This window comes from Labeo rohita, chromosome 7, assembly GCF_022985175.1.
Source record: "Labeo rohita strain BAU-BD-2019 chromosome 7, IGBB_LRoh.1.0, whole genome shotgun sequence".
NCBI classification, from domain to species: Eukaryota; Metazoa; Chordata; class Actinopteri; order Cypriniformes; family Cyprinidae; genus Labeo; species Labeo rohita.
Window position 1 is genome coordinate 41,622,566 of NC_066875.1, and position 288,358 is coordinate 41,910,923.

Sequence of the window (288,358 nt, forward strand, 5' to 3'; positions counted from 1 at the left end):
TCTGTTTGTTTTGGAGAAGTGTGTATACATATTTTAGGAGGAAGTAACAATCCTTGTCAATTCTCTACTTTCCTCGGAATGTCTTTGATATCTCTGTGAACTTTCCATTCTCATAGTTAACATGCAGGAGATGTATTCCATAGACTCACATCACCCTTTTCACGTCAGAAGAGTCAGAATAAAACAAGGCACTTGCCCCTGTTTAGCCCAAAGGTCTCCATTTCTCTCTGCACATGTCTTGTGAAATCAATTACAAGGAGACGCTTGATTTTGAGTGATCTGTAAGGGTGCAGTGTCTCCCTATTCCATGACAGCTTACATCCTCTTCCTATCAACAAAATTAATCTGTATATCATTTTGACCTCAGCTTTCCTACAATCAAGAGGCTCAGCGGGGGGGCAAATTAATTTTAGGGGCATTCAACACCTCATAGTGCATGACAGATAGCAGATATCTTATGACAGCAGTGGGAAATGCAGGGATGGCATGTGTGTGTGTGTGTGTGTGTGTGTCTTAATAAAGAAATAGTGCCTTTTTTTTTTCTTTCAGTGTGTGCATGCATGACCCAGTTGGCTCTGCGCCCGTTTTGCAGAATCTGGAAGCTACAAATGAACCATCTGGCCTATGTGTGTGTGTGTGTGTGTATGTTACAGATTTTATGTGGGAATAAACAGGGAATTTACAGCAGATGATTCTGTTCACCTCTCCAATGATGGTGAATATCATCCAGATATAAATGGACATATTCCGGCATGACATCATAATTTTTAAAACCTAATAATATTTTATTGTTTGTAATTTTATTCATAAAGATTCAATTCACTGCATACTACAAATTCAAACCCACATTTCCCATATGAGTGCATCAGGTCAGTATGGGTTGAGTTAACCGTTAGGCCACAGCTTATGCTTCTGTTTTTAATAGACAGACATTCATACTATAGTTCATGCCATAGATTTTGTCGGAAAGTGGTTTTAAAGCAGAACCCTAACTAAAATTTAGCCTCATAAGAGACCGCTTTGCACACAAACAGTGCCCTATAAGAGAGACTTTCCTCTAATAAGCATAAAAATACATAGCACACACACACACACACACACACACAAATATTAGGTAAAATAACAATTTTCATTTCTCTAAAGTATTTTTATTGGTACTTTGCAGTATGTAGTATTATTTTAGTATTACTGAAACACTATTATAGATTTTATTAATATTTTGAATTAGTTTTTATTTTTATATTTTCTGTTTTCATTTAAATTTTAGTTACATTGTTGTGTTTCTGTCATTTTTATTCATTTTTGGTTTTCAAATATTTTTATTATAATATTTTTAATATTTTTAATTTAATTTGCAATACATTTTAAGTTTTTAAATTTTATTTTTATGTTTTATTTAGTTATTTTAGTACATTCTTAAGCTAAATGAAAACATGGACTTGGCAACTAGCTGAAATAAAATAATTTCAAGTTTTTTCTATGTTTTTTTTTTTTTTTAGTTTATTTGATTTCAAGCATTAAAAGTTTTTATTTATTTATTTATTTATTTTAAATGGTTTTAGTTTTAGTAAACTATATTAACGGAGTATGAAATTTATATTTCTTAATAACTAGGAAACTAGGATTCGGCTGCAAAACCCTAGTGAAAAATAAATATACTAAAGTGTATTTAAAATACATTTATTTCATGCTAAGTATACTACAAATGCATTTACATATTATGTACTTAATAAAAATACCCTGCAATTGTACTTTTAGTATACTAAACTGCTATATTTCAAGTCTGCTAAATTGGAGCAACTGTTTAAATATATGTGATTGTGCTAAAGTGGAACTATTGTAAGTACACTTTAGGTATACTTTAAATATTTTGCATTTAAAGACCAATAATATTTAAAGATCACACAATCCTTATCAACAGTGACATTAAAACATATGTTAGGTTTAATATCAAGAAATGTGCATTATGTACAAGTAATACTCCAAATAAAATTGAATTACAGTTTTTATATCAGTAAGTCTCAAGCGATATGTCAGTAAATATGTTAATAGACTTGAACTATACTTAGTATAAAATAAATGCATTTAAAATCTATTACTTTTTCACTAGGGAAGTCCATAGCAAAACACAGAGAAAATGTTGTAGTACTGATAAGCTAGTGTGGTAGATTGGGATGTCAAACCATTTCATTTAAGTACATATCTTTTAATATGATTCACTGACTTACAAAAGTGCATAATTTTAAGTGAATCATTAAAACTGGCCACTTCAAAACAATGATTTGTTTGTGAATTCGGACATTATGTTTTAAAGATTACGATGCAATTGATTACGTTTTCCTGAAAGACATAAATATACTTGATTTTCTTAAACAGACCCTTTCACTTTCAAAATCTCAGTCCTGGTTTCAAAGAGAATTTTTAGGCAATTCATATGACAACAGAATTCGCATGTCACCAGAATCAAAAAGATGTTTTAAACCATGAGGATATTTTGACTGTGAAGGCTGTGTGATGAAACATGGCTATTTTTCTGTCTCTGTATCTGACACACATATACGCACACATCCTCCCTGCAGCTCAAAGCAGCTTCTCTGACTTTTGATCATGACATCTGCGTCTTGCTGAAATGTTTGCTCGTCTCCTCCAGCCTTCTGATGTAGCTCCAGGAGCTAATGGCTTGTGAAAAAGGCAGACGGGCCCCTGTCTGCATGTGTGTGTCTGTTTGTATCGCTTTTGTATACACAGAGAAAAAGAACAAGAGCAAACATCTTTGTTTAAGGAATACATTATATTTACTTTACCAGAATAAATACAAAGATTCTTTAAAAAGAAAAGAGTTCATGAAAAAAATGTAATATGTCCAAATAAGGAATCAAAACTGGATTATATAGCATTACTTCCACTGACATCATTACATCTATTCAGGCATCAGGTGTTTTAAGATAATCCAATTATTCTTGACCTTCCTGTAGAGACACTATGAATACCTCATAGTGTTATGCACTCATCTCCTGACTTTAATCCTGCCCCAGACGCCGAACCACAACCGAACCCTTTCTGCTCATCAGTATGGAAAATGATGGAAACGCTGTCTTCTCCAGGTATTAGACAGGATATTTAGGCCTGTGGAAGAAATCAGGACTCACACTGAAAGGTCTTGGATTCACAGAAAAATGAAAAAACATGCACTGTATTTTAATTTTACACAGACTATTTGGTTGGACAGAGAAAAACAGTCAATTTTCACCCCAAGCGACTTTAGAATATTTTCCGTTTTTTTTTTTTTTTTTAGACTTTTTTTATTAAACCTCCCTTAGTTAAAAAATGTGTATATATACACACACACTCTTAAAAATAAAGGTGCTTTAAAAAAATATATATACTAAGTATAGTTCAAATCTATTAATATATTACCTTACGTATTGCTTGCAACTTTATGTTTTAATGTCACTATTGATGAGGAATAATATTGGTCTTTAACCCTTTTACTTCACCATATTACAAATAAATCCTAATCTGTTCCAGAGATTGGGAGCCAAATGCGAAAAAAAAACTCTTCCTCCTTTAGTGGACTTTGCTATCCTAGGAACTACCAAAAGTCCAGAGTTTTGCGACCCTAGGGAGCGTGATGGATTGTAACGTGATAGAAGACTAGTTAAGTACGCAGGAGCTGAACTATTAAGGGCCTTATAGGTAAGAAGTAATAGACTTTAGTGCAGAGACAGTGCAGAGACTTTAAAATTGGGGTAATATACAACTGCAAGGTATTTTTATACCTTATACCTTAGTAAGTAAGTTTACTTTGACATGCTGTTTGAACATTAATGTGTGTTGGCAGTGTACATCTACCCTATAATGATAAAAATCCATGCAGTGGTTTTTAATTAATCTGTAAAAATAATATTCCCTTTTTCAAACTGAGCCATTCTCAGATGCCTGTCGTTGTGGCGTCACACTGACAGAGGCCGCTCCCACGATAGTTGATTGACATGAGCGTTTTACCTCAGATCAGCTGTAACAGTCTGACCTCTTTTGTATCGATGATGGAGCAGGGATGTAAGTTAGACAAGAATATCTCCGACTGAGCGATTGATGTGTTGTGTTGCTGAATATAATAATGAACATAGTGGTCGTCATTTACTCCTGACATCTGAGCCGCTGAAGATGCAGTGGATTATGTTTGTTTGTTCGTCTATGTTCGAGCGAATCACTCATGATCCAGCTTTGCTTACAGCAGAAGTGAGTATTTTTTAATAAATCTTTGCGATTGCTTTTCCTAATAAAGTGCTAGTTAGCAAGTTTAGCGGCTAAACGTGTCTAAATGCGACTAAAGTAAACAGGCTCGTCACTCCACAGAGAGAATAGAGGGGTGGGGCGAGCAGAGCTCATTTGCATTTAAGACAGCCTCAACCAAAATGAGATGATTTTTGCAGAGCTGAAAGGCAAAAAGGGTGTTGGTTTACACAACCATTGACAATTTTTAACCAAAGTATATTGTAGATTTTTCATTAAGACCCTAAAGAATCGTATCAACTTGTGGAAAATGGGCATCTGATGACTCCTTTAAAAGTACAATTGCAAGGTATTTTTAAGTACATAAATATGTAATGTATTTGTACTATACTTGGCATAAAATAAATGTATTTCAAATACATTTTAGAATATATATTTTTCACTAGGGTCCTAAAACAATAAACAGAGATTTTATCGTTAACACAGTCAATAAATCCAAGCGTCATACATTGAAAAAATATAAAACTAAATATCAGCAAAACATAAAAAATATTAAAATAAATACCAACTAATAAATACCAAATATAAAATTCGAATTTTTAAATATAATTTAAATGAAATACATTTAAGTAATTTAAATAGTTTTGATGCTCTTTTCTTTTTCAGTTGCTTTAAGGACTGAAATTAATTTTTCAAATAAATTTTAAAACTTGCTACAAAGCTCCAAATGCAACACTGAGCAAAACCTAACAATATAATTTTACAAATATACAAATAATATTTACATATTTCAAATCATATTTAACAGATATAAAATTCTGAAAATATGAGTGATTTTCTGCCAGTTGTGGTCAGGATGTTGCTATGCATGATGTTGGTATACTGACTGGTTGTTTAGGTGAGGTTGATCTAGTTACATCAATTAATTCTTTTTATTTTACTAGTGAACAAGCTATTTCATGTTTTGTAAGTGTTCTCTCTTATTACTAAACCTAATGCATTAATTAAGACATTATGGAAGGTTGACACATCATCATTAAACGTTTAATTAAAAAACATTATTTTCAATAAAATGTCTTTGCATGTCTGTGGTCACCTTGACCAAAATTCTTATTACATTCTGCATTATAAGGATTCTTTTTAATTAATGAACCTTTTTGTGAAACCAAAGAAATGATAATTAATAATCATCTCTTCCTGTTCCACAAAACAAGGTATATGTAGATAAGGGGGAAATACTGTACAGGCAAAGTAAAATTAGTTTGTAATCATTAAATCCTTGTTTTCATCCAAAATATTATGGTTCATTTAGTTGATTTTATGGAATTGATTAAATGACAACAATAAATGCTCATTATGTTGTTTGCATTTTTAATTTGTAATATTGAGTCCAACATAATTAGGTGCACGTTTCTCTTGAAACGATGCTTTTACACAATATAAATCTTTGTACTGTCCATTATTTTGTTTTAAATTCTCCCTTAATAAACGAAAGGAAGGAAAGGGCGGAAAGGATGTGACGTGTGGTGAAGTATGGTAACCCATACTCAAATTTACCCATCCAAGTGCACACACACGCAGCGAACACACACAAAGGAGCAGTAATAAGAGCAATTAACATCATAAACTGTAAATAATTTCAAAATAAATAACAATTACTGAATAAACATTATGAAAAATAGGACAAGATTTCTCAAACATGGCACTTTTCTGCTTCTCTCTTTGTTGACGCAGCGTTTCATGTGCAGATATGAAATGAAAGATGGCCTCTAGCAAACATCTGCTCTCAAACACCACACATACTCACACTCTGCTCTGAGTGTCATGTTAATTAATAATCCCCAGAGAATTTAATCATATTTACAGCTCAGTCCTGCTGGCGTTGCCTTCAGTGCCGGCCTGCTGAGTCCAGACCCGGGTTTATAGTGCTCAGGTACAGACTAGAGATCTGATAGGAATTTTTTTAGTTTTAGCTGCCATTGCTTTCTAATCACATTCTTGGCAGTATGTCACTCCTACAGTAGTCTTCAATAGTTCATTGCAGCAACTCCCACATGGGAATCTTATTGTTCATAGTTTTCTATTTCTATATAAAATAAATGCTGTTGCTCTTTTTAACATTTTATTCATTAAAGAATTACAAGAATATTAAGCACTGATAATAAGAATTGTTTCTTAAGCACCAAATCAGCATATTAAAATGCTTCTTAAGGCACTGTAAACTGCAGTAATGATGCTAAAAATTCAGCTTTGCATCAAAGGAAGAAATTACATGTTAAACAATTGTATATTCACATAGAAAACTGTTGTTTTAACTTGGAAACATCTGAGAAGCTTTAGACAAATAAAGCATAAGTTCTAGGTTTGTTCTCCACCTCATCACTGAGTGAAAAAAAAAACTATGTAAGATATTAAAGAGACTTTATTTGAGTTTTTATTGGAGATTTAAGACTTTCTGTCTCTTTTTCTCTTCTCATGATCTATTTTTCACTGCATAGAGTGGTTGAGCTGCTGTAAAGCCCTATGAAATCCATTTAATTCTTTCCCAAAATGCAGTTTTATTTTTTTTAACAAATTCCATTTTTTTTTCCATTTTTTTTTTTTTTTCTGGATTACATTTTTTCATTTTTATTTAGTTTTAATGGTTAATGGTTTAATGGAAACTTAAACAATTTAACAGCAATTTATTTAAAGTTTAACAAAAATGTAATTTTTAAGACCCTACAAATTGTTTTATTTTTTATATAATTATTCATATATAATAATAATAATTATTATTATTATTATTATTTTACAATTTCTGTGTTTTCTATTAATTTTCTGCATTCCATTTTAATGGTTTCATTAAATGTTACTAATAAAAAGCATGTCTAATTAATTGATATGATAAAGAATTAATTTATTATTGATTATTGATTTATTTTTATTATTATTATTTTTTAGAAATATTGTGTTGTACATTTCTCTGGTAAATAAATTTGGGTCAGTAATTATTCTGGTAAATATTTCTTAAAAAATAACATTTTAATAATTTTACTAGTAGTTGTAGTATACTATCATCACATTAAGTAATAGCCTATACACTCTTAAAAATAAAGGTCCTTTAAAAGGTTCTTCACAGTGATGTCATCTTTCGCCACAAAGAACCTTTTGTGAAACAGAAAGGTTCTTCAGATCTTAAAGGTTCTTTATGGAAGCATTTAGACAAAAAAAAGGTTTGTCTGTGGCCTTGTGAAGCTCCTTTATTTTTAAGAGTGTATATTTCTGTCACAGTTTCTTCAAGTTAAAACAAACTTTTACTTTGACAGGTTGCTGCAAAGACCTTTAAGTTTCTGTTTGTATATGATATGATGATAGTTTTTCTCAAAAGAAATGGTGAAATGCTCATGAAGTGGCTCTCAGAGCAGAGATGATGTTTATGTGTTCATGTAGTCATATATTGAGGCGGCAGATGCTAAAAACACCACAAGCGTAATGCGTGCTTCAGTATGTGTGTAGTTTCGAAACCGCGCATCTGCACCATTCATGCACAGAGACACGCAGATCATGGTTTGTATTTAAACAGTATTTTGGCAGCTTAATATTCACAGACACCAGTCTATATCGTATTTTGATTTAAGTGTACTGACTTACATTTGATGTATTCGTCCCAAATTGGGCAAATTTCAATGACTACACAGTACGTTAAATTCCACTTTTACGCTTAAAGAAAGTTTGAAGAAAACAAAACAAAAGGATAAAATGATACAGTAGAAATGAAAGGAAAAAGAAAATAGACAGAGGCCTCAGTGTTGGAGCCATCAGCTTGTGTTAAGTGGATTGTGACGGGAGCCAGATGGACTTTGATTCCCTCAGGTGATTTTTCCGGTAAGTTCTCAATAACACGGAATGACAGGGGACAGAGGGTGCACATCCCCTCTCGTGTCATCCTCATTCTCCTGCTATTTTCAAAATCGTGGCCGTGACAGGACTTTTAGCCGCAGCTGTAATACGTAGCCGTGGAGGGCAGCCGAGCACAAAACTGGTGCTTGTTGTCATGAGCTGTGGTCACTGGAGTTTGTTACATTAGCCTGTCAGGGGTGAGAGGCTAACAGACCGCTGTTACTTTAAAGACTTGATACAGCTGGAATATAACAGTCTGTGTATGATTAAAGATGATCACGAGCAAGCAGGTCGGCCTTCCAGCATGACAACAGATCATCTAGATTGAGAAAGGAAAGAGAATAGAGTCAACAGATAAGAATTAATGTTTATTCTTAGGTAACACTGCCATTTGTGTCTTTGTGACGTACACTGCAAAAACCAAAATGAAATAATGTTTCTGTATATTTTTTTTTTTTTTAATACATATATATTAACAAGCTTACTTTACTTACTCTATTGGCAGGTCTTTATATATATATATATATATATATAATTTTTTAAAAGGAATAGTTCACCCAAAAATTAAAATATGCTAAAATTTACTTACCTTCAAGCCATCCAAGATGAGCTTGTTATTCATTTGAACAGTTTTGGAAAAATTTAGCATTACACCAATTGCTCACCAATAGTTCCTCTGCAGTGAATGGGTGCCGTCAGAATGAGAGTCCAAACAGCTGGTAAAAGCATCTACAAGTAATCTACACAATATTTTCTATTTTAAACCATTGCTTCTTGCTAAAAGTACAAATCCTCTATCTATAACATTTCCTCCTTTAGTGAAAAAGTCATCTGTGTCTGAATCAGGAGAGAAATATGCACAAGCACTGTTGACAAGCAGAAAGAGTCCAAAACCGTTGTAAACAAATATGTAGGTGGATTTTTATGTGAGAAGACAACAGGGGATAGACTTTTTCACTGGAGCTTCCTCATTATTATAGATTATGGACTCATATTTTGGCCTGAAGCGATGGTTTGAGGTTAACCCTTTAACTGTCACTGTCCCCTCTGTGGGACGCCTAAGTTTACTTCACCATATTACAAATAAATTCTAATCTAATCATGACAAACTATACATCGTTGGAAAGGTCTAAGACTCCTAAATAGATATTTTACCATATTTGTGTGTAACAAATTATGTAGGAAAAGTAATCGATTAATATATGTCAATCTACATCATAACATGAGTTCTGACCTGTCACAAAAGACTTTCTTTGTCGCCTTTTTCCCTATCACGTCTTAGAAATCATAAGAAATTATATATCAGTTCAAAACTTAAAATCTCAAAATTCATCTTTTGAAAGGCATTTTAAAATCAGACATTGCATTACCACGGAAAATGTACATTAAAATCATATTACAAAATGTTTTCATTCTTGAATTATAAAAATTTAAGTCTGGATAGTGCATTTTGAGTGACAGTTAAAGGTTTAAGATACCTCAGTTATAGATTTGCTTTTTTACAAATACACAGCATTTCACTTCGCAAAATGTTAATTGATGGATTGGAGTTGTGTTTATTACTTTGTTATTTTCTGGTGCTACTTGAGCTTACAATCCATTAATTCTCTGAATGATGTGGGTTGGACTAATTAGTGAAGACAGGTGATGCAAGCTTTTAAAGCCTCAGCTTTTATCATTCTGGTCTTAGCATGAGAGTGAAAATGTGTGAGATGTTGTTGGAGGCAGGACTGAATGAGTGTGCCCTCTGAAGGAGTTTGAATTTTAAAAGCGTGTCTTAAAAAAAGATAAATAGTAGGATAAACAGATGAATCTTTTGGGTTTTGTCTCAAGACAAAATGGGAGAAATAGTTCCCTTTTATTCTCTTGGGTTTTAGTTTTCTTTTGAGAACTGTCCATGAGATCTGTCTGGGGCATTTATCATGAACTTTTTGTTTTGTAGTTGTTGGCTTTGAAGCTGAATAAATGCATCATGTACAGGTGAAGTTTTACATGCAGGAAGTGTAAGAAAAGAGCATCATCAGGGGCCAAACAATCTATGAAATACAGAACTGAAGGCTCCCTGTGTGGATAACAACAGGCATGGAGAACTCAAGCTATGTTTACTAAAGACCGATAGAGCACTCAGCTAACAGCAGGCTATGGTCTGAACACCTGTGATGTGGACAGAACTGACAATACTTCTTGTTTTATTTGCTGATGGAAAGAAATGCCAAACAGAGCAGTACATTTAAAGCCCATCAGTGGTGCAAAATCATATTCAAAAACATTAATGAAACAGATAAGCCACAACATCAAACCCCACAAGGGTTTACAAAATCTGGAGTTAGTGAGCGAAGTGCAGGGGGTTCATGAGTTGGAGAAAACCTAATAATGATTTAAATGTTGTTAATTTAAAAAATCTAAATAAAAAAGTGAAATGCTTCATTTGGTTCATCTGTCATGAGACTGTTCAGGAACTGCGAAAAAGCAATTATTAATATTTAATATAATAATTTTAAATATCAGGGATACTTTACGTAAATATTTTAGGCTTACAGATTGAGCTAACAAAATGTTTGAGAAAATGTTTGCCTATTAAAAGGAGTAAAACTTTTTTTTTTTGAGAAACTAAATTCCAAAAATGTCTTAAAACATGAAGTAATGTGTTTATTGCTTGAAAACTATCAATGGATAATATTGCTGTATTTGGAAAAGGCATGGAAATAAATACTGTGTAACAGAATATGAATAGAATCTTCATTTTCATTTTTTTTTTTAAATTAAATGACAAATGTTAGCAGTTCAGTTTGAAACGCATTCAAATCTCACGACTTTGTCAGACTGAATTCTCATGGGTTGTTGAGTCAACTTAAATTAATTTACTAGGCTGCCTTAAAATTTTAAGTTTAGTCAACTCAAATAAGTTTAGTCAACTTGAAATGTTAAGTTGTACTAAGTGACAACTTAGATATTTGAGTTGGCTAAACAAAAAAAAATGTTTGTTAAACTTAGAAAGCTGGGCTTGTTATCCAGCTGCTTTAATATTTTAAGTTGAATCAACTTTTTTGTGTTGACTGAACTTAAAATTTTAAGTTAGCCTAGTAACAAATTGTTTTTTACAGTGTTTCAAGAATTGATATCTGGCATACAAATGGTTATTCAGCATCAGTGTCTGTAAAAGTTTTTTTTTAAATGCTAAATTAATAATCCATGCCAAGTTGAAATGTCATAGATATTCATTGATCAAAGATGTGGGTACCATCTGGTCCACAGGTGAGACACTTCTGTCCTAAAAAACATTTCGCATTTTAACACCAGAACCTGTGAGCGTTTTCCAGAGCAGCATTGGCAGCTCGACCCTCTGCCTTTGAACATGCTTCTCCACTGTAGTTATTTTTGTGCCATGGTCTTGTTCTTTCCTTTCATTCCACGGTTCATTCTGTTGTCATTGTTCATCCCTTGGGTTCTGAATGGGTAGCATATGGAAAAAGGTCTCTGTTTTTGTTTCGAATCTGAGCTCAAAGTCAGGACCATTTGGTGATCTCACCACATGTCCACCACACGTAGCACCCCAGTACCACCAACATTATTCGCTCATGGGTAAAATGAGTTTGGCACAGAATTTAAATGCATTTGTTTTGCAAAAATGTTTCCTAGATTTTAATTTCTTATTTTCAAATGCAACACTGATTTTTTAAAACCATATGCAGATTGCTATATTTGCAGACTGTGTTGCTTGTATTCTGAGTCCAAGTCTTGTCCAGCTTTACCGCACAGAGCAAAAATAACCAGAGAGAGTAGTGCAAATGACCCTTAAAATCCAAAGTCAGTCCTGCTATGCTAGTTAAGACACTTCTTTCTCAGCTGGGATCGTTTACAACCGCATTTGGGATCATTTGAAGCCACATTTAAACTGCATTTTGGAAGTTCAAAATCGGGGCACCATAACAGTCCATTATATGAAGAAAAATGCTAAAATGTTTTTCTCAACAATTTCTTTACGACTGAAGAAAGAAAGACATGAACATCTTGAATGACAAGGGGGTGAGTACATTATCTGTGAAACTTTGTTTTGGAAGTGGACTTCTCCTTTAACCTCTCTTTGCATACATGCATATGGGCTCTAGGTGGCAGTGTTGTCATGCTGGCAGCTTGCTCATCTTGCCTGGATCTGTTCACAGTGCTTCCAGTTCTCTCACCATCAGCCTAATGAAGTGAATTCTACAGTGTGGCTGAAACTGATGGCTCTATCCCCTCTGTCACTAGCAATTTGTACCTGGCTTTCTGAAAGCATGAACACTGATATCTACAGTACTTTTGTGTATTATCATATATAGACCTTATAAAAATTTGTATGTACACCCTTTGCCTAGGCATACTGCATACTTGGATTATTAAAAGAATATATTTTGGATTTAAAATTAAAATTCTGCAAGCTTTGTACATATAGAATGATTGTGTTATTTCAAAATGAGCTTAATTGTGTGTTCATGCACTCATGTGCACATTTACACATTTATGAAGCTCAAGAGAGATAATGAACAAGCCAGAGAGTGAGACTGAGACTGTGTGAAATAAAGAGAGATTGTACTGTTATAATGGTTGCGTGCAAAGGGTTTCATTCTTCCTAAAAAAGTGGCATGAAGGAGAAAAAAACAAAAAAAAACAAAGAGCAAAATAAATGAGGCAAAACACATGACAGACAACTGTGAGACAGGCACAATTAGAGTCATTATTGAGGCAGCAGAGATCAGAGAGGTGCAGCATGGATGTCCTGCTGGGCTCTGGCACGCTGGCTCAAGAAGGTCATGGTCACTTCAGTAAAGGTATGCTGAACCTTCTCCTGATCATCCCAACTTAACTTAGTTCAGTCTTTCTACTGAAAGCTGCGCAAAATCAAATCTGACCTTGGGAGTTGTAGTCCACGCTGGTTTGGAGGCAGTTCTCCATATCTGTCTGTTTTTCTTTCTCTAATAACACAATGAATGGAAGGACACATGAAATTCGTAATTCAGAAATTCGTACTATGTGCATTATTATGGATAAACTAAAAAAAAAAAAAATCCATTAAAAAGGCTCAGTGGACAATTTGAGCTGACAAAGTGCGTATTTTAATTTGTTTGATTACTTATTAGAGATATTATTATTTTTGCTCATACTTAATGAAATAAAAATGAGAGTTTTGTGGCTCTTAACTCATATTTGGTAGCTTTTGGGTCATCCATACATTGCAAAAAAAAAAAAAAAAAAAGTTAGTTGTTTCAACTTAAAATAATTTGTTACCCCGACTTAATTTTTTTTTAGTTCAGTCAACTAAAACATTCCAGTTGGCACTTAAATTAACATTAAGTTAACTTAAAATTTCAAGTTGACAAAAAAAAAATAAGTCAGTGGGGTAACAAATTATTTTAAGATAAAACAACTTTTTGAAATGTTGAAATTTGTTGATTCAACTTAAAATGATTTGTTACCCAGCTACCTTAAAATTTCTTCAAAAGTAAAAGTTCTTCAACTCAAAAATAGTTTAGTCAACTTGAAATGTTAAGTTGTACTAAGTGACAACTTAGATATTCGAGTTCATTCAACTTAAAAATTTAAGGCAGCTGGGTAAAAAGCCCAGCTTTTAAATTTAACAAACCAAATTGTTTGTTTAGTCAACTCAAATATCTAAGTTTTCACTTATTACAACTTAACATTTCAAATTGAGTGAACTTATTTGAGTTGACTGAACTTAAAATGTTAAGGCTGCAGGGTAACAAATTATTTTTGTCAACAAATTATCTAAGTTGACTCAACAAATTGTTTAAAATATTGTTTAAATTGTTTGAATTGTTTAAAACATTTTTGTTGTTGTTTTTTACAGTGTATACTCAAACAATTAACAACTCAAACAAAGAATAGAAATCTTAAAATCCTGATTTTTTTTTTCACAAAAATATGAAGCAGCACAACTGTTTTTAACACTGATAATAATAAGAAATATTTTTTGAGCATCAAATCAGCATATTAGAATAATTTCTGAAGGATCATGTGACACTGAAGACTGGAGTAATGGTGTTGAAAATCAGCTTTGCATCACAGGAATAAATTACATTTTTAAATATATATAAACAAAAAACTGTTATTTGGAAGTGTAATAATATTTCACAATATTACTATTTTTAATGTATTTTTGATCAAGTAAATGCAACCTTTAAGCACACACACATACACACACACAAATCTTACTGAGCCCATTCTTTTGAATAGTAGTGTATGCATTTAAAATTGTAACATTTTCTATGAAAACTGACTGAAAATATTTGTGACTGTAGTATTCACATGTATATTCAGATTTGCAATTAGGAAATCATTAACAAAAGTGTAATAAAAGTTATTTAAAAAAAAAGTTCTAAGCCTTAAGCAGTAAACTTTTAAACTTGAAACGTTACCTTGTGTGGAAAAAAGAAGAGTTAAGTAATTTTCACTTGTTGCAATAACCATATTTTTAACTGCAAACAGTTGCCTGTAACTTGCAATGTTTCTCAGGTGACATCAGTTTGCTGCGGTTTGTCTCCATTGCATCCCTCTCCCTCTCTCTCTACAGACGCACAGTCTCTCCTGAATTCGACCCGCACGACTCCCACGTTTAGATATGCTCTGGAATCTTCTGCTCGAGCGAGTGGACTAATGCATCTCCGTGGAAACGCTCGCTTGCAGATTGATCAGGCATTACAATATCTGCTCTCACCACCATCACAGTCAGAGAGCCAAAGATTCGACTCATCTCAAGCACGGGGAAAATTGGCAGTGAAGAGCGTCTTAAGTTAGCGTCAATGTTCGAGAGTCATTTCAGTAGACAAACGTCCCTATTCTGTATTCAAATAAGGGTTGAATTGCAATTCCCAACTCATTTAGTTCATGTCAGAAGCACAATACTTAAGCATAAATACAGGGCTAAGTGTGTTATTACAAACAGATATCCTCGGGACAGTGGAAAACTGACCTCAAATATAAAAAATATTGGAAGTGGAGGGAGGTTTGAATAATGTCCACCCAAAATCACCAGCAATCAATGTACTGCAGATATTCAGAGAGGAATTACAAACACACAGGCCAGAAGCATGTTGGAGTGCGTCTCCCATTCTGGCCTCCAGGGCTGTTTATGGAAATGCAGAATTTAATAAGCTCTTCTCGACACCTTGTCACTGACGTGTGTGTGTGTGTGTGTGTGTGTGTACGTGCATTAGCGACGCTCTGTTGAGTAAGTCCATTATGACAGAATGGAGTGACCTGAGTGTGCACTGTCTGCATTCTTTGAATACTACAGAATTATTTGCATTTCTCCCGAGTTCTGTAACACCATGTGACTGTACACTCAGAAAAAAAGGTAAAAGAGCTGTCACTGAGGTGGTACCCTTTCAAAAAGTACTAACGTGTACCATTTAGATACTAATATGTACACTTTAAGTAGTAATATATACATTTTAAGGTACCAATATGCACCTTTAGGAGTAAATTAGATACAAAGGTGTAGCTTTTAAAAGGATAACACTTACTAATATATATCTTTACGTTAGCTTTAACAAATTAACCAATGCTCATGGCAATTTGTTAACATTTTTCAAATTGGTGGTTAATTCTTCTGAATCTTATTTGTACGTTTTCATACAATCTGCTTATGTCTCAGTGATGGTTATGTTTAAGGGTCTTTAGGTTTTTTTCTAAAAACATTTTTTCATGATTCACACATTATATGAATTCATATAAAATTGGCATCTCGTAAATAGGTATAGTTTCCTGTGAGATCAGGTTGAAATTGACCAAAACATTCCCCCTCGTTTTATACTTGCAATGATTTTATGCTGCCATTTTGGCCAGGGCTTTTATGTGAAAAGAAAGAAAGAAAGAAAGAAAGAAAGAAAGAAAGAAAGAAAAAAAAAATCCCACTGAAAATCAGAGAAATATGAATAAATGGAAATATTTAACAATTTATAGAGAATCTGTCTAGACATTTGAATAAAATTGACACATCTCCAGCAGGGATATTATAGTTAACTACAGTAACTATACTTATAAATAAATAATAAAAAAATAATAAAATAAAATAAAACAAAATAATAAAATTAAATTAAATTAAATTAAATTAAATAAATGTGATGGAAAATGGAAAATATTTAACAAGTAAAAGTAAAAAAATATATATCATTTATAGAAACACTGTTTGGACATCTCCAGCAAGGCTATTATAGTTAGCTACAGACTCAAGTAAAGTAAACTAAACAAAACTTAAATAAAATAAAAGACAAAAGACAACAAAATTACTAAAACTTTAAAATTAAAATGAAAAATATTTAATAGGTAAAAGTTAAAAAATACAATTTATAGAAACACATCTCCAGCAGGGTTATTATAATCAACTACAAACATATTCAAATAAAATAAAATAAAATAAAAATAGCAAAAACACAACAAAATTATTTAATATCTTTAATTAAAATGTAAATAGAAAATACAAAAATAAAAACTAATTTAAAATATATGATTGTATAATAATAGTCTAAAATAACACTGATGTCCAGAAGTAAATCGGTCAGCTGGATTAAACCCTGATGACTGTTTTCATTTACATGATCATACAATCTGTTTGTTGTAATTACAGCTAAATATTCAGTTCTCTGTTCCTGTCCATCTCTTGGCTCATTCCATACTCAAACCCATCTGCCTTTCACTGTGCCGCCACATCCGAACCCGAGCAGACCCAGAATCCACGGATCATCCCCAGCGGCTCTCATTTCAATGGGCTTTACTGGGGCCCACCAGGCTTTTGGAAGATTGATGATCAGTCAGTAAGCTGCCACAGCACCAGATTTGCAGAAGGTCTGGATTCACTGGTCTGGTAAAGGAAGGGCAGGAATAGCTGGGAAATTTGGCATCGCTTTAGCCTTTATTCACTGGCTGGGCCAGCAGTGTTGGAAAGACAGTCATGCGTGTCGGCCCAAACAACTGCTGCCAAAGAGAACCAGATGATGATTTTATTTCTGGGAAAACAGTACCTTTTGACCAGGTTTTGTTATAGTGCTATGAATCAGCTGTTTATGTATTCAGTAAAAATCACATTAAAGTTTAATTGTTATTATTATGACAATGGGAATTCAAATGTTCCTTTTATTTATTAAGTTGGCTTGGGAAAGCCAACTTACTGATCTACTATTTCTTCTTCTTCTGAGACAAAAATTAAACACTATCTTCTCCTAAAGCTTTCAAGCTACAACAACCAAATTCAGGTCAGACCTTCAGACTGGTCTGATTTGGTGTGCCATATCTTTTCTTACTGATCCGACTTACGTAAGTAATTTGCGTAAACCATTAAAACTCCTATAGACTCCTATATTTCATTGAGGGAGTGAAAACTTCTGTTCAATGAGACTTATGGTATATTTAAGCTGTGTATTGCTATAGCAAAGCTTAACAACTCTGAAACAACAACAACAAAAAATCTAGCTAAAACCAGCCTAAGCACCCAAACTAGTGGTTTTGGCCACTTTTTATCTGGTGCAGGCTGGTCTTAGCTGGTCAATACCAACCAAGCTTAAACCAGCAATTTTCAGCTCAAACCAGCTAAGACTTATCTACCAGCCTATGCCGGGGTTTTTTCTTTTTTTTTTTTACTGAATCAACAGTTTTTACCCGGTTTTAGCTGGCTGTTAAGTTTTTACCTGCTGAAAAACAGCTAAAACCAGCATAAGCTAGTTGGTTGGTTTTAGTTGGTCATCCAGCCTGGTCTTAGCTGGTCAGCAAGCTAGTTTTAGAAAGGTTCAGATGGGTTTTAGAAGACCACTTCCTTAGCTGGTCAGACCGGGAGACCAGCTAAGACCAGCCAACCAGCTTAGGGTTTTTTCAGCAGGGTTTTTGCTAAATTAACTTTTTACTAGTTTTTCTTGGTTTTAACAGGTTTTTAGTTACATTTTTTCATTTATGTTATCAATATGTTAAATCACACTAAAACATGCAAAATGCTAATCATGTTAACAACATGCTAGAAACTTGATAATCATATTAACAATATGTTAGCAACATGCTAAACATGCTAAAATTTTGCTAATCATGTTACAACATGCGAGCAACATACTAATCATGTTAGAAACATGCTAACAACATGATAATCATGTTAAAACATGCTAGCAACATGCTTATCCCCAGATAGCACATGTACATCTGCAAGATGTCTGTTAAAGATCTCTTGATCTGGAAAACATCTGCTGTGTACAAACATCTGACAGATGTCTGTAAGATGTCAGTTTAGTTACATTCTAAATTAACATCTTAAAGACATCTAATAGACATATATTTGCCATCTGATAGGAAACGTCTTACAGACCTATTGCAGATGAGCAAACACTCTAAAAAAATAAATCTTCCAGATGTAAATGCAGACGGTAATCACATTAGAAACATGCTAATCATGTTAATAACATGCTAGTAATGTGCTAAATCATGCTAGCAATGAATTATCCACATCTCTCTAAATATCTATCTAAAGTTAAAGCTTTTACAGCTGCTTCAAACTTTAAGGCTAGGCTTTCTCAAGCCAGCTTTAAAGTTTGTTCTCAGACTTTGCTCATCTAGTTTATACAGTAGTCAAAATTTGAAGTGGAAAAAAAATCATCAAAGTTGTCCAAAGACAAGGTTTAGATCCACCTCAAATGTTGACTACTATATTTATATATTCATATGACCTTTTCAAATTTATTGTTGCACCATCCAAAGAAACCAATTTCATCTTCACAGCAAATCACAATAGATTTCATTCATTTTGAAAGACAAAACTTCTATTGAAATGTGTAATGCAAACTGCAGTCAAAAAAAAACAAAAAAGCTTTTAAAATGCACACTATTCTGTCTCTGATCTCTTGGACCTAAAAGGCTGTTAAGTGTTCTGTCAAAGTAATGTCATCACATCATGACATACCAGCGACAACAACATTCTCTCATTTGAGGCTTCGAAAAAAAAAAAAAAAAACACTGTCTGTCAGATGACTGACAGTAAAGCTGTGGGTGGCAGGTATGGTTTCAATACATCTTAAATAATAATTGGATAGGATGTAACATTTAAGTCTCTGTATTGGTAATATCAGTTTAGCAGCTAAATATCTGGGCTAGCAATCCAAAGTGGGTCGAGTTGGAAAGTGTTTGTCCATTCAATATAACTATTATGCTCAGCAAGAGAGTTTTTGGAATAGACAACTAATGGCAAGTGGCCAGATAGATAGAGTTCAGCCAGAATGGCTACCATTGTGATTTCTCCAGTGTTGACGCGCTGTCAAAACCTTGCCAGTATTATCTGTACTGATCCTCTCTAAAAAAACGAGGTTATCATGACTTAATTTTGTGAACCTCTACGCAAAGAAAAGTGGTGGAAATTTAGTTATGTTGGCATAATGTCTGACTCAACTAGAGTTCATTAAGAACAGTTGGTCCAGTTAGCTTATTTCAGGCTTTTTGAATTGTATAGATTTATTACATACATATTAAATGTCAGACATGACTGATTGTGATTGTGTACATAGCAGACCTCCTGGTTCATGAGTTAGAGACACAGGTGGTGTTAACCTGGTTCCTCAAACTTCTCAAGCCGATGAGTCAGTGCAGTCCTCGCCATTGTCTCTGTGAAGGCGTATCAGTGCTCTGTGAGGCTTTTAAGCAAATTAAATCAATGACTGAACATCAAAGCTGTGTTAAATGTGCTAGAAGGTGCTTCTCTAATGCTGCCCTTAATTAAAGGCTGGATCGATGACCTTTTGTGAAAGGTCTGCTGGAGTCTGATAGCAGCTCCTCTCCATTAAAAGTTTAGTTTCACCAAGATTTTTCAACACTACTTTATTTCCTATAATCTTGACGGGACTTAATAAAATAACCACAAAAATGTAATAGCCATTGATTTGTGTCAAGTGTATATTTTTGCAATATTATTTGTCCAAAGACATTATGGAGAAGCAAAATATCAACAAAGAATATAAAACCAATTCTTGCACTACAGCAGTCAGACTGTGGTCCAGGACTAAGAGAACAAATAACAGAAACAAGAATGAGTGTACAGAGTCCTTTTGACTCTCGTTTCTCTAAAAATGCTTTCATTGAGCAGGAGCGCTTGTACGCAGACCCACAGGGGGTATGTGGGTCAGGACTGTCAGAATCAGCCTGCCTTTACGCAAACTGATGGGTCTTTTGCCCCTTTAAGCCCCCTTTTTCTTCCCACCTCTCCCCCTGCCTATCTCTGCAGGCCTTGGGGAAAATGTTCCTTTGGCCTCCATTAGGAGCGTACAGTGTTTCTCCTCGGCACTCTTGCCACTATTAGTCGAGGAGAGCGACAGTAATGGTGTCGAATGCCTGTGGCGTGAGGACACTTCCACACAGCTACGCAAACTCATGCCACAGACCTCAGAGCAGCTCAACGCTGCTGTTGTGCTCTTCTGAAGGAGGTTGCCTCAGGTCTGAGATCTGTGATGTTTAGGTCAGTCTGAGAAATACAAGAATGCCATTTGTTTGGCCATTAATAGCAATATTGTACCATAGTTTCAACCAAAATACCACAGTTATTAGAATAAACCAGCAGTTTTATATATGATCTACTTTCAACAGTTGGATGCTTTCGTATATACAACCCTTTCTATAAATGTAATGGCATTTCCTATTTGTACATGTGTGAACAAGAACCATTGTCAACATTTTTGAAAATAAAAAAAAGAAAAACAAAATAACAATATGACTGTTTTTAGTTGAGCAAGGTTGGAATGCACATGGAAATAGGGAAAAGAAGAAAAAAGAAAGAAAATAAATAAATACATACATATATAACTACCATATACATACATACATACAAAACTACCATTAAAAAATTTAAGGTCGTACTTTTTTGGTAAGAAAATTAGAAAATTAAGAGTTTTATTCAGTGGGGATGCATTTAATTGATTAAAAAAAAATAATAATATATATATATATATATATATATATATATAAAGATAAAGATATTTACACTCAAAAAAAAAACAGTTGGGTACATTTTTCTATTCATAAAAAAACCTGGGAAAAAAATTCTACTCAGCTGTTTTCAACAAATAATAATAATAAATGTTTTCTGAGCAGCAAATCAGCATATTAGAATGATTTCTGAAGGATCATGTGACTGGAGTAATGATGCTAAAAATTCAGCTTTGAAATCACAGGAAAACAGAATATTTCTTTAGCAGAAAACAGTTACTTAAAAAAGTAAAAATATATATTATATATACATATAAAATATACATATACTGTTTTTGCTGTACTTTGGATCAAATAAACGCAGGCTTGGTGAGAAGAAGAGACTTCTTTAAAATCATTAAAATATTACTGTTCAAAAACTTTTGACTGGTAGTGTATAATGTTAAAAAAATATAAATAAATGCTGTTCTTCCAACTTTGAAGAGTCCTAAATTAAAAAAAAAAAAACTTAAGCAGTAAATCAGTGTATTAGAACGATTTTTGAAGAATCATGTGACACTGAATATGCTGAAAATTTGTAATCATATTACAGAAAAGTTATTATAAACTGTAGTAATATTTTTTCACAATATTACTGCCTTTGTATTTTTAACACATAATTCTGATATTTATCAAAATTCTGCTGTTGTTTTAAATGAACCTACTTCTAGTTTGAAATATGTGAAAATTATACAGATTTTAAAAAAATAATAATAAATAGCAGTAAATTTACGTTATACATATTATAAGGCTGGATTTAAACAATATAGTAACTATTAATCCTGGCAGCAACATTAGTTAGCATAGCAAGTTTTGTAAATGTATTTCTTATTTGGTCAAGGACAAAGAATGACTTTTTAATTAACATCTGGAAATGTGTTTGTATTCTGTTTCACTATGCTTTCTGCAATAATTCTGAAGCCTGGCTTACATTTTAAATCAAAGGCTTTGATCAGTAGGGTTTATCTATCGATTATCCTCACGGGTCTGATCACAACAGACATCACACTTGGTGCACTCGCCAATAGTCTGTCTCCCCCTCAATGCCATCTGTCTGGTATGGATCCACCAGGGGGAAAATCCAATGTTGGCAGAAGTTTCCCTTTTGAACTGATCTAAGATCAAATTCCCTTTCCACAAACCTCATCTCAACTACAACAACGGAAACCACAAATCTGACTTCAGATCAGCACACAAAACAAGTTTCAGCCAAATTAAGAGGCTCATCCCATACAAACACCCACGTTATTGAAACAAAACTGTGACCGTCGTCTCACATTCGTGTTTGATGTCAGCCAGCATCATCCAAAGACAGACTCATCCTGCGCTGAGATCAAATGACGCTGTGAAGTTTTAATTAAAACCTTGATTAAAGAAACACGCATTCTGCATTGAAAGAAGGACGTCAATTTCTCATTACCTTAAATGCACACATCCAACACACCAATAAACACTGAAAAGAAGAACAACTGAGGGAGTTTGCCTTTGATGGAGTATAGGAGTCTCTCTCTGGACTTTAATTATGATTAAGTTTATTAATCATTACCTTCAATATTGGATTACATCCCAGGTGTGCTTAAACCAACATGATGTTTCAAACATCAACTAAATCCTCTAAGGATAGATACAAGCAGGATTTAAGGTTGTGCAACACTGACAAGAAGTATCTTGTTTTATAAGTTTATCATCCAAGATGTTCATGTCTTTCTTTCATCAGTCGAAATAAAATTAAGGTTTTTGAGGAGAACATTCAGGATTTTTCTCCATATAGTGGACAGCTTCAAAGGGCTCTACACAATCCCAGCCAAGGAATAAGGGTCTTATCTAGGAAAACGATCAATCATTTTCAAAAAAAAAAAAAAATGTATATACTTTTTAACCACAAACGCTCTTCTTGCACTAGCTTGACTTAACGCATTACGTAATCACGTTGGAAAGGTCACACGTGTGACGTAGGTGTAAGTACCGCCCCAGTGTTTACAAAGCGAACATGCAAAAGAAGTCAAACACCCTTTACAAAAAAAAAAAAAAAAAAGGGGTAAACGACGATATTGGATGATTTTGAAGCTGAAAGAGAAATTTCATACATGATAACGTAATGCGTGAAGTCTTGGATGTGCATCACAGAGCTAGTGCAAGACAAGCATTTGTGTTAAAAAAATAAAATTAATAATAATTATGTAATTAAAATGATTAATTATTGAAAAGGAAGTTTCTTTCTAGCATTTAATTCAGTTTATTACCATTTTATAGCATTGATTGCAGCATGATGTTGCTGATATATGACGCATTTGTGTGTTTTGATGCATGATGCAATGTGTTTTTCATTATCATACATTTTTATTTGCCCTAAAGAATGAAACAGACATGAATTATAAATATGAATTTATTTTAAAACATTGAAAAAATATAATTTACATTGCTATAGATGAACACAGCTTCTTCATAAAATGCGCCCGTCGTTAGGACTTTCTGCCAGTACGCCAAAATTTTGTGGTGGCCACAACTGCAAAATAATAAAAAACAGAATACATTTTAAAACAACTTTTTATACTATACTGTGAGGAAAAAAGGTACAAAAGCTGTCACTGGTGTGGTATCCTTCAAAAGGTACACCTTTGTACCTTATTTACCGCTAAAAGATGCATATTAGTACCTTAAAGATACATATGTGACCCTGGACAAAAAAATCCAAATGCTGAGAAAATCACGTTTAAAGTTGTCCAAATTAAGTTTTTAGCAATGCATATTAATAATCAAAAATTAGGTTGATATATTTACAGAATACAAAATTACAAAATATCTTCATGGAACATGATTTTTTTCTTAATATCCTGATTTTGAGCATGAGAGAAAAATCAATAATTTTGACCCATACAATGTATTTTTGGCTATTGCTACAAATATACCCATGCTACTTAAGACTGATTTTGTGGTCCAGGGTCACATATTATTAGCTTTTGAAAGGGTATCGCCTCAGTGACAGCTTTTGTACCTTTTTTCTAAGAGTGTACATCTTATGATCATTCTATATATTACACTACTTTATTATATTATTTAAAGAAAATAGAAATTTTACAACTCAAAATAATGGAAAAAACATCTTTTATTTGTAAGACTCTCCACCCCCATATCATTTGCCTCTGACTTTCCAATCAAGGCCTGACAGAAGGTGAGGAGACCTGTTTACAGGGTCATGGGCACATGATGCTATATGAGCCGACAGCCGAAAACAGTTTCAAATGAAGACTGCACTCAGTACACGAGCTACTTATTAAATAATAGTTAGTGTGAATTCATTTATTTGCAATCAAATTGTAAAGTAAAATACGAAAGGATAGATTGTATTGCTTGTTTGAAAAAAAAAAAAGGGCAACAGTTCAAACTCAAGAAGCTTTTGGCCTTTGGGGAAGTGTATAGGTCAAAAACGAGACTATGTTCTCATTACCTTCAAGCAAACACGTCCTCGGATCAGGGCATAGGGAACTGGGCCATAGCTTCGGGAATCTGTGGAATTCCGAAGGTTATCGCCTTCCAGCCACACATGGCCTCTTGGTACCTAGATTACAGCAGAACGGGAAGTGCAAAATGTTAAACCATCATGCTAACTTGAGAAAATGAGTACAATTTATTCCGACTGCAGCCACACTCTTCTAAAATTATTTTTTGCCTCGCTATGAAATGCATTTGCATGCAACACGCCGTACTGAAACCCTAGGTTCTCCCTGGATTATAGGATAAGGAAGAAGTTCCTAACAGTGAGAAAGTTCACATGACTTAACTGCTCATCTCAGATGGGAATGGGATCATTTTTACTGACCGCTGAGGCCTCGCACCCCCCTACCCTCTTTATCCTCTCGGTGAGGGGTGAAGCCCCGCCTCCTCGAGCTGCTCCATGGGTCTAGACCACGGACAGACCTGCCAGGCTGGGCCGGCAACCGAGCGAAGCCTGATCCACACTGACATCAATTAGGAATAATCTCATCACACAGGGAGAGTGGGGCTGTCAAGCCCCTAATTAAGTCCCCTCCACCCCCTCTATATGTGAGGCGAGGGTGAACAACACATCACGTTGTCATTATAAACATAACAGTATGCAGATGCCTATCTGGCACTGACCAAACTGAACAATTTAAAGTTCATTTTTTTCCCATCAAGTAGAATTCCAAAGAATCATTTGAAGAATTCCACAGGATTTAATACTCTCAATTATACTTACAGTCACACTAGATGCACTAATGTGTGAGAATGACTAAATATGACCCACAAAATGATTTGCTGACCTTCTGCATTGCATACAAATGCATCATTGACAAATGCAAAAGAATCGTGATTATAAACATATGTCAGCATGAAGTCGTCTTGCAGTCGACTCTCATTAGCATGGAAACATATGTTTGATCCCATCCACAAGAAATCTCAGCCCGTCGTCATCTGCTCTTCCGAAGCAAAGCTTTTGTCCTGTCTGTCCGCCAAGCATATGAGGAATCACACCATACTGTGACCAGACACAAATGTTGACAACCCTGAGTTCAGTTTTACAAATGGGAATCATGTTTGAAACATATTACGCTTACTGTTGTTGATTGTTTAACATCTAGACATCTTCTGGTCTACAAAAATAGCTCTACAATGAATTATGCAAGTTATAGGTAGTATAGGGCTTATCTAAAAAACTTTGTTTTGCTATCAAATCATTCTTATTATTTTTCTGTTAACTGAATAGAGTCCTGAAGTCATGATGTAATTTTGTAGGCCAATATGGGAGTTTGCATCACCCTGGTTCTCTCAGCAAAAGCACTTTATATAGATTATTGAAGAAAATATGCTCTGTGACCAACAAAAGTTTATGAGTTTTACACATTATGTTTCTCAAGAGCAAAAAGCATTAATAAACACAACGTTTATGAACTTTGTAGTCTAAATACAATCACCAGAATTAAGGGTGTGTTCACACTTGTAGTTCGGTTCGTTTGGTTTATTTGGTCTGGACCAAAAAGGAAAAAGATACATTTGGTCCTGCTCCTTTTAGCGTTCACACTGGCATTTATGACAGTGAACCTAAAGATAACAAACTTAAAGACATAGTGATACATTCACAACCTGATTGGTCGGGTTGAATGATGTATATTTCATGACGGAGCACACCGAACACTCCAAACAAAAGGAAAAGGTGCATTCGACTTAAAGAGACTTTTAGGACTTTAAGTTGAACACATGCAATGCCATCTGCTGGACTAAGCGCGCTCATTGTTGGGTGTATGTGATTTTATTTTCACCACCTACAAACTCACAAAGCTCATAAAAGGCACTTTACTGCCTTGTTGCTCCACATTTGCCCTCTGTGCATTTTGTTTTGGATACACCGCTTGTTTCCGTTCGTGAAATCATGTTGCATAGCGTCGCATCTTGTCATTACTTCCTCCGTGTTGCCTTCATATATCATTCAAACCACACCAGAGTTCGTTTGGAAGCATTCACACTTACTCAAACGAACTGCACTAACGGAGCAATCGCACCAGGGTTCATTTTAATTGAAGTGTGAACACACCCTAAAAAGCTAAACACAGGCTACAAACAAACTACACTACAGTTGCATTACTTCAACATCACCAGCACTAAACTTGGACAATTCTTTTATCTTCATTTAAAATCTACAAGTTGAAAAGTTTGAGTTAAAAAAAAAAGTTTGAGTTAGTTGACTAGTGAGTACATAAGTTTGAAGGATTAGTTCACTTCCAGAATAAAAAATTTCCAGACTCTTTGCTCACCGATTTGTCATCAAAGGTTTTTTTAGAAAAACATTCAAGGATTTTTCTCCATATAGTGGACGTCAATGGTGGGCAGCGGGTTGAAGGTCCAAATTGCAGTGCAAAAATTAAAATTTTGATATTTCCAGAACATTTGAAAGCTTTGCGATTTTTTTTTTTTTTGTTGTGATTTTTAACTAGTCAACTTTGAAAATGTAACTACAACATGATGTAAATGTTAAACAAATCACTTGTTCAATATCTTTGCAGAAAAGATGCATGAACTACAACTACTGTATATCTTGTACAAACTTACAAAACAAACATATTATATGTTAGAGTAGAGGAGTTGAGAAAAAAAAAAAAAAGTCAAAGTTTGAAAAGGAAATCTCAAAAGTCAAGGTAATTCAAATTCAAAATGACTTAAGGTATAACACCAGTAGACTATTATTAACTAAGAATGTTCTATAAAAAAAAAAAAAAAAAATGAACAGCAGCTTTTAGCCTGTCACCATGATGCAAACATGAAATATCAGACATATGGTAGTAGCTCTTTACAGGTTTTTTTTATTTGATGGCGATGCTTTTCCATTATTTTTGACCATTGCACTCGCGTCTTTCATAGCGTTTCATGCATGAAACGGCATTCTAAAAACACGGTGCTAAAGTTAACTCCCATCTTCTTGCATGTTTTCCCTATTCCACTGCCCGAGTCGCATCTTTGTCAACACAAAACCACATTTTGTGTGAACGGCGCCTAGCGATATAGGCACATCGCATGATCGGTTAATCACCTTTCCTCCGTCATGTGGTTGGATCGTTCTTTTCTCTTTACTGTTATCACTGGCATATGGTCAAAGTGTCTAATTTTAACATTTGGTAATATTTCTATTCAAAAATCGCAATTCCTCGACTTCTAAAAAATAAAATTGCGGCAAAACATTAAAATTGAATGAATCAATAAAATCTGAAAAATCACCTAGCCCTACTCAACATCCCAGCCAAGGAATAAGGGTCTTATCTAGCGAAACAATTGGTCATTTTCTAAAAATCCTTCAAATTTATATACTTTTTAACCACAAATGCTCGTCTTGCACTAGCTCTCTTCAGGCATTACGTAATCACGTTGGAAAGGTCACTTTTGTTCGTCTGTGAATTGTCCGGTTTTTTTTGTAAAGGGCATTTCTCTTTTTTTGCATGTTCGCATTGTAAACAATTAAAAACAGGTAATTCTGCTTACATCACGTGTGACCTTTCCATTGTGATTACGTAATGCAGGAGGTTAAGCTAGTGCAAGACGAGCATATCTGGTTAAAAAAAAAAATAGATAAATTTTAAGCTTTTTTTAGAAAATGACCATTATTCCTCAGCTGGGATTGTGTAGAGCCCTTTGAAGCTGCACTGAAACTGCAATTTTGACCCTCAACACATTGGCTCCCACTGACATCCACTATATCGAGAAAAATCCTGGAATGCTTTCCTCAAAAACCTTAATTTCTGTTCGACTGAAGAAAGACATGAACATCTAGGATGTTCATACTCTGTAGTCCATTTAGCTACTAGTTAGCAACCACGTTTTTTAAAACACGTAGGGTCTCACTAATATATTCAGGTTAGAATAAAACACATGAAAATATTCTGAGCTTGTGTTAGCCACATTTGAAGCATTTAACAAAAAAAACATTGACTTCAGAATGATGTTACAGGAAGTTCACAAACTAATACAAGTTTTAGAACAGCACTGTACTGAACTATGACACATTTTCTCGTTAACTTGTTTACAGGTCTTTCCAATGAACATTATTTGCATACATGCAGTGAAACACAGCTGTGTAAGATCACAGCCAAATCAGTTATTAACGTTCAATCTTTGATTGACAAATCCTTTAATTACCCAAAGGCATTTTATTTTTAGGAACAAACAAATTACCCTGTCATACTGAAGACAGTGTTTAAACATACCTGCCAAGACACTCTTTTCAAAAATGTTTATGAGGCATTGATATTTCAATGTTAGTAGATACCACAAAGTTACAGATCTGACTTAATATATTAGCATGTCAAAAAAACATGTCAGCTATAAACAAGCATCAACACAAAACAACTTCTATGACAAAACGAGCATCAATAGACAAAAAAAGAAAGAAAAATCAATAGTGTTCAGTACATAAATAAATGCAAGAAAGAAGAGTAATTACAACTCAGTATATTAATATTGCTATGATGCCATCACAGTTGATTTCAATGGCAGTTGAAGTCAATGGAAGATTTCATACTTAAATCAAATTTCATACATTTTAAGTAGAAAAGAATGCTTCAGTTGCTAAATTGACTAAATTCTCACATTGCAATTGGTTTAGGATGGCTGGTATTAGGAGTGAGCAAACTTCTACAATCTTGGGTGCTTGTACATCCTAGGGTTTGTATTTCTTTACCTTAAATGACTGCGGTGACAGGCCTTTCTTTCTCTCCTTTCTCTTCATCACTTGCTCTACTCATCTGGCACTAACACTAACAGCTTCGGGAAAAATTACAGGCCAGAACCGCACATAGTCAAGGTGAAAAAACAAGTGATACAAAAAAGCAATAACAGCTATTTCAGTGACAGAGTGGCTATGCTCTCTGTGGACCAATAATAACTGAGAAACAAGCATTTGTTGTTGCCACAAGGTAAACGTTTTACCCAGCAAAGGTGAAAGCATGTGAAATTCAAATGCATACACCTTAAGAGTAAACATAGTAGTTTATACAAGAGAGAGAAGAAAAAATGTAGTAAAGACCTTTAGAAAGTATCTACTGGTTTGTGGAAAAGGAATTATTCAGGTGCGGTACAGTGGGTACTCACATAAGTGTGTATTTTAAAAACGTCTGATGGTCCACTAGTGCAGACTTTGTCTCCCTCCAGTCCAACCACTCGTTTACAAATGTTCATTTTTGGATCAAAAGGACTTTTGGCTATTACGATATCCCCTCTGGAAGAACGTAACAGGTGAGGTCAAAATAAATCCGATATTTAAAGATTCTGCATGACAGTATGATCAATAAAAGTCAAATAAAAGCTAAAGTAAGCACTTCATACTCACTTTTGTATTCGGCACAGATGGCGGCTTACTCGTTCTGAGAAAACCACGTCGTGGTTAGTGATGGTGGGTTCCATCGAAGGTCCTGAACACTGTTGTAGGTGAATTGGAGGTAGAAATAAACATTTATATGTATTTCTTTCATTAACAATGTGAATGCTTTGACCAAACAGCTCCAAGAAACTTACCGACACAAATTCGCCAATATACTCAAAGGCACAGTGAGCGATACAGCCATACTGGATGGTGTAACCGACAAAGCCAATCGTCTTCCCAAAGAAACTGCGAAACATCCTGCCAATCTTCAGAAATCCTGAAATAAGAAAAGAGAGTCTACATTTAAAAACAATTATTCACAGCCAACACTGATTTTGTCATACATGGAGCACATTTGCTAATTTCTAAAATTGTTAATGAATATTGAAATTAAAATTAAATCTAGTTTTCTAGTTTTGATATAGAGATGTATCCACAAGACTTTTCACAGTTTTTTCACATTTTCCTAATAGTTTATTAAAAATAGCATACTATTGTGTATTAAAAGCCATTTTCAGTAATTTAAATAAATTAAAATATAAACATTACATACATTAAATCTTAGAAATTCTGAAAATAAGAATAACTTTAAAATGCTAATGAAATATATATATATATATATATATATATATATATATCTTTCATTAGCATTAAAAAAATTTACTTATCAAATTTACTAAATCTTAAACAGTAAATATATAATCAAAGCCAATTAAAAGTATATTAATACATACTATAATAGTATAAACACCCAACAATAGTAAAACAACACCAGTATATAGTAGTTTCATAAAAAAAAACAGTCATATGGGTCAGTTTTTTAAAGTTGAGATGTATACATCATCCACTGATGTATGGTTTATTAGGAAAGAACAATATTTGGCTGAGATTCAACTATTTGAAAATCTGGAATCTGACGTTTAAAAAAAATAATAAATCAAAATATTGAGAAAATCCCCTTTAAAGTTGTCCAAATTACATTCTTAGCAATGCATATTACTAATCAAAAATTACGTTTTGATATATTTACGGTAGGAAATTTACTAAATATCTTAAATGGAACATGATCTTTACTTAATATCCTAATGATTTTTGGGATAAAAGAAAAATCGATAATTTTGACCCAAACAATGTATTTTTAGCTATTGCTGCAAATATATCCATGCGACTTAGGACTAGTTTTGTGATTCAGGGACACATCTTACTATTTTTGTTAATTAATGTATGACTAGTTAACCATACTAACCCATTCTTAACGAGAACCACAGCTCTAAAGCACATACTCTCACTGCTACGCTTCAACTTCAAATAAAAACATTAAATTTACATGGAAATTCTCAATTGTAAATCTCACTGAGGAACAAAAAACTGATGACACAGGCCTGTGCCAGAGGGTCGAATAAGGGTTTTAAACACTTTGTCACTGAGGTGGTGTTGGTGGGGAAATGCACCTCACACATTTAATGGCTAACGGTTAAAACTGTGAAACCAAAGTGATCATTAGAGATGGTGTTTCATTCTCAGGAGCGTCTACAACCCATCAACAAGACACAAAGAGTGACCCCTGGGCATCTGACCCTGTCTGAGACAACCCAATCTACACCTGTGGGAGCAGGTGACGCTGCTAGCAGGCACAGGTTCATCTCCTCGAGCTGAAAAAAAAGAGAGTTACGCTATGGCCATAGCAACAGAACAGGAGGTCTTTTGTTTGTCCTCGCACCCCAGCACTTTAACTGATAAAACTGTGGTGCGTTGTCTGAATAAACAGCCCATCCTCTCTCAAACTATTGACTTTTCCTTGGCCATCAAGCTAGCAGCGTGCGTGAGTCAATAAAGGTCGTGTTTGGATGTTTGTACACTCTTAAAGGAATAGTTCACCTCAAATTTACTCACATCAGGCTGTCCAGATGTAAATGAGTTGGTTTCTTCATCTGTACAGATTTGGAGAAATTTAGCATTACATTGCTTGCTCACCAATGGATCCTCTGCAGTAAATGGGTGCCATCAGAATGAGAGTTCAAACAGTTGATAAAAGTATCACAATAATCCTCCAGTGAAAAAGAATGTCCTATTACACCTACATATTTGCTTAGAATTATTTTGGACTGTTTTTGCTTGTAAACTGTGCTTGATCTGTGCATATTTCTCTCCTGATTCAGACAAAACGTTTTTTGTTTTTTCACTAGAAAAAGCAATATTATGAATAAAGGACTCTTATTTGGTTTGAGGTTAAAAAAATGTCTTAATAATGAATTTGTTTATTACAAACATGCAGCTTTTTGCTTCACAAGATGTTAGTTGATTGACTGGAGATACTTGTGGATTATTGTAATGTTTTTAATCAGCTGTTTGGACTCTCATTCTGATGGCACCCATTCACTGCAAAGGATCCACTGGTGGGCAAGGGATGCAATGCTAAATTTCTCCAAATGTGTTTTGATGAAGAAACCAACTTACACAGTTGAGGTCAGAAGTTTTCAGAATCATTAAAAGTGTTAATTATTTTACCAAAATCAGAAGAATCATACAAAATGCATGTAATTGTTTATTTAGTACTGACCTGAATAAGATATTTCATATAGTCCACAAAAAAAAGATAATAGTTGAATTTATAAAAATGACCCTGTTCAAATTTTACATCCCCTTGATTCTTAAAACTGTGTTGTTACCTGAATGATCCACAGCTGTGTTTTTTTGTTTAGTTAGATAGTTGTTCATGAGTCCCTTGTTTGTCCTGAACAGTTAAACTGCCTCCTACTCTTCAGAAAAGCATTTTTGTGTATTTGAACCCTTTTCAAAAATGACTGTATGATTTTGAGATGCATCTTTTCACACCGAGGACAACTGAGGGACTCATATGCAACTATTACAGAAGGTTCAAACGCTCGCTGATGCTCCAGAGGGAAAAACCATGCATTAAGAACTGGGGGGTGAAAACTTTTGAACGGAATGAAGATGTGTACTTTTTTCTTATTTTGCCTAAATATCATATTTTTTTTATTTAGTACTGTCATTCAGAAGCTACAGAAGATACTGACATGTTCCCCAGAAGACAAAATAAGTTACATTTATCCTGATCTTCAAATTCAAAAAGTTTTCACCCCCCGGCTCTTAATGCATCATGTTTCCTTCTGGAGCATCAGTAAGCATTTAAATCTTCTGTAATAGTTGCATATGAGTCCCTCAGTTGTCTTCAGCATCAAAAGATAGATCTCAAAATCATACAAAGTCATTGTTGAAAAGGGTTCAAATACACAAAAATGCTGGAAAATCAAAGAATTTGTGGGACCTGAAGAACAGCAGGCAGTTTAACTGTTCAGGACAAACAAGGGACTCATGAACAACTATCACTAAACAAACAACAACACAGTATTAAGAATCAAGAGGGTGTAAACTTTTTACTTTTTGGTCTTTTTTTATTAATTTAACTATGATTTTTTTGTGGACTATATGTAAACATCTTTTATGTGAAATATCTTATTCAGGTACTAAATAAACATTTTGCATGATCCCTCTTATTTTGGTAAAATAATTAACAGTTTTAATGATTCTGAAAGGGGGATGAAAACTTTTGACCTCAACTGTATATATCTTGGATGTCCTGAGGGTGAGTACATTATAGACAAATGTGAACTATTTTTTGGGTGAACTATTTTATCAAAAAGAGGGTTTTTGTTGCAATAGAACATTTTGTTCAGTGAAAAGGTTCCATGGAACCACCAATGCCAATAATGAATGTTTATTTTTAATATTGTACACATCCACAAAACCTCACTTGGCTGAGAAACCACTCAAAAGATAACCCGACACTTTAACGAGGTGCCGTTTTGTCAGTCTTCGAACTACTTCCTAATAAGAAACTTTGAAAATCAAGCTCTTGCACAATTAGAAAACGAATCTTCAGAAGAACAACCTCGCTTCGATGTCCAACGAAGGATAAACCTCAATCTTTTCTCCTGAAACAAACCAAAAGAATTAAGGCGAGCCAGCCAAGCAGAAACTGAATGAAACCGAACCCTATCCCAAAAGCCCCTATTGCCTTGGGAATGACATCTCCAATATGGGGCAGAATTAATCCTCCTGTCCCCTACTTCCTCCATCTCAGTCCCAGGCCAAGTGTCAGGTGTCTGTCTCCGTGTGTCACGGAAAGTGCTACACCTAATCCCATTACCCATCAGCCATCTCCTCACCCCATACCTCTGTCCCCTGCTCCCCTCTCTTTCCATTCCGGTCAGACATCGAATCCACACCTTTGAATCCTCATAATTACGTCTGATACCCCCAACACAAACAGGGTGGACGAGAGTTAGCTGCTCTACCCAAAGGCCCCCTCCGTCCAGAGATGTTTCTGCCTGACTGGATGTAGTCGTATCTCAGGGAGGCAGTGAAAGGGCCAGCTGTTGTTTTGCTTATCAAACTCCAGGGTGGGGGAACAAACTATTGTTTCTAAGCCGTTTTCCCTGGCAATTGATAGCGGGCACAAACTATAACATATACGCTCACCTTTTAAACCTTTATAAAGCATCTTATAGGACGTACAATACATAGTAACTGCTAGTAACATCAAATACAGTACTAGGGATGTGCAAAATGAAATATTTGACTAGGCAGTTAGTTGCCTGAATGACTAGTAACTAATAGGTCTTAAGGAAACACTGCATAATTTGCCGCTTTAGGTTCACCTGACCCTGATCTGACACATTTTTAGACGACTTTCACATAAGTTCTTGTATTCAAAACAGCTAGATGAAAGGCAAACGATTTAAAAAGAATATTATATCTTCTTAAGAAACAAAACACTCAGGGTGAGGCTCTTAGAAAAGAGTCAAAGTTGTATATATGTACTGTATGGCTGGATAGGCGGTGGGTGAATTTAAGATGCAACTTTTCTGACGGGATTTTGCTGTGCAAGCTGTCTAAATGCGAAAGCTGCCTTTTTAAACTAAAAAAAAAAAGTATATAAACCTACACTACCGTTAAAAAAAATGGGGACATTATTATTATTATTATATATATATATATATATATATATTTTTTTTTTTAATGAAATTAATGTTTACTCAAGATGATATAATATTAATATTATATCATAATATATAATATTATATATTATTTATATAATATTATAATATATAGTAATATAATAATATATAATAATATATTTATAATATATAATAATATATTATTTATTTACTAATAATATTGATTATAAGTAAAAGTGTAATGTGATTAATTACGTTACAAAAGATTTACATTTCAATTTTCTTTTTAACATTCAATTTATCAAAAAATTCTGAAAAAAAAAACACCTTGATAATTAAAAAAAAAGTTTCTTGAGTACCAAATTAGCATATTAGAATGATTTCTGAAAAATCATGCGACACTGAAGATTGGCATAATGATGCTGAAAATTCAGCTTTGCATCACAGGAATAAATTTCATTTTAATGCATATTAAAATAAAAAATAGTTATTTAAAATTGCAAAAAAGTTAAAATATTATTGTACTTTTAATCAAATATAAAAAAATCAAATACTTCAAAAACATTAAATCTTACCAACCCCAAACTTTTGAACGGTAGTGTATTTAATCTGTAGAAAGCTATTGGACAACTAGTCAACTCAACACCATTCGGATTCTGATAAAAACAAAGGATGTTGATCCAGAAATATGCTCTCTCTCTCACTCTCATCCTGACCTCAAGAGACTGTCTATCGCGTTCATAACGCGGACCAGCTCGGCAGAATGTGTGGCGGAGAACACAGCATCCCCGACTACGTCTAGTCGTCCAATCACCAGCACAGTCACTGTTGTGGGCGTCCAGCATAGGTGAGGATTAAGGATTTAGCATAATAAGATTACACGGCCAGTGAATGATATCAAGAGACAGTCCATATGCGGCCGCCTGGTTTTCCACTGGCACCCTGTGTGTGTGAGAGAGAGAGGCTGGGTGAGTCAGCTGCTTGGAATCAAATGGAGTTTAGCCAAAATCAAACAGACCTTCAGACAATTGAGATTAAATCTCTATTTCTGAAAATTCCCTTGTGTGTTCGAAACAAGCACTATCTGCCACATGATTCCCTGGGCGGGGAAGTGACGGAACCAAAATGAATTTTATCTAACAATTGGATAATTAACTCCAAGTCTCCCCTTAATCCAGGATTACAAAGTACGACTTATATATATATATTTGCTACAAAGAGTCACATAGAGCATCTCTGGAGTGCCATCTGTGGCCCCGGACCCCCAAAACCCATAATGCAACAGAAGGGAGAAAGGGTTCCCAGAGAGCTCAGAAGCAGGTGGCATCAAAATGCTCTTTTAATCCTATAAATCTGCTGTAAAACAAACTTTTGAATTTGAACAAATCTCTTGAGACAGATCTGTCATCAATGTTGTTTAGCAGCATTTAATCTGATAAACAGCTCTAGATCAATTACAGTCTAAACTTTGGCACTAAGACTTGTTGAATTAAGATTAATGCCGTCCTATTACATCCCAAATGTTTTTTCATTTCAAATGTGAACTTGCCAACAAGCAAGACAATAACTAAAAAGAACAACAAGTACTTTGTTCTAAGGATGTGTTCATTTTTATACCTGAGATATCAGAAAAATGAAACAAGCTGTTGCATCTTGAACTCAAGACATGGGCATTGCATTAATATGACAGGTGAAGTAAAAAAAAAAAAAAAAAAATCTGTGAAATAATTCAACAGACCCTGCATATAGAACCTCAGATCAGCCAAAAAGCATTAGGTGAGAAGTGATAATTAAGATTTTTTTGTGCACTTCTTTGGTGCACAATTACATATAACATTAGAATAATCTACTGCATACATTACCACTCAAACGTTTTTGAACAGTAAGAGTTTTAATGTTGACTATAATAGTCTCTTCTGCTCACCAAGCCTGATTTTATTTGACCCACAGTACATCAAAACTACAATTTTGAAATATTGTAAATATTGAAAAATGTACTGCTGTTTTAAGTATTGATAATAATAAAATAGTAATAAAAATAAATGTTTCTTGAACAGCAAATCAGCATATTATAATAATTTTTGAAGGATCATGTGACACTGAAGACTGGAGTAATGATGCTGAAAATTTTGCTTTGATCACAGGAATAAATTACATTTTAAAATATATTCAAATAGAAAGCAGATATTTAAAATAGCAAAAATATTTCACAATATTACTGCTTTTGCTGTATTTTGGATCAAATAAATGCAGGCTTGTGAGCAGAAAAAACGTCTTTAAAAAGAAAACATTAAAAATCTTACTGTTCAAAAACTTTTGACAGATATTTTAAATGAATTATTTAAGAAAATCTAATTTGGAAAATCTGCAGTAAAATACATAGCTATCCTTTTAAGAGTCATTTACAATTAAATATATACTGCAAACACCTGGTACACAAAGCAAAGCGTGCAAACACCAATTCAGGCATTGAGACTGATGTCACACTTGTGTAAAGGTCACAATGACTCCATGCCACCATCTAATGTGCTAACACACCGCTGACCTCCTGAAATAGCAAAGAAAATAAACAGCAGCCCAGGTGACACTGGAAAGCTGTACGGTAATTCTGTGCACCATTGTTCATGATTGCCGGATGTACAGAATGAAAATTAGTACAAGAAAAGTTGGTTCGGTAAACAATCAATATATCAACATATACTGTGAGTAGAATAAAATATATACTAAAATATAATATATACACTACTCCAGTCTTCAGTGAAACATGATCCTTCAAAAAATCATTCTAATATTCTGATTTTCCAAAAAAAAAAAAAAAAAAGCCAGTTGTGATCAGTTTTGACCAGTATATACTGTAAATAAAAATAAAAATTCTGAATGGTGATAGATACTGGGATTTAGAGGCAATATTCAATTCTTTAATATTTTAAACTTAAAATATCCACTAGAATGATAGCGAAGAACTGAATCCCAAGACCTGCTTCACAGCTTCTTATCACAGCCCATCTGAATTTAGACATACATGAGGAGCTCAACTTTGGGAGCTTCTGCGGGGCTTAAGAAGATTACATAGATTCGAATAGTGTTAACTAAGACGGCGTTCCCCCGAGAACCCAGATGGATGAATACGAGGAGGGGGACCTCTCTGATGTTCTCGATCTGCGTGGCAGAAGGCAGCTGAGGGTGGCCTCGCATTGCTCTCTTTGTTCTCATTAGTCCTCCATGTCCGTTGAAAGGGATCGGAGAACCTGGAGATTTGGTAATCGGAAGGCTATCAGTGTAGCTATCAAAACGAGGCTGGCACCTGGTTGGTTGATGGAGGACAGATGTCTGCATGCATGACATAAAGAAAGCCTGCCTCCATGACTTGATTTTTACAACAGTTCAATGAAAATCAAATGAATTTTAAAAGGGAGATAATGACTAAAGCCAATTACAGAGTCAATCCCCATAAATATGAACAAAAGCGAAGCGATTTCAAAGGATGCTGAGCTAGTTCTGTAACAATGACGTGACATAAATAGACTAATCTTTATTGAAATGACCTTTGACTGCAGTCTGAACCCACGATGGAGCTGAAAGGCAAAGAGATCTTATCGGATGTCCGAAGTTAGGCCTTCTGTTTTGGCTAAAATAGAAATCTTACAATTGTCTATTCATTCAATGCCCATCCCTAGTACAGATTTCTTTTTATAATTAGCCTGCTTTGTTTTTACATTATAGATATGTTTTATTTCATATTGGAAAAAAAATACAGATTAATGCAGAGCTAAAATGACCTTCCTGTGGGTCATAAATAATAGTAACCACAACCCTATAATTGTCCTGGCATCCAAGATTATTACTTTCCTTTCAACACTACCGCAAACAAACCCACCGCAGATGACAATCTAACTTCCCTTCTGAGCAATGCCACTATATTCTTAACCTCAGATTGTGGTAGCAAAGAGAAACATGTTTGGGAAACCCAAACAAGCTGCTCAGGAAACATTTGACATGTTATGACTGTTAGTATTAGCACTGTGTGGAACAATCAGATACGAGTTGATAAAGCTGACATCATAAAAATAACATAAGCAATACCAGCATCTGGACAAACTAAAAAGAGCACCTCAACAATAAATGAACATGTCTAGTGGATAGCTGGCATTTTGTGTACAGAAATGATTATGTGATTATGTGAGAAACTACAGCACTAAGGGAATTATTTTTAAATGCAATTAATGTTATTATTCAAAGACCAATGACTGAATCATATAAAATTTACAAAAGTGATTTGTGTACATAGAAATCATATTAAATCCAAGTATGCAAATCTTTGCTTTAACTTATATGAAAATAAAATATCAAAACATGGGCAAAATAATGTCAAATAACTGTCAATCAGCAAAATGAAACTACATACTTATTCTGACATTGTAATATATATATATATATATATATATATATATATATATATATATATAGGCTTTTTTGATTAACAGAAAGTTCAAAACAACAGTGTTTCAAATGCAAATCTTTTGTAACACTGTGAACGTCTATACTGTCAAGTTTGATCATTTTAATGCGTTCATGCTGAATAAAACTATGTATTAACTTCTTTAAAAATTACAATTACAGTATATACAATGTCACTAGTTATGAAAGAAGCTCTGACCTGTTCACTACATTTTCTAATCTTGTGTAATGTACAAGGGCATCATGATTTTTGTGTTATGACTGTGGGTCAGTTTTAACATCGATAACAGAATATAAATACATTAACTACTGCAGGAATGTAATGTGTGATGGAATTATAAGTAATTTGTACAGTAATCCTACCTGATTAATGTCCATTCAAAGCGTGATGTCTGTATTTTTTGAGCTCACGTTCACTACGCAGCTGCTGTCAACCTTGAACTCGATTGCATCATCGTCGCTAAACAAGTCTCTTTCTGATTGGCTAAGAACATAAGAATTCAGTCGCTGATTGGCTGTAGCGTCACTGGCGTTGCTGTCAACACCAGAAAAACATGGCGGCTCCCGTTAGAGGCATGGCTGGATCCAGCAGCATAGGCAACACAACAAGTTTTCAGAAAAAAACCCGTAGCAAACTAGTTTCTATACCTGGTACAAGACCGTCTGTGCAGAACGGACAGCTGTTAGTTTCATCTGGAGTCAGCTCGCTTGACTACGTGATTGGTTCGTACAGTACACTCGGTTTAAGCTTACTGTCAAATGAATGTTCACTATATTCATGTTTTTACATGCCTCTCCATCGTATACATATTTATTAATGCATCTATAAAGAATTCCGCATCGGTAGATTTTTGTCTGCGCTACTGTCACACTTACAATGTATGCAAATATAATGTTTTAACCTCACTGAGAAATGCCCTGATCCCACCAATCAAAATATAATTTTCTCTTCATTAAGGGTATAATCTTTGCATTACATGAAAATGTACAGTATTATATTAAGTATTTTTGTATTTAAGGTCCTGAAAGGTATTTATTTGATAATGCTTACTTTATCTTGGCTTGTATATATTGTAAAAGTGACTTCCCAGATAATAATAATTGCCATCATCATCACCATTAATCTTGTGATATTTTTTTTTTCCCCTTGTAATTAAATATAATACAACACTCAAAAATAATACACCATATGTGACCCTGGACCACAAAACCAGTCATAAGAGTGAATTTTTTGAAATGGTATGGTTTGTTAGGATAGGACAATATTTGGCCGAGATACAACTATTTGAAAATCTGGAATCTGAGGATGCAAAAAAAAAAAAAAAAAAAAAAATTAAATATTGAGAAAATTGGCTTTAAAGTTGTCCAAATGAAGTTCTTAGCAATGCATATTACTAATCCAAAATTAAGGTTTGATATATTTACGGTAGGAAATTTATAAAATATCTTCATGGAACATGATCTTTACTTATTATCCTAATGATTGTTGGCATAAAAGAAAAATGGATCATTTTGACCCATACTGTTGTTGGCTATTACTAAAAATATGGTTTTGTGGTCCAGGGTCACTTTTACTATGTATATTATGTAACATATATTACTATATTTCTATGTATTTCAATATTTCATTTTGCAGTAATGCTTGCTAAGCATACTCACAGTACTGAGTGCTTCTGTTTTAAAAGTTAACGTTTTTAATAATAGCCATTTTAATAATAATGCAAAATTATGTCTTGCACAGTATGAGTCCAACGGAAGTCCACTTTTTTTTTTTTATTGCATGTGTACTTGACCTTTTCTGGTTAAGTTTGGGGATACCTTTGTCTTTTGAAGTGTATTATATTGTTTGACAAGTAGATAAACCACAGTATTATGTTCTGTCATTAAGACATATGCACATTTTCTATAGGTGGTGGCCTGGCAGTTGGAACTCTGCTGCTTGTAGGTAAGAAATAAAGCAATGTCTTTATACTGTCATGTCAGCAAGTTTTCAAAGATGTTATTATTTCTGGTGATTATTATGTTTGCACTCAGCCAATGCTTTGCTTGTCATAATGAGTAGTAGAAATATGGGTAAAATGTTTTAAATGTTTTGGGTAAATTTTTTAAAATAATTTTTTCATTAGTGTAGATTTATATTGGATTAGAAACTTTATTGTGCAAAGTACAATACAAAACCAAAGCCAATGAAATACAGAAGCGTCTAACCAGAAGTGCAAATAGCAGTAGGGAATATATGTATTTGTGTGTTTATATTTAAGATACAGATAATAACGTAATTCCTTATGATTCTACAAATCTGCAATCCATTAGGCTGATAGATTATTAGATGTGAAGATAATTCTGATTACAGACTAATTATATCTTTTCAAATTTTGTAAAGTATATAGCAGTTTGACAGATGGAATATTGAGGGTCTTTCTGCTTCTCTTCATCTTTTTTTTTTTAGATGTAATATTAAGAAAGCTGAAATGTTACACTCTAGTATGTGACTGCCATATAATTTTTTGGTTGAATAGTGAATCATTTTGATGTGGCTCATTATTGTCAAAACACATATTCATGAGGATCTTATATCTTTACGGCCTAATTTCTATTCTTTGCATTCTTTTGTCATGTTGGAGTCATTCTTTCACTTCATTGGAAGTTGATTGGCTATGGTCCCGTCTAGGTCACGCATGTCCCCAACACGAAAGATGAAAGATACCACCGCTGTGGGACAAGTAGAAGTTTATACTTTCTAAATTGCGAAATTAGCTTTATTTAATATACAACAAACATATATATTTTTCAGTTATTATTAACTTAAAGGTGGAGTGTGTAATTTTTGTTACAAGTTATGCTAAAGCAAATGGTAAAAAAGGAATGTTTTTTTTTATCATAACACTTCCCCATCCTGCCATTGGTTGGTTAAATAGATAGCTCCGCCCCACATTTAAATCATTGGTTGAGCCAGCGTTGTTGTGTTGGACTGGTTGGGATATTAAATATTTTATAGTGCCAAAGTGTTTGGTAATCAGTTTAATTTTCAGCATATTAAACTATTATAGAATACACACTTCCACGTAGGGTCAGATTTGTAAGCTATTGAAAATTGAGCTGTTATTATTTGATGGAACAGTGATTAAAATAAATGATAGAAGTGTCCCCAGAGGTTGCAAATTTAATTCCGATTTGTATTACCGGTGCCATTGTGAATCAGTGGGGCTCAGACGGCAAACATATGGAACCAGGAGGGCAGAAGTGTTGACCCAAATTTCCCCTGCAGCTTTGAGTGACTGACTCACACTCATTGCACACACACATGCTGAAGTACAGCTTGCATTATTCTTTCTCTAAAAGAGAGAGACACCCTCTCTTCTCTGCATCAGAAAGGATAGGAAGTCTCTAGATGTCCCACCTCTTGGGTGACTGATATGTGCCAGAGTCATGTTGTCTCTACAGCACAGATATGCACCCCCAACGCATCCCCGAAACACCCCCGCTAGGCTAATAGCACCCGCAGGTTTCATTTGTATGGCTCCATAGAAACGCAACCACAATAGGCCCCATCTCGAGTGGGCCCATCTGGGTGTCTTTGTCGGGGCCGCTGAAAGCCACAAAGGCCTGCTGACCTAGAAACACATCAATAAGGGAGAGGGGAGTTCTTCCAATGACAAATTGAAGAGCTGAGGAATTGTTGTTTCTTTCGTTGGTGATGGAATATGAGAGGCATCCAGGTTTGTAGGCAGAATTGGGACGAGGACAGGAAACCCCTCATTCTCTCCTGCTGTCGGAGGAATCCTTCAGGGGTCATGCAGTGGCTTTAGACCTGTGTGGGTTTGAGGGCGTTTGTCAGGAAGAATGGAAGGTTGAAACTGTCAGTGTGTGTGTGTTTTTGTGCTGGAGAGGGGAAAATGCAGACCGTAAGTGTTTCTGAGCTGGCCATTGCTCAACTCTATTACAGGAAGTCAGGGGGGTAATTATATTAGCACTAAACTAACTGGGGCAGTTTCTTTGAAACTTAATCTTGTTAAAAAAAAAAAAACAGGGTTGGTACAATTTATTTTTTAAAAATTAAGATTTGTATTCAACAATAATGCATAAATTTGATCAAAAGTGACAGTAAATACTTTTATAGGGTTACAAAATAATTATATTTTTATTTATCAAATAATCCTGGAACAAATCTGTCATGGGTTCCACTAAAGTATTAAACTGCACAACAATGTTTTTAACATTGATTATAATACAAAATGTTCCTTGAGCAGCAAATCGGCATATTAAAATGATTTCTGAAGGATCATGTGACACTGAAGACTGGAGTAATGATGCTGAAAATTCAGCTTTGCATCACAGGAATAAATTACATTTTAAAATACACAATTAACATAGAAGATAGTATTTTAAGTTTGTAATAATAGTTCCCAGTATTTGTTTTTACTTTATTAAAAATGCATAAGGCATGAAAAATTTATCTTTGGTTAACATAAGAGACTTCTTTCCAAAACATCAAAAATAAAAAAAAATCTTACAGACCTTACATTTTTGAATGCTGCTGTAACTAATAACAATATGTAACTAGGGGTGTGCGATAATGACAAAAAAATTATATCTCTATTTTCTGGAAATTTGTTGATATTGATAATTAGATGATATTTGGTGTGTTATTGTGCTGGTATTTTGGCAGGTTTAAGCCCGCCGTGGACAGCTGACTTCCAAAGCTTTTGCGAGGAAAATATACTTTAAATATAAATCTGAAAAACACCAGTAGATCGCAGCAAATCACTGCATGAGTAAGTCATTGAGTCATTCATTCAACCGATTCATTCAAGTGGCTGATTGATTCAACAAAAAACACCATGGTACAGTATGTTGCTTAGAAGCGCAAAACAGTTCTGCAGTGGCTTTGTTTGGAACTATTTTCATTGTTGAGATACGGCGAAAACAAGAACTGTTGTGTCTAAAATGTAAATCACTTAATATTAACTTGTTTATTGAGCTGTTTATCAAATCAGTACCACATTTGCAGTTGTGCTGATATTTGGAGAAATATGTCACTCTTTGTGTGACATTAACTACTGTATATCAGATAACATAAATACAAAATACATATAGAAGTCATAAGGGGGCATATTTGCTCCCTTATCTTGAATTTTGGGGGAATGCTAAATGTATTTTAATAGACTCTGCTATGGAAATGATTTACATTAGGGCTGTCAAATGATTAATCGCGATTAATCGCATACAAAATAAAAGTTTGAGTTTGCCTAAAATATGTGTGTGTGTAATAATTATGTATATATAAATAAACACAAATTAATGTATATATTTAAGAGAAATATGTTATGTACAAAATATTTTTGTTTATATATAATATAAATTATATAAAAATTATAATAAATGCATATATTTGTAAATATTTCTTAAATATATACATGAATGTGTTTGTACTTATATATACATAATAATTACACACAGCACACACACATGTATTAGGCAAACTCAAAAAAAAATTTTGTACGCGATTAATCACGATTATTTGTTTGACAGCTCTAGAGTCGATCTTTTTTTTTTTTTTTTTTTTTTTTTAACCAAATGATTTTGAAAATGATGAACCAGCTTACTAAAATTAATCTGTTTTAAATGTTTTAATTGAGATACAGTGGGTAATTCAGATGGGCATGTTTAATTATAGTGTTTTAATGACACGTAAACAATGCCACTGAACCAAACAAAACTCGGATATTTTGCTGATTATTGCTGCTGAAAATGGTCAATTATTGTCATGTTTTAGGCTGTACTAATCGGTTGGACCGGAAAAAAACATTTGGAGTACTATTAGACTGCCAAAAGTTATAACAGATCAAGTACAAGAGTGCAAAAAACTGTCTGAGGAACAAAAGGCGTTTGTGGTTGGCCAAACTGAACCAGGATTTCCAGGGTGAGAATCTTGACAAAATTTGTGTTTGTTCTTACCATTTCCAGTCAGGTAGGTGAAATATGAAGCTAATATTTTAATTAATACTGCTCGTACGCATCTTTACCACCTATTAACTTTAGTTTGTTAAATATTGTGCCCTTTCCTGCTTACTAAGTCCTTTTCTGTATGATTTAGCAGCTTCCACACATTTTTTTCTCTGGTTTAGACAGCATAAATTAGCAGAACGACATATTTAGTAGTGCATTAACCATGCAGTCCATACTGTTGTTTACATCCGAGTATCGGCAGTATGGCCACACATCCGGGTAACTCACCAAATCGTGACTTAAGTGCACTGCAAACCCACTATTGATTATTGCCAACCAAGCAAATGCCACACTGGAATGAATTGAAAATGCTAACAAATAACCTTCTCTATCTTTTTCGGTGCTTTCAGGGTGTTATGTACGAAAATGTGTGAAGCACAGTAATAGTAATGGCATTTTTAAGGCATTACCTTCTAATTTTTTTCTCACTAAGAAAAAGAAACAGTTCTGCATCTATGAAAATGTTTATCTTAACACCTCAGAACTATGATTGGCAAATGTTTGTCTGTATAACTGTATCTGGTTCATTCACTGGAGGTTCATCAGAGGGTTGAAGAGCTTTTTTATAGATCAAGACAGGCGTTCTTTTCTCTTACCCTCAGTTCTGCTTTGTGACGGACATACGTGTACATTTCCACTACAAGAGGAATTATGTGTCGTATTCACACATTTCACGTACAGTGTAGCTGCTGATGGATGCTGAATCCATTACAATCACACTGGCCTCTTGTGCTGTCATCAGACATACCATGTGGCATGTATCACAAAGCAGCTAGTGTGTTTGCCATCACTAGCAACCAGAATAAACAGTTGTTTTTCTTATTTCATCTGAGGTTAGTTTTGTTTTTGTTCTCTGTGTTGGGATATTTACAGTATCTGATGTGATAGTGACTCTCTGGCCATTCTTTTGTCATGAGGTGCATCAAAAGCCTCACTGCTCTATGTTTTGGTCTAGTTTAGGCTGATATATGTGGCATTGATGGTGATTTCTGTTCACAGAGGAGGACCGCTATGACAGCTACTCTCGCATGCTGCTCAAGTACTTCCTGGCGGAGGGAGTTGTGTGCGGACATGAACTCTTTCTGGCATCCGCCCGAGATCACCCTGATGAGATCATGCAGGTATGAAGAAAATCAAATCAAGTGTTCACACTCTGCCTGTTTGACACTTTGGTTCTGTGAATTCCAAATACATCAAAATCTGTTATTTACAAACATATTCTCTTTATGTAACTAGTACCTGGCCCTCAAAACAATAAACCTGGAGAGATCTCTGTGTCTTTATCAGTAAAATATTTTTCTTGGCATTGGTCGGGAACAGTGTGACTGAACATGACACAATGTCTGTATGTATTATTATGACTGTGGCATAGTCTGATTTTTGTATCTACTTTTGGTCTAAGGACTCTTTGAAACTGTTGTCTTTTTGTTATTTTATGTTTTGCTGTGTTTGGAATAGAATACCATACTAGTCAAAGTAGTCATACTATTATTTTTCTAATATTCTTGCATTTTATTTTATTTTATTTTATTTTATTTTTTATATTGACATCATTCACACCTTTTCTTACTTCATTGTGTGATCAGGCGTTTTCATTTAATTTAATTTAATTTAATTTAATTTAATTTTATTTAATTTTATTTAATTTTATTTAATTTTATTTAATTTTATTTAATTTTATTTAATTTTATTTTATTATTTTATTTTATTTTAAAATCATTCATATCTCCTTGCTTATTTGATTAGATATTTTATAGTTTTTTTTAAAATTATTATTATTGTTTTTTTTGTTTTTTCAATTGAACATCTTTCACATATATTCTTGCTTCATTGTTTTGTTTTGTTGTATTGTAATTTATTTATGATTTATTTTATTTTATTTTATTTTAAAATCATTCATATCTCCCTGCTTATTTGATTAGATATTTTATAGTTTTTTTTTTATTATTATTATTTTTTTTTGTTTTTTTTTTAATTGGACTTCTTTCACATATTCTTGTTTCACTGTTTTGTTTTGTTGTAGTTTAGTTTAGTTTAGTTTAGTTTAGCTTATTTTTGACATAATTTGCATACTCTTGCTTGCTTCATTATTTAGCCAAGCAATTTATTTATTAGTTTATTTATTTACTTGTGACATCATTTGTATCTTTTCTTATTTATTTATTTATTTATTGGTGGCAGTGGTAGTAGTATATTTTAATTTAATTTGATGTCGTTCACATCTTGCTTTATTATTTGAACAGACTTTTTTTTATATATTTTTTTTTTTGACATCATTCACATGTGAAATCATTATTACCTTCTTGCTTTATTATTTGATTAGACATTTTATTGTTTTTCAATTTGGTATCTTTCACGTATAGTCTTGCTTCATTATTTCATCAAATATTTTTATTTTATTCATTTTATTTCATTTTTTACATTTGCATCATCTTGATTGCTTGATTATTTGATCTTTTTTATTTTTACATTTGCATATTTTCTTACTTCCTTTATTTATTATATTATTTGTTTGTTTGTTTATTTGTAGCAGCAGTAGTAGTATATTTTAATTTATTTTGACATTGTTCAATTATTTAATCATACATTTTATTTTATTTTATTTTATTTTATTTTAAAATCATTCATATCTTCTTGCTTTGTTATTTGATTAGACATTTTATTGTTTTTTTTTAATTGTTCATTAATTCATTTTTATTTTATTTTATTTAATTTTGTTTTATGTTTGTTTGATTTTTGACATAATTTGTTCTTGCTTGCTTCATTATTCGGCCAGAAATTTTATTTATTTATTTATTTTTATTTATTTATTTATTTTGTTTATTTTATTTTATTTTATTTTACATCATTTACAGAGTAAGACTGTGAGGCAACAGTGCAGAGTGCAACTGTTCAAAATGTGCATACTGTTTCTTGTTCTGCTTTAAAAAAAAAGGCTACAGTGCTAGGCAGTACTCAGTGTCTTTTGTGCAGTGTACTAATATTCCATTATGAACGTAGCCAGTGTTTCCTCTCTCTTCTCCTTCCCCATCTAAGCCTTCATAGACTGATACACGAATGTTTTTGTGTGAGAGCTCAGGGAGTTACCTGTGAGCGTTAACGAGTCTCACCTTAATGACAGTGGACAGGAGTTCCTCTCTTGCCGGCCCCTGATTGGCCCCCAGTCAACACAAGCTTAATGAGGGCCTGTTGTTGCCCTTCAGACAGTTCCTGCATTGAGCTGTTATTTGTGAAACAGTCTCTGTTTTTTGTTATTGTACGGTCTGTATGAACATTCCCCTTAGGGAGACAGTTCCCACCTTCATTTTGGCATTTTTTGGCATTAACGACAGCATCAACCCTGTTGTTTAAACAAAAGCTTTTAAAGTGCTAGCACCATTTTGAAGTGTTTATTCATATTTGTGGCCTCGTTAAAACGGGTCACTGGACGTTCATTTCCCTGTTCACAGTGAGCTCTGGCCAAGCCTTAGTCTACCTAAATACAGTGTAAAAAAATTTAAAATCGTCAATACCCATACAAACCCAGTTAAAATAGAAAACATTTGAGATGAAATATAGACAATGTATTTGGATTGTCTGATATAAAAATATGTGGTAATTTCTTAATTGGTTTATTTATTTTTAAAATGCAAGCAACACACTTTTAAAATATATAATAAAAATGACTCCAAATATTTGATAAATGCTGTTTAAATTTTTAATGCTTCTCTAAAGATTTTAGTAAAGTCAGGTAAAAGGTCTTTCCATATTCAGATTATATTTATGAACTAGTATAAATATTTAAGAATTCACTTTCAGTGAGTGCAAAAAAGTTGCAGCCGTAATACAAAGGCTTTATTTTGTAACTTTTGCTTTAATTTTCTTCTCTTTAAAAATATTTCTAAATTCTTGTTGTTGTTTTTTTATTAATAGCATGTAAGTTAGTTAAGTAATGTTCTGTCTTTTTATGTTTTCTAAACAGGAACTCCCTTCTCCTATTGTGGATGACGTTGCCGGCATGAAAATCAGCGAGGGTCAATCTCAGCCAAGTGACCCAGAGAATCCAGACACAATGAAAATCGCCTGGCGCTACCAAAATCAACCCAGAGTTCAGGTGAAAATCATCTGTAGTGAAATCTGTCCTTCCATTCAGTAAAACACTGAGAAATCAACCCCGCTCATTCACATTCATTTTAAATTCATTAAATTCATTAAATTCATTAAATTCATTTGAATTTATTTACTGTATAACACAGTGGTTCTCAAATGATTTTGCTTCAGAACCTAAGTTTACATTAGACATCAAGTGACAACCTGTACTGTAACAAAATTATTTATCATGTTGTTTATCAAGTAAACAAATGCCCTTAAAATTATACATGCAGAAGTATAACATTTTTTACTTTACACAGAGAAAAATAGGGGTTTAAAATGTTACCTTTTGGGTACAACAGCTTGTTGCTGGAGCTGTACCCTTAAAAGGACATCTTTGTACCTTTTTTTTTTTTTTTTTAACCCCTAATAGTTATGTATTTGTACCTTAAGAGTACTTATTAGTACTCTAAGATACTAATATGTGCCTATTAGGTGTAATAAAAGGTACAGAGATATCCTTTCAAGGGTAGTACTCCAGCAACAAGCTGTTGTACCCCAAAAGGTACAATTTTAAACCCCTATTTTTCTCTGTGTATCATTAATTTACTCTACAAATGCATTGTGTTTGGCACAAACAATATTAGTCTTTATTGCTAGTGAATTTACGTCAGAGTTACAATGGTTAACTAAAACAATGAAACATTTTGGTTACTTGAAATAAATGTTAACTGAAATAAAATATTTGAAAACTTAAACTCATTTTATTTCAGCTAGTTGCCAAGGCATCATTTCTCATTTTTGTTTAACGTGAAATACTACAATAAAAATAAATTACCTAAAACTAATAAATAAAGATAAATAAAAACTATATAACACAAAAGAATAAAAATGATAAAAAAAAAAAAAACACAGAACAAAATTACAAAAACATTAAGTAAATTTAAAGTAAAATTGGATTATATAAAATTTGGTGATGTTAAATGATTAATCACAATTAATCACATCCAAAATAAAAGTTTTTGTTTACACAATATACATGTGTGTACTGTGTATATTTATTATTATATTATTACAAATTATTGCATGTATGTATTTAAGAAAAATTGTATGTTTACATATTAAACATTTATGTATAATATAAATTCTATGAATATAAATATATGCATGTAAATGCATGTAAATATTTTTGAAATATATACTATATGTGTGTGTGTGTATATATATATATATATATATATATATATATATATATATATATGTGTATATATATATATATATATATATATATATATATATATATGTGTGTGTATATATATATGTGTATATACACAGCACACACAAAATACTGACAAAAACCATAACAGAGCAGCATCGATGATACTAAAATAACACTGATTTGGATTGGAAGTAATTTAATGTCTTCGCATAGTTTTGTTTATTTTTTGAGAGTGAGTGCATGTCACACAACCTGTCCATGTTGGCATCAGTCTTATTTGTCTAGCTTTAATGCCAAAATACCACAGCGTTTGATTGAACGTACAACTTTCAATATCAACCGCTATGGAAAGAATTTTGTCTGTCATTTTAAAAATGGACAAGCCTCTTTAATTTACTATGCTACTCATGTAGGATATGGTAAATTAGTTGCATTTTCTTATTTGCATTTAGCTTTGTTTCATACATACTGTCCACAAACCGATCAGAACAGAAATGCGAGACATTTTTGGAGTTTAGAACCACTTTTATATGTTCTAAGAAAAGGGGGTGGGAAAAATAGTGTCCTATAATAAATATATCAGTTCCTACCCACCCATCGCTGTGAATGGGCTTTCGCTGTTCTCATTCACAGTTTAGGTGGATTACTCACGCTTAGCTGGTTATAGGTGGACTTAAAACCCAAAGAGACAGGAGGACATGGAGCTTCTATTCAACCTCAAGCCTTTTACAATGGAACAGCAGCCTCCGGCACCCCCAAATCCCTTCATAGCCCTCGCCGTGGCGTCCGCGCGCCCCTCTTTCTTCCGTTTTTAGAAAAGACCCCTCCTGCCAGCCCATAATCCAGATTGCTATGGAGATTAGAGGGGGACACCAGAGAGTCCACAAAGATTTCACTCATGCTGCCGGCATTTCGGACAACTTTCAGCTCATTCTCTTCCCTTCTCATTGGATATTTTTAGTCTCATTTCCTTATTTCGTCCTCCCCCATTCTCGTTTTTTCCCCGTTCCTGTCTCAGAGGGGATACTTACCCTCCTTAACCTTTATCATACCTCTGTCCTCTTCACAAAGCACCAGTAAATCTAGTAAGGGATTTGCATCCTAAACATAGAGAGCCCCCCTCGTTTCTTTTTCTCAATGGAGACGCCAGATCAAAGTTCAGTCAGTCAAAACCCATCCCGTAACGTTAAAGGGGTCGACCCGGCCAGCCCACTAAACGAAGATGAGCGCCAAGCTGTCAATCTCCGAAGGAGGTGCTGGAACACATAAGAGTCGCTGATCCAGATCAGGAGAAGATTAGGGGCTCACCTCGCTACTCATTAGAAACTCTGGAGCAAAAACCAGACCCCCTCACAACCTGAGGAAAACATCTGCCTGTGTGCAAGTGTTTTTTTCCTAAGTCCAATTGGTTGGTCTCTTCAGAAAGTGATTATGTGCTCAGTGGCTTAACGAATCATCTGGGTTTTTTACAGTTTAACAAAAGTTAAACCATCAATGGTAGCTAGAAGTTACAGAATCTTTTATATACTTAACTTTTCTTGTTATTGTGTTATGTAAAGAATGGTCCACTATGACTCCAGTCATCAATTCTCTGGTGATTCTCTATGTACACAACTGTAAAAAGTTTGTCAGTTAGACTTTAAGAATGCATTCAATTAATGTTGCAAAAGATTTATTTCAAATAAATGTTCTAATTTTGAACTTTCTATTCGTCAAAAAATTCTAAAACAAGTATAATTGTTACCGCAAAAATATTAAGCAGCACAATGCTGATAATAAGAAATGTTTCTTGAGCACCAAATATTAGCTTATTTGAATAATTTCCAAAGGATCATATGACACTGAAGACTGGAGTAATGATGCTAAGAATTCAGCTTCACAGTCACAGAAATAAAATTTATTTTAAGATGTATTAAAGTGGAAAATAATTATTTTAAATTGTAATAATTTAAGAAACAGTCTCCAATTAACTATTAAAATAAGAAGAAAGTCGCATTTGAAAGCTGCAAAGCTGTTTTTTTTTTAAATTGGTTCAAATGAATGGAGAATATTGTGTTTTTCTGTGTGCGTTCGACCATTTCCATCGGTGGTCCTAGATCACTTGATGAGGTCCGCAAATCCTATGCGCGGAAACTATGCCGGAAAAAGAATGAAAGAAAAAGCTTTTTAAAAAGACAAAAGAGCGTATGGATGTTTTCTTAGAATGATCATTAAAAACCAACAGACTGATGAAAATGCGGGACATTTTCTCAATATGCGACGTGCGGGACAAGGGGTGAAAATGCTGTGCGGTACAACGCAAAGCGGGACAGGTGGTCACCCAATTGAATGTGGTAGTTGTGTTACTGTCTGTGCAGGGTCAGAAAGCTGTCGGATTTCATCAAAAATATCTTTATTTGTGTTTATTTGTCTTTATTTGTGGTCTTATGGGTTTGGAATGACATGAAGTAAATAATGAGTAATTAATGACACAATTTTCATTTTAGTGTGAACTATCCCTTTAAAATGAATTAAATTCTGTATTTAGTGCATTTTACACCCTAGAGAATAACGTTTCTGATATATTTTTCTTTTTATTTATAGACTGCTTTGGCATCATCAGTGAGGTTTGGCCATTACTATGACGTTTCCAAGACCATGGAGCCTGAGCTACGACAAGCAGCCAAATGCCACAGTTTTTACCAGCTACAGGAAACACCAGTAACCACAGAATCAAGGTATCTATTATCATCCACTTGATTATCTGTTAGGAGTACCAAAATAAATGTTCAGTTATGGTGAGTATTCGGAATAAGATGTTTATGTGACCCAAAATTTGCATTGGCGTTTTGTTTGCCAAGAGGTACACTACTATTCAAAAGTTTGGGGTTCGCAGGAATTTTTAATGTTTTTGAAAGATAAGGCTGCATTTATTTATTTAAAAACTATTACAATTTGAAAAACTCTTCTATTGTAGTATATTTTTAAAAATACTTTATTCCTGTAATGCAAAGCTGAATTTTCAGCATCATTACGCCAGTCTTCAGTGTCACATTTTAATGTGCTGATTTGCTACTCAAGAAACATTTTTTATTATTATCAAAGTTGAAAACAGGTTGCGATGCTTAATATTTTTGTGGAAACTTATTTATTTTTTTTTTACTTTTTTAAATAGATGCAATTCAGAAGATTTACATTTATTTGAGATAAGTGTTTAGTAACAATTTGAAAGTCTATGCTTTTACTTTTAATCAATTTAATACATCATTTGCGGAATAAAATAATACATTTCTTCAAAGAAAATCTTCAAAGTATCAAACAAAAGAGCACCTTGCAGTTAAAAGTCGAAAGTATTAAGTAGGAATATTTAACATCCAACTTTAAATGGATCATCTTGCCTTGAGTAAATATCTAGATTGCCCTGACAGTGCTTTTATTATTACTCATGAAAGTTCATAAAAGAATGCTGATGATTAGACACAGCTTAACCAAACATTATAACCAAACACACGCACAGCCTTCTGCACTTATCTGTCCTGTATGTCCTTATTTCTAGTATGATAAGTGCGCTAAGTATCGTCACATATCTCCAAGAAGAAAATGCTTTCTCAATGCTGATGTCATGTTTCTGAGGAACACATCTGCAATTTCGTTTTATGACGGGTGTTCAGCCTAATAAAGGTTTTCGTAAAAACCCCTCTGTACTTCCAGGTCCTTGCCAGCACTGCGAAAGACAGGCTCGAGTCTTCAGTGATGTTTGCGATGCGGTTGTTTTATGGTTGCGAGGGGTGCACGTGTAGAGGAGGCAGGAGCTTTGGTTGCATTAAAGTCTACGGCATGGCCGCAGTGCAAACAAATCAATCTGGAGCCCCAGGTTCATGGAGCCTCTCTCTGCTTTTTATGTCCGCAAACAAAAAGGTCTTCTAATTGTTTATCTGCATAACAGCACCATAGTGAAGGGGCCGTGTTCCCAAGCGTATGTTTACTCGCATCGGTAAATGTGTTCCTGTGTGGCGATACTGTGTCCGCGGAACAGCTTGTGCCATGGCAGCAACGTGACGGATGTCGTGGCCGACGTAGGTGTTGCTTTTGGAATTTTGCCGTCATTCTTCCTTCAGCGTGCAGTTTATGATGATTTTATGACGTGTTGTAATGGAATCATAAAGCTTTTAGCCATTAGCTGTTTTAGCACACCTTTTAGATGCGTTTCCGTCCCATAGGAGCACAAAGAGACTTTATTCCTAGTACATTTAATGATGAAAAGCATCGTCATGTAATGTTATGTAATGTCTGTTTTGTAACAACTTTCAAAGTGATGTTTTCAGTTTCATCTGAGACAGATGAACGTAAGCGTGGCAGTTTTATTACGTTGATTGTTTTACTTATTGCAGTAGTTTGGAAATTAGATGTCTGGTGATTGGTGCCAGCTCAATCAGTTTTACCTGAAACCATGTGAACGTGGCTAAATGTATTAAAGAAGTTCACTTCCAGAACAAAAATTTACAGATAGTTCACTCACCCCCTCATCATCCAAGATGTTCAAGTCTCTCTTTTTCAGCTATAAAGAAATTGTTTTTTGAGGAAAACATTAGGAATTATCTCCATATAGTGGACTTCTATGGTGCCTGTGAGTTTGAACTTCCAAAATGTAGATTCAGTGCAGCTTCAAAGGGCTCTAAACGATCCCAGATGAGGAAGAAGAGTCTTATCTAGCAAAGCAATCGGTTATTTTCTAAAAAAACATTATAATTTATATACCTCTTAACCTCAATGGGTGATTTTGAAGCTGGAGGAGAAAATGAGATGGGAGTTTTTCGACATACACCCTAACTGTATTTACCCAGAATGTGTAGAGTTCACTCAGAGCTAGACAAGATAAGCATTTGAGGTTAAAATGTATATAAATTTCCCTAGATAAGACCATTCTTCCTTGGGTGGGATCGTGTAGAGCACTTTGAAGCTGCATTTAAACTACATTTTGTAAGATTAAACTTGCGGGCACCATAGAAGTCCATTACATGGAGAACATTCCTGAAATGTTTGCCTCAAAAAACATAATTTCCTTACGACTTAAGAAAGAAAGACATGAAGCCTCTGTGGGTGTGACGGCATCTGAGAATGGCTCGATTTGAAAAAGGGGATACTATTTTTACAGATTAATTAAAAACCAATGCATGGATTTTATCATTATAGGGTAGATGTGTACATACACTGCCAACACACATTAATGTTCAAACAACATGAAAAAGTGAACTTTGCATCCGATGACCCCTTTAAGTTGGTTGTTTTACATATCATGGAATTTCAGAAATATTTGGTTTAATCAAAATAGATTAACATGAATGTGGAAAATGTAATTACATTGGTAGTTGTATTTGTCATGGCAGTTCAAAAATGAAATGAGTAGAGATTGGTGCTAAAAGCTCAGTAAGATTTATTCAAAATAGTCGAAAGCAAATGTGGCAAAATGATTATGTTGTTGTTGTATGTATCGTAGCAGTTCAGAAATTAAATGTCTGGTGTGTGGTGCTAAAAGTAGGGCCCTATGAAATCTGTTTTATTTTTTCCAAATTCCATTTTTTTTTCTGTTTTAATTTTTCTGGATTTCATTTTAATGGTTAAATTAAAAAATATAAATAAAAAAATCTAATTAATTGAAATCATCAAACTTACAATACAATTTAACAGCAAATTATTAAAAGGTTTATGTTTTAGGGCCCTTAACTGTATGCTTTCTACTAATTTTATGGATTCCATTTTAATGGTTTCATTAAATTTTAATAATCAAAAACATCTCTAATTAGTTGATTTTATTACCAAAAAAAATTTATTATTATTTTATTTCTTTTTTTCCCCCTAGAAATACTGTGTTGTGTATTTACATTTTTCTGGTAAATATTCCTTAGAAATAATTTTGTATTAGCAGTAGTAGTACTATCATTACATTAAGTAATATATATATCTGTCACAGTTTCTTTAAGTTAAACCAGACTTTTATTTTAATGGGTTGCCGTGAAGACCTTCTATTTCTGTTTGTATATGATGTGATGAGAGTTTTTCTCAAAAGAAACGGTGAAATGCTGATAAAGTGACTCCCCGAGGGTTTATGTGTTCATGTAGTCATATTTTGTAGCAGCAGAGGCCAAAAACACCTTAAGCAACAAGTGCACTTCAGTATTTGTGTAGTAAACAAAACCGTGCGTCTGCACCATTCATTCACACAGAGACAGACAGAAAATGCCAGATGTACATTAAATAGTATTTTTGCATCTTAATATTGCCAGATGCTAGTCCATATCGTGTTTTGATTCGAGTGTACTGACCTGCTTTTGATTTATTTATCCAAAATTTGGCAAACTCCGTGACATCCCGCGTTATACTGTAAATTTAATTTTTATCACTTGACCCCACGATCCCGTCTGTGTTTTCTGCATCGCAGAAATCATAGGGACCTATAAAAGGTTAATGCTCTTCTGTGTTTAAAAGTAACATGCATTCTACACTAAACCTAACCAAAAATGTTGAGCAAACGTGAGATAAAAATGTATTTGTGCCATTTTAGCTTGCTTCTACACGTTTTCCAGCTCTTATTGAGTGTCGTGACTAGTGTTTTTTATGGGACTTGTACATGAACGCTCAACATCACAATGTAGTGCTGTACCAGGTGAGCTACTGAGCAATTTTACTACGTTAGAGAAACTATGCATATAGAGCCGGTTATGTGATGAAAATGTCAAATGTATTAGTTTACATATGCATTATACTAAAAGTGTTTTGAGGTCACATCATAGTATTGCACAGGGAAAAAAGTATTTTTAATCGATAATCTGCCTTGTAATCATAATTTGAGAAAAGAAATAAAACTGTTGCTGTTGTACTGCCTTTAGTGCTTATTTGAGCTGTATACTGCTGTGAATTGTGTATATAAAGGTGCATTTTTATAGTTTTGCAATGAGCCTATGTTGGTAATTTTGCCATAAAGAACAATTGGAGGCAGAATCAGATGTAGAAAACTGCTTCCTATCCCTTTCAAAGAAATCAATTAATCAGCAAGCTTAAGCGACAACCAAATGTCTTGAGATACAAAAAACCCTCATTGTCTTTCTGCGTTTCACAGCTCATAGAATAAAAAGCCCCATGCCGTTTCCAGACTGTTAAATCGCTCCGTTTCACTACGTGGCGTAATTGGCACAAATTGCTCTCCAGGTGAAAGCGGAGCCTGTTGTTTAAGACGGATGCTACCTCCACGCGCCCCTCTGGTCCCCCTCTCGCTCACATCACTGTGATCTTAATTAGCTCACCTGTCGGCCATTATCCTCTACGGACGGCACCTTAAGCGATCACGCTCTGTTGGGCTGCTGCGGTCTCTGTCTCAGACACAATGGGGGCGTGTCCTCTTTTGATTGCCGCCACCCCCACCTCCCCAGGTCTTAATCAAAAGAGGGAAACACGTGTTTCACCCCATTAAGAAGCAAATCAGTGAGGTGGGTTCAGAGCGTGAAATTGCACACTGCCGTTCAGAAGTTTGGGGTCAATGATATATTTTCTTAAAGAAATTAATACTTTTGTTCAGGAAGGATGCATTCAATCAAAATGTTACAGAAGATTTCTGTTTCAAATAAATGCAATACTTTCTGTTCATCATGTGACACTGAAGACTGGAGTAATGATGCTGAAAATTCTACATTTTAAAATATATATATTAAAAAAAAAAAAAACAGTTCTTTTGAATTGTAATATGTGACCGGGGACCATAAAACCAGTCATAAGTAGCACGGGTATATTTGTAGCAATAGCCAAAAATACATTGTATGGTTCAAAAGGATCAATTTTTCTTTATAAAATCTTTAGGATATTAAGTGAAGATCATGTTCCATGAAGATATTTTGTAAATTTCCTTCCGTAAATATATCAAAACTTAATTTTTGATTAGTAATATGCATTGCTAAGAACTTCATTTAGACAACTTTAAAGGTAATTTTTCTATTTAGATTTTTTTGCACCCTCAGATTTAAGATTTTCAAATAGTTGTATATCCACTAAATATTGTCCAAACAATACATACATTAATGGATAGCTTATTTATTAAGCTTTCAAATTATGTATAAATCTCATTGTGACCCTGGACCACAAAACCAATCATAAGGGTCATTTAAAGAAAAGAAAAGAAAAGAAAAGAAAAGAAAGAAAAAAGAAAAGAAAAGAAAAGAAAAAAAGAAAAGAAAAGAAAAAAAAAAAGAAAAGAAAAAAGAAAAGAAAAGAAAAGAAAAGAAAAAAAAGAAAAAAGAAAAAAGAAAAAAGAAAAAAGGTTTGGCCGAGATACAACTATTTGAAAATCTGGAATCTGAGGGTGCAAAAAATCAACTTTCTTCGCAATGCAAATTGCTAAAATTAAATTTTGATGTATTTACGGTAGGAAGTTTACAAAATATTTTAATGATTTTTGGCATAAAAGAAAAAAAGATAATTTTGACCCATACAATATACCCATGCTACTTATGACTGGTTTTGTGGTCCAGGGTCACAATTTAAAAAAAAAAAAAAAAAGACCTTATATCTGTATTTTTTTTACCAAAAGGCCTTGTGAGCACAGAAGACTTTCAAAACCATTAAAGTAATTAAAAATCATTTCTAAAGTCTTAACAACCCCAAACGTTTCAACAGTAGGTGAATGCAAAGATGGAAAATTAACATTTTGGGTTCATAATCAGTTTTATCGACAGCGTTTGTTCATAATGATTACCACAGAAAGTTGTTTTGAAATTTTGAGACTTAAACATTATGTGTGTTGACACATGATTGTGTCATAAAACCCATGTCATAATCCATGTTATAATAACAATTATTTGAGTTAAAATCAGACAAATTCATCTCCTTACATTAGTTTATCGGCTAGTTCTTTTAAACACAATTGAAAGGCTGTGTCGGGCCTGGAGGTTGCTGTTTGTCATGCTTTAAATTCAGTTCTCAATCTTTGAGTAATTGATGGCTGTCGTAGCTGCATGCAGAGTGGCACAGTGTGGTCGTTACAACATGTTGAGAGACAGAATGAGAAGGAAAGACTGAAATGAATGACTGAAGTGACAGGATGAAAGACTTTACAAAACCCCTGAGGTGTAATATATATTTTTAAATGAGCAAAGACATAAATCTTAGTCTAGCAGTTTGATCTCAATAGGCTGCTTGATCATTGTCATTAGATTTCAGAACAAATGTGCAGTTGCTCTGAAAAGTATTTGGACTTTTTAGATTTATTAATTTTAGATTTGTTATTGCCTTGTAAGTCTCTTATGCTCCCCAAATCTGCATTTATTTGGTAAAAATGCAGTAAAAACAGTAATATATTTGAATATGTTTTAAAATCAATTTTTGTCCTGTGATACAAAGCTGAATTTTCAGCATCATTACTCCAGTCTTCAGTGTCGCATGATCTTTCAGAAATCATTCTAATATGCTGATTCTGTCAATTTTGATCATATTATTTTACAGAAGGAGAGAAAATGGTACTGACCCCAAACTTTTAAACATAGAACATTTTAAACATTTTGAACATAACATACTTTTTTCTGTAACATTGTTACACTTGAAAGGTGATTGTGCTAGCTTTCTGTAAAATAAATGCCACCTGGTTTGGCGTTTTCTTATCTAACACAATTTTAAGTGTGACCAGAGGGTCTAAATATGGTTTGAGGATGCTGTATTCTCAGATTTTAGGAAGGAAGAAAGAAATAAACTTATTTGAGTAAAATCAAAATGTGCAACGTACAGCAGGTCAAGTGCTTTGACCTCCCTTGTTATGAGTTGCACATCTTACCCCTGATTTAACATAGAAGCGCTGTGTCACTGGGATCAGAAGCACTGTCCCGTTAACGCGGCGCTCTGTTTCAGCACACTCAGACTCACCGCAGGCCTCAGGGGGAGCGCCCGGAGCTGACAGAGGTGCCAAAGTGTTTAATTAATTTCATTTCATTTCATTTGATTTAATTAGTGATGTATTTCCTTGCGTCTACATGCGTGGCTAGGTTGCCAGGGTTACTGCCGATGTCAACAGGCTTTTGTGATATCAAAGCAAATCCCACTTTATGACGGCAGCATATGCCACAACAATTAGTGGTCTTAACTGAAGTGTACACAGATCTCATCAGCTTTTGACCTGTTAGGAAGCCATAAGCATAGTTGTCCGCATTTAAACACTTTCCTGGAACTAACGGTTTGAAGCTATTATTTGTTTGCTCATTCGTGTAAAACTTTTCTTACAGTTATGACAAAATTGGTATGATTAATTGCACACTTGCTACTTTTTAGATTAAAGCATCTGATAAAAGATAGAAATGTTAAATGTAAAAATGTTTACATTTTTAAAAGATTCAAAAATATTTTTTAAATATTTTTGAAAGAAATCTCTTTTGCTCTCTAAAGCTGCATTTATTTGATCAAAAATGCAGTAATATTTCAAAATATAATGATTATTATTTATTTTTATTGAAAATAAAGAAAATAGTAAAATATACATAATATTACATTACATTTACATTTAGTCGTTAAGCAGACACTTTTATCCAAAGCAACTTGCAAATGAGGACAATGGAAGCAATCAAAATCAACAAAAGAGCAATATATGCAAGGTATGCAAGTGACAAGTCTTAGTTAGCCTAACGCAGTACACGTAGCAAGGTGTTTTTTTTTGTTAATTATATAATAAATAAAAAGAAAACAGATAGAATAGAAAAATAGAGCAAGCTAGTGTTAAAGGCCTTTTTTGTTAAGTATATAATAAATAAAAAGAAAACAAATAAATACAATAGAGAAGCTTGTGTTATTTTTTTTTTTATTTTTTTAAAGAAAACAAGCATAATAATATACAAAACGGTTTAGGTTTTTTTTTCGAAAGTCTCTTATACTCACCAAAGCTGCATTTATTTGATCAACTCTTTTCTGTTTTAATTTATTTTAAAATGTAATTTATTCCTGTGATGCAAAGCTGATTTTTACCAGGCATTAATCCAATGTCACATGATCCTTCAGAAATCATTGTAATATTCTGATTTGCTGCTCAAGAAGCATTTATTATTATTATTATTATTATTAATGTTGAAAATGATTGTGCTGCTTAATATTTTTTGTGGAAACCAGAATACATTTTTCAAGATTCCTTGCTGACGTGAAAGTTCAAAAGAACAGAAATCTTTTGTAACATTGTAAATTCTTTCAAAAATAATTAAAACAAGTTCTTACTGACCAAACTACTGAATGGTAATGCGCAATGTTTTACATTGGCATGAATAGAATTTTCCATCTTTAGGTTGTTTCAGATGGTTATTTTAACTATCTTTGTCTCTTTTACATCTACAATCTCAAATTGCAATGTTTCAGCATTGTAGCGTATTTGTTTATTTATCTTTCAAAATAAGTATATTTTGTTCTTCTCTCATGTTCTTTCAGTCCGTTACCATCACCATATCATGCTCTCCTGAAGTCTATCCAGACGGTCATCCGGAAAGAAGGGTTTGATGGATCAACACCACAGGTTGGTTGTCGTTTGTTTAGCCAATTGCTTTTCTCTAGCTATGTTTCCATCCCCGTTTTTATGCACATTTTGAAATATCACATCAGAAACGGCACATTTTGAATAAAAATCCCTTGATTGGCAAAAATGTTTTTACGCTTGCTTGAGGTGGTTTTTGACTTTTTAATGCGAATTACACGACTAAACAAAATCAAATTTATTCCTGTGATGCGAAGCTGATTTTTCAGCATCATTACTCCAGTCTTCAGTGTCACATGATGGAACGATCTCGTTCCACAGCATCTGAAATGCTATAGTCATTCTGAAATGCCTGCGCAAAGTCTGTCGTCAGAGTATTTCTGTATAATTATCTCCCAGAACTGTCTTACACGACTGTGCTCCCAAACATCAGACATCCACCTCCAAAAGAAATGATCACATTTATTGTGTTTTGTCTGCTCGCTCTGAGGCGCAAGTATATAAAAAATTACTATATTCAGTGGCTTCTCCTACTTTTCTTAGTAATATACAGTGTCAGTTTATGGGGAAGTGACGATTTTGTTCTCTTTGACTTGTTTGATAGAAAATAGGGTGCTTATTCGCAAATCTTTTATGCGATATATTCCGATTTTTCCACATAAGTTCAATTCGCAATTTTGGATGGAAAACCGGCTGCTGTCTGTTGCTCTTTTGGTCATACAGAAAACTTTTTTCAGCAGTGATGACTTTTTAAAAGACCAGTACCCAGAAAAATTAAAATCCTGCCATCATGTACTCACTCAATCCATGCAGTTTTCTGTCTTCTGTGAAACACAAAAAAGTTAATCACACCAAAATGTCTTATTTCCATTATGAAAGTGAATGGTGACCACAACTACCAAGCAAGTTTTTTTAGTGAACAGTGATTTAAATTTCAGTCTTATGGTTTCAGAAGACATTGAATATTGTGTATGAGTCAAAATAACTACCTTTATCATACTTTTAGAGCTTGATAGCCCCTGGAGCAGCCCTTTTGCGTTCCACAGAAAGAAGTAAACAGTACAGTTTAAGAACAACATGAGGCTGAATCACTTTTGGGTGAATTGGGTCTCTTTAAATTGACCAAAAAGGCTGTAATGAAATGCAAAGTTAACAGACACTCTGTCATTTACACCTCCGGAACAATGAAAGCGTTTTGCCGCAGGCAGTGTTTTTACAAGACCTTTAATTTGTTGTTTCATTGATTGGTCTCGCTTGGCTAATTGTTGCCTGATTTTGTCTGCGCTTTCACTTCCTTTGTAGCGTGGCTTTCGTAGCTTGTGATAATTAGGAAATGGAAAAGAGCTTTAAATATAAAGGCTTTATTTTTTCTCTTTTCCTTTTCACCTTTATTCCTCTTTTTCTTGTTTCATCCTCAGTTGTCAGTTTCTCCATGTTGTGCTTGAATCGCTCTCAGGAGGGAGATGGGTTCCCTTGGGTTCCTCTTCCTTAAAGCTGAGTCTTATTAGTTTTGTGGTAAACAGGCCAAGACAGACACTGGGCAATATGCCCTCTGTCTGTTCATATTCATTAGCTCCTACTGAGAAGCAGGGGAGCTCGGTCCCTCTGGGGGCCCCTCTCAGAATCGGCCCCATGATAGCCCCCGTCTTGACTTCCACATCAGCACTGCATCTGCCGAGCGGCTCGTGGGACCGGGCCACTTGAGGATACACTCGCTATTTTTAATCAGTTTCCAACTTTATGTGGCTCTAATGTGGCTTCTGTCATGTGGTGAACTCCAGAGATGGTCTTCTGACCAAATTTAGTGTCAGCGTAATGTAAACAGGCCTATACATTAGTATATGAAGACTCAAATCACAGTAAAATGACTCAAATCACAGTAAAAAATCAGAGACTTTATTTTATTTATTTTACATTTTATAGATTTATTTTCCGTTTACACATTGTAGCTTCAGTGTAGGCTTATGTCATTAATTAAAATAGAAATTACTTATTTTGCTAAATTTTACTAATGTAGGAAATGGTACTAAAACTAAATAATACATACTAAATAACATTAATTTATTAAATATAATTCTAGTTCAGTTAAAGACAAGATAGCCATGTCTGTGTACAGTACATGAAGACATTTGGAAAAGGTTTCCAGTTGCTCTGTTTTGCAAATAAAAAAGCTTATGTTTTTATCTTTTTCAGTTTCAGTATTGCCAACTGTGCCAAAAAAAATGAACTAGTCACAGAAATAGTTCACCCAAAAATGAAAATGTGCTAAAATTTTGAATTCAGCTTTTAACAAAGTCTCTATATTCATACATTAACACTATAAAAAGAATTTTACTGAAAAAAAAAAAAAAATATATATATATATATATATATATATATAGTAGCAACATTGTAGATTTTAGGTTTTAGCGAAAAAACATCAAATGTGAAATACTACGTTTTTTTCACTGTAAATTGTAAGTTTTTTCCCCACTTCCAAAAACTATATTTTACCATAAAAGTACCTGACAGTTTTTCACTCTATATACTGCTAACCAACTAATAGTTTTTTACTGTAGCATTTTTACAGTCTTTTACCATCACAATAATTTTTTTTACAGTGGAAGCTGTTGTACACTGTAAAAAAAATCTGTAAAATTTACTATAAAAAACGGCAGCTGTGGTTACCAGAATTTTACCGTAAAAAATGGTAGCAACATTTTAGATTTTATGGTTTTAACTTAAATTTACATATAAATACTGTAATTTCACTAACATAATGGTAACATACCAACCTACTGAAGTACTGAAATCTGTTTTGTACCTTTGTAATACATTGATAACCACCAAAAGCAGGTGATGATGAGAAAGTCACATGATGAACCATAGCCGATCACAAGCAGCTTTTTTAAATACTAACATACGTAGAAGGTGCGCAGTGTCATTTACACAAACACTAAACACCATGGTAACACACATGAAACTAAAAGAATGCAACAGACATTAATTTAACAACATTAGATGTAACATACAACCCTAATGTACAAAACTGATTAGAAAAAAACATAGGTATTTCAACAAAAACACATCAAATTTGAAATGTAACACAGGGAATTCTGGGAGTGTCAATTTACAGTTATTCACTGTAAATTTTGTTATTTTTCCACTTCCAAAAACAGTACACTACCGTAAAATTACATGCAATGTCCAACAGTTTTTCACCATAGTAGAGGAACTTACCGCTAACCATTTAAGAGGTTTTTACCTCTTATCTTTTACCGTTAAATTCATAACCATTTTTTACAGTGTACAGATACTCACCTGAGTTTTCTTATTTCAATGTTCTAATTTTTGCACAGTCATGTCACTGAAGTAAGATATTTTACAGTATATGTTATAAACACGTTTGACAATGTATGAAAGTGAATTAACCTTAGAATAATTTAAAATTAAAGGTGAAAAATGAAAATAACGTTAAAAAAACTAAACTTTATTTCAAGTGTTTCCATTGTAGTTAAACTCTTAAAGTCTAGTTTAAAGTTTAACAGGAGTTCCAAATCAAATCTTATTGTGATCAGTAGTGGAAGTCTAGTTTGTGCTAGTTAATTCTTGTTGATTGTTGCATTTTAGTGTTTTTGTTTTAATCCGTGGCACTGATGGACACCTCGGGCTCCTCACCCTGGAAGTCCTCGATCCCCTGTCAGTCAACAGACAGATTAAGCGCTTACATCATCAAACAGTGCCGTTCTGTTGGCAGAGGTCGCGGAATGTGATGAGGTTGAGAGAACATGGGCACAAAGGCAAGAATGCTCAGAATGAGAGCAAACAGGGCAACAGTGAGACTGACTAAAACGTTTGTCAGATTGGTGACTCAATTCTAGCTATGACTGCACTGACCTATAAAGTTTAAACAAAATGCAGTAACATTTTTTTGTTAATGGTAGGGTTGGTCAGTAATGAACCTTTTATTTTATTTTATTTTATTTCATTTATTATTTTATTTTATTTTTTGTTTTATTATTTGTGTTCATTTTATTATTTAAGTTCACTTCCAGAACAAAAATTTACAGATAATTTACTCGCCCGCTTGTCATCCAAGATGTTCATGTCTTCGTGTTCTTCAGTCGTACAGAAATTGTTTTTTGAGGAAAACATTTCAGGATTTCTCTCCATATAGTGGACTTCAGTGGTGCCCCTGAGTTTGAACTTCCAAAATGCAGATTAAATGCAGCTTCAAGGGGCTCCAAACTATAAGAAGAAGGGTCCTATATAGCGAAATGATCGATTATTTTCTAAAAAAAATCGAAAATGCTACATCGAAAATAACTGATCATTTGGCCAGCCTTCTTTCTCGGCTGGGATTGTTTAGAGCCATTTTAAGCTGCATTGAAACCGTTTTGGAAGTTCAAACTTGGAGGCACTATAGAATTCCACTATATGGAGAGAAATCCTGAAATGTTTTCCTCAAAAAAACATAATTTCTTTATGCCTGAAGAAAGAAAGACGTGAACATCTTGGATGACAAGGGAATGAGTAAATTATCTGTTTACTCAATTTACTATATGAGTAAATTGTTGTTATGGATGTGAACTTCTCCTTTAACTTACATTATTTTTAGTTTGCGTATTTTTATCTTTTAAGTTAATGTTACCATCAGAAATGGTTATAAGCATATTGTTTTTCTCATGCACACATGACGGGGAAAAGAGTGTGAGCAGTAAAAAGCCGGAGTGTGGCCGAAGGGAAGGAGGAAGCCGGTGAGTCAGGAACACCCTCTTTGTGGAAATGTCAAGCTCAACCCTCAAGAAGCTTTGGAAACACAGTCAAACAATGAGGTTTATTTAACTTAAGATGCTTGTGATTGCTTGACGGTGTAGAGGGTGTTAACTGTACCGTTTATTGTCAGTGGACGAAGGCTGATGTGAGGAGAACAACCAGGGCGGTAGACAATTCAACACCACGGCTATTTTCAGCTGGTTTATTTAAGATATCTTATTTAAGATATCTTCCTTTTCGGTTCCTTTTCTCTATTTCAAAGATATAAGGAGTTTAATCAGTTAATCACAATGTAAATATTTTACTAAATGCAGGCATGTGTGCAATAATATTAAAGAAAAGAGGAGTGGATGATTTCGGTCGCCAAATATATTAAATAATTAAAGGATTAGTTCACTTCCAGAATAAAAATTCCCTGATAACTTACTCACCCCGATGTCATTCAAGATGTTCATGTCTGTCTTTCTTCATTCGAAAAGAAATTAAGGTTTTTAAGGAGAACATTCCAGGATTTTTCTCCATATAGTAGACTTTAATGGTGCCCAATGGGTTGAAGATCCAAATTGCAGTTTCAGTGCAGCTTTAAAGATCTCAGTATGATCTCAGCTGAGGAATAAGGGTCTTGTCAAGCAAAATGATTGTCCATTTTCTAAAAAAAACATGAAAATTTATATACTTTTTAACTACAAATGCTCATCTTGCACTAGCTCGACATCACGCATTAAGTAATCATGCACATATGTACAAAGCAAATATTGCAAAGAAAGTCAAATGTCCTTTACAAAAATAGTAAAACAATGTTGGATGATTTTGAAGTTGGAGGAGAAAATGAGATGAAGGTTTTCACCCTACCCTACATTTTTGTACACAGACGAAGAACTAACCACGCATAACTTTTCCGACGAGATTACGCGACGCGTAAAAAGCGTGTCTTGTTGTGCATCGCAGAGCCAGTGCAAGATGAACTTTTGTGGTTAAAAAGTACACTGCCCTCCAAAAGTTTGGAAACACCCCTGGCAAAATGTGGTTTTGGACGATTTTAGCATAAATCCTTATAATTTTTTGGTGCAAATACATTAAAGTAACTTGACATTGTCATTGAAGACTAGCAATAATAATTTTCATTTTGATTACATAATAATGGCAATATATACATGTCAAAGTCAGACATGCCCCTTTGCCAGCTGTGATGAGGTTTAAACTTGGTCCAGGTTATTAAAAGATTTTTGGGTCCGCACACCTTAATAGCTTCAACAATCGTGTGGAGCCCTTTAAAACTGCTGTGAAACTGCAATTTAGACCTTCATTGGCCACAATTGAAGTCCACTATATGAAGAAAAATCCTGGAATGTTTTCCTCAAAAACCTTAATTTTTTTCGGCTGAAGAAAGAAAGACATGAACATTTTGGATGACATGGTGGTGAGTAAATTATCAGGAATTTTTTATTCTGAATGTTTTAATGAATAAAATGTTCTTTTATTCTGGAAATGTTTTACATTTTATTTTTACATTATATCATTATCAGAATTATTTATAAAATTCTGGGGTTTGCAAAGTTGCAAAGAGCTACCTTTCACATCTTCATAAATATGCAAATATTTTGTCCTGCTGAAGTTGTCCTGCTTTTTTGAGACGTCTGAAACTTGGTGTCGTACCATGTCAGTTGCCAGTTGTCTAGTCGTTCTGGTCTGAGGTGTCTTCTCAGTCTTTATTAAGCAGGTTCAGAATCAGCTCTTTGATGGTTTGTGAATAAGGTTCAATTCTCTGTCAGACTTTGTACACTGTAGAGGGGACATCTCTCACCCATGGCCCCTTAGCTTGGCTGATGTTGGCAGACAGCGTGCCAAGAATTTCCTGGCACTTGTTGGAAGCAGACATTTTGGCTCTTAGGTTGACAGCCACATTGTGGTCATGTCAGGCAACTGTCCTGATTGGAAGATGTCGTCCAATCGCTTTTGACCACCGTGTTCCGTTTGACCGTGCTGTTGAGTGGTCTTGGCTGGGCCGTTTGTTTCATTGATTCAAGTTGTTTGAGAGGTACATGACCCTCACTCCAGCAGACAAAAGGCTTTTGACTACAGACAGGATTCCACTACTGACTTAGTTTCACAAGTCATTGCACACTTATGTATGACATACTATTTGGGCACTGTTTTGTTTGCTTTTCACCATTCTCTCTCTCATTATGATAAGAGTATAAATGTGAAATTGTACAATGGCTAATCATGTCCTGTTGAGAGTCTCTAATTGATTGATTAAGTAAGTTGCCTGAGTGTTACTTGTGATTTTATTGTACTTTCATTAGAAAATCAATGCAACACAAAAGCAGAGACAGTGACTACAGTTAGGAATAGTTAATCTAAAAATAAAAAATAGCTGAAAATTTACTCGCCCTCAGGGTGTCCAAGAAGTAGATGAGTTTGTCTCTTCATCTGAACACATTTGCAGAAATTTAGCATTTCATCACTTGCTCACCAGTGGATCTTCTGCAGTGAATGGGTGTCGTCAGAATGAGAGTCCAAACAGCTGATAAAAACATCACAATAATCCACAAGTACACCACACAACTTCAGTCTATCAGTTAACATTTTGTGAAGCAAAAAGCTCTGTGTTTTTAAGAAACAAATCTGTCATTAAGATGTTTTTAACTTCAAACCATTGCATCAGGCTAAAATACCAGTCTTTCAACCATAATATTGGTTTCTTCACTGAAAAAGTTATCTTGTCTGAATCAGGAGAGAAATATGCACAGATTAAGCACTGTTTACAAGCGAAAACAGTCCAAAACAGTTATAAACGAATATGTCTATAGATTTTGATGTGAGAGGACAATAGAAGATGAACCTTTTCATTATGACTGGTTACCTTTCTTGCATTTATGCACATATTAAAACTGATTTTCATGCACAGCAGACAGAAGAATGCTGAGTATCATGATAATAGTAAATAGTAATGTGGTTCTGATGGCAATTTTTACAGAATCAAATCCCATACTTGCCTAAAAACACTGTTTTGCTGTGTTGCAAACATAGCTGTTTTGTGTAAATGTACCTCTTAAGTCATACAATATTTCAGTAATTTTACAAACTTTTTATTTAGATGCAGAATTGCTTGTTATAGAGTTAGAAACACTGTAGGGAAAAATGCAAGTATAATTTCATTACAGTAAATGTATGATATGCAACACTACTGGTTTCTCCTTGTTTCTCTTGTAAATTATGGTGCACTTATTAAATACTGTAAGATAATCATTCATGCATGCTTGAACACCAAGTTCACCAAAGTTTACCCTACAGTGTTTTAATAAAATATTCATTGTTTAAGCCAGACTTGGATTTGTTCACATGAATTGTACATATCCAGATTGTCTTAAAAAGAATGCAGTGCTGTTTAAAATTCAAATGCAAAATCTTCTTCTGCTCTTTTTTTTTTTTTTTTTTTTCCCCTGTAGTCTAAGGTTCGGAATGTCCTGCGGCTGGGTCTTCATTCTCTGGGATCGGTGCTGTGGGGGGATGATGTATGCTGTAAGGATAACCCCGCCCACTGTCACGCCCTCACCACATTTCTCTACGCCCTCCGAGGCTTGTTACGCACATCACTCTCGGTCGCTATAGTGACCGTACCCTCCCACCTCATACAGGTATGACTAATCAAATAGTTTCTCAGTGTGTTCATATAAACCCTTTGGTCAGGATTTTTTCTTAAGATCGAAAGTTGCCCCTGAATGCTGATATAAAATTTTTGAACTGTATTATTGCTATCTATCTGTCTATCTGTCTATCTGTCTGTCTATCTGTCTGTCTGTCTGTCTGTCATTTGTTTGTTCACTCATTTGTTCGTTGTATTGTTTGATCTGTCTGTCTGTCTGTCTGTCTATAATTGGCTCGTTCGTTTGTTTGTTCTGTTGTTTGGTCTATTTGTCTGTCTATCTATCTATCTGTTTATCTGTCTATCATTAGTTTGTTTGCTCATTCATTCATTTGTTCGTTGTATTGTTTGCTCTGTCCGTCTGTCTGTCTGTCTATCTATCTGTCTATCTATCATTTGTTCGTTCGCTCATTCGTTTGTTCGTTGTATTGTTTGGTCTGTCTGTCTGTCTTATCTTATCTATCTGTCTGTCTGTCTTATCTATCTATCTATCTGTCTGTCTGTCTGTCTATTTATAATTTGCTCGCTCGCTCATTCGCTTGTCCGTTTGTTTGTTGTATTTGGTCTGTCTGTCTATCTATCTATCTGTCTATCTGTCTATCTATCATTTGTTCATTCGCTCATTCATTCGTTTGTTCGTTGTATTGTTTGGTCTGTCTGTCTGTCTATCTATCTATCATTGTTTGTTCTTTCGCTTTTTCGTTGTATTGTTTGATCTCTCTGTCTTTCTGACTGTCTGTCTATCTATTGTTAGTTCGTTCATTTGTTCATTGTATTGTTTGTTCTATCATTCTATCATCTTTTTGTCTGTCGTTCGTTTCTTTTGTTATATTGTTCTATATATCTTCTATCTATTGTTCATTCATTTGTTTGCTCTGTCTGTCTATCATTCGTTGTATTGTTCTATCAGTCTATCATCTATCTATCTATCTATTGTTCGTTCATTTGCTTGTTTGTTTACTTGATCTTATTTGTTCGTTCTATTCTATCTATCACATGTCCAGTGTGGGGGAGTAACTAGTTACATGTAACGTAATTACGTAATTTAATTACAAAACAAATGTAATTGTAATTAGTTACAGTTACTGAGAAAAAGTGTGTAATTAAATTAGTTACTTTTGAACATGTTAATGATTACAAATGGTTACATCTGATTTTTTTATTTTATTTTATTTTTTTATACACACACCCACATACAGATTTAATTAACTTCATAAATGCATTGACTGCTCTAAAATAAGACACCAATGTTTCAGGAGTTTAGGACAAAGAATAGGACACAGGCTTTTTCGATAACTGTTTTATTTCCTATTTGGGTTTATGCATATACTTTATTATATAATATAATATACAAACGCAGCTACTGCCTTTTTATTTTGTACACTGTAATGGAGTACTGTAAGTACTAGTACTTAATTATTTATGTGGTGAAATGTAATAAAACTTGTATAACTGCACTGTATCCTTAACCTAACCCTAATGTCTGTCTAGTTTGAACTTCACGTTTGCTAACAATTGCTTTCTTCATGGAAGCTTTGCGTTCAAATATATAAACTCAGATCAGTGTTTTGTGTCTAATTATTTACTTTTGTGGCAAGCAGCTGTGTAATAAGTAGGATAATGTACATCCAGCCAGTTGTTATCACAAAATAAAGATGTATATTATTCCTTACTTATTATAATCTTAATTCAAGTGATAAAGGATTTTGAAAGTTTGACAGTAGTCAATGTTGAGTGCTACTGTAAGGTTAACTCTGCCTGGTTTAAATGTTTCAAAATGATTAACAGTTGAAAATACTTACTATATCTAGACTAAACTACAGATGTGAATGATAGATGAGCTACAGTATTTCTTTTCTAAGCAAGAAGATTGCAAAATCCCATAGACTTGCACTGAAGGAGGAACACACCATACTGAAGCAGAATAATGTAGAGACTTAGAGTTGTTCTAGCAACACCCTCGTAACCACTCACAGCACTTCAGTATTTTGGCGGTGGGTCTTTTGAATTTTTATGGCACCATCATGCAGGATAGACTTTTCCACCATTGACTTCCAGAACGAATCTCACAGAACAGCCTTTTTAGATTTTTGTTTTGAACTTGACTGTCAGTCACATGGACCAGCATTGAGGTCACCATAAGTTTGTCGACCCTGGCACACCATAACCGCCCCATGAGCCGGAGTCAAAGAGTCGACCCCCCTCCGTTGTGTGAATGAGGTTCCGCTTGGCTGGGGTTCAGGGGGCCTGTGTGTGTATCAGTTTGAGTACATGTATGTTTGGCCTTCAGAGGAGCGTCTTCATTGGCGCGTGAACCCACATTCTTTGTCTGAGGCCCTCAACTTTGCATTCAGCCAGCCAATGGTCAGTCTCGAGTCTTTCTGGGCGCTTCTCTCTTTCAGCGTCTCTCGGTTCCTGAGAGGCCCTTTTCTTTGTGCCTCCATTAGCCAACGAGAGTCAGGCCGCAGCCGCTGTGCTCTGAGAGTGCTTCAAAAGACAAGATCTCGCTGTTCTTTGTCCGTTTGGAGACAAAGTGCTAAAACCCCTCTCAGGGAGGCTGGGGGGCACACAGCGGTTTTCTGCGGTGGAGGTGATGGAGTAAACGCTGGCTTGAAAGTAGTTTTATGGAACGGATGCGATATAAACTAGTAGACCTTTCAGTAAGTACAGTATGTTTTGAGGCGGGGAGGTCTTAACTAGTCAAAAACAGTTTATTGTCTTATATATATATATATATATATATCACCGTTTGGATTCAGTTTAAAATGATGCTAAATGCATTTATAATATTATTCAATATTTCTATTTCAAACATCAGCATATTAGAATGAAAGATCACGTGACACTAAAGACTTGCAAAGCTTTGCAAACAAATAAAAACATTATATTTTGAAATATATTCAAATTGAAAAAAGTTATTTTAAATTGTAATAATCTTGGTGAGCATAAGAGGTTAAAAATCATTTAAAAAAATCTTTGAAAACCCCAAACTTCTGAATATTTTAATGGTTTTTGAATGTTTGCATATATAAAATGCAGTATGAAATGATATAATATTCAAAAAATATATAATATTATGTCCATGTTATAACTTATGTTTGCACAGGTAGAGGAGTTTGGGGTAAGATGAATCAATTGTCAATTTTCATCGTTTTTTTTTTTCTCATCTGAAAAAGGTTTTGATACCTGAATATATTGTTTGTGAGTTTGGGGTGGGAATTATAAACTGTAAATGACAAACCATATTATTATTAATATGCGCTATGTGCTTGAACCCCTTTAGTAATTGTTAGAATGGTCATGGATGAGCAATTTCCACGTAAAACTAATTGTGCAGACCAAACCATAAGTTGTAGAGACTTGCAACTTGGAGGGATGGTAGTATTCACACCGCCTACAACATGACCGAGGCTTGTCCCAATTGGCCTGACGGGGGCGCTACAGCGATCAAAAGTACGAAATCTCTTATAACTCCTAAACCGTCAGTCGCAGACATAAGTGTCTTATGTCGTTGGAATCGTTTGCTCATGCCGACAACGATCTGATTTGATTGTGGTGAAATTTTCAGGTATTTTGCATTTCTTGCAAAACATACTTTTGCAAACTAGTCCTAGGTTTTTGCCCGATTGGAACCAAACCAGTGCAGAAAGATTCTCTGGAGAGTGAATATCAATAATTATCAAAAAAAGTTTAACGTTTGAAAGGGGCAGGGCCACTTTTAGTAAAATGCCTATAACTCCTGAACGGAATGAGATATCTTCGCCAAACTCGTCACACTTATGTAAGAGCTAAAGGGAAAAAAAATGCGGAGATTGGCCACTTGGTGATGCTTTACGAGGGGAAAAAACATAAAAATGGCTATAACTAGGTAACCATTTGTCCTATCAACATAAAAATTGCTGTGCACGGTCTTGGTCCAAAGTGCCAGAAGTGTCTTTGGAGACATTTGTGTATCTCAAAAAACATGGCCGCCACTTGCCGATGAAGTTTGAGCACAGAACGAAACTCTGTGTGCCTGTTTGACTCATAGCCCCAAAGGTCTGTGAGAAATTTGAAAGAAATCACCCACTGGGGGGCGGTGTTGCATTTTTTGAGGGCGTAAATGATTGTACATTGCACGGTTTTCCACACGTACACGCGATATTCGTATCATATGATAGACCTCCTCGTTCTGAACAACTTTGCCTCTAGAACCACTGCTGTCAATCAAACCATTTTTAAATGATTGAGAAGATGTGGAAAACCTACTTTTGCAAATTAGTCGGTTTTTCGCTTAGTCTGGAAAAAACACTGCAGTGCAATTCTCTGGACTCTGTAGGTCAATAATTATCAAAAACATGTTGAAATTTACCTTTTGGGAAGCTATAACGGGGTCCTTTAGGAAAGAGGCCTGTCCAAATATACCCAGAAGCCTGTAAAGCACATGCAACAAGTGTTCTTAAAAAGCATGCAAAGTTTCAGGGAGATGGACCACAGCTGGCACTACAACAGTCATAAATGTTATAAAAAAGACATCATAGTTCTATGGTAAATCACCTGGATTTGACAAAAATGTTTTTTAATAATTGATATAGGTGGTTACAGGCTTGTTAAATAATATGTAACGTCTTTTTCCTGATGTGCTGAAATATCTAAAGCGCTTGAACTCCGGTAATCGCTGCTTGCAGCTATATTTATTATTAATATTAATATTATTATTGCAGTTTCTTTTAATAAATTACACACTTTACCTTTTAAAAAGTACAATGTAGCCGTCGGCGGTGTCCCGAGTTCGAATCCCGCCTCGTGGACCTTTCCCGATCCCACCCCCCCTCTCTCTCTCCCTCTTACTTACTGTCTCATCTCCACTGTCCTGTCAAGGAAAAATGGAAAAAGGCCCCCCCAAAAAATACAATGTGGCCTTTGTATATTCCGTCATATTCCAAAATTACCGTCATTTATTATGCAAGATTTTTTTTTTTTTGGTTTTAAAATAATGAAAATTCCACTTCAATGGAAACCTCAAAAACCTCAAAAGGAGAGATGTTTTTAATGTACAGTAATATTACTAGCATACTGTAGGAGGAATCAAGATTATTGCTTTAACTACTAAACTTGGGGTCAGCTTTTACAGCTGTTGTGTTAATCTTCCATTATTGTCATTAGCACCTCATCTGAAGTCCATAAGATGTGACTTGTAATGAAAAGTCCTCTTATGTATTTTTAATCTCGGCAGGAAAGGGCCGAGCATTGAAAGCCTCCTCTGACAAGATTAAAGCCATAGTCCATCTGAATCTTTAATCAGTCTCTGCTCAAATAGCCATAGTCCGCTACCACACACACCTACAGGTACAGCCACTGTCGGGTCAGGACCCTAGAGACCCAGTCTATCAGCCTGAAGAATGACAGCTTCAGAGACTGAAAGAAAGTTAAAGGAAGAGCTATTTTTTAAAATATATTTTCCGAATGTAGCTAAATCAAAGATGTGTTCTCATTTTTATTATTTTATTGCATAGCATTGTTTTGCATTGCATTGCATTGCAATGGCCAAAAACATCCTTCAGGAAATTTAACCAGTTCAGCTACACACAGTGGGAACATGGCAATTATAAATAGCACAAGCTGTAAATTTAAAACTGTGTCTCTTGCACTAACTTTCGTTTACCTGTCTGTTTTAATAAACACCATCCTGGACTTGAGCCTTTCAATATGTTGGCTCAACTGTTGTAGTTGCGTTTTTGGTTGTTTTGTTTACTTGCATTGGTGTGATGGTGTTGAGTTAATGGCAGATGTCACTAACACAGTTGCTTGGGTTAAATTTTTCATGCTAGATTTGGGAAAAGGGTCAAGGCTGCATACACGAACACGCATGCTCTCAAAATCTGCTGTAGATGAGAGGAAGGAAAGAAAAGAGAAAGGAGGAAGGAAAAAAAGAAAGGACACGGATGCATGAAAACTGCATTAGGCCTCGTCAGCTGCTACAGAGAGGGAGCGTATGAAATATTCACGAGTGGCGTAGAGATGAATTTTTCACAACGGCCTTATCCCTCTGTCTTTCTTTGGAGTGCTCCCTACTTTCTATAGAGACTCTGTATTTGTTTTTTGCCAGAAGGAGGCGCTCTCAACAGATTTTAGTGTGTGTTTGTGCATTTTTGCTCTTTGATACTTTGAAACTGGCTTAGTTTCTCATCAGTTTTGGCCTGAGTGTCTTTGCAGTTGTTGATTGTGTTTGTTCAGGTTTACCCATGAACCTGAGCTTTATATCAGTAAGGTCAAGGTCACAGGTTTTCATGACTTCTTTTCCAATTCCTTTTGTGTTTATTAAATATTTCAGCCCATTTCTACCACATTTTAATCTGTTTAGCAGAATTACACCAAATGTTTCCCATTAAAATCATCACCCAAAATGCATTACGAGTCAGTCCAAAACAGGCCGTTTCATTGTTAAACACCAGATATTTTTGGAATGAGACTTCTTTTCGCTGACTCGGATGGAGACGGGATCTTTGGATCTTTCTCCGAGTTGATGTGGCTTTATGCTTACATTCGTCCAGATTTGTGCCGTATGGTAACACTGCATGAGTCGTGCGATCAGAGAAAGAGAGACGGACAGATTTGGAGAGCATGTGTTTGAGGGAATCAAAGCACTCAATGTGTTTGAACAGCAGACGTATGTTCTGCTCTAAACTGATGGATTTAATGTTACACGACGCAACCAAAGGCAGCAGTTTACACAGGAGCCTTTATGTAGTACAGCTGATATCCTTACCAAAGACAATCTGATAATGCCAATTTGGATGCCTTGATTGATGCAAGTGCTTATATAAAATGTTAAAACATAATTGTGATGCATTGAACAGTATATTGATTGGTAGTTGGTACTTACTTGCACAAGTCAAAAGAGTGCACCTTTTTTTGGACAACAGACTTTTTCAATTGTACCTCAAATGGGCATCAGTGATACCTTAAATGCGAACAATCCTCTGCTAATGCTTATAAGTATTAAATCTTTATTCCATGGTATTTATGAAAGACTGTTTCGGCCACTGAATAAAAATACTGTAAAAACCTTTTCTCTCACAATTCTTTTTCTGTCAAAATTGCATAATACAAACTCGCAATTCTGACTTTTTTTGTTAGAATTGTGAAAAATAAACTCGCAATTCTAAGAAATGAAATCAAAATTGCGAAACTTGTAATTGTGAGTTATAAAGTCAGAGAATTGCAAGATAAAAACTCGCAATTCTGACATTTTTCTTGTAAATGCGAGTTTGTATCTCGCAATTCTGGCTTTTTTCTCAAAATTGTAAGATATAAACTCGCAATTGGGAGTTATAAAGTCCAGATTTGAGGGGGAAAAAGGCATGATATGTTCTGAATTTATTTTATTTTTTTATTTTATTTTGTTTTGAATGGTGGACAATAAAAAAAAATATATATATATATATAAAAAAATAAACAACAAATAAACAAATAAAGCATTAATAAATGCTGTCTATTCTCTATAATATAATAGAAATATAATAAATAAATACTATATAGATATATTTAAAAACTAAAACTAATGTAAATGACAAAAACACACAACAAAATTGGCAAAAAATACAAAAAAGTACAAAAAAAAATCTTACATAAAATATTAACAAAAACTATGATACCAATTATACTAAAATACCAGTGCTAAAATTTGTTAATTAAAACTAAATTTATTTCAAATCTGATTATTATTATATAAAACTATAAATATAAAGTAATATAAATATTAGATGAAATTGAAACATACAAACCTATTAGATAAAAATTTAATTGTAAGATATAAACTCGCAATTGTGAGTTATAAAGTCAGGAAAAAAGACATATGTTCTGAACAATTCTGATTTTATTTTTCAGAATTGCAAGAAATAATTCTGAGTTTATAACTGGCAATTGCGAGTTTGTATCACGCAGTTCTGAGAATTGTGAGATAAAAAGTTGCAATTACCTTTTTTTTTTTTTTTTTTTTTTCTTTTTTTTGCTTCCATAGTTATTGGTAAAATGGGTACAGGTTTTTTTTTTTTTTAGGTGCTGATAACTTGGGTAGTTTAAGTTCTTTAAGTTCATGCTTTGCTGTAAGACTGTAAATTTATTCTCTGAAATACTCTGCTCCAGATAATGATGACCTAATTCAGCTCTCACAGCAAAAGACGTATAACCCCTGCTTGTTAGGAGGGGTTTAATTAGCAAGAGACGCTCTCAGCATTGCTCTAGATGTTCCTGCATTTGCTTGTACACTTCTGTCATGTATTTCCTGTCTCTCTCATCCATTCCCACTCTCTCTTCCTGTCTCACCCTCTCAGAACAGAGCCGTAATGGGACGAATAATCAGACTGAGTGACACAGCCATCGCTTTGGAATCATTCAGAGGCTCGGAGAAGGAGGCCAACCCACTTTACAAAGACTATCACGGTGAGAAGAAACATACATGCAAGAGTTCAAATACACTAGCAAAAAAAACACAAAAGCCTAAATATTAAACCTTTGCTTCCAACTCATTGTGCACCACTTGATATCTAAAATATGCTATCAGATTTAGAATTTAATTTTTAATTTATTTATTTATTTATTTTTAATGACAGGCAATAAAGCATTAAAAAATTGAAATATATAAAAGTAAACAACAAATAAACAAATAAAACATGAATAAGTACTATATATACTATATACTATAATAAAAATAATAAATAAATACTATATAGATATATTTAAAAAAAAAAAAAAAAAAAAAAAAAAAACATACACTCAAACCAAAATTTATTCAGGCACCTTCAACATTTCTGACATTCTAACATCACAGTTTATTTGCTATAGTTTGGAAAATTGTAATACAATATGACAAGAACTTAGAGTTTAACTGTGTCAGAACAAATTCATCATGATAATGTCAGATAAATTTGATAGAAAGGTATGTAACAAAACATGGTCAGGTCAAAGTGTCAAAGCAGGTTTTTGGTCTCAAATTTGTATCATTTTTACTGGTAGTCCACTGTATGAAGAATTTTTGGGTATAATATGTCAGAGTTTACTTTATTTTGCTATCCTCACTTACATAAATAAAAAATATCAAAAATTATATCTGGTGTCTTAATAATGTTTGGTTTGATTATAAATGACAAAAACAAACAATAAAATTACCAAAACTTTAAATTTAAATCAAAGTGAAAACAGAAACTATTTTTTTTTTTAAAATCTAATTCAGTATATTAACAAAAACTGTAATATCAATGACACTAAAACACCAGTGCTGTAATTAACTAAAACTAAATTTATTTTAAATAAAGCTGAAAAAATATATATAATATATAAATATAAACGTAAAAAAAAAATACAAGCTTATATAGTCAATAAAACCACATAAAAAAATAGAAATTAGAAATGTTAAAATAAAAGTAAAATAAGTACTAAAATTACTCAAATTAAAGCAAAATAGAATGCTAAAAAATAATAATAAAAAGGTCAAAAGCACATAACAAATAAATGTGTGTGTGTATATATATATATATATATATATATATATATAACAAATATATATATGTATATATATATATATATATATATATGTGTGTGTGTATGTATATATGTATATATATGTGTATGTATATATGTATATATATGTGTATGTATATATGTATATATATATGTGTGTGTATGTAATATATATGTGTATATGTATGTATGTGTATATATATATACATTGAGAAAATTCAGTTCTTAACAATGCATATTACTAATCAAAAATTGAGTTGATATATTTTAATATATTTACAATAGGAAATTTACAAAATGTCTTCATGGAACATGATCTTCACTTATTTATCCTTTTTTTGGCATAAAAAAAAATCGATAATTTTGACCTATACAATGTATTTTTGGCTATTGCTACAAATATACCTTTGCGACTTAAGACTGGTTTTGTGGTCCACGGTCATATATAAGTAATACATAAATAACACTGTCAGCATAGCAACACCCTGACAACTATACACAAAAGCATTTTACACAGACAAACACCCATCAAATTTTCTTCAGAAAATTTATTTTCAAAAGATGTTTCATTGGTCCCTCGTCTTATTCATGCCTTTTGCATCATCCTATCTTTCTGACTCTCTCTCTCATATATACACACACACACATACACACAGTAAAGTGCATTAGTAGAGAGGGGCAGGCAGGGTGGACCTCTCTCTAGCTGTCAGCTCGTGTTAGTGTGGCCGTGTTCAATCAGACGTGCTCCTTGGCAGACAGGCCAGGGGGAGATTCAGCTGCCACGGCAAACATCCACACACACACACACACGCACACACAGAGAGAGATCCCCTCCGCCCCATCACAAGCACCCAGCACAGCCCTCAGGGGCCGCAGAGTTGCAGAATCAATATTTTCATACTGGCTAAAACCTCTCTGTGGCCAGACTGCAGATGAGGAAGATGTTTTGGGCTCACGCTCTTTCTGTTTCTGTCCTTTTTTCCTCTCATTCTGCCTCTTTATATTCTCCCTTGTTTTCATCTCTTCATGTTGCATGCTTTATCTTTTCATCTCTTTTGTGTCCGTCTTTCTGTAAAGGTCAGTTTGTTTACAGTTCTCTCTCCTCGTTTCCGCCCCCTGCCCTGTTTCTTTCTTGCTCTCATTTGCTGTGTGTGTACATAATGGCCAAAGGGGGTGTGGTTTACAAACACTAATGACCTCAGAGGATTTATTTATTTTATTATTAATAATTTATTTATTAAGGTGCTTATTAGCTAATGATTTCATACATTAGTTGTTTTATTTATTTATTTTATGTCATTTATATGTGATATTATTTTAGTATTTATTGTTATTTATGTTCATGTCAAAAAATTCTTTAAGATGCCTATGAGTGTTTATTTATTTATTTTTTATGTTGATTTTTTTTTTATTTTAATGTTAGTTTATAATGTTATTTGTTCATGTAATTAATTTGTTTATTAAGGTGCTTATCAGATGTTTATGAACAAATTATGTGATAATTATTTTAATTTCATACATTAGTACATTTATGTGTTTATTTATTTTGTAATGTCATTTTATGATGTGATGTTATTATTTTAATATTTACTGTTATTGTATAATGTTATTTTTACTTTCTAATTTCTTTATGCCTATCATCTTTTCTTTCTTTATTTATTTATTTATTTATTTACTTACTTACTTACTTACTTACTTACTTACTTACTTACTTACTTACTTACTTGTTTGTTTGTTTGTTTGTTTGTTTGTTTGTTTGTTTGTTTGTTTGTTTGCTTTGTTTATGTAGATTTTTTTTTTTTTTATATATTTATAATGTTAAGTATGTTATTTATGTCCGTGTAATTTAATTTCTTTATTAAGGTGCTTATCAGATGTTTATGAACACATATGATAATTTTTTAATTTCATACATTTAGTACTTTTATTTTTTTAAGTTTTTTTATTTATTTTTTTTGTCATTTTACGATGTGATGTTGTTATTATTATTTTAATATTTACTGTTATGTTATTTATGTTCATGTGATTTATTTATTAAGGTGCTTATCAGATGTTTATGAACAATTTAGATTTAGAACAGTTTATGATTGCAGTTTCATATGTTTTTAATTTATTTATAAAGCCATTTTATGATGTGATGTTATTGTTATTTTAATATTTATTGTCATTTTATCATTTTAAAATAATTTATTTATTTTAGTATTTAGTTATTTAGTTTTTTTATTAGATTGTTATTTTTTATATTTGTTTTAGAATGTTTTTGTTCATGTAATTAATTTCTTTATTAAGTTGTGTATCAGATATTTATGAACAAATTAGACACTAATGATTTCATTTTCATGAGTTAGTTTTCTTCATGTATGCTTGTATTTATGTATTTATTAATGTATTTATTTATTTAAAATGTGTATTTTAAAATTAAGGTCAGATACATTGTCAAAGTGTTGTTTTTTTATTATTTATAATATTACAAAAAACTATTAGGTCACTCACTTTTGTCAGTGTTATTAATATAGTTTAGGTAGTTCTTTGACATAATGCTTTTTTCGGTGTACAGTAATAATTCAGCAATACATTTGCTTAAACATTCATTGTTGGATGTTAGAACAACATTCAACAGTTTTAGGTTTATCAGATGTTTATAAACAAATAAAATCATTTACATTTCATGAATTAGTTCTTTTAAAGAATTTTTAATGACATCTTTTTAAACAAAATTTGCCTGTGACTTAGCTCTTTTTAAGATTTATCAGATGTTTGCAAACAAATAAGATGTTAATGATATTAATTTTATCCAAGATGTATGTGAATTAACTATTTTTAAAATGTTTGTAAACAGATATCCAAATGTAATGTAGTCTCAACAATGCATGTATCCTTAATTTTTTATGAAGCATTTAAAAAAAAAAAGTTACATTTTTAAATTTTTAAATTGAAAAAAAAAAAAGTGTTTAAAGAGCTATTGTTAGCTCTAGCTATTGATTTTTACCTTGTTTTGTGAATTAATGCTTTGCCATAAGGTCTTATAGACAATAGTGAATGTGAAGATGTACATGAGGCCACTCTTTCTTTTCTGTGGTGCGTCCACTGCACAAAGCATGTTGGGAGTCCTGTCACAGCGAATCAACTCGAGCGGAATCAACCTAGCGCACGGGTCCCTTTACAAGCGGGGCCTTTACACACACACACACACTTGCACACATACACACATGCTCTTTCCATCCTCTCATCCCCCTCATCCTGGTCTTCAGCGCTTCCTTTTAATGTCATATTTCTACTGGCCGCATAACTGAGAGAGAAAAAAAACGGAGATAGGAATTAAAGAGAGATAGAGGGCGAAAAAGCTTTCTCTCTTCCCAACATGCCCCTGTGCCGACTGACCTTGTTTTACCCCCATCCTCCCCTCACCTCTCTTGCTTGCTCTCCCTCCCACCAACCTATTTCTCTTCTCCCTCCGCTGCACTTCTTCTCTCGTATGTTTTGGTTTCTGCCCATTGGTGCAGCTAATAAAATAATGGTTGATACAATGCTATAGTGGCCAGTTTGAAAGGTGATAGCTACATGTGCCCACAGTAAAACTCAGCAGACAATGAAAAACCACAGTCTGTTTAAATGGGTAACAGGCCAAAAAAAGCCTAGGGAAAATATTTGCTACAGAACTTGTTTAATTAGCCTGTGTAATATTGTGAATATTGTCAAAAAGGTCAAAAATGCCACAGGTTTTTGAGACAACATGTATTTTAAATGCAATTTCAGGGGGGTGGGTCAGTAAGTTTTCCTATTAAAAAAAAAAGAAAAAAAAAGCAAGAAATAAATCCATTTGTTTAGCAAGGATGCATTAATTTGATCAAAAGTGAAAAACATATTGTTACAAAAGATGAACATATTCACAGAAAAAAAAAAAATTATGGCTTCTAAAAAAAAAAAAACTAAGCAGAACTACTGCTTTTAACAATGAAAATAATAAATGTTTTTTGAGCAGCAAATAAGCATATTAAACTGATTCCTAAAGGATCATGTGACACTCAAGACTGGAGTAATGATGCTGAAAATTCAGCTTTGCAGCACAGGAATAAATTACATTTTAAAATGTATTCAAATAGAAAACGCTTATTTTAAATTGTAATAATATTTTATAATTTTACTGTATTTTAGATCAAATCAGCGTAGTCTTGATGAGCATAAGAGACTTCTTTTAGCCTGTGTAATATTGTGAATAGTCAAAAATGTCTTATTTAAATGTAACGCCACAGGTTTTTGAGACAACATGTATTTTAAATGCAATTTCAGTCAAAAAAAAAGTGTATAAAAACTTAATTATGTTTGAAATGTAGTGTCATACAACCTTTAAAATGAAATTTTAGGTTTATTTTTTAAAAAAAGTTTTGGGGTCAGTAAGTTTTCCTATTTATTTATTTATTTTTATTTTATTTTTTTTTTAAAAGAAAGAAATGCTTTTATTTAGCAAGGATGCATTAATTTGGTCAAAAGTGAAAGACATATTGTTACAAAAGATGAACTTCATATTCTCAGAAGAAAAATGTATTATGGTTTCTGAAAAAACTAAACAGAACAATTGCTTTCAACAGTGATAATAAGAAATGTTTCTTGAGCAGCAAATCAGCATATTAAACTGATTCCTAAAGGATCATGTGACACTCAAGACTGGAGTAATGATGCTAAAAATTCAGCTTTGCATCACAGGAATAAATTACATTTTAAAATGTATTCAAATAGAAAATGCTTATTTTAAATTGTAATAATATTTCATACAACCTGAAAAAATGAAATTTTAGGTTTATTTAAAAAAAAAAAGATTTGGGGTCAGTAAGTTTTCCTTTTAAAAAAAAAAAACATAAATAAATACTTTTATTTAGCAAGGATGCATTAATTTGATCAAAAGTGAAAGACATATTGTTACAAAAGATAATATTATAATATTAATATTATAATAATATTTCATTATTTTACTGTATTTTAGATCAAATCAGCATAGTCTTGGTGAGCGTATAAGAGACTTCTTTCAAAAACATTTTTAAAAACTTAAAGTTAAAAATGAACTTTTGAAGTCTATACTAAACAATATATATAATATATACGTATTTCCAGCACATTTATACAGTGATATGATTTGCTTTTAATGTCTTCTGTGTTTTTTCAGGTCTCCTGCATGTTCGTCAGTTGCCCCGTCTGAACTGTTTGTCGTGTGAGGTACCCGATACAAAAGACTTGGCCTTCAAACTCAAGAGAAAGCAGTTTACAATTGAGGTGAGTTCACAGTACAGTTGTGTCCTTTCCAGGGCTCTACACTGCAACTATTTCAGTCGCATTTGAAAACTACTGCATGCGACTATGGAAAAAAATATTTAGGAGCACTAGTGTGACTGACCCGATCAGCATATTTGTGTTTGCACTGAGGGGATCTTCAAAGGTTTTTGCGTGTTTTTACAGTGTTGAGTAATGTATTACAGACATATCTTACGAATCCTTTCATAAACTAAGTGTAGATGGGGTATAAATAAGTGATTCATTTTGCAGAGTAGAGAGCTTCGTTGATTATAATAGAACTGTGTGAGATTGTGATGAACTAAGATGAGTGACAGCTTTTAATCATTATTAAGGCAGTTTGTAAATGTGATATTGATTTGATACAACAGTTAAATAAACAAGAAGTTAATATTAAGTGACTTACATTGTCTGACTATAACAGTATTGCCTGATTTTGCTCCATTTCGCCAACGAAAATAGTTTGAAGCAAAGTCACAGCTGAGCCACTGCACTCCATTCAAACCAGGGTTGCCAGGTTTTCACAACAAAACCCGTCCAGTTGCTACTAAAAACTAGCCCAATCACATTTCAAGGGGGTTCCCCCAGTAAATATCTCATTCCTGGGGTAAAATACACATTTTTAGCAGGGTTTCCCTAGTACAGTTCGTATTCCAGGTGCTATATATAAAATTATTGGGGTCGCTTCAACCTGCGGCAACAGTGTTAAAGTAGCCCAATTCCACGGCAGTACCGCAGACTTGGCAACACTGATTCAAACACAGCATGTTTGGTTTATGAATGAACGTGGTTTTTAAACATATCTTATGAGTCAATGAATCAATTACCCATTCATAAAGACAGTCAATTGCTTCCTTCCTGAATGAATCAGCCGTTCGAACAAATCAATTGAACGAATGATTCAGTGATAAAATCAAGTGACTTTCCACGAGCTACTGGCAGTTTTAGTTTCATTTTAAAGTATCTTTTCAGTTATTTAAATCATTTAATATTTCTATATTCAAAATTTTATATTTAAAACATTAATCTCAACATGAATATATTATTTTAATTGCACTCATGCCACCTCTGAGCCTCATTAAACATCTAAAAACACACTTACAGCCACTTTTGTGTTCTTCTGTGCCACCTCTATAAGTACAAATTAGTTTTGTTAATACTGATTTCATTTGATTAGCAACTTATTCTTCTTATTCTACTTGTTCTTATTCTGTTACTTTATTTAGACATTTTAAAAAGCTTACAAACTTTTTAATAAAAATAAAAGATAACACTTTTAATAAAGTTAGAAGAATGCCATTACAAAGGCAAAAACTAAATTCCTCTATAAATCACTTTAAGAAGTCAAATATTCACTTTGTAATGGGAAGGCTATTTTTTTTTAATCAAATATTTTGATTGTTGATTTAAGGGTGCTCCTGAAATTTTTGACTGTGCTCTTAATTTTTTTTAAAGATATGAGCACAAGTGCTCCTAAAAAAAAGTAAGCACAGAGCACTGTGCTCTCAAATGTTTCCTTTTAATAATGTTCTCTTCAGTCTTTTCCTCTTGCAAGCACATATTGCAAGCTGGAGAACAGCAAGAGTAGGACATTTTAGGTGCTAAATTTACTCATTTTAATAGCTAATTTTATTTTCATCCCCCCATGTCTCTCGAACCACTGCTCATATTAGGAGGTCATGATTATGAATTGATGTCCACATTAGTTGTGCTTCACTAGTTCCTGTTTATCTTTCTGAGCTATTGAGTGTCAAATTGAATGGTTGAAATTATTGATTTTAGACTGGACATGTTACACCTCTCTACAGAATAACTTCAAAAACTTGAAACTCTTCTTTCTGTCTCATAAATATAATTTAAGTCTCATAAATACAAGAGTCTTTAATGTGTAACTAACTATACCTGGAGTATTCAGACAGGTCTGAGCTGAACTTGTTTGTTTGTTTGCTATATTCACTTGAGGAAATGTGCTCAGGTAAATACATTGTTGTAAAAATAACTGATATCTGTTAAAACCTAGGAATGTCTGTTAGTAAAACTCAAAATAGCTGAAAGGAATATTAATACTGTCCCTCTTTGAAAGGTTTTGTGTTGTGTGTAGGGTCCAAAATTATTTTTTTGCTACAGGTGAATTGTATGGGGCCACTAAAGTGGCTTTTGGGAAAGAAAAAAAGAGTGTACACTTGCAAGTCTCAAGAGTTTTGTGTGTGTGTGAAAATCACTTTAGGGTTTCAGTATAATTTAAAAAAATGTAAGACATTTTTATATATTTTTATATTTCTTTTACACCTTTTTTTATAATTTATTTTCTTATTTGAATATTTGTGTCCCTGTGACTGTAATAATTAAGCTTTTTTGTTGATGGGTTAAAGCTAGATATTTGTTGATGAAAATTATATTGAGTTAATTCTGGTATCATGTTGATAATTTTTTAACTAGTACTGGTTTTCTTGAGGTTAAACTTTCTTTAGTTCATCATAAATTATTGTGCGTTTATTTTCAGTTTCAAGAAATGTTTTCAATGTAGGTTTCTTTTGGTGCTTGGCGAGTGTTCATTTTATGTTGAATGTTTACTACCATTACAAGCCCTTTAGTACACACACACACTCACACACACAATCCACTTCCAGCCAATGAGTGCCTGTCCATCAAGTGGAGACAAATGAAAGGGCCCAGGCTCTTACTGAAGCCCCATCATTGGCCCCTAATTAAGTTATCAGTGGTGAAGCTGTTAATAGTTAATCAGGAAGTGTATTGTCTCCGAAGGACCAGCAGGCTTTGTCTTTAAACGCTCTCTAAGGCAGAGACCTCTCATCCACTCCTCACTAGATTTATAGGGTCAATAAAAGTCAAGGTGGTTTCCCTCAATGGCTGTTTAATGAGCCGACCGCTTTGAGTTTGTGGTGGGGCTCAAATGTAAGTTTGTGTCGTAGCAGCGCAGAAGAATTTTTGTGTCTTTTTGTGCAGCGTAATGTAACATCTTTTCATCTGATCCTTCAATATATCCCCTTAAAGGTCAGTATAATAGTTTGTAAATCTGGCTGAAACATGGCGCGGCATTAGCAACACCAAGGTCATGGGCTTGGTTCCTTAGAAATGCATGAGCTCATAAAATGTGTAGCTTGAAAGCAATGCAAGTTGCTTGTGTCTGCCAAATGCATAAATGCAATAACATAAAAGCAAAATATGAATAGAGTAAAATGGTTTAAAAGGTCCCTGATTCCTCAAACTAAAGCAATGAGGAATAATATTTTTGGACAAAAAATGCTTCAGCAAAAATGTTAATACGTGAAATGTTAAATTAATCAAAAAAAAGAAGAAGAAAAGAAAACATAGGACTTCACCTTGTGCTATATGTTAAAAAGAAATTTCATATTTTAGTTGTGACTCTGGACCTCAAGACCAGTCATAAGTAGCACAGTAATATGCATTGCTAAAAACTTTGGACATTTTTAAAAATTTGTACAACTTTAAAGGCGATTTTCTCAATATTTAGTTTTTTCAAATAACAGTATCTTGGCCAAATATTGTCCTATCCTAACAAACCATACATCAATTGAAAGCTTATTTATTCAGCTTTCAGGTATAGCACAAGGTAAAATCTTTAATGAGTGTAAAGTTTAAAAGAACAGTATTTATTACATAGAACATTATATAGAATAGTCTGTCAATATAATATTTATGTTCATATTTGTTACAGTATGTAGAATTTGTAGCAGTGTAAAGACTTTATTGTCACTTTTGAGCTTTTAATATCTCCTTGCCAAATGAAAGTATTAATTATAAAAAAAAAAATTTAAAGGTGGTGTAATTGTTAATCCTAAACGGTATAGATGTAAATATATAGTTCTTAATGCAATTATAAATATCCGAAGTACTGTATATGCTGATGATACGCCTTGTATTCAAGGTAATTTATTAATTTATGCGTTCACTGAGAATCATACCCATAACATTGTCGCTGAACACTATATTTTATTTCACAAATGTGACACTGGATCACAAAACCAGTCGCAAGTAGCACAGGTATATTTGTAGCAATAGCCTACAATGCATTGTATGGGTCAAAATTATAAAATTTTCTTTTATGCTAAAATCATTAGGATATTAAGTAAAGATCATGTCCCATGAAGATATTTTGTAAATTTCCTACCGTAAATATATCAAACTTTTTTTTTATTAGTGATATGCATTGCTAAGAACTTTGATTGGACAACTTTAAAAGCAATTTTCTCAATATTTTAATTTTTTTGCACCCTCAGATTCCAAATTTTCAAATAGTTGTATCTCAGCCAAATATTGTCCTAACAAAACACATTAATGGAAAGCTTATTTATTCAGCTTTCAGATGATATATAAATCTCAGTTGCAACACATTGACCCTTATGACTGGTTTTGTGGTCCAGGGTCACAAATGTATATGGAAACAATTTTTAATACAATCACTCAATTCAGATGAATTCAAATGAGATCATATGAGAATGTGTTCTTAATTGGAACTCCCACTGTGTCAGGTGTGATGACATCACAATAAAATGTGGCGAATTAGAATATAAGAAAAAAAAAAGAGATGAAAAGATAATCAGTGAAAGGAAATGGTGTCTTGTATTCATGAGGTGTTTTCCTCATTCGATCTTACCATCCCAATCTAGCCAATCACCTACAGACCGGCCTTTGCTAAATAGTGTTACACCAACACCTTTGTCACGCACACGAACAAATGTGCCGTGTGGAGTTTATACTGGCTGAAAAGAAATTCACGTCATAGAGTTTCCCCTGCGGGGCTGAAGGTAGCGTGCGTTCGCTTTAACCGCATGCCTCGATCAAAATTCTGTCCTTGTTTTGTGATCATATTTGTGATGCAGACTAGATGGGAATGTTTTACAGTAAGCCACCAATTGTTTATGTGTGTTTACATCATCTCAGCAGCCAGAATCAAGTACATTATACTTTAAAAAGTTTGTATCATAAAGAATCATCTCTTAATGGACTTTCAGAGCTCAGATCCTCTGAACTGACATGAATTATGATTTTAGCATGTACAAGTGGAGTAAATAGTATTATATGACCATTTTAACACATTTTTCTTTCCAGCATTGCTCTTTCTAGCCAGGCTATCATTCCAACCTGCCTTCGCACAAAGAAAAAATCTATCTTCGCCTTCCCTTTAAGATGAGTCAGTGTGAATCAGAGGTCTGATCTGTGTTCAGTGATTGTGTTTGAAAGGTGATTGGCAGGCCAAGTGTGTGTCAGTCAGGTCGCTCAGAGTGCACACGTCAATCAGAGATCAGCCACGTCACGGTAACGACCACAGAATGATGAGTTTTCACACATAGAAACAATGCAGGACATGTGAAAACTGCAAAATTAAAACACTAGGTTGAATCACACCTAACTTACATGAAACTATTGTAGCTGTTCTCGTATTTGATATTATTAAAAGCCAACTTACTGAAATCTGACTTAAACTTACAGTTGTTATTATTATTATTATTATTATTATTATTATTATTATTATTATCTCAGTAGCCAAGCCTAGCAACTAGAATCATGCTAGTAACTTGCTAGTCATGTTAGAAACATGCTTTCAACATCCTAACATACTAGTGACATGCTAATCCTGTTAAAAACATGCTAGCAACTTGCTAGTAACGTGCTAATCATGCTAGAAACGTGTTAAACATGCTAACAACATGCTAATCATGTTGAAAAACATTAGTAACATGCAAATCATGCTAGATACATGTTAACAAACTGTTAATCATGCTAGAAACATGCTAGCAAATTGCTAATCATGTTAGAAACATGCTAGCAACTTACTAGTCATGCTATAAATATGCTAGCAACATACTAGCAGCTTGTTAATGTAACAAGTTGCTAATCAAGCTAGAAACATGTTAGAAACATGCTAGCAATATGCTAACAACATGCTAACAACTTGCAAATCATGTTAGAAACATGCTAGCAACATGATAATCATGTAAGCAAAATGCTAGTTACATGGTAATCATGCCAGAAACAGACCAGCAACATGCTAGTAACTTGTTAATCAAGCTAGAAACATGCTAGCAACATGCTAGTAACATGCTAATCATGTTAGAATCATGTTAGCAAAATGCTAGTAACTTGCAAATGATGCTAACAACATGCTATCTAATCTATCTAATCTTTAAAACTACTTCAGACTGAAAACCTTCAAACTTCTAGCTTTTAAAACTTTTTAAACTTCCTGTTTTAGCTTTATCAAGCCAACTTCAAAGCTTGTCTTGACAAACTTTATGTAGTTTTATTATTATTATTATTATTATTATTATTATTACCCTGATACATTTTATTTTATTTTGTTTTGTTTTGTTTTGTTTTTTGTTTTGTTTTGTTTTGTTTTAGAATTTTGTTTTTTTGCACCATACAGTAAAAGAAGAACAGGCTGGAATCTAATCAATAGAAGAAGCTAAAGTCTGTCTTCTATTTGTTTAACATTTTCATTTGTCAAACTTTTTGAGTGAATCCTGCATTCCGACTCCCGATTGGAAATACAGCCGAGCATGAATTATGAGTTTTTAGCTAATATTCTGCCTGTCTGTTGAAGCGAGTTGCTGTGCTGTAATGTAATTAATGCAGGCTGGGCCTACATGCTGTCACTCAGCTACCCAGAGGAGCATTTGGCTGCTTGTCTTTGACTGACTGGTAAAGTTCAGTTGGCGGTTGATGAGCAGTCAATTGCCCAGAATGCCCTGCGGTCAGAATTAACCTCTGTCCCTGTTCCGGCAGGTATAAAGAGAGAGGGGTTATGAGGAAAAGCACGATTAGCAAACACTCACGCATACGCATACATGTCAGTTGAACGCTCGACAACTAGTGAGGTGATCAACTGAGGATTGAGACAGGAATGTAAGAGCTATGTGATTAAACTGTACTTACCCTAGCGTGACCTCTAACCCAAACTTGAGCCAAATACCCCTTGAGGGAGTTGGGGATTCTGGAGGTGAGGTCAGATGATCTTCAACCCTGGATTTAGGTAAAATTAGCCGTGGCTTATGGAGGTGCAACCTTGAAAGCTCAGGATTGGATTGAGTATTAGTAGATGCAATACATGCATTTATTTATTTTTTTTATTTATTTTTTTTTTTGTACTGGTTGAACCATCAAGGTTTTGGTTATTTTACCAGTTGAGGACATATTTAAGACTTGTGTGGGCATATTTATGGTGATATGTCAGAATATTGGTTTTATAATTCTCATAACCACACAAGCATTCCTTTAGTAATTGTTTTTTTGTTGTCCCATCTTAGTTTTGAAGGTTCTGCTCCTGCGGCAAGATCTTGATTGATTGGTTGTGTCTGGGCCAGCCTGATCTGTTTAGGTCTTGTTGGTTGGGCCTTGCTGCAATGATCCAACTAGGCCCTATCCCAAATCGCACCCTAAACCCTTGCGGTCTTCCTCTGAGCCCGCACTTTCGTGACACAATGCTGCTTTAACTGTCAGGTAGAAGTCTGCCGCTGAGCTTGCCCCAGTGCTGGCTCAACAGAAGTGCGTGTCGAGGGTGCATATTGGCTGCAAAGAGGGTGCTCGCAAGCTAAAAATGAAAAATGGGAAACCCTATGGTCTCATGGACTTAACTGACACACATTCACGGCAGCCATTGTAACCTGCGTTTTTTGCTCAGTGACATCCTTCAGGTCCCACAAATTCTTTGGTTTTTCAGCATTTTTGTGTATTTGAACCCTTTCCAACAATGACTTCATGATTTTGAGATCTATCTTTTTACACTGAGGACAACTGAGGGACTCATATGCAGCTATTACAGAAGGTTCAAATGCTCACTGATGCTCCAGAAGGAAAAATTACTGTATGCATTAAGAGCCAGGGGGTGAAAACTTTTGAACAAAATAAAGATGTTTACATTTTTCTTGTTTTGCCTAAATATCATATTTTCTCGTTTAGTATTGCCCTTCAGAAGCTACATAAGATGTTTCCCAGAGGACAAAATAAATCAAATTTACCCTGATCTTTTTTACCCCCAGGCTCTTCATGCATTGTTTCCTTCTGAAGCATCAGTGAGCATTTAAACCTTTTGCAATAGTTGTCCTCAGTGAGCAGGCAGTTTAACTGTTCAGAACCAACAAGGGACTCATGAACTGCGAAAAAAAAAAAAAAAAAAAAAAAAAAAAAACACAGCTGTGGGTAATTCAGGTAACAACACAGTATTAAGAATCAAGTGTGTGTAAACTTTTGAATGGGGTCATTTTTATATATTCAACTATTATTTTCTCTTGTGGGCTAAAATGTCTTTAATGTCAAATATCTTATTCAGGTCAGTACTTAAAAAACTAACATGCATTTTGTATGATCCCTCTTATTTTGGTAAAATAATTCACATTTTGCAGATTCTACAAGGTGTATGTAAACTTTTGACCTCAGCTATATACAGTATATAATAGGTAATTGTAATAGGTGATTAAATATGTAGGTTAATTTGAGTAATTTATTGTTATATAAATTGATTTACAATACTGTTCAAAGGTTTTGATTTTTTGTTCAAATTAATACATTTATTCAGCACAAATGTGTTTGATCAGAAATGTGACATTAAATGATTTTTCATTTATTGCAAAAAAAATATTTTAAATAAATGCTGTTCTTTTGAACTTTCAATTCATCAGATAACCAAAAATAGTGTCATGGTTTCCACAAAAATATTAAGCAGCATAGCTGCTTTGATAATAATGAGAAATGTTTGTTGAGAAATAACTTAGCATATAAAAAAATATTTCTGAAGGATCATGTGACACTGAGGACTGGAGTAATGATGTTAATAACTCAGCTTTGCATTACAGAAATAAATTATGTAAAATGAATTAAGTTTTTTTAAATTGTAATATTGTTTCACAATATTCCTGTTTTTACTGTGAATTTAATCAGCCTTAGTAAGCATAAAAGACATCTTTCAGAGAGATTTAAAAATCATACAGAATATTACTATTGTAATTTATAATTGTAAATAAACTAAATAGGGAGTTAAAAATAAGTCACATTGGAGTTGTTGATTGTAAATTGTGAATCATTCTTTAAGAATGTTTCTGTACACGCTTTTCTGTGCAGCTAGTTTTGGGCTGTCTAGTGATTGTCTGCACAGGCTCCATCCTGAGTGCAACACTGTAAATCAGATGAATATCTATAATTCATTTGACTGTATCTACAGTGGCCCACACACTAAGTGTCGGCCCTTGACGTTCAACCAGACACTACATGTCCAGTGTGCAATCTAATATTAATACACTTCCTCAACCCAAACACGCTGAAAGATTTCAAAGAGACTCCAAGCTCACCTGAATCTGACGGTTAGCTTGTAGGTAAAAATTATTGTGTTTTTCAGTGTTGCACTTTCCCCCAAATGCCAAAGGTTAAGAGGGAGGTAAAAAACTTGTGTGTTTCTTAGTCATGTACCTTCTGGTACTGAGTAAAACTTCTGTTATGTTGCAGTTATTGTATCAAAATAAAGCAAAAATGCCCTTTTTTGCTTGCACTGCTTCACTTTAAATAGTGCCGACACCGTTTGAGCTAAACTTGCCATCATCAGCAAAGTCGGCCTCACCCCCACCTGGTCCACTGTCGGCCGGTTCAAAGGTGGAATTTTGATCCGGAGCAGAAGATGGTCGAGTAGAAGTCTTTGTCGGTTCTGGCACAACTGTTAAAAATAACTTTCCCACACTCTTGAAATGCTCCAAGGGCTTTTGCAGTACTTTCTTTCATCTGAAAGCCAGTTTCTGAACTCTGAGTAAAAATAGCTTTGTGCACCGTAAAGGTTAAAGGAGATTTTTTTAGGTGAGGGTTTTTGAGAATTGCAGTTGATTCTGCAAAGTTCTCTGTCACCTTATACTTAACACTTGATGATGACGCAGTATTTTTATGCAATGATTTGGATGTTGAAAAGAGAAATTATTGGGCTGCTTTAACCTCCCTGCTATTTGAATATGGATAGAGTTCTTTTAAAGGGTGCATAAAACCTTTAAACAGGCCGTCATTGAGTAACTGGCCATAAAAACTTGATGAATTTTATGACCATCTTTAACCCGACGCCTACAGCTGGCTGCTTTTCAATGGAACCTAAACAGATGACCGAGGTCACTGGAAATGCATATTAATGAGTTCTCAAATGCGCTTTAATGTAGATTAATAGATTATTCATGAGGCAAAATGGGAGGGTCCTGATCCATATTAAAGAATGTTTGAGACCAAAAAGCCCAGCCGTGTGTTGGCAGAGTTTTGTGACCCCAGCTTTGTGAACTGTGAGCCGAGCTGGGCTATTTCTGCTTTAGACAAACTTTCCCATCGTAGCTAATGAGGAGGAGTAATACTGAGTGACAGTGCTATTGGGACAGTATGGAGGTGGGGCTACAGTATGTCAGAGCCAATCACGTTTGAACTCACAAATTACATTCAAGCTCTGCTAAAGCCCACAACTTCAGAAACACAGTTTTGACTGTGAAGTTTTCATGATTAGAAAATGATTATTTTTAAAATTATTTGCTTGTTTCCCATCACAAATATTTCAAGATAAATGTAATTAATATAATATAATCCTGTATTAAAATTACATTTTTGTTATCGTTTTTATTTTTAGAAACATTTATTATTATTATTATTAACTTTCTTTTACTATCAGTGTTGAAAACCATTTTTCATATTTACTTTTTTGCTCACCAAGCCTGTGTTTATTTGATACAAAGTACAGCAAAAACAGTAAAAAAAACTGTAATATTTTTTGCTATTTAAATGAACTCTTTTCTGTTTTAATATATTTTAAAATGTAATTTATTCCTGCGATTTCAAAACTGAATTTTTTGTATCGTTTCTCCAGTCACATGATCTTTCAGAAATCATCCTAATATTCTGATTTGCTGCTAAAAAAACATGTATTACTACTACTACTACTACTACTACTACTACTATTATTATTATTATTATTATTATTATTATTATTATTATTATGTTGAAATCAGCTGGGTAGATTTTTTGGCCGGTTTCTTTGATGAATAGAACATTCAGAAGAACAGCATTTATCTGGAATAGAAATCTTTTGTAACATTATAAATGTCTTTATCATCGCTTTTAATTTAATGCACCCTTGCTAAATAAAATTATTCACTTCTATAATGCAATAATAACTTCTATGATGCTGAAAAATTAGCTTTGATCACAGGAATAAATTACATTTTTAAATATTTTCAAATAGAATGCAGTTATTTTAAATAGTAAAAATATTTCACAATATTACTGCTTTTACTGTATTTTGAATCAAATAAATGCAGGCCTGGTGAGCAGAAGAAACTAAGAAAAAAAAAAAGAAAAACTTTCTAATCAAAAAAAAAAGCTTTTGAATGGTAGCGGATAGATAGATTTACATTTATATTATGGTTAAACTTCAGTACTTTACTAAATTTAAGCAAATCAGTTCATTTTTCACCCTCAGTCACTCTGAATACCTCGACAACGAATTCATTTGTGCATTTCTGTATTGGTGTGCATTCCCTTTGGTAACAACTATTGAGATATAAGGTGTTTGCGTGCCAGGCTTTCCCATGAGGCAACTGCCATGTGGCAATTCAGAAGGGTAGGAGAGCAAGTTTTCCATCACACTTACATTTTATTGCCAAAAAATCCCCACCCACTTCCCCCAGCCTCCCCTGCTTCCTTGTATCGCGGCGGTGATGATGTTAATGACCAGTGACAGCTCACCTATCCCTGGCGTGCCTCCAGTTTGTCCCATCCCCCCTCACATGCACACTCCTGCAATCACGCTCGGTTGCTGTGAATTCTGCATTGTTCACATCCAGCGTTTATGTATATGTACACAGACATATGTATGCTTGTGTATTGGGATGATTAATTCTCTGTGACTTCTACATAATTAGAGAGAAGCTACCTAACAGGTGTTCATGACATAATTGATTATGCCAAACATGAACATCTTAAGTATGCGGTCCTTCTTGCATATTTTGTTTTTATTATTTCATGAGTTTAATTTGAAGTTTCTATTGAAGCATTAGATTGGAAATAAGGGTGTAATAGTTCAGATTTCTCATAGCTATGTTTGTATTTGATTTTGGGGTCAGAAGTTCAGATTGAGTGGGACATAAAGCCCTGGTTTCACAGACAAGGCTTAAGCCTAAACCTAGACTAAACTGTAAGTCTGAGCTGTTTCAACTAAAAGAAACTTGCACTGGCTGATCTTAAAATATTTAAGTGCGTTTGTTTTGTCTCAAGATACACACCAACACCATGTTTTTATCTTAGCATGTTTTTAAAAATGACTTAAATGTCCTAATTGAACTATGGCCTAATTGTGGTTTAGCCTAAGCCCTGTCTGTGAAACCAGGCCTATAAGTGCTAAAAGTAGGTTAATGTTTCATACGTTTCATAATTGCATGCTAGGGTTTAGACAGAGATCTTTTCATTTCTTCTTTCAATTTTCATGGTTTCTTTGTTGTATGAACTATTAGTTTTGTTGTATTCCCTGCTGTTCTCAAGCATGGACAGTCACTTAACTTGTTGACTTTTAGTGTCTATGGCAGAGTTAAAGGGGCTGAGATGTATTGGATGTCAAAGTATTTGCAGTGTGTCTTCTGGCTGCTCAAAGTGCTGGAGCATTTTCATAGTATTTACGGTGGGTGAGTATGTGTGTGTTTGTGTGTTGTGAAATGGAGGGTTGCGTGCTGGGCCAGTGTGAAACGGAGCACAAATGCGTGAGTCGGCATGAATATAAAAACAGCATTTGAGTCGTATCTGAGACGTACGTTTTTTTTTTTTTTTTTTTTTCTTTCTTTCTCTTTCTTTCTGCAAACTTATTTCTTTTCTCTGCCCCTCAACACATTCTGGTTGTACAATCATTTTCTTTTTTTTATTAATAATTTATGTCATTTTATTATTTATTAAAAATTGTTTAATAATTAAAATTACCATTATTATTTATATAAAAATAATAATACATTATATAATAAATTATATAAATTATAATAAATAAATTCAAAACATTTAGGATTTTGTCTAATCTCATTCCATTATCTGATATTTTTTTCTCTTTAAATATTTTTCATTATATTTACTTTTTACTTAGGCACAAGGGAATTCTCATGTCATTCTACTTTTTTATAAGAACTTTGGATTGAATATTTTATTTTAAAAATATTCATAGGCCAATATTTACACTTAAATATTTGAGTAGTGCTGGGCAACAATTAATCGCGATTAATCGCATCCAAAACAAAAGTTTTTGTGTACGTAATGTACGCGTGGTCACTGTGTATATTCATTATGTATATAAATACACACAAATGCATGTATATATTTAAGAAAAATATGTTATGTTTATATATTAAATATATTTAGATTATTATATATTATATTTTTTAAATGTATACATATAAATATATGTAAATATTTCAAGATAATATATAATGTATTTGTGTGTCTTTATATATACATAATAAATATACACAGTACACACACATATATTATATAAACAAACATGTTTTAATTTTAATTCAATTATAAATGGTTTAGTTATGAAAGTCTCCTCTTGCTAATCATCTGGGTTTTCTGCTTATTTTTACATCTTCTTTCAGTTGCCATTTTTATTACTCTTATTTGATTAAGGTGCTGGTAATGGCCGTCAGTGAAGCAAGACTAACTCAGATACATTCATTGACCTTTATGTTTTAGTGTGGGCTTTGGGAAGCCGATAGAAAAACACATTTCATTTACTTTGTGCAGCGTATGGTTAGCTCTTCATATGATTTTTGTACAGAGAGGATGCTTAATTTAGAAATTAACAAGAATAGTTTGAGCTTTAATATAGTGTCCAGAGATTTCATAACTGACCAAGTGAATGAAGACTAGAGCTGTTAAGTTTCAAAATGACTTAAAAAACACTGCAAAACTATAGCTGTGTGTAATGAGCAGTCTGACATTTAAGCAGCATTGTCACAATATTTAAATATTATTATGATTATTATAACCCTTTCCATTATTTATTTTTTATTTGAGCAGCAATTTTAGAGGCATTAATTAAAACTTATATCAGATGATGGCAGAACGCCTGGCATCTCAGTTTCCGGCTGATGTGGTACAGTGGCCTTGGTGCTATTACTGCCTCTGCTAATGCTAACGGAGCACTGAGCACAAATACCTGATTAAGATGTAAATTTCCCTGTAATTGGAATGTAAATTCTTACATTTAGATGAAGACGTCAACTGTCATATTATCTCTTTTTCCACCCTTTTGTGGCCAACGTAAGTACAGATCATAATTTCTTTTTGACATTTCCCTTCATTTTTTTTGCCACACCCCAGCTATTAATATTCTCAGTCCATTTCATGTACCTTTTGTTTGGTTTTGTTTTTTTTATTTCACCCACGTGTGATACGTTTGCTCCTATGGGATTTGGGAAAATTTCGTCAGAAAATTGCGTTCATTTGGTGCCAGTATTTTGATTGTGCATCCATTACTTCTGCTGAATATTCCTCAATGCAAATAAGCCCAGACCCACCGAAGAGCTACATGTATCTGAGATAATTAATTTCCCTTTGAAAGCCAACAGAAAGCGAGAAACCCTGCCAGGAACAAGCAAAAAAATTAGTGTTCATTTAGGGGTTTTTTTGGCAGTGGACAAATTAATAGTTTTTGCCCCAAACAATATGGCCACCTAGGGATATCTGCTTTATTCCTTGCTTCGAGTGGTTTTGGCCCGGGTGGACTGGTAATCAATTAAGCATGCCGACTGGCATTAGCATGCTAATGCTCTTGTAAGCGAGGGTCAGACTGACTAGACTAATGCCATACAGCTTTTGCATGCATTTATGTCTTGATTGGTAGGGTGGGGTCTACAGTTAAAATTGTCGATCATGTGAAAATCAACAGCAGTTTATTCTTTAAGATGTCTTTCAGCTTTGTGTATTTGGGTGAGTAAGAAAATAGGAAATTACATTTTGCACAAAGAATATGATGCATATTTTTTAACATTTTAATTAAATGTTTTGCATAATCACAATTAAATGCATTTCCAGGTTGTTTTTCCTCATAAATAACTTGCTTTTGTTGTTTCCTCATTTATTTGAGGAAAAAAGTATAATAGTATTGCTTTACTGTGTTATGATAGTGTTGGCACAATCTTTTTAATGTTTTTAAAAGTAGTCTCTTATGCTCACCAAGGCTACATTTTTTTTCATAAAAATATTAAATAATATTACAAATTAAAATAACTGTTTTCCATTTTAATATATTTTCAAATGTAATTTGTGCCTGTGATGCAAAGCTGAATTTGCAGCATCATTACTCCAGTCAGTGTCACATGACCCTTCAGAAATCATTCTAATATGCTGCTTTGATCAAGAAGCATTTCTTCTTATCATAAATGTTCAAAACTGTTATGGTGATTAATATTTTTGTGGAAACCATGATATGCATTTATCTAAAAACCGAAGATCTATACTGTCACTTTAGATCAATTTAAAGCAACCTTGTTAAATAAAAGTCCCAAACTTTCGAATGGTAGTGTATATGTACAAATATATCAAAACATCTTTGTTAGACATTGTCTTTAACATGAAACGTTCCCATATAGATTCGTTTATCTGTCTTTGAGAGAAAGGCCCTGGTTATGTTTTGAGCAACAGATTTAAGTATTTGTTCCTGTCACGTTGCCTCTATTAATAAAACTCATCTATTCATATGTTGATGATAATCGTTAATGTCACTAATTGCATGTACTAATCTTGTGAATGTTTACACGCAATCCTGTCTTGAGCAACAGGTAAAGATGCCAGAGTTCATAGCTGCCATTCTTGATTTAGGTGTCCCGCTCTTTCTCTGTGGAACCCAGTTTCACTTTGTTCCTTGTACCTTAAGCTGGTGAAAATATGTGTCTCCCTCCCTCTACCGTGGGAACGACAGATCGAATGGCATGACAAGTACTAACTGTATGCCCAGAGCCAAGGTGGTGCTTCTGTACAGGTGTGCGGGGATTCTTTTGAGAGGTGTTTCTTCTAGCATGGCAGAATGCTGACAATGCACTGGATGCACGTTAAAACCCCCACCGCTTGTGTAATACCTGTGCTGGTTTCCAATTAGTTTCCAACCGTACAGGAATTTTGATGAGCCCGTTTCATTTTTGGTGTCAGTTCACATCTGTCAGCGTCACTCAGCTGCACAGGATGCGTTTTCGACTGCGTTTCTTGTCAAAATCATTAGCTTGGCCACGAGCGAACGCACGCCTCCTGCTTTGTGAATGGCCGTGTTCATTCATGCTCCCGTGAGTGTGATTGGTCTCTTGCTGAGCAGGACTTAAAAACTGGTGATGTGGGAACAGCCTTTTGGCAGGTGCGCGGACTGCTCATGTGCTCCGGCCTAATGATGATTACAATTTAGATCATATAACATCTGTCTATCTATCTGTCTAGAAATCATTTATTCTGTTGACTGTCTATCTGCAAATCTAATGTCTCTCTTTATGTCTGTAAGTCTGTATGTCTCTATATCTATCTAGCTATCTGTCTCTCTGTAAATCTATCTGTATGTCTGCAAATCTGTCTGTCTGTCTCTCTGTGTGTCTGTTAGTCTGTCTATCTGTCTGTCTGTCTTTCTTTCGTTTTGTCCGTCTGTGGGTCTATCCTTTGGTCTATCCGCCTTTTTCTCTTCATGTATGTCTATTTGGCTATCTGTCTGTAAATCTCAATGTGTCTGTCCATAAATGTATCTGTCTTTCTGTCGCTAAATCTGTTTGTCTGTTTTTTTTTAAATCTATCCATCTGTATTTCTTTCATTGTGTCTGTAAGTCTGTCTTTAAATCTTTGTGTGTGTGTGTGTGTGTGTGTACTTGTTTTTGCTACATTGTGGGGACCAAATGTCCCCTCAAGGATAGTAAAACCTGAAATTTTTGACATTGTGGGGACCGGCTTGAGGTCCCCATGGGTACAAAAGCTTATAAATCATACAGAATGAGTTTTTTTGAGAAAGTAAAAATGCAGAAAGTTTTCTGTAAGGGTTAGGTTTAGGGGTAGGGTTAGGGTAAGGGGATAGAAAATACAGTGTGGAGAGTGTAAAAACCATTGCGGCTATGGAGAGTCCCCACAAAGATAATAAACCAGACGTGTGTGTGTATGTGTGTGTATGTCTGTCTGTCTGTCTGTCTGTCTGTCTGTCTGTCTGCCTGTCTGCCTGTCTGCCTGTCTGCCTGTATATCTGTCTATCTCTTTTCTGCAAATCTCTCTGTCTGTAAATCTTTCTGTAAATCTTTCTGTCTGTCTGTCTATCTGCGAATCTATCAGTCTGTCTGTAAATTTATGTCTGTCTATCTGCAAATCTGTGTGTCTGTAAACCTGTCTGTAAATCTATCTGTCTGCAAATCTATCTACAAATATCTGTCTGTCTGCAAATATCTGTGTGTGTGTGTGTGTGTGTGTGTGTGTGTGTGTGTGTGTGTGTGTGTGTGTGTGTGTGTGTGTGTGTGTGTTTGTGTGTTTGTGTTTGTGTGTTTGTGTGTTTGTGTGTTTGTGTGTTTGTGTGTTTGTGTGTTTGTGGGTGGGTGGGTGGGTGGGTGTCTATCTGTCTTTCTGTAAATCTGTCTACAAATCTATCTGTCTGTAAATCTGTCTGTGTCTATAAATCTGTGTCTGTCTGAAAATATCTCTCTGTATGTCTGTCTGTCTGTAAATCTGTCTATAAATCTCTCTGTCTGTCTGTCTGTCTGTCTATCAGTTTGTCTGCCTGCAAATCTCTCTGTCTGTCTGTAAATCTGTCTGCCTGCAAATATCTCTGTCTGTAAATCTGTCTGTCTGTCTGTCTGCCTGCCTGCAAATCTTTGTGTGTGTCTGTAAATCTCTGTCTGTCTGTAAACCTGTCTGTCTGTAAGTCTGTCTGTCTGTAAGTCCATATGTCTGTAAATCTGTCTGTATGTGTATTTTTTTGTGTCTGTAAGTCTGTATGTCTCTAAATCTATCAAGCTAGCTATCTGTATGTCTGCAGATCTATCTATCTGTCTGTGTCTGTTAGTCTGTCTGTCATTCTTTCGTTTTGTCCATCTGTGGGTCTATCTGCCTTTTTCTCTTCATGTCTGTCTGTTTGGCTATCTGTCTGTAAATCTCAGTGTGTCTGTCTGTCTGTCTTGTCTGTCTGCATGTCTGCCTGCAAATCTCTCTATCTGTAAATCTGTCTGTATGTCTTTCTTTCTGTCTGTCTGCAAATCTCTGTCTGTCTGTCTGTAAATCTGTATGTATGTATGTGCGTGTCTGATAATTTATCTATCAATCAAGTAGTCAGTCAGTACAAGAGATACAATCTATCTGTATCTCTGTCTTTCATTGTCTGTCTGTCTCTAAATCTGATCCTCTTTATCTTTAAAATATGTAGATCCTTTGGGTCTGATATTATTTCTATATGTGCGTTTCTCTCTTTGTCCCTGGTCATTATCCAGCAACACTCATATATGCATACGAATTGCGTTGGATACGCTGTCCTTTCATTCTCCTTTTGGGCTGTATGTCATTGTTGTTGCCAGTAGGCTGTGTGTATTTATTTAGGGGTAATTGGAGGGAGAATCTAGGGGGTAATGAAGTGTATCCACTCATGGCTGCTCCCCTCCGCGCAGGACTCAGCAGCACAGCAAGCCAGCATCACATCGCCAGAATGCTTATTTTATACCCAGGTGGACAAACACAATTACAGGCCTCGTCCTCATTGTGGTGGCCCAGAGTCTGAAGCAATCGTTTGTGTGTGTGTGTGCGCGCCAGATTGGCTGTTCAGTGGAGCTCGAGGAAGACCTTTCAGTGTCTCGGAGCCCTCTGCACCCCTGCTGTTCTCTTGCCTGGCCCTCTGGAGCGGCCGTATGATTTCTCTAACACCTCCGGTATTTAACTCTGTCGTGGAAAAGCAAGCCGGACGCTGTTCATGATTTACATGTCATTTGCTGCCTCATATTGTGTGAAATTCAATTGCACAGCACAAACTGTAGCCAAGCACCCGCGCCGTCTCTCTCTGCCTCTTTCTCTCATTCTCACTCTCTCTTCCTTTCCCTGCTGTTTCTTCATATCAGCGAAAGTTTGCTGTGTGAAAAAGTGGCCAGTTGGTTACTCTGAAGTTGTCGAAATTTTGAGGTGGTTATTGTAACAGAACTGCACATGAGAATCATTATGCTTTTTCTAGCATAACCGAACTGAATTCTTCATCAAGTGCTGGTTGAGAAGTTACAACAAAAGCGAGCGATTTCACAACCAGCAGTTTCAGCTATATACATTTATTTAGCTTTTTAGAGTAGGCTTTCCCTTCCAGCAGGTGTGTATGTAGCAGAGGTACGGTGCTGTTTCACTGGTATAATGTCTGCTGGGCTAAACCTGTTGTGACAGGACTGGAGTTGCTGGATTGTTGTCTCTCCCCTCTTTGTCCTTCAGTCACCTTCAAATCTCTCACAATTACAAATTTACATTGTCCACATGAGCCATATCCACGTTCAGCTACTGTATCTATGAATATATGACAATATTTAACATGGATGGATGAATAGACAGAGAGAAAGTTTTTTGTTTTTTTTTTTGAAAAGGAATTAAGTTTTATTCAGTAAGAATGCATTTTATTGATCAAAACTGATAGTAAAGACAGGCATTGACATTGACAGTGGCATTAAAATAGTAGCACAGTAGCACAAAACACTGTTTTTTCTAGAATTCTGAAAATCCTAAATCCTGAAAAAATATCAGTTAGTTTTCAAATATACAGAAATTGCTTAACATGAACTAAGAATAAACAATACTTCAACAGCATTTATTCATCTTAGCTGATTGAAGAATTCAATGGCCCGTCGTCAGTTATTCCTTATATAATATGTATTTATGTAATATGTATTTATTAATCTGCAATAAAAACTTCATTGTGTGCCATGAACATACGATGACATACCTAATACATAATGCATGCAGGTATAAATTTGTTCTTCATTAGCTGAAATTGAATTGGAATGATCAGGAAATACTTCACAATGCATGCTAAAATAAACGGAAATCCAAATTAAAAATGTCACTGGGTTAGTGAACATCGTTATGTTGAGAAACGCTTAAAGCATCCTTTAAATTGATCAAACTTTTGCATCCACTTTTGATCAATTTAAAGCATCCGTGCTAAACAGTATTAAAAAAAAATATTAACAATTATTGTACTAACTCCAAGCTTTTGAATGGTATATAGTGTGTAATAAAGTAAAAATGTACTCAACTGTACTCAAATATTGATTATATAATAATAGTAAAAAATGTTTCTTGAACAGTAAATCAGCATATTACAATGATTTCTGAAGAAATGTGACACTGAAGACTGGAGTAATGATGGCTGATAATGTAGCTTTGATCACAGGAATAAATGACATTTTTAATATATTTAAATAGACAGCAGTTATTTTAAATAGTAAAAATATTTTACAGTATTGTTGCTTGTAGTATGTTAGGAATGATGCATCGCGATATAAATGCGAACTTGTATCCGATACACACTTTTTTTAAATCGATGCATCACATCGCTAACTTTTATGCTGATTCACCGATGCAAATCTGTGAATCTTACCATCTCTAGGCCCTGTACTCATCCAATTTGACTCTCATAGATTCATAGATTTGAGAGCTTGACAGGTAAATTTTACAAAATGTGGTTTAAATACCACCATCTTAGTTGTTTAAAAGATTAGGCCAAATCAAAGTTTGAAAAAATGTTTTCTGAATGTGTATATGTATGTTTGTGTACAAGTAGAACATTTTGGCCTGAAGTTGTCATTCTAGTCAGCTGAGTTTTGTTGGTTAAGGTCATACTTGTGACTGTTAAAGTGCAGGTTATGGTTCAATGGGATGGAGTTACTAACGGCAACACCTTTTCAGCGCTGCAGTATGAAGTCCACCACTATGCCTGCCTTTGTCCCCACAAGTGCTGTCCTTTAGTTAAAGGGACTCTTTCTTGTGAAGAGTTACAACCTGTGATGGATTACACCCCAATTCATTAACACTCTGAGAAGCACTTAAACACACACTTAGTGTCTCTTTCGCCCGCTTTCTCCCTCTCTGTCTCCCAAGTTCCTCTCATACACCCGGTTCTCCTTTTGTCTCGGTTTGATCTGCAGCCCTGCGAAAGGCAATTCGTCCATACAAAACCCCGTCTTTATCTGCCATTATCCTTTTCCTCTCTCTCCCCACCTTCTCTTTTTCCTTCTCTCGCTAGCGTCTCTCCTCCCATGTCGTCTTGATAGCTGAAAATACCTGCTGGCTCATTAGCTCCTTCCTCACGGTGCTGCACACGCATAAAGAGCAGCGATGGCTAACAGCAGAAGCCTTTAGCTCTCTGTCACACACACAAATGCACACACTCTCACGCACACTTCCCTTAAGCTTGTGGGTTGCTCTTATTGGGCTGAAGGATTGAGTCCCACACCTCCATTTGTAGTTGCATCAGACGAGTTTCTTTTTTTGTGTTCTGCTAGACTCTGAGGGGGAAAAACACTAGCACGCAGCTCAGTGGAGTGTGAGCCAGAGGACTCCAGCACTCAACTGACTGGTCAGGTCCACAGAGGGAGCGGCACAGTAACCCGTGGCCGACCTCGCCGCTGCTGCACGTAATGTGTTTAAACTGTGTTTGAACCCCACTTCTGCTTTGGGGGGAGGTGGGCAGGAGGAGAGCAGGGACTGGGTTTTGTTGAGCAAGTGGGGAACGGACTGGAAGGGCACATTGTATTTGTCTACGGTCCCTTTTGGGGAGTTTATCACTGATCACTCAAAGCACCTCGAGTCTTTAATGAGCAAGAAAGGTCAAAAAGGTCAACAAAGTAATACAGGTCCTTTCATGTTGCTCTTTTCAACATAAATTGCACAGGAAACAATAAGGTGATGGGATGGATTATATTACCTGACTTTAACCTGATTTTAGTATCTGCATATTTTGCTCATTCTGAGTTGTCAAGTTTCATGTGTCTTTCTTACCATCAGACTATGATTTCATCTATTTGATCTCCAACTGTTTGATATTTTAGAGCAGACTGTGTAGGTAATATGGAAGATTATGATAAATGATGACTCAAATCTAAATCTCAAAGTTTTTAATGCCGCATAAATGTACTTGGCCAATTTCTGGTTATATTTCTGTTCTTTCAGATGTTAAAATTCCTAAATGTAATTCAGCCTTAAGTCAACTTCCCATTTATCAACTTAAAACAACATGATAACCCAAAAATAAACAATTGTTATATACTGAATTAAAGTTAATTTAGTTACTTTAACCTGTTTTTTTTTTTTGTTTGTTTGTTTGTTTGTTTGTTAGTTTTTTTGTATGTAGCCTTTAAACCATACTTTGGGATCCAAAGTATCAATATTTTTTATGTAGCAAATATTAATTAAATTTATTAAAAGTGACAGTAAAAGCAATTATGATGCATACATTTTTATTTCAAATAAATGGTATTCTTTTGAATTTTCTGTTTATCAAAGAATACTAAAAAAATGACGTAACCACCTAAATCAAAGCGTTTTTGGTAAATCCAGGTAATTTAAGGGTTATGACTGTTATAGCACCAGCTGTGGTCCAGTCTCCTTAAAACTTTGCATGCTTGTTTAGAATCACCCGTGGCATGTGCTCTGCAGGTTTCATGAAGTTTAGAGTTTTCCTTTAGGCTTTATAGGATTTTGAGTAAATTTGGACAGGTTCCTTTTCTAAATTGCCTCGTTATAGCATCCCAAAGGGTACATTTCAACGTTTTTTGATAATTATTGGCCTAGAGAGTCCAGAGAATTGTACTGTGGTGTTTTTTTCCAGATTGAGCGAAAACTTAGTTCACAAAAGTACGTTTTTACATCTCTTCTCAATCATTTAACAAACAATTTGATTGACAGCAGTGGTTCCAGAGGCAAAGTTGCCCGGAATGAGGAGTTCTATCATATGGTCCGAAAATCACATGTATATGTGAAAAACCACACAAGCCGCACAACGTACAATCATTTACACCCTTGGAAAATGCAAAATTGCCCCCCCAAAAAAAATAAAATTCTTTTGAATTTCTCTCAGACCTTTGGGGCCGTGAGTCGAACAGGCCCATTGAGTTTCATTCCGATCGGCCTCTGTTAAGCTAGTCCAACAGGTGCTCAAAATTCATCGGCCAATGGCGGCCATGTTTTTTGAGATGCGCAAATGTCCTTGTAGACACTTGTGGCGCTTTGGACCAAGACCATGCACACCATTTTTCATGTTGATAGGACAAATGTTTTTTTTTTTTTTTTTTTTCAAAAAATGCATTTTGCATTTTTGTGAGCATTTTGTCCGGCGTGAGCCAAGGACTCCAACGACATAAGACACTTGAGCCCGCGACTGACAATTTAGGAGTTGACAATTTCAGGCTGATTGGGGCAAACCTTGGTGATGTTGTAGGCAGTGTGACTACTACCATCCCTCCAAGTTTCAAGGCTCTATGACTTACGGTTTGGTCTGCACAATCAGTTTCACATGGAGATTGCTGATCCGTGACCATTCTAACAGTTACAATAGTGTTTCAGCACTACATGCTTGAACCCCTAAAAATAAAATGTTTCTTAAGCAACATTCAGCATATTAGAATGATTTCTGAAGGATCATGTGACACTGAAGACTGAAAATATAGCTTTACCATCACAGCAATAAATTACTTTTTAAGATATTCTAATAATATTCTCTCTCTTTTTCCATTAAAATAATATTCCACAGTTTTTACTGTTTTTTATAAATAAATGCAAACTTGGTTAGCAAAATGTTGATTTTTCAGTCAGAAAACATAAGTATTTAAAAACTTTTCAGTCACTGTTTTATTACTTTATTAGTCATTTACATTTATACAAACACCAAAACTGCTCACTTACACAGTCATAATGTAAACTAGTCTCTTTTTGCTATATGTTCTGTTTGCAGAAGGGTACATGTAGGGCAGTGGCAGTTCTTCAGCGGCAACATACACATTACTGCCTCTTATATGTAAAATGTTTATGTAACTCTTCACACGGGGGTTAAAACAAGCATTTTGAGAAGCTAGCAGAAGCAGAGGTGGTGTTTCTCATGATACACTGTCATATCATATACTGCCTTCATTTCTCAGCTCAGCCAATCGGATATGAAAGCAGCACTTACACGTGTTTGTCCTCTGTGCCTTTTGCACCCCAGTTTAGCTTGAGGGCACCCGCCTCTGCATTCGTATTCCAGCCAGCCAGCCCGCAAGCGCCTTAAGCCCCCAACGTACACCCAACACCCATCCGACAGGACTCGGGGTCCGTTCGCATGGCACCTCTCCAAATCCGAACGAGCAGAGAGGAGTGAAAACTCCCTCTAGACTCCTGACCTCTGCAGTCAGCGGCCTAAAGACTCACGGCACAATGGACACAGCTGACCAGAGGGTGGGATGCAATGAGAAAGATACTGATTGTGCTACACAGTTGGGGTTTTTTTTATCTTCTCGGTTACTCTTGCGTGTCCTCGGGTGCCTGTCACTTGGATTGGGTTTTGAATAACGTGCAGAAAGAAGCAAATGAAAAAGAAAATTGTGATAATTATAGGGCTGACGCCAGAAGTTATTACTTCACATTATTTCATGTCCGATGGTTCTGATATTATGTAGTCCTCCCCAAATTGCATATTGTGAAACAGAGCTGTGTTTAAGAGCACTAAGTCATGGTACTTGTTTAAACATGGTTAATTAAAAAGCCCGCCATGCAGAAATCACAATTTGGAAAACGCTGGCAGCAAGAGTGTATGGATATATACACATTTATTTATGTTCATATGTTTTTAATATTTTTATTCTATTTTGTTTATTTTTCAGCATTTTTTTTTATTACTAATTTTGGTGCTGATTCCAAAAATAATGCTTGTTTTTTCGCTATCACGCTTTCTCACGAAATATAATACATTTCATAGCATTTTTGCTTCCGACAGCCATTTGTAAGGTGAAGCAGTCTTGTATTGTTGATTAATCACCAAAAAAAAAAACAAAAAAAAAAAAAACAAAGGGATGATTTGTGTCTTTCTCTGAATCAGATTACAACTATTTGCTCACAAAAGACATTTTTTTTATGCCTAATCCTGGTTTATACTTTTTAGAGATTAGTTTTAAATTTAAAGTAGTCGAATTTTGAATTTTGAATACTACTTTTTGTCATTAAAACTATAACTGAAATATACTGTATATACACTACCAGTCAAAAGATTTTGAACAGTAAGATTTTTTTAATGTTTTTTAAAGAAGAATCTTCTGTTCACCAAGCATGCATTTATTTGAACCAAAGTGCAGAAAATTTTTAAATATTTTTACAATTTAATATATAACTGTTTTCTATTTGAATATGTTTTAAAATGTAATTTATTCCTTTGATTTCAAGGCTGAATTTTTAGCATCATTACTCCAGTCACGTGATCCTTCAGAAATCTTTCTAATATTCTCACTTGCTGCACAAAAAAACATTTATTATTATTATGCTAAAAACAGCTGAGAACATTTTTTTTATCTTTTAATGCATCCTTGCTAAATTTAAGTATTAATTTCTACCATTTCTAACCCCCCCCCAAAAAAAACATTGCACTGACTCCAAGCTTTTAAATTATACAGTGTGTAATATGTTACAAAAGCTTTTTATTTCAGATAAATGGTGATCTTTGGATCTTTCTGTTCATCAGAGAATCCTAAAAAAATTTCACTCAACTGTATTAAATCTTCATAATAACAATAGTAAAAAAAAATGTTTCTTGAACAGCAAATCATCATAAGGTGTGAATAATTTCTGAAGAATCATGTCACACTGAACACTGGAGTAATGATGTCAAAAATGTAGCTTTGAAATCACAGGAATAAGTTACATTTTAAAATATCTTCAAATAAAAAACTGCTATTGAACTTGCTATTTATTTAAAAATATTGCAAAAATCTACTGTCTTTGCTGTATTTTGGATCAAATAAATGCAAGCTTCTTTAAAAAAAAACATTTAAAAACTTTTGACTGGTGGTGTAATTAAAAAAAAAAAATCTTAATTTCTTAAAATGTTATTTTATGGAAAAACTGAATTTTTATTGATAGTTTTTTATTCGAAATCATCAAACAAGTTGTGCAGGGCTGTTATATAATGCATATAAAATATGAATTAAATATATACAGTAAGGTACATAAATTATATACTATAATTTTCTATAGGCCACCACACCACAATCTCCATAAATATAAAAGTCAGAAATGAGATTAAGCATTTTTGACCTCTTCATGAGTCACCGCCATTGTATTTGATTGTTTGGGACTGTAAATACTTAACAAGAACGTTAGTAAATGTTACAAGAAGCCACTTGAAATCCTTAGTTCCCTACTTTTTGTACTGAGAAAAGTGTTGCTTCTTTAAGATTTAAATAATGGTTGTTTTCTGGGTTGCTCTTAAAATGCATTGATGATAGGTAAAAAGTACATAATGCAAAACTTTCAGAAGATGATTGAAACGCCAAATAGTGGGGTGGTGGTCTACAAAGAGTTGTATCATGGTCATTGTGAAAGAGGATAATAACAGGTAATAATGGTTCCAGTTACACTAAGTAACTTCTCATGTTGCTTTTAAACAGAAGTGCCACTGAAGAAGTTTATCAGCATCAGCGGTTTAAGCGTGAGAAGTATTGTTCTGGAAAATTGTGTCAAACAAAAAGGTTTTTAGACATGTACAGTGTTATTGCGTGGGATTTTGAACAAGTTTAAACTACAGTTTGCGCTTCTATGCTTCATTTAACATTTTGGTTATTAAACGCAAAGCTTACTGAGAAATGAAGACGTGCTGCTACAGAAAAACCACAAGCTGAAGGTTAGCGTTAGGAATCAAGAGTTCGTTATCATTCCCAACTGTCGCCATTAAAAAAAAAAAACAAATACCATTTTAATGATGTTCAGTTATATAAACTGATATGGAACTACTTAATTTTCCACCACATTTGTGATAGTCTAGTTTTTTTGTGTTTTGTTTTTGTTTTTTCAAGAATTATGAATTATTTCAATTTATATAAATAGGTTTTCCATTGATGTATGGTTTGTTTGGATAGGACAATATTTGGCTTGTCCTATCCAAACAAGAGATTCAACTATTTGAACATTTGTAATCCGAGGGAGCAAAAAAAAAAAAAAAAAAAAATATATATATATATATATATATATATATATATATAGAGATAGAGAGAGAGAGAGAGAGAGAGAGAGAGAGAGAGAAATCGCCTTTAAATTTGTCCAAATGAGGTGCAATGCATATTACTAATCAAAAACAAATCAAAAAGTTTTTATATATTTACGATCTTTACTTAATATCCTAATGATTTTTGGCATATAAGAAAAATCAATAATTTGGACCCACAATGTATTTTTAGCTATTGCTACATATATACCCCAGCGACTTAAGACTGGTTTTGTTGTCCAGGGTCACATTTGTTAAAAGGCTGAATATATTAGGCTGAACAATAAGTTTTAAGTTTATGCTTTTTGAACTAAGGTGATTTTGGGTAAGTTGGGCTACTTTTGTGTTTCATCTTGTCTAATTTGCCTGCATTCACTGTCTGTTCCTTCAATCCAAACTCCTCTGATCCCAAAGCACATTACATTAAGTGTCTCGAAACACAATCTCCTGTGAGATTTGTGGTGATTCTTCACAAGTGCCGGTGCGACCAACAAGAAGTAGCTGGAGGGCTTTGAAGCTATTATCAGTGTGAGGTTTTGTTCAGCGTGGAGGGTTATTTGTAACCCTCTTAAGGAAAGCCACTCTTAATGTTCCTCTTGAGAGCCTCTTGTAAATCACTTCAAGTGTTTTAAACTGATTTTGTTCAAGTGATTTGCTGGCAGAAATTCTTGTTGCTGTTTGCATACAGCACTTAATGACAGCGATTGCCTCTTAATAATCCACTCGTCCCTTTCTATGGACTCAGTTTGTTGGCTTTTCTATTATGATACAAGTGTGTCATTTTCCCCTGTCTCAGCTTTATATGCAGCTGTAAAGAAGCTGTTCTGGGTTTGTTTGTTTAAAGTTGTTTCAGTTTGCCCAAACTGTGGCAGACAGCTTGGAAAATGTGCTTGAATATTGTCTTTATTTTTTGCTATTACATTTTGTGATTTAAACGGTGCAGAAATTAACTATGGAAACACAGTTCCTGTATTCGCTCACACAGTAGGACATTGTGCGATCAAGAATGTGTCATCGTGTTCAAATTTTCTTAGTCACGCTATCTAGTATTAATCGGTCTGGCCTGCCTTGAGGCTGAAAGTAGCATGTGAAGAAATGATGATGATATTGGAAATTGTGTGCAATCATGGGCTTTGTGGAGCCAAGTCAAATTGGTATGTTTTCTTTTTTTTAATTACACTTCAGTGACTTTAAGATGAGGAAATGTTGCATGCAGATTGTTGTCAGCCCATTTTGTCTTGGTGGCAATAGAGTAATAAATATTTAGCCACTTTTTCAATATTGTAATATTTAATTTTAATGTTATAAATAATAAAAATTAACATAATAAAAATTATTATATTATATTATATTATATTATGTTATGTTATATTATATTACAAACAAGTCAAAGTTGTTTTCTCTGTTTTTAATTACATTTCAGTGACTTCAAGATGAGAGATGGTCTGAGGCAACTGAATAATAAATATTTACTTTATTTACTTAAAAAAAACAAAAACTAAAAACTTTTGTAGTTAAGTCAGTTGGGTTAAATAAATATTTACACATTTTTTAATTGTCATATTTAATTTAAATGTTGTAAATATTATGTAATATTAATGCTATTACTATTACCATTTTGTATTTATATTATATTATATTACAGACAAAGTTACGTTTGATTTTAAATACATTTCAATGACTTCAAGATAAGAGATGGCCTGAGGCAATTGAGTAATAAATATTTACTTTATAAAAAAAAAAAAAAAGATGCACACTTTTAAAATGTTAAAATGTTTCATTTAAACTAATGTTATGTTATTCTTAATTATCATATTTAATTTAAATGTTGTAAATATAATTTAATATTAATGATTAATGCTATTAATATTACCATTTTGTATTATATTATATTATATTACATTATGCTTCAGTGACTTTAAGACAAAAAATGGTTTGAGGCGATTAAATAATAAATGTTTACTTTATTTACTATATTTAAGTTGTACACTTTTAAAATGTTATAATATTTAATTTGTTTGAATAATGGTGCATAATATTTATAGTATGTTACCATTACGTAATATTATTAAATGTTCTCTCTTTTTTTTTTTATTACACTTCATTGACTTGTAGACAAAGAAATGGCACAAGTGGATCTTTGGAGCATGTGGAGCTTTTTTTTTTTGTTTGTTTGTTTGTTTTTTACTTGCCAGCTTTATTTTTTTAAAGAAATTTACAAATATTTAATTATATCATACTCGCCATCCTTTTGTTACAAACCCATACACTGTCATTTCTTTTCAGTGGAACACAAAACTAATTTTTTAAGAATGAACAATCCCTTTAAGTTCTAGCATTTTCCGATCTATAAGCCCCTTCTCATGTTCTTCAGGATTCCTCCAGATAAGCTAAACATTTTGATCCTGGGTTGGGATGCATGGTAGCCTTGAGGGTTTCAGGGGAAAAGGATCTGAAGCTCTTAAAGGCGTGTGGAAGAGGCTCAGGGAAATTACGGATTGTCCTGAGCTTCCTCTGGCCTACTCTTTTGGGAACATGACTTACCTGCTGTTCACCAAACAATAGGAGCTTTAGAAGCCCATTGTTTGCTAGAAGATAAACATCAACCTGTAGAAAAAGGTCACCTGAATCAAGGCTGCAGTTGCAGGTATGTTTAGCTTGTGGAGACTCACTTGCCGTACAGAAGTGTATTTAATCATACACTTGACTACTCTCGACACCGTGTGTGTGTGTATACCTTGTGCTGAGCTCCCTCATTAGCCTCTTTAGCACAAGCTTTTGGCATAGCTCATTGCCTTGTTAGAGATTAGTGCCCATGTGGGGCCAAGTTACCGTAATAAAACGCTTGATTCTAATGACTCTTCTCTAAGCCGTAACTCGACGCACAAACCTTTCTCCTGAACCGCCAAAAAGCTCGAGCCTCCCTGAAGGGTTTTTAGCGGCACACTAACAGTTACACTTCTCGGACCATTTAAGGTGCATGGCCAAGCGTCTAACGCGATTTGTGTTCACACACTCTGTTTCGTCTGTCTGCAAACATGGGCTTGGATGTTTTCTCGCCTGTCTTAAGTCTACAGGTCTTCACTGTAAAGGAAAGAAGCTGAAACAGGCATCTCTGGCTAAAAGTGTTTGTGAGCAATTTGTTTAGTTTGTAGTGCAAATGTTAAATTAATGCAAGAATACGAGACTATAATACTAAGTGGTGCTAACAACTGTAGTTTTGTTCAAAATCTTACCTTCCCATCTAGACCAGTGTTATTTTAATATTATTTGCTGTTTATACAGTTGAGGTCAAAAGTTTTCATACACCTTGCAGAATCTGGAAAATATTAATTATTTTACCAAAATAAGAAGGATCATACAAAATGCATGTTATTTTTTTATTTAGTACTGACATGAATCAGGTTTTCAACATAAAAGATGTTTACATGTAGTCCACAAGAGAAAATAATAGTTGAATTTATGAATATGACTCTTTTCAAAAGTTTACATTGATTCTTAATACCGTGTTGTTACCTGAATGATCCACAGCTGTGTATTTTTGCTTAGTGATAGTTGTTCATGAGTCCCTTGTTTGTCCTAAACAGATTCTTCCACAATTTATTTGGTTTTCCAGCATTTTTATGTATTTGAAACCTTTCCAACAATGATTTTGAGATCCATCTTTTCACACTGAGGACAACTGAGGGACTCATATGCAACTATTACAGAAGGTTCAAATGCTCACTGATGCTCCAGAAGGGAAAAATGATGCATTAAGAGCCGGGGGGTGAAAACTTTTGAACAGAATGGAGATATGTACATTTTTCTTATTTTGCCTAAATTTCATATTCTTTCATTTAGTACTGCCCTTCAGAGGCTACAGAAGATGCTTACATGTGTCCCAGAAGACAAAATCAATAAAATTTACCTTTACCTTAAAATTCAAAAAGTTTTCACCCCCAGCTCTTAATGCATGTTGTTTTTTTTTTTTCTTCTGAGGCATCAGTGAGCATTTGAATCTTCTGTAATAGTTGCATGTGAGTCCCTCAGGTGTCCTCAGTGTGAAAAAATAGATTTCAAAAATCATACAGTCATTGTTGGAAAGGGTTCAAATACACAAAAATGCTGGGAAAACAAATAATTTGTTGGACCTGAAGGATTTTTCTGAAGAACAGTGGACAGTTTAACTGTTTAGGACGAACAAGGGACTCATGAACAACTATCACTAAACAAAAAACACAGCTGTGGATCATTCAGGTAACAACACAGTATTAAGAATCAAGTGTATGTAAACTTTTATTTTTTATAAATTAACTATTATTTTCGCTTGTGGACTTAATATAAACATCTTTTATGTGAAATTTCTTATTCAGGTCAGTACTACTTAATAAAAACGTGGAATAATAACATGCATTTTGTATGATCCCTCTTATTTTAGTAAAATAATTAACATTTTGCAGATTCTGAAACGGGGATATAAACTTTTGACCTCAACTGTACTTTGTTTAGTATTTATTAATATTATTAAATCACTTTAGTTTTAGTTTTGTTTCTTGAGTTGAGCAGCAAATCAGCTTATTAGAATGATTTCTAAAGGATCATGTGACACTGAAAACTGCAGTAATGATGCTGAAAATTTAGCTTTGCCTCACAGAAATATATTCCAATTTAAAATATATTAAAATAAAAAATGTTTATTTTAAATTGTAATAATATTTCACAAATTACCTCGTTTTACTGTATTTTTAATCAAATAAATGCAGCTTTGGTGAGCATAAGAGACTCTTCTCAGCTGCCTGAATATACTAATCAGACACTAAAATACTATGGTATTAACATCTGATACCATTATTGTAGCAGTTGTTTTGCATTTGTAGCTTTATCACATGCCCTCCACATTATTTTTTCAGTCTTCCTCTTACATCCTCCCTCTCTTTCTCTATTTCTCTCTCTTTCAGAGACTGCATTTGCCTCCAGACCTGTCAGAGACGGTGAGTCGAGTGAGTAAAACAGAACTGGCAGCAGGATGTGGCACCACTGCCACGGGCAACAAGCACCTAGATTTCTAGCGTATTCCCATTCCTCCTGCACCGTCCACCCCCTGTGATGTTCAAGGGCAGGAGAGCGCTGGAGCTGCACTACGCCAGCACTAGGTTACAGTCACACCTGCACTGACACACTTACTCTCGTTATTAGTGAATGAGATTATGATGGCACAGCATTTAATAACATGGAGAAGCATACAAGACAGTGATATTCAGGGTCATAAAAACCTGACACGTACCTGTTGCTGTCTTTGGACAAAACGAGAATGTGACGCAAATAACGATAACGTAGTTTGGCTACCAGTGTCTTTTCAGTGCTCTTTATGGCTTCCTGATGTTTATTAGCTTAGTTAGCTAATAAATATTTGGTGTCAATAAAGTTTCTACCCAAAAAATGTAAAAAATGTCGTGTTTTTATTTACTCAGAATAATTCTCCCCAAAAATCTCTGCAAAATCTGATTCTCATTACTATACTATAAAAAAAAAATAATGATGTACTTAAAATTGTTTGCATACATCATGATTTGTTGTTCTGCCTTTAATTCATGCTGTAAACAAATGTCATTTACAGTTATGGTAAGTAAGAAAAACTGTTACATTAATGAAAAGCTCCTTTGAGAATAATGGTAATTATTTGGAATTATGTCCGCATACATGAAAGTAATTAACATTTTTAAGAGAAATATGCATAAATTGTCATTCGACTTAATTTTCCTAAAAATATAGGCTGCTTTTTCTTGACACAAATATATTTTTCCTTTTGAGTTGAAATCTGACCTGTTTTCCAAGTTTTTCCACGTTTTTGTAATTCTCACCATTATATTTTATTATAAACTACCAGTCAACAGTTTTTAAAATTTAATGTTTTAAGGAAGTCTCTTCTGCTCACCAAGCATGCATTTATTTGATCCAACGTGCATTTTTTACTATTTAAAATAACTGTTTTCTATTTAAATATATTTTAAAATGTAGTTTATTCTTGTGATTTCAAAGCTGAATTTTTAGCATCATTACTCCAGTAACATGATCCTTTAGAAATCATTCTCATATTCTGATTTTCTGCTCAAAAAACATTTATCATTGTTGTTGTTGTTATATTGAAAACAGCTGAGTAGAATTATTTCAGGTTTCTTTGATGAGTAGAAAGTTCAGAAGAACAGCATTTATCTGAAATAGAAATTATTAATTAGAAAATCTTTTGTAACATTATAAATGTCTTTATCATCACTTTTGATCAATTTAAAGCATCCTTGCTAAATAAATGCTCATCTTCGTATTTTTCTGTTCTTCAAAGAATCCTGAAAAAAATGTATTCACCTTTTTAAGTATTGATAATAATAATAATAAAGTGTAAGCAGCATGTTACAATGATTTCTGAAGGATCTTGTGACACTGAAAACTGAAGCAATGATGAAAATTTTGCTTTGATTGCAGGAATAAATTAAATTTTGAATTTATTTTAAATAATAAAAATATTTCACAATATTACTGCTTTTGCTGTATTTTGCATCAAATAAATCCAGGCTTGGTGAGCAGAGGAGACTTCTTTAAAAAAAAAAAAAACATCAAAATCAAAAATTATATTATAGTCTCTGTTCTCTATTTCTTAAACAGGCTCCACAATAAGATGCATTCATTTGCAATTTAATTGTAATGAGATCCTTTTGCATTTATAATTTATAAATTTCAGCTGACATGATCCTGCTTGACTTTGGAGAAAAATGTATTTGTAATGTAAATGCATGCACAAATTATTCATTTCTGCATCTGAATAAATCTGCTTGTGAAAGCATGTATTCATGAGGCAGGTATGTTTTTATACACAAGTTAATGTTTCATAACCTTATTTTTACTGTATGTTACAGTTACAGATACAGCTGTATCAGTGTTCAGCTTTTAGTGAGTTTATTGCTATGGTCCCACATTACGTGTTTATTTTTATGGATTATCTTTATTTTGAGATATAGATTATATTCACTGGTCTCCTAGTTTTTACAAATTTTAATTATGTTTATTAGCATGCTTGGTCCACTTAAATATTCATGAATTGTAACATGAATATATTTTAATAACAATCATAGATTATCAGTTATTTTGAGCCCAAACCTATATGTATAATAGGACTGATAGTTTTGTTTTGTCCAAGTATAACTTTATTTGTGATTCGAGACTGCTGTCTTTGTAGGTGTGTTTGAGCAAAACTAAAGCTGTCCTGAAGTCCCATAAGCCACTACCTGACCCGTCTAACGTCAGGATCAAACCTACCACCCCCAAAAAAAGCCTTCCACACGGACACTTTCGCTCCGCGTCCCTCCCCTCGGCCCTCCCGCTGAGACAGCAAGTGAAGCAAAATAACTTATTCTGCCACACAATCGCTTCATCTCTCTCTCCGCTCGGCTCGGACCGCTTCATTCTCCTCGTTTCTTCCCTCTCTCTCTCCTCCCCCCACGCTCACTCGCTTTTTTTTCCTTTTAGACCATCGTAACTCTACCAAAACAAGAGCTGGCAGTGCTGAATGGCATAGGCCTTTTCTATTGTGGTGTGTTTTTGTGATGTCTGAGTTGTGTGGAGTCGGCTGGTGCCTTTGTTCACCAGCTCTTTGGTGGTTATGAGGTATGTGGAGAGAAGAGAGGGCTTTTGACGTGCTGGTTTGTCTTTAAATAGGTATTTTGTTGTAGTGTTTGTAATTAAGGATGACTTTACTTAAAAGTTCTGCGTTTTGGAAAATCATGAAGAAAAACTTTTTTTCGTCTTTTCAATTCTAAATGATTTTACTCGAAAATTACGTTCATTTTCTTGAAGAGACATTAAAAGTTAAAAGATAAAAACAAATGTTTTCAATTCTAAATAATTTTACTTGAAAATGATGTTCATTTTCATTGAGTCATATTAAAAGTTGTGAATTCTAGAAAATTATGAAGAAAAAATTTTTTGTTGTCTTTTCAATTCTAAATGATTTTACTTGAAAATGATGTTCACTTTCATTAAAAGTTCGGAATTTTGGAAAATCGTGAAGATGGAAAGATTTTAAATAAATAATTTTACTTGAAAATAATGTTCATTTTCATTAAAAGTCATAAAGGTTTGAATTTTGGAACATCATGAAGATAGAAAAAAATGTAATTCTAAATTTTACTTGAGAATGATCGTTTTCATTGAGGTGTATTGAAAGTTAAGAATTTTGGAAAATTCTGAATAAAGAAACATTTTTTCAATTCTAAATAATTTTACTTGAAAATGATGTTTGTTTTCATTAGGAGTCTAGTTCTGAATTTGGGAAAATCATGAACAAAGATTTTTTTTCAATTCTAAATGGTTTTTCATGAAAATTACATTCATTTTCATGAAGAGACGTATTAAAAGTTCTGTTTTTTGGAAAATCATGACGAATAGAAGCATTTTAAATTCTAAATAATTTTACTTAATGTTCATTTTCATTAAGAGTCGTAAAGTTCTAAATTTTGAAAGATCATGAAGAAAATTTTTTTCTAATTCTAAATAATTTTACTTAAATTATGTTCATTTTCATTAAGAGTCGTAAGGTTCAGAATTTTGGAAAATCATGCAGATAGATTTTTTTTTTTTAATTCTAAATAACTTTACTTGAAAATTATGTTAATTTTCATTAAAAGTCATAAAGTTCTGAATTTTGGAAAATCATGAAGAAAAAAATATTTTTAATTCTAAATGATTTTACGCGAAAATTACATTAATTTTCATGAAGAGTCGTATTAAAGGTTCAGAATTTTGGAAAATCATGAAGATAAAAACCGTTTAAAATTCTAAATAATTTTACTTGAAAATAATGTTTATTTTCATTAAAAGTCGTAAAGGTTTGACTTTTGGAACATCATGAAGATAAAAAAATGCAATTAAAAATCATTTTACTTGAACATTATGTTCATTTTTATTAAGAGTCTTATTAAAAGTTCTGAATGTTGGAAAATCATGAAGATAGAAACGTTTTAAATTCTAAATAATTTTCCTTGAAAATAATGTTCATTTTCATTAAAAGTCATAAAGGTTTGAATCTTGGAACATCATGAAGATAGAAAAAATGTAATTCTAAATAGTTTTACTTAAGAATGATGTTCATTTTCATTGATGTGTATTAAAAGTTAAGAATTTTGGAAAATTCTGAATAAAGAAACACATTTTTTCAATTCTAAATGATTTTACTTAAAGATGATGTTCATTTTCATTAAGAGTCATATTAGAAGTTCTGAAATTTGGAAAATCATGAAGATAGTAATGCATGTTTTCAATTGTAAATGTACTTGAAAATGATGTTATTTTCATTAGGAGTATTAAAAGTTTTGGAAAATCACGGAGAATGCGATGTATACTGTACAAAATGTTTTTAATAGTTTTCACAAAATACATTTAGAAAGCTTTTAAATAAAGTTAAATTGAAATATCTGCAAGACAGGGTAGACCTTTCGTTTTCCAAAGCATTGCTCGGACACAAAAACCATTACAAGTGTTCATGTTTCAGGTACACAACAAAAAAAACGCAGAATTCAAGAGATGTCAACATGTTTTTAAAACCACAAATGGTCGTCGATCATAAATAAAGGACTGCGTGATTAAGCCGCAGCCGTATATACTCGAAGCCAGTGTACTAGAATGTAAAACAACTTTTTTTCCTTTACAAAATGTATAGCAACACAAGACTAACGATAAAAAAGAGAAGATTAAGATTGTTGTGTAATAGATGAAATACAAAGGCTTTGGTCTGTTTTTACAATCAACAATGGTTAAAGTCTGATATGTACTTGTAAACAACTGCCAAACACTTACGTTTTTTTTTTTTAAACTCTGTCAAGCATTTTTAATCATAATTATTGGAATTAAATATTTCTAGTCTCACAAAATTATTTGACCGTAGGACACTATAATACAACTATACCTAATAGACAACTTGTACCTGACCTAAAGAAATGTTTTTTCCTTTTTTAACAATGCATGAAAATCTGTATAAAACATTTATAGATTTTTCTCGGGGGCAGTAACAGTGAGAATATATTTATGTTCCGCGATAATTCCCGGGAGGAAGTTTCTAGGGAGAACAAATACTTACAATTGGACAGTAGCAAAATGGATGAGTGTTATTTTGATGGCAAAGTCTACCGTATTATAACTTCCCATTGCTCTGACGTCACAATTATAAATAATCAAGCACAAACGGCCTCAGAATCAGTCTGTCTGGCTCCAAACCCTCATATATCATATAAAGTACTTAGTAATTTACATAATGGCTGTTGTTCCTTTTGTAGATACAATAGTGTTGTTAATTGAAGCCGTTGTGGGTTGATTTTTAGCCTCGATCTTCTATCCGGTGGTATGTTTCTGCTTCACTGTTTTGATATGGGCCTGTAAGGAGTCTGATCCGTAATCCTGATATTAGCTCAGTAGAAAACAGTCACAATATATCGTGCTCCTCCGTTTCAACATATTTTTGGCTGTTGAATTGTCTCTTCGTCTTATAAATGCCAATGTACAAATACAACAAAAAATGGAGATCGCGGATGTAGCAGAGGTTTGTTGTTTTTGTTCCATTAGAAAGTCTCTCTAGCGTCCGTTCGTCCTCTTAAAGGTAGTGCCGCAAAGTTTTCGGACCGTGACAAGAGTCCACACGCTTCCTCGTCCTGGTGTTTGTTTGTGTGTGTCTGTGTATTTGTGGAAATACTGCTGCAGAGGTCCAGGGTCTCTCTTAGTCTCTGTGTGGAAGTCAAAGGGCGAAGTAACTCTTTTCTTTACTGTAATCTTGACCAGTACTGAGACATGTCTGGCTCAGTTCCGGGAACTTGGACAGGGACAGACACTCCAGGGGAGATGAGTCCTAGAAACAGAGACGGAATATAGGTCAAAAACATGTTCGTTTGCAAACGTTAAGCTTTGGTGTTATGTATGAACCTGGACTGAAGCGTTATCGTATTTGTATGCATTTTAACGTACAGGTTTGTGATGATTCAAGAAGTATTGAACTTGGAAGGAATTTGTTTTTTCAACACTCTTAAAAATCAAGGTTCTTCATTGGCGTTGATGGTTCATTGAAAAAACCTGTAACACCCATGGAATCTTTCCATTCCACAAAAGGTTCTTTATAATAGAATAAAAGATTTTTTAAATATTCTTTGCAGTAAAAATATGGTTCTTTTAAGAACTGTTCACTAAAAAGGTTCTTTAGAGAACACAAAAATGTTCTTCTATTGCATTTCTACAATTAATCCTTTTTGAACCTTTATTTTTAAGAGTGAAGGAACAAAAATGGTGCATAAAATGAGAAACAAAGAAACACATTTTTAGATACGCATGCATTTAAAATTAGACAATTTTGGGGCAATGCATATAAAATGTGAACAATAAATTGGTAAAAGAGCTTATGCATATACACTACCATTCAACTGTTCAAAAGTTTTACAAGATTTTAAAAGATTTTTTTTTTATGTTTTTGAAACAAGTCTCTTATGCACACCACGTCTACATTTATTTGAAACTGTAAAAAGAGAGTGCTTTTAAAACTAATCTTTACATTTTATTTTAATTTCTTTTTTGTTGTAGTTGTTTTTGAAATGTGTCTCTTATGCTCACCACATCTACTTTTATTTGAAACATTAAAAACAGTAATGAATTGCATTTAAAGTTGATATTTAAATGTTATTTTAACTTTATTTCCCATTTTTTTGTTTTTCAAATTAGTCTCCATATGCTCACCACGCACAAATCGTTATTAAAGTGCTTTTAAAACTAGTATTTAAATTTTATTAAAACTTTTTAATTTTTTTGTGTTTTTGAAATAAGTCTCTTATGCTCATCACATCTACTTTTATTTGAAACATTAAAAACAGTAATGAATTGCATTTAAAGTTGATATTTAAACGTTATTTTAACTTTATTTCACTTTTTTTTTGTTTTTGAAATAAGTCTCTTATGTTCAGCACGTCTACATTTATTTGAAACATTAAAAACAGTAATGAATTGCTTTTAAAATTAATATTTAAATTTTATTTCAACTTTAATTTTCTTACATTTTATGTTTTTGAAAGAAGTCTCTTATGCTCACTTATTTGAAACAATAAAATCAGTAATATTGTGAAATATTATTACAAATTAAAAATAACTTTTCTATTTTTAAAATGTTTTTAAATACTTCAGCAAAAGCTGAATATTTCAAACTAAGTGTTCAACACCCAGCATTTGTTGTACAATATATGTGTAACTAAAGGATGACGTTTTGTATACTATTGTATACTATTATAATGGAAAATGACAGAAAATTATGAAATAACAGTTTATTATAGTTGAAGGTCTTTTAAAACTAATATTTAAGTTGTATTTCAATTTTATTTAAATTTTATTTCATTTGCATATGCATTTATTTTAAACAGTAAAAACAGTAATATTGTAAAGCATTACAGTTTAAATAGCTGTTCTCTATTTTAAAACATTTCAAAATGTAATTAATTTCTGTGATGCAAAGCTGAATTTTTAGCAACATTACTCCAGTATTCAGTGTCACATGGTCCTTCAGAAATCATTCTAATATGTTGATTTAGAGCAATCAATGTTGACATTTTTTGTGCAAACCATGATGCATTTTTTCAGAATCCATTGATAAATAGAAAGTTGAAAAGAACAGGATTTATTTCAAATGAAAATATTTTGTAACAAATGTTTTTACTGTCACGTTTCATCAGTTTAATGGTTAATTTCTTGCCAATCAAAAATCTTTCTAACCCCAAACTTTTGAACGGTAGTATAAATGTGCCATTTGATCAAGGGTTAAGCGCACAATGAACATATTCTGCCTACCTGTTGAGGTGGTACCAGAAGTTGCCATTGTTTGGCTGTTCATGTGTGCCTGCATATGAGGGGGTGTGTATGTGTCGTAGCTTCGCCCATTCACGGACGGACTGGTGGGCAGCATGCAGGAATAGGAAGATGTCTGGCTTGGCTATAAAAAACAAGAATATATGTGTATAAATATATAGCGTTTTAGTATCTATAACACAGAGGAGTTTGAGTTCAATGATGGAATGGGACACACTGAAGGAAGCGTCACACACAGCACATTAATCCAGTTATCAAGGGGAGAGGAGGAAATGAGTGTTCATGATGATACTCACTTGCATAGGCAGGTTGTTAGCCATTGTGAAGCTGGGCATCGGAGGCAAACCCGTGTACGTGTTGGTCAGAGCCGTGTCCGATCGGCCTAGCATTGACCCTGTTGTGAAGGACACTGGTAAAGACAAAAAAAATTTATAATTTTATACATTTTATTAAGTAAATATAATATCATATACTCAAAAAGCCTTTGCATATCTAGTTTGATGCAACTAAATGGATTTAAAAAAAATGCACCAAAGCTATTTTCATTTTTCTTTCTAATAATAGTTTGGATACTTTGAATTAATTGTTTTACATCCAACATTTGTTGTACAATATTTGTGTAAGGATGATGTTTTGTATGCTCTGAAACTTATGGAAAAGCGGTTTATCTTAGTTGAAGTGTTTTTTAAACGAATATTTATATTTTATTTTAACTTAATCTTAGTTGCAAATTTTTTAAAATAGTTTTTGGTTTAGATAACATATCTATTAACATATCTATCTATCTATTATTATATTAAAATATATTATATTATATTATATTATATTATATTATATTATATTATATTTTGTATGCATATCTATTAACATATTTATTATTATTATTATTATTATTATTATTATTATTATTATTTTTATTATTATATGTTGTGTATATATACAAAACATTTAATATATGTAACAATAAATTATGTAATGCATAAAAAATTATAAATATGATTAATGTCATAAATTAAATTAAAATAAAAAGTTATGGGAAATTATGGGAAAACAGTTCATCATGGTTGAAGTGCTTTTTAAACTAATATTTATATTTTATCTCATTTCATTTCATTTATTTTTATTTCAGTTGCCAATTTTTTAAATAGTTTTGGTTTTAGATAGCAGATTATTATTGTTATTATTATTATGTTTACCTACAGAACATTTAATATATATATATATATAACAATAAACAATATAATACATAAAATCAATGAATAAATATGGTTAATGTCATAAAGGTAAACAAAAAAAATCTGTAAAATTGTGGAAAAACTGTTTAAACTAATATTTATATTTTATTTGAACTTCAGTTGCCAATTTTTACATAGTTTTTGTTTAAGATAACAAAGTATTATTATTATTTTTATTATTATTATTGTATTTTGAATATATAATATAATATGAAATAATAATAATATAATAAAATAAATGAATAAATATGATTAATATAATAAATTAGATTAAATCTTGTTTGATGCAACTAAATGGCACAAAAAGATTAAAATTTGCCTCAAAGCTATTTTCATTGTTCTTTAATCAAAAGTTTAGATACTCTGAATTGATTGTTCTACATCTGTTGTGCAAAATTTGTGTAAAAGAGATATAAACTCCTGTTATACATGTTTGCTGTCGTGTGCCATTTACCAGGAGTGGTGGGTTGTGGGATTGCCTGGTAGACGCTTGTGTTGAAACTGCTGCTGATGGGAATGTGACTGGAGGAGTTGCTGGCTTGTCGTCGCTGGTTCCTCAGCTTCTCTTCCCTCCTCCATTTCGCTCTTCTGTTTGAGAACCATACCTGCAACACAGACAAGGTCAGCAGATGTAAACAAGAGTAATCGTGAGCGTGCTATAGTTGCTTTGGTTTTTAAAACTGAACTAATGTTCTCACCTGTATTCTAGCTTCCGGAAGGTCGATTTTTGCTGCAAGTCTTTCTCTTGCGAAAACATCTGGGTAGTGGGTTCTTTCAAACTCTAAAAACCGAAATGAAAGTGTGTTATTCTGTGTACCTCAGCTGGGTATGACAGACATTTGTTGTTAATGCTTACACTTGATGCTCACCTTTTTCCAGAGCTTCGATCTGCTCCTGAGTGAACGACGTTCTGTTTCTTTGCAGTTTTCTTTTTAACTGCAGGCGCATTTGAGTCTCATCTGAATCCTCACCGTTTGAGCTAATGGAGTTAGTGTTCTCGCCTCCGTTATCCTGTTGCTGGCAACCATCTGCAAAAAAAAGATGAAAGAATTGTAGAATTGCGTAGCCTTGGGTCTATACACAATGTTGCATCAGTGTTGTTTTGTTACTATTTGTATACTATTATGGCATTTATTAGTATTTTGAATTAGCTTTTTGTATATTTTCAGTTTTCCTTTTAATTTTAGCTTACATTTTAATGAACCTTGTGCTTTGGTAATATTTTACAATAAGGGTTCCATTAGTTAACATCAGATAATGCACTATGAGCAATACATTTGTTACATGATTATTAATCTTTGTTAACATTAGTTAATAAAAATACAACTATTCTTTGTTAGTTCATTTTAGCTCAGGGCCATTAAAGAGTATTAACAGATACAACTTTTGATTTTAATAATGTATTAGTAAATGCTAAAAATTAATATTAACTAGGAATATCAAATGTATTTTAAGTATTTTTCTTCATTAGTTCATGTTTAAAAATATGCAGTTCACTAATGTTAACAACTTATTGTAAAGTGTTACCTATGCTTTTGTAATTATGTATTTATTGTTTTCTTTTTTTGTTGTTGTTGTTGTTTTGGGTTTTTTTCTATATAGCTTTATTTATTTTTTTGTATTATTATTATTATTTTTTTTTTCAGATTTAGTCAACTTCAACGTCTCTATTTCACTTAGTTCCCAGGGCAATTTCTATGTTTTGTTTTTGTTTTTGTTTTTTTCATTCATTTTATTTTGTAGCTTTAATTCAATTGGCAAAAAATAAGCAAAATACAACATTTAAAAAAAAGGTAACACTACAATAAGGCGTCATTTGTTAACATTAGTTAATTTATTAACTAACATGAACAAACAGTGAACAACACATTTATTACACTATTAATTAATCTATAATAAAAGTTATTAAAAATACAGTCATTCATTGTTTGTTCATGTTAGTTCACAGTGCGTTGACTAATGTTAACAAACACAACTTGTGATTTTAATAATGCTTTAGTAAATGCTGAAATTAACATTAATAAATGCTGTAAAAGTATTGTTCATTCTTAGTTCATGTTAACTAACTAATGTTAACTACTGAACTTTATTGTAAAGTGTTACCATAAAATATTTTTAGTTATTTTATAATATATTTGTATTTGTTAATGAACGCCTCTACACTCAGGGCTAGAATTGTCAGCATGATCTGCATAGTTCCGTAACAAAGTACCAAAAGAAACACATTGAATCATCCTCGAGCTCCCTTGGATGTTTTCATACGCAGCACATATAATGTATAGAGATTCTTAGTGCTATTCACCGTATGGGTGTCCGGGGACCTATTGAGGTGACCACCAACACTTGAATAGAGAGCTGCTTTTCTCTATGACACAATACCACCAGAAGAATGAGGGGAACCATTAAACTGTGCAGACAGAGATGGGCTGCCAGGCTCAAATTCTCCCGAGGGCACAATTGGAAAGGAACAACAAAAAGAGAGGCGTGCAGTGCTCAGCATTGTATAACACAAGGATCTAGTCAACAGAGCTTTCAGTTCAGTATGTTAACCTCTACACACCACTGTCATTAATCAAAGAACCCCGGGCCGGGCCTGTTAAACGCCAGTTAGGATTTATACGTTCAACAGGAGATGACCATTCAAAGACCTTTGCTTGCTTTGGGATGGGTAAGAGATGTCTCTCCAATCAGAACAAGTCCTTTCCAGGCTCTTTCACCTGCAGTGACTAGCTGGTTAATATGGGAACTTGTTTTAAAAAAGTTCAAAAGATAATTGCCACTTTTTCTCTCACAATTTGTGAGATATAAACTCGCAATTGCAAGTTATGAAGTCCAATTCTGAGGAAAAAGCTCACAATTCTGACATCTTCATACAACTGTGAGTTTATATCACATAATTCTGACTTCATAACACACAGTTTAAAGTTTATATCACACATTTCTGCCGTTATAACTCGCAATTGCGAGTTTATATCACACAGTTCTGAGAAAAAAATTCAGATTTGCAAGATATAAACACAATTGCAAGTTATGAAGTCCAATTCTGAGAATAAAGCTCACAATTCTGACATTTCCATACAACTGCAAGTTTATATCTCATAATTCCGACTTTATAAAACGCAGTTTAAAGTTTATATCACGCATTTCTGACGTTATAACTCACAATTGCAAGTTTATATAACTCAGTTCTGAGAAAAAAGTCAGAATTGCAATATATCAATCCAATTCTGAGAAAAAAACTCGTAATTCTGACATTTTCATACAACTGAGTTTATATCACATAATTCTGACTTTATAACGCACAATTGCAAGTTTATATCACACATTTCTGACTTTAACTCGCAATTGCGAGTTTATATCACACAGTTCTGAGAAAAAAATTCTGATTTGCAAGATATAAACTCACAATTGCAAGTTATGAAGTCCAATTCTGAGGAAAAAGCTCACAGTTCTGACATTTTCACACAACTGCAAGTTTAAATTTTATAATTCTGACTTTATAACACACAATTGCGAATTTAAATCACACATTTCTGACTTTATAACTCGCAATTGTGAGTTTATATCACACATTTCTGCGAAAAAAGTCAGAATTGCAAGACAAAACTGCAAGTTATGAAGTCCAGTTTTGAGGAAAAATCTCACCTTTCTGACATTTTCATACAGCTGCAAGTTTATATCTCATAGTTTTGACTTGCATGCAGTTGTGAGTTTGTATCACACATTTCTGACTTTATAACTTGCAATTGCGAGTTTGTCACATTTTTGAGAAAAAAGTCAGAATTGCAAGATACAAACTCACAATTGCAAGTTATGAAGTCAAATTATGAGGAAAAAGCTTACAATTCTGACATTTTCATATAACTGCAAGTTTATATCTTATAATTCAGACTTTATAAAAAGCAATTGTGAGTTTATATCACACAGTGTTGAGAAAAAAGTCACAGTGTTGAGATGTAAACTCACAGTTGCAAGAAAAAATCAGAAATGTGAGATAAAAAGTCACAGCTACATTTTTTATTTTTTATTCAGTGGCGGAAACAAGCTTTCATTAAAGAAATGGTTAACTAAAATGGGGAAAAAATTCTGCTCACCATCGTGTTGTTTTTGTGTCATTGAGATGCTAATATAGTTTTTATTAATATTTAGAAACCATTTTTATTTTTAGATTGTGTTTTCTATTTTAGTTATTTAAATTTATAGGGATTTTGTTGTGTTTTTGTTATTTTTAGTATTTTTTGTTTGTTTACAATATTTTATTTTAGTTAACTTTTATTTTATTTCAAATAACAAAAAAGGTTTGTAATAAATTTAATTGTAGTTTCAGTTGTAGTTAACTATAGTTAACAAACTGGTATGCTGTCATTTTTAATTATTCATTTTTATATTATTTATTTATTTTATGTTTTAATTTACTGACAGAAGGTTAATAAGCTCTTAAAAATTTTAATTAAAAAAGCACCTTAACAATAGTTTATAAAGTGCACTGTACTCCACGTCTTCTGAACTTGTATGATAGTAAATCTTTAAAAGTTTAATTTGGATTCACATGAGGGTAAGCATTTTAATGTTTTTTAAGCAACACGTTGTGCAAACATAAAGTAAATGATCATTTGCATTTTTCTTTTTTAATATTACTGTTCTCAGATGTGATCCTGTGAACATCCACACACAGGATTCATTTTCATCAACCTGATTAGAAACTAACTATTCATCAGCTAAACTTTTTTTCATTGTCTCCTCTAACCAAAAGCCTGTGCATGTTCTCTCTCTCCCTCCAAAAAAAAGCAACCTCTAATGAGCAATTACAGAGAGACAGAGCTGTGCCTGTCACAAATTCTTGCATGTGACAGAAACATCTTTTGTCCCGGGACGCGCAGTGCTTTTCTTTCGCTCCCCATGGGGTGCAAATGATGTGGAGGGCATCGGCGAGGGGAGGGGGCAGGTGGAAGCGCATGGACACCTCCGCCGAAAAACTCTGTCCCTAGTCACGCAGATCCAAGAGCCAGACAGAAGCCGTATTGAAATGAGCGATTAATTAGCACTAACTCCTCAATTAATGAGTGGCCTTTTCCCATCTACGTTTGCCAATGCCACACTATTCCACATTCTGTATAATAATCTAATGTGTCTCCAGATGGATTGACATATAGACCTAATCACTGCTAGAGATTTTTACATACTTTCAAACACTTTTTCTATAATAAATTAATAGAATGAATTTATAGTAAAATACAGTAACACTTTACAGCAAGGTCCCATTAGTTAATGCATTAACTAACAGTGAGCATTTCCGACAGTATTTATTAGTCTTTTTTTTTAGCGTTATTTAATTAAAAATACAACTGTTCACTGTTAGTTCATGTCAATTCCATTAAATAATATTAACAGATACTTTTAATTTTAATAATGTATTAGTAAATAATGTAATTAACATTAAATAAAATTAATAAATGCTTTTTCATTGTTAGATCATGTTAACCAATGTCATTAACTTTTGTAACAAATGAAACTTGCCTAAAATACTGTGGTATTTATGCTATTATAATGTAAACAATGCAGATTATTATAGACTTTGTATAGATATACATATAATATAGATACAAACTTTAAAAAGTGTAATATATTGTACTTTATTATATTGAATATTGTCAACAATTCAGTATAAACATTATAGTACAGTGTGGTATAATCGAATAAAACAAGTAATGATGATTATGATTATTATGGATGTTAGTATTATTGTTGTTCATTTTTATTAACAAAATATTTACATTATTTTTAAAATCGTTAAAATTAAATTGTTAAAGTTTATCATTAAATATATTTAGATTATTGTTAGTATTAGTATTATTTACTGCATTTGTTTTGTTGTTGCTGATCCTTTTTGTTGTTATTATGGTTATTAATATTATTATCATTAATAATAATTGTATTATTAAATAATACAAATATTTTAAAAGCTATATGTATATATAGTATATAATTTATTTATTTATTTACATATGATTAATTAGTTTGTATATTTATTGTTGTATTTGCTTTGTTGTTGCTGTTGCTTTTTGTTGTTTATATGTTTTTATTATTATGGTTATTAATATTTAGTGTTGGGCAATGATTAATGACATCCAAAATAAAAGTTTTTGTTTATTTAATATATATATATATGTGTGTGTGACACAAAAGACACACATACATTATATATTTTAAAAACATTTACATGCATATATTTATATTCATATAATTTATATTATATATAAATGTATTTTACATATAAACATCACATATTTTTCTTAAATATATACATGCATGTGTGTGTACATATTTTTTTTCAAAGCGATTAATTGTTGCCCAGCACTATTAATATTATTATTATTATTAATAATAATAATTTTATTATTTAAAAATGACAAATATTTCACAAAACTAATATTAATAACTTTTAAAAAAAGTCATATGGAGATATAAAATATAATCGATTTATTGATGCATTTGCGTTGTAGTTGCTGTTCCTTTTTGTTGTTTATATGTTATTGTTCTTCCAATTTTGCAGATGACAGTGATGCTCTTATTGCTTTTAGACCGTCTCACCTTGATTCGGTTGTCCTGGCACGGACGTACCAGGGTACCATCCCGGGCGTGTCCCCCACGTGCCGGTCTGCCCGTTGAGCATTCTCAGCTTGTCGTACATGCCATCTGCACCCATCTGTTGCTTTTCGCTAGCCAGGTTGCGTAGGACTCGATTTATCGACGACACCTGAAAGGTATAAAGCAAACAGTCAGTCAAGTGCTGTGTATGTTTCAGCCTTAAAATGCTTTTTTTTCCACTACAGCTGAATGCTATTTGTATTTAAAAAACCAATATGGATAAATGCAAAAAATTATTCCAATGCATCTACCTATATATGTATTTTTATTTATCTATTTTGCAATCACAAGTTTTTTAATTGACGTAAGAAGCACACAATGGCGTTTGCACAATCAAACAATGCAAATGAAGCAGCATTTGCACTTACGCTTGGTATGTTATCGTTGGTGCACACCCCTTCAGACAGCAGCCTGTCACGAATTTCCCAGGCAAAGATCGAGGGACACTCCCTCTTGTACTGTGCTATTTTGCCGACCACTTCAGGCGTCGCTACCCTTGGTTTGCTGCCTCCGATGGCTCGCGGTCGGATGGAGCCGGTCTCATAATATCTCCCCAAAATCTTGCTCACGCACCCATTCGACACCTGAATGGACAGCAATATACACAATTCACATACATTATTTAAAACTAGAGTGAAATAATGTAATGTACTTCAAACGGTTATACGCTTACGTTCTTATTGTCCAGTTGGACTTTTGCATCATCATGGGTCTATGAACACAGAAAATATGCCTTAAAATTGCTAGGATGATTTCATTAGGTTTCGGGTCACACTTTACGTTAGTGTTTGTTTACCGAGCAATGCAAATAAATAGCACGTGCTTGAATGTTTCTACACTCTTAAAAATAAAGGTTCCTTATTAGCATCAATGGTTCCACAAAGAACCTTAAACATCAATGGAACCTTTAAAATGCAGAAAAGGTTCTTTAGATTTGTAAAATGTTCTTCAAAATGGTTCTTTTAAGAACTGTTCACTTAAAGGTTCTTTGGGGAACCAAAAAATGATTCTCCTATGGTGTCACAGCAAAAACACCCCTTCGGGTTTATTTTTAAGAGTGCATTGTATTTATTGTTGTGAAAAATTTTCTTTATTTGTACTATTTGATTGCATGTGTCTATGATTTGGCTTGTAACTAAGTATAATTATTCCACTAGCACCTATATAGTTTGTGAATGTAAAAATGGGCTTCACGGTCACCTGCAAAATCCTGGAGATGTCGCAGGGTCGTGCTCCGCTGTGAGCGAGTTCGACGATCTTCTGTCTGGTGGAGTCCGGTAACGGTCTGCCGTTCACAAACACCCCGCCGAGCTGGTTGACGCCACTGTGACCTGTGGCACACGGAGACATAACAAATTGGCTCGTCTTTCCCCTCAAAAACATTCCCTCAATAGGCGTCCCATTGTCCAGGATAAAGCTCCACTTCTTAGTGCTTTTCTTTGATCAGTGTTACTGACAAACCCAGTCAGATTAGACTGAAAAAAAGTGGATTTTCACACAATGTCCATGTTATATAACTACAAAATAATTGCACATTAAATACATTTTGATGCTTGCACAAATAAGTGTGACCGACAAATGAAAACCTATCTTAAAAAATCTTAAATACTGACCCTTAAAAATTCAATGGTGATTCAGTGATGTGATATATTTTGTGTGGCCAACTAAGAAAACTTTATCATTATTTTTAAAATTAATAATCAGCTTTATCTGAGCAATTAATAATCCAACGGTTTTGAAAGCTGTTACACAAGCCCTATAAATCAGCATTTGAATGTCATGCACTAGGCTCGAATCAATCAACGCACACAATCGACTGATGAAATGACCTGAGTCTGAACATCTCCATTCAAGTGAACTGAAATTTTCATAATCAAATTGTCCTCAAGAGAACAGCTTTCCGCAAGACCGTGCACCAGTGTTTGGAAACTCTTGTTCACACCAGACTAACAAATCCCTAATAAATAAGCACCCATCGGCATTCGAGTACAGCATATGGTCTGAAAGAGACTAAGAGTTCCATCGTAACAGCAATGTGTAAAATAACTACATAGTAAAGCAAAGCAAGACCCCGCAAAGCTCAGAAGAATATGAAAAGCGCATACCAGTTTGGTGTATTTTGATGCGACGTGAAAGTCCAATGCAAAATCAATTGAAAGCGAGCGAAAAAACTGAGCGAATCCCTACGAAAAGCCTCCCCGGAGTGTGTGTGTGCTCTAGCTCTCTGCTCCTCTCTCGTCTGACTGCAGGAGCCCGAGCTCCTAAGCAATAAATAAGCTCCAAATATAGAAGAAGAAGAGGGGGGAAAATATGATGAGACTCTCTGACATTTGTCTTTAGAATAAAGCTAGCTGCACGTCAAGTTTGAGCTTAATTTCTGGAAATAGGCGGAGGTCGCCTCGGATCATGCATGGAAGGCTCATTGAAAAGATCAGCTGAAGTACTTGTGGCAGGACTGTCACTTTATATGACACTGCTCTGCTTTTGAAAAACGCATCGTCACGACAAATAGTAGCATGATAAAACGACCCTTTCTGTCTGCATTTGGATATCAGACAAAATTAGATTCTGCTCTTGTTGCCTTCAAGGGAGGCTTCGTTTTATTTCTAGCTATAGGGGCAATGCACGGCCACGAGGACAGGGGCGTGCGTGTTCCTAAACATATTAAAACTGACAAAGCTTTTTTTTTTCAGTCCGTCGTACTGTTTGTAACAAACCCTAGATCTGCTACAGTATTGTGGGAAATGCACCATCCAAAAAAGCCACTAAATATCTTACATTTGCAAAGTGGAAATGTGCAGTTCTGAGCCTTTAAAGCAAGTCATGAATGGGCTAATTTTAATAAATCTGATTCATTTAAGCACTGATGCTGCACAACAAACCTGTGGTAATCTTTACAAATCCAGTGGGGTAATCCACTGTCATCCTCTCTGTCTTCAGTAATTCCTGGATTAGTTGGATTTAATAGACTCTTGAACGTAAGGCGTGCATGTTTATCAAATGAAGCCATTTGATTGATGTCACCATCACAGAGAAACATGACCCAGCCTGTCATTTCACAGTTCAAAGGTTAAGTCTTAATAATCATATAATTCCCCATGGTGTAGGACTGTAGATCTGGCCTGGTGGCAGTCATAATGAGACTTGTATTTTATTGCTCCCCTACTAATAGCAAAACATATGTTGGGAATTTTAAACATCAATCCTAAATCTCCTAGCCAAATGGGAGATTTAAAAGATTTTTTTACATTTAATTGCAACTATTTACATGCTTTTTATTATTCATTATTTGAGTTCTGTCACATTTGTTTCCATATGACCGACCAATATATAACTGCATTACATAATCACAAAGAAATAATTCCAGAAGCATTTATCATATGTCAGACCTCTGATCCTACAGCAAGAGACAAATGCATGAACTAAGTGATGCTGTGTCGTTTACAAAATAGCATAACTCCTGTTTTTACCCCCTCAAGCAAGCACGGAAAATCTTGAAATCATATCCCGGAATCATCAAACTATTTCATGTGTCCCGTTTCGTGCATTAGCTGTTTCGGCACTGTCAAGCCCTCTGTGGAAGTTGGCAACTATTTTCCGCATTAGTCCAGCCAGAGCTGCATTTATTTGTTACCAACTCAAGCAGAAATAAACATCTCCTCCCCCATCAGCATTTCATTTATTTATGCTCGACATAAATGCATAATGCAGTATGCATCCGTATAGCTTTTCTTTTAAATATCAACACGAAATAATAGAAAAGCGTTGGAATTTTCTGTGGGGAAAATATAATTCGCATTTTAATGCCTCGTAATTTTACCATAATTCAAATTTTCGTACATGTTTTGTAATTTTTAATTTCCCGTAATTGCAATGCAATGCAATTTAAGTTTAATCGTAAATGAAAATAAAACAATCAGCCAGTGATTAAACAGATATCATTATTAATAAGAAAATACACATGAGTGGCTTAATAAGAATTGCACTTACTGTTTTGCATCATGGACGCCACTCCTGATTCCCACGTGGGTTGGTTATGGTATTCTATTTATGACAAAGAAAATAAACAGGGTTAGTTGTGAAATCCAGATTTTTTATTGCAGTTTTGCAACAATTGTCTTGCGTAGCGTTGCATTTACGGCCGATGCATCTCTGCGCATAAGGGAGTCAAAAGATGTATTTGGGAATAATCCTTTCTAGAGGAATTTCATCGTTAAAAACTTGCCTGGTAACAGAGTTGACTGTCCGATTAAAACAATTTAGCCCTTCATTTGCGTCTGACTATTTAGATCATTCCTAGGATAGAGCAAAAGAGTAATATTAGTGCGAATGACTTGTATTCACTTCTATTTTAAATGCATGTAAAGCCTATTTTTTTATACGCACCGTTTCGCACCTGTAGTTTGTTTATTTTTTGGCACGCAAAATGGAAAAGCTTAATCTGCGCTATTAAATAGAAAATAAAAGTAAAGTAAAATACGCAAGTAAAGGATAACTAGAGAATAGAATAGAGTTTGCGTCTCAATTTCGTGGTGGTCTGTAAAAAACATGTTCAACCTTTAGATCTTCCGTCAAAAGTGTACAGTGACACACGCTGTCTACTTCGCATCAGTGCTCTGAAAAGTGAGAACTGGAGGGGGTGAGAGGATCCTAACAAAGCCTGCTGGAGCTCAACAAAGCGCCTCTTTTACCTTCTATACCCAAACCCAGCCAGCACAACTCGGCCTCTGCAACTAGCAACACAACCTCCCACCAAACGTACCAATACTTGCCCGAATACAAAGAGCCGAGGGCACCCTGCCCCCCAGACGACCATCCACACACACACATACACACACACAACATCCACTGTCACTTTCCTGACGGCCATGACCCCGCTGCCCGAACCCCAATGCGTGTTTCTGTTTGTGGGGTTTGGGGAAATAGAAAAGTAATTTCGCGTTATAAATATCTGGAGGTGTTTGTGTAACGGGTGTGGGTTGTTAGGGGTTGTAAAAGGATGCAACAGCTCAGTAGGGTGCTCAATTGGAAAAAAACAATTGCAATAAAGGATCTATTCAGTGACATTGCTAAAAAGGGGCCCAGGGAAGGAAAGTCTTTCGTTTCATTTTCTCTCCCGACGCTGAAATAACAAAACCGGTGTGTCCGTTTCCATTCGCTCTCTTCCCAAGATTGAAGAACTAGCGCCTGTTAAAAGTGTTCATTTAAACATGTAAAACTAAGTTTTATCAACTTTAACATGTTAGTAAATGTAACTAACTTGAACCAGCATTCTTTTACGCTTAAATTAAGTGTTCTAAAGTTTTTTTTTTCCTGGAACATTTTGTAGTTTTGTTTCTTCAAATTTTATTTAGGCCTACGTTAATCTCTTATTTTCTTAATTTACCACGAAATAGAATTGACATATGCAATTTAAATATTTTTGTATAATTTTCTAATTTTAAATTCAATGCATAATTTGTCGAATGGTTGCCAGTTATTAATTAAATGCCATTAGTACAAAATGTGCTTTCATCAATGTTGATATTTATAAAAATAAAACAAAATGAATATAATAAGAATATTAAAAAGTTCCCTGAAATGGAAACAACCCGCAAGTAAATTCAAAATAACTTTCAAACCTAATACGCCAATTAAATCTCCTAATCACTCTTAATCACAGTAAAATGTTAATTGTTTTGTGCTCTTTTAATGCGCACTCGCTGTACGTGCATTGAGACTCTGCGTGTTCCCGTTAATGATTTATCTAACGTCGTATACGGGCTGTTGTTGCTGTTTATGAGGTTAACTAGGATCTCATCTGCATTTCTTTCGTTTGTGTAATCCTTAACTACAATTGCTTTAATTAAACATGCTTATTCAGGAAACAGTGTTCTCCATAAACATCATTCACATGCAGACATGCATCTGGATGTGTACAAAAGCGCAGTGGGAAGTTTTGAAGGATCTGACATTAACATGCCCTAATCATCTTATACTGCCATCGATGGGGAAATCTTTTGTTATTTGGAGCTACATTTATTTAGGGAATGTTTATGAGGACTTAAGCGTCCTAATGCCATAGAAAAACGAAGTGCAATTTGTAGAATAAGTAGGCCTGGTGAATATTTGCTGGATGCTAAAATAAACGAGTCCGCTTTTAAGAATTTTAAGTCAATAACATTTGAATTATTTTATTTAGTTAATTTCATTCGGGCAATATATTTATGTTTATTTTTAGGCTACATATTTAACATCAAGTGAAAAGCTTTGGTCTTGACAGTGCATTTGAACTTTATAATCTGGACTTAAAAAATCGTTTACAATGACTAAACCCTATATATTAATTTTCCTAAAATGCAAAGAATAATAAACAAGCAGGTCCTCATAAGACTCAGGCAAATCTTTAAGAAGGCACTCGGTTGATGAATCAAACTGACACCTTTCCTCAACGGGTCATTGCATTCCCGTGCTCCGCAAAAAAACACTGTTCAGGCCTAATGTGACTTCTAACTCTTTCCTCTCACAGATACACGTTTACTATTCACAAACAGCAGCGGGTTTTGTCTAAAAAGTAGACGGAAAAATACAGCATAATCTGAAAGCGCAGCTTTGCTTAGTTATTTAGTTTTTGAGCTTGCATGTAAACTATTAAAAAGGCGAGCGCGTTTTTATTTGTATTAGGCTACTCGGCAACACCACTAATAGTAATCTTAGTGTCATTAATAAATAAAAATGTGATAAATCACTTCAATAAAATTAGGGATCCCACACTAACAGCTAACTTTTAGTTTTAACATGCGCACTCACCTTTTTGAGGCATTCTGCTCCACCGCCTGAGCCCTTCCGAGCAAACTGGTGAAACTTGGAAATAAACAATTGGTCCCCAATAGTAATTTCTTTTCAGAATATATGTTTTTCCAGCGTTCCTCTATCTGGAAGGAAATTCCCTGCGAAGGAGACACAGATTGACAGTGAGCGGAGATGTCAGGACTGCTCAGGGACTGAGAGTGTGTGTGCTCGCATGTGAAGTGAGTGAGTGAGTGAGAGAGAGTGAGAAAGTGAAGGCACATGCAGAGAGAGAGCGAGAGAGAGAGAGCGAGAGAGACAGAGTTGAACACACCTATGCTGATTGGTGATAGTACTAATGTATTTAGTCTGTCTGTTCCCGCTTGCAGCGCTTTACCGGCCCATTAGAGAAGCACTGACCCTCTGCCATCGCAGAACAGAAAACAGGCCACTTTTGAACCAACTAATCAGTCCGCGCATGCAAATGCTGAGCGCCCCCTCTCAAACTCATTCAATATTGCTTTATGCAGTGGTGCAGGATTGCTTCAGTCTGGTTCTGTTAGATGCACTGCTTAAATCTCACCACTGGGCTTGACCACACTCAAGAAAAAAAAGTGTGTTTTATAGTGTTTCTAGCTTTTGTGTTATGTGTTTTCACATCACAATTTGGCCTCAAAAGTGTGATTAGTAACTCAATAGTAACTATTCAAAAATGCAAATTCTGTTACTATACATTGTAAAAATGATTTTTCGAAATTATAAAACACTAAATAAAAAGACTGAATACCGGAGTAGTTTTTACAGTAAATAGTAGTTTTTCTCTTTTAAATTTTAGCATTTGATTCAATGTGTTATACTGCTTTCCGTTTCTTTGTAATTGTTTGTGAACTGTAATACCAGTTTCTGAGTGAAATTTGTTTCTAAACTATTTTTTGTTTATTATTTGAACATGTAATATATGACCCTGGACCACAAAACCAGTCATAAGAGATTCATAATAAATTTCCATTGATGTATGGTTTGTTAGGATAGGAAAATATTTGGCCCAGATAAAAATCTAGAATCTGCAAAAAAAAAAAAATATATATATATATATATATATTGAGAAAAATCGCCTTTAAAGTTGTCCAAATGAAGTTCTTAGCAGTGCCTATTAGTAATCAAAAATTAGGTTTTGATATATTTACGGTAGGAAATTTAAAAAATGTCTTTATGGAATATGATCTTTACTTAATATCCTAATGATTTTTAATGATTATCCTAATGGCTTTTGCTACAAATATACAGACTGGTTTTGTGGTCCAGGGTCACATGTGTAAAATGGACACTGAAGTAAAATGTTACCGCAGTTCTCCCACGAAAATCAGCGTTTTTGCTGAATATTCCCGAGTGATTGTTTTTGCTTGGGGCTTTTAGGTCCTGAGAGATCTGGCCCTCAGTGACACTGATACAAGAAAGCAACCTGTTGACAGCTGTGAATTCAAAAGAAGAACCTGTTTGCTCTGTGCATTAAGTGCACTTGCAAATGGTCCCTGGTGCAACTGGCTAAAACAAACGCAAATACTCTCCACGTGCTTTTGTTGACACTCACGCGCTTTTGCACCGTATCTGCGCGTGGAGGTTACTTCTGTGTCCACGTGGCCGGATTTTTTTTCCCCTAATTTCACTGTTCACTAATTTTACAGCTTTTTCCTAGGAGTCGCAAACATTGAAGACCTCTGTCTAGTAGGCTATACTTACATGTTTGCAGCAGTGGTGGTGTGTGATTTTTAAAGCGCAAAATCATGAGGAACTTGTGGGTCCCTGAGGTAAATTAGCTCAAGCAGGATAATGTATATGTGACCCTGGACCACAAAAACCGGTCATAAGTAGCACTGGAATATTTGTAGCAATTGCCAACAATACATTGTATAGGTCAAAATAATCAAATTTTCTTTCATGCCAAAAATCATTAGGATATTAAGTAAATATCATGGTCCCCGTTAATATATCAAAATTTAATTTCTGATTAGTAATATGCACTGCTAAGAACTTCATTTAGAAAACTTTAGAAGCGATTTGATCAATATTTAAATTTGTTTGCACCCTCAGATTCCAAATTTTCAAATAGTTGTATCTCGACCAAATATTGTCCTATCCTAACAAACACCAATGGAAAGCTTATTTATTCAGCTTTCGGATGATGTATAAATCTCAATTTAAAAAAGAAATGAGCCTTATGACTGGTTTTGTGGTCCAGGGTTACATATTACTTTTTGATTTTTTGCTAATTTTACCGCTAGTTGATAAACCACCATGTCGAAGTCTATAAAAAGTTCTGTAACTCGGTGTTTTTTGTATGTCAAACTATTCCCATATTTATATGCCTAAACTGTGCAAATTAATGTCAAGTAGGCCCCTATCTATCTATCTATCTATCTATCTATCTGTCTGTCTATCTGTCTATCTATTTATATCTCTCTATTTGAGCAACTCGAGGCCTGTCCCGCATATTCACACATCGGTAAACCCGACATCCGCGCCCGCATTCGGCTGTACAGTTGTAGTTTGAGTCGCGACTGTACAGTAGTGCAAACTGATGTGATTAAAAAAAGACGCGGAAATCAATGCATTCACTTTCCCCGACGTATGCAAAGTTAGGAAAAAGTCGAAGTTCATCAATAAACTATCTAGGAGGTGAATGAGAGCCCCTGAGAACTATTGCGTCCTGAGTGCCACAAAAAAGAGATAAATGACACTCCCGAGGAGTAAAAACAAGCCACGATGGAAACGGATAATAAACAAAATCTTGCAGAGTTTCTGTCTTACTCCTACAAATGTTTCTACAATTAGCTCTTCTTATCTGTGTTTTGGTCTTTGTCTCTGACTCAATAATCCACTTTAAAATATTCATTTTTTTTAATTCCGAAGTTGCAAAGAGACTGCACTGCTTACTAACCCAGTTTTATTGTTCAAAATGGTCGACAGTAAGAATGCCCTAAGCTTTGTAATTGTGCCCTGGCTGTTGATTCCTTCTCTAGATAACTTGTAAATCCTCTCCGTGTTAATGAGGTGTATTTAGGATGTGGTCTAATTCAGGGGGCATCACCCTCCAGGCCATACAACCCCAGCACATCACACGAACCCTGCAGATAGCAATTTTACACGCAAAGCAATTAGCCCAATTGGGATTAGTAACTGCTAATACGAAGTCGTGAAAAGTAATCCCTAATCTCGTAGCTGTTTCGCTCTTGGGCAAAGTGGTCACTCTGTGTCTTCTAAAAACTTTTTAGAAAAGGGGAACGAGGGGAGGGAATGGGCCTGACGTCATACTTCAGAAGAACACGAACAAAAGAGTGAATCAATAAAAAGAAAAAAATATAAATCAATATACAGGCTGAAGTTCGGGGGCCAAAGAAGTTTACTTACCACCAATTTCCTTTTCTACTTCATCTTTGTCATGTAATACTTATTATATTATTTATTCCATTATGAATAGTTTTTATAAGTTTTACAAAGTAATTACAAAAAGACTTGTTTAAGATGAAATTATAATAGAAAAACACCACATAGCCTATATATCATCGTCATGTTATTATTATTTTATTTTGTTATCATTCTTATTAAGAGTGTTTAAACTAATTAGTAATTTTAATTGCTTTGATAAAATGGAGATACCGTTTTGACATTTCTACATTTCATCTTTCATTTTGAATTTCTTCTTTCATTTACTAAATCATGTTAATTTGCGTTTCATTCAAAGCAAAAGTTAAACCAAAAAAGAAGTTCTTTAGAGCGAAAAACGTTTTTAATCTAATAAAAATATATATATAAAAAAAACATTTTAGGTGATGTAATTGATGTACTGTAGCACTAATGAATTGACGTAATTCGTTATATTTTGTGAAAATATAGCCTACTAAAATAACCATTGCAAATGCAGATTTTTGTCTAACTTTGTCTAGAGATGTAATTAATTAAATATGTTATGGCTACTTAAGAGTTGTGGGATAAGAGAAGAAAAATATTAAGACGGAAAAGTATATAAACAAAAATTATAGCCCTGTCCAAATCAGACAGCTAGTTTCACTAGAAATTAAGAGCCAAACTAAATATTTTGTAAATACATACTTGTATTATGTATTAGTTGGTTTGTGATATAGTGTAATTCCTGTTTTGTAACAGCTTTTCAAATAAAACATTCATAGTAAAATTGCAGTTATAGATGAAATTTTTAGACGCAGTCAGACGTATTTTCCTAATGAAGTCAGACCGTGCATTTGCTTTTTTATCTGAGGACGGGGGTGAAAAAAAACATGCAGTATTTGATCTCAACTTACCGGAATATTTTTGACTTCTGGTCAATATCCTGCTCTTCCAAGCCCTTGCGATTGCATAAATTAAAACGATCTCATGAGTCCAGATTGTGTGTCACGTTTGAATCCCGTTCGGCGTGGAAATGTCAGTGAGAATGAAAAAAACGGTGTAACCCTCACTCACTGTAAACTTTCTCTTAATATCGGTCTCAGCCCGCCACCGATTGGTCAGATGACGCGCAACGTCACGCTGGAAAATAGTTCTCATACAGCCATGCGTGCAACTCATCATGGGGAACTCCATGCGCTCACATTAGCCTCGATTTTCAACAACTGGCATGATTATTGCCCTATATTTGCAGGGAAGAACTGAGAGTGTTATGCTTCTGTTTTAGCCTAAATCATGGTATTTCCTAAAGAACACATAAATCTGGGCTTTTATTTAATACCAAATGTGAAGCGACTGTACAATGTCAATACATAAAATAGGCCTACTAAATAAAAAATGTTATAATAAATAGTAATATATGTTAACTATAAGAAAATAATGATGGAATATGAATTAAATATATTTCAAATGCACTAACCACTATATTGTCTATCGGAAAATAAATTTAAAAAATATATATTTCAATTATATTTCGTTGATTTGCTGATTGAGATCACATATTTTTACGTATGCACAACAGGAAAATAATTAAGAATTATTATATTTGATATACTGCAATAATTCCACAAATGCTTGTTGACAGTTTTGAATATCCTATATCAGTATCTGAAAAGCAAATTTCAAGGCTATCTTTATAAAAACTTTAAATTGTCAAACGCTATTTTTTCTAGTCTCTCTTTTTGATCACAGGTTGCTATCCTTCTGCTAAGCAAATATTGGCCAAGGCGTCACGGAGATCTTATTTACCCTACTCATTCAGGTGGAAAATCAAATGGTTAACCGGTACAACAGCACGTTTAGTGAAAGTGTGTGTTTCCACATAGCTGGTTGTGTGAGGTTTTTTAGTGTCCATCACTGCTGTTCTTTACGATCATTTCTGGTCTATTTTGTCCTGAATCCGAGCTGTTGCGCATTTAACTCTATTTATGCAGTTAAAAGACACGCTCACAGCCCGTTAAAATATGGTGTAAAGGTGAAGAAGCATAGTATTTACTTCATATGACGTGTCTACAGATGTCAGTGTCCATATAGTGCGTAAATGCGCAACAGTTCAGCGGTGTGTCTCTCAGGAAATGAATGGGTTGTGTTGGTTCTTTAGGACGTATGGAGCAGGTATGGGGCGCACTAGCATTATTCAGCCCTTTGTTTGACGTAACCACAATTAAGGGCCACAGAAACCGTGCAACGCTGCAGGGTTCTCCAGGTGATCGCTGGAAACCGCACGGCTTATCATGCGGTCAATAAAAGAAGACGCTGCGCAGCGGCCGGACCAGGTGCCTCCGTTCCCTGTTCCACGACGCCCCGCTCTCAAGAACCCGACCAGGCGTGAAGGAAAATCTGTTCAGCCGGCCTCTCAGCATCCTCTCTCTCTATCTCCCTTACACACACACACACACACATTACTCTTATAGCAACAATAACAAGTTTTAAAGTAAGCTAGTGTTATAATTTCAATAATCAGTTGATATGTGCAGTCATAATCTATGTGATTAAATTTGATCTAACATTTAATACTGTCGTTTACATTATTTTATTTATTTTTTTAATAGTAGTACAATCTTCTATGTACAATACTCAATAAACATGACTTATTTTTCCTGCATTAGGAAAGGTTTTACTGACAAATGTGAGAGTAAATGAGTCCAAGTGATAATTAAACTTTTTAAAAAAAAATATAGTTTGCGACATTTGTGCCTAGCTCTTGAAAATGTAGTTAATTTTTACATTTGTGTTGGTTTAATGCATTCTTTAAAAGTTTTTACCGTTTTCTTCAAACAAATAAATAATATTTAATTGAAAAAATTAAATAAAGTTTTTCAAATATATTTCAAGATATTTTTATATCAAGGTATTTTTAATATCATTAAAATTTTAGAATTTTGAATCCGTTTCACGTAATCTCCAAAACGCGGTTTTTATATTAAAATATTGCCATTTCCTAAAATGATGTCCCTTAGATTGATTAGCCATTTAAAGAATACCTTCTGCGTTTTCAAGTCTCAACCAAAAAGGCAGCAGTGATGTGCACTTTTCTTGCTTTTCAGGCAATGCCTTTTGGAATGTCTTCTCTAATGACCGGCCTTAAATCGCAACTATCCACGCAGAAGAAGCAAGTATGCATGTCATTGATCTTTTGTTTACTTCTGTTAACGCTTGCATACAGTAAACAGGTTCAGGATTCACCAGGCATTACAGATATCAGACTATTTTTGGGTTATGCATTGTCATCGTGTTGAATGCACAGCTCAGTTTCTTTTCTCTCTTTCACAAAACAAAAGTGCGTTAACAATCCCTCATGATTATAAGAACTTATACTATTTTTCTGCACCCATAATAGGACTTGTAGAGATTAAGATTGTATTTAATTGCTATATGAGTATATAGGGGGTCTGTTCAAATCTCAACCTTCAGGTCCTTGTCGTCCCAGTTTTTCTCTAGGATGCTGATGGCTTTGTGATGTGTATTATGTGTATTTCGGTTTTTCAGCAATATGTGTGAATCTCTCCCCCTCTTTAATTTAAGCAGCCCACCCCGCGGCCCCGGACAGAGACATTAGCAGAATTCCCCCAGGCTGATCGCAATCAATTTGTCCGGCGCAGACAGCAAAGCCCTGGATGTTAGAAACTCACTTTACCTCAATGTGACAAGCCTGAGTATACGACCCACAGTCTGAAAGCACAGCCAGAATAAAGATTCAGCGGCAAGCCTCAATTATACAGTACGCCCAACAATCATGTATGGCATGCGTGGAAACTCTAATGACAAACATGCAGTGGTTTTTTAATAGACAGATTTATTGTACAGTTGAATTTAGAGGCGTTTACAAATCTATTATTTATTTGAAAATATCAAACTAACAGGCATCTGCAGCAAATGATCCAATAGTTTTGATTCCAAGATGATTCATAGTGAATGTATGAAGTGAGTAAATTCACACAGGTGTCGTAGCTGGTGGACAAACTATAGACGTCTAGAAAACATCTAGCATTCTTTCAAATTAAATGCAATTTGATGGAATAAATTTGTTTGTTTGTTGCATGTCAAAAGACTACCAGAAGTAACGCATAAAACTGACCCCTGAAATGATATCGACTGTAGACGCAGGATGAAATGATTGACACCTGCCAGCGACGCTGCGCCAGTGATTGATCGTGATGCGCGGTGCTGGCAGCAATAACACGGTAAATGGAGAGGGAAGACTCAGTGTCCGTGGCAAACTGTGAGCCGACAGGGCGAAATAGGAGCTAACGAGGCTGTCAGATGCTCTGACAGCACAAATAAAAGCTCGTCACTCCCCACGATTTAATAACGTTTAGTGGAAACGTATTGCTCAGTTCAAAATACGCACCGAATTCATTATGAGGGGTCAATTTCTGTGTTAAGGCCTGAGGTGAAAACCTAGGACATAATATGATGTGCATCTATCTATCTATCTATCTATCTATCTATCTATCTATCTATCTGTCTGTCTATCTATCTATCTATCCTTCTTGTTCTGCTTCATGGTCCTGCTTGTTCTGCTTGGCCCAGGTGTGACTTCCCTCCCTGCATCTTGCTGTAGTACCAGGAAACTTGGTTGCTGTGACAATGTGCTGGTCAAAGTCATTCATAAACTACATCTATTTTTAACCCCCAGTCAACAAGTGGTGCTTAACAAATGATGTTACCATGCCAGATTAGAGTTAAACAAAAGAACACTTAACTGTGCAGTGTTGACCTAAAGGATAGATGGAAATATCCATGTGACTAATCGAGTGTTTGGAAATGAACAAGAAAACAATAATGCAGGTTTGTATATGGGGGAAAGTGGACAAGTGTGCTTTGGTTTAAAAAATATTCTCACAAATGTACAGAAAGATGTCAAAAAAATAAGTTTGAAGCAGTTCTCAATATCAAAATGGTTTAAAATAAAGGTTTGCTTTAAAAATGGTGTCATTGTCTTAGCGTGAAAATCACCAGCTGTACTTTTGGGGTCAAAATTGCTGAAAATTAATAGGAAAGCTAGGTAAATATGTGGAAAACCCTCTTAGGATCGCTCTCAGTAGTAATAAAAGTGATTTAAAAAGACAGTAAAGCGAATTTATGTAGTTGTGTACATTTTTGCGACTTTAGAGCCCCCTACAGTTAAGTCTGTAAAATTCACTGTTGTAAATATGTAGTAAGGCAATCGGCATTTTTCGCGGGAATTTCGTACCCGCTCAATGAACAGTATGCAAGAACAGACGTTTGGCGGGAGTGTCGGTAGTGTTGCCACGTCCGGGGTTTACCCGCGGAATTGGGCTACGTGATATTTAGCCCCTGGAATGCAAATTTTACCAGGCGAACCCTAGCAAAAACCTGTATTTGAACGCGATTTTTACCAAATTTTTCTCCAAAACCCGATTGGGCTAGTTTTGAGCAGCAATTGGGCGGGTTTTGTTGTGAACACCTGAAGTAGCATGGGTGTATTTGTAGCAATAGCCAACAATGCATTGTATGAGTCAAAATTATCGATTTTTCTTTAAAGCCAAAATTCATTAGGATATTAAGCAAAGATCTCGTTCCATTAAAATAATTTATACATTTTCTACCGTAAAATATATATAAAATAAATTTTTGTTTAGTAATGTGCATTGCTAAAAACATCACTTGGACAACTTTTAAGGCGATTTTCTCAATATTTTGATTATTTTTATTATTATTATTATTTTTTTTTTTTGCACCCTCAGATTCCACATTTATAAATAGTTGTATCTTGGCCAAATATTGTCCTATAAAATAAAAAAAAAAAAAAAAAATGACCATTATGGCTGGTTTTGTGGTCCAGGATTGCATATGTCAATGTACCATCAGAATGGTTTTGAAACTGATATTTCTAAGTAAAAAACGTACATACAGTTACTTTAAATAATTCATTTTTCACCTCTAAAATACAAAGAGCTGTATTTTACGGTTAATGTATCTCATAAGTAACTTTATCATAAAACAATATAAGTCTCTGATAAGTTTCCCTTGAGATATCTCAGTAAATGTGTGTTTGTTTGTTTACTGTTCTGTTCATATGTTCTCAGCACACATATCAAACCCAGGTGTGTTTATGTTTGTGGCCTAATGCTCTGTAGTCTTATGTGACATAAAACTGAGACGTGAATGTCAAAGGTGAGCTGTAGAGTGCTTCACGAGGGATTCTTAGTAATAAACTATTAATGAAACGTGGCAGAGTAAAAGCTTCACAAGAGTGTGCACTTTATAACGTGCCACGTGCCCAAGCAGGGTCATTAAGGCGTGTGACACTGCATACTCTTGCTCGGGGCAAAAAGCATGGGCAGAACTAGGGAGCACCTAGCGTGAGGAACTCAACGCAAATCCAAGTGATAGGTTTAATGGATGCTGTGTTGCTAACCCTTTCCGTGTTCGACAACTCACACTAAATCAGGCAATAACAACAGCAAACCATCTGGAAAATAGACTCGGGAGAAACCCCACTCATCCCATCTTACATCTGCCTGACGCATTCTATCATGCGGTGTGTATTTTTAAGATAATCAAACTGATTGCTGGGTGCGAATTCCATCCTTTCCAGGCCTACGAGTAATGCAAAAGGGGAAAAATAGGCCTCTTTTGCCTTTTGTACTTGTGTTTCTCATTTTAATGGGAATGCGAAGCATCAGTGAGTCATGATGCAGAATATGTAGATTCTGAAATGCTTTTCTACTTAAATATGATGTGGTGGTGTTGTTTTGGCCTCAATTTGCAGACCGGGGCAGATCCAGACCTGTCATGTCTGTTGGGGAAACTGTCTTATTCTGAGAATCTCATTTCAGTGAAAGTGTGCACTGCTTCTGTTGCACTAAATCAGTCTGGATATCAGCATTTGTAAGGGAATATCACATACATTTTCTAGTTCAACATTTAGCTTTGACTCTAATGGGATAAAACAAAAAATGTGTATTATGTAAAAAAAAAAAACTATATACAGTTGAGGCCAAAAGCTTACATGCACCTTACAGAATCTGCAAAATGTTAATTATTTTACCAAAATAAGAGGGTTGATACAAAATAATAGCTGAATTTATAAAAATGACCCTGTTCAAAAGTTTACATACACTTGTTTTTTTTTTTTTGTGATAGTTGTTCATGAGGCCCTTGTTTGTCCTGAACAGTTAAACTGCCCACTGTTCTTAAGAAAAATTCTTTAGGTCCCACAAAATTGTTTTTCAGCATTTTTGTGTATTTGATCCCTTTCCAACAATGGCTGCATGATTTTGAGATCCATCTTTTCACACTGAGGACAACTGAGGGACCCATATGCAACTATTACAGAAGGTTTGAATGCTCACTGATGCTCCAGAAGGAAAAACAATGCATTAAGAGCCGGGGGGTGAAAACTTATGAACAGAACGAAGATGTGTACATTTTTCTTATTTTGCCTAAATATCATATTTTTTTCATTTAGTACTGCCCTTCAGAAGCTACAGAAGATACATACAGGTTTCCCAGAAGACAATAAGTTAAATTTACCCTGATCTTAAAAAATTCCAAAAGATTTCATCCCCCGGTTCTTAATGCATCGTGTTTCCTTCTGAAGCATCAGTGAGCGTTTGAACCTTCTGTAATAGTTGCATATGAGAAGCCTTCTTTCAACATGGCATTCGTATTTTCACCACTGTTTTTAAAGACAATAATTATTCCCACTCACCCGATCAACTCTGTTTAAGCTAATCTTACATTGAAACTCACTAGGACAACAGTGCAATGCAGGCAATGAAGTCCTTCTTGACCTGTCATTGTACCATCTGGTCTTTGCATGAATCACTGTTGTAATTAAAGGCTGCAGAGCATAAAGGCCAATAATAGAGAATTACACTCCCTGAACCTCAAGCAGATGCACCGGGTTCCATCCACAGATAGAAAGATGGGAGGTTTATGGGGGCACAACCAAAGTTTGTAATGGATTAATCCCCCAGTCTTGAGAACCTGAGCACATTTGCTATATCAAGTGGGAGGCTGGGGTGTACGGTGTCTGTCTTGACTGCCCTAATAGTTCTCTGACATCTATTGATTCGGGGACAGCTGTAAGGCTACGTCGCAGAAGCCAGCGGCAGTCACAATACATTAGCTTGATGGCATAACTCAGCCTCCACAGGTCCATATACTGACCCAAATAATCATACTTGTGCTTCTTAATGTCTTAACTAAACAGAAAGGTGAAATGTCAAGTGCACTTTTTAATATTGCAGACTTTTACATTGCTAGAAATACTTTGGTTAAACCTACATTTTGCTTTTTAATTAGTCAAAATATGAATGAAATGCCACCGCAACTCCTTATGAATCACAAGCAGGTGCACATGAATAAATAGAAGCAAATAATCTAACAAAAATGAATAAATTGCACATACTGCTATAGCATGCATTTTAATACATTTCGGTCATGCAATCATCATGCATTAAGCAAAACAAAAAAAAGTATGTTCTGTGATCTCTTTGTCTTTTACTGGAAGTATGCATGTATTTTAGCTAATTGTACTTGATTGTTGATTCATTGAAGCAGGTTATCTTGGTACGTCATCATTGCCTATTATTGATTGTAATGATGTTCTCATTGGCTGCTTTGTATTTTGTGTTCCTATTTTTTGTTTGCAAACAATGCCACATTGAGGAATGCCATCATTGAGATGTAATAAAATAAGATTAATAATTTTTTAAAGGTTTTTATTAGTTTAAATTTATTTGACATAAATGCTTTTACGCACATAAATGCATTAATATTGACATTAAGTGTCTCTTTCGTCAAAATGATCTTTTCCAGACTCTTTGAACTGGAGTAACTGTTCTCTGTTATGGCTCAATATTTGAATATATGATTATTTAAATTTTACTCCTCAGGCATAGATTGTACCTTTTTTTCCCACAGGTCAGTTAGATGAGATGGAACATTACTCCAACATTACGTTTTATATATATATATATATATATATATATACATACATATATATATACGTGGCCATGTAAGGTGTGACAGGACAGCTATTTAAGTATAAAATCTGCATTTTAAATATAACAGATATAATGTAAAGTAAATTTGAAATAAAAGGCTAATAGAGAGTTAACTTGTGGTCCAATAGCAGTTCTCTTGTTTCATTTGTTGTCCTGCTTCAACGGATTGTTGGATGATTAATCTCTCAGGATTCTTAGGGTGACTAAAGCACAGTGTGGGTGTAAAAGTTGCCCTGAGGCAGTGAGCTGACAGTCACTTTTTTCCAGCTTAGTGAGGCTTCATTAGGCTGCATGTAAAGAGGAGAAAAAATGCTTTCATTTTCGTCATTTTGTTATTTTGCCTTATATATTGCATTATGAAAGTAATAAACAGGCATACAGATTTATATTATGTAGTTAAAATAAATATTCACATGGCTTGCGATTGAAATTTCAGATGGTTATGATTAAAGTAAGTCCACAGACTAAATATAAAATGAAAAGATGCAGATAAGACAGAATTTTAAATGCAGTACACATAAACAACTCATAAAACATACAAACAAACCCTGAAGGTCTTTTGAGTTTTGTGCAGTGGAGTGAGGAATCTGAGCCTTTAGTCTTGTTGATGCTGTGTTAGTGCGCCCTCTGGTGGTTTCTGAAACAAATCATTTTGTATTTTGTGGTTCAGCTGATTTTAGGTAAATAAGCAGCAGAAGTAGTACATTTGGATAGCTGTTGTATGGACAGCTTATAGAAAATGGACTGAAAATGCATCTTTATAGTGCACTGTGAATTTAAATGCTTAATGTATTAAATAAATTTCACCTAGTTTTCTTTTAAATTTAATACCATTATGTAATTTTTCATACTATGAAATATGAAAATGCCTATATCAAACTCTTCTAATAGCATATACTGTATATAATCCCCACAGAAACATGCAGGATGATCTCATGTTTCTATAATGCTAGTTGAGTGTGTCCATTATAGCTGCATGTTTTCTAAATAATGTACAAGCAAGTCAGTGTTTATATTACACTGACATGCTTGTACATTATTTAGAATACTAACCTTTGCATGCACTGGGTGAGGTCAAAGGTCACTCAGCTACAGACTGTATGCAGGTAGTATGTTATGACATCATTAGTAATTCTGCAGTGAAGTTATGCTTGAATTATTGATAGATTTACAAAAACACATACATATGTATTGTGTGTATACTGAGAGTGCAGTTTATCTACATAGAACCTATACACCCGGAAGCTTGAGGCAATAAAAAGATGGATAGATTGAAAAAAAAAAAAAACATTGGTGTAGAAACATTTTTCACTCAGGAATTGCTAGTAAATTTCACAACTAATTACTAAAAAAAACAGCAACTAACATTAAAATGCTCTGGTAATCTTTGTTTTATTCACAACTTCAAAAACAGGGTAGATAGACACATAGATAGACAGATAGATAGATAGAGAGAGAGACAGAGACAGAGAGAGAGTGATCAGACACAGATGATTAAAGAAGAGGATGGGTTGATTTCCAGTAGCAAAAGAAAATGTCAGCGCCACTGGAGAGCTTTATCTTCATTTTCTCCTCCAGTGAGTGCATTACCTAATGCGCATGCAGTTATGGCGTGGACACAAGCATGTCGTACACGTTAGGGTTACTAGAAGTGAGCTCAAGCAGGTGCTTATTCTTTATTTCTCTATTTAAATCCTTCATACTGTACTTCCTCAGCTTTTCTTGTCAAACAATCGTCTGTAATTAATTGAGCTGCACTTTTAATGTACCCACCCCACTCAGGGCAAATATATTCAATATATTCATCTTTATACTTTGAAAGTGTGATTGATTGATTTTTGTTGTATTTTTTGTAATTTACCTCTGCTTGTCTCATGATCTGTGAGACTGCCCACTGTTCTTCAGAAAAATCCTTCAGTTCCCACAAATTCTTTGTTTTTCCAGCATTTTTGTGTATTTGAACCCTTTCCAACAATGACTGTATGATTTTGAGATCCATCTTTTTACACTGAGGACTACTGAGGGACTCATAATCAGCTATTTCAAATGCTAACTAATGCTTCAGAAGGAAAATGATGCATTAAGACCGGGGGTGTAAACTTTTGAACAGAATGAAGAATGTACATTTTCCTTATTTTGCCTATATATCATATATTTAGTACTGCCATTCAAAGGCTACAGAAGATACTTACATGACAAAAGAAGTTAAAGTTACCCTGATGCATTATTAATGATACATGATTAATGCATTGTGTTTCCTTCTGAAGCATCGGTGAGCGTTTGAACCTTCTGTAATAGTTGCATATGAATCCCTCAGTTGTCCCCAGCATGAAAAGATGGATCTCAAAATCATACAGTCATTGTTAGAAAGGGTTCAAATATATGGTAAAATGCTGGAAAACCAAAGAGTTTGTGGGACCTAAAGGATTTTTCCGAAGAACAGCGGGCAGTTTAACTGTTCACGACAAAGGTCTCATGAACAACTATCACTAACAAACAATCAAACAAAAACAGCTGTGGATCAGGTAACAACACAGTATTAAGAATCAAGTGTATGTAAACTTTTGAACTGGGTCATTTTTATAAATGTAACTATTATTTTCTCTTGTGGACTTTATGTAAACATATTTTATATGAAATATCTTATTCAGGTCAGTACTAAATAAAAATTGCATGCATTTTGTATGATCCCTCTTAATTTGGTAAAATAATTAACATTTTGCAGATTCTGCAAGGTGTATGTAAACTTTTGACCTCAGCTGTATATCTCAGCAATATCCAGGATATTAGTGGCATATTTTTACCCTGCTGAAACATTTTTAAAAACTGACATTGACTGAACAGTCGCTGACTTTAAGTGCCCATCTAAAGTGAAAATCACTTTGGACAATTTAACAAGCGATTAAACCCAAGGTCTCTTACTTCTGAAGTCTCCTATCCTTAACACCACTACAGAATAGAAAGTCAAGCTGAGAGTGATGCGAACTTGATCTCTCTTTTCTCATATGCATTAACAAAGGATCTTTACTTTCTGAAGAACACTAACAGCTTTAAGATGTTTTTAACACTACAGTTCAACAAGTTTGAATCTCTCTGAAGTGTTTCTGTTTTTTAAAATAAACAAATACTGTTATACACCAATGATCTATTCAATTAACCAGTAAAGACATTTACAGTTTTTCTCAGTCACTTTGGCTTAATTTGTTTTCAAAACAATTTTCAAAGGTTCAGATCTCACCAGATTTTTTTACCGGTTTAAGCAATTTGCACATATTTTGATGTGTGCAGAACTTAAAGTACAATTGTTTACAGTTTACACAATAACTAAATGCACATGTTGCTTATCAAAACAAGTAAACTTGTCTTATTCCTCACATCTTCTAAACATCCTTTTATTGTGTGCACCATCACACACAAAATAAATATACTGTATACAGTGTATACCACAGTATTATTTTGAAGAAGAGTACTGCCATGGTGAAAAAACATCTAAACATTTCGACTTGTATGGCTCACATAATGACAAAAAAACTTGGCATTGGTGGCACTGACCAATTTACTGACACAATAATTAGGTTTTAAAGCATGCATTAAGTGTTTGGTTGGCTTCTACATTTTGAAGACATGCAGTACTGTTGCCATGCCCCATTAAACAGCTGTGAGTTGCATTTACACTTCACACAGAATGTTGAGATTGAAAAAGCAGCCAAAGCAATTGAGGAAAAACTGTAAAATGTAAAAATTAAACATTTTTACAGTCATTTAAGCAGCAGAGCAATTTTCAAATGTGCTCATTGTTTAAAAAATAAACCTTCTCTGTTATTAAAGCAGCATATTAGAATGACTTTTTAAGGATCATGTACAACACAAGGTTTTCTGATCGCATGCTGAAAATGGGCTTAGGGTACTTGACCCTTAACCTCCTTAATCACGCTGACATAACAGTCATGACTCATGCTAAATAAATTTGAATGTTTCTGTGCTCTTTGTCATTTGTGACCCTGAACTGACCTGCAAATGACTCCTTGTGTCTGTTTCCTCTTATATCTCTATACGTGTATGACTGCTGTGGAAGAGGCTGCAGCCTTTTCCAATATGCAACCACAGCTGTACCTGTTCTCACAGTTATGCCAGGCTGTGCCAGCCCCGTCTGTTCTGTGCCCACACCGAAGCCTCCTCCATCTGTTTCCCAGCCTGTCTCTATGTCTCTTTCATTCTCTAGGTCTTTTTCCCTGCAGTCCGGCATGGCCATGAACACAAATATAATTCTCTATTAGCATTCACATATGTAGTGGGAGTCTATAGCGAGGTGTATATGTTTGGCGTCCATGTATTCGGACACATATTTGACTAAAACAGTCCGACAACCTCTCGTATGGTGAGTTGGAACGGTGAACTTCTTGGCTGTGTGCGTTTGGAGCCGTCAGGTGCATGAGCCAGTTGAGTTTGTCATTCCTTTCTCTTGATGAGAGCAGGAAAAGAGCTGGCCAGTGGAAGCATCTGTCCGTGTTCTTCTACAGCTGCAGACACCAGAAGAGCAGCCCCACTGGAGAAGCTTCATTCGCAGATAATCAAGACCAGCAGCTTCCTCTTGGAACTACGACAGAAGAGGAAGCGAGCGCGTGCAGAGGTTTGAGAAGGCGCATGCACGTGCTCACTGCTCACAGCAGGGCTGTGCAAAATTTAGAATGGAAGAACAGACTCTCCCTTTCAATTGATGAGTGTGAATTTGAATTGAATCGGTCACACCGCACTGGAAGTTGATTTGGAATGACAGGAAGAAGAATGAACTGAATTGTAACTGACATTCACAAGTATGTATGCTGCAAAATTAGATGTTGTTTAAGAATACATTATTTATTAACATTTTCTACAAATGCAAAGTTTTCTAAAGCCAAAATTCACAGTTTGTGTTTACTAAATTGAATAATTTGTTAATACTGAGCCTTTAAATTTCAAAACAGTATTGCCAGCTGTCTTTTTTTACTCCATCAATGAAAACAGTTCCAAACTAATTCTAATTTTGGACAGAACAAACATAACACCGACCAACACAAAGCTCTTAAATGAATCATTTTACAAATGATTCAAAAGAATTCCTGAATCAGTGATTTGAATGAATTGGTTCAATGATTGATTCAATTTATCACTCAAAATATTCACTTGTTTTGTTCCTGAATGAATCAGTGATTTGAATTCCTGAATCAGTGATTTGAACAAATTAGTTGAATGAATGATTTACCTTATCACTCATAAAGATAGCCACTTGTTTAGTTCCTGACACTTGTGTCTTTCCTGAATGAATCAGGAAATCAGTGATTTAAACGAATTGGTTGAATGAATCATAGCCACTTGTTTTGTTCCTGAATGAATCAGTGATTTGAACAAATCGGTTAACTGAATGATTCAGTTTATCACTCGCAAAGATAGCCACTTGTTTAGTTCCTGTATGAATCAGTGATGTGAACAAAATGGTTGGCTGAATTATTCAACTTATTACTCATGAAGATATCCACTTTTTTTCGTTCCTGAATGAATCAGTGATTTGAACAAATCGGCTGAATTAATGAATGTAATGATTCTCTCAGTCAAAACAAATAAATAAATAGTAAAAACACTTAAAAAAACTTTTTAGAATTCATTTTAAATCTATACTTTCATTTACATTTGAATTGCAAACTGTTGTTTTTTACCATATTATTTTAATGTATTATCTTAACTATGAACAGTTTTGTGGTGCAAACAGTTTTACTGTTTATTGCACTTTGCTATTTTACTAGTTTTTGTTGTTTTTTTTTAATTGTCAAACTGCGTTATTTACGTCATTTTAGACAACAGAAACCGATGTCAGTTGTGGCACTCATTACCCCCGAAACGGCGTAAATTAACTTTATTTGTTTGTTTTTTTCATTTTACTTTTATTATTTGAAAATTGTCAAACAGCATTATTTAATGTCAATTTATTGTCAAACGTCAGAAAGCGCCGTCAGTTGCTGCACTCATTATCCCCTAAATCAGACCTGGGCAAACTCTGTCCTGGTGGGCCGGTGTCCCTGCAGAGTTTAGCGCCAACCCTGATAAAACTCACCTGTTTGTAACTTTCTAGTAAACCTGAAGACACTGATTAGCTTGTTCAGGTGTGTTTAATCAGAGTTGGAGCTAAACTCTGCAAGGACACCGGCCCTCCAGGACCGAGTCTGCCCAGGGCTGCCCTAAACGGCGTAACTTAAATATATTTATTTTTTCTTTCGCATTTTACTAGTTTTTTTTTAATTGTCAAATGATGTTATTTACGCCATTTTAAATGACAGAAAGCAACATCAGTTGTGGCGCTTATTATCCCCTAAACAGCGTAACTTTAATTTTTTTATTAGTTTTTTTTATTATTTTCGAAAGTGGCTAATGAACTGGATGTCTCGCTCATAGGCTTACTTCCGCACTGAGGAAAAAGGTGGATAGAATGCACAATCATGCCACTCACACATATTTCAGATGTTCAATAACAGCAGTGTCAGTCCACAACTGGTTATAAACAGTTGGACTCATTTGCAGCTGTTGATTTTTAGTCACGTTTTGCTTCAAATTTCTGTTCATAGTGCACAGATTATGTGCAAACTGAGACTATAATGACAATAACCTCTTTGCTTCATTCAAACCTATTACTTCCCACTTTAGGTCTTTAACCACCACACCACCCACTTTCTCTTTTACTCGTCACAATATGTTAAAGCATATACAATGTTTTTGCACCAGCCAGCTTAGTGAGGTCAGAAATCATTTAATAATTGTGTGACACTCTAGTCGCCTCTGGGCCTGGCTGAAGCATTGGATAACTGGCCAAGAGATTGCAGTAGCTAAAAGAAAGATTACCCATCTGCCCCCTTTGCTGACTGTGACCTTTGCAGTGGCAGAACTACAGGCTCTGCAGACCCTTATTAATGAGCACTAATCAGCTATTAATCATCTGACATTCCTGGAACGTTCCAAGGGCCGTGAGGGTGTGTTGAGGGGGGCCTGGAAAGAGAGACAAGACGAGGAAAAAGGCCTCAGATGTTTTATGTGAAATTGTGTCAGTTTGAAGAAGTCCTTAACAATAAGTACTAAACTGCTTGTGCTACAAACATTATTTGTATTCAAATTGTGCATCTTATTATTACTTATGTATTTTTGCGATGTTCCACTGGGATCCATTGGTGAGCAAGTGATGTAATGCTAAATTTCTCCAAATCTGTTCTGATGAAGAAACCAGCTCATCGAAGTTTTTAAGTTGGTGGATTTCTTTTCAGTGTACCCAGATCACGCAGTTTGAATGAGAAAATGTTGTTTGTTTTTGCAGGACCATAAAGCATTTGAGTTCTCATGAGGCGCTCCAGTTGGCTGACTATGAAGAGATGTGTCTGTGTTTCAGTCCAAGCTTGATGGTTATAATCATCACATCACTCACACCACACAAAAGCACATCTTGCTTGCTTTTGTTTCCTCTCAATCATTTTTGCATCTTATGTCACTTCCAGATTTCAGATCACAGGAAGCATTTGGTGTCACCCCCTGATTATCTTGTCCTTGTTCAACCTTCCCTTCTTTGATCGTTTTGATAGATACCGGATAACAGATATTATAGCTTTAAAGGCTCAGATGATGGAAGAGATTATGAGTGTGTGTGATATTGGAACATAACAAACATATGCTGCTCTCACACAGTGTTATTTCCGTTAGGGTTCCCACAGCTTGTGACCAAAAATTTTTCTGACTTTTCTGTGACTTTCCAATTATTCGTAACAAGATAGATAAAGATTAAGTATTAAAAATATTATTTAAAAATATTAAATGCATTAAAGCTGAGCATAACTCATTCAGGGTTGCTGAAAATGGCAATTTCCAGTATATTTTTGCATCTTTTAGTCCGCTGGCTGAGACTGATTTTATCTACACCCTTACATTTATGAACAGGAAATATTAATGTGTCCCTCTCTCTCATAGCTACATGGTAGGTGGATATGCCCCATCATTTTGAGTTAAATGTGTTCAAAAGTATGAAAAATCTGTGTGTAACTTTAAGGAACTTCACTACCAAACTCCTTTTTTCTTTTTTGGGCTATTCCATAACATTTAGTTTTTTGTACCTGTGTACCACTGTTCAGAACTCTTTGAGCTGGGTTCAAAAGTATCTAAAATCGTCATTATCAAAACAGTCACGATCTAAACATTTGGTGGAGTTTTGGGTTTTGTTAGTGACATCTTTGTTTATTTTATTTTTTGGGGGGGGGTGTTATTCCATAAATTTGTCACTACCAAAACAGTCACGACCAGAACATGTCATTATTGTTTTGGTAGTGACAAAAGGGAACACATAATCCTCATATCTGAGGGAAATAAACAAAATTTTAGTACAGTTATGCAATTTTCTTGTATTTTAATGTGTTTTAGTAGTGTTTTAGTATGCAAGTTCTGTAATGTGATGTGGTCACTACCAAAGCATTACTGTCCCTGCCGAAAATGTGCTGTCGCTACCGAAACATGGCATGTTTTGTCAAAACTACAGTATACTGGATTTTCAGCTAAGATGTTATAATAGTTTTTGGTTCAATGTATATTCAAACTAATGAATCCTTAACTTTGAAATCAGTGTGATCAACTTTTTGCCTTTTACAAAGAAAACACTGATCCAAAATGCGACAAATCTCATAACTTACACTTAAACTATTGTTAGAAATCTATTTGGTTTATTGTAATTGTTAAATAAAATAGCAAAAATATATATTTACAATGAAGATGTAAGCAAAATCCTAACAGGTCCATATAACCCTTCTAATTAAATTATATATTAGTGTGTTTCGGTAGTGACAAATTTGGGGAGAGGACAAATATTCCAAAACTTTCTGAAAATACAATATGAGAATTAACTGCACAAATACTAGAAATGCATACCTTGGACATTATACAATTTGCATACATACAATTTTTTTGGAAAAAGATTTTTTTTTTTCCAAGACGTTTCCAACTTTGGGCAGTTAATTAGCAGTGTTTCAGTCATGGTCAGTTATCTAATTTCTCTAATGAATCATCAGTACAGTGCCATATATAATTGAATACAAGACACATGTTTATGAAAACTAATCTAATTAGTGCTGGAAGCCAAACTAATGAATTAACATTTCCCCTGATATGATGAGATGATTAATAAAGCCTTTGGGTTTGGAAACTGAGGAGCAGTCAAATCTAAAATCAGCATTTGCATAAAAAATTGACAGTAAGCTTTTATGTATAATTTAAGAGAATAATTTAAATCCACCAGAACTGTAAAACTTTTCTATAATATTGTCCTCTTATGGAACTTCCTTCTTCTTCTAACATAAATGCATTTATAGGTTAGAAAAGTTATCTGAAGAGTGAACTAATGTTTCTTCTGGCATTGCCAGCTCATCCGAATAACCACTGGATTCACCGTCAATATATTTCCAGTTGATTAATGGTATAAAACTGGTAATGTTAAGATAGATTAAGATCTGTAAGATAGATTGTGCATTAACCAATTTTTTACATCATTGCCAATGTTCATGCTCAAAGGATCCATTTATCTTTATAACATGGTGCTGTAAATGCTATTTTCCTCACTGATGCCCTCCATTTGCAAAAGGCTTTTTAATGCAAGCACAGTAAGTTCATGTACATGAAAGGTCTACAGATCAATGGCTAAGAGACAGAAAGTAATTTTTCCTTGTTCTTTATGTTAAGCAAGGCAGCATGACAATTATTTGCCAAAGTAGTGAAGAAATATTATTTTGTGGAATCAGTCTACAAGGAATAGCCTACACTGTAAAAAAAAATAAAAAACACAATTTGTTGAGTCAGCTTAAAATAATTTGTTGCCCTGCTGCCTTCAAATTTTAAGTTCAGTCAACTAAAATAAGTTTAGTTAACTTGAAATGTTAAGTTGTACTAAGTAACAACTTAGATATTTGTGTTTGCTAAACTTAACAGAGGGGTAAGTAACCCAGCTGCCTTAATATTTTAAGTTGATTCAGCTCAAATATCTAAGTTGTCACTTAGTATAATTTAACATTTCTAGTTGAATAAACTTTTTTTGAATTGACTGAACTTAAAATTTTAAGGCAGCCCGGTTACAAATTATTTTAAGTTGGCTCAACAAATTGTTTTTTACAGTGTAGTCAGAAAGTGTCTTTATCACTTGTAACCCTGGACCACAAAACCAGTCATAAGTCACACAGGTATATTTGTAGCAATACCCAAAAATACATTGTATGGGTCAAAATGATTGATTTTTCCTTTATGCCAAAAATCATTAGGATATTAAGTAAAGATGTCTTCATGTTCCATGAAGATTTTTGTAAAAAAAAAATTTTTATTATTAGTGATATGCATTGCTAAGAACTTCCTTTAAACAACTTTAAAGGCAATTTTCTCAATTTTCTCAAAAAAATTTTTTGCACCCTCAGAGTCCAGATTTTTAAATAGTTGTATCTCAGCCAAATATTGTCCTGTTCTAACAAACCATGCATCAGATGAGGTAGAAATCTCAGTTTCATAAAATTTACCCTTATGGTTTTCGTGGTCAGGGGTCAGATTTATAGGTTTACATTTTCATTTTCTATACTGCTAAAAGTGAAAGGTGTATCTTTTCCCTAAAGCTTTCTGCCAGCCTCCACTATGAAAATAAATTAATGAAATTAAATGCAAACATCTATGATATTACCAGTGTCGTTTTAGGCACATCTTGTCGAAATGTTCATATGAATTTAATCACAAATTAATAAACATTTCCATATGTTCTAAATTTGCATCAGCATATGTAATGTACTGTGGGAATAACTTGCTGCAGTGTCATCTCCAATTCCCCTCTACAAATGGGCCAACATGAATTTTGTCATTCATTATTTGCATAATATGCTAACACATGCCATCTTTCCAGCACAAACTGAGAGCCACAGCTCTGTTATGAAACTAGCCCAAGGCCAGTGGCCTTTTATTTGTGTAATGAATTGTTAATGTATTTAAATTATATTTGCTCTGTCAATTTAAATCAGCTCAATTTGGTGGTATTAATGAAACATAGCTGTATCTGACACATTCTTTTTACATTCATTTGACATACCCCTGGTTTCACAGACAAGGCTTAAGCCTGTTCCCAGACTGAAAATGTAATTCTGGGCTGTTACAACTAAAAGAAACTTGCACTGACTGATCTTAAAATATGGACTCAGTAATGTCTTTTCAAAGGCATGTTTATAAAAATTACTTAAATGTTATAATTAAACTATGGCCCTGTCTGTTAAACCTGGCTATTATGTTTTAGTAAATACGTTTTACAGCTGCACTGTATGACATTTTTCATGTTAACGATTGTAAAATTCAAATGTGTGTATAAATATGTTCAGCTTTATGCTGAAAATTACTTTATCACTAATAATACTATACATTTTTAGCTATAGTCTATAATTTTAGGTTCTCATACTATGGCATTCCCAAAATAAGAAGCAGGCGCTTCTGCGTGTCATCTTGCAACGTGGCGTCCACGCCCCTCTCGAGTTAAAGACAACCTATCGGCCAATAGCAGAGCTTCTAACATTCCACGTGCTTGCTAGCCGCGTTATGATTGGTTGCGTGTTGACACGCACCCATTCTGGGTTTGGTTGTAGCCTTTAGTGATCCGCCGGGTATGTTTGAATCGAAAATGAAAAGAACTGACTTGTGTTCTGATTTGGATTGTTTCGTTCTGAGTTGATAACAATCGGAAGCGTCTCCCTGGCAACCGCAGCTATTGCGATTTGGACTGTGTTCGATAACGCCGTTAGAGTTTTTAACTTTGTGCCAGTTTTAAACACTCTCTTCGCGTTGGATTGCGTCCTTTTAGGCATGGATATCTCGACGTATTTATGGTTTTTGTCGCTTTGCACGTGTCTGGTGCACGGGAAACCCACTCTCAGGAAAGAAAGAGTTCATCACGAGCCTGAATTGAGCAGACAACCTCACGAAGATAACCAGAGCTATCAGTACGACCACGAGGCCTTTCTGGGCAAAGAGGAGGCCACCACATTTGATCAGCTCACCCCAGAGGAAAGCAAAGCCAGATTAGGGTAAGATTTTGTTCAAAACACATCATTTAGCATATCTTTGTGTGTGCATCAGTGACAGATAAGTCCGTTCAAAATGACAAAAAAGGAAAAGTAGTGCTATAATCTAGATTTAAACGTGTTAAGTTATTAGAGATTAAATATTTGTGTTTATATTTGCACGTACGTTAGTGAAAAGATTTTAGGGGTACTTCATTTTAAAGTCTACATTATGATTTCCATGTCGCTTGACGTCAGAATCCCTCCTGGGTGATGGTTGCCACACTGTCATGTTAACAATTTGGTGTTGGATATCAGCTTTATCTCGTTTCTTGCCAATGTAACTAGTTTTCCAGGTCACCCATTGGGTGAAATGGGCGTAGGTATGAGACCTTGGTCTCTGTGAGTGGGAGGGCTCTCTTAACATCACAACGTGGCATCAGAGATAAAAATAATGTGCTGTTGACAGACTTCTAGTCACTTGGACTTTAGTTTCTGTCTAGAACATTTCGGGGTCGCATTTCAACCAAAAATAAGTATAAAAAAATAAGAAATTAGATTTTGCTTAAAGAAAATGAATTCTAGAAGATGAAATGCAAATGTAGGTAAATACATAATCAAATATTTGATTGCATTTTAAAATGTTATATATAACACATGCATTTCATTTGACATATTATGAATGTAGTATTACAATAATGAGTAATAAAGTAATAAACTGAGTAATAAACAAAATAATCCATAAAAAAAACGTATGTAGCAAATATCTGTTTAATTATGTTCAGCTTTATGATGGAAATTAACCGGTCACTAATAAAATACTTATTAGTATTTAGAATTTAAACATTTTAGTGTCCTTGTAAATATGTATATATATGTGAAGAGTTCAGATGCAAAACCAGCTAAAAGCATCTCGGTCAGAAATGAGATAATGATGCTGAGTGAATGCTTTCGACACACATTATACGTCCATCAAATACTTTTTCTTCAAACTCTTCAGCTTCAGCCCAATCAGAAGTACTGGTACTTGCATAGAAACCTATACATCTGAGCCTGATAAAAATGCATTTTTTAAAGAAAGACGTCAGATGGATTTAGCTGGTTTTGCATCTGAAATCTTCATATATATATATATATATCACAGTCACTGGAGTTACTGGAGTTATCCTTCAGAAATCATTTGCTGCTTAAAAAATATTTGTTATTGTTATTGTTATTATTATTATTATTATTATTATTATATATGTTGAAAGCAGCCGAGTAGATTTTTTTCAGGGTTTTTTTTTGATGAATGGACTGTTTAGAAGCACATAATTTATCTGAAAAAAGAAATCTTAATTTCTATAATTTTTTTCCACCAAAAATAAAAAATAATATCAAATTTAAAAAATACTGACTACAAGCTTTTAAATTGTATAGTGTACAATGTTACAAAAGCTTTTTATTTCAGATAAATGCTGATCTTTGGATCTTTCTATTCGTCAAAGAGTTTAAAACAAATGTACTCAACTGTTTTTTGTAATATTCATAATAATAATAAATGTATATTGAACATCAAATCGGCATATTAGAATGATTTCTGAAGGATCATGTGCCTGGAGTAATGATGCTGAAAGTTCAGTCTTGACCACAGGAATAAATTACATTTTAAAATATATTCAAATAGAAAACAGTTATTTTAAATAGTAAATTTTTTTTTTTAAATGTGCTGTTTTTGCTGTATTTTGGATCAAATAAATGCAGACGTGGTGAGCAGAAGAGTCTTTTTTTTAAAAAACATTAGCAATCTTACCGATCAATACATTTTGACTGTTAGTGTGTGTATTTATATCAACAATCATAAAATAATATCACAATAAAAAATAGGATGTATAATGTATAATATAATATATTGGGGTGTAATATATCCCGTTTTCAATGGAATCGGGTTGAATTACCATGCATGCTAGAAATGTGTCTGAGAAAACTTCACTGTCGATTCATGTTTTTAAACTCTGTAAGTTTACCTTTTATTTACTTATTTTCTTTCTATGCACTTTTAAATTCCTTAGGAAAATAGTCGAACGTATCGACAGCGATGTTGATGGATATATCACCACTGATGAACTCAAGGCCTGGATTAAGAGAGTACAGAAGCGTTACGTCTACGAGAACGTTGCAAAGGTCTGGTCTGACTATGACCTGAACAAAGACAACAAGATCTCATGGGATGAATATAAGCAAGCAACTTACGGTTACTACCTTGGTAAGTCACTCTGTTCTGAAACTATTAAAAGTTTTAACATAAATTAAATGTTTAAACACCTGCATGAGATTCAACATGTTCTCCTCTCTCAGCCAACCCAGAAGAGTTTGAAGATGCAACAGATCAGTTCAGCTTCAAGAAGATGCTTCCACGAGATGAACGCAGGTTTAAGGCTGCAGATCTCAATGGTGATTTAGCTGCAGATCGAGAGGAGTTCACTGCCTTCCTCCACCCAGAGGAGTTTGAGCACATGCAGGATATTGTGGTTCTTGTGAGTGTCATTCCACAGTGGTACTTACTGTCAGTTTAATTATGCAGACTATTGAAAATAACCATCATGCTATTATTTCATCTCATTTCCATTTTACTTTATTTTTCCAGGAAACTCTGGAGGACATTGACAAGAATGGAGATGGTCATGTAGATGAGGACGAATACATTGGTAGGTTCACCTGTATTTCTGTAAGGACAGAGAGTATTGCAAATGTTCTAAACACTTATGATCACTTTTTTGTGGTGAACTATCCACCTTATTTTTCCCGTAAGGGGCGGGTGCAGCCATTTGTAAATTTAATGGGTCTGGCTTTCAGTATCATTTGCTTCCAGCTATTTTTAGCTGTACAAAACAGATGGTTTTGCTGCTTGACATTGTAAACTGGTGTCTTACCATGTTATTTTAATGCATTATCTTAATTATGAACACACTGGTTTGTAGTGCAAACAGTTTTACCATTTACTGCACTTTGTTATGCTTCTCGTGATTTTCCTAAAGCGGCTAATGAACCAGAAGTCCCGCACATTCACAAAAAAAACAGCTTACTTCCATGTTGAAAAATAAGGTTTCAGACTTTCAGACATTTTCAGACTTTTTGCTATTTTACAGCGGACATGTTTGCTCATGAAGATGGCGGTCCAGAGCCAGACTGGGTTAGAACAGAGAGAGACCAGTTTTCAGATTTCAGAGATTTGAATAAAGACGGGAAGATGGACTTAGAAGAGATTCGTCACTGGATCCTGCCACAGGACTATGACCACGCGCAGGCAGAGGCTCGGCATCTGGTGTATGAGTCAGACACAGACAAGGTGAGAACATACTGAGATGCTGTCCAGGAATATCTCCAGAATTTTGTATTGATGCTATAATACATGAATGGTAATTTAAAGAGTTAAATGCATACTAAAAATTAATTAGGAAAATAGAAAATAACCCTAAGTCATTTATTTAAATGTTAATTTATTTGATACACGATGGCATTCAAAAGTGTGCAGTAATGCGGTAATAATGTGGTTTGCCATTCAAAAGTCTGTGGTCAATATGATTTAAAAAAAAAAAAAAAAAAAAAAAAAGAAATTAATACTTTTATTGAGCAGGGACACATTAGATTGATTAAAAATTACAGTAAAGACACTGTCATTTACACTGTTATAAAGTAATTTATCAAATAAATCCTTTGTTTGTTTGTTTTTTTTCTCAAAAATATTAAGCAGCACAACTTTTTTTTTTTTTTCAACATTGATTGATTTTTGAGCATTGATAAATGTTTTTTAAACACCAAATCAGCATATTAGAATATTTCTGAAGGATCATTGAAGACTGAAGACTGGAGTAATGATGCAAATGAAATAAATGCATCCTTGGTGAGAATAACGGACTTTTAATAAAACACAAAAAACAAGCCCCCAGCTTTTGGCTTTTGATATTTATTTATTTATTTTTTAAAAATCAGTTAATTCATTAACTTTCCCCCAAGACATATGTGATTATTAGATATTAAATAATAGATTTAGCTGTTAAGCATAAATAGCATTGTGTAAATTGTGCATACAGCTGCAATTTTTGTAAAATAATTATAGCCGGCTATATTTCCATTTTTTTTAAAGATAATTTCTGCATTTTCCGCAAATTAAATAGTCATAATTCATGAACGCTTTGGAATACAGACCTAAATCCAAACCCCACTGGAATCATTTAAAAATATTTTAGTTATGCAGTTTTTTTCTATGAAGAAAATGCAAATTTACAATACAAAATATTTTTGAACCCAAAATTGCTATAAAATTAAAGCCTTGTGTATAAATAAGTTATGTTCCAAATTTTGAAGTGAATATAAAAAATTTAAAAATGATTTTTTTAACTAAATTTTTGTCACGAAATATGGAATCTTGAGACTCAGACATTTCCGATGATACGTATTTTGTCAAGATTGTTTTGTAATATGACACTTGGCTCCACGCACTAAGGGGAGGAGACTGCTAGAAGATTTTAAAGTACCATTTCCATGAAATGCAATGTCTGATTTAAAAATGGATTATAAATTTCACTGGATGAATTCTGAGGTTTTAAGCTTTCAAATGATATTTGATGATATATAATGATTACTAAAACATGTGAAAAAGAAAAAAGACAAAAAAAAAAGTGGGCTGGTGACACTTAAGGGATTAAAACAGATCTGTTGCTTGTGTGAATATTTAATGTGGTAAAAGTTCATTTTACTAGTAATTTTATGACAATAGTCACATAGTTATATCAGTAAATTGCCATAAAATTACCAGCATGACTTTACCGGTAAATACAAAAATGCGCTGTTCACACACACAACGTTTCGTCTTTTTACCAGTTAAGCACCGTTCACACATCAGTTTCAAAACACCGGTAAATTCTGTGACATCATTAAACAGAAATGGCTTGTTAATGCCTGCTCTTCCCATTGTTGTGTTGTAAACATACACTGAGGGGCAGTAAAAATGTTTCTCATTAACATTCAGAGGTGCCAATCTCTTTTAGACTTGTTTTGAAATCAAAGTAGAGGACTTCAGCCCTTGTTAACACACATTACACGTCTGTTACTTCAACAGACAGTTTTATCTTACAAATAAGTAATATAACCAGTCAAACACATTTTTTTGATGAAATGTTACAGGACCAGATGCTGACCAAAGAAGAGATTCTTGAGAACTGGAACATGTTTGTAGGCAGCCAGGCCACCAACTATGGCGAAGACCTTACTAGGAACCATGATGAGTTGTGAGCCAGTGTGAAAGGTGTGGAACTCTACCTGAGAACGCAGGTATCCTGGACTGAACCTCCACGGCATTCGTCCATCAGAAGCCATGCCGGTGACTAACAAACTGAACTGACTGATGTATTGCAGCTCTACCTCACAGACTGGACATAGAGGAATCTCTGACTGATGACTGTAGTCCCTAATACAAACTCACTCTATGTTCTTTTTGTGGGTGGTCAAGAAACTCTTCTGTCCTGGTTGAAAGAGCTGCTAGAGATTTCTTCAGCTGAAGCTGAGCCTTTTAACTGAAACATTTTTTTTTTTTGTAAGCAGTCATAGGACAAAGCCTGTACTTGTATAAGCTGTGCCTATTTTTGTCTGGTGTCACAATATTTGAACAAGCATTCTATTTATTTAGAATTTGAATTAAATTTCATGCTTTGATAATGCAACGCTTTTACTACAGAAAGCACTACAAGTCAGTGTTGATATACTGTTATATATGCATACATACATGCAGTACTCTCAACATGTGATTATGTTGTAGATTATCATAGAGTTCCCATTGCTGGCCAATAATGAGTCTTATGTTTTGACAAACTCTCCATGTTCTAAACACAGCTGCCTCTGAATTATTTTTTATTTTTATTTTTTTTACATTTGCACATGTGGTCTAATTTTTGCTCATGTCTGGTAAAATTCAGCTCTTTTCAGACAGTAATTATAACTCAGGGTTCTGTTGTTCAATGAACCTACAAGTCATAGTGCACAGTATGGGTTACATTTGATGACACAATAGAGTAATATGAAGTGTGTTTGTGTATGTACTACTGTTCAAAAGTTTGGGATCAGTCTTTTTTTTTTTTCTCTCTTATTCAACAAGGATGCATTAAGTTGTTCCAAGTCACAGTAAAGACATCATAAAAATAATATAAAACACTATATATATATATATATATATATATGTGTCACAATATTACTGTTTTTACTGTATGTTTGATTAACATTAAAAAATCTTACTGATCCCAAACTTTTGAGTGGAGTATATGTGTACTGCTATTTATATGAGAGTGAGAAAGACGTAAGAAAAAAAAGGTTGTGCTTTACACACCTGTTGTCATTTTACTGACCCCTTTTAACAGATTACATGATTTTTTGCCTATAAATTTTCTTTAATTTCTAATTGTTTTTGATGGTTCTGGTGGTATCGTCAAGCAGTAAATTTCTAACATTTCTTAATTACAAGCCTCTATTATATTCAAAATCTGCAAATGCTTATTGCTGGACAGATTCAGGTACGGAAGTATGGCTTTGACATGGATAGAAAGTATATTCCACGCCATGGAGTTCATCTAAAAAATAAGAGATGTCAAAAAACACCACCATTTCCAATTCTGACAGCAATTAAATCACCAATTAACTGAAATAACTTTGCTTATTCAGTACCATAGAAATAGGGCATACAGCAAGATTGTGTTTGGTAGTTAATTTAAAGATGTTTAATAGAGGTGTTAAAGAGTAGATCCTTTTTTTTTTTCCCACCGTAAACTGTTGTGACTCTTGTAGTGTCTTTATAAATGTATTTCTCATTAATCTGAAGTGATCTTCTGGTAGGTCAGTGATGTTTAAGAGCCTTTGAAGCTGCCTAGATAATGGTCAAAAATCTTTTCCGGTTGTTTCTCGCTGAATATTACCAGACGTTCAACAAATGACTACAAAATTAGTCCTAGTCTTCATTTTTATGCAGTATAATAGGAGATTTCTAATACAAATACTTTTTTTCCAGCCACACAGGCTTGCATGAATATGTTTATCTTGTGAAATGCTTTATTTTAATTTAATTTACAAAATGAAATCATGCCATTTTGTTAAAAAACCTGCTGTCCTCAACTGTCTGCAAACAAAACACAACAAACATTTTTCATTTGAGCCAATATTTTCTTTTTCTCAGTGATACTTTGCAAAAAGTAAAAATCTTTTATAAAACTTTAAAATTGTTTTTCATTATTGTGTTTATTTATGGCAGTAAATATATGACTAACAATGTTCTTATTGCTTACTTAATTTTTCATCAGTTTAATTGTTATAAAAAAAAAAAAGAAATCAGTCCTAAATTGCTGTATAATATATATTTTTTAAATTCATACACCAGCTCAGAGTGATTTGAGATTTGCAGTATTTTGAAATCAGCATTTTTGTAACTATTTGGTCTGCTTTTTTAATTTATTTATTTTTTACATGCCTTGGTGCATTATTTTCTGAAAATGAGAGAAGTTAATTTAACCTGGCATTTAATACTTTAGGCAAGTGGATCCTTATTGGAGATACAGTAATATCAGATGTCCTAGTGCATGTCTGTAGCCCAACTACATTCAGAAAGATGCCCTGCAGAAAACAATCACATAATTTCAAAAGATACTATATTTGTCAAAGCTAGTAAGCCTGTTAATCTAAGGATTTCTGGGCCTTCTGACCCACTGCCTAAAGGGTGACTAGATAGAGTTTACAATGACAATTTCTTCCCCCCATTTCAGCATGTTTTATATGTCTCAGGTTCTGTGCCCTGAGCAGGAATTACCTCTGTTTTCACGTGTTTTTCCTCTTCTAAACTAGCCCTAGCAGAGTTTACATAATGCATATTTGGCCTGAGGATAGTTGTTAGTCAAAAGACTTTTGTCTTGCATTTTATAGACACAAGGTAGTATGTTTTTGCATACTGTTTTTGTGTCATCGAATGAAGTCGTTTTCCTCCCTCTAGTGGTGATTCATGACGAACTCATATATAGTTGTGCAATTTCTAAGCATAAATCCTGATCTTTCAGAAGGAAAATGGCAAATTAAGCTATCATACAGCCATCAGGATGTAAATATTTACAGGGTTATTTATATATAATCCTATTTAAGAAATTGTTTTTAAATGAACATTGAATTAATGATGTCTGCATTTCCATCATGGGTTCTCCAGTAGATGTGACTGTATAACAAACATCTGTGCCTGTGTTTATACATGAGGTTAAGTTTATGGGCTCGTCCCAGGAGATAACCCAGATTCCTTTAGGACTTTACAGCAAATACGTTCAGCCTTGGGGATCCTTATTTCTCATGTGTCTTTCTCTTTTCTTTCCCTCAGAGACCTAAAGGGTGTGGAAACTGTTCCTCCCTGAAGACCTTTTGATCCTCTGATCAAAACTCTCACATGATGTTAACACATGTAAACGTGTTATAATGCTATGCATTTATTTTGAAGGAATATTTCACCTGAATATGAATGGGGTCTGGGGCTGTCATGTCCAAAAAATAAACTAAAAGAGAAAAAAACAACAACAACAACAACAAAAAACATTATTTAAAATGAATGTTAACTGAATAAAACATACTTTTTTTACATTCTAATTTTATGTATTTTAGCTTAAAAATATAATATAAATGTATATATAAAAATTATTTAACATTATTTGAAATGTTAACTGAAATATATATTTTTTAATTATGTTTAATATATTTTAAATAAATTATCTACTAAATGACAAACTAATAAAATAAAATATGAAACCAGAAAATATACAGATAAAATAAACAACAGTGTATAAATAAATTTCTAAAATACCTGTACTTAATTAAAAAAAAATATGGCTCAGAAGGCTATTTGCAATTTTTATTATATGAAAACAAAAATTATATGAATTTAATTCAACTTGGTTTATTTAAATTTTTACTTATTTGTTTGTTTTGGGGTTGAAAATGGCAAGGACAACATAGTGGTGAGTCTTTCTGCATCTTTGATATATTTGCATTATTTTTCCTTCTCCACTGCTTAATATGGGTTCACTCTACATCATGTAAACACTGTACATCCATATATTTCTATCATGAATGCATCTGTCTTCAAATATGTTTGTATGTGTGTCTGGGGAATTCTCTGGCTGCTCTTTTCCTCTCAAGGTGTTGTACCCTTGTCTCCTCACTCTGGCTTCTCTGTCTCTTGTCCCAAAGTGACTGCTTAGATGGGCCCCATCTGAGTCTCTCTCAGCTCCAGCTGCCAGGGGCCCTGGTGTCCCTGTGCCCCCCAGGCATTAAGGCGTACAGCAGGGGAGACGCCTGCATTCCCGCAGCCTCTCAGGACACCGGAGGGCACAGTCACATGGCAGACACACACACACACACACACAAAAAAAACTCTCTCGAAGGCACTCTGTGTATTGAGGTATTTCTTACTGCAGCTGCAGATGACATATAAAGATGTTACCTCTGTAAATTAAAGGAATAGTCCAACAACAACAAAAAAATCTATTCTTTCATCATTTATTCAAGCCATTACGAACCTGTATGAATTTCTTTCTTCTGTGGCACATAAAAGAAGATAATTTGAAGTTTTGGTTCCCATTGACTTTCACTGTATTTTTGTCTGTATATTACAGAATTTTAATTTTTGTGTGAACTATCCCTTTAACTATATAATGCAAAAAGGGAAGACTTCTTACTGAACTGCTACTATTTCTGCTATTACAAATTCTCAATTTTCCCAAATTTCTTTTTCTGAGCTTACATCCCACAATAAGTCAGAATTGTGATATGTAAACACAAAATTCTAAGAAAAAGTCTCAGAATTATTTTTTTTCCTGCAAAATTAAGATGACATCTCATAATTCCACAAATGTCCCAAAATTCTTTTTTTATTAGAATTTTGAGTTTACATCTCACATTTCAGATTTTTTTTCACGCAAATCCACAAATGTCCTAAAATTCTGACTCAGAATTCTGAGTTTACATTTCACAAATTTTCACGATTTTTCTCAGAATTATTAAATTTTTATTATTATTATTATTTTGCAAAATTGAGTTTACAAAATTCACAATTCCACAAATGTTCCATAATTCAGTTTTTTCATAGAATTTTGAGTTTAGATCTCACAATTCTGACTTTTTTTTCTCAGAATTCTAAGTTTACATCTCACAATTCTGATTTTTTTTCATGCAATTCCACAAATTCTGAATTGTTTCTCAAATGTCTGAGTCTTCATCTCACAATTCTGTTTTTTTCACATAATTTTACAAATGTCCCAAAAATCCCAAAAATTGAAATTTTTTTCAAAATTCTCAACCTTTTTTTCTTAGAATTCTGAATTTACAGCCCACATTAAGTCAGAATCATGATATGTAAATTCAAATTTCCCAAAATTCAGTTGACGTTTACATCTCACAATTTGGATTTTTTTTCACACAATTACACAAATGTCCCAAAATTCTATTTTTTTTCTTCCTCAGAATTCTGAGTTTACATCTCACAATTCTGACTTTTTTCACACAATTCCACAAAATATCCCAAAATTCTGATTCAGAAAATTCAAAATTCTGAATTTTTTTTTTAAAATCAGAATCAGAGTTTACATTGACTTCCACTGTATTTGTGTCCATATATTACAAAATTCTAGGTCTAAAATATCTGGACAAAGTTATCAATTAGCATTCCCAACCATCCCATTTTCTTCTATTGGGTTGGTGAATATTCTCCTAGCTATTGTTTCTAGTCTCAGTTACAGAAACCAAAACTGTTTATGTCCACTGCAAGTTGATGTGATGATACTTTTATTGTAGAATGGAGGGAAAATGTATAGTTTAAGAAATGTAAGTACATGAGGATCATGTGACACTGAAGACTGGAGTAATGATGCTGAAAATTCAGCTTTCCATCACAGGAATAAATTACATTTTAAAATACATTTAAATCGAAGACGCTTAATTTAAATTGTAATAATATTTCTGTTTTTTACTGTACTTTTGATCAAATAAATGCAGATTTGCTGCACACCCTTCCTTTATTAACATGAAACCCAAGCATAATTTCTATATGTCTCTCTGTAATACATGTGTTAAAATGAGTACAATATGACCTCATCTATTCGTGACTTTGTGCCAAACCGTAGGGACAATTGCTGCAGAAATGAGGGCACATTGGGCTAATGAAGGGGTGTGAAGGGAACAAACTGTCCCTACGCTTCAGTGGCATTAAAGACACTGTTAAGACCTCCATCCTCCAACCTCTAATGATGTGCATCCCTAACAAACAGAGCTGCAGCACATTTCATTGTCAGGATTTTGACTGCCTCATCATACTTGACATTTCAGACAGTTTGTTGTGAACATACAATAGTAATGATAAAGTAAACCGATGAGCTGCCTTCATTAAAGGAATGTGAAAATGGTGTTTTGAACATGATATAAAATATATTTCATTTTTGCTATTATTTCAAGTGTGTGAGTTTTTCAGCCTTCTGTCACGGAGGAGTCAAAGTCTACAGTTGGTATGAATAAATCTAAACTTTATGAAATATGTACCATTGTTTTGGTATCTGTAGGTTTGTACAAACCACTAACCCTAAGTATGAGCAATAAACAGCGATGGAGTGCATTGATTTAGATTTGTGAGCAAATGAGAAGGACACAGCACTGTCCTTCAGGAGCTGTTTCTGATCTTACCTACCACCTACACTCAGCAGCAGAGACCAAAGGCCGGCGCTTTATAATTAAAGTGCACAGGATTATCTGTGTCTGAGGCCCAGAACGCATCACGGGAATGCCCTGTCAAACATTAAACGCAGAAATGCAAGAACAATCCACTTCAAATGATTGCTCACTGGCCTGAAACTAAAGGGGTTAAGTCTAATCCTCTCAGAGTTTAACTGCTATCAATGTCCTGCAAGGAAATGTAAGTGGAATGAAGTCAGGAGGTTTTGAACAGGAGGAGGTTGACTTAATGTTCAGGTTAGATGACGTGTGTGTCTCCATCATTTTGTAGAGCAAAGAATGGGGTGCTGGTTAGATGAGCGTAAATATGAAATAGACACCATGATTAAAAGCAGGTGTGCAAAATAAGTGGAAACTACTTAAAACATGATCAGTTTAGTTAAGAAGCAATCTGACATGAGATAAGCGTGGATGCCTGTTTCCACTATGGAAACTGTGACTTTTTTTCTGGAAAAAATGTCAAAATTGCAATATACAGTTGAGGTTAAAGGTTTACATGCACCTTGCAGAATCTGCAAAATGTTAATCATTTTACCAAAACAAGAGGGATCATACAAAATGTGTGTTCTTTTTTTATTTAGTACTGAGATATTTCACATAAAAGATGTTTACATATAGTCCACAAGTATCTTCTGTAGTTTCTGAAGGGCAGTAAAAAAATATGATATTTAGGCAAAATAAGAATAACATACACATCTTCATTCTGTTCAAAATTTTACACCCCTGGGTCTAAATGCATTGTTCTTCTTTGTGGAGCATCAGTGAGTGTTTGAACCTTCTGTAATAGTTGCATATGAGTCCCTCAGTTGTCCTCAGTGTGAAAAGATGGATCTCAAAATCACAGTCATTGTTGGAAAGGGTTCAGATACACAAAAATGCTGAAAAACCCAAAAAAATTGTGGGACCTGAAGTAATTTTCTGAAGAACAGCGGGCAGTTTAACTGTTCAGGACAAACAAGGGACTAATGAACTATCACTAAACAAAAAAACACAGCTGTGGATCATTCAGGTAACAACACAGTATTAAGAATCAAGCTATCATTATATATATATTATATACTATTATTTTCTCTAGTGGACTATATGTGAATGTCTTTTATGTGAAATATCTTATTCAGGTCAGTAATAAATAAAAAATAACATGCATTTTGTATGATCCCTCTTATTTTGGTAAAATAACATTTTGCAGTTTTTGCAAGGTAAACTTTTGACCTCAGCTGAATTAACTGAGAATTCTGATTTTTTTTCCCTCAGTTTCTCAATGTTCTCAAAATTCTTAAACTTTTTTTCGGAATTCTGAGTTTATGTCTCACAATTCTGACTTTCTTCACACAGTTCCACAAATGTCCCAAAATTCAGATTTTCTCCCTCACAATTTTGACTTTTTTTTTCTCACAATTTTCTCAAAATTCTCAACCTTTTTTCTCACAATTCTGACTTTTTTCCCCAGAATTCTGAGTTTACTTTATTCCTCAGAGTTCTGAGTTTACATCTTACAATTTTGACTTTATTCCTTAGAATTCAGTTTACATCTCACAATTCTGATTTTTTTCACACAATTCCACAAATATCCCAGAAATAATTTTTTTCTCTCAGAATTCTGAGTTTACATGTCACAATTCTTTTTCACACAATTCCACAATTTTTTTCCTCAGAATTCTGCATTTACATAATGAATTTGCACAATTCTGTTTTTTTCCCCACCACATAAACACAGAATTTTCACAAAATTCTCACAATATTTCACAGTTCAGTCCACCATAGAATTGAAAAAAAGGATAATTGTGACTTTTTATCTCACAATATGGACTTTGCAAATTTAACTTTATGTCTTGTGATTCTTTTTATCTCACAATTCTGAAAGAAAAGAAAATCATGGTGTTAATGTCTATAATATAATCTCCACATTTCTTTCTGCGTTTAGCAGATTAGAGCTGGGCGGTAATATTGTTTACAGTGACACGAGCAATGAAGCAGTTGTGATTTACTGTATCCTATTGCATCCTATGCAAGAATTCTGTATGTATGTGGATAAAGTCTGGCATATCTATCCTACTTTATATTTTGACCTTGGTTACTGCTCTGCTTCATCAGTTGGTACAGTTTTCCAGTAGTATTCAATAGAATTACTGACTGTCAAATTCAGTTAGATCTGGATCACACCCGGATGGATCCGCTTGCTTCTGGCGTAATACCTTTATTCCCACAATGCCCTGAAAAGGCCTAGTCCATTGCACTCTCTCTCTCTTTCTTCTGCATGTCTGGCCTAGATTCCTTTAGCTTGAAAAAAGGCAGAGGAGAGGGGAATGCTGTAGGTGTTTGAAACCCCTCCTTTCCCCCATCATCCTCTCCCCCCTTTACTTCCTCCTCAGGGAACGAAGCCCCATCTGCTACCCAGTGTGTCTTGTGAGAAAGCAGGAGAAAGGAGGCTGTTTCTGGGCTCTTTAGGGGCCGCTCTGGAGCTCCCTTCATACAGACAGCAGATGGAATCTTTTCCTAGTTTGTGTTTTACTTACAAAGACTCAACTTGTCAGGCTTGGGAGACAAAGAGCAAGAAAATGCCACCTCAGATATCTCAGTACACCAATCCACAATTTCAATTGATGTTCACCATAATAGTTTGGTTGACTCTTTTACAACTACAGTACACATACTCTAAATGGAGGTTTAGACTTTAAGTGTCCCCATTATTTTATTTTCAATATTGCCTTTTATGCAGTGTGGCAGCTGTATATGAATGTAAACCATCTGTTTTAAATGTGTTGTAAAGCCGAAAGTGCATGATAAATAAAGTTATTGTCTCCCAAATGAAACGAGTTGTCAGCAATTCGAATCCCACTTCTGTGGCGGTTACACGTCATGGTGTAACACATTTGCATTATTCCCACTTATGTTCTATGTTGGGCAATGTTTGCCCTCAAACCCTGTAGCTTGAAAGATGGCTCAGTACCCAGTTTATTTAGACCAGCTGGCTCCACTGAATCACAATCTGTAAGTACCATTAATAACTGATGTTTATATTTTCTATCCAGCGTTCAGAATAGGGCACTATTGCAATTGGTGTATTGTTCCTGACACGCACTGTACACAGTAGACCAATCACAACAGACTGGGCCATCTGACCAATCAGAGCAGAGTAGACTCACAAAAAGGAGGGGTTTAGAGAGACTGAATCTTTGAATGCTTCGAATGAATCGTTGGAGAATCGCTGTAAAATGAGGCAATATTAAATGCGTATTTTTCGTAAAAGCAATTGCATGCATGTAAACCTATAGGAGACTCCCAAAACAATATTAGGAACCTATTATTATATGGGCACATTAACCCTATAATAAAGCAATAAGCCCCAAAAGCCATGGTTTACAGTAAATTTATAACAGCTAAGGGGTGTTTTTAGGTACAAGGCAAAGCAGAGTTGTAAATTCACGGGACTTATTGCTTTTGTAAAACAGTTATTCCATATATGTGACCCTGGACCACAAAACCAGTCATAAGGGTCAATTTTTCAAAACTGAGCTTTATACATGATCTGAAAGCTGAATAAATAAGCTTTCCATTGATGTATGGTTTGGCCGAAATACAGCTATTTGAATATATGAAATCTGAGGGTGCAAAAAAATCTAAATATTGAGAAAAATCACGTTTAAAGTTTCCAAATGAAGCTCTTACTAATGCATATTACTAATCAAAAATTAAGTTTTGATATATGTACAGCAGGAATTTTACAAAATATCTTCATGAAACATAATCTTTAGGTAATTTCCTAATGATTTTTGGCATAAAAGAAAAATCAATAATTTTGACCCATACAATGTATTTTTGGCTATTGCTACAAATATACCCCAACGACTTAAGACTGGTTTTGTGGTTGAGGCTCACATATGTAGTAAGGTTTTACAACATAAAACAGAGCAAATAAAGTGTAATGATATTAATAAAAACATTATTCTTCCGCCAAACAATGTAGTTCTTCAGAAACAGTTGTGGTTGCAACAAAGTGGTTGCTGAGCAACACACAAATGTAAACAAAGGTGTATGTTTGTAGAGTAATTGACAACAGTTTAGAATGTGGCTCAACCAATCAGAATCAAGGACCGGAACTATCTGTTTTATAATAAAGCAATAAGCCTCAAGAAGCCGTGGCTTACAGTGAATTTACAATGGTTAAAGGGCGTTGTTAGGCACAACCCATACAAAATTTAACCATGGTTTTACTACTATAAAACCAAAAAAACACGATTACTACAGTTAAACCATGGTAACCACAAATTAACCATGGTCTTGCTACATTAACCATAGTTTAACCATGGTATCTGCAGTAAAACTATGGTTATACAAATGGTAATCAATGCGCTAAAAAACATGGTTACTACACTTCTGCTATAATAAAACCATGGTTAATTTTGTTAAGGGGACGTGAAGCGGAGTGCCTAAAACCCCCTTAGCCGTTATAAAATCACTATAAACCATGGCTTCATGGGGCTCATTGCTTTTATAAATGGTTATTCCTTATACGTAGTGCGGTTTCACATAATAAAACAGCAAATAAAGTGTAATGATATAAATAAAATGTTTTTTCAACAAAGGATTTTAACAAAGTGGTTGCCGAGCAACACACAAACATGAACAGAGGTGTATGTTTGTAAAGTAATTTACAACAGCTTTGATTGCAGCTCAACCAATCAGAATCAAGGACCGGAACTATCTGTTATATAAATGCATTTTAAGCAGTTACTGCTTGTTGATTTACACTGCAAGCTGTCAGATTTTCATCTTAATCTCTGGCCATATCAATATGCAAATAAATATGTAACTGCATTCCAAATTCAAAGTGACTCCTAGATCTCCTATATGAGCCACAAAAACCTTAAGTATCAAATATACGATACTCAAAAACAAATACAACGTTTTTTAGACTAAACACTTTGTCTAAAGGTTCAACAAACTGTTCCGTTTCATAAAATTACCATTATTTCATATATCAGACTTTACAGTGTTAATCATAGGCAGACAGATGGAAAATTGAATCAAACTATTGACTTGCAGCCTGTCTAGAGTTGCTGTTCCTCACATGGTTAGTCGTGCTGTTTCAGACAACTGCTCAGACTATGAACTGGAGGCATGATAGTTATTATCTTATTATGCATCTCATTTTAAACCTTTGGTGATCCACGGAGCTTCATCTTTGTGGCCAGACATGACGTGTTATTCTGCTAATGGCGAAATGCTCACAGCAGCTAATTAAGGGTGGTTCACTGAAAGGTTTTTCAGTTTACAGAAAGGGTGAATAGAAGTCTTTCTACCCAGTCTGTTGTGTCCCGTTTATGTGCACATTATTACATGTATCTGTGAGGAATGACTATTTCAGACTTACTTTTTCAGCTCTTTCACAGAAGCCCTCTCATTACCCAAACACAGTGGGAGTGTCTCAAACCCAAAATAGTTCTAAGACGGGCCAATTACATGGTGTTAAAAGCCAGATTTTCACTGAAATGTGACTGAGTGTGATGCTTTAGAACGTATTTAATGTATTTCACTCAAGGTGTAAAGAGCAACTTTCAGGATTCCAAACTACAGAATGAGAAATAACATGATGTTGAGATTCAGTGCTGTCTAGTTCACCTAAAAATGAAAAATCTGACATTATTTACTCAGCTTAGTGTTGTTTTAAACCTGTAGGACTTTCTCTTTTCTGTGGAATACAACAGAAGATATTTTGAGGCTGAATAGATAAAGTCATGCAGGGATGACTGTATTTATATCACTGCATTTGACGTACTTTATGTTGTAGAAACAAAAATTTGAATTGACTTTGGGACAATGGAACCAGAAGTTCCAGCATTTCTGGGTTTTGGCCTGCAAAAGTATGTCCTTTCAGAATCAGCACTGTATGAACTATTGCTTTGTTTTTCTTGAATAGCTAGACAGATCAGTTCTTATATGGATGAACTGCACGATGAAATCCCATTAAAGGAAAACACTGCCACTATGTGGCTGAATATTCTCATGCAACTATTGTGTAAGGAATCTGAAGGGTTATAGTGCTTTCTCTACATTATTCCTTACGGATTTGCATTTAATTAATTGTTTTAACACTGACCGTGCTTATTCTGTAATATAAGATCTTGTGGTAAGTACACAACACATGGCTGTCATCCAATCTTTACTGTGGAATAACTATGATACAAAACGGAAATGCATATTCTCAACATATTAAAGAATACAAAAATACTCTACAACCTTATATTGCACAAAAAAGAAAACTTTAAGAGGAGAATGTAGTTAAAATATTTCTTTTTTTACACCTGGAGTTTGTCAAAGGCACATTAAAATGTATTCAATTTCATGCAGTGATTTTTCTCTACAATAACTAAAAAGTAAACAATAGATTTAAAAGACTTAAAAACAATGTATGTACAAAAATATAACTAAAACTAAACCACATATGGAAATCTTATGTTACAAAGTTCAATACAATTCAACAAACATTTGGCTTTTATAGAATGAGACTTTACAAACTCCTTTATAAAATATACAAGTCAGACAAGACAAAATAAAGAAATGCTTCAAGTATAAAATAGCAAAGCATTACACTGTATTGCACTCTTACTGTACATGATGTATCATTCAGGCACTGCATCTATGCATGGATGTTTAAGGCCCAGTGTGGTATAATCTATACTTTAACCATTCAGTTATCTAGTCACATTTCTTCTTTCTTAAATACAGCAGAGCTGCTGCTGTGAGTGTTAATGTGTGTCTGTGTTATTACCCACGGTGCTTCAGCACGACCCAGCAGTAAACACTGAACCATGTGATGGGAGTGATTTCAGTTCGCTCAAATAAAATAAGCAGATCAACTGCAATTCACATTTTTAAATACATGCTGAAATCATTCCCTGGCCGTCGAGTTCTGGCACCTTCAAAGGCTCTTCACACAGAATGTTCTCAGGAGACCAGCGTTTCTCATTTTAGTGTCTAAGGAGATGCTTTTCTTCTCCTGTAAGGACTGTGGAAACTACAGCTACTTAGTTCAGTGTACTGTGCCTGAATAAACAAGGAGAATTCAAGACATGAGAAGCTTCCAGACAAATAAGCAAATGAAGCATTCAGTCAGATTTCAGACATTTGAAATGAATTTTGCACTGAGTAATAACATTTTTTGTTAAATTTCTCATTCTATATTCTTATTCCACTTCTTAAACAACCGCAATGCAAAGTCTGAGGTATATAAGAGAAATGTTCGTTATTGTATTGAATATTAGAATGTTGAATAAAAGGACTTCAATTGTTTATGTGTACAATATAATTTTAAACTGACAAATTGTTTGCATTGTATATTATAAATTATATTGATATACTTTAGTAAATTCTATTTAAATGGAAAAGACTGTATACAGTTGAGGTCAAAAGTTTACATACACCTTGTAGAATCTGCAAAATGTTAATTATTTTACCAAAATAAGAGGGATCATACAAAATGCATGTTATTTTTATTTAGTAGTGATCTGAATAAGATATTTCATATAATAGACGTTTACGTATAGGACAAACAAGGGACTCATGAACAACTAAAAATGACTAAACAAAAAAACAACAGTATTAAGAATCAAGTGTATGAAAACTTTTTATAAATTCAACTAATATTTTCTCTTGTGGACTATATGGAATTTTTTATGTGAAATATCTTATTTAGGTCAGTACTAAAAAATAACATGCATTTTGCATGATCCCTCTTATTTTGGTACAATAATTAACATTTTGCCGATTCTGCAAATTGTATGTAAACTTTTGAGCTTAACTGTACATTTTTAGCCAATAGCCTAATTTCTAAATTATTAGGCAAGGCAAGTTTATTTATATAGCACATTTCACACAAAATGGTAATTCAAAGTGCTTTACATAAAAGGAAGTAAAATAATCATAAAATAATAATCACAACAATAAAACAAGGAATTTAAACACGGACACAACCCCTGAACTGACACTATAAATATATATTCTTAAATCAAACTGTGTGGTAATTACCATTTGGACATCTGAAGGCACTCTGGAGAGGAAATCCATCACCTCATTGTTTTCAATGGCATATGGATTACGCAGTTTCTTTGTGAATTTATGTATACCTAAAAAATGAACACAATTATGACCAGTCGCTAGTGAAAACTCAGAACTTCAAGGAACTTGCTGCTAAAAACAAATTCCATTGTTAGGGAGTAAAAGAGCTGTTATCTTACCCCATAATAAAATAATGTAGCGTACTGGAATAAAGTAAGTGATCACTGTAGCTATGATGAGAACCAGGAAGGCCAGATTAGACAAGAACGGCACTGACCAGTTGAACGTACTAGGGAGAAAAAACAAAAACGTTGCCGTTTTACAATGAGTACCATGATTTTATAGCCTGTTTAGTGTTGTCATCTTGCCATAAGAGTTTATTCCCTTAAATATGGTGTATCAATGCTAATGTGCATGTATTCATTTGAATATTTGTACTGTCTGAATGTTAGCTTACTGACTAGCAATAGTGGTTAATATTTGCCTCTTCTGATTATTGTTGTTGAACAATAGTTGTGCATGCTTTGTTTAACAGAAGTTGAAGTTCCCCTTTGGTTTAGTTTCAAAATACAGACAGCCTTGCTAGTAGATAATGTACAATTTGTACAGTCTTAATAAATGTACAGTCTTAATTTGTTTCAGTCACAATCCATCATTTTAAGAAGCATTGTTTTTAACATTGGCAATAATAATAATAATAGTAATAATAATAATAATAATAATATTTAATTTAATGTAATTTAATTTCATTTAAAATCTTATCAACTCCAAACATTTCAATTGTGGTATATATTATGCAATTACCTTTATTCCCTTAATTTTCATTACAAATTTACAAACTGTATGTAAAGAGACAATACCTTTACATCTTAAATGAAGGGGTGAAAACCACACCTACTTCTTTATTCTTTCACCAAAGCATGCAATCTCCTCCAGAAGGTTCTGGACCGTAATGACAATCTCTTGAACCATGTGAATTTTCTCCATCAGACCTTTTTTTTCAGATTCCTACAGGAAGAAACATTTCAAAAGACCAAGAGCGTAAAACGTCATGCTTATTTACTCTAATCATTTTCTGAACAGGAAATTATTATACCTTTTCATCTTCATCTTCCTCTTCATACAACTCCATGGTGTCCTACAAAGGAAAAGCTTTATTTTTAAACACTTTAAAATGAAAGTTAAAGTCTTAATGTCATTAAATTATATCTGAGATAATACCTACGTGACCCAGGATCACAAAACCAGTCATAAGTAGCACTGGTATATTTGTAGCAACAGCCAAAAAAACAGTGTTTAGGTCAAAATGATTGATTTTTCTTTTATGCCAAAATCATTAGGATGTTCCATAAAGATATTTAGTAAATTTCCTACCGTAAATAAATCAAAACTTAATTTTTGATTAGTAATATGCATTGCTAAGAACTTCATTTGGACAATTTTAAAGGCGATTTTCTCAATATTTTGACTTTTTTTGCACCCTCAGATTCCAGATTTTCAAATAGTTGTATCTTGGCCCAATACTGTCCTAACAAACCGTACATCAAACGTACAATGGAAAGCTTATTTATTTAGCTGATGTATAAATCTCAATTAAAAAAATAAAATGACCCTGGTTTGTGGTCCAAGTCACATATTAAATCAGCAGTATCAAATCACTAAAACAATGCTAAACTAGATCCTTACTCTGGTTGATATTCTGCAATAAAAGGCACCACAATTTGGATATTTGGAGTTTTATTGCAATGTGCAATTTATCCAAAAAAAAAAAAAAAAAAAAAAAATCACCCACCAAGTCTCTGGTGACTCTCTCAGAGGCGATCTGGAGATAGTTCCATATGATGAGAAGGACCAAGAACATGGGCAGCATGTAGAAATCCCAGTACCACACTGTAAGAACAAACACCTGAAAAGAAACACATGCAGGATTTAGGCTTCATAAAGGCTGAGACTAATGAAGGGTCACATATTATATAAGTCTTAACAGTTCATGAATGTGAATGTGACTAAATTTACATGATTAACTATAAAATGAGCAAAAAATGTTTCACTAGATAACAAAAAAGTACTATAAAGTAGTTTAAACTACAGTTGAGTTCTTTGAAATAGGCCAACCTTTTACAAACACTCAAATACCAGAGTATTTGAATATAGTAAATACAATGGTTTTTTTCCCATAAGAGTGGGTGCAGCCATTTGTAAATTTTATAGGTTTGGCTTCTCATCCGTGTCCAGCTATTTTTAGCTCTACAAAACAGCTTGTTTTGCTGCTTGATATTGCATATTGGTGTGTCTCACCATATTATTTTAATGCATTATGTTAATTATGAACACACTGGTATGTAGTGCAAACAGTTTTACTGTTTACTATGTTATTATTCTTCTCGTTATTTCCCTATAGCGGCTAATGAACAGGAACTACAATTACAATTACAATTCAACAAATATTTGGCTTTTATAGAATGAGACTTTACAAACTCCTTTATAAGCTTACTTACGCACTGAAGAAAAAGGTGGTTAAAAAGTAACCCAGCATTTATATTTATTTCTAAATTATATTTAACCACAACAATTAAATTAAACAATCATGAATAAATGAGATTGATGAAACAAAGAATCACCAGAAATGCTATGATGCTCCTTTGCATACTTTCCCACTGAAAACAGCTCTTGATGAACTGGTTGACGTGGCACACGGCCCGATAAAGGTTCCTCACACGAAGAATATTCCTGGAGAGAACCTGTTGGCCGTTACGTAGTTAGCTCATACTTTTCCTAATGACACAACTGAAAAACTCATACTATATTGATACTATAATAGTTCATAAAGTCATACCTTCTTAGAAAACTTGGCATTGTCCTCCAGAAACTTCTGTTCTTTAGGTGTAAAGGTCCTGATGCTTGCTTTGATCTGGCCAAGGCAATGAACAAACAATTATATATCCAGAATTTGAGCATATGAAATATTTTACAGATACTTTATACACAGGTGCTGAAAATGCATCTGAGATCAGTACTTTTGAGCTTAATAATAACACTATTATCTTATGTAGAGCTGCTTTATACCTGAAATTGTATTTGATTCATAACCGATGAATTTTTCAATTTTTTATATGACATTTATTTATGCATGTGAATGTGAAGCTGTTTTCAAAGCACTTGACTTGGCTGAACTATTGAATAAAGGCGTAATCTTTTTGTTGTTATCAGTCAAGACTCACAGAATTGTAAATGACTTCCAGCTCCAGTACTATGGTTCCTTTAGACAGTCCTCCCAAATTCTCTTTCCTTAAAGGGCAAGCAACCTGATGACCGTTACGTATCTGTTGCAACAAGTAACATTAAACAAAATTCAAACATATTAATATATCAATTGCAATTCAATTAAGTTGTTTCTCAAATTATGTCAACGTTCTGCACTTACAGAGAGTAAAGGAAGAGCCACCTTCCCCAAGAAATCTGGGGCTTTGTCTCCATCCTCATCAAACACAGTCACTTCCAGAACCTCATGAATGTCTTTTACTGGGCTGGTCATAAAGATAAATGGAATAAATATCAACTATTGATTATAAATACAGAGCTGACACTGATAACTGTTCAAGAGCTTGGAGGCTGTAAGATTTTTTAATGTTTTTGAAAGTCTCTAATGCTCATCAAAGCTGAATTTATTTGGTCAAAAACACAATAAAATTAGTAATATTGTGAAATATTATTACAATTTGAAATAATTGTTTTCTATTTTAATATATCTTAAAATGTAATTTATTCCTGTGATTCAAAGCATCATTACTCCAGTTTTCAGTGTCACATGATCCTTCAGAAATCATTCTAATATACTAATTTGTTCATTTTAATTTTCACAATTGTTGCTGTATATATATATATATATATATATATATATAAAATTCTTTGAAAAAAAGTCTAAAGTTTTGAACATTATGGAGTACATTAATAAAGTTATTGTGATACTGACAAAGTGAAGACTTTATTCCACTCAGGGTTGAGGGTTTTGTATATGGTGTGGGTCTGCAGTCGGTTGTTTCCCAATTCCAGGACACAAAATGGGTCACTCTTTCCTAAAAATACACAGAAGATCCCATGAATGTGGTTGTTGATACTCGCACCCTTGCTGATGACTTTTTGTGTAATCAACAAATAATAAATAATACCATTTAGATCAGCAGCCAAGAGGTCAGTGGCCCTAATTACTTTAACCTGAAGAAAACCAACATCTCTCAAATCTTTCAGGGAGTTCCTGACACTCTGCCAAGATAAAAAAGGAGAGATTTTTTTTTTTTTTTTTTTTTAAATATCATAGTATGCAGTATACCCTTTGTAACATGCATACGGATGTAATGCAGTGAGGTAATCGGTTTAACATACATATTTAACCAGCATATTGTCTCTCTCATGAGGCTCTTCCAGTGGAGGAGCAACAAGATCCGTAATGGAAGCTCCTGTGCAGGGAGTGGGAGTGACGAGAAACACTACTCTGCCTCGCCCTGGGTCCAGCTCACGTGTAAACAGTGTTGATTCATTCAACGGCAACCCGGACAAGTCGATCTCACACCTGCAATGTGCACACAGTCACACCAGGTCTTAAACACAAAACCAGCAAGACATGCTTACAAGCAGGAAATTCTTTCCATGAGAAAGTCTTTTGAGTTGAATGTTCTAGGTTAAAGAAAAAAATAAGGTTTACACACTCTGAATGTTTATAAGCAAACATGTTTTTGTATTTCAGCTACATTAACCCTCTGGGGTCTGAGGTGATTTTGGGGCCCTTTAGATGTTTCAACATGTCCTGACATTTCTGCTTATTTTAGCTACTTACATATTACATACAACATGCTATTGGCCAACGTGTACATTTTTTCGCATTCAGCCCAAGCTGTGCTACAATAATATGTGAGCAAACTGGATGTACACGTTTGCATTTTTTAGAAAAAAAGATTATGCATGGTTTGTAAGTTTTGGGAAAATAAGTCCATACAACCCATACTGAATAACTGTGAACAAGACTTTTATATAATCAGTCTTGTAGGCTATTTGAAATTAAAATTAAGTGAAGTTTTGTAAAATAACAAGTAAAATAATCTGCCAATGGGGTAAGCAAAATAATCTTATTTCAAGTAAAAAACCTTCTTGATTTAAGAATTTTTACATACTTTTTTTTTTTTTTTTTAGTTATAAGTTCAAAAGAACAATGTTTATTTAATTTTTTTATTATTTACTATATTTTTTATTATTTCATTTATTTTTGTAATATAGTCTTTATGTGTCTTTATATGTCACTTTTTATTAATTTAATGCCTCCTTTGCTGAACAAAAACAATTAATTTCTTTCTTTAAAAAAGGTCTTAAGGATAAATATCACTTGTGCATTATTGGAATATTTCCTATAGTCATATTTAGAATGTAAAAAAAAATATATATATAGTCATGGCAGGAGCTGAAATATTAGATACTGTATAGCTTTGGAAAGACAAGGTATATACTTTAGTATAGCATCTTAGTATGCATTGGCATGCTTCCACTTCCAGTGCTCTAATGTAAACTGTGAAGTAAACAACATTTGGATTAATATAAAAACCAAATATTTTTTTAGATGTAATTGATTGTAATTTATTAACTATGCCAGCTTGTGAAATAAAGCTTAACTTCTAATAAACATTTCTTGAAGTCATTCAGAAACTTTAAACTCACTGTCCATAACATTCTTCACATCTCCTCCCCTCTTTTCCCACCACCTCAATCTCTAAAATGCTGGACGCATCAGGAAACTGGTTAAAGTCAAATCTTTCTCTCCACTGTGTGTAGACCTTCTTCACTTGACTCTGTGAAGATGAAGACAAACGTATAGCCATTATGTCAGAAAAGCTGCATTGCTACTCCTATTTAATCTTGAAATTCAAAGACTTTTAGGAAACAGCTAAACAGGTCGTCCTGATGCTTCTGTAAATACCTTGCTTTTATATTTCTGATCTCCCAGTTTAAAGCGAACAAACACGTCCCCCTGTACGTCCAGTGGTAAGTCCCGCCCCTCCACCAAAGTGATGGTAAACACGCCAGTCCAGAGTTGACTCTTCTTCATAGACTCCGTGAGACGTTTATTATGCTCTGTTGTAGTTCCCTGAGGATCGATAAAAATATTACAATGAGATATTGAGAACTTGTGCTTGTGCAAGTTTCTGGATGTTATATAGCAGTGGTTCTCAACTACCAGTAGGTTTTCAGGTTTGTTCAGACAGCAGGGAAAAATAATTGTAAATGCAAATCATAAAATGCATGATATAATCATGCACAGTTAATTTGCCTAAATAAATATACTTATCAACCCAGTTTTTATATCCTTCATTTCTGTCGCTTGGTAAAAGCTAGTCAAATTAGGCTGATGCAAGCATGGACAGGTTGTGCGGCATGGCCTCATTCTCAAAAACCATGAAAGAAATTATGCAAGACATAAAAAGGCATGACCCAGACTCACAACAATAATTACAAGTTGCCTGCATTGAGGATAAACATGGTTTGTGCCAACCACAGCATACTTTCTGTGGTGAATTATTGGCTTCCGAGAGCAGGAAACCATCAAAATTTAAATATATTTGGGTTGACATTTGATGTGCAAAAAAAGTTGAGAACGACTGTTATATTGGATGTGAGTTTGGTTAGTTTTAATCTTCATTGTGTTATTTTGCATGCAGATTAAAATACAGACTGGCCCCAAATCAAACAGCAGGATCATTGTTTGCAGAATCATTTGCTTTGAATATAATATTACAGGAAGTATTTGGATGAATTCAGGAGAAAGCGCTGACACAACCACGCTAGAATCAAAAAACAATTAGTGAACGATTAGAGGTAATTTAAAACTAATCCATCTCACCGAGAGGCTCCTTTTTTTCCTTTGGGCCCATCTCTTCACAATAAAAACAAATAATGTGAATATATATTTAGCAAACATTTAGTTAGCAGCGTTAGTTAGCTTGCCTAAGTTGCTTACTTGTTTTTTGTTTTTGCCGTCCCTCACAGACAAGCAGATATCGATGACTATGACACCCATATCGTCCTCCAGGCTGTTGGGGTCGTCCAGTGGAAGCACCATCTCGCTGCTCCTGCACAGCAGACAGAACAAAAGCATCAGAAACCACCCTTCTGGTTTGACCTTCAATACAAACACTTCAGATTAACCTACTTCTCAAGTTCCAGTTTATTCAGCTCAATACCGCAGGAGCCCATGAAGTCATCCGTTGTCAGATCTCGATCATAAACCTGAATAATGGATGGATGGGACTGCTTAATGTACCTGTAGGTGTCTTGGCATAATGATGCCACAGCAAAATGAATGCGTACCTTGATGAAGAGTTTCTGGTCCAGGTTGCGGATCGGGAAGGAGAACGTCTCATTCCAGACGGGGTTAAGATTCTTATACACCACTTTACTTTTGTACAAGGTCTTCCCGTCCAGTTTGAATTTCACATATGGATCACTTGTGCCTATGGAGAGAGGAGAATTTTATGGACCATCTGCAAATTTGGTTAAATATTTCTTAGCTATAGTCCTTACATGTATTACGGGCTTATTTTAATTTTCGAATCTAGAATTAAATGAAAATGCAATGCAATTTAAGCATTATATATATGTATGTATATATATAAAACTACATAAAAAAATATATCTCTGCTATAATAAAAAGCACTACAGTTTAAAAGTTTGGGGTCTTTTTTTAATTAGTACTTTTTTCAGAAAGTATGCATCAAATTTGTTAAATGTGACAGTAAAGACACTTTATTTTGATAGTCCACTTCAGACATTCTACTAACAGTAAGTAACTTTGCAACTATATGTCAAGTAGCAGTCATTACAGTATTAGTAGACTGTCTGCTTAATATCTTCTAACACTTTATTTTGATGGGTCCACAACATACAACATACTGACTATAAGAAACGTTGCAAGTATATGTCAACTTATTCTACTAACCCTAAACCTAATCTAACAGTCTGCTGTGAGAAATGAATGAGAATTAGTTGACATGTAGTTGCAAAGTTACTTATAGTTAGTATCATGTCTAAAGTGGACCATCAAAATATAGTGTAACCAATAGAAAAAAAAAAATGTATTCTGGAATAAATAAATATTTTCCACAAAAATATTTAATAGCACAGCCTTTTTTTGACTGTGAATAATAAGAAATGTTCCTTGAGTAGCAAAACAGCATATCAGAATGATTTCTGAAGGATCATGTGACACTAAAGACTGGCGTAATGATGCTAAAAATTCAGTGTTGCATCACAGGAATAAAATTACATTTTAAAATATATTAAACCAGAAAACAGCAATTTTTAATAGTAAGTTAATATTTCACAATACTGTTTGACGGTATTAGGAACACTCCACTTTTTTTGAAAATAGGCTCATTTTCCAACTCCAACACAAACTTAGTGCCGGTCACTTTCAGGCGCTGCGCAATATCAATGCCCCTGCTGCACCCATGGTAGCAAACGGTAGCAAAGTTCCTTGATTATTACGCTGGAATGAGAGTATAGTTCCTAGCCATATCAGCCTAGAAAAATCGCAACTCAAACTATCGTGGGAGCGGCCTCTGTCGGTGCGACGCCACAACGACAGGCATCTGAGAATGGCTCGATTTGAAAAAGGGAATATTATTTTTACAGATTAATTAAAAACCACTGCATGGATTTTTATCATTATAGGGTAGATTTGTACATACACTGCCAACACACATTAATGTTCAAACAACATGTAAAAGTGAACTTAGCATCCGATGACCCCTTTAAGTGTTGGAATCCTGTTTGACAGATGATGCAGCCTCCTAGAAATTATGTCACTTGAACGTACATTATTTTACAAAGGTTTTTGGATGAGGGTAATTCATTGTGCAAATTAAAAGTCCTGCTGAAAAAGAAAAATCTGAGGGACAGGCCAAAAACCTTACCCTTACCAGCATAAATGCTATTTAAATTATTTAAAATAATATCTAATAGATTTTTTGATGTAATATTGATGAAAGCATATGCACATTTATTTGTTGCTATATTAAATCTATGTTTGATTATTTCTTAGGGACGCATATATATATTTACTTTTATTCCTTCTTTGTGGTTTTGCTTTGAAATATTACTGTTATTTTAACAAAATTGTGCATCAGACTAAGTCAGTATGTGATAACCAAGATACAGGTCATTTTGTTACATGACCACAAAACCATAGAGCAGGAAATGACATCACAGAAAGGACCCCTGTAGACCCTCATAATATGGTATGTCACATGTCTTAAGAAAAATCAATATGACCTTTTGTGGCACAACAGGTTAGTTCAGCTTGAAATGTCAAAAGGAATAACCCCAAAGGAAAAGTCAAACTGCATACTAAAATGCATCTTACCAGTGTTAAAAATGTTCGAAAACATTCATAAACGCCTATCCTCATGTGTATTCAAGTATCATATTACATTTCACACATGACATTTACTACCATTGACACTTGAGTTATCAATCAAAATGTGTCAAAAGCATATGGAACTGTAATTGAACAAGTTTTTTAAATATTTGACAATTCAGACATAGTAATTTGTATAACCTAAGGTATTCCTTTATGACTTTCATAAACTTTCAGTAAACTATGTATATGTGACACAAACAAGTGCAGTCCCTATCAGTTTCCCTTCAATCAGATGACATGTTTAGTAAAGTCAGTTAGTTTAGTCATGTGTGTGGGTTTGCCTTTGACAAGGATGTGGTTAATACTTGAATGCAACATCAGTGCATGAGGCAAAACCAGGCAGCTTCCGGAGAAGACTAGCATTTTGACAGAGAAAGAAAACCTAGAACATGTTACTACTTTTGGTATGGTTAACAGCTATAAAAATGATGGATATAAATAGGGCCTTTAGTACAGCTGCAAAGGTGATACAAAGCAACCTGCCTTGCTCACTACGGTTTAGAAAATAACCCTGTTGCACCAATAGATGGCGGCATGTAGTAAGTGTGAACAAGTCATCAGTTATTCTCTCGTCCACCACAATTTAAAGGGATAGTGCACCCAAAAATGAAAGTGCAGTGTTTATTTACAATCAGTCTTTAGTTATACCAAACTTGTACGAGTTCTGTTCTTTAAAATATTTTCTGGTGTGATCAGCAAAAGAAATAAACATATACAGGTTTGGAATAACTTGAAAGGGAATAAATAATGAGAGTTTTCATTTTTTGCTGAACTATCACTCTATTTAAAAGCAACTGACCCCATTTTATACATGTACTTAGTCTAACTGTGTTTGAATCAATGCTTACTAATCCGAAATCAAATTTTATTTATTACAGGCTGCTGGAAATTCAGCTTTGGATCACATAAATCACATTTTAAAAAATATATTAAAAGTAGCGCTGTCAAAAGATTAATCGCGATTTATCACATTCAAAATAAACGCTTGAGTTTGCCTAATACATGCGTGTGTACTGTGTGTAATTATTATGTATACGTATGTATAAATACACACAAATGAATGTATATATTTAAGAGAAATATGTTATGTACAAAATAGTTTTATTTATATATAACATAAATTCTATAAAAATTATAATACTTGTAAATATTTCTTAAATATATACATGAATGTGCTTGTATTTATATATACATAATAATTACACACAGTACATGCACATGTATTAGGCAAACTCAATTAATCATTTATCATTTAAGTTATTTTAAATTGTAATAACATTACACGATACTGTTGTTTTTTTGTATTTTTGATCAAACAAATTCAGCCTTGGTGAGAGAAACACATCCCACAAACCAAACCTTTGAACGGTAGTGTATATTTGAATATCCTGTTTAACGATATTCTTTACAAAAGTAAAATGAGTCGCAATCAGCAATTTGTGTTGACTTTAAACACAGCAATTTGATATGTGAACATATCATTCACAAACACTGACTCTAACATGCAAATACTGACTGTAAAATCTCAAGCTGATCTATTATATAACAGACACACCTGTGAAAACAGTCAATAAACGCAGAGAATAAAAAGTTCACTAACAGTATCCTAATTTGTCCAACAGGAGGATCAATTAAGATTCACAGCTTTCTGAGAAAACATGGCAACAGAAGAGCTCTGAAAAAGCTTAACAGGCCCACGACCACTAATCATGAAATTACAGCAAAGCACACAGTCTTATAAACAGGAAAGGAGCTTGTTCAACGAGCCACGTAGCAATGACGCAATACAGACATAATAACAGCTGTAAATGAACTCGGGAAGAGGAAGTATACCAATGCATATCCTAGTCTCCACCTGTCTATGTTTTTACATGTCTTATGCAAGTGCCTCATGTGCCAGTAAAGTCAATAATGCGCTTTGAAAGTTCAAGGTGTGTCCTGCATCTACGCAGGTGTGGCATCAGACAGGTTTGAATGTGCTTGGAGGAATGATGGCTCAAATATGAAAGAAATGCACACGTTCTGGTGATAATGCAGTGAACTAAAGCAAAAATTAGTGATCAAAGAGTGATTAAGTTCTTTTAAGGTCTAGTAGTTAAGGTCTGCTTGCGTTCACACTTTCACTATCCCTATCATTTTTTTATTTAAATGAAAAATTAAGCTGAAGTATATAATTTCTATGCCACTACTGTTACTGCAAAAACAATGATTTGAAAATTAAGTTTCTAACCTCAACAAATAAGTCCCTGCTAAATAAGTTATTAGTAATAGCCCTGCCCTAAAGTCACACTATTGGTTAGTTCAGTAGTAGACATGTTAGACCATCCAAACAAACAGAGCAATGTTTTTAAAGCTTATTTACATTTGTTTCTACAGGGTAAACACCGGAAGGAAGAAATTTGGAATTGGAAACAACACCCATCAGGTTTATGCATCTGCACTACAGTCACATTTTGCTGGACTGTGGTAATTTCCGCTGATGGGTGCGCCTTTAACAAATAAAGCACGTATACAAAAACCACTGATTGTTATGAAAATGTAGGATGTGTGTGGTGTTTCTGGGTGTGTTGTGTTTATATACAGATATCTGATACTCACCACAGCGGTCTCTAATGACCAGTCTGCGTCCCTCCTTCAGGCATATAGTGAGCAGATACGTTTTATGAGCTTCCTTCTGATGCTCATTCACTCCAGTGGATTCTGTCTTCATGTCCAGAATCTGCTGAAAAAATTTATGAGAGAAGCATGCAACAAGCTTTCATATGAGTCATTTGGAGACCATATCTGGGTGATGTATTGAGTCGGGCAGCGATTGCAGTATGTTATAATTAAAAGCATTTTAAGCAACATTTTGGTCATTTATGAATTCAATTTGACTCTTTAGTGAACTGAAAAAACTGAAAGGTGATTAAAAATAGTAAAAAGAAAATACAGAAGTGGTGACTAGTTACACTAACTCAAATATAAGCTTTGTTTTACAGTTCTTAGAAGTCACTTCTTTTTTGCTACTTCATCATTTTTTAGAACTTTCTCCCACTGACTAACACTGACAGTATTATTATTCATTATTTATCATAATCTATGATTAATAAATCAGTGTGATAGTTGCATATGAATTTCGATTAGGTTCTTTCTTATACTACCATTCAAAAGTTTGGGGTTGGTAAGATTTTGTAGCTTTTTGAAAGTCTCTTATGCTCACCAAGGCTGCATTTATTTGATCAAGAATGCAATAAAAACAGTAATATTGTGAAATATTATTACAATTTAAAATAACTGTTTTCTACGTCAGTATATATTAAAATGTAAATTATTCCTGTGATGGCAAAGCTGAATTTTCAGATGATTTTCACAAAAATCCTTTAGAAACCATTCAGTGGGCATTTCTCATAAGCTAATCACTGTTTTTTTTTTCAGCATACTTTGATGAATAGAAAAAAAATAGCATTTGTTTTAATTAGAAATCATTTGTAACATTATAAATGTCTTTACTGCCACTTCTGATCAATTTAATATGTCCTTGGTCAATAAAAATTTCCCTTTTTTAAAGAAAACTTACTGACCCCAAACATTTGAAAAGCAGCATACACTGATTTGCAAACCAGTAGTTTCCTACTAAATTCTGATGCTTGCTGACAGCATGGCTATCATAAATCAGTACTGCAGCATTTTATTTACACAGAACAATAGTTCTACAGTATTAAAGGGGTGGTTGATTGGGATTTCACTTTTTTCAACTTTAGTTAGTGTGTAATGTTGCTGTTTAAGCAGAAACAATATCTGCAACGTTACGAGGCTGAAAGTTCAATGCAAACGGACAAATTGTCTTTCAAATTTATGGCAGTTTAATGCCTACAAAAACGGCTCGTAGGGACTACAACTAGCGACTTCCTGGATTGGTGATGTCACAAAACCAGTATGCTATAATAAAAACCATTTTAAGCAACATTTTTGTCTGTTTTGTAATTTATGAAATCAATTTGACTGTTTAGTGAACTGAAAAAACTAAAAGGGGATTAAAAATAGTTTAAAAAAAGTAGTACAGAAGTGGTGACTAGTTACACCAACTCAAATATAAGCTTTGTTTTACAGTTCTTAGAAGTCACTTCTTTTTTGCTACTCCATCATTTTTTAGAACTTTCTCTCACTGACTAACAGTGACAGTATTATTATTCATTATTCATCATAAAATATGATGAATAAGTCAGTGTGATATTTGCATATGAATTTCGATTGGGTTCTTTCTTATACTACCATTCAAAAGTTTGGGGTTGGTAAGATTTTGTAGGTTTTTAAAAGTGTCTTATGCTCACAAAGGCTGCATTTATTTGATCAAGAATGCAAAAAACAGCAATATTGTGAAATATTATTACAATTTAAAATAATTGTTTTCTATGTCACTATATATTAAAATGTAATTTATTCCTGTGATGGCAAAGCTGAATTTTAAATGATTAGATTCTGATGCTTGCTGACAGCATGGCTATTCTAAAACAGAACTGCAGTATTTTATTTACACAGAACAATAGTTCTACACTATTAAAGGGGTGGTTGATTGTGATTACTATGAAGTGACTTTTGTGCCAATATTCAAACACACAATCTGCTTTGCAAAGAAAAAACACAAAGTGATTTGCAAATACAAAACTCTATCAGAAATATATGTATTGTGTGTTACAACTGTGAGCCTTTTTATGAGGAAACTTGAATTGATTTTCTCACAAATGCACGCAGGCAGATTTTCTCACAGGCAGATTTTCTCGCATTTTCTGTCAGATAGAGTTTTGTACTTGCAAATCACTTTGCATTTGTTTGAAAGTCGAGGGTTTTTTTGCAAAGCAGACTGTGTTATTTGCAAAATGCTGGATTTGTTTAACGAATATTGGCACAAAATTCACTCCATAGATTTCACTTTTTTAACTTTAGTTAGTGTGTAATGTTGCTGTTTGAGCATAAACAATATCTGCATAGTCACGAGGCTGAAAGTTCAATGCAAACAGAGATATGAAGAGTTCAGATGCAAAACCAGCTAAAAGCCATCTCGGTCAAAAATGAGATAATGGTATTGAGTAAATGCTCCTGACACATAGTATACGTCCATCAAATACTTTTACCTTAAACTCGATAAATTCCAGCCTCAGCCCAATCAGAAGTACCAGTATTTACATAGAAACCTTACAAAGTAGCCAGAAAGAAATGCTAATTTTAAAGAAATATGTCAGATGATTTTACAGGCTTTTGCATCTGAACTCTTCATATTGTCTTTGAAATTTATGGCAGTTTAATGCCTACAAAAATGGCTCGTAGGGACTACAACTAGCGACTCTCCGGATTGGTGACATCACAAAACCAGACATTAACATAAACCCACCCCGGGGAAACAGTCAACAAAGAGGGTGAGGCAAGAAGAGGAAGAGTTGTTGCCATGTCGTCATTACTTGGCCAGCTAACCAATCTGAGCCCATTGCATATTTCTGAGGGAGGGGCTTCACAAATCATCAGAGCGTTCATCGGAGAAGGGACAGAGCGGTGTAGAAATTATGCAAAATTATGTGAAAAATTATGCGTTTCTTTAAAAACAAAGCATTAACATGTTAGACTGCACCCCATTAACACAATCAAACCTAGAAAAAACCCAATCAACCACCCCTTTGAAGGATTAGTTCACTTCCAGAATAAAAACTTCCTAATAATTTACTCACCACCCATGTCATCCAAGATGTTCATGTCTTTATTTTTTCAGTCGAAAAGAAATTAAGGATTTTGAGGAAAAAATTCAAGGATTTTTTTTGCATATAGTGGACTTCAGTGGGGTTTAACGGGTTGAAGGTCCAAACTGCAGTTTCAATGTAGCTTCTTCACGATTCCAGCCAAGGAATAAGGGTCTTATCTAGTGAACGATTGGTCATTTTCTTAAACAAAATAAAATATAAAATAAAACATAAAAATGCATATACTTTCTAACCACAAATGCTTGTCTTGAACTAGCTCAACTTCATGCATTACATAATCACGTTGGAAAGGTCACGCATGACATAGGCAGAAGTACTGACCCAGTGTTTACAAAGTGAGCATGCAACGCAAGCCAAACACAAGCCAAAAAAAAAGTACAACAAGGACGTCAGATGATTTTGAAGTTGGAGGAGAAAATGCAACAGAGCAATAAAGTACACAGACATACAAGATGTGCGTAATAGTGTAACCACGCGTGATCTTTCCAACGTGATTATGTAATGTGCAGAAGCAGAGTTAGTGCAAGACGAGCATTTATGGTTAAAAAGTATATACATTTTGATAGATAAGTCATTTTGATAGATAAGACCCTTATTTCTCAGCTGGGATCGTGTAGAGCCCTTTGAAGCTGCATTGAAACTGAAACATGGACCTTCAACCCACTGGCTCCCACTGAAGTCCACTATATTAACTTTCACATGGTCAGGAAGCAAACCTTGAGCCTTCAATGACAGCTTTGGAAAAGAACACTATTACGCACAGTATGATCCATTTCAGGGGCATTTAAGTACAATGTCAGCTGCATGCACCCTACTGAATGTCCTTTGATATCATGTCATAGTAGAACTGAACACAACAAAATAACAAACACACATACACACACCAAACATGCTAATACTTACATTATTGTGCTCGTTGTCATGTATGGAGAACGTATCTGAACCATTTCTGTTGAAAGGCAGCTTCTGTTACCCAAACACAAGAAACGGAAACATGAAATACTTTTCTAGATATGACACAAAAAAGTTACTAATTCACAAACCAATGGTGCAAAGAGATTTCCTCATTTTATCCAAAGCCCGTCTCTAGTAGCCAAAAACAGTTTTATTTTCTAATTTCAAGGCACATATTTCCAAAATAACACTGACGATCATCTTTCTTAATATCTTTATTAAAAATTCCTTAGCCCCAGGGAAGATGAATGCTAAGCCACATCCACAAAGAACTTGGGGAATTAAAGTTTCCACCGCTAGGAAACCTCAAAATGCATACACACACTTGTAAACGAGCTTTTAAACATTGTTTTGTTTTAAAAACAAAGCAAAGTGTAGAATTTTCCATTTTTACTGAAAATACCAAGATAATCTTTCATCATCAGGTGATTCTGTGTTTAAGCCAAACCAACCTGAAAAATGAGTAGCTGACTCACCCGTAAAGGCAAATATTCTCGCATACTATCCAGCACCCAAGCATCAAAAAATAAAATAACTCTACTAAGATAAATGTGGAAGATCAGCAATGCAAAAGCAAGCAGCGTTACTTAACTAACAAACCGTCTACCTCCACCTGACCATGAAAGATCTCCGTTTGTTTTATTTTTGGTGCCGTACAGTACAGTGAAGGTAGCACGACACTTCCCGGGCGGTCATTTGCATTTTAAACAAATGGAGAAGCACCATTCTGCTCTAAATGTGTAATACCACATTCTAGGGCTTTGAAATGTTATGACAAGTTCCTGCAGCGATGACTTGCTCATGTTCAGAGGAACTGGGTTTCACAATAGAATGATGCTTTGCACTATTCTCTGGAGGGGAGTAGTCAAAATGGATGACGGTGAAAAACTGTTTCATTTAAATTAAATTATTAACAGCATGCCAGTATAGTGAAACCTACCAGAAAAGCATTCAAATGCAACCCATTCCATTAGAAACAGCATCTGTGTGATGTATGCAGTTGATCAAAAATTAAAAGAACATGAGGAAGTACTAAGTTCACCAAATGGATCAAATGCAAACAGGTGCGTGCAACACAATCTTGCTAGATGGTGCCCATAAAAAGCAGAGTCACAGAAAACTTCCTCCCTCCCTCCCTTGATGATTAACCCAACTGAAAGATCAAAACGACTTGCGCATTTTACCTCACTTAGGCTCTCTGACAAATCCATCTCATCTGTGGATTTGGAGATGTTGTGCTCCTCACATGGGCCATCAGTGACTGAGTCCTGCGACTGCCAGCCGCTCGAGTTCAGCGAATCGGCGAGGCCGGTGCCTCCCCCTTTCTTTCGCCTGAGGGGGGTGGTTGGGCTACTATTGCAGCTGGAGGACGTCCGGAGGTCAGTTGGCTGATGATGGGCGGAGCTCTTTAGGGAGGACGGCCGATTCCTCTGCAGGACGTCTGCGTTAGAGGTGTTCATCCGCTGGTCCAACAAGCGCTCTTCTCTCACCTCCGGCTTTTTGGGGTTTTTGTCGCTACCAGTCCGCGAGTATCGAAAGAGTTTGGCTTTCTGGCGCAAATTGCCAATCATAGACTTTTTGTCCTCCATGAGAAGGGCGTTGGAGTGTGTGCTTATGTGAATTTCGCAAGTTGGTCGCAAAGGCCTCTCTCTCACACACTAGAGCTGGCTTGTGACCAAGACCTGCAAGGACAATACGAGAAAGTAAATTAAACACAAATGTTGCAATTGCATGATTAAAACAGGCGTCTGCATTCACAAATACAGCTTAAAGTCAACATGAAATCAAAACTGATCCTTTTTACTTTCACAATGACTACAAAAAGTGAAGAGTATTAAGCAGAAAAATGAATAGGAGAATTGGTATTTGTGGCAGCATGAATTAAAGTCTAGTGATTTGAGCTAATGAAGCTACATTTATAATACCTATACTTGTTAGACCTGTTAGTTTATTGCTGATTTGAAATATGTTATTGAAAGACAATCTTGCCAAGTAGCTTTTGAGATAACTGACCTGCTTTAAAAGGACTTTAGAATTAATGCACGTAATTAGCGCATAATTACAAATAAATGAAATCACAAAAATGCTGCTTTTCGTTTGCATGTGGCGTCACTAAATCATCCAGCCATCCCTTGCCTTGTTTATTGGTTTGCAAAAAGTATATTCAAATTATTTGTCTAAATCGGTCTCTTCTTTAAAGTCTGAGTTCAAGGGGAGCAGTCTGATTATATGAAAATCATTTCATGCGAAACAAATAGAAAAATGTCTCCAGGCTTGCATGCACTGACTTGCTAGTATTAGCAGGTTTAGTCACCTGAATATGAAAAATATCATATTGTACTTTCACCTGTGGAAAATTTGTTGTGTCAGATGACCATAAATACTATGATGTTGTAAAGACAGTTAATATCAACAGACTGCAATGTCAATAAACTGACACGTGTCAAACTGCATGTTCATTTATGTAACTTGACCTGCCATTAAAGCAAACATTTTCTACATTTTTACCTGCACCTTTATTTATATTTTAAATTTGCTTTAACCCTTTAACTGTCACCGTCCCCTCTGTGGGACGCCTACGTTTACTTCACCATATTACAAATAAATCCTAATCTAATCATGACAAACTATACATCGTTGGAAAGGTCTAAGACTCCTTAATAGATATTTTACCATATTTCTGTGTTACAAATTATGTAGGAAAAGTAATAGATTAATATATGTCAAGAGTGCAACTTGAAAAATCTACATCATAACAGGAGTTCTGACCTTTGTCACAAAAGACTTTCTTCGTTGCCTTTTTCCCTATCACACTTTAGAAATCATAAGAAATTATATATCAGTGCAAAACTTAAAATCTCAAAATTCATGCTTTGAAAGGCATTTTAAAAATTAGACATTGCATTACCATGGAAATTGTACATCAAAATCATATCACAAAATGTTTTCATTCATGAATTATAAAAATGTAAGTCTGGATAGTGCATTTTTATGTCTGTGTTCAAAAATGGAAGTGACGCCGGTTTCACACTGCACACGTAAGCAGGGCTGCGGCAGCGCGTAGCAGGAGCAAAGCAGAAACGTCAGTGCAGTGATCGTTTCGGCCCCTAGTCTATTTTTGCTGCACCGCTTACGCTCGCTTTCAGTGGCAATGTATTGATTATGGCCAAAATACACAGGGAAAAGTAGCAGTTTTACCCCAAAAAGTACACTGATGAAATCTACCGTGTTGTAAACACAGTATTATGTAATTAACAAGATAAAAAATATTTTTTTTCCTGAACTTCCAAAACAAGTTTAATTAATTTATACAGTTTTTTTTTCTGACGTTACTGATTAATTGTAATTATTATATTAGCCTATATATATAGCCTATATTTATTTTAGTCTTTTTTAGTTATTTAATCTTAATTTATAAGATTAGGTGTCATCATGATGACACTTGTAAACAAACACACGTGTCACAGGCGGGTAGTTTTCAGAGTGCAACTGCCAAGAAGACCATCATGGATGTCATGGACGTCTCGTCTCATCGTATAAGTTGAGAAACATACAGTCGTTTATGATCCTCAACATTTGCTGTATAAAGACTTGCAGGCGAAGGAAAAAGCATGGGAGGAAGCTGCAGTATCTCTTGGTGTAGATTGTAAGTCATTTATTTGTTACAAATTTACGCTGACCCACGAGCGAACAGATCAATAGGACTATAGATAGGTAAACACAATATAGCACATACTATTGACATCTATGATGTACGTGACTGTACTGTAATTTCTGTTTTACTTTTCGAGAAATTGATCATTTAAAATACGTTTTTTATGAAGAACTTTGACAGTTATGGATTATCCTTAAGTTGTTTGTGATGGGTAATGTATGTACATTTAATGTTTCTAATATATGTAAACAAAAAAAATATTTGCTTACCTTTTTGACTATAGGTAATGTGTAATACATATATTTTTATATATTATAGCGAAGTTATACGCTATTATAAGTTATACGCGCTGCTTACGTCCTGCTTACGCGTTCAGTGTGAAACCGGTCTTGGGCTCTTTAGGTTTTAATCAACGTTTTAACAACTTTTTTTAACTAGCTGCTTTTAAAAGCTTCTGTGGTGTGGCAAATACATTTTTAAAAGTACAAATATTTCATGTAGTCTCTCAATTCATACAAAAATATAGGATTTCATTAAAAAAAGTTCACTTCCAGAATTAAAATTTGCGTCCTACATCGCTGTTTTACCTTTTGTTGTAAAGGCCGTTTGATATTCTTTGCACGTTTACTTTGTAAACACTGGGTCGGCACTTCTGAAGCGATGTAGGACGATTTTGAAGTTGGAGAAGAAAATGAGATGGAAGTTTTTTGACCTACCCTAACTGTCATGAACCGGAATACACCGAGTTCACGCAGAGCTAGACAGGACGAGCATTTGAGGTTAAAAAGTATGTAAATTGTCCATTTTTTTGGAAAATAACCAATTGTTTCACTAGATAACCCTTCTTCCTTGGCTGGGATCGTTTAGAGCCCTTTGAAGCTGCTTTTAAGCTTCATTTTGGAAGTTCAAACTCGAGAAATCCTGAAATGTTTTCCTCAAAAAAACAAGAAAGAAAGAAAGACATAAACATCTTGGATGACAAGAGGGTTAGTACATTATCTGTAAATTTTTATTCTGGAAGTGAACTTCTCCTTTAAAGCTGCATGCATAATAAATGTAGAGTAATTTAAAATATTTTAAGGTATTATGTTATTATTCATTAATATATTATATAACTTTCCAAAAGTACTTCATCTACCCAAGTATCTATTAAAATAAATTATAAAAAAAACAATTTCTGAAAGTGTTTCACATTGCTGACAGAAAATCTCACTTTGTGCATTAGCTAAATTGCATAGAGCAGATGCTACACTGTAAATGACAGGATATGACATCAGCAAACAGCATTTCCATAAAGAAGAATTTGCATTTTGTGTTAGTGTCTGGTGAGTGTACTTTTTTTCTAAAATGCAATGTATTACACTACCAGTCAAAAGTTTTTGAACAGTCAAATTTTTAATGTTGTTTTTAAATAAGTATCTTCTGCTCACCAAACTTGCATTTATTTGATCCAAAGTACAGCAAAAACAGTAGCATTTAGCATTTCTATTTAATTTTTTTTAAATGTAATTTATTCCTGTGATTTTAATGCAGAATTTTTAGCATCATTACTCCAGTCACATGATCCTTCAGAAATATTTTTAATATTCTGATTGGCTGCTTAAAAAACATTTATTATTATTATTATTATTATTATTATGTTGACTCTGTGTATAATGTGTATAATTTTACAAATATTTTTTACTTTAGATAAATGCTGATCTTTGGATCTTTCTATTCATCAAAAAATCCTGGAAAAATTTACTCAACCACTGTAAATATTGATAATAATAATAAAAAATGTTTCGTAAACAGCAAATTAGAATGATTTCTGAGGGATCATGTGACACCGAAGACTGGAGTAATGATGCTGAAAATTTACCTTTGATCACAGGAATAAATTACATTTTTTAAATATATTTAAATAGAAAGCATTTATTTTAAATAGTAAAACTATTTCAAAATGTTACTGTTTTTGCTGTACTTGGATCAAATAAATGCAGGCTTGGTGAGCAGAAAAGACTTCCTAAAAAACATTAAAAATCTTACTGTTCGAAAACCTTTGGCTGATAGTGTATATTACTTCAACACATACACATGCTCACATAAATACAGTAGTATATATAAATACTGCATCTTGAGATACGAATATATTTTGGAAATACAATTGGGAAGCCTAATCTAAAACAGTAGCAGATATGTTAATCATCTGTAAGTGACCAAACATTTACTGTGCTTACATATTGATTTCTTCAGTTTCCTTTTTTCAGCTGAGGAGAGAACAATCAATCAAGAACATACATGTTTGAGGCTTCCATAAATGATTCATAGGCCACAGTGTCATCTAAGCCCTGATTTCTCCAAAGTCATTTTTCATTTGTTTTAAACAGGCCTAACACGTTGTGGGTGTAATTCAAGCCACAAGCTCATCCCACTGTCTTTGTGTGGCAGCATAATTTGACTTTACAGCTACGCATTAGGGTTTTTTCACACATTAGTGTGAGAAACAGGTGAGACTAGAGTTTGTTAAGGCAAGCATCACTTATTACTCATACTTATATGGTTAGGGATATAAATATACCTGACCCAAGGAAGCATTAAACTTCAGAGCGGACATGAAGGATGCAAATGAAGCAATGAGTCATTGAGATATTATTATTGAGCGATAAAAATTCTATTCTTAATCATGTCTGTCACACAACTGCTGCCTGGTGATTTGGGATCGGCTTTTTTGACTTTTTTGACACCCAGAAACCACATAACCACTTGCAATGCTTGTAGTCTAAAAAGAGAAGAAAAAAAACATCCCAGAACATTTTAAATGCACAAACACTCAAAAACTACAGAGTACAACATGTTGAAGACTAATCCTTTAAGCTGCACTTATCAAAATAGGCCAAATGTGTGTTGTGTGAGTAATAAAAAGACAGAGAAAACAGTATCTAAGTTTATGGCAATGACAAGCATTGTCAACCAAGGAAAGCAATTTCTGCTTTTTCTACTTTTACGAATTTTGTTTATCATTATATCATTATAATAAGATTATTATTATTATTATTATTATTATTATCACGGTTTATTATTACTATTATAGTATTATATATACACACTTACACGTACACACACACACACACACACAATACACTCGTCAAAAGTTTTTTTAACAGTACGATTTTTAATGTTTTTTACAAAAAGGTTTCTCCTGCTCACCAAGTTTGCATTTATTTGATCCAAAGTACAGCAAAAATAGTACCTTTTTTAAAATATTTTTACTATTGAATAACTTTAAAATGTAATTTATTCCTGTGATTTCAAAGCTGATTTTTTTATTTATTAATTTATTTTTTTATGCATTTATTATTATTATTATTATTTATAATAAATAATACAGTAAATAATATTATTATTATTATTATCATGTTGAAAACAGCTGAGTAGAATTTGTAAATATACTGACTCCAAGCTTTTGAATGGTATAGCGTATAATGTTACAAAAGCTTTTCATTTCAGATAAATGCTGATTTTTAGATCTTTCTATTCATCAAAGAACACTGAAAAAAAATGTACTCAACTGTTTTAAATACTGCTAATATTAATAATAATAATAATAATTATACATGTTTCTTAAACAGCAAATCAGCATACTAAAATGATTTCATTGAAGACTGGAGTAATGATGCTGAAAATGTAGATTTGATTATACATTTTAAAATATATTCATTCTTTAAAAAAAAACAAATAACATTATAAATCTTACTGTTCAAAACTTGTAATGTATATATAATATCAAAGAAAAGATTATATTTTTATTTCTAAAAAAATCTAATATTAATCTATCTATCTATTTATCTATCTATCTATCTATAACTATCGATCTATTTTTATTATTTATTTATTTATTTTCTCCCAAATGCCTTTTAAATGTTTGGGGTCAGTATTTTTTTTTTTTTCTCCAGAAGTTAATACTTTTATTCAGCAAGGATGAGTTAAAATAATCAAAGCGACAGTAAAGATATAAAAATCTATATATTTTATATATATATATATATAAAAAAAACTATTTGAAATAAATACTTTCCTTCTGAACTTTCTATTCATCAAAAACACACAAAAATCATGGATTTCAATGTAAGATCAATAATAATAAATGTTTCTTAAACAACAATTCAGCATATTAGAATGATTTGTAAAGATTAGTAGGGCTGTGACAGTCACAATGACAACCGCGCCACCGCGATCATCGGTTGCCACGGTGGTGGTCGGTTGCCACCGGCGGTACTGCACGTGATGTCACACAATCTATAACAAGCATAAAATACAGTGTTTCTGCAATAATTATTCTGCCGTGGCCGTGTTTAGTGCCCCCGCCGGCAGCAGCAGCGAGCGCAAGTGCCTTTGCAACTGCTGGAAGAGAGCCACGTTCAAACGCACACAATAGCTTGCAAAGCTCTCTATAGATATATTTATCCTGACTGTAAGGCAAGTATTCGCTGAGTTTCCTTTCATTTTTGTGCAGCACTCCTGTTCGACACAGAGACATCAGAAAGCGCATCTTGTTCGTTTTCTTTATTTTTACAAAAGCACAACATTTTGTTGATATTGTGAGTGCACACAAATAAAATTAGACCCTTTATAGTTCCGGATGATGTATTACGCTTACCTTTATAAGCAAAGATTATGGCGTATTTTAATTTTTTTGCAAGTGATTGCGCTGGCGCCTCCACGTCCTGCAAAGCGCATTTAGCTTCCCCTCTCCAACAAACGATTGTATGCACATAATAGCGTGCAGTTATCTAAGTTAAATGTTTAAAATAACATTGTGATATGCTTGAAGATTTTATTTTAGTCAAGTCGTGATGATTTGAGAAGGCAAAACTGATCAAACATAGGCTGTGATCAACTCAATTTAAATCAATTTAATTTAACAAAGAAAAAATGTTCCAAACATATTTCTAAATTAACTTTATAAAGAAACGAAAAGAAATATAATCACATTCCTATTAAAAACAAAACTGAGCTATTTTAATGGATGCAACAGTGTAATGGGAAAGAGAGAGAAAAGACTCAGGCCGATAATTTTGATGAGCCGTCAGACAAGGGTTGGGTGAGGTTGTTACGAATTTATGCAACAAATGTTTGTTTAATATTTACCGTTCTTATTTTGGCTACTTTCTTATTTAACTGTATAATTTCTTTGATATTTACTTGAGTGTTTTGTAGGTTGAAATAAACACGCACGTTTGTTAATAATTTTTGAGCCTCATTTTTTTATGTTTCAAAATTATATATATGTCTGAACACCGCGCCACCGACGGTAGTTTGTCCATTACCACCACGGTGGAAAAAACCCGTCACAGCCCTATTAATGTGACACTGCAGATCAAAGTAATGGCATAGTGTAGTAGACTAGTGTATATATACACTACCGTTCAAAAGTTTGGGATCAGTAAGACTTGTAATAGTCTTTAAAGAAGTCTCTTACGCTCATCAAGGCTGCATTTATTTGATTAAAAATATAGAAAAAAAACAGTAATATTGCAAAATGTTTTTACAATATAAAATAATGTTTTTTATTTTAACATACTTTAAAATAGAATTTATTCCTGTGATGAAAAGCTGAATTTTTATCAGCTGTTACTCCAGTCTTAAGTGTCACATGATCCTTCAGAAATCATTCTAATATGCGGATTTATTATAAGAATAATCAGTGTTGGATAATATCAACAGTTGTGCTGCCAAATATTTTTTGGAACCAGTGATTTTTTTTCAGGATTCTTTCATGAATAACAAGTTTAAAAAGTACAGTATTTTTTCAAAATATAATTATTTTATAACAATGAATTATTGATTATTAACTTTTAATAAACTTTTAATTATTAACTTAATACATCCTTGGTGAATAAAAGTATTAATTTCTTTAAAAAAAAAAAAGAAAAAGAAAAAAAGAAACAATAAAAATGTACTGACCCCAAACTTTTGAACGGTAGTGTATATATATGGATTACTTCTAAAAAGCAATAAATGCATAATTCTCCTATAAGTTTAAATACTTTGAACATGCACTTAAGGTTTAAAGCTTCAGGATATTATGCTTACACACCAAGACTGGTGCACTACAAATCTTTCAAATCTTACTTAAAAACGCATCTCCCAATACAGTCTGAGCCATTATCAGGGATTGGATTACAGCCAACTAACCATTTTGAGGAAATGGCTCAGTAAATATCAGAGTGGTGGTTTTTGAGAAACACCACAGATAATTCTTGGTCTGTGTCTAAATGACTATCATGCTACATAGCTTGATTTAGATTAACATATCAAGACAGCAATTTTCAAGTCTGTCTTATTATCCTGAAGTGTAAACTATACTGACTTGCACACTTTATTATTTGAGACGACACTTTGAGGAACTATTAATATATTGCTTTTACTTTTGCAATTACTTGAGGAACAATAACTACAATATTTTACAATCAACTTTCAGAAAATACCCTATATTACAAAAGTCTGTTTACATCAGATTTCAAGAACACTTTCATTTTGCAGTTAACAATAAGAAACATCATTAAAAAATCTAAATAAATCCTACATGTTGGATTAAACTGAAAAACATTTCAAATACGTCAACCAATAAAACTAGATGGCTATGCTGATATTGAGCATAATAGACGCACCGACATCAGCTAAATTAGGCATGAGATACAACCACTTACTCCAAATGTATATAATCATTAACTTTTAAGTAAAGAACGCTGGTTGTAAAGTTGGGTTTGAGCTAACTGTTAAGGTGGAGCGGTTCAAATGACATCCATACGACTTTTACAATGCTTCAAACACACTTCCTCTGTTTGGTCCATTGCCCATTAATATTATCATTTCATTCATTTGTACAGTCAGACACTGTCCCAGCTGTACAGTGAGTCCAGAACCACATGCATCTGTCAGAGCAATGCTATATGATATTTACAATCCATCTGTAGTTTCCTCCCTATATGGTTGGTATGTTTAGATACTAGGGATAACATAAAGGAAAAGAAATCCTACTGAATTCGGGCCAAAATCAACAACTGTCTATGCATCCCACATATTTTGACCAATTAACTTTCATGACTTTTCATGGGAACCTGTACTAGTGCTCTGTAAAATAAAAGGTTATATAAGATAATTCCAAGCCCCCAAAAATTGTTTAGCTTTTTGAACTCACAGGACAAGGACACGCAGATTATTAACACAAGATTATGACATATGGTTCCTCCCACAACACAAACAATGAAACAACATTCACTTCCACAAAGAAGAATCTACTGATGTCTGCAAAGTGACAGCTAAAAATGTGAAAAATGCAGCAGTTATGATACAGGCAGATAACTGAAGTACATGCAATAGGATAGATAGGATGATTAGGATGATATGTTAATGCACAATATGTTAACAAAACAAGGTAAACAAAAATAGCAAGACACATTACACATGTCATAAAAATAAATCAATCAATTAAAGGCATGTATATTTACTTGTGGGACAGTCCCAACAGGTAGATGATTGAACACTGAAACGTTTTCATTTATTTGAATATATAGACATTCATTTGTATAAATCACTGTCTTAGAAGTATTCCTACCTGAGGTCCAGGGTTTAACGTTAATCCATTTCCTTTAACCGTTTGGATCAAAGAGAAAACATCTCATGTGTTCACAGCAGAGCTTGCACTAACTTCCTACTCTAGTACGAGTGACATGAGTAATGCAGCAAGACTTCACTGATGAGCTGTAGAAATACAACATGTGGCTAGAAAGGCGATACTTAAGCACACGCTACTTGGTCCGGAAGTTGTCCTTAACTGGTCAGGTAGGCTGGGTCTAAAAATAAAACTGTTGATTTAACCGTTAATTGTTTATTTAATCCATATTAATGTTTTTCAGCGCCATTATTCTGGGTTTTAAATTTAATATCCACAACGCTGGTAAACTATCAGCGTGGACGGCGCTGTCACGTGATACGTGTTACTTTTCTCAGCGCTGTTAGGATGGACCAATCACAGTTGTTTGTGATCACTAGCTAAATAAATGTCTAGAAATTGATTGGTATTTTGTAATTTGTGAGCATAATAAAAATATAAACTAGTATTGAAACGATTATAAATTTTCGAGTATAAATGTCTCAAAAATATCTAAAAATGCTACCGCGATTTGAATGGGGCTCAAAGGAGAATTCTGCGTTTTGAGCCACCAAGCGCCCCCTGGAAAAACACACTTATTTTCACATAAGAAATAGTTGTTTGTCGCCCAATTGGTTCGTTCTTTAGCCCATATAAAATAAGGTTGCTGTAATCACATGGAGTCACATGGATCAAATCCATTAGCATTTCTCATAGCAACAGTCCAGCTGCTATAATTCTTATCCAGTTGTGAGATAATTGGGATTTAAACAAACTCTTTGTATGTTTTCTTTCCGCTGGGAATGGAATCGGTCCTGACATAATGAGAATGACAAATGTGCTGAAATACAATCCGCAAACGAAAACTGTCTCAAGTCAGAATGAGCCCTGGACGAAAAAAGTTTAGTTTGTTTTGATGGAGCAATTCATGGTAGGCTACTCTCTATGGGGTTGCTGTCACCTAGTGGTTAAAGGGATAGTTCACCCAAAAATAAAAATTCTGTCATGTCATTCCAAACATGTTAAGACCTTTGTTCATCTTCAGAACACAAAGTAAGATATTTTTGATGAAATCCGAGAGCTTTCTGACCCTGCATACCCTGGTGAAAAAAACAGCATATGCTGGCAGGTATGTTTTGATGCTGGTTTAAGCTGGTCCTTTGCTTGTTTTTGCTGGTCATGTTGCTGGTCAAGGACCAGCATGAACCAGCAAAGGACCAGCATAAACCAGCTAAGGACCAGCATAAACCAGCTAAGGACCAGCTTAAACCAGCATCAAAACATACCTAACCAGCATATGCTGTTTTTTTCACCAGGGTAGACAACGCAACTGACACGTTCAAGACCCAGAAAGGTAACATTAGTAAGAACATGTTAAAACAGTCCATTTTATGAATTTTATTTCAATTTTATGAAGCTACAAGAATATTTTTTGTGCACTGTGATACTGTCATAGTCGTCGAAAACTGATACGGAGAAGAAACTGAGCCACTGTCACAAACTGAGCCACAAAGTTGAACCACTGATGTTGCATGGACTGTTTTAAAAATGTCCTTACTACCTTTCTAGGCCTTGAATGTGTCAGTTGCGTTGCTGTTTATGCAGGGTCAGAAAGTTCTCAGATTTAATAAAAAAATCTTAATTTGCATTCTGAAGATGAATAAAGGTCAACATGAAGGTGAGTAATTAATGACACAATTTTCATTTTTGGGTGAGCTATCCCTTTAAATGATCAAGTAATTGCACTGTTACGTTTAATTATGTTTACATCATTTATATCATAGTTTGAGGCACCCCAGGTTGATCCAGATGTATCACCTTTTGAATCAGCTAAAGAAGTTTGCAACTAATGCATAGATCAAGGAGAATGGTAAAAAATACAATTCAAAGCAAGAAAATCCCTTTGACTAAATGTAAAACTAGTGAAGTTATGGTTTTAAATGCTACAGTAGTGTGCAGTGCAAAACGAATGAGAAAATCGTGGGAACAATGTCATCTCTGCACGCTTTTGTGGTGATGAGGGAAAAAAAAAAAAAAACCTCAAACATCATCAAAGAATTTACATCCTGCTAAATACCCTAAACAGCCTTCTACAGAAGCCAATGACCTAGTTAATTACTATATAGATGAAACCTTATATACCTCCAAAGCAGCTAAACAACACAGAAACCAACAAAAGTGAATAACATGATGTTTATTGCCATTTATTTATGGTGTACAAACAATAAAGGGTCAGCATGTTGATTTGAGGACAAACTGAGACAACTTAGAGTTCCGTAGATTGCATTGGCATCAGTAAAGAATGATTTTACATGGCATGGAGGAAGAATCAAATAAAACTTGGTATTAGCAGCAAAATACCTAAACGTCTGATTGGAGACAGCGAGTTTAACGTTCACAAAACAACTAGTAAATGGCTATAAAGCTCGACTGTTTCTTTACAGCTTCCCCTAACATTCAGCAGAATCAGAAAAAAAGATAAAAACACTATAAAAGACATTTAAATACTTTTTTATATACATATTTAAATGCATATGTAATCAGGTATTTTAAAGTAACAGTATTTACAATGTAAAATTATATCGAACATCTAATTCACAAATTATTCAGCAAATTATTTGCGAACATTTTTAAAGTGTGTTCTATTAAAGTCGGTTTGATGATTTTTAGCTCATTTCATCAAGGCGTTGCTAGGTGATTGCTTTAATAAACTTAATTAATCAATCATGTTGGGGATATTTTTTCATTTATTCTCTACAAATCTTGAAAAAAAGAGAAAGTGTCATTTGGCTGCCAGTTGATGATTGATATGAAGATACCTGAGGTTCATCTAAAACTTGACAGACAAGTAAACACTTCACGGAAGATTTTAAGTTTGCTATTTAAAACTTTTTTTTTTTGCTCATAGCACAAAAATTAATCTAATTTTTTAAAAATTAAACATTTTAATAACTAGAGCATCAAAACTCACATTAAATGACAGCAAGTAGTAAATCCCAATCAATTTTTATATGGCTTTGATTGATGATTCAGATAAAAATACAAAAGATACAAACACATTTGACTCCCCAAAAAAATAATATACTGCAAATAATGCAGCTAAGCTAACAAAAAAAGTGTCATACATTTCATAACTTAGATTATTAAAGGGGTGATGAACTGAGAAACCAAAATACGCTTGATCTTTTGACATATAAGAGGTTACTGTACTATAATAACATCGTGTAATTTTCAGAACTCACAACTTTGTTGACAGTCTAAAAACAGCTTATGTTGAAGGCAGTCTGCCAAAACGACAGCTATAGACCAATTTGGAGTAGACGTCACAGTTACATCACTTGCAGCTGCGTGCACACAGTGGTTGCAGAAAAACACTGGTAACAAGTGGAGTTAATGGGTAAAATCCATGGAATAAGAGAAGAAAACAGTTTTGTGCCTTTTGATGTCAAAATCGGAATGCTAATAATTTTTAGAGAATACTTTCGTCAAAGATGCCATTTGAAGCTAAACGCATATGTTTCCACGTACATACTATGGACAAAAACTGCTATGATTGCTGTACTTTTAAAGCAGAAATTTGATTTAAACAATAGGTCTACGTAATTGTCACATCTGCTGTTCATAGGGGACGTATTGTATTAGCCCTACAGTTACAGCACAAAATATTATTTAAGCCTATTACTATTTATTTTATCTCACAATTCTGACTTTTTTTCTCGCAAATGCAAGTTTGAATCTCCTAATTTGAACTTATAACTCAATTCAACTCAAAAATAGTGAGTTTGACAATTCTGAGGGGGGGAAAAAGCCAGAAGTGTGGGATATTTTCCTTACTGGAATTGTGAGATATAATCTCGGAACTGCAAAATTCAATAAATAAAGTCAAATTTTCCTTTTCTTTATTCTTTTATTTCATGGCTCCATAGACTGCCACTTGAAAACCGTATTTTCTGCCACCAGATAGGCTCCGCCCACAAAAAATGTCATCCCTGCTTCAGATCTGTAAGACTGTCCCACTACCTAATGTCAGTTTCATTGAATAACATTGCATATCACTGGGTCACAAGTTCTTGTAATATGCAGAGAACATTTTGAAAATTACATCTAATCAATATACTCTATACTCTTTTTAAATTTAACTATTTTGTACCGTATCCTTGTAATTAATTTAAGATAGCCGTAAAGGCTATCTCTCCCAGGGTTTTCTGCAAAATGCGCACGCATCCCAAATGTTTATAAACTTATAATTGGTCTATTGGAATGTTCCTATGTATGATGTAATAGGTAGATTAAGCACCGCCTCCGCAGAAGAAGATCAACATCGCTGCCTGTTTAGCCACGTTCACCAATTCATGCATAACGTTTAGCAGAGAGGCGAACGCGCAGGTCTGTGCAGAAACCAAATGATAAAGATGACTTTGCAGTGCATTCCCTCTGATCCCAACATTAGGAAAGAGTGGATGAACTTTATTTTTAATGAAGTTCAAGACCGCATCAGTAAGAACTCTCTCCTTTGTCTACTTCATTTTACCACGGATTCGTTTATAATTAGCCATAGCGTCAGCGACACAACACTCATTCCCGTATCTCAGGGAACTGAGGTTACATTAGTAACGTGAGTGACAGAATTCAACGTGGGATTTTTAAAAAGACTGAAACTAATCTGACAGTGATGTCGCAACAAAAGTGTAACTGTTTTACGTGGTCACTATTGCTTTGTCTGTTCATACAGATTGTTTGATATGTACCAAGTTATTTATGTGTTTTAAAGGAGAACTCCACTTCCAGAACAACAATTTACAAATAATTTACTCACCCCCTTTCTGTCTTTATTTGTGAAGGTTTTTGAGGAAAGCATTTCAGGATTTTTCTCCATATAATGGACTTCATTGGTGAACTTCCAAAATGTAGTTTAAACGCAGTTTGGATGACAAGGGGGTGAGTAAATTATGAAGCAAAGGAAAGGAAAGGAAAGGACGTGATGTGTGGTGACCCATACTTGGAATATGTGCTCTGCATTTAACCCAAACACGCACACACACACCGTGAACAGTTGGGGGTTCGGTGCCTTGCTCAAGGGACTCACCTCAGTCGTGGTATTGAAGGTGGAGAGAGCGCTGGTTATTCACTCCCACCACCTTCAATCCCTGCCGGACCTGGGACTCGAACCCACAACCTTTCGGTTACAAGCCTGACTCCCTAACCAGGCCACGGCTGCCCCCAAGGAATAAATGTACACTGGCGTTTACTTCCAAATCTACATTCTGCCATGCCTATTCAAACAGAGCACTCTGCTGAGGGGGGTTAAAAGCAGGAATAGCAGAAAATCGCCTATTACTTCTAAATTTTGATGTTTTTAATGTAAAAATGTTGATAATATTATAAGTGGACCTCAGAGAACAGTACAAAATAAAAAAACAGGCAGTTCATGACCCCTTTAACAATATGAAGATCCTAAAAAATACAAACAGAATGCACACATTTACAATAACTGTCTTTGTACTTCCCTTTCATAGCCGCTTCTTCACACCACTAAAGCAGTACTTTGTGTTTGTTGCACAACAGCAGTCTGCATATCTGAAATGTCATATCCTAAGTTACCCAGCTGTCTGTGCGCATACGTTTGACTGAGGGATCGTCCTGGTTCTCTGACTCTGGCGAAGATCTACTGCTTTGTCCTGATGTAGCGGTGACCGTGTGAGAGTCCAGCCGCTGGTCCTCACGGTCACTGCCCTCATATGAACTACCGGAAGAGCTGAAGCTCTCGGTAGGAGAGCGGCCCACTTCCTGCGTGGAGTTGGGCCGAGGCCTGGTGTGGATGCTGGGGTACAGCGAGTGGCCGGCACGCTCTCTGGGAGGGGAGATGGGCTCTGATTTGATGCTGATGGAGCTGGTGGAAGAGTCAGAAGCATGAACTTGAGGTTGTGTGGTTCTGGAGAGAACAACGATGGTTATTAGTACTATGTTATTTATGGTAATATTAAAAACAAATTGGGGTCAGTAAGATTTTTGTTATTTGTTGAAAGAAATGAATGCTCTTATTTATCAAAGATGCATTAAATTGATCAAAGTAAAAATGTCAGTAAAGCATGTATTATGTTACAAAATATTTCAGTTGCTGTTCTTTTAAACTTGCTATTTATCAAATGATCCAGTTTCCATAAAAATATTATGCAGCACAAATGTTTTCAACATGGATAAAAATAAATGTTTCTTAAGCAGCAAATTAGCATATTAGAATGTTTTCTGAAGGATCATGTGACACTGAAGACTGAAGTAATGATGCTGAAAATTCAGCTTTGCATCACAGAATAAATTACATTTTAAAATATATTACAACAGAAAAAAGTTAATAACTGTATTAATTAAAACCTGTAATAATATTTCAACATTTTTACTGTATTTTTGATCAAATAAATGCAGTCTTGCTGAGCATACCTCAAAACAATATTTAAACAATGCACCAGTCTCAAACCTTTTCAATGGTAGTGTATGTCTTGAAGTCAACATGAAATTAAAATTGAAATATTTTGTAACACATATTACTGGTCTTATTGTGCATGATTCATAATTCAGGCCTAAACAACTTTCTCATTTTGTTCTGTTAAACAATAATGCAAAATAAATAAAATAAAAAACTTTAATGGTTTGTGAAAGCATTTGTGCATTACTAGTTGTGCTAGACCCTTCTGACCAAAAAATAATAAAATAAAATAAAATAAAATAAAATAAAATAAAATAAAATAAAATAAAATAAAATAAAATAAAAAATCCAGACTATCTTAAACTGGTATGACTTTTAGCTTAGGTTTTCCACTTTTGAAACAACATTTATTTTAGTAGATGTAATGTAATATATATGAAGTGCATTTGAAATTATGTAGACAATCTTTCTGTGGTTTAACACTGCTGGGTGAATGAGGGAAATGCAAGCCATAATGTGGCATCACACCTCAATCCCATGTTCTCACCTCTGAGCACTGAAGCCTGGCTGACTATGTTGACTGTGTTTCCATGAAGACCCTGGTCCTGATGTGACAGAGTCTGGTGAACTGAAGCTATGCAAAGAACTGGGCTCTGTACTGCTCAAGGCAAAATCTGTAAGAAATGAAATGCTACATAGTAAAATAGTCATTCACCAGTGTCATGAGGCCTAGAACCTATTATTATTAAATGATTTGCTATGTATAGGTCAATTATATACCTGTAGTGAATGACGAGGTCATGGCTGAGTACATAAGGCCCTGGGGATGCAGACTGGGGGTTGCCATGGATACCACGGGTGTGGTCAGTGATTGGCTGGACTGAGAGTTGTCTGTTGTCTAAGGTTTAAATAAACAAAAATAAGGTGAAAACAACAGAGGTTGATTTGTGTGGAGAAAAAGAGATAACAGTAACATTATATGCTCACTATCCATTCATTTTTATATTTTCCTCAACAATGAAATACTCTGAATATTTTCTGTTAACCAGCATCAGTGTCGGTATATAATACTGTACTGTCACAGAAAGCAGACCAACATACATCACTTTGGAAAATAATGCAGAGTTAGGGCTGATATTATGAGTAAGTGCTGCTAATCAGCTAACATAAGCAACACCAACTAATCTGGGCAACTTCAACCTTCACACTTAAAATTCTAAATGTCTAACACTAAATGTTACTATTTTAAAATGAAAAACAAAACAAAACAAAACAAAACAGAACAAACTCAATAAAGCAAAACAGAACAAACCAAAACAAAAGAACAGAACAAAATAAAAAAAAAGAAGCAGAACGAAACAAAACAAAACAAAACAAAACAAAACAAATAAAACCAAGCCAAACAAAACAATGAAATAAAATAAACATAATGGAAAAGAACACAAAACAAAACAATAAAGCAAAAAAATTAAAAATAAATAAATAAATACAACAAAATATATACATATGTGTCTGCAATTTTTTAAATATTCCTTGGGACTGTTTTAAATAAAAAAAATAGTATAATCAAACAAAAAAATAAAACAAAACAAAACAAAATAAAAGAACAGAACAACAACAACAAAACAAAAAACAAAAAGATAAAACATAAACAAAATAATGCAAAAAAAAAAAATACAACACAATATATACATATGTATCTTAATTTAATAAAATTATATATATATATATATAATACATAAATATGTCTTTAATTTATATGCAACATATATAAGTGCAGTACAGTATAATGAGCATTTTCTAAATAATCCTTGGGATGTTTTAAATAAAATATAATAAAATAGTATCATGAAAAATTAAATACAATTAAATAACGTAACAAAACCAAAAAATAAAACAGAACAACAAAAAACAAAAGAAGCAGAACAAAACAAAACTGAATAAAACCTGTTTTCAGTTAAATATTGTTAGCCATAAACTGAGCAGTTTTTAAAGGGTTGAGTGTAAGCTTTGACTGTAATGTTTCACTGAACCACTAGATGGCCTCATAGCTTGCAACTGTTAAACATTAAGCAGCTCTAACAGAACTCATTTTCTTACATATTTTATGACCTAGTTAATGAGTCATTTTTGAAAAGCTTTTCTGAATAAAACATTATCAAATTCCCCTTACCAAATGTTCATCTCCTTCCTCTGGCAGCTTGCAAGAAATAGATTTAAGGGCAGTTTCAGACAGGTCAATACATTCTGATTGTCTAATGATTTCAGGATGTTTCACTGACATATTACAGATCTGTAGCTGATGGCACACAAAAGAAGTTCTCACCAGTGAAGCAGCAGTGCCTTTGCACACAGGAGGAATGAGCACTCTGAGATCTGGTTTGCGGCCCACTGTGGACGACGCTTGAGATTTTGCAGAAACAACTCTTCCCACGCTGTTTCCTTCTGAACCGCAGACAAAGCCATTAGCTGAATGAGGCACAACAGAAAAAAAAAACATTAAAATTTGGGTGAAGTATAGGTTAAAACTGAGAGCTAACATTGTCAAAAAGGTAAACCTTGGGTGGGCAGGATTAGTGATGTCAAAAGAATGTACAGTAAGTCTCAGTTTGGGTCAGTAAGATTTTTTAAATATTCTTTAAAGAAGTCACTATGGAACCCAATTTCTGTCACTGAATAAAAAATAAAAAAGGCAACTGTGACTTTTTATCTCACAATTCTGACTTTTCTCTCAGAATTGTGATATAAACTTGCAATTATGTTTTATAAAGTCAGAATTGCAAGATATAAACTCACAATTGTGAGAAATAACCTGCAGTTCTTAAAAAAAGTTAGAATTGCAAGATATAAACTCACAATTCTGACTTTTTTCTCAGAATTGCGAGTTTATATCTTATAATTCTGACTTAACACAACTGCGAGTTAAGGACTTTATAACTCGTAATTGCGAGTTTATAAAAAAAAAAGTCAGAATTGTGATACAAACTTGCTTTTGCAAGAAAAAGTCACAATTGCAAGTTTTATCTTTATTTCTCACAACTGAGTTAACATAACGCGGTTCTAAGAAAACAAGTCAGAATTGTTTTTATCTCGCAATTCCGACTTTATTTCTCACAGTTTTTGATTTTTTATCTTGCAATTCTAACTTTTTCTCGCAACTGAGTTTTTGTCTCATAATTTTGACTTTATTGCTCGCAAATGTTTATTATCATGCAATTCTGTGAAAAAAAAGTCCAGACTATGAGTTTATATCTCGCAATTTATATCATGCAATTCTGAGAAAAAAAGTCAGAATTGCAAGAAAAAACTCAGAATTGTGATACAAACTCACATTTGCAAGAAAAAAGTCAGAATTGCAAGTTTTTATCTTTATTTCTTGCAATTGAGTTTATATCACACAATTCTGAGAAAAAAGTCAGAACTGTATTTTTATCTCACAATTCTTTTATTTCTCACAATTGTGAGTTTTTATCTTGCCGTTTTTACTTTATTTCTCACAACTGAGTTTATATCTCACAATTCTGACTTTATTTCTCACAATAGTAAGTTTATATAATGCAATTCTGAGAAAAAAGTCAGAAATGTGAGTTTATATCTAGAAATTCTGACTTTATAACTTGCAATTTCAAGGTTATATCTCACAATTCTTTATTTCTCGCAACTGTGAGTTAATATCACACAACTCTGACAAAACAGTCATAAGTGTGTTTTTAATTTTGCAATTCTGACTTTATTTCTTGCAATTGCAAATTTATATCTCACAATTCTGACTTTATTTCTCACAATAGTAAGTTTATATAATGCAATTCTGAGAAAAAAAAAGTCAGAAATGTGAGTTTGTACCTAGAAATTCTGACTTTATAACTCGCAATTCCAAGGTTATATCTCACAATTCTGACTTTATATCACACAACTCTGACAAAACAGTCTTAAGTGTTTTTAATCTTGCAATTCTGACTTTATTTCTTGCAACTGCAAGTTTATATCTCACAATTCTTTTATACTTCTGACAACTGTGAGATAAAAAGTTGCAATAACCTTTTTTTTTAATTCAGTGATGAAAACGGTCTTCCATAAATCTCTTATGTTCATCAAGGCTGCATTTATTTGATCAAAATTACAATACAATTGTGAAATATTATTACAATTTTGAATAACACCTTTCATAATCTTTTAAATGTCTTTACTGTCAAATGATTTATTTGAATTTGAATTTAATATGTCCTTACTGAAGAAAGGTATTCAATTCTCTCTCTCTCTCTCTCTCTCTCTCTCTCTCTCTCTATATATATATATATATATATTATAAAATACATAAATATATATTTCATTTATATGCAACATATATAAGTGCAATACAGTATAATGAACATTTGATGGCTTCATGCCCATAATACAGTGAATTATATACACATCCAGCCCTTTAAAAACATTCACATGATTTGTGAATGGTTTGTAATCTTATCTCACATGTAAGTAGAACTGCACACAACAAGCAGGGAAGTAAATCACATATTTAATGTGTGTTCTTTAAACACACTGACACCTTAGTGGAACTTCATCATTACATTCGACACACTGTATAAGTTGACCAAAAAAGGAAGTACCCACCCACATGACTGGAGTGCACACCATTTGGAAGTGGGACCTCTGAGGAACCTGGCATGCCATCTGAACATATGAAAATGAATCAAACAAACAAGAGCCTCATATGACTGTTTAAAATGACAGTTCACCCAAAACTGAAAATTTTGTCATTTTACTCACCCTCAAGTTGTTTTAAACCTGTATGAATTTCTTTCAGCTACTGGACACAAAAGAAAATATTATGAAGAATGTTGGTAGAAAAATGTTGGTGAAAAAATAGTATGAAAGTCAACAGCTAGCAAACAGTTGGCGACTGTCAGTGATTTCCATAGTATGCAAAAAAAAAAAAAATGGTATGGAAGTCAATAGCAACCGTCAACTGTTTGGCAGCCACTGACCTCCATAATCCATAATATGGAAAAAAATAGCATGGAAATCACTGGCTACCGTCAACTGTTTGGTTATAAACATTCTTCAAAATATCTTCCTTTATGTCCAACAGTTCATAGAGGTTTGGAACAACTAAAGATATGACTGATATTACTGAACCAAAGCTATAGCAATACCATAATATTTTGATACCATGGAAATGAATGATTAGCATATCAACCACTGTATTTACATGGTATTCCTTGCTACCTCAAAACATAACATGGACTTACTATTGTACACCGCAGCATTATCATGCCCTAGAAACCACATGATGATGGTATCGCATTCAAAAATATATGATAATGTTGTACGTAAATACTGACCCATGACAGCAGGGCTGTTGTTGCTCTGGAGGGTGTTTGAGGACAGAGACACCATGTTCGCACCGCTGAGGGACACTGGGGTGTCCAGAGAGCTGTCTGTACTGTAGGACTGTATTGTGGTGGGGTTGGTGATGGGCAAAGTCAGAGGTATCGAGTAACTCTGCTGACCCAAAGCGGCCGGCTGATGGAGACAGAGAAGAAGATGTGAGAGAGATGTCAAGAGATAAGTTAGATTAGTAGCAGTGCTGGGTAGATTATTTTAAGACCTTTGTTCATCTTCAGAACACAAATTCAGATATTTTTGATGAAATACAAAAGGTTTGCAATGCAATTACCACATTCAAAACCCAGAAAGGTAGTAAGGACATCATTCATACAGTCCATGTGACATTAGAGGTTCAACCGTAATTGCTGAATAAGATATTTCACATCAAAGACCATCAAAGAACTTATTTGTCAACTGATATTTAGGTGTTTTCTGAAGCATTAGTGAGCATTTGAACATTCAGTAGTAGTTGCATATGAGTCCCTCAGTTATCCTCAGTGTGAAAAGATGGATCTCAAAATCCATCATCCATCAAAATCATTGTTGGAAAGGGTTCAAATACACAAAAATGCTGAAAAACCACAGAATTTGAGGGACCTGAAGAATTTCTCTGAAGAACAGCGAGCCGTTCAGGACAAACAAGGGACTCGTGAACAACTATCACTAAACAAACAAAAAAAAACAACAACTGTGGATCATTCAAGTAACAACACAGTATTAAGAATCAAGTGTATGTAAACTTTTGTGGACTATATGTAAACGTCTTTTATGTGAAATATCTTATTCAGGTCTGTACTTAACAAAAAATAACATGCATTTTGTATGATCCGGATTTGTAAATTAATTAACATTTTGCAGATTCTGCAAGGTGTATGTAAACTTTTGACTTCAACTTGACTACTTTCTGATTACTTTTAATCTAACTTGTTTGTCACATACACTTGAATGTGATTATTGTGTACCGTATTGATTAAAAAAAAGCAAGAAAATATTTTTCATTCTTTGTGATCAATGTCAAGAAAAGCATTAAGCATATTACAGAAGATGTGAATTATATTCACATTGTGTGAATAACATGTAATCATGTAATCCATAAAATAACTGTAATCTGATTATGAGCATTTTAAAATGTAATATAATCTGATTACCAGTACTTAATTTTGGACCCAGTTACTACCCAGCACTGATTAGTAGTGTTTACCTGTGCAAATGCTTTCTGGATGGTTGTAAGGACTTTTTGCTACCCTAAATGTTTGAACAGTGGTGTTTATAACAGGGAAGCCAAGACGAAAAACATCCTTCACATTTTGCTTACAATTTTGTGATTTCTCATCATGTTGTCAAACTCTTCATTAATCTTCTGATATTTCTCCTCTGTGTGAGGTGTGAGGACATACGGAGCTTCAGGATCTGGGCTGTCACAACCTCTGTGTTCCTTCTTGTTCAGCACCTGTAAAAAAGGAGCAGTAAAAAAAGGACAGCATGATGGTATTAAAACTCAAAAATTTACTATGATTTTCAATGACTATATGCAAAAATATACAAATATAAGGCTAGTCTAATAGCAATGCACAAATGCAAATCATTCTTCTTTGAAAACACCTTTTACTATATAAATAGATGACGTGCACACATAATATTGGAACAAAAAAGAATACAATACGAATACAAAATGTAGTATTCAGGTTTTTTAAACAGCAATTAGAACAATGACCGTTAAAGGAGAAGTCCACTTCCAGAACAACAATTCACAAATAATTTACTCACCCCCTTGTCATCCAAGATGTTCATGTCTTTCTGTCTTCAGTAGTGAAGAAATTATGCTTTTTGAGGAAAGCATTTCAGGACTTTTCTCCATATAATTGACTTCATTTGTGCCCCGATTTTGAACTTCCAAAATGTAGTTTAAATGCAGCTTCAAAGGGCTCTAAACGATCCCAGCCGAGGAAGAAGGGTTTTATCTAGCAAAACGATCAGTAATTTTTTTCGGAAAATAAAAATGTGTATACTTTTTTAAACACAAAAGCTTGTGTAGCACAGGCTCTGGGATGCGCATTCACGTACTATTGAATCACATCGAAAGGTCATGCGGAACGTAGGCGGAACCACAGACCCAGTGTTTACAAAGCGAAAGCGCAAAGATCAAGAAAGTGCAAGTAAGTCAAACACTGTTTACAAACAAAAAGGCACAACGATGTCAGACGATTCTGAAGTTGTAGGAGAAAATAACATGGAGTTTTTCAGCATACTCTACCTTTTTGAGCCGGAGTACACAGACGATGAACTGAATTAATCTGTTCATCATCTGTTCATCGAAAAAATTAATTAATCTTTTTGAGTCATTTCGTTCATTTTAGCAAAATCAGCATCATGTGACAAACCCATAAAATGAACGAACAACTCGAAAAACGCAAAGACTCGAAACAGGTGAGCTAATTCCAGTACAGAATCGAATAGGATGTTGCACATACACGACTGAACGAATCACTCCCCGAGACGACTCGTTCTTTCCTAGTGACATTAAAGATTCATTCAAAATTAAAGAATCTTTCAAGAACGACCCGTGGACATACATCCCAGAGCCTGTGCCACACAAGCTTTTGTGCATAAAAAGTATACAAAATTTTTTTGAAAACAATGGCCGATCGTTTCACTAAATAAGACCCTTTTTCCTTGGCTGGGATCATTTAGAGTCCTTTGAAGCTGCATTTAAACTGCATTCTGGAAGTTCAAATTCAGGGCACAAATGAAGTCCATTATATGGAGAAAAATCCTGAAATACTTTCCTCAAAAACGACTGAAGACAGAAAGAGAAGAGCATCTTGGATGACAAGGGGGTGAGTAAATTATTTGTAAATTGTTGTTCTGGAAGTGGACTTCTCCTTTAATTCACGCCATGTTTCAAATATTAGAATCTTATATTGCTGTCACATGACCTCATCATATTGCATGGTTAATTTAATGACTGCCGTCCAGTTACGATCTCTTATATACATCACACTGGAAATAGAAGGTCAAGTTGAGTACAGTGCATTATGGGATGCAGTACTGCATACATTTAACTCTGTCACTTTGCTCATCAAAGTACTCTGTTCACACAGAATATTTTCATACCCATTATTGAATGTGCTAAAGCAAATGTGTAAGTGCAGGATAGTAGATTGAGGACCCTCTTGCAGCAGTTTAAGAGCCCTTATGAGAGTGAATGGAAATCAGAAGCTTATCTCATCCTCAGGCGTCTGTAATGCTGTAACTCTGTGCTTTAATATTATAACTGGGCCTTATATTACACCTATGACTCAGACAGAGGTTGAAAAGTTCAGCTAGGAGGTTCTGAATCTCTAGTAATCTAGAAACCAAATCTAGGTGCTAATAATATGGAAATCAAAATCAGAAAGATATGCAGTGGAGATTTTGACTAATGCGAAAGGATCTGCCCCACTCTAATCATCCTCATCGGCTCCAAGACGTCCAGGTTGAAGAAGTTAATGCACTTTATGACCAATTTCCTAGGTAAAGTCATTCTGTAATTAATGCAAAATGGTCCGCTATGGTCGATCTCCAATAAAACTTGATAAATACAAAAATTACACAATATTCACTTACAAACTAAATCTTTTTAGAAACTATAGAGGAGATGCATACTATATGAGAAGCAGAAACTATTCCTAGAACGCTGAAGTCAAATTAATTGCAACTTAGTGGCAGATTTATTACTTTTCTACCTCCTTAGATGAAAATAATTCCTATTTGGATACACATTATAACTGAATATCAAAATAAAGTGGCAAGTTCCTATAGGCTGTATGGCATGCTAATATACTATAAAACACAACCACAGTAGTAAGTGGGTATGTTAATGTGAGACTAGCCCACATAACTGTGATTCAGAAATGCATTTCTGGTACACGTAAGTGATTTGTGATTCATGGAGGCTAATGAGAGCAGCACTCGCCAAGACTGCCACGTCCTTGACTGATAGTATCTCAGGTTTCCTCAGTATGAATGTTGGATAAGACTGGATCCTTATTTTTAGCTACAACCAATTAGCACCACTCACAGAAAATCTGTTCACATGACTTCAGCTCCAGCATTTAGCTACAGATAGCTAGACGCTGAACACGCATTCATTTACTTATCTCTACAGAAAATAGTCTCATTGCTAAGTACAATTATTGCACATACCTGTACCCCAAAAAAAAAAATGCATTTTTGGTCAAAAGTTTTTGGAGAACAAAATGTTAGCTTGAGCAAAAGTCAGTATATTAGAATGATTTCTGAAGGATCATGTGACAGTGAAGACTGGAGTAATGATGCTGAAAATTCAGCTTTGCATCACAGGAATAAATTACATTTAAACATTTAAAATATATTTAAATATATTTAGATAGAGTCTTTTCCTAGTTTACATTTCGCAATTCTGACCTTTTTTCTAAAGAATTCTGAGTTTACATTTCGCAATTCTGCCTTTTTTCAGAAGAATTCAGTTTACATTTTGCAATTTTGACTTTTTTTTTTCCTAAGAATTCTGAGTTTACATTTCACAATTCTGACTTTTTCCTAAGAATTCAAAGTTTACATTTTGCAATTTTGACTTTTTTCTAAGAATTAAGAGTTTACATTTTGCAATTCTGACTTTATTCCAAGAATTCTGACTTTACATTTTGCAATTCTGATTTTTTTCTAAGAATTCAGTTTACATTTCCCAATTCTGACTTTATTCTAAGAATTCTGACTTTACATTTTGCAATTCTGATTTTTTTCTAAAGAACTCTGAGTTTACATTTCGCAATTCTGACTTTTTTTCAGAAGAATTCAGTTTACATTTTGCAATTTTGACTTTTTTTTCTAAGAATTCTGAGTTTAAATTTTACAATTCTGACTTTTTCCTAAGAATTTAAAGTTTACATTTCGCAATTCTGATTTTTTTCTAAGAATTCAAAGTTTACATTTCACAATACTGCCTTTTTTTCTACGAATTCCGAGTTTACATTTCCCAATTCTAATCTTTTTTAAGAATTTCGAGTTTACATTTTGCAATTCTGACCTTTTTTCTAAAGAATTCTGAGTTTATATTTCGAAATTCTGAGCTTTTTCTAAGAATTCCAAGTTTACATTTGGCAATTCTGACTTTTTTTCCCCGACAAATTCTGAGTTTACATTTCACGATTCTTTTTACATTTTAGAGTTATGACTTTTCTTTTTAGAATTCTGAGTTTACATCTCACATTGTTTTTTTTTTTTTTTTTTATTTTGCTGTGGAATAAAAAATAATAAGCTAACTGTCTTTTTATACCACAATTCTAACTTTCTGACTTCCTGTGAGTTTATATTTTACAGTTCAGACTTTTCTTCTCAGAATAATGATGATTTTTAACCCATGGCAGAAATGGGTTTCCATAAAAAAACAATTTTGTCTTTGTGAGCATAATAGGCGTCTTTCAAAAACATTACAAACCCTAATCCATACTTCTGACAGGTGCTGTATGAGTTGCTTTAAATGAAAGCATCCATGGATAAATGTAAACACAGACGACAATTGCTTATATAACATGGCAAAAGGAAAAGCACAGAATAACCTTGGCTAGCATCACATGATAATTGTAAATAGAGCAAATGCATGTGAAAATAAAGATGTAATTTGAGCACATGCCTCACTGAAGACAGTGATCTATAATTACTCCATCCTGCATGCTTGAAACGCGGCCCAACTGTTTGCTAACTGTATTACAGCGACATAAATGCAGCCTGCATCTCCAGATGCTACTGCTACTACATGCATTAGTGTAATCCGTTAAAGGCAGTTCTGAGAGATCCTGTTCAATCAAATATAGGTCATAAGATTTAGAGTGAATCAATATCACTATTGTTAAAACGTCATAAGAGATATCTGTGATCACCAAAGCATTTTTAGATATATATGGGAGCACATTAAAACTGGCTAGTTTAGTAATTGTAATTATACTGCAATAAATAGCGACTGAGATTTTAGTCTGTGAAATTGTGTAGCGACTTACTTCTACAATGTCTGAGTTGGTTCTGCTCTCGTGAGGTTCGTTGTATTCTGTGTACTTGAGCAAGACCTTGTCCATGTCTGTGCTGGCGTACTGGAAGAGCTTATTGGAGCTGTTGAAGATAATCAAGGCTATTTCACAGTCACACAGAACACTGAGCTCGTACGCCTTCTTCATCAGACCAAACTTCCTCTTCGTGAACGTCACCTAGGAAAATGACAGGGGAAATATTAAAAAGGTTAGAAATGTTACGTTTGTGGTCACAGACATCAACTAAGGAGTTTAAGTAATTTGATCAAAATCTGTTCACTGTTGACTGATGTGGTTTTGGTTATAACTGGTTTTGCCCAATCCAAAAGCTAGACTGAAAAACACTGTAACTATGGATATAATAACAAATATTTTATATTTTCTCTGTTTACCTAAATGTCTATCTCTACACTACTGTTCAAAATGTTTAGGTTAGTAAGATATTTTTTTAAAGAAATGAATACTTTTATTCCACAAAGACATGTTAAATTGAACAAAAATGACATTAAAAACATTCATAATGTTACAAAATATTTCTATTTTAATATGTTCCTTTAAACATTCTATTAATTAATCCTGAAAAGAATAAACATTTACAAGAAAGTTTTTACAAAAATATTAAGAAGCACAACTGTTTTCACCGTTGATAATAATCAGAAGTGTTTTCGAGCAGCAAATCAGCATATTAGAATGATTTCTGAAGGATCATGTGACACTGAAGACTGGAGTGATGATGCTGAAAATTCAGCTTTGCATCACAGAAATAAATTACATTTTAAAATATATTCCTATAGAAAACAGTGTTTTTCAAATCGCAATACTTTTAAGATATTAATGCTTTTACTGTATTGTGTGATTTTGACTTTTTTTATTGTTTTGAATCTGACTTTCTAAATGGCAAAATATACTAAATTAAATACAACTCCAAGTACTCTAACAAAAATGACTATGGTACTGTCTTGTTTTTTTTTTGTTTTTTGTTTTTTGTTTTTTTTCTGAGTGCATGCTCATTAATAGTATCAGAAGAAGTCATTCTTCACGACTGTCTGATGGGACCCAGCTGTCAGGGTTGCCAGATCATCTCATGTTTCCTGCCAATTATCACCCTCCCTGAGGAATCTCAAGCTTGCTGCCACTTCACAGCTGAGGGCCAAATTCTTACAGCACTACATGAAACACTGAGAACAAACTCTTTCGATGTTTGTTGTCAATGTCACAGTGTAAAATCACATTTGAAATGTTCAAACACAGCATTCCAGAGACTCTTGCAGAGGCGGCTGAGGAAAGATTAGTGCTTTAGGATAATAAGAAAATGATTCATTCAATCAAACAAGTTATTTACTAGTTATTTGAATTATATATTATGGACCAATCAGGGTCAAAAATGAAAACAACAACATGATATTTTATTTATTATTTTAAAGGATGGAAAGAAAACAGTACCAAAATTACCATGGTTTTACCATGTTTTGAGGGCATGGTACCACAAGAAGACCATGACTTTTTGTCAAAGCCTTATACAAAAAACTGTGGCAGTACCAATGTACACTGATGTTATCCTATGAAAATACTATGGTTCTTATTTTATTTTTATTTTTTAAACATGGTATTCCAATGTATCATATCATGTATCATAACTATCACGATACATGTCCAAAATAACATAGTACTTTATTTTCTGGATATGGCATTATGGTAATACTTCATTTTTTACACTTATATATAATAATACAATATATATAACATACTACTGTATATACATATAATACTCACACAGCATATATAAAATACCATGCAATTACCATCTGATGCACTATAGTATAAAGTACCATTTAAAAGTTTGAGGTCAGTAAGATTTTTGTAAGAAATTAATACTTTTATTCAACAAAGATGCATTAAATTCACAAAAGTGACCATAAAGACATTTATAGTGCTACAAATAATTTCTTTTCATAATAAACACTGTTCTTTTAAATTTTTACTCCTGAAAAATCAGTTTCCACAAAAATATTAGGCAACACAACTGTTGATTCAACATTGATAAATGAAAATTTAACAGCAAATCAGCATATTCGGATGATTTCTGAAGGATCCTGTGACACTGAAGACTGGAGTAATGATGCTGAAAACTCAGCTTTGCATCGCAGAAATAAATTACATTTTAAAAAATATTCCAATAGAAAGCAGTTATTTTAAACTGTAATAATATTTCACAATATTACTGTTTTTACTATATTTCTGATCAAATAAATGCAGCCTTGGTGAGCATAAGAAACTTATTTCAAAAACATTTCAGAAACGGTTCTTCTAATGATAATGCTAACAGGAAGTCATTGGGATTCTTACATCATGGCATCACTTAAAATACATCAAGGCTTTCTATAAAAAATACTGTACTAATACTATATAGTAAACTACCAACATACAGTACAGAGGAATTATTCATGTACACAGGAATCTATTTCTAGATGTATGTCACTGACTAAAAACCCCCAGTGTAAATCCCTGATCAAAAACACTGTGTGTAGTACCAAAAATACTCTGCTGAACAAGAGCGCCCAGACTAGATAGGGTTTGTGGTGCGGCTTGGTATTTTAAATTTAGATCCCAGTACAGACTGGGTAAATTCAGGTCGGTCCCTGTGGTTTTGCTGTGAGTGATGGCCGTCAGGGGCAGAGAGAGACACTGTACAAGCCCTCAGACTGACCAGTCTCCTAATGAGAGATGTGGAGCCCTGAACTGCTTTAATTACTGTCACCACACCACAGGGACTGCAGCCCGCTGACGAACCCAGACAAGAGCTCCAGTGTGCAGGCGCATGGAGGAGGGTCAGCCCGGTCCCACCACGGCAGACCCGGAGTCTGACCTGTACATTCATTAAACACGCTTCAGAGACATGGGGCGCTCCTGAGCGAACATTTGAACAGATATAAATCAATGTATGTTAGGAATGAAGGTGTGGAACATTCCCACTGCTCCAGTGGTCTACAAAGCTGAGTTGTAAGAAATCTTTGAAAAGCCTCTAAACAGGTACAAGTCACCATTTTTGGTGATGCAACTGGCTGTATCCAATGATTATAGATGCTTGTAGATTTTAAGTACTCTGATAGCTTAGAGGGGATACTGAATACCCAATACTGTGTTGTTACCTGAATGATGTTTTTTTGAGTTCAGTGATAGTTGTTCATGTGTCCCTTGTTTGTCCTGAACAGTTAAACTGACCGCTGTTCTTCAGAAAAATTCTTCAGGTCCCACAAATTCTTTTGTTTTTCAGCATTTTTGTGTATTTGAACCCTTTCCAACAATGACTGTATGATTTTGAGATCCATCTTTTCACACTGAAGACAACTGAGGGACTCATATGCAACTATTACAGAAGGTTCAAACACTCACTGATGCTTCAGATGGAAACATGATGCATTAGGAGGTAGGGGGTGAAAACTTTTGAATTTGAAGATCAGGGTAAATGTAACTTATTATGTCCTCTGGGAAGCATGTGAGTATCTTCTGTAGCTTCTGAAGGGCAGTACTAAATAAAAGAAATATGATCTAGGCAAAATAAGAAAATGTACACTTCTTTCTTTTTTTAAAAAGTTTACACTTAATGCATCATTTTTCCATCTGAAGCATCTGTGAGCATTTGAACCTTCTGTAATAGTTGCATATGAGTCCCTCAGTTGTGCTCAGTGTGAAAAGATGGATCTCAAAATCATACAGTCATTGTTGGAAAGGGTTCAAATACACAAAAATTCTAAAAAACAAAAGAATTTGTGGGACCTGAAGGATTTTTCTGAAGAACAGCGGGCAGTTTAACTGTTCAGGACAAACAAGGGACTCATGAACAACTATCACTGAACTAAAAAAAACAGCTGAGGAGCATTCAGGTAACAACACAGTATTAAGAGTCAAGCGTGTGTAAACTTTTGAACAGGGTAATTTTTAAAAATTCAGCTATTATTTTCTTATGTGCGAACAACGTCCTTTATGTAAAATATCATATTGATACTAAATTAAATATTAGTACTAAATAAAAAATAACATGCATTCTGTATGATCCCCCCCTATATTGGTAAAATAATTAACATTTTGCAGATTCTGCAAGGTGTACGTAAACTTTTGACCACAACTGTATATGCAATATATATTTTTACCATGTAAAAATTAATTTTGCAACTGATGTATCAATTTTAAACCCTTTAAAGGAAGCACAACAAAATTAATTGTGGTTAACTGAAGAAACGCTCCAACCAAATCACTGAATGAGTCACTGAATCACTTCTAAACCGTCTTTTTTGACAAATTCTTTTACAGAATGCAGTTTATAATAATTATAATAGGTCGTATTTGTTTTAATGTAATTATAAAAAAAAATGTAACCAGCTCTGAATAAGAACTAGTTTTTGATTTCAAGCATTAATACTGAAATCCAGAGAGCGATGTAGCTGATGACTGATTTATGTGCAGATATACACCACAGTTCGTAAAGTATGATTTTAAAATGATTTTTAAAGATAAAGATGCCAAGTCTGCATATTTTGATCAAAAATACAATAAAAATAGTAATATTGTGAAATATTATTATTTCAATTTATAATAAATGTTTTGCATTATAATATCTTTTAAAATCTTATTTATTCCTGTGATGCAGTATCATTACTCCTTCAGTGTCACATGATCCTTCAGAAATCAATACCCTGATATGCTGCTTGTGATATAATTTGAAAAACAGCTGTGCTTCTTATATGTTTGTAAAACATCTAATATGTTGTGAAAACCTCACACAAGAATTTTTTTGTAACATAAATGCTTTTACTATCACTTTTGAGCAATTTAATGCATCCTTGCTGAATAAACGTATTAATTTCTTTAAAAAAAAAACACTTTTGAACTGCAGTGTATTCACAAATAACTGAAATTACATGCACATTTATATTTAACATCTAGTAGGAGACTTGGAAAGCACCCGACAGAGTTTTTAGTTTTAATTAATGAAGCAGACATCTTCTCACCTGTCTGTTTCTCTCATCCATTATGCGGGTAATCTGGATCTTCTTTCGCCCCATTGTCACTTCCCCTTGTTTTTCTTTGCTAATCAAAATCTCTTTACTCTCCAGTGATTGTGGTAGATTATGTTTTGGTTTCACTGCATCGTAAGAAAACACCTCCTCTCTGCATTCTTCACCACACCAGAACCTGCAAAAGATGCAAGGAGATGTTTTAGGCAAGATGACAAACAAAGCTTTTATGGAAATGTACAGAATTTCCATAAATACAATAAACAGCACAGAGGAAAGACAAAAGTGAGTGAAGACTAAAAAAAAATGCAAGCAACATTTCAGTGTCGCTTGCAGCATAATCAAACACACATTTCTGAACTCATCCATTTTCAAGATCTCTCATGTAATCTGATTTGCTGGCTGGTATAAACAACATCAGTATAATGCTAAACCCACTGGATTATGGGGGCAGGAAAAATCACTACACACGTACTATAACAGCATTTCTCATTAACATGGATTGAATCCATCTTATTTCCAATTAAACCCACATTATAAAGCTACTACTGTGCATAATCTACCACAATCCCACATACATCTAAAACAGATTTACGAGAACCATCCATCATCACATCACAGGCTGTCATTACCTTCTAAAGCAGTATAATATATATCCAAAAGAGAAAATACATAAATTCCACAAAGATCTTACTTTTGCTTGTATTTACTCCTCACTCAGCATACCTCCCAAGAAATACCCCAATTATTTCTGGAGCTCATAAGGAACTAAAAAGTGGCTACAAGGGCTTTTTAAAGCAGTTCCTGATGTTCCCAGTGAAGGAGCAGATCTTAAGATCTGATGGAAGACAAAGGAACAACACCCGTATTTCTGCACTTTCACACCTTCCCGCTCATCTCCACAGTTACCAGGGCAACCAACGAGATGCCTTACATATGATCTATCAACTCTGTCTAAGTGAAAAAAGGAAGAAGAAGGAGCCAATGCAATAAAATAACACTGTACATTTTAGCAATACTTTAACTATTTTCTATCTGTGCATTCACATTTACATTCTGTATCTCTCTAGCACTTACACTTCTATTAAAGGCATCATAAACTGCAATTAAGGCACACATTTGTTTTATAATCGATTTATGCATTCCTTGGTAATCGAACCAATGACTTTGGTATTGCATGCATGTCCTATTGTTTGAGCTACAGGAATACTAACATATTATTTACTAAGATTTTTTAAAATGTAATTTGAATTAATATGAACTACACTGACCAAAATTATAAACGCAACACTTTTGTTTTTACCCCCATTTTTCATGAGCTGAACTCAAAGATCTAAGACTTTTTCCATGTACACAAAAGACCTATTTCTCTCAAATATTGTTCACAAATCTGTCTAAATCTGTGTTAGTAAGTGTAAGCACTTTTCCTTTGTCGAGATCATCCATCCAGCTCACAGATGTGGCATATCAAGATGCTGATTAGACAGCATGATTATTGCACAGGTGTGCTTTAGGCTGGCCACAATAAAAGGCCACTCTAAAATGTGGTTTTACTGTATTGAGGGGGTCCGGTGGGGTCTGAAAACCAGTCCATATCTGGTGTGACCACCATTTGCCTCACGCAGTGCAACACATCTCCTTCGCATAGAGTTGATCAGATTGTTGATTGCGGCCTGTGGAATGTTGGTTCACTCCTCTTCAATGGCTGTGCGAAGTTGCTGGATATTGGCAGGAACTGGAACGCGCTGTTGTATACGCCGATCTAGAGCATCCCAAACATGCTCAATGGCAATGTGACATGTCCGGTGAGTATGCTGGCCATGCAAGAACTGGGATGTTTTCAGCTTCCAGGAATTGTATACAGATCCTTGAAACATGAGGTGATGGTCCTGGATGAATGGCACAACAGTGGGCTTCAGGATCTCGTCACGGTATCTCTGTGCATTCAAAATGCCATCAATAAAATGCACCTGTGTTCGTTGTCTATAACATATGCCTGCCCATACCATAACCCCACCGCCACTATGGGCCACTCGATCCACAATGTTCACATCAGCAAACCGATCACCCACATGACGCCATACACGCTGTCTGCCCTGTACAGTGAAAACCGGGATTAATCCGTGAAGAGAACACCTCTCCAAAGTGCCAGATGCCATCGAATGTGAGCATTTGCCCACTCAAATCGGTTACGATGACAAACTGCAGTCAGGTTGAGACCCCGATGAGGATGACAAGCATGCAGATGAGCTTCCCTGAGACAGTTTCTGAGAAATGTTTTGGTTATGCAAACCGATTGTTGCAGCAGCTTTCCGGGTGGCTGGTCTCAGACGATCTTAGAGGTGAAGATACTGGATGTGGAGGTCCTGGGCTGGTGTGGTTACACATGGTCTGCAGTTGTGTGGCCGGTTGGATGTACTGCCAAATTCTCTGCCTTTGGAGACGGCTTATGGTAGAGAAATGAACATTCAATTCACGAGCAACAGCTCTGGTGGACTTGCGACATCTGTGGCATTGTGCTGTGTGATAAAACTGCACATTTTAGAGTAGCCTTTTATTGTGGCCAGCCTAAGGCACACCTGTGCAATAATCATGCTGTCTAATCAGCATCTTAATATGCCACAACTGTGAGGTGGACGGATTATCTCTGCAAAGGAGAAGTGCTCACTAACACAGATTTAGACAGATTTGTACAATACTGGAGAGAAATAGGCCTTTTGTGTATATAGAAAAAGTCTTAGACCTTTGAGTTCAGCTCATGAAAAATGGGGGCAAAAACAAAAGTGTTGTGTTTATAATTTTTGTCAGTGTATTTTAAAAAATACATCGCGTTTGTACAAATTACATTTTATTTCACAAGATGATACTTGTAACATTTTATTGTTAATAATTTACCTAGTGTAAAAGAAAGCGAATGCATGTAGGAATGATGTGCTATTCAAATGCTAAGAGATTCATCATGCAAATGTACGAGTAAATGTCACAGCAGCAGTGAAACACACTGTTACTCATCTGCTGTCCAGGATTTGCATTAATGTCGTTTGCATAGTTACACTTTCTTGTTAAAGAGGGTTTGCATCTATGCTATAAAACACTTTTCCTGAAATGCAAAAAGCAAGCATGTTCGGTTCATTCAGTTCATACTGTTTCTATGTACATCTGAAAATGTGACCCTTGACCACAAAACTGGAAAAAAATACATGATTTGAAAGCTTTCCATTTCTAGGATAGAGCAATATTTGGCCGAGATACAACTATTTGAAAATCTGGAATCTGAGGGTGCAAAAAAAGCCTTTAAAGTTGTCTAAATGAAGTTCGTAGCAATGCATATTACTAATCAAATATTAAAAATCACGATAATTTTTTTTCATATCAGTCGATATTGATAATTAGCACAATAAATGTCAATTTTTTTTTTCTTTCAAGTTTAAAGGCAGATTTTTGCCACAGTGTGAAAGTTGTAAAAACCAAACAGTTAACTGTGGCTTTAAACTATTATTTATGGTCAGAACATGACAAACACTTCATGTTTTTTAAAATCTTTACACTTTTCCAGTCATTTTTCCTATATATATCTTAATAGAAAAAAAGAATTTCTTAGTTCTGCATGTTTTATTAAGAAAAATATTGTTTCAAACCAAGAAACAGGTTTGTGTGGCCTGGTAATATTAATTTGTCACTTAGAAATACACATATGATAGTAGCTTAAGTTAGGATGTAGATTTATATTCATTATCAAAATCAGTAATATCTGTAAAAAAAAGCAACCTCATTTTTATATGGTGAAATTTAATTATTCTGACTGTTTGAGTTTTTTTTTTTTTAATTAACCATTGCTCTTCCATAGTATCATCCATAGATCATAATAATAACAGTTAAAACCACAAATAAATGAGTGTCCATTATATGGAGAAAAATGCTGAAAATGTTTTCCTCAAAAAACATAACTTCTTTACGACTGAATAAAGAAAGACATGAACATCTTGGATGACAAAGGGGTGAAACACACTTCACAAAAAAAACAATTCAAAACCAAAGTCCAAGTCCAAAATCTCAAATTTGATGGATGCCTGTTTTTGCCTGCAGTGTTTCCCCTTAATCAACCTAATAACTTAGATCACCAGTACTTCACTTCAAAAGGCTTTGTGAATCAATTTTACTGAATCACTAAAATGAACTGACTCAAATGAGACACATCTTCACTAATCATCTCTACAAATCATCACTAATTTAAGTTCCCTTCTCACAGAGTCTGTTTAATTCATCAGCACTAAAAGGACCTGAAAGATGCACTGCTCCACAGATAGAAATAAACATCATTTATAATGAGTGACTAAAACGGATGAATGTTTCCAGCAGACCACTGCGATTCAGTCGAATACACAACTGGCATTGTCACACAGCACACAGACATGACATAATCTCAATTATAGTCGTGCTCTGGAGCTGAGTAAATGTCTGGCCTCCTTACATAAATCATTTTTACAATAATTCACTACACAAAACATGGACACAGCATTATACCCTGTGGTCTTATATATGAGGACAACTGCATCTAACCTACTAGGCCTCGTCTAGTAATTAAGGGTTGTGCGATTGTTTCCATAATAAATGCAGGCTGACACAGCTACAGTATGTTCTGCAAAACATCTGGCTTCAGGGGCCTCATGTGTGTTATTTCTTTGTTGTTGAACATTTTATTATATATACATGGTTTTGCTATTTAAAAAGATCTGCATAAGCAGTTACTTCTACTATGATGTAATTTAACTAGATTATTTTATGTCATTACTGTCAGAAACATTCATTTCTGTAGATGTATTCAGACAGTTTCTTAAGTTTTTGAAAATGTAATCAGGTTTTAATTGTTTGAGTTCTGGACTGGTTTATTTTTACTTCTCAACTGGAGTCAAACACAATGACTTTTATACTAAATTTCAACATTGAAAGGTTTCGGGTCAGTTTTTGAAAGAAAGAAGTTTCTTGTGCTCATCAAGGCTGATCAAAAATACTGTACAAAATAATAATATTGTGAAATATTAGTACAATTAAAAATAGCTCCTTTCTATTTTATTATACATTTTTAAATGGAATTTATTCCTGTGATGCAAAGCTGAATTTTCAACACCTAATATGCTGATTTGCAGCTCAAGAATATATATATATATATATATATATATATATATACATATATATATATTTTTTTTTTTAATAATGTTGAAAACATTTTCATTAAAAAAAAACATTCAAAAGAACAGCATTTTTTTTAACTGAATTTTTTCATGTATTTATGGTCACTTTTAATCATTTTAATGTGTCTTTGCTGATTAAAAGAATTTTTTTTTTTATATTTTTGCAAAAAACAACTGAAAAGTGTATGTACGTTAAATTCACAACTGTAAAATATTAATTAATATCAAGCAACAAAGTCACAATCACAAGAAAAATAGTTGCAATTCTGAGCTAAAGATTTTGCAATTTTGCAATTATGAATCTTTTGAGATACACAGTTACAACTGTGTAATATAAAAAATTTTATCTATAAATATCTACAAAAATTAAAAATATCATCCTGCTTTATATTTTTGCAGAAATTGTAATTTTTACAAGATTATTTGATTAAAAAACATTTAAAAGAACAGCACTTATTTGAAATTGATTTTTTGAAAAGTATTATTTTTTATAGTTTATGAAAAAAAAAAAAACCCTGTAAACTAAGTGTATTTACTTTAAATTCACAATTGTACATAAATATTACATTTTCACATTGAGATATAAAGTCACAATTATGAGAAAAATTGTTCCAAAAGAATTTACAATTATGAATAACAATATAGTCACTGAGTTATACAGTTGCAGTGGTGCAATTAAATAAGAAGTAGAAAAATATGTGTACACAAATATCTACAAAAATCCTGCTTTAGATTTTGGTAGAAATTGTCTTTTTTTTTCAGGATTATTTGATTGAAAAAAACATTTAAAAGAACAGTACTTATTTGAAATTGAGTTTTTTATAAATGTATTTATTGCTACTTTTAATCAATTTAATGTGTCTTTGCTGAATAAAATTTATTATTTTTATATTTTGGAAAAAAAACCTGAAAACTGAAAGTGTATTTACTTCAAATTCACAAATGTGAAATATTATTTCATATTGAGATATAAAGTCACGATTATGATAAAAAATTGTTTGCAATTATGAGATTTAAAAAATTCACAATTATGAGTCACAATATTCAAAACAACAGCATTTATTTGAAATTAAAATCTTTTTTTTATAAATGTATTTACTGTCATTTTTAATCTATTTAATGTGTCTTTGCTGAATAAAAGTATTATTTTTTATATTTTTGGAAAAAAAACCCTGAAAACTGAAAGTGTATTTACTTTAAATTCACAAATGTAAAATATTATTTCACATTGAGATATAAAGTCACAATTATGAGAAAAATTTTGTTGCAATTGTGAATCACAACATAGTTACAATTTTGAGTCATACAGTTGCAACAGTGCAAAATAAAATAATAATTAGAAAAAAAAATATGTGTGCACTTCATCTACAAAAGTTAAAGAGATCATCCTGCTTTATAATTTTGCAGAAATTGTCTTTTTTCAAAGGAACAACATTTATTTGAAACTGAAATCTATTTTATAAATGTATTTACTGTCAGTTTTAATCAATTTAATGTCTTTGCTAAATAAAGCTATTATTTTGTATATTTTTGACAACTAAAAATACATTTTATCTGCCAAATTTCCTGAGAAACCTATTCCTTAAAGGTTCTAAAAGCGTTTTTGCAAGAATATCTTCTCCCCAGATTGTTTTTACACTGTTGTTAATATTCTGCCCTTTCAGCAAATAGAACGCTTCCTATTTATGTTAGAACTTAAGCACACACAAGCAAAGAATCCCTGCTGAGTCCCAGACGTAAGAGCTACTGACAGACTCCATCCTGCTGTGCTTCTTCATGATATCACAAAGCTCACGCTGAGAACTAATGTACGCTAATCTCATGTTGACTCTGAATTAGTTAGAATCAGGAATGTCACGACCTGAAACCATTTCTCTTTTGTGGTGTATGCATTCAAATCAAAACAGCATATGCATGGATGCATACAACATGAGCAGGGGCACTCTTTCCGCACTGACAGCAACTCTGAGTAGTTCCAGAAGAAAGTCTTAAGTCATTGCAATAGCAACTGGAGTAGATATACCAAATATTGACTACACTGTTTGCACATACTGATATGATTTCACACAGCCATTTCTAAACATTAGATTCAAAAACCAAATCTGAAACACTAGCAGTATGGACAAAGCCCAGATTATGGAAAATTCACCCTGGATGGAAAGAATTCCTAACAAACCTCTAACATTTTACAACAGCAAAAGACAAACAAACATTCAAGCCTTTTAAAAAGCCACTTTTACAAAAACAGTTCCGTCATAAAATATAAAAACACTGGCACACAATGCAGTTTACTTCACAGAGACAATCTGATCTCCTTTTTCTGCAGAAACCTACTTGTCAGATCCATAAAACAGCAGAAATGTGTGAACCGCAATACTACTATTACAGGGTGAAATGACACACCAAGGATCCTTAACAGATCTAGAGAGGATTGCTTTGAGGAACAGGATTAAACGAAGACTATGCCAACTCCAATTAGATCAGGAAACCTCGTGCGAACTTCCATACTGACAAGGTCAAAAGAGTGAATGGAAAGTAAAAAGACACAACAGCACTTAAAGTCAGCGTAAAAGCACTTCATAGAATTGTTTCTAAACACATTATATAAATGTATTTGAAGTCATACAGTATTATCATTAGTGGTTCGCCCGCTCAATCGCAAGTTACTCTCATTAACGTTAGTTAATACAGACTACAGTTTGCTAGCTAGCTATTCGTCACATAAATGCATATTACTGGGTCGCGATGATTTACAAAACAGCTCGGCCTCCTTATTTAAACTGAGCAGCTGGAGGGAACATCCATTCAGGTTGTGGCTTTATTTGACAGTTGAGAGAAACGTCAACTTTACCGCGAGTGGGCGTGGCTTTCAGCGCCAACGGAGGGCACGCCCCTCAACATTTGAGATTTTGATCATTTCTTTTATTTACTTGGCATTTTTTTAAATTCAAATTTGGCTGGGTGGTTATTACATTTTTTGTGGTGTGACAAACTCAGAACACACTAGAAATTAATATTGCTTCACACTGACTTTAAAGGGGTCATCGGATGCCCATTTTCCATAAGTTGATATGATTCTTTAGGGTCTTAGCGAAAAGTCTATAATGTACTTTGGTTAAAAATTCTCAATGGTTGTGTAAAACAACACCCTTTTTACCTTGCCAAAATCAGCCCTGTAAAAATCATGCCATTCTGAGGGATTGTTTCTTTAAATGCAAATGAGCTCTGCTCACCCCGCCCCTCTCTTCTCTCTTTGGAGTGATGGGCTGCTCTGAGAGATTGTTTACTTTAGCCACGTTTAGCCGCGAAACTTGCTATCTAGCACGGTATTAGGAAAGGTGATTGCAAAGATTCATAAAAAAAAAAAAAAAAAACCCTCATACTCACTTCTGCTATAGGTGAAGCTGGATCACGAATGATTTGCACAAACATAGAAGCATTTATGTAGATCGGGAGGTGCGTTCCCTTCACAAACAAACGTAACACAACACAACACCTCAATCGCTCAGTCAGATATATTCTTGTGTAACTTACATCCCTGCTCCTTCATCGAAACAATGGAGGTCGGACTGTTACAGCTGATCTGAAGTAACACGGTCATGTAAATCAACTATCATGGGAGCGTCCTCTGTCGGTGTGACGCCACACAGGCATCAGAGGCTCAATTTGAAAAAAGTGATATAATTTTCACAGATTAATTAAAAACCACTGCATGGATTTTTATCATTATAGGGTAGATTTGTACATACACCGCCAACACACATTAATGTTCAAACAACATGTAAAAGTGAAGTTTGCATCCGATGACCCCTTTAAGATACTTGCACAATGAGTCTGAAATTTTTGCATGTTAAAATATAAATACAACCTCATGTTGTCTCATTCAGGTTTACAGACTGCCTCCGAAACTTTCACACGTCATAAAAAATGTGGATTTTTTTTCTCATTTTCACATTTGTAGCAAGCATTTTGAGAAGTGTTTTGACACCTTGATGTTCTATGTGTGATGAATTTTAAGGAATAGGAAAAAAACGCATTTGAAAACTTCGGATTCAGTATGCAAAGACCTTTTAACTTATCTTTGGTAATCACATATTTGAAAATTACATATTTACATGGTTAATGAAAATTATTTCTTCTTGCCTAATTATTAGAATATAACTCTACACCCTTATCTCATTTAGTATACACAGAATCATTAATATGCAAATTAGCCCCGCCTCCACTCAGTCACACCAGCTCTGACTACCGCTCCATTTTCACTCAGTGTAGCAAACGCTACACAAAGGCAAGTGGCAATATTTTTATTTAATTCAGCTATATACAGTTAAACCTGAAAATGAATCCAAAGCGGAAGAGTGAATTATACAGGCTTGTCGATAAGTCAGTGTATCCACTTTATGTATCGCTCTCTCGTCAGACAAGTAACTTAACTGACAAAGCTGACATCCACATTTCTGAGACTGTCCGTTTTAAGGAGAAAATGCTCAGCAATGTTATTTACTGATGCATTTGCACATGGTTTGTCTTTAAGCATATTAAAAACACCATGTAAACAATGTTAAAAACTTGATTTTCACCATAGGGTTCTTAAAATAATTACTTCTTACATCACTGTATTAGAAGATATTACTACAAATAGTGTGCAGATTGTTCCCTATAGTTCTAAACCTTTGCTAGATGTAATTCAGCACAATAACAACATGCCATGTGGCTCACAACAGAATTGTATGCTGTATTATACTGTATTTTAAGCACTGCCAGACAGCGAGAGTAGCTGGCAGTCCAATCCCAGAGGCACAGCGCCAACCCTCAAGCCCTCAGGTTTGGCCGCGATCACTGAATCTTAACAGTCAGTCTAATAAAGCACACTCATGCTCCTTCCTCAAATCTAATGTACAGTTTGATTTGGCAAAGCGCAGACGTTTCTATTTACACTTCACAAAAGCAAACTTCACGGGGCTGCAGGAAGCCAGACTGGGGAGCTAATATTTGGAGACAATTATATTTGATTTCTGTATTTATCGAGTATAATTTCTGAAAGACGTTCAATTTATTTAGTTTTAAACATGTGGAGCGGCGGTCAGGCAGAAGGCAGCCAGAGGTTTATGGCTCTGTTGTTGAATCTGATCCCATGTGAGCATGCACTGAATTCTTCTGAAGTAGACAATTCAAAAACACATCTGAAATGGTATGAAATTATTACTTAAATGCATGCATTTGTCAGGTTAGACAAACCGTTTATTATATGTAAACAACATGCGTTAGTGTAAAAGTCAAACTAGGCTGTAAATTCTGAGCTAAGTCTAGGTAAACTGACTTGGTCAAATGCAGCTTTAAACATGCAAAGACAATCAATGGCATGACATCGGTCTTTGCTTCTTAAAACACCTGACTTGATGCACAAACTTTTAACATCCAGGAGCAGAACACGGCTTTATAGATTTAAAGTAACTCTGCCTGTGATACATCTATGTACTAAATAAACAAGGTTAACACATTGTTTAATAAACAGTTAAACTCTAAAAGTTAAGATTTATTACAGCATGCCGTATGCAGTGGTCCCAAAAATGACCTAGATATTTAATTCACACCTGAAATCGTTGCCTATAACTCTTCAACTAAATCCATTTTAAAAATAATTTTGCATTAATATTCAACTGTTTTAAAATGAATTGTTAGTGTTCAGAAAGGTGTACTAACATTTGATAACTAGGCTTCTTCACACTACTCTTTTTGCCTTCATTTTGAAAACTAATAAATAAATAAATGCACATAAATGCCACTATTTATTTCACTAATATTTTTAAATGCCTGAAATGCTGCAAACTAACAACAAAGCTCACATATACTCTGTATAACTTACTGTACATGGTCCTTGTGATCTACAATTAAATTTGTATTATTTACGTAGTCTATGTGACCCTGGCCCACAAAACCAGTCTTAAGTAGCACAGGTATATTTGTAGCATTACCCAAAAAATACACTGAATGGATCAAAATGGCAAAATGGGCCAAAAATCATTAGGATATTAAGTAAAGATCATGTTCCATGAAGATAGTTTGTAAATTTCCAATATTTACAATAAATATATCAAAACATAATTTTTGATTAGTTATATGCCTTGCTAAAAGCTTCATTTAAACGACTTTCAAAGCGATTTTCTCAATATTAGATTTTTGCACCCTCAGATTCCAGATTTTCAAATAGTTGTATCTCAGCCAAATATTGTCATATCCTAACAAACCATACATCAATGAAAAGCGCAAATATTCAGCTTTTAGATTATGTATAAGTCTTAGTTTCATAATATTTACCCTTATGACTGGTTATGTCGTCCAGGGGCACATATCACAAGGCGATAAACGCTGCAAATAACATGTCAATAAACACTTTTTTAAAAAAAAGAGACGTTACAAACAGGTATTAGATGGCTAATACCTAATATTATGGCTAATATCAAGAATACAGCCCTATCATACGACTAAAGTGCAATAAACCCTGTTTAGAAACCAAAGTGGCAGCAACTTTCTACTTTTGTCTTATTTTCACACTGACAAACAAACGCGTTCAACAACAAAAACGCATAAACGTTGAGCACTGATGACGCCACACAATTGCGCATAAGTTTACTTATCGACGGGAATAATTTAGCGAATTAAATCAACGTTACATTACTTAATGTGACTGGTCAGTTTGCCAACAAGCGTTTTAGTCCACGCTGGTATATTAGAGAGCAGTTGAGGTCTTACCTTCAGCCGGGCGCGTTCAGAGTTGGAGAAAGACGAAAGCAGCGCAAAGCGAACGGATGGATTCAAACGTGAGGATTGATGTACACTGTATTATTATCCCGAGTCATTCTTGCTCTCGTGCACGCGCTGTTGGATGATCCAGAGCTCCCACCAGCTCCTCCCTCCTACATCAGTGTCCTTCAGAGACCTTCCTGCCCACCTCACACATATACACTGATTGATTCGGGCTCCTGTGTCATCAGATAACATGCCATATTATACACAACGCAAGATGCAGTATACAGCCTGTTAACAATGACATCATCAGAATCTATCTATCTATGCAGAGTTGTGTTAGGACATAAAAATAATGAAATAATACAATAACATATTTGTGCATAAATATACCAATGGATAATTTTGAGGACATATGCAAAGAAATAAATAATAATGTCAAAGGTTTTGAGGTTCTGAAGAGTAAAAATTGATAAAGGGAACCTCTTTTGAAAGGAAATCTCCTTACAGCAATCTATGGATGTATTTTACCATAGATGACTAAATGTCATCTTTAGAAATTTTAGTGAGAAGATGAAGAGCAGGCAGGAGAGACATCTGTTGGCCTGTGACAGGGACTATATAGTGTCAGAGACAGGAAAATATATTACAATGCATGTTTCGTTCAGGGTGATTTATGAGATGTCTAAAAACACAGAGGCCTGAATGTCACCGTTTCAGTGAAGTCAGAGGCAATGCAGGATGGGAGCTTTTGCAGGCTGAAGAAGAAAAATAAAATTAATTGACAGGAAATTAAATAAACAAATAAATAAATATACACATATTTATACATGTCATAACATTATAACAAATAACATTATAACAAAATATTTTAAAATGGTTTTATTTCAACTCTCAGTTGAGAAATAACATCAAAATTAAAAAAAAAAAAAAAAATTTCATGTTTTTTTTTTTTTTTTTTTTTTTGAGAAGTCTCTTCTGCTCACCAAGCCTGCATTTATTTGATTCAAAATACAAAATCAGTAATATTATGAAATATTTTTTGAGGGTGATATAATATAATTGCGACTTTATATCTTGCAATTCTGACTTTATAACTCGCAATTGCGACTTTATATCTCGCAATTCTGAGAAAAAAAGTCAGAATTGCGAGTTTGTATCTCTGAATTCTGAGAAAAAAAGTCAGAATTGTGAGATAAAAAGTCGCAATATATATATATATATTTTTTTTTTTATTTAGTGGCGGAAACGGGCTTCCATAGAAAACAGTTACTTTAAATAGTAAAAAATATTTCAAAATTGTACTGTTTTGGTAGTGCAGATGTGATTATATTTGCATATCATTACAGTGATTAATTGAACAACTTCTAAATTAAATGCATACAGACCGAAAATCATTTTAAAATATATCACACAAAGTAAAGGCCGTTTGAGCATTTTCAGAAAGCATAGTACTGAATGCAAACATTTTGTCAGCTTTGAGCAGTGGAAGAGTAAAATACTGTCAATAAATTGTTAAAGATCGTATTTCAATTCTCAGATCCACAGAGCAGACATTTCATTGAACTCTGTTGCCTGAGAATTTCCAGATGATATACATAAAAATATCACAAGCGATATTGTTCCTAAGTGTCTAAAAGTAGTTAAAGTGTATTTAAATTCTGTTTAAAGATGAATGCGATAAAAAAGCCATACTACAATATGCCAGCTCTGACCTGCCTCACCTAGTTTAGGAGACGGCTTTGGTTTTCTTCAAGTTGAACTGCCACATCTATTATCTTATTATATGCCATTGCTATGAAAATCAGCACACTCGCACAGAGAATCAACTTTCAAACGCAAAACAGTATTGAGATTCTGTGTACTTATGAGGCATTAGATGCAGCTTCACAATGTAAAGACAGTTACATTCACATAATTCAAAGTGGACATTCGACATAAGCACAGATTTGAGACAAGAAATGACACACAAGATGTTTTAAACGTTGTTATTATTGCCAAACATTTCAACAAGAGCACAGTTATTTAGTTTTAAATGCCAATGAAACAGCAAGAACATTGTAACATGTAAAATGTTTGAACAAACACTCTTAAGAGAAAATAAAAAAGCCAGGTCCTAGGTTGTCTATTCTAGAATACCTGGTTGCTTTTTTTAAGAAAACTGTAACAGTAACATCAACACTTTAACTTAAAGGAAAGTTCACCCAAAAATGAAAATTACTCCATGATTTACTCACCCTCAAGTCATCTTAGGTGTATATGACTTTCTTCTTCCAGACAAATACTATTGGAGTTATATTCAAAATGTTCTGGCTTTTCCAAGCTTTATAATTTTTGGGCTTTAAAATCTCACCCCCCATTCACTGGCATTATAAAGCTTAGGACATTTTGAATATAACTCTGCTTGTGTTCATCTAAAAGAAGAAAATCCTAAAAAGGCTTAAGGGTGAGTAAATCATGGGGTGATTTTCATTTTTTGGGTAAACTATCCCTTTAAGAAAGTCATCCTATTGCTCACATCTAATTGAAGGGACAGAGAATATTATAAATACTAAAAGCTGAACAACGATGGTTTGCTGTGGTGTATGGCACACTGACTGACAGATGTAGTGTAGCATCAGCAAATCTCCACATTTCAAGTGTCTCAAGTCTTTTGAAAATATTATCTCTCACAAAAATAGAACAATCCCTTGAAGCTGCCTTCAAAGAGAACAATCAACTGCATGTTTTTCATAAAAGTCAATTGGCACTTTATAACAGTCTGTTCAGAACTTCACAAAATTCCATAACATACAACACGCATGATTTTCTTTGAAAAGACCTACAGTGCTGCTCACTTTCAACAGCACACAAACAATTGTTAATGAGCCTCAGATTGAAATTACACACATTTATCTTTAAAAAGCCACTTTTAAAGTATTGTGTCATGGTTAAAAGCCGTAGTGAGATATGAATCTAAAGGAACGTGACATTTCAGTAATATTTTCTCAAAAAACTCTATTTTCCTTTCAAATGGAAACAAAAATATCCATATCTCACTTAAAACTCAGTTTTAAGGACAGTTGAGGTCAAATGTTTACATACACCTTGCAGAATATGTCATTTTAATTATTTTATCAAAATAAGAGGGATCATACAAAATGCATGTTATTTTTTATTTAGTACTGACTTGAATAAGATATTTCACATAAAAGACGTTTACATATGGTTCACAATAGAAAATAATAGTTTAATTTGTAAAAATGACCCTGTTCAAAAGTTTACATACCCTTGATTCTTAATACTATGTTGTTACCTGAATGATCCACAGCTGTTTTTTGTGTGTGTGTGTGTGTTTAGTGATTCTTGAGTCCCTTGTTTGTCCTTAACAGTTAAAATGCCCTCTGTTCTTCAGAAAAATCCTTCAGGTCCCACAAATTCTTTGGTTTTTCAGCATTTTTGTGTATTTGAACCCTTTCTAATAATGACTATATGACTTTGAGATCCATCTTTTCACACTGAGGACAACTGAGCTATTACAGAAGGTTCAAACACTCACTGATGCTTCAGAAGGAAACACAACACATTAAGGATGAAAACGTTTTTAATTTGTCTTCTGGGAAACATGTAAGCAAGTCTTCTGTAGCTTCTGAAGGGCAGTACTAAATAAAAAAAAAAAAAAAGATATTTAGGCAAAATAAGAAAAATGTACACATCTTCATTCTGTTCAAAAGTTTTCACCCCCCAGTCCTAATGCATCGTGTTTCCTTCTGGAGCATCAGTGAGTGTTTGAACCTTCTGTAATAGTTGCGTATGAGTTTCAAAATCATACAGTCATTGTTGGAAAGGTTTCAAATACACAAAAAAAGCTGAAAAACCAAAGAATTTGTGGGTCCTGAAGGATTTTTCTGAAGAACAGCAGGCAGTTTAACTGTTCAGGCCAAACAAGGGACTCATGAACAACTATCACTAAACAAAAAACACAGCTGTGGATCATTCAGGTAACAACACAGTATTAAGAATCAACCGTATGTAATCTTTTGATTGGATAAATTCAACTGTTATTTTCTCTTGTGGACTATATGTACATGTCTGTATGTAAATATCTTATTCAGGTCAGTACTAAATAAAAAATAACATGCATTTTGTATAATCCCTCTTATTTTGGTAAAATAATTAACATTTTGCAGATTCTGCAAGGTGTATATACTTTTGACCTCAACTGTATATCAAGTTGGTAATCTTTAAAACAGAATAAATCTTAAGTTTCTAAAAAAAAAAAAAAAAAAAAAATCCTCAGATTTAATCCCTAAACCTTTTTGGTTACACTAAACCATAATAATCCCAACACAAACAATACTTTATTGTTCGTATGGGCAATTGATTGAAACAAGGCTTGTTTCATTACTTTCTACATTCATTTGTGAAATGTAATCAGGTTTAACCAACTGCTGGCTTTGTTTAAAGATGCTACACACAGAAGAAGGAGGACATACTGTAATGGCTGTCGTGAAGATCTTCAGGACGGTGAGCTGTCAGAAGCTCAGACAGGTGTCAGTTCTTCAAAGTCTCTTGCGGTATTCTTCAAGTCTTTCGTGAAGATGAAAGCACCATGAGCAGTGATGTGAGGTTAGCGTATGTGAGACATCAGCTCTGCAGGTCAAACGTCCTCAGACAGTGGCTAGAGCAGCAGTATGCTACAAAACTCACAGTGGTTCTGTGTGAGAAATACAAAGAGCAAGAAAGAATAATAATATACTTATGTCTTGTGCAGAAAACAGGGAAAACTTGCTGCCACAAGTGAACATCTTACATCTCACAGGGAAAGAGCTTCCATACCTGCGATCAATGTATATATGCAGATTAATGTGTGCGTATATAAGGGAGGTCATGTTACTCCCACAGCAAGGCTGGTCGATGAAGTGCTATTGAAACATGGAGGGTTTTCTGGTATGCATTCACAAAACACACACACACGACCTGAGACTGAAAACGTAGAGTATTACAGGAAAGCAAATGGAAAGAATTCCCTTAAATAATTCGCTTCTCTTTCTTTTGTGCACATATGAAGGGAGCACCGCTCGTCTCCAAACATCAGCCGAACACTCAGGGTAAGAGGTAATTGGCGAGTGGATTAGATCTCTTAATGCACGTGAAGTAGCTGAGAGCAGCAGTCGAGCAGGATGATTGGGTTACGCTGCTGGATGTTGATACTAAAACCACAGCGTTGCATTACAGATGGAACATGACGGGCAGCGGAGCAAGCACTGCTCATTTCAACCAATCAGATGAACAGGAAGATGAGGAGATAGAGGAAGTGACAGGGGTCGGAGAAAACAGGGTGAGAGAGATAGAAAGCAGGAGAGAGTTTTTCTGAATGTAAGAAAACTGAGATGTGTGGAAGTGAGGATGTTTTTGGTAAACAAATACGCACATAAATATCAATCCCAGAATGCGTGTGCATTTAAAGGGGAAATACACAACTGTTCAAGTACGATTTTTTAATGTTTCTGAAAGAAATCTCCTATTGCTCACCAAGGCTGCGTTTATTTGATGAAAAATACACTAAAAACAGTAATATTGTGAAATATTATTACAATTTTAAAAAACTGTTATCTACTTAAATGTATTTAAAAATTGTATTTATTCCTGTGAGGCAAAACTGAATTTTCGGCATCATTACTCCAGTCTTCAGTGTCACATGATCCTTCAGAATTCTGTGAGTTTGTGCTTAAGAAACATAACTGATTACTATGTTAAAAAAGACAGCTGACATGCTTAATATTTTTGTAGAAACTGTAATTATTGTTTTCAAGATTTTTCAAATAGAAAGTTTAAAAGCACATTTATTTGAAATAGAAATATTAAAACTGTCATTTTTAATCAATTCAATGCATCCTTGCTGATTAAAAGTAGGGTACAACGGGGCTAAAGGCACCTTGATATTATTTTCCACTAAACCACTACATGGCACAAAAATGTGGCATAGCACTTTCCAAAATATTTGCTTTTCAAAACGCATGTGCAAATTTGTCTGATCCTCGATGCGATCGCGGGCAGCAGTGCAAAGTCAATTCTACGCTTATTTGATCTAATATTTGGTGTTTTTAAAAATGTTGTAGACTTAACTAGCAAATGAGAATCGCAAAAATTCTTGAATATATCTTGAGACAAAGGTCTTTTTAATGATTTTCAGTTTTTAAGATTAAGATAATTAAAGCAACTGTTTTTAAATAACAAAAGAATATGTAAAAATATGGTATTTGGGGTAAAAAGCGCCCCTGCTGTTGGGGCTAAAAGGCTCAATAATTAACATGATAATTAATAGAAGGCTGACTTTTCCATTTGTTGACACGACATTGTTAGATTCAGATGGTAAATATCACATATTATGTTGGGTGTCCATCTTAGAGATAATCACCATATTTAGAATGAAATCATCATATTTAAAAACATGCTATTAATCATATCATATAATAAAATATAATTTGTTGTTACTACTGTAAATCTATATTAAATTACTATGAGATCTCCTTCAATGCTTTTAGAATCTTTACATTTTAAAATGATTTTGTTTTTGTATTTTAAAATATATATTTTATTTTAACATATTTTAATGACAGTATATTTACTGAAAAAAAAATATTTATCAAAATGAGCAGAAAATAGTACAAACTTTGCTAAAGTGATTGTTTTAAAAAAAGTATTAACTTAGACATTAATTAAAAAAATATTATTTTAGCTAAAGTATTTGTATCAATCCTGTGTGCCTTTTACCCCATGCTGGTGAGCCTTTTACCCCGTGTGTGGGGTAAACGGCCCCCCTTGCCACCTCATACATTTCATACAAAATGAACGACTTTTGCCTAAGGTGATTTTTAATCAAAGGACCAAAAAAATTTAACTGTTTTTGATGTTAGAAATGTTAAATAACATTATAAATGGATTAGAATAAATATTAAAAATAAAATAAAATGAAGTGCTGAATATAAACACTTTTTTTAAACACTACAGAGCGACAAAGAGAAAGCAAAAGTGAATTTTGCATCAGTACCTCTTGTGTACTCCTGCGAGTGCGGTCTCTCTGAGAGGAAACAGTTTAGGGTAGACGATGGTGAACATGGGCTGACTACAGCGGTGACAGTGACCCAGAGGCCACTGAACCACATCTAGCAGACTCTTGGGCAACAGAAACGGTGTCCGAAACTTCACATCTGCACACAAGATGGGAGAACATGAGAATATTTAGGCTGGTGAATGCAAATGAACCTGATGCAATCCGATGGTTTGTTGTAGGTTGTCTTACCCTTACTGGTCCAGTTGTGGGCTGCATGTAGGACTCTGCACGCCAGCTCTTCCAGAGGCAACACGTGGTCGGTCTCCGAGCCGATGGCCTTCACTTCAGAGGGCAGAGGAATAGTCACATCTCCCAGTGTCAGACAGATCTGCTTCACGTCAGAGATCTGTGCAGCTAGACCACACCTGTGCATTCAGACAGATAAATAACATCAAGTGAACACTGACATGTTGAAAAAGCCAGGAAACAACCACACCAACTACCATGAAAATATATATATTTGCCAAATTAGCAACTGTGATGCTTTTTGCAACTGACGTATAATGTCGGAAAGTCTTGCATTTTTCCACCCAGAATCTGCTTGGGTGAATCTCTCTTGGGAAAATATGCAGTGAAAGCAGCAGAACGTGTTAAAAGTCAATAAGTCAAGCTCGAGTTTATAGTTTATAGAAGAACTAGTTGGGAGATTTACAATGGCAAATCTTTAAAATATATTCAAAAGTTTTGTTGTCTGTTTGGGGAAAGTGAGCTCTGCTTGTAGAGTTACGTGTGTGAAAAAAATCAATGTTGTTTACTTTGAGATGGATGGAAAGTCTGACCAAAGACTCTACACACATTTTCCACTAGTTTCTGTGGCACTTTGTCCAATCGTTCACAGGAATCTCAATGAGTTCCACTTGGTGCATGCTGATTCATTATTAATCATCTATTTCAGATTTAACTGGCCATAATGTCACATTACTTATTTATATACATATATATTAGAAATACGTGCAATGAACTAGCTTATTTCTAATTACTTTATAGTCATTTTTAAATCAAAGTTTGGAGTTCAATAGCATACTACAGTCACAGAAAACTCACTCACCCACTGCAGCCGATGACTTTGTTATAAAGATAGGATGGGAGTCCCTTCAGATGAGCATTGTTGTCCACAAAGACAAACTGTAGCTCCATGGAGCGTCCCAGATCTGACAGAAATATAAAACATCAGTATATGTGACCCTGAACCACAAAACCAGTCTTAAGAAGCACAGGTGTATTTGTAACAATAGCCAAAAATACACTAGGGAGTCACTGCATGGGTCAAAATAATCGTTTTTTCTTTTATGCCAAAAAATTACCAACAATATTAAATAAAGATCATGTTCCATGAAGATATTTTGTAAATTTACTACCTTAAATATATCAAAACTTAATTTTTGATTAGTAATGTGCATTGCTAAGAACTTCATTTGGACAACTTTAAAGGCGATTTTCTCAGTATTTTGATTCCAGATTTTTAAATAGTTGTGTTTTGGTCAAATATCCTAACAAACCATACATCAATGGAAAGCTTATTTATTCAGCTTTCAAATGATGTATAAATCTCAATTTTTAAAAAATTTACCCCCATTACTGGTCCACGGTCACATATCGGCAACAATATCAAATAACTGGTATTTCTGCAATAAATTCCAAGACCATAGTTATATGATAGATGTGCACGTACTGTAGCTCTCAAATACAAATAACGTTTAGTCTGTTCATCACAAAAAGCCATCATATAGTTTCACAGAACTAAATTTGGACTAAGCATAATTGGACAAATTATGATGCTTCTATTACTGTTAAAAAGTTTGGGATCAGCTGCATTTTTTAAATGTTTTTGAAAAAATCTTTTATTTGATGCATTTATTTGATGAAAAATACAGTTAAAAATCTTATAAATTATTATTGTAATTTAAAACAACGTTTTTTATTTTAACATATTTTAGAATGTAATTTATTCATGTGATGCAAAGCTGAATTTTCAGCATCATTACTCCAGTCTTCAGTGTCATATGATCCTTCAGAAATCATTCTAAAATGCTGATTTGCTGCTCAAGAAACATTTTTAATTATTACCAATATTTTTTTTATGAACTCTTTGATAAATATAAAGTTAAAAGAACTGAATTTAAATTAAATTTAGTTTTTTTTGTAACATAATGAACACCTTTATTTTCAACTAAATTAATTCTTGTTGAATAAACTATTAATTTCTTTTAAAACAAAATACGAACAAAAATTCATACTCTGACCCCAATTTTTTTTTCCTTTTGTATAAATGTAAATGTTACTTTCTTGACCACACTATCATATCTTCTCACCCAGGGGCAGTGATGTCAGGCAGTTGGCAGCCATGGAAAGCTCATTGAGGTCGGGCAGCAGACAGAGCTGGCGAGGAACGCAGTGCAGCAGGTTGCGGTCTGCCGTCAGGCACTGCAGGGACTGACACTGGTGCAGACGCTCCGGAAGAGTCCTCAGGAGGTTCATGGACACGTCGAGGGTCTCCAGCTCTCTGAGATCTCCCAGCTCTACCAATACAAGCACACATACATTTCTGTTAAAGTTTCAATCAGGTAAAAGCACCATATTACAACCCTAGGGAGTCACTTTATGCCCTCTGCTGGCAAAAACAGGAGCTGATACATTATGGGATACTGAACACCTTCCCACATGTGTGCAATGCATGTCACTTATTAAAATATGCTTGAAACTGCTGGAACGATTAATTGTAAAACACTTTATTTGGAACAATTCACATATGATAAATTAAAGCCATGAACAGTCTCGGCTTCAGATGAAACACTGCCCAATTAAACTGGAAAAGAGCAATAAAAAGACTGATCTAAAACAACTGTGTGTTTTCAAGCAAAGCATTTAAAGAGAGTGTCAAAAAGCTTAATCATTTTCCAACAGTCTCTCTATGAAGTTTTTCTCCTCAGAGTCATGTTGAGTGTAAACAAACAAAGTTTCTTCACTAAATGAAGTTTAATAACTGTACAGAAGTTTAAAAGCTTTCCTCATACTCAGCTGGTGAGTAAGAATTATTTGATGCAGTTAAAGCTGCTTAATTACGCTGGGGGGAAAATGCTACAGATAATGTCTATGAATTAAATTAGTTGTTTAACTAGAAACATTATTAATTACACTGTTGCAGCACTGTATTTATATTCTGCTCTCATATGTTTTACAATCTTCTGCAAGCAATTTAGTTCAAACCAATAAGTAAGAGTTAATAAGTAAATAAGTTCATAAGTTCAAGTTTATTGATGCATGCAGCATGTAATTATTTGCATTCAATCTTAAATATTTATTTTAAGGTTTTTAAGCACAGTAAAGCAATATAACAAAATATACAGCAATTCTTTCTTTTTTATTATTAGTCTTTTCTGTGCAGTATTATCAGCATTAACAACTTAATCATTCTCATTCTCTTAATCATTTTTAGATTAATGCTGATGTTTGCAACTCACCTTGCGGGAGAAATTTCAGTTGATTGTTGGCCAATCGCAGATGTCGTAATGAGCGCAGCTGACCAATCTCTGGACAGATGACCTGAAGAGCGTTGTCACTCAGGTCCAGTGACTGCAGCTTCACTAAGTTGCCAATTGCTGGAATGACAACACAGTGAATTATCCAATGCATACTGTACCCGACATCAAAATATTGCTGTATGATCATGAGATTAAATTACCTTGGGGAATCATTGCAATATTGTTTGAGTGCAGGTATCTAAACAGAACAAAAGACAGGTTGCGGTACTGTTTCATTTTTTTTTTTTTCCTCAGATGTAGTACTAATGTAGCTCAAATAATTATATTTTTACCAAACTTAGATTCATCACATTAACATCATATATTGTTGAAACCAGAAAATTGTAATTATTTTACCAAAATAAGAGGGATACGCTTACGCTTGATTCTTAAGACTGTGTTGTGATTTTGAGATCCATCTTTTCACACTGAGGACAACTGAGGGACTCATATGCAACTATTACAGAAGGTTCAAATGCTCACTGATGCTCCAGAAGGAAACACAATGTATTAAGAGCTGGGGGGTGAAAGCTTTTTGAATTTGAAGATCAGGGTAAATTTAACTTATTTTGTCTTCTGGGAAACATGTAAGTATCTTCTGTAGCTTCTGAAGGGCAGTACTAAATAAAAAAATATTTTTAAGCAAAATAAGAAAAATTTACACATCTTCATTCTGTTCAAAAGTTTTCACCCCCAGCTCTTAATGCATAGTTTTTCCTTCTGGAGCATCAGTGAGTGTTTGAACCTTCTGTAATAGTTGCATATGAGTCCCTCAGTTGTCCTCAGTTTGAAAAGATGCAACTCAAAATCATACAGTCATTGTTGGAAAGAGTTTAAAAACACAAAAATGCTTTAAAACCAACAAATTTGTGGGACCTGAAGAACAGCGACAGTTTAAATGTTCAGGACAAACAAGGGACTTATGAACAACTATCACTAAAAACAAAACAAAACAAACGAAAAAAAAAAAAACACGGTGGATCATTCAGGTAACAACACAGTATTAAGAAACAAGTGTATGTAAACTTTTGAATGGGATCATTTTTATAAATTCAACTACTATTTTCTCTTGTGGACTATATGTAAACACCTTTAATGTGAAATATCTTATTCAGGTCAGTACTAAATAAAAAAACAACATGCATTTTGTATGATCCCTCTTATTTTGGTAAAAAAAAATTAACATTTTGCAACTTTTGACTTCAACTGTAGCTATTTTTTATGGGTGGGTATGAAAACATCCCAAAGATTGAGGGACCTCTACTGGACAACAGTAATATTACAGTTGCACAACATTGTTAATACTCACAATTCTATTAGGTTGGGAAGTTTCTGACCCAGATTCTCTGGCTGATAGGAGCAAAACAGTATTAGGATGCAAAATTTATTATAATACACAGTCGGATCATAAATAAAGACTGACAGCACTGGGACTGAGATCTTACAAGTGTTGTGAGGGAGTTTCTCTTCATGAAGAGACGCTCCAGGAACTGCATCCCTTCATCTTTGAGAAGCTCCACAGGGAAATGGTTGAGGTTTCTGTAGTTTAGGAAAAGATTCTTGTGTCGTTCTTGCTTGGCCATAAAAATCGCTTCATGGAGTTCAGAAGCCATGGCTGAGAGAACGGTCTTTGGCTGAGAGAGTTTTTCCCTCGTTCAGCTTCTACTTTTCCATTCTGAAAGAAACATTTTTAACATTTTTAAATGATAAATAAATACATTGTTGAAAATTAAGACAAAATATACAAAGTAACTGAAAATAAAAACAAAAAAAACAACACTAGAACATAATATAATATACACAATAAAATAATTATAAGAAATAGCAGCAGAAATACTTAAAACCACATTGTTATTTGTTGATTTTATCTGATCAAAGGTGAGATCTATTGCACAGAATGACAGTAACACATTAAGTTACCCTTGAACTGTTGTTACTAGTACCATTAAAGCATCATGCAACGTCAGATACTAAATAACAATATAGTAACAGTAAAAAACAACATGAGCTCAGATAGTGATTCTATACTGTGCTGTGCTGTATTGTCATTCAATCTCATAACACATAATGAGCGTAAACATAAATGAAGTCTTTTTGAGTACATTCTTATATGATTGCTACGATGGCTTTTGTTCTGAACGCTTAAATGATAGTAGTTGCACTGTCCAATCTATAAAGACTGTGTCTGTTCCTCGAATAGTGAGGTCAAAACGTAAATTTAATGTAGGATCTAGAAAAAATCTGATCGTAATTAAACCAGAAAAAAGCAAAATACACGAACAGAAACCATTTTTAAAGCTTGGGCTCCTAAACATTAGATCACTTGCACCCAAAGCAGTTATTGTGAATGAAATGATCACAGATAATAGTTTTGATGTACTCTGCTTAACTGAAACCTGGCTAAAACCTAATGATTATATTAGTCTAAATGAGTCTACTCCACTAAACTACTACTATAAGCATGAGCCCCGTCAGAGTGGTCGTGGTGGTGGTGTTGCAACAATATATAGTGATATTTTCAATGTTACTCAGAAAACAGGATACAGGTTTAATTCATTTGAAATACTTTTGCTTAATGTTACTCTGCCAGATATGCAAAAGAAATCTCTCCTATCTCTTGTTTTAGCTACTGTGTATAGACCGCCAGGGCCATATACAGATTTCCTAAAAGAATTTGCAGAATTCCTTTCGGAACTATTGGTTAATTTTGATAAAGTGCTAATTGTCGGAGATTTTAACATTCACGTTGATAATACAAATGATGCGTTAGGACTTGCGTTTACTGACCTAATAAACTCTTTTGGAGTTAAGCAAAATGTCACTGGGCCCACTCATCGTTTTAATCATACGCTAGATTTAATTATATCGCATGGAATTGATCTTACTGATATAGATATCGTACCTCAAAGTGATGATGTTTCTGACCATTTCCTTGTATCGTGCATGCTGCGTATCACTGATATTAACTGTAGGGCTCCGCGTTATCGTCTTGGCAGAACTATTGTTCCAGCCACCAAAGATAGATTCACAAATAACCTGCCTGATTTATCTCAACTGCTCTGTGTACCCCTTAATACACAGGATCTAGACAAAATGACTAGCAATATGGGCACCATCTTCTCCGATACGTTAGAAGCTGTTGCCCCCATCAAATTGAAAAAAGTTAGAGAAAAACGTATTGCACCATGGTACAATAGTAATACCCAATCCCTCAAAAAAGAAACTCGCAATCTTGAGCGCAAATGGAGAAAAACTAACTTGGAAGTTTTTAGAATTGCATGGAAAAACTGTATGTCCAGATACAGACAGGCTTTAAAAGCTGCTAGGGCTGAGCATTTCCGCGAACTCATAGAAAATAACCAAAACAATCCAAGGTTTTTATTTAGCACAGTGGCTAGATTAACAAATAACCAGACACCACCTGAGCTAAATATTCCTTTACAGTTTAATAGCAATGACTTTATGAATTTCTTCACTGATAAAATAGATAACATCAGAAATACAATAACCAATGTAGATTATACTGCATCTAATATGTCAACTTCTTTCGTCGCACCCAAAGAAAAACTGCAGTACTTTACCGCTATAGGACAGGAAGAGTTAAATAAACTCATCACTGTGTCTAAACCAACAACATGCCTATTAGATCCCGTACCCACTAAATTACTAAAAGAATTGTTACCTGTGGCAGAAGAACCGCTTCTCAATATTATCAACTCATCGTTATCTTTAGGTCACGTCCCTAAACCATTCAAGCTGGCGGTTATTAAGCCTCTTATTAAGAAACCACAGCTAGACCCTAGTGAACTGGCAAATTATAGACCCATTTCTAATCTTCCATTTATGTCTAAAATTTTAGAGAAAGTTATATGTGCTCAACTGTGCTCATTCTTGCAAAAAAATAATATCTATGAAGAATTTCAGTCAGGCTTCAGGCCCCATCACAGCACAGAAACTGCACTTGTTAAAATCACTAATGACTTGCTTCTTGCGTCAGACCAAGGCTGCATCTCACTGCTAGTTTTACTTGATCTTAGTGCTGCGTTTGACACTATAGATCATGACATACTAATAGATCGACTACAAAATTATGCAGGTATCCAAGGGCAGGCTTTAAAATGGTTTAGATCCTACCTGTCTGATCGCTACCACTTTGTTTATTTAAATGGGGAGTCATCTCAGTTATCACCAGTAAAGTATGGAGTGCCACAAGGATCTGTTCTAGGTCCTCTACTATTTTCAATATACATGCTGCCCCTTGGTAATATTATTAGAAAACACGGGATTAGTTTCCATTGTTATGCTGATGATACTCAACTATATATCTCAACAAGACCAGATGAAACTTCTGAATTATCAAAGTTAACAGAGTGCGTTAAAAATGTAAAAGATTGGATGACCAACAATTTTCTGCTATTAAATTCAGATAAGACAGAGATATTACTTATTGGACCTAAAAACAATACACAGAATCTTTTGACTTACAATTTACAACTAGACGGATGTACTGTTACTGTTACTTCCACTACAGTCAAAAGCCTGGGTGTTATATTAGACAGCAACTTGTCTTTTGAAAATCATATTTCTCATGTTACAAAAACAGCATTCTTCCATCTTAGAAACATTGCCAAGCTGCGAAACATGTTACCTGTTTCTGATGCAGAAAAGCTAGTTCACGCATTCATGACCTCTAGACTGGACTATTGTAATGCACTATTAGGTGGTTGTCCTGCATCTTCAATAAACAAGCTACAGATAGTCCAAAATGCAGCTGCTAGAGTCCTTACCAGGTCAAGAAAATATGATCATATTACCCCAATTTTAAAGTCTCTGCACTGGCTGCCTATTAGGTTCCGCATCAGCTACAAAATAGCACTTCTTACCTATAAGGCACTTAACGGTTTAGCTCCTGCGTACCTAACTAGTCTTCTACCACGCTACAATCCATCACGCTCCCTAAGGTCACAAAACTCTGGACTGTTGGTAGTACCTAGGATAGCAAAGTCCACTAAAGGAGGTAGAGCTTTTTCACATTTGGCACCCAAACTCTGGAACAGCCTTCCTGATAACGTTCGGGGTTCAGACACACTCTCTCTATTTAAATCTAGATTAAAGACACATCTTTTTAGCCAAGCATTCAAATAATGCATCTCATAAACTTTTTCTGCAGCTATATCTGATCAAATGTTCATTTTAATCTTTTAGCTCTGGTTTAACAAACCTTCCTTTTCTTAGTTTGAACAGCAGCTACGCTAATTATGTTCCTATTTGTTCTCTGTTTTTGCCATGGGATTGACATCCCATGGTAACTAGGAATTCACAAGCTCCAGTGTGGATCCAGAACACTTAAGAAAAGATGATGCCAACCCTTCAGAGGACTTCAGATGATGCCAACCCTGATGCCAACCCTGAAAACATACAGCACTACCAAATTCTGCTACAAATTTATAGTGTTCTTTGTCTGTTTGATTACGTCATTAATTGATCTTTACCAGACATCTCTACCATATGTACATCAAGCTACTACTACATATATAGTAAAAATGTCAATTGCGAGCAAACGCGTCACTGCGTACAGCCCGAGAGCATCATGGGAAATGTAGTTTTTCTAACATCAAAAAGCGCAACATGGTTTACTTTTTTCTCAGGAGAATTGTTAAAGTAGCTATTATAATACAGTTTGGCTTCATTATTATTAGTATTCGCTAAATTTATATTACAAGAAAAACATAAATCCTAAAGCTAAATGTCTAATTAATACAAATATAGAGTGTTTTCACGAAGCGTCATCAATCAGCCATATTGGCGGGACTGAACATAAACAGTGCCACTGAACGGAACGAAACTCGCATATTTTGCTGATTATTGCTGCTGAAAATGGTCAATTATTGTCATGTTTTGGGCTGTACTAATCGGTCAGACGTGGAAAGACATTTGGAGTGCTATAGACTGCCAAAAGTTATAACAAATCAAGGAGAAAAGTGCAAAAAACTGAGGAACAAAATGCGTTTGTAGTTGGCTAAACTGAATCAGGATTTCCAGGGTAAGAATCTTGACCACATTCGTGTTTGTTCTTAGAATTTCCAAATATTAGGCTAACACCTTTATTATTAATACTTGTACGTATCTTTACCACCTATTAACTTTATTTTGTCAACATTTTGTGCCCTTTCCTGCGTACCAAGTCCTTCTTTTTATGATTTAACAGCTTCCACATGTTTTTTCCGTGATTTAGACAGCATAAATTAGTAGATTAATTAATTCAGTAGTACATTAACTATGCAATCCATGCTGTTGTTTTTGTTTACATCCAAGTACCGCCAATATGGCCGCACATCCAGGTAACTGACCAAACTGTGACGTAAGTGCAAACCCTCATAGTTGTGTATGGTTATTTGTGTTTATGAACAACAAATGTCATGTTTCTGAACGCATTTGATCCTTTTGGAAGTCCACCGTGACACAAAACACCCTATTGTTAGCAACAACACCATGTTTCTATTGAAGTCATTGTTATTATTAAAGGCTACTGTTATCATATTAATTAATAAATTAATAATAATGCATAATTTAATTATCCTCATTCGTTCGTTTCATGAATTTATAAACTCACAGAAATGCAAAAAGAGATTTGTAGCTAATGCAGGTGAAAATATGCTTATTTGCAAATTTAATTATAATATTAATACGCTGTCTGTCTTATGCTATGATGCCAAAATTGAGTTTACAGTTCTGCTTCATGATTATTCATCCAAACCTACACTCTTAAAAATAAAAGGTTCTTCACTGCAGTGCCATAAAAGAACCATTTTTGGTTCCACAAAGAACCATCCAGTCAAAGGTTCTTTAAAGAACCAGCTCCGTCTTACCTTTCTATAATCTGAAACGGTTCCATAAAGAACCTTTAACATCTGAAGAACCGTTCTTCAGATGGAAAAGGTTCTTTATGGAACCATTTAAACAAAAAAGGTTCTTCTATGCTGGCATCGTAAAGCACCTTTATTTTTAGTAGAGTGTACTTATGCAAAAACAAATCACAATTATTATTAATAATATTGTTTTTTAATAAGTACTACACAAACAATACCTGTGCCATCATAAACCCAATACGTTAATCCTCTCTATTGTCCTTTTCTTCAAATGTATAAAAAAGAAAACAACACAAATAAAGTTAATAAGTGCCTTTTTTAATCAGAACAGCCAGGTTTGAACAGACTTGGACCACAAAACTTTCTCCATTCTCCCCTCCCATTCTGGATCTGTAACCCTCTTTATATCAACATTTAGATACACATCGAGCACGTCTCAACTGAACAACCGAACATTACGCTCCACCGGCATCAAGGAGTGAAATGAAATAACATGAAAACACAACGCAACCTTTCCTCACGTTCTAGATGGCGCCATCAGATCACGAACACCTCCAATGCTCTCTTCAACCCTCATGCGCTCATAGAGCACATACCGCATTGTCCGGACTTTAGAACGAGCATCTGGTGAGATGATGGAGAGCAGCAGTTTTCAGCAGCAGGGTACAGCGAGCGCCGAGGAACAGGTCACTTCCTGTCCTTCTGACGGCTCTCACAACCTTCAGCCCTGAGAATATCTAGCCCATAGTACTAACAGATCTGGAATTGAGAATCGGCCATTGGCAGGGTGTTACGGCTCTGTCATCAGAGACGGTTAGAGAGGAGCATTAGGACGTGTCTTTTACAATCTGTGAGTAACAAAAACCATGAAAAGAGAAGGAAAAATGACCAACGTTTGAAGGACGTAACGGGTTGCGGTATATTTTTTCCAAAACTTGCGCAATTATAAACATTTCCCTTATATAAAGATCTTCTAGTGAAAAATTCAAGATATTTACAAGAATATCGTGATCTGGATTTACACATTTCAATTTAATCAACCCAATATCTGCACAAAATGGAAGAAAGTTCCAGCATTTCTTCAAACATTAGCCTTTATGTCGTTTGCTATCGTGTTCAAATTTTGTCTTGATTTTTTCCTAATAATTAAAAAAATATTTATATGACCCAAGACAAAACTCATCATAATGCACATTTGATGCACCCGACAGCAGCAAAAACTGTAAATGTGTATTGTTTCAATGAACATTTGGTTTCTGATGCAGTAAAACAGAGCAATGCCAACAGTGGGATTCAGAGACATGAAAGGGAGAGGAGATCAGAACCAGTATATACTAAAAAAAAAAATCCATTCTAATGATTCCATCTGTCGACCAAGTTAAAAGATGGATACATTAAACATCACAACAACATTCCAGCACATTTGAAGTCAATTGTCAGACCTGTTCTTGTTTAATCTCACAAATAAATAATAAACAAATTTAAGCAAGATCCGATAGGAAAGAAAGCAGCTAGTCATACAAAATGTCCGTAACTCGGTAATTTCTCCACCGAGATTGTGGTTTGTAGCGTTTGTGAGGTTTTACCCAGATACAGAGAGCAGTAATATTGTCCTTTTCATGAAAAAGGTCAGATGTACTTTATATATATAGGTACATAAAAAAAGAGTGAGGTAGATAAATGTCTGAAGGAAAAAAAAAAAAGTCCCCATGTCATGAAAAAAAGCATATAAAAATATCTAAAATGTAATCGGGGGAGGGGGTTTTACAGTGATCATAAATGCATCACAAAAAAAAAAAGAAAAAGAAATAAATAATGAAAATAAAAAGGCCAGGGTGGGGGGAAAACAAAAGTGTCAGTTTTTCCTTTGAAAAATCCTTCGAAACAAAAAAAAAGTCCCAAAGACTGGCGCTCGTAGTCAAACCTGTATCTTTAAATCGATATATGTGATCTATGTTACAAACACAACTTCTGCATAGAGATATGCTGAATCATATCTGTGTAATCGTTTACCAGGCTCTGCTTGGAAGGAAGGAAATGCAGAGTTTATAAGATCAGGGCCTTCAAAGGGCGGCAGGATCAGACACAAATAAGGCTGAACAATCAGAATGAGACGAGTCTATCTTTAAGCAGTGAAATCAATTGCCAAATTTTAAGTCGTATTTTGTTGATTAAAGAGGAATGAATAGTGGAAACTTTTAGGATTGTGACCTGAGAGTACTGTTGCGCGTTTAATGTGATGAGAGACACAGTGTCGAGCTGTTACAGAATCGCGTCGTCAGGTGCCGCCGTTAATGACGTGAGACAGAAAAGACAGTTTGTTCAATTGCCAGTTTTGCTTTTGGAGAGAGAGGATCTGTCAAAACAAAACTTTTCATTGCAAAAATGAACCTTCTACTGTTTTTTCTAATTTTGCAGAACTGTAAGTATCATAAAATGGACTGTAGTGGAAAGGCAAAGGATTACACCTTAAGAATCTCTTTACATTTATATATATGTATATATATTACAACCACGAAAGAAAAACAATAATAAAATAGCAGCTTTTTTAGCACAGACATTTAGATGATCAATCTGAACTGTAAAAAAAGGTACAAAAGTGACCGACAAACGATGCACGCGCTCTGTGGTCCGAAGTACGGCTGAACAACCAAGCGGGAGAATTGCTGTGAACATTTTTTCAACTTCACAATGCCACAATTTTAAACCGTTTGAGCTTCTATTTTTTTCTTTGAATCCCTTTTAAAGTTTTTTTTTTGCAATGTAATGTTTGCTGCATGTCGCATTATTCCATCTGAAATGCGTCTAACCCTAAAGCGAAAGGAGGAGAGAAAAGTGGGAATCTAGGAAAACTCTCTCTTACCAACTGTGATTTTAAAGGAACAGTTTACGGAAAAATTAAAATTAGCTGAAATTGTGGTCACCCTCAGGCCATCCAAGATGTAAATGAGTTTGTTTCTTCATCAGAGCAGATTTGAAGAAATTTAGTGTTACATCACTCACTCACCAATAGATTGCAATGAATGGGTGCCGTTAGAATGAGAGTCCAAACTCTTGGTTTGAAGATAAAAACATTGTATCGTTTATGACAAATATGCAACTTTTCATGAGACATTGATTGACTGGAGTCATGTGGATTACTTGTGTTTTTAATCAGCTGTTTGGACTCTCATTCTGACGGCACCCATTCACTGCAGAGGCTCCACTGGTGAGCAAGTGTTGCAATGCTAAATTTCTCTAAAGCTGTTCTGATGAAGAAACACCTAAAATTACACTTAAAATTTTTATTTTTGGGTAAACTATTCCTTTAAGATTGGGATATCTGGGAAAACTCTCTTACTGACTGAGATTTTAAAGGAACAGTTCACACACACACACAAAAAAATTGTTGAAAATGTACTCAACCTCAGGCCATCTAAGATGTAAACAAGTTTGTTTGATCATCAGAACAGATTTGGAGAAATTTAGCATTACACTTGCTCGCCAATAGATCCTCTGCAGTGAATGGGTGCCGTAAGAATGAGAGTCCAAAATCTTGGTTTGAAGTTAAAAACGTCTAAATTATAGATTTGTTTATTACAAATATACAACTTTTCACTTCATAAAACATTAAATGACTGGAGCTGTGTAAATTAATTGTGGATTATTGTGATTATGTTTTTTAATCAGCTGTTTGGACTTTCATTATGACGGCACCCATTCACTGCAGAGCATCCAGAGGAAGAAACGCCTAAGGGTGAGGTTTTCAGGAAATTTTCATTTTTGGATAAACTATTCCTTTGAGCAAAAGATCTGGGATATCTGGAAAAAACTCTGTTACTGACTGATTTTAAAGGAATAGTTTATGCAAAAATAAAAACTAGCTGAAAATGTACTTACCTTCAGGCCATCTAAGATGCAAATGAGAATAGATTTCGAGAAATTTAGCATTTGCCCACCAATGAATCCTTTGCAGTGAATGGGTGCCGTCAGAATTATAGAAGTTAAAAATGTTTTAATGATAGATTTATGATAAATACACAACTTTGCACTTCATGAGACATTAATTGATGGACTGGAGTCATGTGGATTACTTGTGTTTTTAATCACTCTCATTCTGACGGCACCCATTCACTGCAGAGAATCCACTGGTGAGCAAATAATGTGATGCTAAATTTCTCTAAATCCATTCTGATGATGAAACAAAGTCACCAACATCTTAGACAGCCTGAGGCTGAGAAGATTTTCACTTTTGGGTGAACTATTCCTTCAGGCAAAAAGGGTAAAAAAAAAAAAAAAACGGTTGTTTGTGTGTATTTTGGGGAACATGAATGCGTGGGGATACAAACGACAGTATACAATTTGGCAACATAAAAGAAGAAAAGAAAGACATTTGGCAGATTAGAGAATTTCTTCTCCACTACGTTGCACAGCCAGATGATTTGGAGAAAGCGGAAGCTGAAGATTTCTGTACCCAGATCTGAATCGGATCGGGGGAACGAAATTCTAAGATGGGCGGAAGAAAAAACTCACACCTTTCTCTAATTTAGACGCACGTCTTTGGAAACAAAGACAAGAGCAAGTGTTTTGCTGTTGGATTCGCTTAGAGATATGCAGAGCGTGTCGTAATAATGCCACCGTACCACTACTGGCTCTGATAGGCCTTCAAACCAGTTTTGGAAGTTTAGAAAAGTAACAAAACGTAACAAAAACAGTCAGCCTATCGAGTGCGAGAGTGAAGGTCATGGTTTTTCAGTCAGTGATCCAGTCTGCGGAAATAACAAATGAGTTCATGTCAATCAATTCAACGATTCAATCGAAATACACAAAAAACAAAGAAATCCAAACTTTGTCCGTTGAGGTATGATTGAAAAGATTGATTGCCTGGACTCTCAGTTTGTACAATTTTGTCTTTCCTTGTCTCTTTAATCTTAATATTTCTTCTCAGGAGACCACACAGTGGCTTGACAGACAGAGACGTGTCCGGAAACGGGATCGGGCCGTCGATCAGCAAGCCGACGACTGGGGCAAAGGCAAGGCACGCTCGTTCTTACGCCCCCCGTTCATGTGAGCGTAAGGCTGGGTCTCGTCAAACGGGCTACGGAGAACCATCGAGGGCCCGTTTGCCGCGGACGTGGGGAGCGGGTGCTTGTCCGTGGAGCTGGGGGAGGAAGGCGGTGAGGACGGGCCGGCCGGGGTGCCGGAGCCCTGGGACGCAGGGGCGCACTGTTGAGGGGAGGCCAGAGAGGGCGCGAGGGGCTGCAGGCTGGAGGACGGCTCCAGAGGAACGTTCTCCATGGCTTCCACGTTCTCCATGTCCAGCTCTTCCGTGTCCGGAGGTTTGTTTTCTTCGCTGTAGAAGAAGCTCGTCTCCTTAAAACCCCCGTCAAGGTCGTCCTTGATGCTGCTGATGATCTCCAGGAAGGACGGCCGCATTTTGGGGTTGTACTGCCAGCACATGCGCATCAGTTCAAACCTGAAAGCACGTAAGAGAACACAAAGAAAAGTTCAACAATATGGTCCTCGAAAAACATTAAAAACAGTTGTTGTCCAGTCCAAATGACAGACTGATATTTGGCAGTTTTAAGATAATCAGCATCAGATGACAGCAGGGTATATGTGAATGATAAACAGAAGAGTTAAAGTCAGTTACAAAATTTCATCTGGTTTGTGTTATTTTAAAAAAAAATTGTGTGTGTGGTTGTGTTAATGTGTATATACACACACACACACACAAAAATATGTATAAATTACTTTTAAAATACCTATGTAAAATTGAAAAATATTCCCCTTTTATCTTTGAAATGTATTTTTTTAAATAGATATATATATATATATATATAATAAAAAGAAATAAATTAAAATATAAATTAACATTGTAATTATAAATTGATTAAATAATACATATAATTTAATCAATTATTAGTTAAATACTAAATACTATAAAACCGAAAAAATATTTCCCTTTTCAATTTGAAATTTAAATGTAAAATTATTTTAGTATATATATATATATATATATATATATATATATATATACATACATATATATACACACATACATACATATATACATACACACACACACACACATATATATTTAATCGTAAAATACTGAAACTTCTACATATTTATCATTTTATATATTAATTTTAAAATACTTCTATAAAATATAAATATTCCCCTTTTGAAATTTCATATTTTGAATATTTTAGTCTATATATTTATCATTTTAGAAATAAATTTTAAAATACTTCTGTAAAACATAAATATTTCCCTTTTAAAATTTCACATTTTAAATATTTTAGTCTATATATTCATCATTTTAGAAATTAATTGTAAAATACCTCTAAAAAACTGAAAAATATTCCCCTTTTCAATTTCAAATTTTAAACATGTCAAATTTTAGTCTCTCTCTCTCTCTACAATTTTCTGATAATTAAATTTTAAATATTTTATAAATTTTATAAATATATATATATATATAAACTGTAAAATACCTTTATACAATTTAATTATCGGAATTATTATAATATACATAGAACAATAATTAGTCACTATATGAGATATGCACTACACATAACCAGTTATTAATCTTAATTCTGGTTTGCATCACTTAAGTTACTATATATTAATCAAAATTTTATTTATTAATTTAAAAAAACATTAATAAATATTTTTAACAAAATTAAGTATTATATTTAAAAAAAAAAAAAAACAGACAGACTACATTATATTATCAACTACCTTTTTTGGTTTGCATCCTTTTAAATTTTAAATGTTTTCAATCACTATATATATATATATATATATATATATATATATATATATATGCGTAGTTAAAAGGCTATGTATCTAAATTTGAAATAAAAATCAGTATTTATTAATTTAAAATGATTCAGAATAGAAATGTATACTTTATAGTTTATAGTCACTATATATTTTGAATATTGTACTATTTAACATTATTGTCATCGAAAATGCTACTACAGCACAAAGTTACTCTTGTTCATACTGCCTACGCCTACTCGCCATCGTTCTGAACAACAGGTGGCAGTGTGACGAATCGGTAACATAAACATGCACGCTATCAGCACTTACGTCCTAAACACAGCTGCAGTGAGCTCATGGTGAATGCTGCGACCTCTTTACTGCACAGCAAACACACAACTGTGATGAAATCACACTGCAAAGCTGTAAAGGAGGCCCAAGAGCGCTGGCGAAGGGGAACTGCTACAGTTACATGGGGTGGGTGGGGGGATAAAAAGCGTACGATCTCGCTGACACTCGAGCATTCCAGTTCACCATTTTAATTATACACAAACAGGCTAAGAATACCAGAGGAGTCTGCTGAAATAAATACTAGGATCTCTGTGCCAGCTCACACACTAGTGGAGTAACACACACCATTAGTCTTACAAACACCAGCGCCGGCTACACACCCACACACAGCTAGCGCAAACATCAGCTGACAGTTACAAATACCCGTGCACCACATACACAAACATTCACACCAGCAAATCCAAGTGCGGTATTTTCACCGTCTCTCTCACACACACACATGCACGCGCTCACATCGGGGCTTTTGGCTCTCCAGCTGTGAGACAGAGAGATTGGACTCACTGCCCTCGGAGCCTCCAGCTTGTTTTTCCTGCATGGCATTAAATGAAGTTTCCATTGATGGGGAGGTTCAGGCTGATTTTAGCACCTCCAGTGTTTAAAGTGCTTTATGAACTCAACTGAAGTCCGCAGTAACCTTTAGAAGGACAAAATATGGATTTTTCATCAAAACGATGAAAAACTGAGTTTTAAATGCAAGTGAGAAGTTACAGGTGTAATTATTGCATTCACGTTCATTTAAAACATTCTTTGCTATCTTATTTCTATATTTTATAAATTGCATGATGATTATATTGCATAGAAACACAAGTTATAGCTATTTTTGACTTTTTTTTTTTTACAGTAAAAATTACAAATTTTGTGAATGAGCATCGTTAAATTTTCTTAAGGTTTTTTTTTTTTTTTTACTTTTTAAAACCATTTTTTAAACTTATTTAAGATAGAAATTATACATGTTCTGAATAAGGAGTATTACAACTTTTAAAAACCTTTTTTTTTTTTCTTCTGACCAAGAGTCTGTTCTATGATATCATTTCCTGTTTGATGATTTAAAGTTTTACGTTTTTATGTTTAGTTTCAAAACTTTTCAAACACTTTTAAGATGGAAATTATGAATTTTCTGAATGAGTATTATTACTCATAATTTTTACAACTATAATTTTTAGAAATTTTTTACTTTTTAAATATATTTTACTTTACATTTTAGGTTAAAATTATACATTTTCTGAATGAGTATCACTATAATCACTATATTTTTTTTTACTACTTTTAAAGTAAACACAAATTCTTTTCTAGTAGGAGGCAGTGGCTTTTGTGTTTTTTGGCTAAAAAATATCCCATGCATGAGCAATATGGCCTAATGTGTTGTAATTGGTAAGCTGCACATCATTTCCAATTTTAATTGAATATGTTTACTTCCTTTAGAGGTTGAATTTGGGTGACCGTTGGCACTGTTAGTCTCAGCAGTCGTGCGCTGGCTCATTAAAACAGAAGACAGAGGCGGTGCAGTAATAAAGCAGCATGTACCAGCCCAAAACCCTCCCACATGCCCTCATCCACTCCTGTTCTGGCTGCTTTAAAAACCACTTCATCCTTCCCGGCACTTTTCCTTTAAAAAAGTGTTAAAAGGTGCCAAACGTCGGCCAACCACAACAAAGACCCTAAACCAGACGGCCCTGACATGAAAATAAGGCACAGGCCAATGCAAACCATTGTGCACTTCCCATCAATGGACAGTGGACTAAGAAAATGCAAACTGCCGTTACTCTTGAAACAAAACATCATTGTGCATTTGTTTCACCAAATAAAAAGAGAAAGAGAGAACTTTTTATCGTTTTTCTAAAATAGAAAAATAAAGTAAAAAAAAAAAATTATATATATATTTTTATATATATAAGACACCATTTTATATATATATATTTATTTGCAAAAACAATTTAATAATTTAAAAAAAGTCATTTACATAAAATCATTATATATAAAGTCATTTATATAAAGTCACATATAAAATCATTTATAATTTAATTTATAATTGATTTATAATTTATAATTTTATATTATATATAAATATATAATTATATATTTTATGTATATTTATATATACATATTTTTTATGAAAAATTACAAATGATTATAAATAAATGGATTGATTAAATAAAAAAGTTAATTTCTTTAAAAAATATATATATTTATAACATTTATTTATAACATATTATTTCATTTATATCTCTGTTTTTAAGCTGTACAGCCCTAAGTTTCTGTTTTATCAAACTAAACTGAAAAGTGATACTCTCTTACTTATTTAATAGATTAAAAACACAAGCTGTGGCTGACAAAAAATACAAAATAAAAGAATGGGTCACCCATACAGCCAATATGTAAAACCAAATGGTAATGTAAGCTACTTCTGAGTTTCCATTTTTTGTACCCCTTTCTTCTCAAGAAACTTACCTACCTACCTTCCTCCCTCCTGATATAATGTTATATTATTAAAAATGTGGAATCCCTGTTGTGCCTCGAGTGCTCGTATGTCACTGCCAGCTCTCACACTTCAGATAAAACACGGACTTAAAGCCAGACGCAACCTAACTCAAACCGCGCCAAAGAAAACCCAGCACTTGGAGACTCTCACAGATAAACAAATTGTACTTAAATTTAGAGCCTAGCACCCACAGGGAGAGCGCTAGACTTGGCTGTTTTAAAATCCAACACAAATAATGGCCAAAGTCAAAAACTTTATGGTAAATACCATTAATTCTCAAGCTAATCCAGATTTCTAATGTCTTGTTTTTAGCTTTGTGACGTTGTCACAAGATTCATACAGTAGGTGGCAGACTTTCTACTTTTTGAAAGGCACAGTCCACCCAAAAAATGAAAACCTGTCATCATTTATTCACCATCATGTCCTTCCAAACCTAACATGAATATTCATATTAAGAAATTTCAGAATTGCCACATCAAGATGTTGCACCAGGTTTGACGTCAATGAAACCAATCCTGGACAGATTGCAAGAAAAAGTGACACTGAATTTTGGTCTATTCCTCAAAAGTATCATAGGGCTTCAATTTATGGTGTTTTTGTGCCTTTTTTGGAGCTTGACAGTCTCTGGTCCCTGTCTGATTTCATTGGATGGAAAACAGCAGCTAGAAAATATTTGCATTCAGAACAAAGTGAGTGAAAGATGTGAATGGGATGACTTACAGCATGTCAGGGCAGTTGTCTGGTTTGTCTAATAGTCCTCCCTCCATGACAAACCGCAATACCTGCTCATTAGACATGCCCTGATAGGGCTGCTCGGCCAGGGTGGCTATTTCCCACAACACCACCCCAAAGGACCTGCAAAAGGACAACAGATGAGAAAAATTGAGATCTGCATTGATAGCAACTAAAGTGTCTACAAGATGCTCATTAGGGCCCGAGCACCAATGGTGCGAGGACCCAATTGGAATTGCTCAGTTTCTTCTTCTCCAAAATAAATCACATTTTTGAGGACCTAAACATGCTCGAAAACTCATAAAACGTTGCACACATGCCAAAAGTGGTGAACATTTACATCTGATATGGGTTTCAAAAGTGGGTGTGGCAAAATGGCTCGACAGTGCCACCTATAAAATTTCAACGAAGTGCCCCTTGAGCCATGTTTCACATACGTGTACACAATTCGGTAGACACATGTAACACACCAATACCTACAAAAAAGTCCTTCGGTACGCAGTCCGAAATCCAAAAGGAAGTCTGTTACTTCTTAGTAATTTTTTGGTCAAGTTTTGTGCCATTTTTGCCATTTTAAGGTGTTGTATTTAAACAAACTCCTCAGAGATTTAAACAGATCAACACCAAATTTGGTGGGTGTAATCTAAAGCCCTTTGTGACGTTAATTGCGAAAATCTTGAGTTTTCGCTGAAGGGCGTGTCCATGGCGGCCCGTCAAACTTTGATGTTTCGCCATGAAACAGGAAGTTTCAATGTCCGATCTGCCCCAAAATTCCCATTTTTGATAATAGTCATGTCCTGAACATATGCCCATGACCATATTCAGTTATAGTCATAGCGCCACCTGCTGGCAACCGGTGTGTTTTATGCTCTAACGACCTAACATTAAATTTGGTCAGTCTAATCTAAAGGCCTTTGCGACGTTAAATTCGTTGAAGGACGTGTCCGTGGTGGACTGACAAGATTTGATGTTTCGCCATAGAAAAGGAAGTTGTTATAACACGTTTGATAAGAGTCCTGAGCTGAAGACATCTAAAGGCAAATATTAAGTTATAATAATAGCGCCACCTGTTGGCAACAGCATATGTCATGTTTTACACTAACTCAAACACAGCATGTTTAATCTGAACCAAACTTCATATGTTTGATTTTAAGTTTCACATATATGTACGAAATTCGGTATACACATGTAAAACATAAATACCAACAAAAAAGTCCTTCGGTACGCGTTCCGAAACCTAACACGAAGTTTGTTATTTTGAATATTCTCTGCAATATTTGTGCCGTTTTTGCCATTTTCAGGCGCTGTATTTAAACAAACTGCTAGAGATTTAAACAGATCAACACCGAATTTGTTGAGTGCAATCTAAAGCCCTTCATCATCTTGAGTTTTCGTCGAAGCGCGTGTCCGTGGCGGCCCGTCAAACTTTGATGTTTCGCCATGAAACAGGAAGTTGTTATAATTCAGGCATACAATGTCCAATCTGCACCAAAATTCACATTTTTGATAAGAGTCCTGCCCTGAACACATGCTCATGACCATATTCAGTTATAGTCATAGCGCCACTTGCTGGCAACAGGAAGTGGCATGTTTTACACTCTAATAACTCCTCATATAGATTTAATGACATCAACATCATATTCGATCAGTATAATTTAAATGCATTGTTAAATTGCAAAGATCTTCTGTTTTCGTTAAAGGGCGTGTCCGTGGCAGCCTAACTAAGTTCGATGGCCTGGGCTGAAGACATCTAAAGGCCATTATTCAGTTATAATAATAGCGCCACCTGCTGGCAACAGGATATGTCGAACTCGAACACACCATGTTCAATCTGCATCAAACTTCGTATGTTTGGTCAAAGTCCTGGCCTCAAGACATCTACATGCCAATATTCAGTTATAGTCATAGCGCCACCAGCTGGCAGCAGGAAGTTTGGCACATATAAATGACTCTAAATGCATATTGCTCACCGTTCGTTTTTTCCTCAAGAAATCGGGTGGCGGGGAGCCCGGGTGTGAGGGCCCCTTCAACGCTTAATTTTTTGTTTAAATCCTGAGTGACTTCAGTTGAAAGCTCCCTGCTTGTAAAAGAACTGCTCCCTGAAGATGTTTTATCATGAAATATCAATATTTCCACTGAGAATGTGAGTGATGTGCGTTCTAAATACCTAAAACTTTCAAATGGAAGCAAGTTGTCATTATGAGTCAGCCGCTCAGACAAATTATATAATATAACGTGGTCTGTTGATGATAAAGCTATTAAGCATGTAACAGAAATACCTTCAGTCGTGCCTCGAGTTTTGCTTTTTCTTTCGGGTCTTATTCTTATTATTTTTCTGCAGAGAAGTGTTGTACATCTAAATTAGATACAAAAGAGCTTCAAAGCCAGCAGAAAATAATCACAGGCTCTGTTCCAAAACTAATGAGCTGCTTTGTGGTCTATTACTGCCTTCATAAATTTAAAAACGCTTCATATTAGGCAGCAGCTCAATGTTATACACAGGACATTCGTCAACTGATTTTAGAAAACACAAGTATTTTAATTGCACTGAACTATTTGCATCAATACTTTACAGTGCTAAATGAAATTTTCTTTTGTAATCCACATTGTGCAATTCGCCATATTGAATTTACTTTCTTACTGAGCTCTTTGCTATGCATTCCAGGGTTGCCTTTTACACAAAGCATAGATGCAACATGCTAGACAAGAATAGCATGTCTTACCAGGCCTATTTAACACTCACAGCTGATTGCAACATGACATTAAAGAGATCCAAAAATGAAAATTCTGTCATTAATTACTCACCTTCATGTCATTCCAAACCTGTAAGACCTTCATTCATCTTCGTAACACAAATTAAGACATTCTGATGAAATCCAAGAGCTTTCTGACTCTGAATACAGCTATGCAACTGACACGTTCAAGGCCCAGAAAGGTAGTAAAGACATTGATATAATTGTCCATGTGACATCACTGGTGCTGTGAGCTATGAGAATACTTTGTTCAACAATTTCTTCTCTTTCGTGTCAGTCTTTGACACACATTTACGAGAGTACCACGATGCATTGTGAGAATTCCTTTGCTTGCAATCCAGATGCAGCGCATCCGGGTTCTACATCACACGCATGATTTTGTCATGAAAGCGCACTGAACAAGAAACTGGTGGTAGTTGTGTTGCTGTCTATGCAGGGTCAGAAAGCTCTCGGATTTCATCAAAAATTTCTTTACTTGTGTTCCAAAGATGAACGGCTGAACAGCTTGAAGGATTTATGGCTTTGGAACAACATGAGGGTGAGTAATGAATGACAGAATTTTCATTTTTGGGTGAACTATCCTTTGAACATGTTGCTAGCTCACGACTCAAATTTTTATAAGCACAAACATACAAAAGATACAACATACAAAGTCCACTTAAATATTGAGTGAGTTTTTTTTTTATTTATTCCTACTTACTAAAACAGAAAAATATTTAATATGCATTTCCAATAATATCATAGTTTCCTTTAAAATCCATCCATACATGCTCCAATCCACTTATTATGTGTAGGGTTGTGGGAATGCTGGAGCCTATCTGAAGCAGGGAAACACAGCTCCAAAACAAAACAAAAATACCCTAACTAGCCCTAACAAAACATAAAACCCTAACTAACCCTAAAACAAACAAACAAAAAAATACAAAACAAAAAATCCTAACTAGCCCTAACAAAACAAACCAAAAAAAAAAAAAAAAAAAAAAACTCACCCTAAAACAAACAAAAAAACCCCTAACTAACCCTAACCTAATTCTAAGCAAAGCAAAAAAAACAAAAAATACAAAACAAAAAACGTAACAAAACTAAACAAAAAACCCTAACCCTAACAAAAAAACAAAAAAGCCCTAACAAAACAAAAAAATGAACCCCAACAAAACAAAACACCCTAACCCTAACAAGACCAAAAAAAAAAAAAAAAAAAAAAACGAACAAAAAAAAACAAAGAACCCTAACTAACCCTAACCTCTAAACAAAGCGAAAGCATTACAAAAAGCATAACAAAACTAAACAAAAAAATCTAACTAACCCGAATAAAAAACCCTAACAAAACAAAAAACAAAACACATTAACCAACCCTAATAAAACCCCTAACTAAAACAACAAAAGAAAACAATAAACTCTAACTAACCCTAAACAAAGCAAAAAACAAAACCAAAAGACATAAAACTAAACAAAACACCCTAACTAACCCTAAAAAAAAAAAGCAAACAAAAAAAAAACACCCTAGCTTATTGCAATACAAGTGCATGACGGAAACATGACGCTGCATCACACTGCTAAAACAAGGTATATTATACAATTCAGAACAGAGGCTGAATGTATGACTATTCTATTCTATAATTTTTCCAATTCCAAAATTTAATATGTAAAGGACACTCATAGGTTAACTGAGTGTTTGTTTTAGCCTCTCCACTTAACCAATAACATAAATGTGGGGCACGGCTATCTGATTGTCTGACAAATGAAAGACAGAAGAATGTTCAGGAAATCTGTCTGAAATTACTCATTATTTGGAAATTCATTCATTTTGGAAATTCATAATTCATTACTTTGTACTTCCATTCAGTGGCACAAAAAATGCACACTTAACCTTTGAGAAACAGCCATATTTTGATTCTGATCTTGACCGCTGATGCAGATTTTTCTACAATGGCAAATTTGTAATTACTGGCGAAAAACGACTCCTATGTCTGATCCTCGTGTTAAGTTTACCAGACATTCCTTATTATCAAGGCCTGACGGCGACCCTGGACAAACATGAAAGGTGAACTGTTAGGGCAGACTGTCCAGACACCTGGAAGGAAACTTGAGCGCGTTGTAATTAAGTTCAATCCTCTTCCTGAACAGGGAGTGCTTGATTCTGATCCTTAACAAAAGATTTAAGCGCAAACCTCCCAGCGAGCGCAAACAGCTACTTATCACGACACGGGAGGACGAATCGCCTAAAGATTCCTTGAGGCTCTGGAATGCCGCTCATATCAGCTGCAGCTGTTGCCGTTTCCGGAAAAGCCACGGTCTAGACTCCCCGAGGTTTTCTTTGAAAGTCTGTCAAATGAGACTAGCATATGAGGGAAATGTTTCTAGCTCATATGAGGGCCGATGAGGCTTGATTGCCAGCTTCATTTGAAATATACGGAAAGATGTTTCTCCTCATTGCTTACCGCATTAACGTATGCACCATGTCATGGAAAATGTGTGTTGAGCTGTTGCGAGTGTGGTTTTCATTTCTCGTTAAGCAAGCGGAGGAATTGAAGTGCTCACTGGGGCGGTCCTTGCTCAAATACAGATGTCGCTCACAGCTACAAAGACTGATGTACCCTGATATACTGCACGCTATATGTCTCAGTTAATATCTAATATCTCAGTGTGTTTTAACATCTTGCACACACTGATTCTCTATAGAACACATGAAAGCTTACCAGACATCAGACATGGTGGTGAATACTCCATCTTTGAGAGACTCTGGAGACATCCAGCGCACAGGCAGCAGTCCCTTGCCTCCTTTTCTGTAGTAATCAGTCTCATAAATGTCCCGCGTCATGCCAAAATCTACAAATTGAGGATAAATGAGGTGAAATGACTAAAGTTCTATAGTTTTACTTGAGATTTAGCCAAACAAAATGAAGAACAGACACAGCATTTTCAGTAATTCATTACTTGTTCATTACGGAATAAAAATTGAGAATGCTCAGATGCATAATTCTTTTGAAATGTTCGTCATAATTTACTGCAAACCCTTTCATTTATTGCTACATGATGGTTAAAACAATACAAATCTTAAAATCTTAAATCGATACAGCTTTTTATTCTGTATTGTGACAGATCCAGGAAAATTTTAAGCAGAATTTTAATCATTTTTTAAAGCAGAAAAATTATTGGAGAAGTCTGGTTTACATCACCAGAGTCAAGTGTATTGTTTCACAGGAAGATCCAGTTCTGACATTTTCATTAACAATTACAGTGTAAAAAATCATATGTAAAATAACATGCATTTACAAATAGAATTTATTAAATTAAATATTAAATTAATTTATTATTAAATATAACTATTTACTATTAAATATTAAATATAAAAATATAATGTAAATTAATAATAATAATAACAATAATAATAATATTACAGTTGTTATTATTGTTATACATGAAATTGAAAAATAAGTATTTAATGAGCAATAGTGCAAAATGTCAAAATCTAAGGTGCAATTTGTCAATGCAATTTTTTAAAATTAAATACCTGTCAAATTTTTATTTAATTAATTTTTCATGTGAAATACCACCAACTGAAGATAATTTACTATTAAAATATGCTAAAATCCTCTCTAAGAAGCTGTCTCAAAATTCATTCTGTTTAAAGCACAGATACTAAAAAAATAAAATACCTTTAAAAAAATAAATAAATTACTAGTTGCTATTTTAAAGGGGTCATTTTGCGGATGCAAAACTCAGTTTTACATGTTGTTTGAACATAAATGTGTGTTGGCAGTGTGTGTACACAACCACCCTTTAATGATAAAAATCCACCCAGTTGTAATTTTGTAATCTTTATAAGTAATATCCCCTTTTTAAAATCTGAATCTTTTAAAACGCCCTGAGTGAGCTGTAATAGTCCGACCACCATTGTTTCGACTCCATTGCAAAGGAAGACAAAAAATGTCTCCGGTTGAGCAATTGAGGCGTTTTGTTGTTGGATGTAATAAAGAACATAGCAGTCCTCATTTACTCCCTACTAGAGCTGAAGATCTTTGCCCGAACCCGATGAAACCCGACGGGACCCGACGGGTTCGGTCGGGCTCTGGCTTAATTTATATCATTTTACACGGGCTCCGGCTTGCGCTCCGGCTTGCCCGGTAAATTATCGGCCATGTGATGCGTTTTGATTAGCGCGAGAAAGATGCGAAAATGGATGCTGAGGAGGTGAAACGGAGGCTTGCCTCTGGTGATTACGTTTTGGCAAAATTAGCCAGATCAGTACTATGCATCCCGGGCAGTCGCAGCAGCAGTAAAAGGGTGTTCAGTGCTGCTGGACGCACCATCAGTGAGCGCAGGACCGCGCTGAAACTATCTTAATTTCGTTATTGCCAAAAACCCATCTTAATTTAGGATTTATCTTAATTTAATTTGTTAAGAAAGAGTCTTTTTTTATTGGCGCGTTGGCCTATTTATAGGCTAAGTGTATGCCTATTTAGAGTGCTGAGATGTTACGATGTTACAGAGGACTTATTATATTCATTAATAAATTATGTTAAAACATGTATAAATGACATTCTTGACAAAAGGCAAAAGAGCTGTGTGCTTGTGCACATTTGAATAATATCGGGCTGTAAACGGGTTCGGGCTTTTAAAAAGCTGTCAATCAAAATATACTTGTCGGGCTCGGGCCGAATTCTGTTGGGCTCGGGCCCTGTCGGGCCTAACTTTTAAGGCCTGATTACAGCTCTACTCCCTACATCTGAGCCGCTGAAGATGCAGAGGATTAATTACTTTCGTTTTTTTGAAGTAAATGCGCCGATCCCCGATATGCCTAAATGGCTACAGCAGAAGTGAATATAAGGGTTTTTTATGCATCTTTGCAAATCGCCTTTCCTAATAATGTGCTAGTTAGCAAGTTTCGTGGCTAAAGAAAACAGAACGGCTCATCAGCCCACAGAAGACAGGGGCGAGGTGAGCAGAGCTTATTAGCATTTAAAGGCAAATGCAACAAAATGGCTCGCTCTGAAAAGCGCTGATTTTGACGAGGTAAAAAAAAACGAATCATATCAACTTTTGGAAAATGGGCTTCCGATGACCCCTTTAAACAACAACAAAAAGCAAATACATTTTGCCTCATTTCATCACATACCACCAATTTTGACAGTAAAATCCTCTGCCACCATGCAATTTCTTGCTGCCAAGTCTCTGTGAACAAATTTGTTGGCGTTGAGGTAAGCCATGCCATCCGCGATCTCTCCTGCCATCTGAATCATCTTCTTCAATGGCGGCAAAGGCAAGCTGGAGGTGTTCTAAGGAAGGAAGTGGAAAAGGAGAATGATACTGTTGTTGCTCTCTTTTGAAACCCAGTGAATTGTGTAAGTTCCATGCTGAAGCGTTGCATCATGCAAAACTCTTCTAAAATAAATTTGGAGTCGAGTTTCTCATGTGTGCACGGAAGAACAGTAACACTTTAGTTTAGGGACCAATTCTCACAATTAACTAGTTGCTTATTAGCATGCATATTATTAGGACACTGTCTGTATATTAGTACTTTACTATTAGCACATATTAATATTTTATTCTGCATGACCATATTCTACATCCCTTAATCCCTTAATTTTATCCCATACCTAAACTTAAAAACTACCTTACTATTAATAAGGGCAAATTAGTTTTTTGAGGCAAAAGTCATAGTTAAAAGAAGTTCACTTCCAGAATGAAAACCTCCTGATAATTTACTGACCCCCATGTCATCCAAGATGTTTGTGTCTTTCTTTCATCAGTCATAAAGACATTACGTTTTTTGAGGAAAACATTCCAGGATTTTTCTCCATATATTGGACTTCAATGGAAACCAACAGGTTGAAGGTCCAAATTGCAGTTACAATACAGCTTTAAAGGGCTCCACATGATCCCAGTTGAAGAATAAGGGTCTTATTTAGTAAAATGATCTGTCATTTTCTTAAAAAAAAAAAAATTGAATACTTTTCAACCACAAATGCTCGTCTTGCACTAGCTCGACTTAATCACGTTGTAATGGTCATGCATGATGTAGGCAGAAGTACTGACCCATTGTTTACAAAGCGAACATGCAAAGAAAGTAAAACACCCTTTTGAACTGTAGTACACAGACAAAAAACTAACAGCACGTGACCTTTCACAACTTTATTACGCAACGCGTGAAGACGCGCATGCGCATCGCAAAGCTAGTGCAAGATGAGCATTTGTGCTTAAAAAGTTTATAAATTCTTTTTTTTTGACCGATTGTTTGGCTAGATAAGACCCTTACTCCTCGGCTAGAATCGTGTAGAGCCCTTTGAAGCTGCAATCTGGGCCGCTGGCCACCATTAAAATCCACTATATGAAGAAAGATCCTGGAAAGTTTTCCTCAAAAAACTGAATTTCTTGCAACTGAAGAAAGAAAGACATGAACATCTTGGATGACAAGGGGGTGAGTACATTATTAGGAAATTGTCAAATTTCTGGAAGTGAACTTCTCCTTTAATAGTGATAATTGGACCCCAAACTAAAGTGTGACCAGAAGAACATTTAAAACCAGTCACTTAGGAGGTTGCATTTTTCATTTAGAATGTAAATTTATCAGGTAGCTGCCCATGTAGTACACACAAAGTTTTGGAACAGAGTTCTAGCCACTGAAGAGGCACTTATATAGTAGAAACGGCCCATTTAGACAAAGAAATTAGCCATGAATGCATGCACAGATTATTAATTCTGATTAGTAACAATTGACCCTTCGCAAAAACCCGCCCTCCTTAGTTACTGTTGCTATTTTCGACAAACAATGGCGCTCTCACACAACACATCATGTTCTAACGCAGTGAAAAATACATCACAGAGCAAAGAGGAAACTGACAACACACCGACAGACAAGACAGAGCAGGTTACTTCTGAAATTAAAAAAGGTCTTAGCTTTAAAATGTTGACTTTAAGAAATTCAAACAATACATTTCTGGCTCTTTAATGTGTCTTGACAGATCACTGCCTTACTAGATCAATGACGCGTAAACCAATTGTCACTTCTTCTTAATTTAAAGCATGAAAAGACATGAATGAACACCAGAACACATTTTATTTAAACCACAGAAGGACGTCAACACACACAATTTTTCAAATGTAAGCCAACCGAAGTTAATCTACTCTCCTGTCTGATTTGTTTGTTGGACAGAATGGTGGATGTGGTGCTATGATTGGTCAGATCGCCTGTCAATCAAGCCGACAACACGCCGACAGACAAGACAGAGCAGGTTACTTCTAGTATGAAACAAGGTCTCAGCTTTAAAATGTTGACTTTTTTAAGAAATTCAAACAATAAATTTTGTTTTGTGGCTCTTTAATGTGTCTTGACAGATTAATGACTTACTAGATCAATGACATGTGAACCAATCATCATTTTTTTTTTATTTAAAGTTCGAAAAAAACATGAATAAATATCAGAACGTATTTTATTTCACCCGCAGAAAAACATCAATACTCACAATTTTAAGCTCAACTAGGCAATTCTTAACCTGCTGGAATAACGGTTCATAAAAATTCGGTATGACTACTCAGATGTATGCATGTATGTCTGTATTCACCTCAGCCGATCGAAGCGAGCGCAAGTAGCTCTTCAGATCTCCTCGTGTCATCAGCTCCATGATCACCAGAGTGGGCTGACCCTGCGAAACTACACCCAGCAGACGCACCTAAACCAATCACAAATGACATCAGAGGAACCCAGCAGTTAGAAATCAACATTATTATATCAGTTTGCACCAATGCTCTGAGATTAGGATCTGTCATGCGTTCTCTGACTAACCACATGGTGACAGTTGAACTCCTTCATGACAGAGGCTTCATTGAGGAACTCAATGCGTTCATGCAAGCTAGCCGATTCGTTGACTGTTTTAATGGCCACCCTGGTTTCCGGCTCATCTTTGACGACACCTTTGGCGATGCCCTCATACACCATACCAAAGGATCCTTGTCCAAGCTCTCGGCACATGGTGATTTTCTCTCGCTCCACTTCCCATTCATCTGGCACGTACACTGTAAACAAAGCACGAGAGTTACAAATCACTGCATATTTACGAAAATGTTGAGACGATCTTGACAGAACACTCACTTTCTGCTGCGCTGATGTACTCCGGGTTAACGGATGCGTAAAGGACTCCGTTTCCAAGCCTGTCGCTGTTTCTGTGGAATCCAGATAGCGCTTGTTTATTAAAAACAGCACTAACGTTTAATACATGCACTGTTTAATAGAGAACCAAGTGCTTGATTTTTAATATTACAGTATCTGGATAGGTGAGATTGTCTAGAGAGGCCTGTGCTGTTAACATTAATTATAAGAACATATTGTGTAGATGTGTTAAAAACTGGTACCGTCTCTTGTTCACATAGATTAAAGCCCCTCCAGCGATGATAGCAAAAATCAGGAAAATTGGGATGATCATCAGGTACAGGTAGTGCTCGTACCGTGATTCTTGAGGGCACACAGAGAGAACATTTGAAAACTCAGTAATTCAACAAATTCCTATGTAATTTGCATTTTTGAAAGTTGATAGGAATGAAAATGACAGTAAACTTACGTTCAATCTGATTCACATAGAACGCGATCGGGTCTGTCCATGACCCGTTTCCAGCGAGGGACGTAGCCCGCACACGGGCAGAATAGTTCCCAGGTCCTAAGTTGGAGAGTTTCACCCCTTTGTGCTCTCTGTAGTGTTGACGGGATACACACTCATGCTTCTCAGGCTGTTGTTGAAGAATAAATACAAACACATACTGGTCAATGTAATGCATAAATGCATATACATATTTCATTTAACTATACCATCAAAATATTAAATTCACAATAAATGCCTAATATACTACAAAAAACAAACAAACAAAAAAACACTGAGATTTCAATGTTGCAGGAAAAAAAAAAATTTGTATTATAAAATAAATATTTAAATAATAATAAATAATGTGCCAGATTTAAATGTTCAAAAGCATAACCTTTTTTAAAAGGTTGTTTCTCTCTAAAATTACAATTTTGTTACATAAAAAAGAAAGTGTTATTAAATAAATATTTATATAATAATAAATAATGTGCCAAACTACTTAATTTAATTTTTTAAAAGGTTAACCCTTCTTTAAAATGTTGTTTTTACTCAAAAATGACAATTTTATTACATAAAGAAATTAAGTAAAAATGTAAATAATAATAAATAAAGTGCCAAACTACTTAATTTAAATTTTTTTAAAGATTGTTTCTCTCATAAATGACAATTGTTACATAAAAAGAAAGTGTTATTAAATAAATATTAAAATAATAAATAACGTGCCAAACTGCTTAATTAATTATTTTTTAAAAGGTTGTTTCTCTCAAAAATGAATTTTTTTACATGGAAAAAAAAAAGTACTGAAGTAAATATTTAAATATTTAATAAATAATGTGCCAAACTACTTAATTTAAATTTTTAAAAGTTTAACCATTTTTTGAAGGTTGTTTCTTTCTCTTTTTTTATTATTATTTTTAAATGTGAAGTTTATTTCAAAATATTAAAATAAAAAAAAAGACTTGAACGTTACAGCACTTGTCATTTTTGAACCGATAAATCAAAATTTTGTTGGAAATTTTATAAAACCATTATGATGACAATGATTGGGTGATCAAAATGCAACGATCACCTCTGTTCCAAGTCGATACTGAATCTCATACAGCAGGATCAGGCCGTTGGGTTTTTGCGGTTCAGGCCACTTTAGGAACACCGCATCCTCCAGACCTTCCCAGGTCACAGCGCCAGGAATGTCATCAGCTCTTTCTACAACAAAATGAAGAAACCAGGTTTGGCAGTGACATTTTTGAGTTCAGTGCTTCGATTCAGTGTCGATATCCTGCTCTTACCTGCCGCTTTGGTGCGGGAAAAGATGAACGCGGCCGCGCTGCAGTGCCGAACCTCTTTGTTGCAGGCGTGCACGTCGATGCGGTAAACGGTGAAAGGTTGCAGACCACTGATGTCAGCGCTACGCTCCTTCACCTTCCTCTCTATAAAGGAAAATTCCTGTCTAGGCGGCTCATCATCAGAGAAGTTTCCCTCCGTCAGGTTCCAGTTTCCCATCAGCAGAGTGTGGATGGAAGTATTGGCCACGCCAAACAGATCCCGCCGTCGCCTGTCGGGAGGCCTGGAATAAAAGAGATGCGATATTGGAGAAACACTGTAGAACTTCCATTGTAAATGCATTCACATGTCTATCTGCAATTTTTGTTTGTAAACTGAAGAAAAGTAAAAAATATTTAGTTTATTATCATTTCTCATTAATATTAGTTGGAATCATTTTTCAGGATCTCTTCATACATTATACGTCTTCTTTGCTCAACTGTTTGATAACGTTAGTGCTAATCAATAGCAGACACATGAAGAAAGGCTTTTTTCTCAATATCAGGGAGACAATTTTTAACCCCGTTTGTGAACGTGTGGGGTAACAACCACATGGCTGTTCTCCCATAAGAGCAAGCTACTCCTGTCCATGCCAAAGCAATCACGGTTCCTGTCCTCAGATGATCTGGCAACGACTTTATCCCCCTGAATCCTTCCACACACACACACACACACACACACACACACACACAAACAGCTGGTCTCCATTCCTCCGCCTGCTAACACTCACACACTGGAGCAGTTTGTCACTCAACTCCCTACAAGCTGCAAGCCCTTCCTCTGCCTGCAAGAAACACACATCCTACCACCACAGATGGGTTGAGTTTGACTGAGAGCATGTGGCCAGAGAGCAATATGAAGCTATACGTCCCTCTGTATATGATTGGATATGCTGGCCCAAACACAGAAATACAAACCTATTCCATACTACAACATTGTTCAAACACTCACTGATGCTCCAGTAGGAAAAACAATGCATTAAGAGCCAGGGGGTGAAAACTTTTGAACAGAATGGAGATGTGTACATTTTTCTTATTTTGCCTAAATAGCATATTTTTTTCACGTAGTACTGCCCTTCAGAGACTACAGAAGACAGTTACATGTTTCCCAGAAGACAAAATTTACCCTGATCTTCAAATTCCAAAAGTAATGGGAGCTGAAGGATTTTTCTGAAGAACAGCGGGCAGTTTAACTGTTCAGGACAAACAAGGGAC

At 34.3% G+C, this 288,358-nt stretch overlaps 8 protein-coding genes across 19 annotated transcripts in view; 2 read left to right on the top strand and 6 right to left on the bottom strand.

Annotated features, from left to right (window-relative positions):
- Positions 1-23,471: 23,471 nt before the first annotated feature.
- Positions 23,472-39,862, bottom strand: immp1l (inner mitochondrial membrane peptidase subunit 1). Of its 2 annotated transcripts, XM_051113846.1 has the most exons (7): positions 39,769-39,838; positions 35,664-35,889; positions 30,118-30,242; positions 29,933-30,021; positions 29,695-29,821; positions 24,548-24,658; positions 23,472-23,605 (listed from the first exon to the last, which is right to left on the bottom strand). In XM_051113846.1, the coding sequence occupies exons 3-7, from the start codon at positions 30,220-30,222 to the stop codon at positions 23,543-23,545; spliced, it is 495 nt and encodes a 164-aa protein (XP_050969803.1). In that variant the 5' UTR covers positions 30,223-30,242; positions 35,664-35,889; positions 39,769-39,838; the 3' UTR covers positions 23,472-23,542. The 2 variants fall into 2 exon arrangements, with proteins under 2 accessions (XP_050969803.1, XP_050969804.1); XM_051113847.1 differs by lacking the exon at positions 35,664-35,889 and having other exon boundaries at positions 39,769-39,862.
- Positions 39,863-39,942: 80 nt separating this feature from the next.
- elp4 (elongator acetyltransferase complex subunit 4) lies at positions 39,943-119,351 on the top strand. Its single transcript, XM_051113843.1, has 10 exons — positions 39,943-40,128; positions 41,315-41,350; positions 46,414-46,535; positions 49,376-49,507; positions 53,288-53,421; positions 62,126-62,210; positions 70,376-70,564; positions 78,888-78,996; positions 85,235-85,341; positions 117,529-119,351. The coding sequence occupies exons 1-10, from the start codon at positions 39,960-39,962 to the stop codon at positions 117,637-117,639; spliced, it is 1,194 nt and encodes a 397-aa protein (XP_050969800.1). The 5' UTR covers positions 39,943-39,959; the 3' UTR covers positions 117,640-119,351.
- A 2,614-nt stretch (positions 119,352-121,965) lies between these two features.
- On the bottom strand, positions 121,966-144,549 carry pax6b (paired box 6b). 4 transcript variants are annotated; one of them, XM_051113839.1, is made up of 13 exons: positions 144,420-144,549; positions 140,122-140,261; positions 137,323-137,376; positions 134,533-134,663; positions 134,006-134,044; positions 133,701-133,916; positions 133,276-133,441; positions 127,554-127,712; positions 127,383-127,465; positions 127,139-127,289; positions 125,746-125,858; positions 125,432-125,573; positions 121,966-123,458 (listed from the first exon to the last, which is right to left on the bottom strand). In XM_051113839.1, the coding sequence occupies exons 2-13, from the start codon at positions 140,132-140,134 to the stop codon at positions 123,373-123,375; spliced, it is 1,353 nt and encodes a 450-aa protein (XP_050969796.1). In that variant the 5' UTR covers positions 140,135-140,261; positions 144,420-144,549; the 3' UTR covers positions 121,966-123,372. The 4 variants fall into 4 exon arrangements, with proteins under 4 accessions (XP_050969796.1, XP_050969797.1, XP_050969799.1 ...); XM_051113840.1 differs by lacking the exon at positions 144,420-144,549 and adding an exon at positions 140,435-140,515; XM_051113842.1 differs by lacking the exon at positions 144,420-144,549 and adding an exon at positions 137,558-137,628 and having other exon boundaries at positions 140,122-140,338.
- A 19,649-nt stretch (positions 144,550-164,198) lies between these two features.
- Positions 164,199-170,193, top strand: rcn1 (reticulocalbin 1, EF-hand calcium binding domain). Its single transcript, XM_051113845.1, has 6 exons — positions 164,199-164,638; positions 166,666-166,859; positions 166,952-167,130; positions 167,241-167,301; positions 167,743-167,942; positions 169,781-170,193. Exons 1-6 carry the CDS (start codon positions 164,418-164,420, stop codon positions 169,886-169,888), a joined length of 963 nt encoding a protein of 320 aa, XP_050969802.1. The 5' UTR covers positions 164,199-164,417; the 3' UTR covers positions 169,889-170,193.
- A 12,346-nt stretch (positions 170,194-182,539) lies between these two features.
- mctp2b (multiple C2 domains, transmembrane 2b) lies at positions 182,540-212,011 on the bottom strand. Of its 5 annotated transcripts, none has more exons than XM_051113832.1 (23): positions 211,852-212,011; positions 201,781-202,278; positions 200,546-200,608; positions 196,509-196,629; positions 191,801-191,943; positions 191,643-191,719; positions 191,451-191,562; positions 191,334-191,366; positions 190,413-190,580; positions 190,154-190,284; positions 188,831-189,017; positions 188,617-188,710; positions 188,421-188,523; positions 187,872-187,974; positions 187,669-187,770; positions 187,284-187,358; positions 187,069-187,188; positions 186,240-186,353; positions 185,544-185,585; positions 185,346-185,455; positions 184,627-184,736; positions 184,418-184,515; positions 182,540-183,436 (listed from the first exon to the last, which is right to left on the bottom strand). In XM_051113832.1, exons 2-23 carry the CDS (start codon positions 202,183-202,185, stop codon positions 183,368-183,370), a joined length of 2,580 nt encoding a protein of 859 aa, XP_050969789.1. In that variant the 5' UTR covers positions 202,186-202,278; positions 211,852-212,011; the 3' UTR covers positions 182,540-183,367. The 5 variants fall into 5 exon arrangements, with proteins under 5 accessions (XP_050969789.1, XP_050969788.1, XP_050969790.1 ...); XM_051113831.1 differs by having other exon boundaries at positions 196,509-196,632; XM_051113833.1 differs by lacking the exon at positions 191,334-191,366 and having other exon boundaries at positions 196,509-196,632.
- A 2,055-nt stretch (positions 212,012-214,066) lies between these two features.
- On the bottom strand, positions 214,067-247,012 carry mef2ab (myocyte enhancer factor 2ab). 3 transcript variants are annotated; one of them, XM_051113838.1, is made up of 11 exons: positions 246,704-247,012; positions 234,753-234,936; positions 229,717-229,920; positions 225,015-225,149; positions 223,654-223,834; positions 222,923-222,982; positions 220,638-220,780; positions 220,485-220,511; positions 219,092-219,209; positions 218,859-218,985; positions 214,067-217,777 (listed from the first exon to the last, which is right to left on the bottom strand). In XM_051113838.1, the coding sequence occupies exons 2-11, from the start codon at positions 234,804-234,806 to the stop codon at positions 217,480-217,482; spliced, it is 1,347 nt and encodes a 448-aa protein (XP_050969795.1). In that variant the 5' UTR covers positions 234,807-234,936; positions 246,704-247,012; the 3' UTR covers positions 214,067-217,479. The 3 variants fall into 3 exon arrangements, with proteins under 3 accessions (XP_050969795.1, XP_050969793.1, XP_050969794.1); XM_051113836.1 differs by having other exon boundaries at positions 214,067-217,819; XM_051113837.1 differs by lacking the exon at positions 220,485-220,511 and having other exon boundaries at positions 214,067-217,819.
- A 1,659-nt stretch (positions 247,013-248,671) lies between these two features.
- Positions 248,672-258,983, bottom strand: lrrc28 (leucine rich repeat containing 28). Of its 2 annotated transcripts, XR_007828164.1 has the most exons (10): positions 258,760-258,983; positions 258,624-258,664; positions 257,476-257,513; positions 257,255-257,392; positions 256,106-256,312; positions 254,842-254,944; positions 253,983-254,158; positions 253,731-253,890; positions 251,173-251,393; positions 248,672-250,338 (listed from the first exon to the last, which is right to left on the bottom strand). XR_007828164.1 is itself a non-coding variant. In XM_051116076.1 (9 exons), the coding sequence occupies exons 1-9, from the start codon at positions 258,925-258,927 to the stop codon at positions 251,324-251,326; spliced, it is 1,101 nt and encodes a 366-aa protein (XP_050972033.1). In that variant the 5' UTR covers positions 258,928-258,983; the 3' UTR covers positions 250,817-251,323. The 2 variants fall into 2 exon arrangements, 1 of the variants encoding a protein (XP_050972033.1); XM_051116076.1 differs by lacking the exon at positions 248,672-250,338 and having other exon boundaries at positions 250,817-251,393.
- Positions 258,984-265,612: 6,629 nt separating this feature from the next.
- Positions 265,613-288,358, bottom strand: part of igf1rb (insulin-like growth factor 1b receptor) — a 109,160-nt gene continuing 86,414 nt past the window's right edge. Inside the window, 11 exon segments of the mRNA XM_051114311.1 lie at positions 265,613-269,638; positions 274,484-274,618; positions 279,948-280,077; positions 282,368-282,527; positions 284,814-284,921; positions 285,035-285,264; positions 285,341-285,411; positions 285,601-285,700; positions 285,807-285,972; positions 286,894-287,027; positions 287,111-287,388. Coding sequence (XP_050970268.1) covers positions 269,170-269,638; positions 274,484-274,618; positions 279,948-280,077; positions 282,368-282,527; positions 284,814-284,921; positions 285,035-285,264; positions 285,341-285,411; positions 285,601-285,700; positions 285,807-285,972; positions 286,894-287,027; positions 287,111-287,388 — 1,981 coding nt within the window. The 3' untranslated portion in view covers positions 265,613-269,169.

What these genes read in the sequence shown, in the direction of transcription:
- immp1l (XM_051113847.1), bottom strand. Translation starts at nt 30,222, where the DNA reads ATGTTTCGCAGTTTCTTTGGGAAGACGATTGGCTTTGTCGGTTACACC. An exon ending in ATATTGGCGAATTTGTGTCG is followed by an intron (nt 30,022 to 30,117) that starts GTAAGTTTCTTG and finishes CACCTACAACAG; the next exon opens with TGTTCAGGACCTTCGATGGA. An exon ending in CATCTGTGCCGAATACAAAA is followed by an intron (nt 29,822 to 29,932) that starts GTGAGTATGAAG and finishes ACGTTCTTCCAG; the next exon opens with AGGGGATATCGTAATAGCCA.
- elp4 (XM_051113843.1), top strand. Translation starts at nt 39,960, where the DNA reads ATGGCGGCTCCCGTTAGAGGCATGGCTGGATCCAGCAGCATAGGCAAC. An exon ending in TGGAACTCTGCTGCTTGTAG is followed by an intron (nt 41,351 to 46,413) that starts GTAAGAAATAAA and finishes TTCTGTTCACAG; the next exon opens with AGGAGGACCGCTATGACAGC. An exon ending in TACCCTCCCACCTCATACAG is followed by an intron (nt 70,565 to 78,887) that starts GTATGACTAATC and finishes TCACCCTCTCAG; the next exon opens with AACAGAGCCGTAATGGGACG.
- pax6b (XM_051113839.1), bottom strand. An exon ending in CCAACGATAACATACCAAGC is followed by an intron (nt 133,442 to 133,700) that starts GTAAGTGCAAAT and finishes TATACCTTTCAG; the next exon opens with GTGTCGTCGATAAATCGAGT. An exon ending in GATCGAAGCTCTGGAAAAAG is followed by an intron (nt 127,466 to 127,553) that starts GTGAGCATCAAG and finishes TTCGGTTTTTAG; the next exon opens with AGTTTGAAAGAACCCACTAC.
- rcn1 (XM_051113845.1), top strand. Translation starts at nt 164,418, where the DNA reads ATGGATATCTCGACGTATTTATGGTTTTTGTCGCTTTGCACGTGTCTG. An exon ending in AACTTACGGTTACTACCTTG is followed by an intron (nt 166,860 to 166,951) that starts GTAAGTCACTCT and finishes CTCCTCTCTCAG; the next exon opens with CCAACCCAGAAGAGTTTGAA. An exon ending in ATGAGTCAGACACAGACAAG is followed by an intron (nt 167,943 to 169,780) that starts GTGAGAACATAC and finishes GAAATGTTACAG; the next exon opens with GACCAGATGCTGACCAAAGA.
- mctp2b (XM_051113831.1), bottom strand. Translation starts at nt 202,185, where the DNA reads ATGGAGGACAAAAAGTCTATGATTGGCAATTTGCGCCAGAAAGCCAAA. An exon ending in ACCAGAAACTCTTCATCAAG is followed by an intron (nt 191,720 to 191,800) that starts GTACGCATTCAT and finishes TCCATTATTCAG; the next exon opens with GTTTATGATCGAGATCTGAC. An exon ending in AATAAACTGGAACTTGAGAA is followed by an intron (nt 191,563 to 191,642) that starts GTAGGTTAATCT and finishes TCTGCTGTGCAG; the next exon opens with GAGCAGCGAGATGGTGCTTC.
- mef2ab (XM_051113836.1), bottom strand. Translation starts at nt 234,806, where the DNA reads ATGGGGCGAAAGAAGATCCAGATTACCCGCATAATGGATGAGAGAAAC. An exon ending in TGATGAGAAATCACAAAATT is followed by an intron (nt 223,835 to 225,014) that starts GTAAGCAAAATG and finishes TGTCTCCATCAG; the next exon opens with CCGGCCGCTTTGGGTCAGCA. An exon ending in AAGGCACTGCTGCTTCACTG is followed by an intron (nt 220,512 to 220,637) that starts GTGAGAACTTCT and finishes ATTTCTTGCAAG; the next exon opens with CTGCCAGAGGAAGGAGATGA.
- lrrc28 (XM_051116076.1), bottom strand. Translation starts at nt 258,927, where the DNA reads ATGGCTTCTGAACTCCATGAAGCGATTTTTATGGCCAAGCAAGAACGA. An exon ending in CCTGACATCACTGCCCCTGG is followed by an intron (nt 254,945 to 256,105) that starts GTGAGAAGATAT and finishes TATTTCTGTCAG; the next exon opens with ATCTGGGACGCTCCATGGAG. An exon ending in CCACAACTGGACCAGTAAGG is followed by an intron (nt 253,891 to 253,982) that starts GTAAGACAACCT and finishes TCTTGTGTGCAG; the next exon opens with ATGTGAAGTTTCGGACACCG.